The following is a 276,447-nucleotide window of genomic DNA, read 5'->3' on the forward strand; positions in this document are numbered from 1 at the left end:
CGCGGAGGGGCCGAGGTGCAGCGACGAGGTTGCCAAGCCAAGAACCACGTTTCTCAGCCCGTTTTGGCCGTTTACGCTCTGCTTTCTGTTTTCCCATGGGATCCCCATCTTTCCACGTATGCCGACCCCAAAGCTCACCCGGCGCTGTGCCGGGAACGCCACTCACCCACACTGCGGTGGGACACAGCCATCACCAGGACCGCGGTGCCGCATCGGGCAACACACCGGGCACCGCGGGAGCCGTTGAAGGGTGCGAGCACCGCGGCAGAGCTCGTCCTCCCGCACTGTGTGCCGGCACCGGGCACCGAGCCACTGCCGAACCCTGGCACCCACTCCCCGGGAGCCAGGAGCGGGGCGAGCCAGGAGCCGGCCCGACCCCGCTCCATCTTCGTTAGCTCTTAATCATCGCAACAGAAAGAGAACCCGCCGGCAGCGTCACGCTGCTCTCCCGGGCGCGGGCTCCTTTCAGGGCTTTCAGAAAACAGGGTCAGACGTGTCTTCTGACCTGTGACCTGTCGCTTCCCTCCTCGCCATAATTATCTAATACAGCGCTCTCCCTGCCAAGTACAATGAAACAATTTGTCACTTCAATTGTCTGTCAGTCAACACTGGGGCCTTTTCAACAGGCCAACACATGTTTTTTGAGAGCTTGTCAGCAAGGGCTGTCTGGCCAGGCACATAACCATGGAAAATGGAACCTTTGTTAATTCTGGTTCTTAGAAAAGTAAATCCATTCACTTGCTTTTTTCAGGCCTTCAGTTTGGAATTTGCACAAGAAGCTGAATTGCCCCTGATCCCTAAATGATTGGTCAGAGGATTTGCATGAGGAAGCAGAAATTAATTATTCTTTTCTTTTCTTTTTATTTTCTGTAATTGTGTGTTTAGAAATGAGATTACATTCTACAGCAGCACGAGGGGCTGGGGGGGGAATTGCTTTGCATTTGTTTAGCTCCTTAGAGTTAAGATCACCTAATCGTTTCAAGCATTTCCTAAGATTCCCTCTCTCTTTTTCTGCTTTAATGACCAAACAAAGATTGTGCTACTTCCCGGGGAACTTTTCTGGCAGCTGAGCTCAGCAGTGGGAGCCAGGGGCTTATCCCTCTGCTGAAATGGTCCCCTCGCTGCTTTCAGCTTGCAGGGCACAAACTGCATCCCAGAGCCCACGGGCCTGGGAGCCATGGGGGCTCCTCGCGGTGGAGAAAGGGTGAAATGGGTGCCCACCAGCCCAGGAGGAGGATGCTGGTTGCTGGAGCCGCGCAGCAGGCAGGAGTCCAGGCTCAGGGAATGGCGCTGGGAGCATCTCCGTGGGTTTGTCTGCGCCGGGACTGACGGACACGGACACGCCGGCTCCAAGCCCCGCAGTCAAACCCCAGTTCAGATCACCACCAAAACAACGTGGGTCCTGGCGAATGCTCCTCACAGGCGACGGGAGGAGGGAGCGCTGCTCAGGGGGGCTCAGGGGAGATGGTGGAAACCAAACAACCATGAGCCACCACCGGGTCTGCGTGCGGGTGATGCCGACACATCGGATGCAGCGGGTCCCGTGGGACGGAGCGTGCTGGGAGCCCCGGGCTGCGTGGGCAGAGCAGCATCCCCCTTCCCCGGGAGCGGTGAAGTGCCAGAACCATGGTGGCAGCGTGGTGTAAAGCGGCGCCCTTTGAAATTCCCACTTCCTCTGTTGATAGACATGTGGAATCTTATTCCTAAATATTTAATATGAGAGAGATACCTCCATTTTCAGGTATTCGCCATTTTCTTAAACCATGCGGAAGCTTCATTTTTGGGTAAACATGGAATATTTCATTTGAAAGCACTGCAGAAATGCTAGATGGCCCCTACTTGATTACAAACGCCCTGAGTGAAAACCTCTCCAGATCTAGCTTTCCAGAATACTGCTATCCAAACCTAATTCAAACCATACAGGGAGCCCTCACTTAGAATCTTTCAAGCCTATAAAATGAAACAAATTGGCTTTGCAAGCATATCTCCCAATCTAAGCTATGCCTGTAAATTCGATTTGTCCTCTTGGATCTATACTGCATTAGGTGGCCTGAAAGACTCTTTGTTTCTGAGTCCTTCTGTCTCCTCCACGAGCCCCGAGTTTCTGCGTTTGGTCACGTCAGGCTGGAAAACTCCATACTCATTAACCGCCAGGGCTCGGTGACCCTCCGGCATCTTGGCTTCGCCCCTGGGTCTCGGCAGGGGACTTTTCTGAGCCTGTGGCTTTTGGGGTCCCAGCTCATCTCACAGCCTCCTCTTCCTCTGAGCTGCTCCAGAGGCAGGTGCCACCAGCTCCTGTGCTCCCGCCGGCTCCGGCCGGACCCCGCAAAGGGAGACCGGGGGGTTACGGCAAGGAAAACCCTGCGGTGAGGCCAGGAGAGAAGCGGCTGCAGGCAGCGGTGACGCTGGGTGCTCCTCAGCGGCAGGACCCGCCGCCTTCACATCCCAGATGGTTTGACTCACAAATAACAAACGCGATCCTGTTCTTTCCGCTTGTTTTTCCTTTGCAGACACTGAGCGAGGTACCCAGCGGTAGAGGTTCACATTACCTTCCCCAGGCAGCACCTCGCTGCCCGCACGGCCCGTCCCACGGGGAACCCCCCAGAGCAGGGCCGGGGACACCCCCAGCCCTCGGGACACGCAGAGATGGGGGGCTGCGGGGTTGGGGTTGCTTCGCTGACCTTTGCGTGCTCCCCTCAGGCGCTCCCCGACCTCTTCCCAGCAAGGAGATAAGCTGCCGCCCTGTTTCAGTGTCCCTGAGGCCGTCACCGAGGCTCCGGGGGCTGGGGATGACGAACACCCCCAGGAGCCAGAGGTTCGGGCAAGGGGGCTGGAGGCAGAGCCCAGTTCTCTCTCTTCAACGCAGTAATTTACTACCTTTCTTTATGATTCCATGCACGCTTGCTGTATAATTTTAACAGGCTTATTCTAATTCACCATCTTTGAATAGGAATAAGCCTGTTAAAGTTATGAGCTACTTATTACGCACGGAATCATAAAATGCTGTAATGCAAGGCGTGGATCTTTCAGAAACAGATTACACGATCAACATTTCCATCCTTAGCCTTCATATTCACGCAGCAAACGGAGAAGATTCCCATCGATTACAGCATTTGCCATCTTTTCTGTTCCAAAAGCACGACAGTAGATGTCTTTACGTGAACGTCCATTAAATTCCATTTACCTCCTTTCTTCATTCGGGTTTTCAGTTAAGGCAGAGAAGAAATACATTCTCACTTAACACCTCCAGGAGCCTCCCTGCAAGAGGCTGCAGTCGCCACGCAGGATAAGAGAGAACTATTCTTATGCTTGCCGGGAGATAAGGTAAGCAACTCCGTCTATTGAAGAGTCGCCCTGAGCTGTTAAATTGTATTTTTAGTATCTGATTCAAATACATTCACATCTGCAGAAGGCGAGCCTTCAGTTTCCGACAGAAAGCAAAAGAAGGTTTTGGTGCAGAGATGGAACATATTTATTCTGAACTGCCCCTATGTTAACCGTTTTCAGAGGCGACCAGATACCGGACTGAAGAATTAGCACATTAACCTAATGCTAAAAATTCCAGAGACATCTCCCAAGCAATAGCAATTATATTCCACTGCAAGGGCTTCAGAGTTTACCATGAAGGCCAGCAGCATCTCAGACACCCTGAAAACATATTTTTTATGTTTTTATAAACTCTAGTAAAATTGTAATTGGATAAAACCTTGCATTCAAAAGCACATTCTTTGACAATATTTTATATGCACATAAAACATCTGAGAAAATGTTAACATTATGATCTTAACTGTTTGCACATTGGAACCAGCTAAAGGTTAGGAAAACGCAGTCCATCTGGTACAGCATTTTCAGCAGAATATTTGTGAGTGCATTTCCTTCAGGGCTTGGGTTCATAATACTGTACAAGCCCAGCTACGACAGACCGCGACGCACAGGCCAAGGCGCTGACCCCCGCCTTGGCAGGAAGAATGAGCCCGGTTTGTTTCCACCAGACTTACAACCCAGGTCCCCACAGACGGGACGACACCTGACGGCATCGGGAGGGTTCTGCAGCTTGCACCACGCTGTGCTGGCCGGGGCACGCAGCCCTGTCACAACGGCTTGGGTTGGAAGGAACCTTGGGGATCATCCAGTCCAAACCCCCTGCCCTGGGCAGGGACACCTCCCACCAGACCAGGTTGCTCCAAGCCCCATCCAGCCTGGACCTCCAGAGATGGAGCAGCTTCTCTGGGCAACCTGGCCCAGGGGCTCACCATCCCCAGGCTCCATCAGGAGCTGCCAACAGCGAGTGGGGTGACCCGGGTTGTACAGCGGGAGGTGCAGCCCTCGCTGGGGGGCTCTGGAGGAACCCCCTCCTGAGCAGGAGAAGGTGGGGGAGCCAGGCCACCATCAGCCCAGACGCCGTGGGACCCGTCTGGGGGGCTCGGGCTGCTGGGAGCCGGAGGGGAGAGCGGGGCAGCCCCAGCCTCGCGCTCCCCGCTCTTCCTGCACCCCACCCCAGCGGACTGGGGGTTTCCTGCAGCCTGTGCGGAGGTTGTTTGTTCAAGCAAACCCATTAGGTGTTTATTAGCCTTCATTATGGAGTGCTAGAGGGTTAATTAGTTCAGGCTGTTCCTGTGGGAGGGGGTGGGGGGCAGGAGGGTGAGGCAGGATCAGCAGCAGCCAATATCCAGGTTCCGAGGGCAGCCCATTGCTTGGCCTGGATTCTTCCTTTTCTCTTTTTTCGCTGTTTACCTCTTCCCTAAGCACATCAGGAGTCTCATTATCACATCTGCAAACTGCTTAGTGCAAGACATGGTGGCTGGGCAAGGGGAGGCTGTGGTGCCCAGCTCCTCTGCGAGGGCAGGGGACAGGGACGAAGAGGCTCCATCTCCCAGGAGCTGCGCTGGAGGCAGCGAGGGTCGCAACCAGCCTCAGCATGAGCCCGGCTACAGCTGCCCAAAGCCTTATGAGGCCCATGGCCATGGCTGTGGCCATCCGACTTTGGGCAACCTCTGAGGATGGTGAGTACCTCTCCTGGAGGTGACGCCTGGGCAATGAGGGCATCCTTGGAAGGTGTCCCTTCCCCAGCTTGCAGCCAAGCCTGGCCTCCACCAGCCTGGCCACGGGCCCGGGAGACCTTCCAGGGAGCCGGCGGGCACGGATGTGTCCCTGGAGCCTGTCTGGGGACAGTGACAGCACTGTTTGTCATATTATATTATTGCAAAATTGCTGCTTTTGACCAGAGCGTGACATGGAGGCTGCTTATTATATTCTGTAAAAACTAAACTAAATAAATCATTCTTGTGTTTATTTCTTCCTTGTTGAATTGCGGTGCAGGGGACAACAAACGATTTATCAGTCTCGGCACCGGAAGGGATGTAAGGATGATGAACCCTTGCAGATCAGAGAGCCCCTGCAGGGCTCCTGCACCAACCCACCACTTACGGCTGCTCCACCTGGAAACAGGGAGACAAGGGGTGATGGGGAATGCTTGCTGGCCACCAGCAAGCTGCTTCGACAGTTAATCACCCATCCATTAAAGGCTGAGTTCTTCCAGCTTCTGCTTCCAGCTGACCTCGGTAGATATACATTTTTATCTGTTTTTACCAGAAATCTGCTCCCTCTGTAAATACTTGCAGACCATGGGAGAGGGGTAACTTGCAACCTCGCAAACCCAAATCAGCCATGCCGTCCTGACACCTGCAAGCCCTTGTGCCAGCTCTTAGCCAAGCAGGATGGAATCCATCCCTTCTCCCCAGGGAAGGCTGAAATCGACTTGCAACAGTGGAGAGAAATCCAAACACAGAATTGCCTTGCTAGAAGGACGAGCCTGGGTTCTTCTTGCGTGCTTACGACAGGGGGGAGTCCGTCCCAGCTGCCCCTTGCATCCCTCTGAGGCAGCTGGTGCTGGATGCCCTTGGGGCAGCAGATCTGGGAGAAGCGTCCCTGTGCCTGGGCCATCCCAGTCCTCACACGTAGACAGCCAAGAGGCTGCTGTAGAGCCCTCCCTGGCAACAAGGAGTCCTACCACCACAGCCAGGGTCCTCTTACTGCTCGGTGGCCCCCCAAGCCGAGGATTAAGGGTTAATGCTCCTTGCTGCTCCACTGGCACTGAATTCATCTTGGCCATCAAAAGTCCTCTTGCAGAGGAAGCACAATGCTGCACCAGACTCTGGTGTGATGTGAATGAAGCAGCCCGGCTCGGCCAGTGTGCACAGGGAAATTGCAAATGCTAAAAACGTAGGGTTCATGGAAGCCTTAGAAAGCCGCAGCCTGGGCCCCCCAGCTCCTCAAGCCGTGCTCAGCATATGACCGGAGAGGGATGGCGATACCCACCCTTGCTGGATGCATCCCCTCCCAGAAACCTTCCCAGCCTCCCAGACGAATTAGCGCAGTTTCCACTTCAAGAGTGAAAAGACAAAGGTTAAATGCAAACAGAAAAAGGTATCTTTAAAATGGTGTTGAGCCGTTTCCCTTCCACACGCACCCAGACACTCACAGCCCCGTCTGCCACCCCTCTGTGTATTAGCCCAGCAGCCACTCCGGGGATTTATTTGCCCACAGACTCCACAGACTGACGTGGGGTGCAAGAGTGGCTCCTCTGAGAACAGATTTCTATATCCCTTGTGCTGGGAGGAGCAAACATTATCAGCTTTTTAGCAAAAGAAAATGAAAAACTGGCAGAAAAGCATAATGAAGTAAATCCCTGCCAGGCCGAACTCTGGCAACCAGGTACAAGATAACAATGGCTGTGGCCCAGCTTAATTATTTCTGCTCCACCTAATTGTGAAAAAAACAGTCATTTCCACTTAAAAGACACTCTGTGTGATCTTTAGGAGGACGATTCCCCTGTGGAGCTGCAGCTTCCCCCAGAGGAGTCAGTGCTGCAGCTCCGCGAGGGCTTTGAAGAGGGATTCCCTGCAGGGTGGGCATGAAGCATTAGCATTTTCAAATTACTGTGCGGAGAAGTCCGTCTCGGCAGGAACTCTGCCCTGAGATCGTCCGACACTGTCCCGTACCCCAAGAGTGGCCACAGGAAGGGAGAGACGCTGCTCCGATGGGTCTGGGCTCAACATGTCTCCCCCGGAGTGGCCCGTGGGGGGTCTCGGAGCGCCAGGACCTCCCAGGAAAACTCCCACGGGCCTCGGAGGGCTGGCCCAGACCTCACTAATTGTACAGCCATTATGCACCCAATGTGCAAGCGCTTAGGCATCCGGCTCCCCTGATAATTCCAGCATGAAGTTTAGAAACAGCGTCTGCGAGTTTAAAGGAAATGGAGCTCCCTGGGGGATGTGCACAGAGAGTCCAACCGTCTGCTCGTCCCCCCGTACCCCGGCACTGCAAACCCCGCTCCCAGCACGTGGCCATGGCACGGGCCCCTCCGTCCCCTCCTCCTGGCCAGGGGCCTCCCAGACGGGACAAGGACAGTGGCTCACGGCCATTCCCAGCGCTGCCTCCCCACGGATGCGAGAAAGCCTGGCACATACCTTGGGTTGCAACACGCTTTCTCCCACTGCTGTGTTGTATTTCTAAACAATGAACACAAGCTGAGGAGCCGCACTCCTGCAGGCAAAAGCTGAACTCGCGTAACCTGACATTTACCATTACTGCATGTGTCCGATTTTGTAACCAGTTTACATAAATCCTGCGGGAAGACAAAGCGCTTTTCGGCAGGTACGAAAACCCAGATGTCCCAGGAAGCTGTCAGCTCCCGGCACACCAGGGCATGGCTGCAGTCTCTATGCAGGGGTGGCCCTAGGGGACACATAGCAAGGACAAAAACCATCTGCGGTGACAGGAAATAAAGTTAGTCCTCGTTAACCCAAGCCTGATGCCTGGGATCTCTGTAGCCTCCACACCCAGAGAGACCTATTATTATCTGCTGTTTCCCCATATCATCAAACTGCCTCTGACCCATTGATTTGGCACTGCCGATGCTCTGCGCTAATCTTTCCCCATCACTCACCACCCACAACAGCCAGGCACTGCAGCCACCTGTACCACGGTGCCCGTCTTCCCCATCCTTGTCAAGTTTGTGCTTTCTGGGTATGCTCAGCCCTTTCCCTTGGGATGATTTACAGTAGCTACAGCTAGAGACAAAGCCGCAGACAAAAGTCTGGGCTGGGTCAAACTTTTCCAAACAGTTGCAGAGCTGAGAGGCCATCAGCACTGAAAGATAAACCTGATCAAACAATTTTCCTCTCGCAGCAGTGTTGAGGTCTGCGGCCCTGAGCCAGGAAAAGCCATCTCACACCGTGGGGGGAGAGACATTTCGGCTGGTCTGGGACTGAAAAGCCATCAGCATCCCTCCGGCTGCCGGGGCACTGGTGACCATTACCAAACATGACACAGCACCTCGAGAAAAAGGCTTGCTCGAGGGGCACAAAGGAAACAAGTGGCAAATAGCGGGGGATAGAAGGGCCCTGAACGTGCTGCTGTCAGTCTTCTCCCGACACTGGCCACTGAGGTCTGGGCAAGTGCCTGCGCCCGAGGGCTCTGAGCCCTTTGCTCTGCTGCGCTCACGGCCGCCCGGTTCTGCAGCCGTTGGTTTATTACCTTCATAAAACAAGTACAACATTGATTTGATATGCTTACAATCTCGCTCTTAGCCATAAAAATGCACAAAAGCATGTTCAGCAAAGGGATAAAGTTGAACCCTAGAGTCAGATACTGCGGCTGCTTCTAAACCCAGGCTGGCCTGTGGAAAAACACCCAGCCGCACTAAGCAGGGCCAGGTTACCCAGCCAGGAGCATTTTCTGTCTCTAAGAGCACGAATTAGAGACCACATTTTACTACCAACATCTGGAATTTCAAATGCCCTTGCAATAGATAGCATCTGGATTGAATTCTCCTTCTATTTTTTACAGGGCCTTCTTATTTAATAAATAATAATAGTTTATTACTGCATTGTAAAACTTCATAATCCTTTTCTCAGCAAGAATGAAAAAGATTCAGAAAAAAAAACAGGAAGTGCTTTAACCAGGATGATGCCAAGAACTAATGAAGAGAGAGTGTTTCCTCAAGAGAGGTGGGTCAGCTCGCGTCTGCATTTGTGGCACTCGGCTCCGTCTACATTTGCAGATGTGCCAACAAGTGCACCAACAATTCCCGATAAAATCTTGGCTCACGTCAGTTCAGGACGGCAGGACCCGCGCAGGCTGGGTTGCCTCCAAACACATCTCACGCACACGTGCTCAAGAGGGGTTCAAGTTTTCAAACATCAGACATTTTTTATTTATTTCCCAATTTGTAATAACATCAGAGCCACACTGAGAGTTATTAACAGAGCTCTCATCAACTGAGACAACTAGAGTTTTGGAGGTAAAACGGGAGACTGATTTAACCAGTACAATGATGTCTTTTTTCCCAGCTTTACCCAAAATCTCCACTCTCTGGAGGTGTGCCCTGTCCCCCACCAGCACAGGCCCGTCTGTCTCGCTCGGCAGCTGTCAGCACTGCTGTGAGAAGGCGCAGGCAGAGCCATGATGTGGTTTAGGAGAGCCCTGGACATCACAGAGACCTTGGCTCTCCTCTCCCATATGTGCCGGCCCCAAGGCAGCCGGGCACCGGGAGCTCTGGGGCGCGCTGAGATCCCTGGGATTCACAGCTCCCACTTTGCTCAGGGTCTGTGCTCCAGGGCTGGGAACTCTGTCATCCTCCCGTGAGAGAAAAGAGGTTTAGGGAGAAGTAATCCCTACAAACCACTGCAGGGGCATGAGGGGCACAGAGGGTGAGCCCGTGACCCACGGACCTCACTGCAGAGAGAGAGGTGAACACCGTGCCGCCCGGCGAAGGAGAACGCAGGCATGTTTCTTTTTGGTGCTTGGGCAAAGGAAGACACCCATGCGCACCCCCTTCTTCCCGTACAGCTTCGGCTCCAGAACAGCAGGACTCTCCCACCCAGCAGCACTCTGCAAGTCTTACCATGATTTGAAGGGAGACAGTTTCAGGGAACACCTGCCAAGGTGGCGAGGGAGGTTAGATCCATGGAGAGGTGGGCAGAGGCCAGCAGAGCCGTGTCCGACCCCCTCCCTGCCTGCACAGTGTCCCGGCAGGTCCCATGGCAGGGAGCCTGGCAGCGCGTCCTCGCTCCGTGAGCCCTGTGAGGAGTGGGGACACCTCCCCATCCGGCACAGCTGCGGTGCCCGGGCTGGGGGAAAGCCAGTCCGGCCCCCTGCAATGTGCTCTGAGACTGACCCCGCCGGGATGGAGCGTGGCCCGGGCCAGCGTGTCTGCACTGGAGTTCATTCCTCCCTGGGACGCTGGGGAACCCTCCTCCCATACATCATCTCCTAAGTGGGAGCTTCGGCAGACTGAGAAGGAGCAGCTGCAGTAAGCAAGTAACGGAACTACATGTCCCAAATGCTTTGCTTCACTTTGTGTGAAACCAAGTGATGGTTTCCAATAATTGTTTAAATAAACATGTCACTGATGAGCTAGCTTCTTCTGAACCTTGGAACAGCATCTTCTGATCATCTGATTTCACAACTGCCAGATGAGAAAGACTCTTGGGAATGCTGAAGGCAAAAGACCGGCTTCATTTGCACAAGTCACCGTGTTAGGAACAAGGATTACTTGGGGAGGATCCAACCAATACACGTTTCCTAATTCTGGCTGATGGTGTGTCTGTAAGACTTTGCTGCCACTGGACCTGAAGCTCCTGCAGTGCTTCTGTGGAAGTACTTCATTAATTAACGCAGACATACACTAAATGATTCACTGACAGCTTTTGCAGAAAGACTTGCTGCTAGTATCTCCCGTGTGTGACCTCAGGAAATACTGGCTGAGGACTGTGCTGCAGCCCAGGCTCAGTAATTGTGCCCATAATTAGAGTCTGCTTTTTTTTTTCAATCCTGTTGTCACAGCTTGCCATAGAGACCTTCGAAATCTTCAATTAGTTGTATCATTCTCCAGTTCCTGGATTTCTGAATTAGCTGAAAGGGTGCTGTCATTTTTCAGGGGTTTTGTGGAGGCCACAGCACTTCGTTACACTGAACCAAAGCATTCCACCTCCTGAGAACGTTCACCTTCGCCTTGTTTTGTTCATTTAAAATGTTTTTTAACAGTGTCATTAGATCCAGAAGCCATTTAGCTGCAGCATGTGAACTTTCCCGCTGTCTAAAGAATTTTCAAATTAAGCTGTCTCGTTGCAATTCTAATGTCCTGCTGCCCACAACACACCCCACCAGGCTCCCAAAGGCTCTGGAAAATGTACGGTTCTCTTTCAAGCCCTTTGCTGCAGCTCTGAAGCTGCTCAGCGATGGGCAAAAGTGGGAAATCCTCAGCAGAAGGGTGCTGCGCCCGGCGTCCCCATCTCCCTGCTCAGCACCTCGGATCCACCAGTCCAGCCCTGTCCCATGCGCTGTCCCAGCAGGACAAAGCAGCTTCACAGAGTGCCACAGAAACAGGAGGAGGCAGCGAAACTCCACGGTGAGCCCCAAAGGGCACAACGTAACCCCAAAACTGCGTTTGGCCTGGGGGCCCAGGGTAAGGTGCCAGCTCCCGTGCAGCCCTGCAGGAACACCCCTGAGCCCCAGCCGGGAGCTCAGGAGTCCTGGCGTGGCAGGGCCGGGGACTGCCCGGGCTGCCAGGACCAGTGCCGCGGCCATCCCGCTCGGCCACACACTGTCTGTCCCCCGCCAGCTGCCCCCATGCCTCGGGGTGACCAGCATCAGACCGGGGGACGGAGAGGGCAGGGAATCGTGCTGTGGGGCCGTCGGTGGTCGGCGTTTTCCCTCGCTGCTCACCACGGTTTGGTGAGAACTTTCAGGTTTTCCTTAAACCAAGCGATTTTTGGCCTTGTGGAAGCATGGCTGCCAGGGCCAAAGGTTGCGGGTCAAAGGTAAGTGGCCTGAAAACGATCCCAGCCGGTGGGAACAGACCCCGCCGGCCCCGATTCCCAGGGAAACATGGCGGAATTCACACCTGGGGCGGCGGAGGGAGCCGGGACCCCCACGGCCTGCCGGGCGGCAGCCTCGCGGGGAGACGGCGGGACCGGCGCGGCCCGAGGCCGGCCCTGCAGCGGGCCGCAAGCTCCGGGCGGGGGGCCGAGGGGGGCCGGGGAGGGGAGCTGAGGGGCGTCCGCCGGGCCCCCCGCCGGTCCCCCCCGGTCCCCGCCATCTCCGCGCGCGGCGGCACCACCCGTACCGCGTGTTCGGGGAGTTGTCACGTGGGCTGTACCACGCGGTGCGCGGGTGGGGTTGACCGCGCCCGCGGTGGGAGGGAGGAGTCGCGGTGCAGCCAATGGGAGGCCGGCCGGCGCGCACGCGCGCGCGGGGCCCTGGCCCTCAGCGTCCCGGCCGCGCTGCGCCTGCGCACTGCCGCTTCCGCCCTTTCCCCAGCCCGGAGCTGTCACGACGCTTTTGCGACAGCCGTAAGTGAGCGGCGGCGGCCGGCGGAGTGGAGAGGAGTGGGCGGCGGCGGGGCCGCGGGCGGCGGCGGCACGATGAGGCCGCAGCAGGCGCCCGTGTCGGGCAAGGTGTTCATCCAGCGCGACTACAGCGGCGGGACGCGGTGCCAATTCCAGAGCAAGTTCCCGGCTGAGCTGGAGAACAGGGTACAGCAGGGCGGGCCCGCTCCCGGCCCTCGGGGCGCGGCCGGGGAGGGCTGGGCCCAGGAAGGGCCTGCGGACGGGAACCAGGTGGCGCCTGGGTGGCTTTTGCGGGACCCTGAGCCCCTTCTGCGTCTGTCTCCTGCGCAAACCTGCGCTCTTTCCCCGCGGAGGGAGGGGCGGGGCGGGAGGGAGGCGGCGGGTCTCCTCCGTGTCCGTCTCCGGGAGCAGTGCTCCCGCCGGCATCCCGGCAGGGCGGTGCTCAGGTCTCATATCTGTAAGTTTAAGGAGGCTGGCGCTTCCTAATCCTCTCTTTTTGTTTCAGCCCTACGCATAGTGCTAGAGGCATGATTTCAAAGTTTAAAGGGATATCCTGCTTTGGATGTTGTTTATTTTTTGGCATAAAAGCGTTGTTTGTTGTCCAAATAGCATTTCTGATCAATTGCACTAAGAAAATACTTCTAATTTGCAGTGAAAAGCTGCATGAAAAATAGTTTAAAATGCTTCTCTTCGGTGTTTATGAAATGTTGGTGCTTTGTGCTTTCTTTAATTGTGAGGAAGGCAGCTGTCTTTTGTAGCAGTAAAATAGAATGTGTTCATTATGTTGGTGAGAATAAAGCGCGCGTTGTTGTACTGTGGTGCATTGACACTGTCCTCTCTTGTGGAGCCCAGCCAGTTCTGCTGAGCCTGTTCAGTGGCCTCACAAGTACTGTCTCAAGTACTTTAATGCTGTCAGATGTAATATCTTCAACTGATGGCAAAACAAATACTCTTTGCTAACACCTTTTCTTTTTCTCACTGCACTTTTCTTCTCTTCCTCGTTTGTTTTGTATTGTTTTATTCAGAGCTTGTTTGACCAGTACTGCAGCAGCGGCAAGGCATTATTGATATTAAGATTAGCTCTGTGAATCCACTCCCTAAGTGCTCTTTTTAATCTAGCAGATCTCTTTGCATGTGATTTAAGCTTTTTTTTTTCCAGTTGACTTGCACATTGGTTTAGTTATGTTACTCTTCATTGTTTTGTGTTCACATGGTATTGGAATTCAGACTTGGTCTAATCACTGGGTGGATATTTAACAAAGAACTACAGGTCTGTAACTCAAAGTGTCCTTCAGACTTTGGCTCTAAACGCAGTAGCTGGAAAATGTGGAAGTGCAAATAAGCAATAAATGAAGGTAGATATCTGAAGATACCGGTGAGTTCTGAAATGTACAGGGCACGGCAGCTAAACTTGACTTCTCTTGCAGATTGATAGGCAGCAGTTTGAAGAGACTGTCCGAACACTGAATAACCTCTATGCAGAAGCTGAAAAACTTGGGGGCCAATCTTACCTGGAAGGATGCCTCGCCTGTCTGACTGCCTATACCATCTTCTTGTGCATGGAAACGCATTATGAAAAGGTGCACGTCTTTTGTTTACCTTGTTACTCGGAAGACAGTATGTCTTGTAGAATTCAGTCAAAGACTTATTTCTTGGTAGGTGTTCTGTGACTTGCACCGTTGTCATACAAATTCCGTACAGACTCTGGATCTTACTGCAGAGTGATTTCACATAGACATCAGACAGACTTGTCTATGTTAGTCAATTTGAGTAATGAAATGATTGCTTGTACTTCAGAGGAATAATGCAAGTTCCATCTCTAGTTGTGTGCTAGGCCCTCCAGATGTTGCTGTATCTGGGATGTTGCTGGGGCTCTAACTGTAATGTAGCAAAACCTGAAACTCTGACTTCTCTGCTCTTCTATTACCAGGTTCTAAAGAAAATTGCCAAGTTCATTCAGGAACAGAACGAGAAGATTTATGCTCCTCAGGGCCTCCTTCTGACAGACCCCATTGAAAGAGGACTAAGAGTTGTATCCTTCTGTGGTTTCTTAGGTGGACAAAGCAGGAGACAATCTATGAGATGCTACCTGTTTATCTCAGTATTGCACCATCTGCTCATGCTTGACCTGTGATACGCAGAATATGTGATTAGTCTTGTTACTCTCCATTGCGTACCGTTCTGTGGTCAGATTTTAGTACATTAAGATCTGTCACATCAAAAGACAATGAAAGTGCAGTATTGGAATCCATCCTTTGAGACTTCCTTGAAAACACAGCATGTATAAACAGAGTACTTCTACACTTCAGATGCTTCCTTTGTTTCAGTGATGACTGAAAATGCAGTTTGTCCGATTAGGGGGGAAAAAGTGACCAACTTGGTAGGACAGAAATGGATGATGTGAAAGCAAGAGGTGGCTGTTGTTTAATTTGCAACCCTCGGCTCAGATTCTGGTGAAGATTTCACCATATGTCATCTCTGTAAGTTGATACCAGCCTGGCACTTGCATGGTTCTAGCATGGCTTAGTTCAACCTTTTTTCTTCAACTCTTGAACCACACTGCAGGGATTTTATCTAGTTATTACCTTAGTGGTTGTAAAGACCTCGCATAGCAAATCTGGGGGTAGAATGAGTAACATGTATCATTTTTTGAGAATATTGGAACCAAAGCATCTTGAAACACAGAATGCCAATTATATGCATACTAAGGCCAACTCCTTGCAGTTGGGTTATATGTGTATTTGTCTATATAGCCCATAGCTGTCACCTACACGACTTCATTATTCTGAATATGTTTTCCACATTTTTTTATGCATACACCTCCTAAAAAAACACAAAACATTAAACTTGATTAAAAGCATTTTCAGTTTGGTTAGTGACTTAGTAGCTGAGCTGTAGAAGTGTTAACATGTGTCTAGTACACTGCTTCTCCTGAGATGTAACGGGAGGTGTCAAGGCTCACAAACCCTCCACACGCAGCGTCTCCTGTTCTCGTCAGAACAGTCCTGAGCTGGACAGACCACTGACTGACCTGACAGGGCGTCTCTTACCTGTGGTGTTCTGTTTGCTTTGTAGCACTGAAACTAGCCTTGAAACAGCAGGCATGGAGCAGAAAAATGAGATTCTGATATCTTAATATTTTATTGCCTTTTTTCATAATGTTTTTATAGTATGTTTCCTTAACAGCTTTTCTGTGCAGATTGAAATTACCATTTATGAAGACAGAGGTATGACCAGCGGAAGATAAAACCGTGGAGTCTCAGGTACATGTTAACCTTATACTGGATCAGTCTCAACCTGTTTTCTGTGCTCAGAGCAGCAGATTCTGTCATGCTGAGACAGAATATTTTTCAGTACTTGGCATTATGTCAATGAATGCTAATAACTGAAATATCAAAAATGATGAAAGACTTGTGTCATGAGTTCTGGATAGTTTGGTGAATTGCCAATATTTATGATCAGTAAACACTGTTGTGAAAGCCATATGAGTACCCAAGTAAGCCTAATATCTGGAACTGGAGCTGTATTAGGTATTCATCTCCTCAGCTGTCACCTAGTCATTTGGAGCCTGCACACTGTCCTGGAGAATGTGAATGCAGCCTACACGGGCACTACAAAACGCAGACTGTCTTTCTGTCCTGTGTAGCGGTAGAGGATTGGACTCTGACTAGGGAGCCAGGACTTCTAGTGGTCTCTGCAACATCTGTGTAAATTCAGAAGAACTCTGAGATCCGCTACTGTCTCTGAGATCTTATCCTACCCAATAGTGTTAAGTGGAAAAATCTTTGCATGTCCCTGAGTGTATTCTAGCATACAAAAACTTCTTATTGCAGTTTTTCAGATGGATGCTGTTCCAGTTCTCATGTCGGTATCTTTACTTGTGATGGAAAAGTTGCTGAAAGACACCTAGTTTTCATGACACTGTGTGGCAGAGGCACAAAGTGAAAAGAGTGCTTAGAGTACTCTAAAGTGAGATGCCAAAATAAAGATCACTATAATTGCGTGCAGTATAGAGCTACAAAATTACTATCCCTGGGTTTGCAGAATACCTATCGAACTTTCATTAAGCTTTGATTTTGAAAAGCTCAAATTTGAACTTTTCTTAGGTGCTCTCCAGACCTTGGGATGGCAATCTAAGTCTAGGTTGTTGGCAATGTCTGCAGAAAAGAGATTGGAAATATTTATGCCTGTTATGCAGAGAGAAACAAAGTAAAGGTCTTTATTTCTTGTTGGACAAATGAAATCCAGAGTGTTGGCTTCTCTTTCTGCTACTCGCCACAGCACGTGGTAACGCTGCTTTTCCTGCTGCATACCTCCTAAGATAACAAAGTATAGCTGTGTCGAGGTTTGTGTAGGGTTTTGTTGGTTTTATTTAGTAATAGTTTCTAATAATATGAAACTTCTTTTCTAGCAGATAGCTCAACAGTGGACTTGCTGTATCAGAGTTCCCCTACCTCCTACTTCAGAGCATCATTCCTTTCTCTGCTGCCAGATCCACAGTGCCATCTACTACAAGGACTAACTTCCTAAAACTGCTCCACATGGGGTGACCTAGCTGGTCAGCATCCATTTTGTGGCAAACTTCTTAGTTTTTTTTTTTTTTTTTTCAAGAAAAAGCAGAAGTGGTAAAGCTACGTACTCTTCTGAAAGAAACGAGGCACCTAGCCCGACAGAAGTCTAGTTTTAGTCACATAAGTGCAGTGCTGTTCCTCCCTAGTTGTTAAACCCTTCTGTACAACAATCAGGCTTTGGAAGCTACAAGTCAGAGTGGGGAATTTTCCAGAAACGAGGCCTTCCCTCCCGTTCAGTATTGGAGTGAGGGGAGACACAGTGCCTCTGCATGGCGAGAAGGGACTCAAGGCAATGAGCGTTTTATGCTTCCCATGCTGATTCTCGTGGAAAACCAGAAGGCAAAGTGTTATTTGTTTAAATGTTTTGGTTGTTCCTAGAAGGGGGAGGAATAGCTGGACTCTTACTACTGGTGTTTTTTTCTACTACTGTATCTGTTCCTTTACTGCGTCTGTCAATGCTCACCAGAAGAGGGGGTCTATTCATTCATGGAACAGTAAGTACAATGAAATGGATGCTGAACCAATAAACATAACAATTCCTACCCTACTCTGATTAATATGTGAAGTGTAAAACTGTTTCTTTATGGGTTTATTATATATAATTTATAGGAAAACATTGATTTGACAAACTGTTAGATGTTGTATAAGATGGTTTCTTAATTCTGTCTGCTGGCACACTATTGAAGCGTAGAACTGTGCGTTATTTAGTAGCCCCCATGCATCGACATTCCTCAGCAACACCCGCAAGAGTGAAGTTCCTACAAACCAAGCTGGCTTCATATTTTTCTCTTGTATCCTTTTCCCTTCTGAAAGCGAGGATGTCCTGCTTTAGGTTGTCACTGTCCCATTGTAGAAGGAATTCAGGAATTTAGAAAAGGAGACTCACGCAGAAGAGATCGAGTTTTGGCTTCGGTGGTGCTGTAGGTGCTAATTCTGGATCTGAAATTCCAGGCTTATTACTCAGCCACTTTTTTTTTTGAGATTTGTTTAATATTTTAATTGTATAAAACTTGCTTTTTCTAAACTGTAATAGTGTTTGCCTTTCACATCTGTTGCAATATTGGCAGAAGTACTAATGGATTAGTAAATTTTTTCTTAAACTGTGTCTGTGTCATATTTGATAGCACCGCTTTGCATAACGCAGCGCTACGCTGAGGTTTTTACTGCTGCAGCAGCAGGATCGGGGCTGTGAACAAAACAGCTAGTCTTGCTTCAAGATCGGTTCATCTGACGCGGTTTATTTCAGGTAAAGCTTGTGTTTATAGCCTGTAATTAAGAGTGTTTGACTGAGAATACAAAAAGCACATCTGTAACGCTGGCGGCTTTGTAACCTGCTCCCCCCTTGTCCCCTTTCCATCTCGGCCACTCACAACCGAAGACCTGAGCTCTGTGGCGCAGCGTTCCCCGGGCTGGTTAATGAGCAGGTTAATGAGCAGGTTAATGAGCAGGTTAATGAGCAGGTTAATGAGCAGGGCCCTGCAGGCGCTGCTCGGACTTTTTCCTCTCTCACGGTGACAGTAAAACTGCGTGGCCACAGACAGACGTGGTTTCTAAGCCGCAGCCGTTTTGCCCGTTTCTATAACCGCGTTCTTCTCTTCCGCCGCCTTTCACGGTTCCGACGGACCGCGCTCCGCCCCCGCCCCGCCGCCGCCATCTTGGGCGCGGGCCGCCTGCGCGCTGGGGGCGGCACCGAGCGCCTGCGCCGTGGGGCGGGCGGCGCGTGCGCGGAGGCGGTGGCGGGAGATGGCGGCGCCCGGCGCTGAGGGGACCGGGGCGGACTCGGACGGCGGCAGCGAGGAACTGGTGCTCACCCCGGCGCAGCTCATCCGCAGCCTGGAGCAGGTGGTGTGAGCTGGGGAGAGCGGCCGGGGGCCGGGCCCGGGGCTCCCGGGGGAGGTCTGGGGGTGACCGAGAGCTGGGCCTGGGCTCTCTGGGGAGAGGTGGGGCGGCCGGGCCCGGGCCCCTGGGCTCGGTGGGGAGGTGGGGAAGGCTGAGTGTCTGGTCTCTCCGCGGGCTGGGGCGTACAGCAGGTGCGTTCCTCGCTTCTGCCCACAGTGTGCCCTCTTCCAGGCCTGGCTGAATGAGAAGTTTGCCCCAGAGCTGCTGGAGAGCAAACCTGAGATCATTGAGTGTGTCGTGGAGCAGCTGGACCACATGGTAGGTTCTGCGGGGCTGGGGTGGTGGTGCAGGCAGGCTGTGGTTACCTGGCCTGGCAGGTACACACCTGGGGATGGCAGGGTTGTCTGCTGCTCTGTCCCTGGGATAAGGCTGTTCTGCCTACCATCTTCAGGCTTGTCGTGGAGGGGGGACTGGGAGAAACAAAGAAACACTGTGCTTTGTGTCACCAAAAGCAGCTGCAGTCTGGTTTTGTGGACTCTATGTAAAAGACATGTCTTCCTCTCTGGTTCTTGTTATTTAACATTTCAGCTGTTTAACTTTTGTTTGCATTTCCTTGTAGGAGGCAAACCTGAAGCGGGCGAAGAGGGGAGACTTGAAGGTCAGCGTTCACCGCATGGAGATTGAAAGGATCCGTTATGTGCTCAGTAGCTACTTGCGGTGTAGGCTTGTGAAGGTAATTCTCGCAGTGCTGCCCAGGGGATGAAAAAGACTGACTTCAGGCGTGAATTTTAACCATGCAATGCCTCCAGCTTCAGCAAGGCGCTTAGTTAAAGCGTGCTGTCTTTCTGTGTCCTCTGAAGTGCAACCCAAAGGAATTCGTTCCTTGGACACAGTTTTCTGTTGTGATGAAGGAGGATCACAGCATTGCTATGAGTGTTTTCTGAGCCCAGGATGGCACAGTTGAATGCTTGCACGTTCTGCCTGGGTCCTGCTGCGTACATGTATGGTTGCGCAGCGTGGAGACCCCAGCTGGCCATATCCCTGTTAATTCAGGAGCAGGAATTTAGGCAGGCCTGTGGCTGCTGCATACACCAGTACAGCAGTGACCGCTGCTTGCAGGGGAAGCCTCTTGGGAGTGGGGGTTATAGGCACTGAACTACTGGGAGAGGTCTGTTACAGTCTTGGGGATTTTGTTCCAATACCAGATAGAGAAGTATTTCCCCCATGTACTGGAGAAGGAGAAGTCTCGAGCCGAAGGGGAGCCTTCCATTCTGTCACCAGAGGAGTTTGCTTTTGCTAAAGAGTGAGTACGTTTTGGGTGCATCTCTCTCCCTTTATATAAATTATAGAACTTTCCCATGTGTTATGCTGAACAGTTCTTGAGACTGTTATCCTTAGACAGGTTTGCAGTAAGAATCATGGGGTTTACCAGGACGTTTCCTTATGAATAAGGAAAGACCTGAAGTAAAATAACTCTGGTAATCTGAGCCAGTTACCAGGGCAAGCCGTTATGCTTGTCTCTGGCCATGCCTGTGGGACCAGGAGATGTCACTTGCTTGCGTTTTCACTCAGTGTTCTCCCTATAAATTTGTATTTGATTAAACCGGTAAATGCTCCAGTGATTTTTTTCAGGTACATGGCAAACACAGAGACCTATCTGAAAAACGTGGCCTTAAAACACATGCCACCCAACCTGCAGAAAGTGTCGCTCCTAAAATCAGGTGAGTACATCCAAACTCCAGGTAATCTGAACATTGTAGCAGCAGGGGTGTGGGGAAAGCTCTGGGGAGCATGAAATGTTAAGGGCTGGTCCTCCAGCTGGCACTTAGTAGAAGCAAAGACGATGTGGTGACAGTGTCACAACGCTGCTCTGCTGTGTGGTACGTGGCATGATGCTGCTATCACTTGGTGCCCCTGTCAGGACCACGTCAGCCCCTGCCATCAAGTCCTGTCTTACCTTGAGGCAGCGCACACTTCATCTGATCAGAAATGTCTGACGTTCCCTTTACTGGCCTTGAGTCTGCTGTCCCTCATACCCCTTTGTGAGCTCAGTGTCCTGCAGAGGAACATAAGCGAGTGATGAGCTTGCGCTCTGAATCCTTTGTCTGCAGTTCCAAAGCCCAACCTGGACTCCTTTGTGTTCCTCCGGGTGTTGGAGCGGCAGGAGAACATCCTGGTCGAGCCAGAGACAGATGAGCAGAGGTAGGTGGGCGCTTCCCTGTGCAGTGCACATAAGTAAGTTCGTTTCACAAAAGCAGTGTGGGTTCCAGCGAAACGGGAGCGGCAGTGTAACATGTCACCGGTCTCTGGCAGGGAGTACACCATCGACCTGGAGGAGGGCTCGCAGCACCTGATCCGCTACAGGACCATTGCCCCGCTGGTGGCCTCGGGAGCCGTGCAGCTCATCTGAGGGGCAAGCGGTAAGCGCAGGGCCAGGGCTGCGTGTCGCCAGGGGCCACCACCGGTGTGTCCCGCCGTACCGGCAGGGTGGAACAGCAGATGGCGCTGGGGCGGCGCGGCGGAACTGGCGTGGGGCTGGCAGCATCACCTTCAGAGCTGGTGTGGGGATGGCAGTGTCACCTTCGGAGGTGGCGTGGGGCTGGGCCGTGTCCCCTTCGGAGCTGGTGTGGATGGGCAGGGGTGTTGGAAGGGGTACCCTTGAAAGCATGCACATAAACCAGCAGGACATCTTTCCCTCTGCTGATGCAGAGGAGCTCATTGCTCCCACCACTCATCAAACTCCTAATTGCTTATGACACGTCTGGAATACAGCCACACTCCTTTCGCTGGTGCTCCTGAGCGAGGGCAGTCTGTGTCACAGCACTCCCTCCAACAAGGCTCTGCAGCAGCCTTGACACAGTCCCCTTGGAGTCCGAAGGGAGGGACAAGTGTAGCTACTGCCTCTCCAGTTCCCAGCTGGTTTGACAGCAGGTGTGGACAGAGCACGTCTATCCTCAAAGGCCTTTGTAAATAGCAGGGTGCTCTCTTTTTAAGCCTGCAGGTGTGTGTTCGTTCTTGTTCCAGTTTAGCGCTGTTCTTTAAATTAGGCTATTGGCTGGAACCCGACTGACCAAATGGTGTGGCAACCAGCTATGTAAACTCCACCTTCCCCATCAGCTCTGATCTCGTTGCAGTGTCTGTGCAACCCTGGATGTTGTGCAAGTGGCCAGTCGCTCTGAGGTGAACTGGGGGAATACCTCTGTGCCATGTTTGCCACATGATCTGTTGAGCAAAAAACCACCACACATAAGGATATTTTCTGGCAGAGCAAATCTGGCTTCTTGCAGAAGGAGCAGGAGGGATTGGGAACATGTGAAGGATGGAAACTGTAGCTCAGAACAGAGGGAATGTCACAGGCAAGCAGGGGAGAGCCATAGGGTCCTGCGTGAGATGCTTAGCACCAGCTCGTTACCTGCAGTGGGAAGGGAGGGTGATGAATTTGCTAAGTTAGTTCCCTTTGTCTTTCTGGTGATATCAGCTGGGAGGTAGCCATGAGCTCAGGAGTTCAGGGTTTCTACTTGCCTTGAGTTTTGCCCTTGAAGCATTGTTATGTGGGTCAAACAGCCAGTCTGTCCCGCCTTTGGGGAAGGCAGGTTGCACGAGCTTTGGTCTGCCTATGCAGCCTGTGTCCCAGGGTGAATACAGCTGGGTCAGTACAGCCCCTTCTAATATGGCCAGAGAGGAGTTGTGCTGCTTTTTCCTGGAATATTGGCAATAATAGCTCTATCCTTGTAAAATATCCACGCTTGCCATTACAGGTATCTGAGATTTGCCTGCAGAGTAGGCCTGGATTTGGAATTGCTACCTGGACCTTGTGCTGATAGTGGCATTTCTTGTCCTGGGCCAACGATCGAGTGGCTCCAGGAGCCACAGGCAGCTGTGTTGTCTCTGATCAGGTTGTGCATGGTGCGATCATGATCAGAGCTTTGGAAATGTCAGACAGCATTTGCAAGTTTGTCACAAGCTTCTTCCTAACCAGAGCAACCGGTTCATGGTGAGGGTGTTTGTGCCAGAGCCATGGGGTCTTCATGCTGCCCATGTAAAATTTGTGTTTAGGTCTGCTGTTCTGCTACACGTGTAAATCCAACACTAGAGCAGACTCTGCACAGAGGGTTTAAGTGCTGCTATTTCACTGCCTGAAATTCTACATGTAGATCAAGCAAGGGTCTGAGAGACCTTGCTGCTTTTCCAGCCTTTTCCGACCTGCTGCTTTGGACTGGCTGACTCCAGGGAGATTACCCCACTATTGCAGCTAATCCTCAAGGCTGCCGTGGTCAGTGAACTCCAGAGCAGGTAGGACCCTTTGTACAGGATGGTCTGCGTGATTAGCAGCTGAGCACTGTGGAAGAACTCTGAGGAATTTTGTGACCTTGTAGGGACTTGTGGTGCCTTCATGTTGTTTTGAAAGATATTGGAGCATGAGGCTGGCAGAGCTTTCCCAGAACAGTCTCTTGCTGCAGGATGAGAATAGGAGGGGTTTTTTTGCCCCGGTTTCTACTTGTGTGTTACTCACACTGCTTCCTATCAGGCCAGCATTCTGTATTTGATTTCTGCAGCAGAGCATTCAGCTCCCTGTGCAGGGAGACTTGGATCAATAGAACAAATGCAAAGTGACAAGTCAGAGGGCCTTTTCTGGAAGGCTTCAGTGTGTAGCTGCTGGGATACCTTATTTAAGACCAGTCATGGCCAGTTTCACTAAACTAGAACAACTATAATCGTGGGTTCGGGAGAAAGCAGCTTTCTGCTGTGCGTGATCTGAAGGCTGTCCTCCACAGAGCGAGGGGTTCTGGTACAGCTGATTGTGGTTGTGAGGGTAGAAACTATCAAACTCCCTTCTGCTGAAACAGCTGCTGGGGCCAGAGTGACACGCAATTTCTTTGTGCTAGTCACGCAGAGGAAAAGCTCCTCTGTCCCTGTTGACCTGTGTGTGCCTCTTCTAGTTGGAGAAGCCGGAGTGTGCCGTGCTACCTCAGCTCGGTGCCCGTCAGGTGCATGGACAGACAGTGGCTTGCTTTCCTTCAGGGCAGGGTCTCCCTGCAGGGAGCTCTGTGTGAGTGTGTGAGGGGCAGCCTGGTGCCCCCCTGAGGCTCCCCCTCCTCTGCCTGGTGGGGGGTGACAGTGCATCTTGTAGTGTGAGTGGCTTTGCATGTGTGGTTGATGAATCCATTTAGGTAAAGAAGATTCTTTTAAGTATAGACGTTAAGAGGAGGCTGGGTTTAATCCTTAGGAATCAGTAGCGCATACCTCTGCACAGCCCCACAGGAAAGGCTGTGGATTGCGCTTGCCCGTATCTACAGCCCAGGCAGCTTCACAGAGGTGACTGAAGCTCCCAGCCAAAGCCGTCGTTAATCCGCTGCTGCAGAAGTGTGCTGTAGAAGAGCTGCTTGGAGAATGTCTAGCTGGCACGCCTGGCAGACTTTCTCCTTGGCCCTATTAAGTTTGACTGAACAATTGTCCGGGCAGCTAGTACCTGCCTCATGGCTGCATCTCACGTGGCTGCAGCAATGTGAGCATACAGGGTGCCTGTCCTCTTCCAGCAGCTGATTCCTAACGGGGGTCTGATTCTTTCCAGAGTGCCTTCAGTACCGCTCCTCTCTGGAGTCCGACGGCTGGCACACGGCAACATCATCCCAGGCTTGCAGGACTCTTGAAGATGCCTTATAGGCTGAAATCAGTCGGGCTAACAGTGAGATTGCATTTTGGCATACCTGAAAATGCCACTGTGTGCTTTTTGTGCCTTCCATGACAAAATACCGGGACAGTTCTGGGACTGGATACTGCCTCACGCTAACACTGTGCCTCTGTTCTGTCTGTGTCAGGGGACGGGGAAGTGTCCACAGCTTTGTCAAGGAAGTGATGCTTTTGGCTTATGCTTTTAGATGGAGGAGAAGACCCACTGATCCATCTCGGCTTCTGGAAGGGAATGTGCAGAGTGGGAGCCGCTTTTCCAGCTTCCATGGGGTCTCCTGCAGGGCTTGAGCTCAAATACATCCCCTGTTCTCAGCTCCCTCCAAGGTGGAGATAGCTTGGTTTACTGGGTGATTAGCTCTAAACGCAAAGTAGGTGGATGGTGAAAGAGGTCGCAAGGAGGGCACTGATGGTGAGCTGTGATTTCCCAGCCTGAGCCGGATCTGCTCTCCTGAGTGCAGGAGAAAGTTGGGGCAAGGGGTCTCATTGCTAGGAACCCTCTTTCACGTCTGTGCTGACTCCCCCACGTCACTGAAGTGGGGGGGAAAACGCGCTGTCAGCGTGAGAGGAAGTGATGAAAGGATGGTTCTCGAAAAGCAAATGCTGCAAATTGACTCATCGCAAGTGTTCAGAGGTTCAAAAGCAGACAACGTGCGAGACCATGAGCAAGAACCCTTAGTTCAGAGAAGGGGGGGGGCAGTTTACTGTCATGACCTCGGGAGATATCGCGTGGGTTTGTAACTTGGGCAGTTGCAGCCACAGTTGGACCTTGGTGGGTGCGTATGATGTGGCAGATCCTCCAGCTGCCCTCAGGAAGGACGTGGCCTCAGAAATGGAGTGCTGCTTCCAGCTGGGGCCTGAGTGTGGGCACAGCCAGGGCTTCAGCTCGAGGCTTCTGCCGCAGCGTGTCGGCCATGTGCTGACAGCAGGAGCTCGGGCCTGGGCCCAGCAGAGGGATCTGCTGCGATGCTGGCCAGGCTGGGGGGCTGGTAGCCAGGAGCACTGGCCAACAGCAGGCACCTCTGGCTCCTGCAGGCCCGGCCAGGCGAGCGCATCTCGCTCCTGGTCACCCACAAAGATCACGGTCCTGCTCCTCCCCGGGCAGGAGCATCGAGCCAGCAGTGACACAAGTGCCACACGTCCTTCTAGGGGACGGTGTGACTTTGACTCTCTTGCTGCTTTTTCTGATGTTTTTGCTGACCAAGGGCAGGGTTGAACTGCAGTTTTTTTGCCAGCCAGACGCTGGGTTCAGCCTCGCTTCTCCTGGCCATCCTACGAGAGGTGTCCTGCGTTGTGCTGGAGACATGTGGACACGGTGGCAATGGAAAGCCACGTAAAAATACTGATAGGTAGGTTGTGTCATGGGCTGATGAAAATCTGTGCTGTCAGCAGGAATGTTCAGGGCTGCTTAACATAAATGGCTAGACGGCTCTGGAGAGATTAGCAGGTAGTACAGGGCAGGGGTGATCTGATTTGGGTGACAGTCTTTTCTGTCAAGGAGTCACATGTGAGCTAAACAGTGAAGGTGATTTTGAATATAGATGTCAGGGACACCGCGGTGCCTCTTGTCTGCTAAGGCGTGAGTGAATTTCTTTTTCAGGGCAAGGAACCGGGGTGAGAAACTTCTGAGTTAAATTCACTTTTGATAGAGGATGAGTCTAGGATTTTGTTTGTGCTTGGACGCCCTGGAAATAGCTGTCTTCAGACAAGCATCTGTAAAGGGATGTGTAATAACAGTTCAGACCTTCCAACACTAAAGACAACGTGAGAGGAACACGTTCCTCTTCTTCCTTTAGCCCCCTCGGGGCGTTGATAGCTCAGTAAACGTTGATTTTCCAAAAGCACTTGCATTTTTCTGGCATTAGGAGCAGTTTCTGTGCTGCTGCTCCGGTTAGCCCGCCTCACAGCCAGGCTCTTCCCTTCCCCTCGCCCCAGGGGTGAGCAGGCCGCAGCCCGGACCGGGTACCGGGTCTCTGGGCTGGCTCGGTCGCTGCCCGCCTCCCGGGGCTCCGCCGTTCCGGTCTCCGCTGTCGCCCTCGCTCGGGGGCTCCTCGGCGGGCGGGGCGGGGCCGGCGGGCGGGGCGGGGTGGTTCCGCGCCCCTATTGGTCGCTGCGGGGCGCGTCTCCGGCGCCGATTGGCTGCCGTCGCGGCCGCGGGGTGTCCTGGCCGGCAGCGCTCCCACGGCTCCATTGAGAGCGCGGAGCCGGAGGAGGGGAGCAGGCGGGCGGCGATGAGCTGCGGCGAGTGAGCGCGGACGGGGGCGGGCTGAGGGGCCGGGGCCCGGGGCTCGCCGCCTGACCCCCTCTTCGCCTCTAGGCTCTTCCCAGGTGTATAGCGCCCGGGCCGTCGCCCCCCCAGCCATGCCCGTGGACCTGGCCGTGCGGCTCTGCCTGAGCCACTCACCCCCCATCCGCAAGCTGCTGAACTCCTATGAGGAGCTGCGGGGCAACCGGGGGTGCAAACCCCTCCGGTCCTGTCTCAACCAGAAGCTGAGTGCAGAACCCGAGCCCGAGTGGCGAGACAGCACCAAGAGCTCCAAGGGCCAGAAGAAGAAGAGAGTCGTGTTTGCTGACATGAAGGGGCTGTCGCTGACAGCTGTCCGCTTCTTCTCAAAGATCGAGGAGGACCTCTGTGACTTGCAGCACGCCCTGTCTGACCTCGCCTGCTTCCGACCTAAGCCGCGGGACTCACACCCAGAAGTGTGCAGGTATGTGCTGGACTTCCCACAGCCCTCTGCGGACTACGTGAGTTTCCGCAGCCGCCTACACAGCAACCTTGTCTGCCTGGAGAACTGCGTGATTCAGGACCGTGCCCTGTCAGGGACAGTGAAGGTCAGAAACATTGAGTACGAGAAGAAAGTGATGGTCCGCATCACCTTTGATGGCTGGAAGAGCTTCCGAGACATCCCCTGCCAGTACATGCATAGCACATACAGCTTGGCTGACACAGACACCTTCTCCTTTGAGCTTGCCCTGCCCAAGCCGTCCATCTCTCGCAGGGCCACAGAGTTCTGCATCTCCTTCCTGTGTGGCCAGAAGACCTATTGGGATAACAACCATGGGAAGAACTACAAGATCTGCCATGTGGGCATGATACGCCCTCCCTCCCACGCCATGAAGAGCGCCAACAGGGCCTGGGAGCATCTTGGCACCTCTCGGGCGGCCGCACTGGTCCTCTCTCACCTGCAGACCTGGCGCCGCTCAGAGACCCAGGCCCCGTATTGGTAGGAGAGCAGCGTGTGGAGACTTGCAGGTCCCTTCCGCACCCTGACTGTGCCCCAGCGGTGTGGGGGGAGGGTTCGGCCGCAGAAGATGCCGCTCACAGTGTTGTTGGCTCCTCTGTCGGTCTGGCTGACTGCTGTACGAGCAGCTGCCGATCCCCACAGGAGCTTCTTCAGCGCTGGCCAATGCCGCAGAGGTGTGAGCTGCTGCATGGTGTGACCCTGGCCTGCTGGTCCTGGAGAGCAGGGCAGCGACAAAGGACACGTCTGTGGCCCTCAGCCGCTCCGGGCGGGAGCCAGCCCTGTGGTCCGCGGCCTCCCGGTGCTGCCCAAGTGCCTTGTTCGGAGCTGCAGGGGTGGGGGCATGCCCCCCCCCCCCTCCATGGGCCTGGGGCTTTGGCGGAGCCCGGGCTGCAGTGGCGGCTTAGGCCGCGCTGCCGGCGGCCCCGAGGAGCGCTCACGGGGGGTGCCGGGGCGGGGGCGGCTCCGGTGGTGGGTGCTGTACCGGGGAGTTTACAATAAAGTGACGGCGCTTCGGGAGTCCCGCCTCTGCCTGCGGCGCGCCCGCGCACGCTCCCGGTATCCGCGCGGCGGCGGGGGGCGCCCCCTTCCGGCGGTGGGGGGGCTTTCCTGCGGGCGCGGCCCCGCGGGCGGCGCGCTGACGTCAACGCACGTAGAGCGGTGCGGCGGCGCGCACGGCACGTGGCGGGGGCGGAGCCGGGGCCCGGCGGCGGTGGCGGCAGGTGAGTGCGGGACCGGACCGGTCCTGCGACCCCCCCCCCCCCCAAACCCTCCCTCCTCGCTTCGTCGGCGCCCCCCCGCGCGGCCCCGCGCCGTCACCACCCCCAGCTGCGCCTGCCGGGACCGCGCCGCCGAGCCAGGGCCCGCCCCGCCCCGCGGACCGTTAACCGGAGCCCGCCTCGGGGAGCGCGGCCTTCCCGCCGTGCTGCGGGCCGCGCCGCAGCGCCCCCCCGCGCCGGGCGGGACGGGCCCGGCCCCCCGGTGCCACCGCCCAGCGCGGGGCCTGCCGGCCCTGCGGGGCCCCTCCCGGCGCGGCGGCCCCTCCCGCACACGCCGAGGCCGAAGGTCGCCGGGCCGAGCCCCGGCCCTGCCCCGATTCGCTGCGGCCCCGGGCCGTGCGACGCCGGGCTCCCGGGGAATAAAGCGGAACGCGACGCTGCTCCCGGCCGCGCTCAGCGCGGGGCGGGGCGTCCACCGCCACCGTGCGGGATGCGACCGCCGGGCTCTGCGGTCCCTGCCCTGGGGCGGGGCCGGACAGGCTCGGCGTGACCCCCGGAGGCTGCGGGCCTCGAGCAGGGCCTGCGCTGCCACAGGCCGGTGCGCGGCAGGCCGTGGCGCGGTGACAAGGAATGCCGTGACCGAGCCCCTCACAGGGCAGCGGTGCAGGCCCGGGCGGCCGGTCCGACCAGTTCCCCGACAGGAGTGCCGGTCCTGAGGGGTGACGGGTCCGGTGTAATGGGCAGTTCGGCGTGTGGCTGTGGAGCTGCCTCTCCCAGGACGTGGTTTGTGCCACCGCGTGTGTTCTTTGAGGCACCGACGGTGCTCTCTGCTCACGCCTGCAGCGGTGCTACGCCAGCGGCTGGGACACACGCTAAGCAGGGCAGCAAGAGGATCTTCCTGGCCTCTCCTCTGCCCCTGAGTGCTTGTCGGGTTCCTGTTAGATCCCACCCTCGGGTCGACGCTCCGTAGCCAGGGGAAGGTGGTATCTGGAGGAAAGTCTCCCCCAGGCAGGATCTTCCCGCTAGCCTCAGATGGCCCTGTGTGTGCCCACGCTGCAGAGGGCCTCCTCCCCTGGGGTGCCTGACCTTTGGCTGCTCCCCGTGCCCCAGCGAGTTCCGCTTTAGCTAATCATCGACAGTAATTCTCCCCCTGGGCTAGCTTCCTGCCCTGGGAGGCTGAGGTGAGGTGTGTGTACAGGAGAGAGGAAGTGATTCCTTCCCAGGAATCTGGATACCTGGCTGGCTCAGTGCACTCGGATGCCTCTGAAATGAGAGAGGCAATAAAATCTTTGTCATGAGGAAGGGTTTTTTGTCACTCCATTGGCTCCTTTCCTGTCCTTGGGACCTGATTGCAGCATCCCGTGCTCTGGGCGCAGTTCTGGACAAGTCCGCTCAGCCTGAGGTGCGGACGGTACGGACATACAGGACAAGCGGCAGCCGGGGTGATTCCCAAGTCCATGACAGTGCCCGGCAGCAGCTGGAGGGTGCCAGTCTGAGCTGTGCCTCCGGAGCTGCTCTGAGTGATGTGACCTCAGCCCAAGCACTGCCTTCCAGGCTCCAGAGCCCACTGTCACTGGCCTCCTGCCACCCTCCGAGTTGACGTCTCTCCAAGCGGTGTGACTTGCCTGACTTCTGTTTCTCTTTCCTCCACTAGTGCTGGTGGCATGTGAGTGCCTCGTCTGCCAAGAAGCCAACGCGCTGTTCGAAGAGTTTTCCAGGGACACAGGCTTCATTTGTGTCTGTAACGACCCTTAAGCCTGAGTGGATGCCAGGGGCCTCCAGAATTAAACTTGTTCCAGGCGTCATGCAAGGACCTGCGCTGGTGCCTGTGTCCTCACGGAAACAACAATAATAGCTCCACATACGGTAGGCTCCTGCAAGTGCCAACTCCCTCGATCTCCTCCAATGCAGGCTCAGGGATGGACTCCACCTTGTCCCTGTGAAGAGACTCTGCATGCTCTCAGCAGCCAGGAGGGGGTTCTGCTGCCAGCTTCTTCACAAGCTGCCCCACAGCAGGACTTGCTCGGCAGCGCCTTGGGAGGATACCCGTTCACGCAGATGTGTCACTGCAGTGCTCACTGCACGCCCATGGAGGAACCTGTGTGCGTGTTCCGTCTTCTTTGAGCTCTTCAGCCCGCACTGTCTGAACTCACCTGGGCTCCGGGCAGATTGTTTGCTTGTTTTCCCAACGGCTCTCCCTGATCCTGTTACATTCCCTCTCTCGCAGAGCCCAAAAAGGATGTGAACTTTGGAATGGGGTCTGTGAGCAGGCTGCGGACTCGGTGCATGTGCGAGACTGTTGCTGAATAACAGGAGGATTGGTTAACTGCCGCGGGCAGCCTTTCTGTCTGGCTGCAGGGCACCAGCCTTGCCTGGGCCCTTCACCATGTTCCTCCTGCTCCCCTTTGACAGCCTGGTTGTTAACCTCTTGGGGATTTCCATAACTGTCCTCTTCACTCTGCTTCTGGTTTTCATCATTGTGCCGGCAATTTTTGGAGTCTCCTTTGGCATCCGCAAGGTTTACATGAAAACATTATTAAAGATTTTTCAGGTAAGTCATGTTTTGAGAATTTTCTGTGTGTTTGCAAGGGTCTTGTCAAGCATGGTTGTGCTTTTGCCCCTCAGCAGAGCATTACAGATGGCTGGGGTGGGAGGTTGGTTTGTTGGTGACGTATTGGTGCCAGATGACCCGTTTGGGTCATCTCAGCCAAATGCAGTTTACTAGACCTCTGTTCTGTGGGCTGCTTTTTCCCTGTGATTAATGCAGTAAGTCTTCAAGTAAAGTGGTAGGATAGTGCGGTCCGTAGGTACACGATAGCACAGTAGGGTCCGTAGATGCGCCGAGAGGAGGTGTGTGCTTGGACGGGTTAATGTCCCAGGCAAGGCAGAGCACTGTTACAGTTGGACGAGGAAAGGAGCCAAAAGGGGCGTAGGGTGTGATGGGGAGGGACAAGGCTACAGTTGGCGGGCGCCTCCTCTCCAGCACATGTTTGGATGAAGCAAAAGCAGGAGGTGAGGCAGGACTTTTTGTACTGCGAGCCCCGAGTGGTCTTTGGGCAGAACCCAGAGTTCTCAATGCCCTTCTGTCCTGGAGTGCCGCCTGCTTATCTGCAGAGTCCAGCAGCCGTGTCTGGACCTGCAGCCTCCGAGGACGACAAGCAACCCTTGCTGACCCTTTTGGCACAGGGAGGCCAAGTGGAATTTTCCAACTTGGGGTCATGCTGTTCCCTTGCCTGCCTTTGGCAGACTAATTTTATGGGCTGTGTCACAGCCAATATTTTCCTTGAAGCAAGTCCCTGGTGAGACCAGAATTTTTGCCAAACTCCTAGTAGATAAAGCCTACACCAGCCTACCCTGGCAGCCTGAGCAAAAGGAAAAGGGGTGCCCTGTGCTTGATAGGGAGGTTTTAGGCTCTTAAACGTGGAGTTCAAGCTGTGAAAAGATTCATGGTACAGCTACTGCGGTTTGAATAGGGCTGGTCTTCCCCAGGAGTATCTCTGTACTGGCTGGGCTTGGGAAGGCAGCCATGGAGCTTGCAACGTTCAGCTCATTAAATTCCAAGTCCTCCCAAAAGCCTGAGGTGTGAATGGGAAGACCCTGGGCTTTGTGAGGTGCTTCGTTAACACAGATGTCTGAAGACTTGACTTCAAATTAAGTGACTGAACTGGGAGAAAAAATTAATAACAAGTTTGGTTTACCTGAAATGGAACTTTTCACCTTGTTTTCTTTTTTTTTTTTTAATTTCTTTGATTCAGGAACATTTAATCTCCACACCTATTTTGGTGTTTAATTTTGAAACTATTTTCCTGAAAAGACTCTGAAGTCTATTTCAGCTTTTATCAGAGAATCTTTGTGGTGGGAGAGAGGAGCACTCTGGCAGAACTGCTCACAGATTTGGTGGAAAATTCAGTTGCTAGGTTTGGTTATTCAGAATTTTATTTTTAGGGAATGGTATTTACCCGAAAGATTTTCCCAGCTCTAGGGGCTAGTGTTCCGAACCTCACCCAGAGGGGCAGCATTCGAGTCTGGCATCTCATGGGACACGGCCAGAGCTGCATCCCCGAGTGGTGGCTGCGCATCTCTGTTGGTGGTGAGGGACCTGCCTGGAGCTTCCCAGGTGAGAGTCTGGGCTTTCGGCTACTGCAGTCGGGATAGGGACTGCTGGGCTTGCGAGGAACACCTTCTCCATGGGCTGCCCAGCTGCTGCGGGGTCAGAGCTCCTCTTCTGACTTCTCCTGGGATGGCATGTCTAGACAATCATCTGCAATCCTGCAGTTCCTTCTGCTGGCAGAGGATGCTTCTAGATGAGCCAGACACTCCATATGCAATTAGCGTTCTCACATGGCTGCCTCCTGTTCTGATGCTGGGATGGGCTGAGAGTGGGATGCTGGGAGTTCCCAGCGGCTTCCCCTTCTTCACAGTTCCCTGATGGAGCAGCTAGCCTGGAGTAATAAGCACGTTGTACACAAGAACACAAGAAGCTTGTTCTCCTGGGCCTGTATAATGCAGAAGAGTGTGAGGCTGAGAGGGTTACTCAGAGGGCAGGCAGGAAGACTGTCCAGAAATATGGCCAGCAGTTTTTGCTGGTGTCCTTGAGACAGCTGAGAGAGATTTCTGTGGACAACAGGTAGCCTGGGCATGGGATTTGGCAGCCAGCTGCCAGAGAGGCGTCTGAGGGTGCTTGCTGCTGCTGTTTTGGACTGACTGGTGAGCTGAGAAGCAGCTGAATCAGGGAGGGAAGGGTCCCATCCCATCATCAACCTGATGGTTTTAGCAGCAGCCCAAAAACACAGTTTCTGCTTTGAGCATTTTTTTGAGAAGAAATGAGGGTTGAAAAATGGCACCAGTGCCATGATCGGCTTCCAGCGCTGTGTTGCAGACAGACTACCCAGCAGCTGTGCAGTGGCAACCACGGGCCAGGTGCAACAGAGCCTACAGGACACGGAGGCTGCAGAAAATCTTGCTGTGCCATCTCACCACTGAGCACTGTCCTTCCCTCTGGCACTCGCTGGGACTCTGCCGCGCAGAATGGCACACACATGTGTGTGTACATCATGGCTGTCACCTCCGCCTGCATCCTCTTGTCCCATTGCGGACAAATCTCTGCTGTAAAAATGTTCCTCCCGGGCCAGTCTCTGCTTCCACCTCGGTTCAGCTGTTTTCGTCACTTTCGGTTCTGTACGGAAGCCTCCTGGTTTAGCCCCATTTGTCCCCCTTAACCATGGCTGCCTCTGGAAGTCGACTGTAAAACAGGGATAGTAGGAAGTGGAGCTACAGGCTTTGTGAATCTTACTCATCATGTGTGTCTCTTGCAGTGGGCGACCCTGAGAATAGAGCGTGGTGCCAAGGAGAAGAACCATCCATTATACAAGCCCTATGTCAATGGTAAGATCCTGCCCTGCATGGGCATATGTAAAGTTCAAAATTCCTTTGGGGAGATCAGGGTAAATGTGGTGTCTCTGAGCGAGTGATATTGGGAAGCCTTTTCCATGTCAGTAGATTGGAGGAAGCAATGGTCCATTTCGTGGGGAAAGGGAGGGAAGCATCCAGGGGGTGCTTCATTCCTAGATAGTTGGGAGGACTGGTTTATACTTGTCTGGACTGGAGAAAGGAAGGGGGCTCTGTGGAGGGCGGACAAGGGCAGGCCCCCGCTCTCAGCTGCCTGTGAGCGGGCAGGTCACACGTTGCTCAGAGCTGCCTGTGGTATGTTGCAGGTATCATTGCAAAGGAGCCAACATCACTGGAAGAGGAGATCAAGGAGATCCGCCGGAGCGGCAGCGGCAAAGCCCTGGACACCCCTGAGTTTGAGCTCTCAGATATCTTCTATTTCTGCCGCAAAGGCATCGAGACCATCATGGATGATGAAGTGACCAAGAGGTTCTCCGCTGAAGAGCTGGAGTCCTGGAATCTGCTCAGCAGGACCAACTACAACTTCCAGTATATCAGCCTGCGCCTCACTATACTCTGGGGTCTGGGTGTGCTCATCCGCTACTGCTTCCTCTTGCCCCTCAGGTGAGTGCTGCTGCAGGAGCTGCCTGCAAGTGCCACTGCTCTCCAAGCCCCACGGACCCTGTTCGAGACGATCAGGAGAGACAGGCTGCTTGATGAGTAGGGCCCGTGGCCTGGTTTTGCTAGCGTGTGGCTTCCCTCTTTCTGCAGGATAGCTCTGGCGTTCACTGGCATCAGCTTGTTGGTGACTGGTACTACAGTGGTGGGATATTTGCCAAATGGAAGGTGAGTTCATCTTTGAGGGAAGAGGGGATGGGGAGCCTTCTGTGCAGTTTGAGACCTGATAATCCTGAAGTTTTCCTGCAAGGCCTGTCTGTTCTGCCTGCTGCAGGCAAGGCAGGTGGTCCTGGCATCTGTAGCCTCTCAGGAACAGACACCCTGTAATTTCAGACAGAGGCCCTAGACGTGAGCACTAAGCCTGAGGCGGAGCCCTGGGTTCTGAAAGGAAGAAGAACAGAAAATAGCAAAGGCCAAAGTTTGGTTCTCGTGATTTAAGAATCAGCGGTCATAAGATGATAGCAAAACCCAGGATGAGATGTGTTTCTGTGGGAGAGATGTGAAGTCTCGGTTGGGTCTCGTGGCCTGGGCCAGCTGGGCTGGGCGGCGCCGTTACAGGGGGGATCGTGGGGCTGGGGGGTGATGGTCTCTGTCCTGGGCTGCAGGTGTAAGGAGTTCCTGAGCAAGCATGTCCACCTGATGTGCTACCGGATCTGTGTGCGTGCCCTCACAGCCATCATCACCTACCACGACCGGTAAGGAGGCACTGCCTGCTTCAGAGTGTCCCGTCCCACCAGCTGCTCCATGCCCTGCCTCTTGCAGGCCTCGCGCTTCCTTCCTCCGTCCTCATCGGTGCCTTTCTTTTGCATTTAGAGAAAACAGACCCCGAAATGGAGGCATCTGCGTGGCCAATCACACATCTCCCATCGATGTGATTATCCTGGCCAGTGATGGCTACTACGCAATGGTAAGGTCTGCACCCCTGCCCCAGCTCTGCCTGCCAGGGCCCGGCCGCATGTGTGGTGGGAGCAGCAGGCATATTGCATGGGACAAGGAGCAGGCAGCAGGAGGCTTTTGAGCGTGCAGTACTGCTGTTCCCCACGTGACGTCGCAGGGCTCTCTCAGACCCTGTTCTGTGTGACTTTCCAGCAAGCTTGCCCTGGGACTCGGAGCACCAGGGCTCTCTGGGCACTGCTTGGCAAGTAGAGCTCTGGGCTTTGCTGTCCATGGAAGAGCAAAGCCCTTTTCCAGCTGGGCCTCCAGCAATGTGGAAAGCACTTGGGGCTTGCTACCTCTGTCCTTCCAGTCAGAGCCTGGGACTTTTCCTCTCAGCCTTTCCAGGGCAGGGGTAGAAAGATGAACGTCAACTTGGCCGTGGAGCGAGGAGCTGCTTCGGCCTTCGTGTGTCACCAGGTCTTGTAACTTGTGTCTTCTTGCCCTGTTCAGGTGGGTCAGATCCACGGAGGGCTCATGGGTGTGATACAGAGAGCCATGGTGAAAGCTTGCCCCCACGTCTGGTTTGAACGCTCTGAGGTCAAAGATCGTCACCTCGTCGCCAGAAGGTGTGACAGTTGCTGGCTGCAGGGGGGGGTCTGGAGGCTGGGAAAGGGGGGGCTGCCCACTTCCCCTGGGTGAGGACGCTGGCTTGCCTCGTGGCTGTTGGGAGCCGGTGCCACTCTTGCGGCACCCTGATAGTCCCTGGTGACTGCAGGATAAGGACTGTATGCTGTGTGGATTGCTAATGACAGCTTCTGTGCCCTGTGCTAATTGGTGACACTCTTCTGTTTAGGCTCACAGAGCACGTCCAGGACAAGAGCAAACTGCCTATTCTTATCTTCCCAGAAGGTGAGCTGTGGAGCAAGGTCGCACAAGCAGCTGGTGGAGAGCACCAGCTCTCTGTTCCCTCTCTTCTTAGCAGCTGAGGGCCTTGAGAGCCTTCACTGAGGCAAAGGCGATATTGCATTTTAGAGCTGACTGAACCCAGAATGTGGAAGTCAGATCTCTGACGTGACGCATCCTGTGCACACAGAGAGCAGGCTGTGGAGTGCGTGTTGGGGGGCAGGCGCGGGGTGCCTGTGGCCTAACCCTTAGACTTCTGAACTGACTTGCAAAGGGAAGTTGAGAAGATTGTGCTTGCCTCTTACAGGAACCTGCATCAACAACACATCTGTGATGATGTTCAAAAAGGGGAGCTTTGAAATTGGAGCCACGGTCTACCCTGTGGCCATCAAGGTATGAGAAGGCAAACATTCTTACAGCGCAAGTAGTTCTCTGCGTGAGAGCTCCGTCTTGGCAGCCCAGTCTTGGCCCTGCTGGGTCAACAGCCTGGTCCGAGGGCACGGGGACGCTGAGGTCACTCTGTGTAGTCCTGTGGGAGGGCTGGCCTGTAGCTGGGCTTGGGGTGGAACTTGGAGCCTCAGGGAGGGTGCAGCCGCTGCCTGACTTCTGTGAGCTCTTCTGCCTCCGTAGTATGACCCGCAGTTTGGAGATGCCTTTTGGAACAGCAGCAAGTACGGCATGGTAACCTACCTCCTTAGGATGATGACCAGCTGGGCCATTGTCTGCAGTGTCTGGTACTTGCCCCCAATGACCAGGCAGGTAAGTAAGGTGAACCTGGCCTGTCTGATCTGCTTCCTCTTTGGCCCTTTGCTCCTGCTGAACAGTATTATTTTGCCACAGCCTGAAGAGGATGCTGTCCAGTTTGCCAATCGAGTGAAGTCAGCCATTGCCAGGCAGGGAGGCCTTGTGGATCTGCTCTGGTGAGTCCAGGCAGGCTTTTCTCTTCCTGGTGCCAGGGTTCCTTTTTCCTGGGTCCTGGTACGTGCTTGTAGAGCTAAGTTTGTGTCCCGCATTGGGCAGAGTAGACCTATGGAGAAATGGAGGTACATATTGGCTGTGACCTCCAAACCTGCTCTTCTGTAGCAGGGACCAAAGTCTTTCCTTCTGTTGTGTGTGTTGGGCACCAGGGCTTCATTCTGCGATTCCAGCTTGCACTGGGATGCCCTGATTCTGACTTGATGCTGCTCAACACAGTGAGTTGAGCTTGGGAACTTCCTTTTTCAGGCACTAAGGTCTTCAGAGCCTGGGAGGCAGAGGGACTGTCTGCTGTAGTGGTATCAGAGCAGCTCACACTTCTGGTAGAGCTGCCGTGTTGAGCACAGTGTGGGGCCATGGGTGCGGCTCCTGGCAGAGCAAGGTGTGAAAGTAACTGCCCTTGGGGACAGTTGCACTGCAGTGTGCCCTGGCGACACACGGTATATCTGTAGGTGTCCAGCTGTTGCTGGAGCTCTGACCTGCTCTGAGGAGCCCCAGCTGAAGTCTGAGACAGTGCACGCCTTCAGCTCCTCTGATGATGTGACTCTTTCCCCAGGGATGGAGGACTGAAGAGGGAGAAGGTGAAAGACACATTCAAGGAGGAGCAACAGAAACTCTACAGCAAAATGATTGTAGGCAACCATGAAGACCGGAGCCGCTCCTGAGCCCGCTGCTGCCAGCACTGTTCCTGGGCCTGACCAGAGCCCTTCTGCCTCCAGCACAAGCCAGGGCTTGTCTGAAGTGGCTCCGAATCTTTGGACTTTGGCTACCCCAGAGCTGCTTGGACTTGCTCCTTCATCCTCTGGCTGTTCTTTCCCGGAGGCACTGTTACTGCCTAGAGTCTTTAGGCCCTGAGCAGCTCTTGGCAAAGATGCCTTCTCGTTACTGTTACAGTGAAGCCCCTTGCAGGGGCAATATTAAATGAAACACTTATGGTGTCATATGCTTCCATATGGTGTTTACAGGCCCAGGGGGAGGACTGGGGTGTTGATGTGCATGTGTGTCAGTCACAAGTCTCCCACGGCACAGAAACTGGTGAGCTGCGCTGAAATTAGCTGCCTTGACAGCCAAGGGAGTCTTGATGAGCCTGTGCCTCTCACGTCTGCAGCATAAACCTCTTGGGAGCGGTATGTGGTCTCTCAGACCATCTCCAGCTTTACTTCCAGGAGAAACCTTTCCTTTTCCTTTCACCACCCTCCTGTCACAGCCTGACCCAGGCCATTGCTTCTCCAGCACCTGAGTAACAGCCTCTGCTGGGGTTCCTGAAGTGGTGAGGATCATCCTCCTTGGAAGCCTCCCTCTGTCCCCTGGAACTGCAGGTGACGGGCAGTTGCCACTGGTGTGGCACATGGGGCTCTTGAGGAATTGTATGTGCTGTGGTGGGAGCCCAGGGTGGGTAGGAGAGTCCTGAGACTCCGTGGCTGGGCAGGACATCCCCTTTCAAATGTCTCCTGAGGGCAACGGTGGGACCTGATCTTGTTATGGACCAACATGCACATACATCATCTCGGCTCGTTGCAAGGAAACGGAAATCTTGTGCTGGAGGTGGTACTGCGTTCCCCTTCATCTCTGCAAGTGTGTTATTCAGTAAAACAATCTGCATTTGAGCATTCATCCCCTGTATTTTCCAATTTTCCTTATGTTCCTACAAACGTTAGCACTTTCATTGGATCCTCTGCCTGCTCTTATAAGCAAATGCTGTTTCACTGCTGCCTGCAGAAGCCTCTGCGTTTGCTTGAGCGCTGGAGAAGCCAATACTTAAATGCCTCCTTCGTTCCCCAAGGCACAAAGGTGTTTGTTGCGGGAGGGCATCTGCTACCCCCACGTCAGGACAGCTACTCGGTGTTAAGCGTCCTTAAATTGAATTTCCCTGCACTAGCTACCAGCATGGATTCAAGGTAGTTTAATTCCTGCTTGTTTTTATTTGGGTTAAACACCATCATATCAAGAAATAAAGCAACAGGGAGAGAGTCCAGAAACTTCAGTTACCAAGTTAGCACACTGCCCTGACCTTTCCCAAGAGACATAATGCGCCCACTCACGTAAATTAGTCGGTTCCATGCAGCCTCCTTGCTTCAAACCCCCTCTTTTGGGTCCGTCGGGTCTTTACCTGCTCACAGACTGTGCGAAGCAGCATGAGCACAACTTGTCTTCACGGTGTGCTATTTTCCACCTACCCCAGGACCACCAGTTTATGCACAAATAAACTAAACTTCCCAGGACAATACCTCAGAGGGGACGGTCTTCCTCACTCACAGGGATGTGAAGCTACGCTTAATAGTGTATGATCTGTTAACATACAGTTATGGGATATATTTTTCAATATAATATAATATAATATAATATAATATAATATAATATAATATAATATAATATAATATAATTAATATAATTAATATAATTAATATAATATAATATAATATGTAATATAATATAACATAATATAATATAATACAACATAATATAATATAATATCAATTCCTATACTGAATTGATTTACCTTTGTTTCTTGTAGTGCTTGAAATGTGCTCCTTTACGCGTCCAGCCACGCAGACACATGACCTGCACAACCGGCGCTGTCGGTGGTCTGTTACCCCCGGCCCCACCAGGCTGCGCTCGTTTGGTGATGGAGACACCCTTACTGGCTGCAGGCTTTTCACTGTTACCCCAATTTTGTATTCCTCGTCTCTGCCCAACTTCAGCTATGATGAGGGATCTAGGGGGATTAAAAAAAAGAACAAGACGCAAAGCCTGGTACTTTTTCCTTTCCACCTAAGATAACAAAACAAAAGCAGCTGAAGCAGGAGATAGTAACAGCACCTACAGGGTTGAAGTGCGTTGCTTACGCTTACTGACAGAAGACAACTGCTCGTTACTAACAGGTATCAGGTACCCCGGCACGGATCCCTCCTTCATGAGGAGTTTGTTGTGGCATTAAGGGTCTATTCACCAGCATTTTGGGTTACGTGTTTTACCCAACTGCTTAGGCACAGCTCTTAACACCAGTTCACCAGTCTTCCATATGTGTCTGTTAACCGATGGGGCCGTTGTTTTGCTACTTCAAAAAAAAAAAAAAAGGAAAGTGCAACCGTTATTTCGTCAGCAGTTGCTACATTTATGCAGAGGTTTTGACCATCACCTTTAAGTTGTATAAGGGATGCTGGGTATAGCGTATGCCTCATGGGAGTTGACCTGCAGCATGGTTAAGCTTCAGTTACCGAGCAGGTGTGTGTTACCGTGCAGTACTGGCCTTTACCATTTAATCATAACATTTTTACAAGCTGTATTTGCTCCAGTACCTGCTTGAGCCACACACTTGCACAAAAAGCTACTGCTGAGCACCTGGGCAGCCCCCGCTGGGCTGACGGCCTGAGCCAGCCCCCGTTTGGCCTGAGTGAGTGCTGCTGCTCTGGCCCCAGTGCTCGCAAAGCTCTTCTCGTGCCCGGGGGGCCATTTGGGCTAAGACCCCCCCCTCACCGTGCCGTGGTCTGGCCGGTGCTGGACCAGAGCGCTGCCTTCATGCTCTCCCTGGGCAGGCTCGGCGTGCTCCAGTGCTGGCGGCAGCACCCCCTGCACCCGCAAGTTTTCTGCCTACCGTTTGCCCCCCCCTCCAGCCGGCCCTTGCCATGGATGCCATGGTGATGCGTAGGAGGCCGCCTCCCCCCGCCCCAGCTCTGCGGGACCCCCATCCCAGGATGCTCCGCAGCCGGCAGGGAGCTGGCTGGACAGGTTAGGAGGCACACATCCATCTTTCCTCGGCTCCCCCTCCCATGCCCCCCAGTCAATATGTCTCTCTCCGATGGGAAAGTTAATAAATTTAGCTCTAGATTAAAAGTATCGATCATTTCATTTGTAAGCGATAAATAACCGGGGGGAGCGCTGGGCGGCCCACGGGGTAGGGGCTGCTGGCGCTGGCTGCCGCAGCCGTGCAGCCCGCTGGGGCCGGGGGCCCTCATATGCATTCTGCCCGGATGCTGGCATTGATTTGCTATTAGTCTCCACGCACCACCCAGTAGCACATCATTCCCGGAGCCGCTATTAATGGCCTTTTGATAAATAATCACTTGTAAGTCAATAAATTTTTATTAAACAGTGTGGCGCTTTGATTTATGAAAATCCGACGGGGTTTGTCTGGGAGAAAAGGGATGCAGAATTGAAGCGGAGCCGCTATCCATCTGCCTGCCAGGCCACCCTGCCCGCGCTCGCACCCACACGCCCCCGGAGCAGCCGGCCCCGCGCTCGGCGCAGCCCTGACCGAATGCCCCTGGGCTGCCCAGCCCCTGCCGCGGGGCACAAGGCAGGTTTGGGAAGGGCAGAGCTGTCGCTCGCCATGTGCCAGGCGAGGGTCGAGCCCCCAGGCTGGCTCAGTGGCCGGTGCCATCTGCGTGGGCAGCAGGAGCCACAGTGGGCAGAGGAGGGTCCCGGCCACAGCTCAGGGCACCCGTCCGGCCGCGGGGGTGCTTGGGGCAGCCGGGCTGCGGCTGCGATTTGTCACTCTGCCCGGCTGCTGCAGGCCCTTTGCCACCTGCTTTATTTGTCTCCCAGCCCTGACGTGGCATCAGACAGGTGTTAAACTACTTAATCACTTTAAAATTGTTTTAATTTTCTGTTTTGTATTGATCTCCACAGCACCAATTAATCAGCTCACTGGACCAGGCAGTTAGTACATTAAAAATTGTCAGCCACGCTGGGCAGCTTAGAAAATGTCAAAAAAATATCCCGACAGCAGCCCCGCACTTCTCCTGCCGTGCGGAGCTGGCTCCTGCCGAGTGCTGGCTCTGCCCACGGACGGTGACGTGGCTGTCCCAGCGCTGTGGCGGGCACAGGGGACGCGGGGGACGCAGCCTCCGCCCCAGCCCTGCGCTGGGACCTGGCGAAGGGTCCCTCAGCTCCAGCACCTGCGGCAGTCGTCCCACCAAGGGAGCGGAGGGGCTGCGTGGCTGGTGGGGGGAGTGTTGAGCACCCCACGCTCGTTAGGGGGCTGGACAGGGACCTGTGGGGGGAGATCAGTCTTCCCTAAGCCCTGGGAAAGTGCTGCCGAGCGATCAGGGCTCCTTGCAAAGTCCCCCCAGCCCAGCACGTGGTGGAAAGTGACAGATTGGAGGGGACTTGAGGCCAAAGGCCCCAGGCGGACAGGTGGCACGGTGACGATCTGCAGCCCCGCACCCCGGCTCCCCATCACAAGGCTGGTGCTCCGGGTTGCTGCAAAGCCCCAGTGCTTTGGGGGCTTTGGCCACCTCCAGGGGTGGACTTGGCCACCGGCCTGTCCCTGGATGCTGTCCCTGCGGCCACACGGGAGGGCAGCTTGGGTTGCACCCCCCAGCAGCTCCTCCATGCCCGTGCCACGCTGCTAATCAGTATATGATGGGCCGGCAGCACCTTATCTCCTATCGATTTCCTCCCAGGACATGGCTGGTCTGTTTGCTCACACCTGGCTGGCGCTTAGTTGGCTCTCGGCTGAACAACTGCCGTGCTCACCTGGCCCCCAACACTGTGCCAGTGCCACCAGGAGCCCCTTTGGTGTCCTGAGCGGCTGGGGACAGACAGCCCCTTGTGGCACCCACCCTTGGCGTGCCAGGCCTGAGCTGGGGGGAGCCGTTGCAGGGGACGTGCAGACCCACGTGCACACACACGTGTACGCAGCCCCCGCTGCACCGGGGTGCAGCACGGCGGGGGGGAGGCCCACCAGGTTGGCAGCAAACACACAGGGGCTATTGATGCCACATCAATCCTGCAACCCCGACAGGTGAATGGGCTCTCACTCACACCGTTAAGATAAATGATATTTATTTGCTGCTAATAGGTTCCAACAAGAGGCCCCAACGAGTGACTTTTGAACCAGCACCTCTTGCTGCCGGTGCACGCCCAAAATGGGGAAAACCCTGGGAAACGTCCCCAGGGCTGCCCCGCTCCTGTGGGCTCTTCCTGCCCCACGCACAGCACCACAGCCGCGGCCCCTTCCCCTGCCTGCACGCAGACCCTGCCCCATGCGCGCCATCCCAGCCCCTTCTCCGGCCCGGCCTCATGAGGGCACCCTGGACCACACGCCCGCGAAGCAAGCGCTGGGACATGGCTGGGACCTTTATTTCATCAGTGCCGACAGCTCGGCCGCGCCTGACACTGCCCACACGTGCTGCTCCCAGCCCTGCGAGCCACGATCCCTGGGCAGGAGCCACCAGGAGGGGGGGCGGCAGCCGCCCCATCCCCACAGCCGGGCGTCTGTGGGGGGTCACCCCCCCAGCAGGAAGCAGGTGGCCAGGCTGGGTGCCCCATGGCCCAGAGGGGCGGGCTGTGCCACGCTCAGCCGCTGTGCGTGCCCAAGCCCAGCACCGAGAAGGCCGCACGGTGCTTCCTCAACAGCAGCCGGATCTTCTCGTCATCTGAGTCGGGGTCCAGGGGCTTGTTGTACTCGTCGTCCTCGGTCTCAGAGGCTGCCCGCTCTCCGCCAGAGCCCCCCGCCCGCTGTGAGGACGAGGAGGGCTCCAGGGCACTCTTCTTCCTCCATTTGGTCCGTCGGTTCTGGAACCAGACCTGCCGCCCCACGGGACCGGCTCGGTTAGCAGCCACCACGCCACACGCCCCGTGCCACGCAAGGACCCACACTCACCTTCACCTGGGACTCAGTCATACCGAGGGAATAGGCCAGCCGTGCTCTCTCCGGACCTGCCAGGTACTTGGTCTGCTCAAAAGTCTTCTCCAGCGCGAAGATCTGGTGCCCCGTGAAGGTTGGGCGCGTGTGCTTCTTCTTGTGGATGCTGTCGGCCAGGTGAGCCGGGGCTGCGGGAGAGGAGGGAGGCGGGTGAGCCCCCGGGCTCGCCGCAGTGCATGGCTCTGGGCAGCTCCCCCACTCCCGAACACGGCACCAGCCCTCAGCACCCACAGAGTCCCTCCACGCTGGCTCCCCTCCAGATTAAAACTGTAGTCTGGCTTCAAGGCTTCAGCCTCATCCCAGGAGGGCTGAGCTGCCCCCTGTGCCGGCCCCGCAGAGACAGAGCTGTGCACCTCCTGCTCGGGGACAGCGCTAATTTCTTGTGCTGAGAGAGGGAAGCGTTGCCAGCAGCAGTGCACGACCCCAGACCCATGCAGCACTGGCAACACCGTGCCCCCATGCCCCACACCTTGCAGGATGCATGACGGGAAGGCAGGCAGTGCTGGAGGGCTCAGCCACGCCGGGAGCAGGCAGTGGCGCTGCCTGACCCGTCTGCTCTGAGAGCATCACCTGAAGAGGGGGAAAGGGGACTGCGGCTGCAGGCTCTGAGCAGCTGTGCCCGGAGCCTCCCAGGACTCCCCACAGGATGGTGGGTGCACCCACCCTGCCCACCCTCTGCCACGGCAGCAACATGCTCTGCCATCCCCCTGCAAGCTCTCCACCAGGCAGGCAGCACTGCCAGCCCAGGGCCAGCCATCCTGCCTGTCTCTGCCCGAGCTGGGCCAGGCACCGACCCCAGTGCGGCTGCCGGAGGGACGGGGGATCTCCGCGCGGCAGGCTCTGCCCGTCCTTGCAGCTGTGGCGTGTCTGGGCGCTAAGCAGAGTTAATCTCTGCCATTGGAGCTGCCCCTGCTCTTGAGTCAAAACCTCTGCGGCAGGTTGAGGTCCAGGAGCCCTGACCCCAGGTCCATTCCCACCCTCCTGGGGCCACCTGCAGGGCGACCAGCTGAGCAGATGTGTCCTGGGCAGCTGACCCATGTCCCTGCCCTGGTGCCGGTGGGTCGGGGCTCTGTGGGGTGCCCGCCGTCTGTGGCGCCCACCAACCGCCCTCCCACCCCGGCCCCGCTGTACTTACGGCCACCGCACTGCCGGCCGCCCCGCCAGTCTGGGGCTGCCTCTGCCCAGCAGCTCCGGCCCCGTGGCAGGTACTCGCCGCTGGCCTTGGGGAGGGCCCCCACCTGGGGCCCGTAATAGACGCCCGGGGAACTCAGTCCATTAAATCCGCCTGCGTGGGGGTAGCCGGGGAGAAGGCTGCTGTTCGGCGTTGCCGCGGGCCGGCTGAGGATGTCGGAGATGCCATGGGGGGTGCCGGCGGCCAGCTGGGCACCAAGCCCGGGGGGGCCCAGCTTGTAGAAGGAGCTCTGCACCGAGTACTGGCAGACGGGTGCCTTGGCCTCGGGGAAGGGGCCCAGTGAGGGGCCATTGAGCAGGAAGGTTCCCGGCAGGTTGGCGTCCATGGCTCTGGTGTCAAGGCAGCCCTCAGAGCCCGGGTCCCCCGGGGTGTGATGGCTGGCCCATCCCCACTGGCCCGGGGGCTACTGGGCCCCGGCACCCACCCTGGCTGGCGAGCACCCGGGTGGCCCTAGGGCCCTGTCAGAGGGCCAGTCCTGGGCGGGCAGGTGGCCACGAGCAGGGCCAGGCCCCGTCCGACCCCACCGAGGTGGCTCCAGCTCCGGACCCAACTTGGGCTTGGGACGAGCCAACATTTCTCTGATAAAGCCCAGGGCTATTAGAATACGGCGCCCCCATTGGCCCGGCGGCGGCAGGTGGCGGCTCCCATTGGCCGGTTCCGCGCCGCCTCGGCCGCCATTGGCTGCGCCGCGGGGCCAGCGCGGGATTGGCCCAGCCCAGACAAATTGCGCTTTGAAAGGCGGTGGCGGGGGGACGCGGCGCGCGCTGGACAGCGCCGGGCGGGGCGGGGCGGGGCGGGGCGGGGCGGGGCGGGGCGGGGCGGGGCGGGGCCGGGCCGGGCCGGGCCGGGCCGGGCCGGGCCGGGCCGGGACGGAACGGAACGGAACGGAACGGGGCGCGGGCGACGGGGACCTGCGCAGCGCGGCCGGGCCGGGCCGGGCCGGGCTGGGATGGGATGCGGTGGGACGCGGGGCCGGGATGAGCCGGGCCGAGGCACGGCAGCGCCGGTGCGGCTGGGAGACACACCCCCCCCGCGGACGCCCCCCGGGGCTCCGGTGGCTGCTTCCCCACCCGCCCGGGGAGAGCCCGGTGGGATCAGCGGGGGTGCGCGCCCTCCTACAGCTGGCAGTCCCCCCCCGCCCTCCTGGCAACGGGGCACGGGCAGAGGGGACCCCACTGGCCCCCCGCCCCGAGCCTCAGCCTTCCCCACGCGCTCAGAAGAGCAGAGCCGAGACAGGGTCTGTGTTGGTTTCTTTATTAATTCATAGTCTGATAGCTGGTGTACAGGGAAATGATCTATACATCAGGGGCTAAGACAGGGAGATCCAAAAGGCTTCTTTCCATAACAATTAAAAAAAGGAAATAAAAGTAATTTTTAAAATTTCTAAAAAGCTTCTAGTGTGCAGACTGCAGCATTCTCTAGGCTCAATGTCGGGTGCAGCCTCCCCCTACCAGCCCTACGAGCAATCCGAGCGCAAAGCAATGTCACTGCAGGTGCCCGGCACGGTTGCAGCACAGCACATTCCCTAAGGCGTATACAAGGCCAAAGCACAGGACCCACATACAACTCTACGGTGATGCTACGGAGTCAGCTGTCGCAGTGGGTCTAGGGAGGTTATTGTACACAGCGAGGGTGATGGATGGAGAGTCTGTGCCTATATGGCTCAACTTTGGGGTGGGAAGGGGTCGCTTTGCTCTCCAAGGCTAAGCTGGGTCAGTTGCTTCGCTGCAGCCAGGCTTTTTCCCGACTGCAGGGGAGCCAGGGGCTTTCCCGGCAGACGCGCACCCTCTGCGAGACAGGGCTGCCCTGCCAGGGCCACCAGCCTGAAGCTGGAGGTGGGCTCGTTCTGCACATGGCCACAGAGGGCAAACTCGGGCCCTGCGAAACAAGTCCATGGCCACCTCCATGGGAAAGAGCAGGGGGTCCCCACACCACTGTGCTACAAAGACCAGGCCCCCACCTTGTTTAGGTAAAGGACGGAGTTGGGGACATGGGACCTCCTGCCACTGCCTGCATCTGGCCCTCCTGGGGTCAAGTATTGCAGCAGATTCAACCCACTGCACACCTCGGCGTTTCCTGGGCAGCTCTGCCCACCACTGGCCTTCTGCTCGGGCAGCAGCTGGCCCCAGGGCTGCCCTGGCTCCCAGGGTGACTGCTTGGGCCAGGCTGCTGCAGCGGGGCCTTCACCTGCCCACAGCACAGCCACCGGGGGAGCAGCCCCCCACATCTCTGAGGTTGGTCCTGGGAGGGTCAGCATCCACGGGCCAAGGGGCTACGCTCATTTGTGCCCTCGGAGGGAGGCAGGGGACCCTGCAAAGCCCTTACGTGGGGTGCGTAGTGCAGGGCTGCTGGCTCATCTCCTGAGCAGATATTGTGCTGAGTAGACCTAGGCACAACCGCCTGCATGGCACAAGCATCCCCTGCTCTGTCTCACTACCCACCGTCCCTGGGCCCCAAGCACCTCAGCACAGGCCAACAGCTTCACCCCAGCGGGATCTAACCCAAACTGGGGCTTGCACCATGGACAGGCTGGTGGGACTGCACCTGTGGGCCCCCCTCTTCAGGCCAGGAAGGGACCAGGCTCAGCCAGAGGGGCACAGGGCACCGTCTGCTGCCCTTTTACTCCTATAGCCTCCCAGCTCCATTCACCGGAGCTGCTCACCTACTCCAAAGGTTTTGCCCATCCTGCAGCCTGAAGAGGTATTTGGGAGCAGAGCTGTTAGTGCTTTGTACATACTGCTAGAGTGTCCCTAGGGGTTTGCATAGTATTTATTGGTTCATATACACAAGGCTGATTGCTGTACAGTTTACACTTTCAACACAAGCAACGAGCTCAGTGCTCAGCCCAGAGCCCTGCCCGGGCAGGAGACGTTGCACGTGCTGGGGAGAGGAAGGGCCGCCCTGCACCAGCCCCTCTGCCCAGGGCAGTTGTGCTCCCTGAAACTCCCATCTCACACACCCCTGGCAACCGCTGCCCTCCCCACAACCCAACACTCACTGAGAGGGATGAGAGGCGAGTCCAGCAGAGGCAGCACGGGCAATGGGGCATCGAGCCCCTCTCCTTCCACAGTGAGCAGTGCTGTGCTGCCCCACCTTTCCTCTTGCAGCTGGAGCACGGGTGGGGGGATGCATTTAAACACGCAAATGCACGAGGGTGGAGTCTCCTTCCTTCTCGTTTTCCGCCAGTCCAGCTCTTGCCTCCCAGAGTTGCCGAGAGGATGCCCCTGGCGCGTGCTGCTGTCGCTGGGCTCCTGGCAGCAGCGGGGCAGGGACGGAGGCCCCTCCGTCGGTTTTAAGTACTGTAGCTCATGCGTCTTGCAGTCAGTCAGTCATGCGGATAGGACGGTAAGTATGTCTCATACAGAAATCATGCCATTAGCCTATAGAAACATGTACAGCCAGCCCTGCTCCCCTCCACTCTCTGCTTTCCTCTCCTCTCTTCTCAGGTATGTGTCAGAACGTGTGTGGAGTTCAGTGGTTTGGTGTTGAGGTGAGATCCTGGAGACATGCAGAGAGACAGAGATGGGGTTACCAGACATTCATAGTGGCCAGGAGAAAGGGTATGTGCAGTCCCAGCCCCTTCTACACCCGGTGCTTGACCCACATGCACCCATCCTGCCCAGATACCACAAGACAAGTTTTGGGGGGTGTCAGAGAGACACTGACAGAGCACCAATAACTGCCGTGCCTGGAACCAGCAGCAATGGCATAGATGGCATTGGTGGTGCTGTCCCAGCTGCAGAGAGCAGCAAAAAGCAGGAGCTGAGCTGCACCAAAGGCAATGTGGCACTGGGAAGGAGCTGGGAGGGCTGCTGCAGGCTCTGGGATAGAGGCGGCCAGCCTTGAGCCTCCAGCCTCAACTAGGGTGACCGACTGCACCTCACTCTCACAGCAGCGGGTAGGACCCCACACATTCCTAATGCACACCCTGGGGCACTTCAGCACACCATGGCAAACAGCGAGAGCAAAGCAGCAGGAGCACTGCCCCAGAAAGAGGGAGACCCAGGGACTGTCTGGGGAGTGGGGCAGGCAGTGCGTGCGAGGACACCGTCTGTGTGAATGTGTGTCCACAAGCACGAGCCTCTTGACTGTCATGCACCCACAGAACCGACTAACACAGTGGAGAGAGGAGGGAGACAGGGGACAGACACAGCCACGCACGTACAGCTTGTCAGCTCCTCCCTGGCCCAGCAGCGCCTGGCAGCTGGCAACACGCGTGCAGCACCTTCCCCCGAGTGCTGCGCTGCCAGCCCAGCAGCGAGCGTGCAGAGAGCAGTGATGCAGCTGGGTCCAAGTGCGCTGTGCCAAGCACCCTGCCTTGAGCCTGGTCTAGTCCCACCCAACAGGGAAGGCAGGGGAGCAGGACATGCACAACACCCAAGGGATGATACAGTGCTCACACCGGGCCTCAATGGGAGAAATGTCCCGGTTCAAGACAGGTTCCCTGCCCTCAACCCCTACAAGCATCATGTTCCTGCACCCCACCACTCCGGCATCCCTGCTGCCCTGATGTCCCCCAGCAGCACCCTGCCATGGCCTGCACCCCCTTTCCTGGCCGCAGGAGCTGCAGCAGACCTCACTGCCGCCCTCTCGTGCCACGATGCATGGCTGGCAGCGGCTCCACTTGCGTCTCCCAGCAGGAATGCTGCAGAGCGGAGGCAGCCGGCCGTGGCCCTGCAGAACTGTGACACCTCTCAGCTGGCTCCTGGCTGCACCCCGGGGGAAGGGGGGACAGGGGCACCAGGCTCCAAGGGCTGGTCTCATCTGCCACAAGGCTGCACAGTTACTGCTCGTGGATGAAGGGGACAGCTCTGCTCAGACCCCACACAAATGCCGTCCACTCCCTGTAGCGGTTTTGGACAAAGCTCCTCCCTCTGCTGTAGCCCAGCGTACCCAGGAATAACAACCCCGTGGCCTTGTCACTGGGGACCATTGCCCTGAGGCCCCCAGGGTGCTGTGACTGCAGCAGCAGCCCCCTCAGCGCACAGGCTGACCCAGCGCCAGCAGCTAGCCGAGCATCGCTGCAGAGCAGGGCACCCCATGCCCATTGTGCCCGGGCCCTGGGACAGGGAATGGGTTAGCAGCATGGTCATGCCGCTGCCCACCCTCAGCGTTTTGCTGCAGCACAGCAACCCCTCTCTGCAGGCCAAGAGCTGGCAACAGCCCTGCCACACTTTCCCCAGGAGGATGTGCACAACCAACAGCTCGCTGCAGGCAGCAGCACGGGGAGCTGGGATAGAAGGGAGAGCAAAGGTGGGGTTACCTCAAAAGAGGCCATTTGAGGGGTCACTGCTTCCCCCTTTTCAGGCTGGCTCGTTTCACTATCTGAGCCCCCATTCTGCCCCCGCAGACCTCCGGTTTCGGGACACGCACTCGCACCTCCTCCTGAGGAAGCCGCAGGGGCAGGAAGCAGGACATCACCCAGGCGAACGGACAGACATACAGAAGAGGACAGGAGAGGGAAAAGCAGAGTCAGTTGGCAGAACACACCGAGCAAGAAGACTGGTGCAGTGGGCAAGAGCTGCCCCAGAAGCCTTTGAGGGGAAACAGGAGAGGAAACGAGAGCAGGGCAGAAGAAGGGATAGAGGGTGGCGGAGCCCCAGAGCCTGTGAGTCCTGCAAAGGTGGTGCTGGCCCTGGGCAGGGTGCCTACAAGGCAGGGCTATAAGCCACACCTTACCTTGGCCCCCAGACCGTCCCGGTGCAGGATGGAGTATTTCATGAAGTGATCGTCCTCAGCCTCCAGGTCTTGGGGCTCCTGCAGAGAGCCCTCCAGAATCAGCTCCTCCTGCTCCTGCCTGTCATCCGTGTCACCAGGGCCCAGCTGACGCACCACCTTCCGGATGACCTGCAGAGAAGCCGCACAGATGGGCATCACAGCTAGCCCCGGGCATCACAGCTTGCCCCAGGCACTGTGCCTCCCTCCTTGCCCAGTCTGGCCCTGGACCACACGTGGTGTGCAGCCTCTGTCCCATGCGCAGGGTCTGGCCGAAGTGCCGTGACCGTAACCGAAGACGGCGGGACACGGGTGCCCTGCATGGGCCCCTGGGCTGCGGGGAGGAGCCCGGCAGCCGGGCAGAAGGGAGAGGAAAAAGGCTGCAGCATGCCCTTGCCCACACCATGCCCTTGATCACTCACCTTCTTGGTGATGATATTGCCTTGATCATCTGTGAACTGCTCCTCAGTGACCTGCTCTCCAGGGAGATGAAGGACTTCGTTTCCCTGCAGTGACAGGAGGGACAGCAGGGCATTTCAGGGGGGTGAGGGGAGCCCCTCTGCAGGCAGAACAGTACGCCTGTCACGCACTCCACAGCCTCTGTCTCCCGCCCTGCCCCATCCCTTTACTGCTCTCCTCTGCATCTGCCCCAGGCTGGTTTCTCAGCTCCCTGCTCATTACCTTCACAAGGACACGCCGGCGGACGACCCTGGTGGAGAGAGCCTCCTCGTCGTCCGCCAGCCCCTGGCTCTCCCCGAGCTCCTTGTCCAGCTCACGGTGGGCGTGTTTGAGCAGGAAGCGGACAGAGCCCCTGACGATGTGCATGACGTTCTGGCAGCTGACCAGGAAGAAGGCCAGCAGCACCAGGGCGATCAGCATCTGGGCCAGGAAAGCCCACATCCCGCCTCAGCGCGCACAGCTGCACGTCTGCCCTGCGGGTCTCAGCCTGCTGCTCAGAGCCCAGCCATGCTCTCCGTCTGGGACGGGCAAAGCCCCTGGGGCAGGAGCAGCCCTGCGGGTCTGCAGGCTGCCGGCACGGTGCCCCGGCTCTGCGGGAGGACACTGTAACCCTAGCCGCCGCAGCTCAGCTGGCTGTGGGCGGCGAGAAGGGAGCGGGCAGGTGGAGCGTCCTTTGGGCTCACAGCCTCTGTCAAAGTCATGGGGCCAGGGCCGAGACAGCACCACCTGTCCCCAGCCAGGCAGTAAATGGGACAGCCCTGTCCCCCTTCTCCGACAGCTCACCAACAAACTGTCCTCTTGGCTGTGGTGGGGAGGGCAGCGTGCAGTCCTCTGTCACAGGACAAATGAAGCCCCGGGCAGGAGCCAGGGGTTTGGGGTGTCATTGGAACTGCATGCGACTCAGGAAACACGCACTGCAGAGCTGCGCGACCACCTCCAAGCATGGCCGCGCTGCCGGCATGGCTGTGCATGCCCTGTCCAGGGAAAGGTGCTTACCCTCACCTTGGACCTGCCAGCTCCATGTGGCCATGGCTGGGTGCCCACCACCCAGCCTGGCCCCCAGACCAGCTCTATTTGTGGCTCCAGCAGGCTGTTGGGCCAGTGGCCAGGGCAGATACTCAATAAGGAAGCAGTCAGAGAGGCTGTCTGGGTTATAAATGGAGAGCAAGAGCTCAGGTATCAAGCGCAGCAGGCTATTCTGGGCTGAGAGGCACTCCCAGGGGCAGAGGGCAGGAAGTGTGCCAGGAGACTTGTGCCTCAGCTAGCACCTGGTCTGCCCGGCTGGCCCTGCGGTAGGCTCAGGAACGGGCTGTCCATAGGGTCCCTACCTCCTGTGGGGCCGGGTCCCCCTGCTCTTATCCTCACCTGGCCAAAGAAGCGGCTGTCTGCCTCCTCCTGCCAGCCGCCTGTGGGGTGCTGGGGCTGCCAGTCGCTGTCCTCTGCGGAGCTGACCCGCATCAGCTCCACAGCTGGTGCCAGGACCTGCTCTTGCTCCTGGCCCTGTGCCCCAGAGGCCGTGGTGTGCATCGGGAGCAGCCTTCGGGTGACCCCCTCCTGCCAGGAGCCCGCTGTCAGGTCCTGTAGGCAGGAGATAAAGGAGCCTTCTGCATTCCAGTCCCTCAGCCTGGGCACCGGAGAGGGACAGGGACAGGGAGAGAGAGACAGAGAGAGAGAGGCAGTCAGCTTTGCCGTGGAGTGCTGCACCCTGAGCAGCAGCCTACCTCCGGCAGGCACACCGGCGCAGCCTGCACCCTGCCAGGCGCTGGGCTCCCCAGCTCACGGCGCTGCCGGGCACCCGGCACAAGCAGCACAAAATGCAGATGCACAAAGGGCACAGGCCTCCTCCCCTGCCACGCTCTCTGCCCATCCCACAGCCTCGCAGCCTGGCTGCAAAGGTCTAAGGCAATGCTACGGAGCATCGCCAGGCTCTGCAAGGGACCTCATGGGACTGGTGCCACTGGGAACACAGGAGGATGCAGCCCAGGCTGAGACGGCTCTGGTCGGCACAACCTACATGCAGGGCCTGGCCGGCTGCCGGGGGTCCCTCCCAGGTGCCCTGCACAGAGCCTCCCACAGCATCTCCAGAGAGGTGCAAGGCACTCAGCCCAAAGCCACTGCTCTGTCTGCCGGGGATGCCCAGGCTCCAGAGCTGGAGACCAGCAGAGAAGCAAGCAAAGCTGGGAGATTATTGCAGCTGGCCCAGCACAGGGCAATAGCTGGCGAAGCAGTTCTGCTCCCCTCCCACGGCCATCTTGGCACCCCAGGCCGCAGTACCTGTCTGTGCTCTTCTCCACGATGTGGCTAACGGGAGGTGATGCCGTGATCCTGGCTTGCACCTTCTGCTGAACTGAAACAAAAGAGACTTCACTCTCCAGGTCCTGCTCCCCGGTCCCTGGCTGGTGATCACTGGCTGGCGTCTTCCCCTCTGGCCTCGGCCCCTCCTCCTGCTCTAGAAGGTCAATCAGGCCATTCATGGCATCTGAGTCCACTGTGTCATCCTCAACCAGGTCCATAGAGCCCATGTGGTCCGGGCCATGTGCATCTGCCAGAAGCTGCCCCGGGAACCGGCCTTCACTTGTGGCATCTGAGTCCTCGGCCTTGCTGCACTCCAGAGAGGAGTCCTCAGCAGTCACCAGTGAGGGGGTGAGCCCCGAGGACCACACCTGCATGTCGGACATCTCCATCAGGGCGTCCTGCTCGGTGGCAGCCATGGGGATAGCATCCATGATGGCCACCTCATTCCAGTACTGGTCGGCACGCAGCGGGGATGGCAGCGTGTAATGCAGGGAGGCGGGGGACAGCAGCTCATCCTGCAGCGAAGCGTAACCTATATGGGCAGACAGAGGCGACATCTCCAGCAGCCGTCTCACACGCACACAAGCACAGGGAGGCAAGAAGGGAAACAGCCTCCAGGAGGGTGCCTGCCCCAAGGACAGCAATAGTCATGCCACAGACCCCAGTGGCTGGGCTAAGCAGGGCTGCGCTCACAGCAGCTGCTGCCTTTGCACGGTCCCTGCAAGTGCGGCCATGCCTGCCTTTGAGTCCTGGGGTTTGTTTGGGCTGGCCCTGGGACTGCCCGCTCCCTGCGGGGAGGACTGGCCCGGCGTGCATATGATGCCCCATCCACACTGCAGGACACAGTGCCTTCTTTGCTACCCTGTGCCATCAGCTCCCAGGTCCCTGCCCACAGCCCCCATCCAGCATCAGCTGGCTGACAGTCACCAAGGAGTTCAGGTGGCCAAGTCTGGCAGGCACTGACTCCCAAAGTCGACCCCTCTCCGCAGCACAGAGGAGCAGGCTGGAAGTAGCACCATGAGCAGGAAAGGATGGCCCTGGTCCATTTCATGCAATCCCAAGGCCCTGCAGGATGCAGCCAGGGCCCTAAAATCCCCTTGGTGTCTCCAGGGCTACAAGCATTTGTCATGTCCTCATCACCTGGGGCCACGTGCACAGCCCAGGGACACCAATATGGACTACAGCCAAGCCAAGCACTCCCACCCAGACAGGTGGCTTTGCTCAGCCTTTCTCAGCTCTGAGCCACTAGCCCCTTTTCTACCCTCGCAGATCAGCAGAGAACGCATTCTGCACCCCAGGCAGCCAGGGATTGCTAGCCACAGTCAAGGCTTGGGGACAGCTGGGACCCCCAGTAGAGGAAGGGCACCTCTCCCCTGTGTGGGTGCCCAAGCAGTGCAGGGCCAGCAAGGGACAGAGCGCAGGCAGTGCAGGAGGAGAAGGCCTGGGGGTGGCTGCCTGCAAGCATGACAGCCATGAGAGGGGCAGTCCCTGGTGACATGCAGTCGCTGGAGCAGGACATGGCTCCCGGAGAGCTCAGCTGAGGTGGAGACAGTGGAGACAGGCAGTGGAGGAAGATGAGAGAAGGAGAGGCCAGGATGAGCTCAGAGAAGAGAGGTGGCAAGAAGTGACCCACAGGAGTGCCCGCACCTGATGGCGCTAGGTGGCATGTTTGAGAGAGCAGAACAAGGGAGAGACAGAGAGGGAGAGAGCGATGAGCCAGAGCTGCCCAGGCGGTGCCACAATGCAGGACTGTGGCAGCACACAGCCCTGTCCCTGCCCAGTGTGCTCACTCCTCCGCAGCACACACTGCAGCTGGCCCCGGCTGCGTCCCCACACCCAGGCACGCTGCGGCTGGGACCCAGCCTGGCTGCACCACCACAGCCAGACAGGCAGGACTCTGTGAGCTCCCAGCCACCGCTCAGCTCACACAGCCAGAGGCACCTCTCACTGGCACATCAGGATAAGGAACGTGTGTCTACCCCACCTGGAGAGTTTCTGAGAAGGCAGTATAGCAGGGCCAAGCTTCCTGCAGCATAAGCCCCGGTGAAGAGGCCACATCTGTTGTCAACACCTTGTGCCCACTGAGTTCCCAGCAGGCCACTGGTGCACTGTGGTCAGGCAAGATATCGGCCCTGATCTGTCTGCATGGACTCTGCCCCCAGGGCCCACCTGCAGAGTCCCTGCCAGAAGCTGGGACTCACCATTCATCTGGGACGGCGAGAGGGAGTAGTCTCTGTCCGTGTAGCGCCAGCTGCCCTTCAGGCTGCGGCTCTGCCGGCCGGAGCCCTCCAGCGTGTTGATAATCTCGCTGCGGTCGATGTTCCTCAGCGCTGTGTACAGACTCTCGACTGCAGGGGGAAACCAGCGTCAGCAAACTGGTCACTGGGGGAACACAGCCATGCCCCAGACCCCCTCCAGGCAGGCAGGTGGGCACGAACCGGTGGTGTAAAGCCAGTCAGGGACACCTGAGCACACACATGCTGCTCTGCGCAGCCAGCCCTGCCACCTCCATGCCTCTAACAGGGCACCACAGATACTCACTCTTGACACTCTTGCCCTCACGGCTGACCCAGAGGTTGAGTAAGGCTATGCTCTGCTCCAGTAGGGAGTTGGGGTTCTCCACACGTATCCTGTTGATGTCATCCACCCCAAACTGCAGCTCACGTGCCAGCTCTGGGGGAGACACCACATCTGAGTATCGCACCCTCCGGTGCCCATCACCAACTCCTGAGCCAAAAAGGCTAGGCATGTTGTGAAGGGCTCAGCCGGACCCAGAACAGTCCCCCACGTCACATACAACTGAACACGGCAGAACATGCAGGAGCAGGAGCTGGGACAGGGTAGAGGTTGAAGCGCCTCTGCCCAGGCTGGCTGTGACCAGCGTAGCAGCGTCTCACACTAAGGAGAAGCGCGGGAGCTGCCGTTGGGTGCGTGGCTGCAACGACAGGGATGAGCCTCCACAAACAGCAGCGATATGTACAATTCGGAACAAAACCCCAGCCTGGCATCTGTGCGTGTGTGTGTGAATGCACGTACAGCTGCAAGAAGGTTCATTTCAGTGCCATGGCATGCTCGGTTTAACAGAAGGTCTGGCAGGCAAGGCCAGCCTGCAGAGGGGCTAGCGCAGAGGGCATGCATAGCTACTGCATCAGGGCCCAGCTCCCTGGGCAGTGTAAAACACATTCACTCCACCCTGCGGCCTGTTTCCAGACTTCCTAAGAGTCGGCTTTCCAAGGAGTGTTGTGCATCCTCAGAGCCGTCAGGTGTGGACTCACCGGCCCAGCTGAGGCCCAGCTGTTCTGCTATGTCTACCATCTTCTGGTCTGCCTTGTCTGTGCTGCTCAGAGAGCCTGGAGGAGACAAGAGGGTCACAGTTTCAGTTGCGTGGGGCCCTGCACTAGGGTTGGGAGGGGAAAGGAGTGCTGGCTGCAGGGGTCTTGCAGCCCCGTAGGCACGGCACTGCCCTGCAGGCAGGATCAAGGAACCCCCCAGGGAAAGGGAAGCTGCCACGAGCGCAAGTACGACAGGGTCAGCCCAGCCTTTCCACTGCGCTTGGGCACTCCAAGTGCAGGTGGTGAGAGTGCTTGGACAGTCCCAGCAGGCTGCGTACCGAAACTGGTCTCACTTAGGATGCTGTATCGCTCCCGCAGAGACAACGGCGTCAGTGTCCTCCTCCGCTCCTCACTGCCGCTTCCCTGTGAGAGTGGGGAAAAATCAAAGGGTCACCAGCTTGAAAAGAGGGCAGCTGCTCTGCCCTGGCACCACTGCTTCTCCCGCAGCCCCAGAGTGATATGGCACGGCCATGTGGAGCAGCCGAGGAAGAAAAGCTGCCAGCGAGTGATGCCTCCTGCACCTGGGGGAGGGATGGGCCCCCACTGCCCCCTCCCAGAGGTGCCAGAGACCCGGCACTGACCTTAGTGCAGGGTGGTATGCTGATGTTCAGGTGGCAGAGCACATGCTGGAGGTCCTCATACTTCATGGCCTTGCGCAAGAAAGACAGGGAGCCACTGGCTTCCCGGCTGCTGTCCCGAACCTGAGCACCGAGAGCCCGGTTAGGTGGCCTGGCACAGGGCAGGCACAGGGGCCCAGCTGCAGACCAGCCCTACACCCTGCCATTACCTTGATGGGGATGGCGAGACGATTCTCCCGGAAGGACTGGAAGAGGAAGGTGCGGGGCTGAGTGGCCTTCTTGACAGGCACCAGGTTCCCTGAGAGCTCGACATGCAATGGCATCCCCTCCACCACCTGGCAGGGAGCAGAAAACAGGATCAAACCCTCTGCAGAGCTGCTTCCCCTGCCCCAGGACAGGGCAAGTGACCCCGACTCTCCTCCCTGGGCCAGGGCCAGGCCGCTCCACTGGCATCAGTCTCCCCTCTCCCTACTGGCCCCCACACATGCTGCTAGGGACAAACCTCAATGTCCCTGCTGCGAGCCACCTCAGTGAAGTTTTCATGCTGCTCTAAAGTCTTGTCAATCTTGTCATCAGTCATGCAGTAGCAGCGCAGCCGGCCTTCCCGTGAATCATTCATCTTGGCAAACACCACGAATTTGGCCATGTAGGGCACAGCCGTCAGCTCCTTGTACAACATCGTGGCGAAGTGCACGGCCTCGGCTGTGCGCGGGCAGTCGGCCAGCCAGAACCTGCAGGAGGGATGCGTCGGGGCACTGCCGGGCAGGTTCCCCAGTGGCACCAGGAGAGCTGCCCCCCTCCCCGACAGCAAACTGCACTGCAGAGGGTGCCCCAGGACCTCTGGGTAGAAGAGGACCCCCATCCGTGATGGGGACCCACCCAAGCACAGAGAATGGCCCCTTTGCTCTGCACGCCCAGTTGGCATGAGCGTTCCCTGACGCATGCCAAGGCAGCATGGGGGGCTCAAGGCTGGAGGCAACTGCCCCGCACGTGGGAATGGGGCAGCGTCACAGTGAGCACAGGGGCGGGAGGCTCCTCCTGGCACAGGCTGGCCCCCAAGAGCCCCCAGGGAGCAGCAGATGTCCCCAAATGAGCACGTGCTCGCCCAGGCCTCACCTGGCGGACACGTTGGTGGTAAAGTTAGCACACTCGTTTTCATAGACCAACTTTGTGGTGCCTGTTATGTCTTCCCACTGGGCTTGGTCTGTCCCTCCTGCAGCAGAGAACAAGGGTGAGTATGCTGCCTTTCCATAAACCTGGGGTCTGCATCCCCCCAGCACTTGCTCTCTCCACCACCATAACCTGTCCTTAGCTCCCAGGAGCTGCAGCCCACCAAGGTGACCCAGCCTGCCCCCACCGGAGAGCACGCTTGCCTGCCTGGCAAGGGCTGGCAGCCTCACCGATCACACTGCAGAGCAGGCGCAGGCTGGTGGTGTCACCCTCGCCACTGTCTCGAGGATTGTCCTTCCAGGATGGTGGCAGTGGGATGCGGAGGCCGATGGGGCGGTGGAACTTCCTCCGGCGTGGCTCCACCGTGACAATGGGGCTGAAGGTTGCCTGGTTCCCCAGCAGCTTGGTCACCAACTCATCGGGCACGGGCTGCGCCTGCGGGCGGCACAAGCAGGGGCGTCAGGGCCAGTGGCCCCCTGGCTGGGGGGGCCCGTTGGCCCAGCCCAGACTGGGCCCGTTGCTGACCCCCGGGCTGGGCTTTCGAGGGCTCACCTGCAGGGCCAGCCTCACTCCCTTGGTGACGGCGGTGTCTGGGAAAGTGGCCTGTACCATGGGCACCAGTGTGCTTTTCAAACATCCTCCCTCCGGGCCAATCTGATCACAGTCCTGGCAAATCCGGGACATGACCACGAAGTAGAGAGGGAAGTCGGTGGTGATGATGCGGCAGACCCTCTTCTTCTCCAGCTCCTCCAGGCTCTCCAGCTCTGCAAGGGCAGCACAGCCACCAATGCTCACACACCAAGCCCGCTGCTGTCAAGCACCATGCCACGTTCAGCCCCATCCCACCCTCCAGACCTCTGGGGAGCCGCATGGCGCTGAGCCCCCCCTGCCTGTCATGCTCACCCTCATCCATGCCGTTGAGCAGCTGGTCCATGTAGCTCTCCTCATAGCGGTTGCGGTGCTCCTTCCAGACAGAGCCGTTCTCGTTGCGCAACACCACCAGCTCGCGGTCTCCGCGCCCATACGAGGCAAAGTGCGGGATTTCCACAATGACGGGGCTGCAGACAGCAGAGGAAGGGTGCTTTCACCCACATGCTGCCGCTGGGACACATAGGCAGCAAGGTGGCCCTGGGCAGAACACCTCCCCATGCTGTACAGCCGCCGGAGGAGGAAGGCAGGACTGCTCACTCCCCTCTCTCTGTGAAATGGGGCTCTGTGCGCGGCAGGACCATACTGGTCAGGGCTTTTCCTACTGCAGCACAGCCACTGCTCCATTACGCTGGAGAAACCCACCCCAGAAACATGCTGTACCTGGCCAGAGGTGGGATGTCTCCTGCACCAGACCCCCAGAAGCAGAGATGGACGTAAGTCTTGCCGCAGCTGGCAGAGACTCCAGAGGAGCACAGATCCATCCCTAGTCCTGAGGGATGGCCACGGTGCCAGCAGTCCCATCTGCTCTGTCCCCAGCTGTGCTCACCTGAGGAACTGGGCGCCAGCGGGCCCCAGGGCAATGATCCGGCTGGCCAGACCCTCCTCCTCAGCCAGCGATGGGGGTGCAGGCAGCTTTTGGGGCTTCACCAGGCGGCAGGTGATGCGGGTCGGCGCTGCGCAGGCACGGGGCGGGATGACCACGCGCAGTCCATGGTGCCGGCTGCCCCGCATGGAGCCGCCACGGGCATCCACCATGAAGCTGACCAGGAACCTGGAGCGGGCAGAGGCAGGTGGGCACCTTGCAACCAGCTTACAAGCAGAGCGTGCATGTGCTGCACGGGCTGGGCACTCACCCTGTGTGCACGGGGCTGGCCACCGGGCTGATGTTATCTGATGTCTCAGTGGCGGGGCTGCTGGGGATCAGGGAGTCCTCATCGAACTCCTTGGAGGGCTGTGTAAAGCATGGAAGACCCTACATGGGCACAGCGGCCTATTTGGAGGTGCTAAGCCTGCCTACTCCTCCACAGCCTCGCAACCCTCCCTGGGCAATCCCATACCACCAGGTTGATCCCCACCACCCACCCCACGTCTTGGTTCTGTGGTGACGGGCGTCTCCCCTTGGCAGGGAATGCCTGGCGCCTGGGGGGGCCATGGCAGGCTGTGTCTCACGCTCACCTCCTGTGGGGACACCGAGGGCGCATGCAGCAGGCTGACTTGCTCAGCTTCTGTCTCCACAGGTCCTACCTGCTCAGTCTCCTCTGCTCTGGTCACCACAGTCTCAGGTGGGACACAGGGGACCTGCAGGACCGCTGGAGACTCCATCCTGGCAAGAGAGGGCAGTGACAGCCACTGAAGTGCCAGGCCAGGGCCCCTCAGCCCCCAGCCATCCCCAAAGAGTCCCGGGACCACTGGACAAAGGCAAACTCAGCAGCGGACCCGTGTCCTGGTACAGGAACAACACCGACTATCTTTGCTTGCTACGCTAGCCAGTGGGGGCTCAATGATCCATTCCTTGGCCAGAGATGTCCCTGCCCTGCTGGGATCCCTGCCCAGCACTAGTCTGGTCCAGTCCCCTGTCCCCTCTCCCTCCCCATCATCCAGTGCCTCTTACGTTTGCTCCAGTGTCGTTGTGGTCATAAACTCTAGCATCTCCCTCTTGCCCTCCTGGTCCCTGGAATCAAGTGTCCTGGGCTTTGGTGCAATCAGCTCCTCCTCTGAAAGTGAGAGCTGGCTCAGCATGTGGAGGCAGAAGGACAAGGGCACACAGACGTCCAAGACCTTGCCCCCACCCCTCCTCAGGGCTGGAGCCAGGGCCCACCTCTGCTCCCACTGCTCCCTACACACACTCATCCCCTGGGTCTCAGCTGGCCACGGAGCAGCTTTGCCCTCTGCCAGACGGGGTCTGCTGGGAGGCGCAAGACCCATGCCGCGGGTCAGTGGGACAGGCGCTTCGGCTGATAGCCGACCCCTTTCCCACAGCACCAAGCACAGAGCAGAGCCTGCCAGGGATACCCTGCCGTTGGATGCCGGGACAGGAGAGTAGGGAACGCTGCGGACATGGGAAGGATGCCCTAACACTGCAGAGTGCATCCGCACCCCCCCTTGGAGGCACAAGCCCAGCCAGCACTGCCTGCTGGCCCAATTAACGCCCTCTAAGGAGTTCACCAGGGTTCGGCTCTTGCCAATGCCCTAAGGGAGGGAGTCCAGCACCTCCCAAAGCAGGGAGAGAGCCCCAGTGATGGGGAGGGGACCGTAGCAGCACGGAGATGCTAGAGCACTCGGGTTCATCCCTGGCCTGTCCAGGACGGCACAGGGCGGTTGTGGAGGGGCACCGGAGTCTGTCACAAAAACAGGCTCTTCTGCCTACTGGGGACAGGGCCTGGGGCCCACAGGGAGCCAGGGCTCCCCCGCAGTGGGGGGATGGCCCCGTTCATGCAGCCACACCACAACAAGCAGCACGGACACAGATGGGCAGGGCGCGATGGCAGGGCCTGCGCTGGGTAGCACCAGCCCAGAGCAAGGTTCAGCAGATGGATGTGGCGTGCGGATGGTTAGTGGCCATGGGGTGAAATGGGCCATTGAGCTGGGGCAGGGGGACACATTTCATACCCATTACTGTGACATGAGCAGTGCCTGCAAAGTAAGAAGAGGCAAAGGTGAGGTCTTGGTGGGAGGGAGCAGGAGCGGACCAGCTGCAGCCGGGCTGGGAGCTGGTACCACCCCGTGGAGCAGGGCACAGTGGGGGGCTCTGCATGCCAAGGGCTCTCTGCACACTGTCCCTGGGGGACCATAGAGAGGTTCAGGCACATCCCTCCTGCACAGCGCAGGGAAGCACCTGAGCCAAGAGGTGGCATGCCAGGAGTCTGGTGGGCTCCCCGCGTCCTCTCCGCAAGACCACCGCGGGGCCACAGATCCCCCCCACCCCGGCCAGCAGGAATGCCAGTGCCCATCCCCGGGGCTGCTGCCTGCCACACTGGCCCAGCCAGCAGATCTCTGTTTGGGGCCCTCACCTTCGTCCTCCGACACGTCCAGAATCTCGTCTACAGTCTCCGGGAAGCTCATGCGGTGCTTGTCACCGACTGACTGTGGGAGCAGAGCAGAGTAAGAGGAGGTGACTTCGCTGTGCAGCCCCCACAGCCCCCTCTTCACGCCCAGGCTCAGCTGCCTCTGCCTCAGGCTGCCCGGCTGCGCCCTCTGGACCTTTGCCCGGCTGCTCCCAGCCCCAGCCCTCCTCCACAGGGTCCCATCCCAGTCCCCAGGGGCTCACCGGGATGTCAGTTTCCTCTGTGACAATCTTGAGCACATCTGTGACGGAGATGTAGCCAAGCCGCTTTGCAATGGCCAGAGGAGTGGTGCCATTCTGTGCGGGGAGGAAGGACGGGGTCAGCAGCAGCCATGGGGAAGCCCAGGCAGGTGCCAGAGCTTGCCATGGGGCAAGGAGGTGCAGGCGAGCGCCGTACTCACTGTGCTGATCTCATTGGGAGAGGCACCGTGCTTCAGCAGCAGTGTCACGACGTCTGTGTGTCCCTGCTGCGCCGCTTGGTGCAGAGGGGTGTATCCCAGCTGCAAGGGAGGACAGAGGGTGCTGCCATCGGTTCTGGGAGTCTGCTGACCCAGAAATGCTCCAGACCTCACACTGTGCTTCATGCCTGGCGCACGAGGGGCAGCTCCCTCCTTTCCAGGGTAAGCAAAGGGTTCTGCAGAACCCAGCACTTGCTCGGGGCTGTAGCTAGACTACAGCAGCCTCCAGCCATGGAGACAGGAGGGCTTGGAGCTATGTGGAGCAGGGTGGGGAGAAGTGGAAGCAGGGAGGGAGGCTAAGCGTTCCCCAGCAACCTGCATGCTGTTGCCCAGGGCAGAAGGGTTCTTGGAGCACAGGACATCTCTGTACCTTAGTCTTGGCATTGACATCAGCCTGATGCTGCAGCAAAAACTTCACCAGCTTGATGTTCCCATAGTGGCTGGCCACATGCAGCGGGGTATAGCCCATCTGAAAGACAAGATCAGGTCTCAGTCCGCCCTCAGCGGTGCTTCCTGCCCTTCTGGGTTGGGTATGCTCATCTCATGGGCAAGCTTCTATAGATGAAGGATGGGACATGTGTATGGGTGCTGCCTGAGAGCCCAGGACCCGAGCAGAGGGCACACTGCCGATGACACCAGGTCGTGCCCAGGGGTATAGGGGTGACCTGTGGGAGCAGGCAAGAATCATCCCTCCAGGGAGGTAGGGGGAAGGGGGGGAAGGGACCCCAAGACACAGACAAGATGTGCCTGCAAGAGGGCAGACTCTTGCACAAAGAACAAGAAAAGCAATGCTCCTCCTGGAGTGGGCCCAGAGGTAGTTCCCCTACACATTTTTTCACCACAGCCGTGGTTAATGCACTACTTTACCCTGGTTGTTGCGTCCACCGTGACTCCGTGTTTCACCAGAACATCAGCAACCAGCACATGCCCCTCTTGGGCCACGAGATGGAGAGGAGTCAGGCCACTCTGCAAACAGAGGAGGTCTCAGTACAGTGGCAATGCCACCGCTGCAGCTCTACCAGCAGAGACTCTAAGTCAGGTCTCCAACCTGGCAAATTGACTGGCACTGTGCCGTTGGCCAGCACACTGCTGCCCAAATGCAGGGAGGCACTGGGGCCTGGACTACTACCCTGTCTGCTACTCCCTGCTGGGGTGTTCACTTCCAGCCTGGCAGGATGCACTGGGACCACTTACCTTGTTGCCTAGGTCGCCATTGGCTTGTTTGGAGAACAGCAGTGCCACCATGTCCGCATGCCCTTCCTGGGAAGCCAGGTGTAGTGGGGTGACTCCCTGCACAGACTCCGCGTTTGCAGAAGCCCCGTACTGCAGCAAGCTGCTGGCCACCTCCATCTGGTTTTGCTTGGCAGCGATGTGCAGGGGGGTGTACCCATTCTGCGGGGAGAGAGGCTCGTTGCAGTGCTCAGCCCCCGCTGAGCAGACCAGCAGGGACAGAAGGTGCCACCTTGCCTCCCCAGGCCAGGCCTGCCCTTCCTAGTTGCCTCCAGAGCTCAGGGATGCGGGCTCACACCCAAACCATCTCCCTGACAGCAACTAGCCCAGATGCTGAGGCCAAATCCCTCTTCCAGCCAAGACAGGGGTTTCAAAGACCACCTGCTTCAGGTTTGACTGGGATCAGCTGTCCTGGAGCTTTCCACACATGAATTGCTACAGCAGCATTCAGCCACCTGGAGCTGTGAGAGGCCAGGGCAGACAGACACCTCCCAGAACGTGTCTGGCTGAGGTGTGGGGAAAAACTAGCAATATGCAGGATTAGTATTCATGCAGAGACTGCAGGGCCTTGCGCACTGCCTTTGCCGCCACACTGCAGGAGTGAAGCAGCTGGCAGACAGGCTGTGCCCAGGGTGACGCGCAGGCTGTCGGTGACGCAGACCGACGGGGGACTGGCGCCGGTACCGGCTGCTCCCGACGCCTGCGCAGCGAGTCTGCGGGCAGCCTGCGCCGGGGGAGCAGGAACCGCCAGATGGGGAGGGCCAGCACCAGCAGCCACTTGTCTGTTCTGAGGATGCAGCTTCTGCAAACAACGTGGAAACCAAGGCTGCTGGTCTGCTCTCTGTGGGGGACGCTCCCTGTGCTCAGGCAGAGCGGGGCGACTCTCATGAGCTCGTGGGTTTTCTGACTCACTGCTTCCCAGCTGCATGCAAACATTCATGTGTGGTTTCCCAAACTGCCAGACCACAGCGCTGCTCAGCAGGGCTTGCCATGGAAACACATCCCCCAGCAACAGCCACAAAGCTGCCAGCAGGGACTATCCTGACACAGGCTGGCTGCGGGAACAGGACGCCCGGCACCCCTGCCTGCCCCGTGTGCTGCTGCCAGGCACAGGCGGGCATGAGCAGCAGGCATGGAGAGCGGCTGGTGGTGATCAGTCCCTTGTACACTCCCTGAGTGCCAGGGTTGAGGTACAATGCTGGCCCCAGGCTGGCACACACTGGCCACAGGACACATCCCCACATCCCCAGGGACACACGGTCCAGCATTACCCAGGCTGAGCTGTGCGGGGAGCTCCCCTTGGGAAGCAGCAGCTTGACGATCTCCAGGTTGTTGTGGTGGACAGCCACGTGCAGTGGGGTCAGGCCGTTCTGGGGAAGGGCAGAGGGCACAGACAGGTGAGACAGAGCCTCTCCCCGCACCACATGCCACACCACTCTTCCCTCTATCACAGGAGCAGCACTCACCTTCCCTGCTGCATTGGGGTGAGCGTCATGTGCCAGCAGCAGCTCTGCCACATCCACCTTCCCGTACTTGGCTGCAACGTGGAGAGGGGTAAATCCTTTCTGAGGAGAAAGGCAGCCCATCACAGGGTGCACAGGGATGAGGAGGAGCGCACTGGCACATGCGCAGAAAGGGATGCTGTGGCATGGGAGGAGGTTGCCCTCCTGTGACAGGGACACTGAGCTGCCAGCCTGCCCAGCCTCAGCCCAGCCAGGTCATGCCTTCAGTGGTGGTGGCCACAGCAGCTTACCTTGGTCATGCAGGTCTGTGAGGCCCCCTTCTCCAACAGGGCCAGGGCTGTGTCCACATGCCCCTCTCTGGCGGTGATGTGCAGGGGCGTGTGCCCCGCTGTTGTGGCCAGGTTGGAGTTGGCGTTGTTCTCCAGCAGGAGTTTGGCCATGGCAGTATGGCCGATGCGTGCAGCACAGTGCAGAGGAGTCTGGTCATCCTGCGAGGGAGGCAGAGGAGCTGTTTTGGCAGACGTGGACCAGTCCCTTGCTTGCCATGCTGAAGGAACCCCAGCCCTGCTCCTGCTGTTGCACAGCCCCTGGCAGACCAGGAGGTGGACTATCCCACAAGTTCTCTGTACTTACCTTGGCCTTGGCATTGACTTTGGCTTTGTTCTGCAGCAGGTACTTTGCCACATCCGTGTGCCCAGCTCTGGCTGCCATGTGTAGGGGCGTCTCTACTTTCTGCACCAAGGACAGGATAAATTGGTGAGGCCGTAGGAGGGGATACGCCTTCCTGCAGTCGTTCCTCTGGTCTGAGCACAGGAGAGCAGTGCCCACAACCTTTTCTGGCCCCTACCAGAGCCTCCTGCCAGCACAAAGCAGGGGGCACCAGGGATTGCTCAGGAGAGCAGGACTCGGGCAACCGCCACCTCCTGTTGGACCCCACCGTGATGAGTTCTCACAGCCCCAGCCAGGGTGGGACTCACCACATTGGACACATTTGGAGAGGCTCCACGCTGCAGCAGGGTCTTGACGATGGGCAGGTGCCCCATGAAGGCGGCCACATGCAGGGGGGTCAGGCCGGACTGTGGAGAGAAAGGGGCCAGGGCTTGGGGACTGGGGCTGATGGCCTTGCCAACATCTCTTCCTGCTCCCTCCTCCTCCTCCTCCCCAGGGGCACAGAGGCAAACTCTGGGTCCCCAGCCCGGCCTCAGCACCCTGGTAGGTGAGATGGGGGGAACACGGAGAGCTGCTGCCTCCCCTGCAGTCCCCCTGCCCTGTAGGGAGACGCTGCCAGGCTCAGCAGGTCCTGAGCTGCAAAGAGCCCTAAGCCACAATGAAGAAAGTGTCTGGGGACCAGACAAGGCACCAGGGCCACCATCCCCTGCAGCGCTGCCTGCTCCGCACAGGAGAGCTGGGGCTGCGCTGCAGCCCACCTACCTCCGTGACGGCATCGATGGAAGCACCCGTCTTCAGCAGCAGCTCCATCACCCGGATGTGGTTCTTCTTGCAGGCGATATGGAGGGGTGTGAAGCCATTCTGCAGACAGACAGATGGACAGTCATTTGAGAGAACTCTCCCTCTCCCCCACCCCATTCCTGCCTGCCCCTCCTCACTCACCAGGGCTCGGGAGTTGGGCTTGGCCCCCTTCTCCACCAGCAGCTTGGCCACCCGGTGGTGCCCGCAGTGTGCGGCCACGTGCAGCGGCGTTAGGTGGTCCAGGGTGATGTCGTCGATCTCGGCGCTGTACTGCAGGAGCAGGCGTACACAGTCCAGGTGGTCGCCCTGTGCTGCCATGTGGATCGGCGACAAGCCGTTCTGCAACCGTGGAGCAGGGCCTCAGGGCTGGGCCAGGAGGGGACCAGGCATCCCAGCCAGCCCCTGCCTCACTGCCCTGGCCACAGCTCTGGGGCAGAAGAGACGGCATGTTCCCCAGGGTGCTACCAGAAAGGAGCTCCGAAATCCCTCACCAAGACTTATAGCTGAGCAGAGGGCAGGGCCTGAAGAGCTGCTGCCATGGGGCAGGCTGTGTCCAGGCCATCCCCTTCTCAGGGCTGGTCCCTTGGAAGCATGCAGCCCTCAGGCAAAGGGCTCCAGCTAGGGCCAAGGAGGAGGTCAGGAAGCTCCTTGCCCCTTGGCAGGCCAAAAACTCAGCCCCAGCCCAGCCGCGGGTGGCATCCAGCAACTGTGCACAGCTTGTTACACCCCTGTGCTGCCCTGGGACCTGGCACCAAGCACAACCCCACAGAGTCCCACGGGTACCTTGGTTTTGGCTTGAATGGGAGCCCCGTGGTCCAGCAGGATCTCTGCAATTCGCACGTGTCCATTGCGAGCTGCACAGTGGAGAGGGGTCAGCTCATCCTGGGGACAGAGAAAGGTTCAAGGGCTCGTCATGGGCAAGAAAAGACAGGGCTCCCCTCAGGCAGGAAAGTAACAGGGACTTTGGACTTATTTTGGCAAAATAAAGCAAAACTGAGCCTGCCCCCAGCCCCCAGGGCACACCCACTGTAGCCATGCAGCCTCCTCTCACCTCTACATGCAGCAGCAAAAAACCCAGTCCATCCCCTTAGTGCACCAGGGACCTTCCCTCATGCACCCAGCAAGATGTTCACAAGGCATGCACTGGGCAGTGCTCCCTGGACGTAAGGAGCTCGGGGAAGGAGATGACCTGTATACTTGCTGGTGATTCAGAAGCAGTCTCACCTTGGTCCTCGTCTCTATCTGGGCCCCACGGTCCAGCAGCAGCCGTACCATGATGATGTTGCCCCGACGGGAGGCTATGTGCAGTGGAGTGATCCCATTCTGAGAGAAGGAACAGCAGTCTTTTAGAGGGAGCAACCCCTTCTCTTTCCTCCACGGGGCTGCAAGGAGACATGGGGCGAACAAAGGACAGAGGGCAGGGAAGAGCTAAATCCCTGCCCAGGGACAGTGCGGGGGAACAGCTTGTTTCACATGGCTGGGAGAGAGGGTGAGCGCCTGCTCCTGCCTGCAGCTAAAGGCTGTGGAGAGAAGCTGCGCCCAAGGGACTGGAAGAGGCACGCGAACTGCAGGGGCTATAAGCTCTGCCCTACAGTGACAGCACCAGCTTTCCCTCAGCCTGGACACAAGGTTCCCAAGAGCTTGCATCCGACATCAGATGCACGGCTGCATCCGACAGAGGGGAGACATAGCAGAAAAGGCTGGTTATTAATGGCAGCTCCCCAGACATACATCATTGTGGTACCTTCTGCACGGCACCTACATGGAAAGGAGGCACAGCCGGCTCCTCTGGTGCTGCAGCAGTACCAGTCCCAGCAGACGTCCCACTTTGCACTCACCTGGGGTGTGAAGTTAACACTGGCTCCACGGTTCAGCAGTAACTGGGCCACACTGAGATTCTCATAGTGGGCTGCAATGTGCAAGGGGGTAAATCCAGTCTAGGAGAAAGAAGGAGGGATCAGCCCAGCCAGACACATGCTCCCTGCTGAAATGATGGATAAATACAGCATACCAAGCTGCTGTTCTCCCTGGGGATGTGGGAAAGCTCCCAGAGACAGGATGGGAAAGCCACACACCTTGGAGAGGACATCAGCATTGGGGTCATTCTGCAGCAGCACAGCAGCTGTGCGAGTGTCATCGTTGCGGGCTGCAATGTGCAGGGCAGGCAGGCGGACCTTACCCTTTGTCCCATAGTTGATAAGGTGAGCAACCACGTTCTCATGCCCTTGTTGCAGAGCCACAGCAAGTGGCGTGAAGCCATCCTGCCACGGAGAGGTGGGTGAGAGGGGGAGAGCCGAGGAGCCATGGCAGCCCCTGGCACACCCAACAGCAGCCCCAACAAGCAGGGCCCTGGGGTCCTCCCCAAGGAACTCACCTCTGTGGCTACATTCTGGTTGGCTCCATTTTCCAGCAAGAACTTGACAACTTCCAGGTGGTTTTCCTGTGCTGCCATGTAGAGGGGTGTGAAGCCTTTCTGCAAACACAAGGCCATGCACATCAACACAACTCTTCCTCGAGTTTCTCAAGCTCCTTGCAGACCTACACCCCATCAACGCCCACACTCACAGCTCATTGGACTGGGGCAAATGCATACACAGTGTGGGTGGGAAAAAGGAAAAAACTGGCAATGATGGAACAATCACAGAGAGCTGGAGTCCAAGGCTCCCCACATCCAGAAAGAACCAGAGGAATGCTTCACAACAGTCAGTCCAGGAGACACTGCCTTCCACTCACTGACACTGTTGTCCCTTGCTTCAGGGACGTTTCTCCCATCAGCCAAAAGCTGAAGAGCTTGCAGCCCCACCAGGCCCAAGAAAGAAGGAGGCACAGCGTGCAGAGCTGCAGGGGTTGCTGGAGACCTCATGGCTGTGCCAGGGAGGCATCGGCCACGAGTCCTGCCAGGATGAGTTCAGCGTGCTTGTGTGTGCTGCCACGGACTCCCTCAGCAGAGAGACCAAGCTGGTCTCCCAATATCCCTCAAGACTCCCTCCCCAACACTCACACACTCGTCTTCTTTCAGGATTCTGGCAGAGCAGTCCTTGCCCCTGAACAGGACTAGAGAGGAACTGTAAAGGGCTGCTGAAGCCTCCGTGCTGGGCACAACTCCCACCATGAGGACACCACCATCGAGCGTGCTGGGTGCTTTTCCCACCCCAGCCCAGGTCACTCTACCTGTGACTGCGCATTGACGTTGGCCCCGTAGTTCACTAGTTCCCGGACCACGTCCTGTTGTCCAGCCAGGGCAGCAATGTGCAGGGCTGTGTTTCCCTTCTGAAAGACACCACAGGGCAGCGCTCAGGAGCTGGAGCAGCCACAGCGCTGGGAAAGATGGGCCTGACATGTGCTAACACACGTGCAAACAGCAGCTGGCCAGGGGAAGCCTGGGGGCCAGGCAGCCCTTGCTCCATGCCCCATCCCTGCTACGGAGCAGGCAGCTACCCTTCTCGTTTGCTGGCCAGGGAAGAGAGTGATTTCATCTCTCCCATGAAGTTACTGGCAGCAAAAGCTGTGTGCACTGTCAGGCTCTGTGTATCTCCAGCACCAGGAGACGAGGAGGGGAGGGAGGATGGGGGAGCTGAGCTGGCAATCTTCAGGCAAAACTGCAGTGTGCGCCCTGGAAGCCAAGGCACCCCAGCAGAGCTAAGGGATGATAAGCAGGATGGAAAATGCAGACACGGGCTCTTCCGACTTGTGCCTTTGGGTGGTGTGGCAGAATGCCAGGCTCTGCTCCGCGCCCTGAGCGCTGCCAGAGCAGTGGAGAGGTGGGAAGCCAGGCCCCCTCCTGCTCTCACAGCCCTTCAGATGGTGCTGGAGGCTGCTCATTTGTCAGCCCTGCTCGCTTGCGCATTGTCTCTCTTGTCACTGAGCAAGAACCACACCCCGCCGCGGTGATGCAAGGACAGAATGATATGTTATTTACGGAGCACCAGAGCTCTCCAGGCTTGCGACAACGGTACCAAGACCATCTCAGTGTTGCAGCACACAGGGCTGACCGGAGCTGGCAGCCAGTGCCAGCAGGGGATGCGAGCACAGACAGCGCTAGCACGTGTTGTGGCTTCTGTTACTCCCCTCTTGAGCTCACAGTGGCCCCCGTTGCCCACATGGGGAAGAGGCATGGGTAGAGAGGAACCTCCCACCCACTTGGAGGTTCCCAGCACGGCTTCCACTGGGCTGAAATCAGAGCCACGTCTCCAGGCCCAGCCCAGCAGCACCGCTACCGGCACAGCCCTTCCAGTGGCTGAAAGCAAACAGCATGATTCACCGCTCAGCTACGGCTGGCGTGTCTGCCAGCAATGGCAGGGTGAGGCGTTGTGACTAATGTGACCAGAATCCCTTGTCCTCACCTTGGTCGTTGTCTCCAAAACGATCTCCTTGTGCAGCAGCTCCACCACCATTTTCACATGGCCCTCCTTGGAGGCCAGGTGCAAGGCGTTCAGCCCATTCTGGAGGGAGAAAAGGTGGGAGAGGGGCATTAGTCACCTGCTGGGGCTGGGGCTCTCCAGGGAACCCCCTACTCTGAGCTCCTGTTCAGACACAACTGTGGGCACTTGGCCCACGCTGGAGAAAGTGCAGGTTGGTGGGAGCAGGAGCCCTCACCTCGCCCCCGAGCCCTGTGCTGGCACCCAGCACGACCAGCCATGGTTATCTCCACACTGCCAGGGCAACCGCGTGCTGAATGCTAAGCTGCTGACTAACGCTGGAGGTTTCTCACGAGCAAAACATGCAGCCCCTGTAGATGATTTCCTACGGGTGGGTGGCAATACAGCTCAGCGTGTGTGTTTGATGCCACAGGCACCGTTTCAGTCCTCCCTGCCCATGGTACATCCCTGATGTCAACTCCCATCTTTGCTCAGGTGACTTTCCTTGGGGTGTCCCTCCCTGCGATTGCCTGTCCGCAGCCTGGCTTTCCAAACCTAAAGCACGGAGCAGAGCTTTGTGTATGGCCCAGATTGAGGATGGACCAGAACTCCTGTGTAAGTGCGCATACAAACATTAAACTTTAACATTTACACAGGCAGAAGTGCAGTGAGTGAAAGAAGCTCTGCCTGGGACAATGATTTTATCAAGCAGCAGCCGAATTTAATTCACACCAGCTCAGGAGCTTCCTCCTGGCTTCGCAGACTGCCCACCAACAGCCCCATCCTGCAGCCTATGCTCAGCAGAGGGTCAGCTTTGCTCCCTCGGAGTTTAGCTGCAGCAAAGGGTGCAGAGAAAGTGTTGGCTGTGCCACTGCTATGCTCCACCAGCTCCAGGAACCTCCTAAACAACTGAAGTGAATTCTCAGGAATATCTCTGCGTGTGCCCCAGTTTAGCTCGCCTTTTTCCTATACGTGGAACTTGTGCTCCAGGAGCAAAGGGCTGCCCAGTGCCCTTTTAGCATCTCTGGGCTGTCAGAAGGAGGTATCAGGCCAGTCAGCGCCCCAGAGGCTGCTAAAACAGCTTCTGCTCCATTATTTCTGACACTCTCTTCTGCTTCCCAGATGTCAACAAAAGGGCTGGGATATTTGCTGGCAAAGAGGTGAAATACTTGCAGGCGATTTCAGATGTCACTTTTTCCCCATAAGGCAAACTTCCCGTGTCCCTCACTTCTCCCAGGTGGATGCACTATGTTTACTCATCCCTACGCAATGCTGTCGCGCGGCAGAGCCGCCAGCTCCCTGGGAGCACACAGTCCTGCCCAAGTACTCCACCTCCCAACCATCTGCTTCGGCTCCTGTAGAGTACTGGAAGGTCACGTCACAGAATTGCTTCATCCCTACCTGAATATAGGTAGGGGCGCAGAAAATTCCCAGGGAGGCTCCAGTTCCAGCCCTCAGTACTCCTTTTATGCTTAGAACAGCTTGAACACTGTTACCGTACTGGAAAAAGGTTTTCCACCCTCTCTCAAAGCACGGGCTATCCAGGATCACAGTCAGAGTCACAGATTCTTTTGCTCAACTCTGATTACACCACAAAGAGCAAAATCCTAAAAACCCACAGGCTTCTTCAGCATACCAACTCTGAAGTCTCCTAGAGCCTCAAGCACAAAAGGCCTGCTTCCAAGGGAAAATGAAGCGGGAATTCTGCAACACCCACAGAAGAGAGCCACCGAAAAGAAATGCTCCCCAACCACTGAGCCATCACCTCGGTCAAGCCCAGCTTCTCTGACTAAGACACACCTACACGACTCCATACAGATGGTCACTGACACCTTCATCTTCGTGACCTCCCAAGTTGGATATGGCCACAGACACACGCGCTTTTCCCAGTTAGACTCACAAAACAAACGCCTGCAGTGCAAGACCACAGATGCTCGGTTCCTCTCCTCAGCACATATGCCCTTCTACACAGGGGATTCATAAATAACCTTTTGAATGCTAAAAACCTGTGAGGAATCATTATTCTCTGGCCTTACAGCAATAAGCACAATGTTTGCAGAAGATCATTTCCCAGCGGCCCATCGATATTTCTGCTGCTGGAACAATGCGGGCTGTTTTGCACATTTCCCTTGGCTTGACAGCTCCTCTGACCCAAAACCGCCACAGGATGTGCTTAATTTGAAAGGTGCTGCATTCTCCTCACTAAGTGCCGCAAATGCTTCCCCAAAATCCCAGTCACTGGCTGTCAATGTCACCGACAAACGCAGCCCAGAAAACACAAAAGGCGGACTTTGCACTTCGCCTGTACCAAAGCGGGACCTGGCCCTGGCTTGCCCATCAGGACTGTGAGTGGCCACCCCAACAGAGACCTGCCGGCTAGCGCAGCGCTGTTCCCTGCTAGTGAGGGTCCTGGCAGCAAGGCGCGCTCATCCTCAGGCCTCCGGCTCCTCATGGATGAGATAGGAGCATGCAGGAATTCAAAACACGAGAGAGGTGAATGATGAAGACGGCGATGCAGATGGCAGCAATGAAGGCGATGAAATCGGCGGGATGAAGATCAGATGGCATGTCAAGGTCTCTGCACTTCAGTAAGAATACAGGGCCTGTGGGATAGGTCTGACCACATATATCCCTCTTTATTCTATACAGGACATGTGAGGTTGGACCTTTCCCACAGGTCTGATATTCCTCAGAAGGAAACCCCAAAGTGCCATCTAACCTCAGGGAGATGGCAGGAACCAGCGCAAAGATGTCACTGAAAGAAGTGCCTCATACGTCGACTTGCTTTCCCAGAGGCCTGTAAGGGAGCGGCGGGTGCATTAAACACCTATTTGTCTCTGCTCATTCGTAGGTAAGCGTTCGGAAGCAGGAGCAGCATGACTCATTCACTTCCAGCGACTGGCCTGCTGCTGTGGCTCAATTACAGGGGCTTCTGCTCCCCCAGGAGAGACTACAGGAGCAGCAGTTGGGTTTAATGACTGGGCCAAATTCTGAAACGAAGCACAGCAACTTGGCAGATCCTGCCAGGTGCAAACACGCGATCTGCTCAGTGCCGAGCGCAGGCCAAGTCCTGCAGCCCAGTGCTGAGAGCATGCTGCATGGCCTCTCCTCTTCTCAAACCCTGTACATCTCCAAAATGGTTATGGGGTCAGAGCCTCTAAGCCACCAACAGGACCCTATGGAAAAGCTCATCTTCAAAGGACTCTGAAACTGAAAATCTTCTACCTCTTCTCCCTGCAAGACCCCTCTGATCTAAATCCCATATGTCCCCGCACAGCCCCAGGACAGAAATCTGTGAGAGTATCTGGATGCTCATTATGAATTAATAATGCAGATAATACAGTGATGAACAAAACGAGCATCTCCTGAGCTTTCCCCAAACCCCATCTAGTGTCCCAGAAAGGAGAATGCAAGCTGCAGTGTGCCCCAGGGGTCTGCAGAAGCCCAGCATCCCTGCATGGTACCATCACTAAGAAAAGAAAAGGAGACGGTGACATTTCCTGGGGGAACCTGTCTGCAGTAACTGCACGGGCCACTGCAGTGCACAAATCAGTAGGTCTGAACTACGCTTGGTTTGGGGACTTGATGCTGAACCAGGTGAACGTAGATTTGTGCTACCTGCCGAGTCAGCCCCCGCAGCATCACTTTGCTCTGGAAAGCAGCTGACGGTTCGGTTGCTGTGCCCCCTGCTCAGCCCAAGCCCCCAGAGTCTCTCCCTACAGCACCTACCCCAATTCAGGCTGAGCCACTTGCATTTGGCAGCTACACAGATACAAAATGTTCTGTCGCTTATGTGCAAACAGTTCCTCTGCGCCTGCAGCTCTCCTTTCCTGGGACAGACCTGTCTGCGTTGGGCTGGGAGGGGCTCCACCTGCCCAACACCTCCCAACCCACCAAGACTGGCATTTTGCAAACATCCCCTGCTTTATTAAACTGCAGCTTCTGGGAATCTAAAGCCTGAGCACTGCAGGCGAGGGGAATATCCCCAAGAGTGATTCCTGCGACAACCCAGCCACTGTGCTCCACTCTTCACAGTTACTTATCTGCTCTGCCCTCTGATAAGCGGCTGAGCCCCTCCCAGGTGTTCCAGTTGCTTGTCACCCTACAGGAGCCTCAGATCTCCCTCTCTGCTTACGCCTTAATGCCCTTTGCTACGCTCCAGCCGGTACTGCCAGGCTCCCCAGGTCTTTATGGCTATTGCTGCCCTCCCTGCCCCAAAGACACTCGGTCCAGATCTGCCTTCTGGTCAGCCGCTTTTCTCCCCAGCACAGGACCAGTTTCCACTCAGCTCAGCTGTGGAAGCCTCCCCAGCAAGGGGCAGCTCTCAGGCGGGTCTGCCCTGCGTGGCCTCTCCCTGAGCCCAGTTCTGGTCAGAAGCCCCTGTGCCAGCAGCCTGGAGCCTGGCAAGTGGGTGGTGCAGATGAGAGCAGGATGGGATCTGCCAGCACATTCACCTCCGCACCCCACACCGGTGGTTGCGGCTCCATGCTCTGTGCACCCAGCCCTCAGCCCTCCACACCTCTGCGCACCCAACCCAGCCCTCCACAGCTCCGGAGACACATGCCTGGAGACTGCACAGTGCCTTTGCAGAGCAGATCGCCCCCAGGAAATAAATCACCTACGCGCAGCAGAGTTGCTGCTGCCCTCCACCACGCCGGGCACCTCTTTTGTCTCACCCCCTCGACGCTTCATCAGGAGCCAGGCACATCAGGCGTGGGAGGGGTGCAGGGTCAGGACAGGCAGCCTCTCCCACGAAGTTTTTGAACTTCCTCTGGCAGGCAAGTTATTACCAGCCAACTTACACCCTGCTCCATGGCAGGTAGGACTGTGGGATCAGGGCAGGCGCTCCCAATCGGATACGTAGAGCAGTGCAAGCAAGCAGACATGGGGAACCTCCATCCTATGGGAGCAGTGTACGGAAGGGGAGCAGTGACTGTCTCTGGGCCTGGGGGAGCCACCACGTGGCACATTTTCACATGAACTAGAGGTGGTACCAGAAGCCCTGCGGATTTCACCTACCTGGTTGCAGGTGTTAATATCTACCCCATTCCTGAGGTGATCCAAGGCTTTGTCCAGATTCCCGGATCTTGCAGCTCTCAAGAAACTGGTTGCAGCGTCGGCCTTGGGGAAAAAAAGAAAAAGCATGAGACTGAGTCCCCCTGTTCTCCCCCATCACCAGCACAGGGTCAGCTCTTTACTCGGTTGCAGAGAACATGACTACAGAGACCAGGCAGAAAAGGCAGAGGCTAGGCAGGTCAAGGTGGGAACTGCTGGGACAGACCAAAGTGCCCCAAATTAGACAGGAAGAAGCAGGGCTGGGACCTGGACTTAGAGTGAAGAGCATCCAGGTGATGGGGTAGGAGAGCCACGCGAGGTCTGCAGCTCGTCCCAGCACTGCGGGTGCAGTAGGGAGGAAGCTCTAAGGGGACTCCAACCATGGCAGCCTCCCTTGGCCTAGGAAGCGCCTCCGTGTCCTGGCTGAGAGACTGCAGAGATGGACGAGGCTTAGAATGCAGCTGTGGTGAGCACACCCTTGCGGGCCTCCAGAAACCGCTGGGTAGCCGCGGCGGGGAGTTCAAGGACCAGCATTGGGGAGAATGACTGTGGCCGAGCACCCTGCAGCCAGGAAAGTCACAACTCTCGTTTCCAACAGAAACAAGGCAGTGCCTGCCTGCACCACTAAAACATAACCACCACAGGCAAGGCACAGCAATACTTCAAGCCACGCTATTTAGCAGTGTAAGGCAGCAAATGAAGGCCATGGGATGGCTCACCAGAAGCTGGAGAACAACAAGGTGGAAATGCAGTGATGTGGCTCTGTGAGGCTGGGACCTTGGACTGGTAACTACGAGCTGGTGCCTGCCTGCTAGGTCCAGCCCAAAGGGCTATCTGCAGGAAAGAGCCACGAGACATCCATGGCAAGGGCGCAGGACACACTCCTCTGCCTTCAGCTCCAATAAAAAATCAAAACCCCTCTTGTACCACTCACGTTGGGACTGACCAAAGGACCCCCTGTGCTACGAGAGCCTACATCCTGCCATCCCAGGCCACCCTGTAGCACCCACAGCCTGGATGCCGAGGAGCACCCAGGATGAGGAAGCTCCTGGAGAGGAGCTGGAAGCAGCATGAGCACAGAGGACTGGAGGCAGACCTGGGCAGGATGATGCACCAAATGGGTTCAGGGTTTCTCTCTTCCCTTCTCTTTGCAGCCTCAGCTATCCAAATTCGGACTTTGGAGCAGCGCAACTCAGCCGCTTTCTGCTCTCCTCCGTCTGCCTTCCCCAGCCCATCCTTTCTGCCTGACCCTCCTACCACAAAGAAATGCAGCCCTGTCCTGGGCCCACCACCCTGCAGCAGCCAGGCCCATGGACAGGGTGTCCCGGTCTCCACCATGCCAGGAACACCCTGCAGAGGTGGGCCCAGGCTCCCGCAGCAGTGGCTGGGTGCCATGGCCCCTCCTGGGCCGCCCCTGGGGCAGAGGGACAGGCGGAGCAGGGCAGCACCACCAGGCCCCATCCCGGCGCGCAGGCTCCGCGTGCGGGGGGAACACGTGCCGATTGCAAGACCGCCTCTGCCAGCTGGCTCCACTGGCTGCCGCCTCAGAGGAGAGCCCTGTCCATCCAGGAGAACCCCCAGATTCACGGCAGAGCTGACGGCTTTGAGGAGGGCTGTGGGCACAGAGGAGACACGATGTGGCACCTCAGTGCTCTGCTCGTAGAGGACGATCTGCTGTAGGAGGCAGAAGGCAGCTCCAGCACTGTCCCTAGCAGTGCACGTTTGTACTCTGAGCCCTGAGTGCTGTCTGGGGTCTAGCGAGGAAACACCGACAGCTTCAAGCAACAGGCTGAATGCAAAGAGCTTTTCCAACTCCAGACCCTGCTAGAAGCCTCTACATCTCGGTGAGGATCAACGACAGGGCAGCACCTCAGCTGCGCTGCCAGCATGCCAGCCACAGCACAGACCTTCGACAGCAAACCCTCTGGAAAATCAAAGCACAGCTCAGCCAGGCTCTCCCACCCATGGGACACACATGGAGCTGAGAAGATTTAAAATGGTAAAATTGTATGAGCTCCAGCAGCAAAGGGGCTCCTGAAGCCCCAGCATGCCCACCAGCAGAGACTACAGGCAGAAAGCAAGCAGAAAAGCAAAGCGGAGGTCTCCGACGTTACGAAGGAGAAGTGCATTGTATACTCACAGCCACGTCTGGAGCGGACCTGCCCTTTCGTGCTGCCATAGTCCTCACTTCAGCTGAAACCTGAGCCCGGTGTCCCCTCTCTCCCTCCTTGGTTATCTACTCCCCAGCTTTGAGAGAGCCAGTAAGTTACATTGCATTCTATCTAAAAATACAGGCTCCCTCCTCGCTCCAACGCAGACCCTGCAGGGATCGCCAGCCGCTAATGGAATTTGTTCATTTTCTCTCCATTACTGTGTCAGACAGGATATTTAATACCAAGCCGCCTCCGGAAAGCAGCTGACTGCTGCCAAGTGCAGGGAGCGGGTCAGAGCTGCAGGTACCATCTCGGGAACAGCACAGACAGAGCAGCCCTGCAGACGTGCCCAGGAGCCCAGTATTTCACAGGTAACGCCTGCCATGGAGGAGAGGGGTTGCGGTTCCCCCTCACCCCGCTGGGTGCTGGGGCCAGGGCCTCGGCGAAGGTGCTGAGGCTTCAGAGGTCCTGCCCTTCTGCTGGCCATGCTCAGAGGGCAGCTCTTAGAGATGCACAGAGGGATGCAGGACACCAGGCACCAGCAGACAGACAACACATGCAGACACGGAAGAAGGGATAGCTCAGCTCAAATGGTAAAAGCAAGGGAATAATAGATCTGCAGTCACACTGCCCTTCTGAGGTCAGTGTGCATGTTGGGACTGCCTACCTATCGCTCAGGGGCATTCGTTCACAACAGCTTGCTTTACTTTGGGGTGTCACAGAGATCAAGACAACACTTGATTAGCCAGCGATTCAGCCCAAACTGAAGTACAGATTGGGTCACTGCCATCTCCTGAGTTTCAGCAAAAGGGAGCAGTGACAGCAAGAAATGCAGAGATCTGATGGACACAAGTAGATGTGCGTATCAAAAAGATAGATATCCCAGTCAGCACACCACCAGTGTCCCTAAACACAGACACACACACATCGCACAGTTACCATCCACTACTAAGCACAAAGCGTGGCATGGGCATGCTACATGCACCCCCCGGTATTTGTACACATGTGCACACGCAGTCACTTGCTACCCACGTGCCCTAGGATACACAGCAACTGCTTCCAGATGCAAAGACTGCCTCTACTCATTTTCCTTTCTTTGGAGTTTGTAGTGTTTCTTTCCATTTTCCTTTGCCTTCCATGAAGGAGTTATTCCAGGGGAGAAAATAAGCCACCTCTCTTGCTATTATGTACCTCCTGCACTCCTACACAGATGCTAAATCAGACATACAGGTGTCATGCTCCACAGACTTGCGGACATTTGAGTTGCAAAGCGTCAGGAGGCTCCTGCCAGCAATTCCCCAAGAGAGAAGCCTCAGATTAGGACTTTGCAAAGTGCTCCAAGACCTTCTAAAGTAAAAAACATAGCACAGCAATCGTACTGTGCTTCTATTCTCCTTCCCTTTCTCTTCTCTCAGGAAAAAGCTCCCCTTGTCTGCTGACAATCTAAATTTTTCCCTTTCCCTCTCCTGGCCCTGATTAGTGGCTTCCTCTGCTCCTATTCATAGATGTCCTCCTGCTCTCACAGCCTTGCACCACAAAGCATCACTGCCAGTGGATGAATCTCCCAGCTCCTCACCCCAACATGAGAAGCCTGGCCCTGACCAAACCCATTGCATTGCAGTCGTGGCTAAGGCAATAAGCAAAGGGGAAATTCTGCCAAACCAGAAGCTCAGGCTGGATTTCAAGGGCTGCAGTCGGAGGTTCGGTAATCCTGCTCTGTCTTCTGGCTGTGGTCGCAGTCCTGCTCTAATCTCCTCTGGCAGTGCCAGGCTCTCGCTCCCACCCAGGGAGGAGCTGCTGCCAGCGCCTTCTGCACATCACTGATAAAGCAAGGGAGGGTCCCAACATTGCCTCCTTCTGGGAAAGGTGGCCACTTTTGTCAGGAGCCCACTCTGTACAAGCTGCTAAATGCTGCAAATAGATGACTCCCAAGCGCAAATGAGTTCAGGGACTTGTGCTGATCTCACAGTGTTTTCTGGGAAACAAAGACAGGCAAGAGGCAAGTCGCCACACTGTTCCAGACTGGCAAAAGGCACATGTGCATCCTGCTATACTGCCCTCTTTACCCCATCTGCCCACTTGCCTCCTCTACCTGCAGTTCTGCTGGAGCAACAAGGCAGCCTGAGCAGGGACTGCAACCCTTTGGCTGTTCATACAGCGCCCGGTGTGAGGAAGGGCTGCGCCAGCTTCTTGCTGAGGAGCTCCAGAGGAGGTGGGATGCGCGCACTGGTACGTGTGACTGCCTGGGAAGGTGTCCTGCTATGGAGAGGGCCAAAGATGCCAAAAGAAAGGGACTGGGTGCCCTTTCCAACAGGTCTCAGACTCCAGCCGTCCCCGGAGAGCAGTGCTGCCCATGCCGCACAGACGCAGGCAGTGAGGGCAGTGCACCCCCCCCAAGGGGCTGCGGGCATCCACGGGACCATCTCACTGCCTGCAGAAACACAGAGCTTTCATGCTTGAAACCAGCTGATTCCCTGCTCCATTGGAAGAGCTGCAAGGACTAGTTACAGAGAGGGAAGAGTGGGGGAGCTTGAAGTCACTGAGGTTTTTTGAAACGGGCAGTATTTTCTTCACTGTCTACCTAGAGGTACCACGCAGCCAGACCTGCTCTGCAATCGAAATATGTGGTGCGACAGGGAACCCAGAGTCTCAATTCTCAGATGGTTCGGTCCCTGCCTTTACCCTTCCCTGGTCTCTGCCGTGTATCTTCAGAGCCTCTGCCCTCACTGAAGAGCAGTGCTGCTCTTAACACCAGAGAAGAGGAATTGCGATACAGACTTCAAATAACAAATTACTTCCTATGCCTTGGGGAGCAAAATGCGTTCTGCCAAACGGCAAACCCGGTGGCCAGCAATTTTGGGTCTGCTCTGCTGCTGAGCAGCATGGCCGCTGCCTGCATGTGAAGGGAGGGAAGCTGGCTGCGTGGTGGGTTTGCCGTAGTCCCTGCGTGCCGGAGGCAGGATGCAGACCAGGCCCATGTACATCGTCCTTGGGGCAGGCACCCTCCTGCCAGCCCTGCACTCGTTCAGGTGTGTTTCTTCCAGGCCTGCCAGTGAAGAGCAGCAGGCTCTGCTGCATGGAAAGCTTCCTATGGCTGCTCTGTAGCAAAGATCTTGAAAGCAACTACGCCCAATTAAACCAGTACGCAGGTTTCTTGCTGTCTCATGAGTTTTGCCACTAATGATAACTCTGCATCTTCAAACCCTTTTGTTTCTTTTGTATGCTTTTGAAGCCATGTGCTCCTTCCAGCAAGGAGCTTAGCAGCTCCTGCTCCACACACTGCAGGCATCTGTTTGCAGCTCCATTGTTCCAACACTGTTGAAACCCCTTACCAGAAGCAACATGTGCCACCCTTTCTCTGGGATACATTAGGAGCAAAGTCAGCTGAGGCATATTGCAAACTGGGAGCGCAAACTGTGTGAACGGCAGAAAAACAGCAGCAGGAGGGCCACAATCCCTCCTGAGCATCATGTGCTGCTGCTAAGGGGGAGCCACAGTTTTAGCACTGGCCCTGTCTGGGGAGGCAGCAGTGGCTTTTGGCCTTGCCAAGCAGACACACACATCCTCCTGTATGTGGCCAGTGTGATGGTGAACAGGGGGAAACAAGAGCCAGACTGACACAGGCTCATGGAGCAGAGGACAGGGCAGGCTGGGCACCACACAATCACCCCAACAAACAAAAGCCACAACTGGCAGTGAGATGCAAACCTGAAGCCTAGCACCAAAGCCATGTACTGCTATGGGTATCCCACCTAGATGGTGGGGAAAGGTCTAACTCGCATCAAGGAGGTCATCCAGCCACTTCCAGTTGCAATGCCAGGGTGCTGGAACCTAAGGTTGGCGCTGCCAGCCAGAGAGGTAGTGCAATAAACCTGGCAACAGCCCTTGACGCTTGCTGTGACATTTCTTTGCCATGTGGGATTGTGTCCAGTAGTGGGCACGATCCCCACCTTTGAGGCATTATTTCCAGCAGAGAGAGCAAAACTTTACCTCAGTGGTTTACTTTTATGCCTAACCAAGGGATTTCTCTGGAGCCAGAGCTCATTTGGACCTCCCTGCCTTGCAGACATCACGTGCCCAGGTCTGCAGGTGATAACATGGATCCCTTCTCATCAGATGAGAAGAATATCCCAGTCCTGGAAACAGCAATCAAAGATGGCACCTAGGGTTTCTCTAACATGATCAGGGAAGATCAGGAAAATTGAATCAGAGATTCAACTCACAATGCCCAGAAACAGAAATCACGCTGTCTGCCTTACAGGAACTTTCTCTCCTATTCACAGAAACTTGACAGTCTCAGTGGTGCCTGCAGTGGAAACAAAACCTACTGGCAGGTCTTCTGCCAGAGCAGAAGACAGCATTCAGCAGAGCACGGCATCTCCAGAGAGGCCACAGTAGCAAAGCCTCAGGCAGGCAGCCAGCGGAGCACGGAGAACAGGCTACCAGGCACATACTGCAAACCCAGATGAAAGAGAATAGCAAAAGCATTGGGAAAATTCATCAGATAAAAGGATAAACCCATATACCCAAATTCTGTCCTCTCGTCATTCTCGTCCCCTGCCCACACAATTTAAGACATAAATCCATATGCCCAAGTTCTGTTCTCTAATCATCTGCACCTCTGCCCACAAGATTTAGGACAGGTCTGCAGATCCTAATAGGACTGATGAGAGTCAAGGCACAAGAGGTCATCTCTGGAAGCCATCTGCCAAGCGAGTTTGTTCCCATTTCATGCACCATCCTGAGTAAACCCTTTCCCCACGCCCCCTTCTGATGAGTGGAGATTTCACAATAGCCTCAGGCCTCCCCAAGGCAGTACCACAGAGCCCAAGGGTTTATATGCCCAGCAGAGATCCCCAGACCAGAATGCAAGGGGGAGCCCAACCATCTTGCAGCAGTTGAATCGGAGCATGCAGGAAATTAAAGATGATCTCGTGTTACTGTGGCACGGGGCTGTTAGAGCTGGAAGAGCACTCAGCATAGCGGGCAGAGGAGAAACCCCAAAGCAAAAGAAGGAGGGCCCCTGGCAGGTTTGTGGGAAGGCAGGCAACTTGTCAATTAGCATTTTGAAAGTACTGAAGAGGAGGCAAGCTTTCATGGGCAGGCACCAGAGTAGCCTCTCCATCACGCACGATCCTCCATCATTACATAGTCATGAGTAACTAGCTTTCGGAAAGCCTGTTTTTAGGCACTTTTAACAGGCGAGGCAGTTCTGGACTGTCACTGGTGGTGCAGTTCAGGGCCAAGGTTAACTCGGCCCCTGCTGAGCATATTCAGATACAGACAGCATCTACATCGCCATTTGGCTCCTTCCTTCCCCCCTCACAGGTCCCCTTTGCTAGCTGCTGAAGCTGGAACAGGTTCAGGACTGTGAGCAGGGTGGATATCAGAAACAGCTTAATCTGCATTGAGCAAGGACTTGGGAGCTGCCCCTGCACAGCAGACTGATCCTTCTGATAAGGATCCCCTGGTGCTACAGCCTACAGCTCTATGAAAGGTTGCCTCTGTCAGTTCCCACCTGCTATCAATGCATTTTCTAAGTAGTAATATCAAGATCTTGTTCTGTCATTTGCAAACCACCACTTCTCTAATGAAGTACGGTGCTGGGTCCAGCAGCAGTGAGTGGAGTGAGGAACAGGGGCTGGTCAAGAGGTCTGAGCAGGGAGCTGGTGACCAGGACATTGTTCCTTTCAGACATAGCCAAAGCAAGGCAAGAATTAACACATCTATGCTCCTGCCAGCTGAGGCCACGCACACCCAGGGGAAAGCTGTCACTCTCCTTTGATGTTAGCAGGAGCCTCTGCTCTCTGCATATCCTGAAAAAGAAAAGCTATTTTTACCTCACCAGAAAATATATAGACTGTGACTGGAGACAACACACGAGAGCTTTTTGCTCCAGCACTACATCTCTTCTAACAACATAACAGGGTTTCCAGCTGCTGAGAAAGATGCAGCAGCACTGTAACTGCCTTTTATCTCCTACTTTCCTAATGCACTTCCTTCCTTGGACCGTGACATAGCTCAGGCAGGTGTGTGCACTGAACACTGGGGAGCTGAGAGGGCTCTAGCAGGTTGCCAGTGCAAGGGGAAAGCAAAGACATGCTCTGAGCCTGCCTGACGCAAGCCATTGCAGGCCAGCCTCCAGCCTGCCCTGGGCTCTGGGCAGTGCCCTGGGGCTCAGGAGATGTGCTGGAGTCCAGACTGTGCCATCAGGGTCTGTCCTGGTGCCTCCTGGAGAAACTTATCTTTTGTAGTGATGCCTATAAACCGCTCCTAATTTCTGCAGTCTGTTCTGACTCACTCTCTGCCTCTGCTTCAGCAGAGCTGATCCACACCTGTTTTTCTGCCCGCACGAGCAAATGCGCCGAGAAGGGGGCTTTCTGCTGGGACCCGCACGCGCTGAGGAGCGGCAGAACAGTCCCTGTGCCACGGCTGCGATGGATTTACTGCCAGCAGTGTTCAGCCAGGCTGGTCCAGCCAGCACTCAGGGTGCAGCCTTTGGAAGCCATGCAGGGAAGAAAGCATTGACAGGAAAGCACCTGAAGCCCAGGCCTGGCCATGTGTCTCTGCCAGCAGCTCCCTGGTGAGGACACGCCAGCAAAGCCGCCGCAGCACAGCCACCTGCTCCTCCACAGAGCCTGTGCTGCACTGTGCCCAGAGAGAAACGTCATCCCGTGCACCTGGCCCAAGCTTCGTGTGGGGAAAATGAGAAAGATGACAACACAGAAATCAACATTTACCATTACAATAGTGCAAAAAAACCACTTGAGGGCACCTTCCTTCTGCCAGCAAAGCAGCGGTGAGAAGGACAGGGCAAGTACAGCACCACGGGGACCTAGCCCTTCTGGATTCAACAGCAGGCTCTGCCACTGGCTCCCAGCATGACCTTAGGCAAGTTCCCAGCGAACTAAGAAGGGCAGAAAACCCTTCCTGCCATTCTATGGTCCATTTGGCTGCAATCTTTTCAGGACAAGGGACGTTTTCTCTGCACCAGACTTAAGTCCATGTTACTGGCCAGGACATATCTAAACTCCCGCATGCAGACCAGCACCCTGAGAACTGAGCTGATTCCTCTCCCCCTGGTGCTGCCTAGCGAGCCCCTTACCATGGCCAAGTACTCACCCTCAAGTAATGCAGGCATGGCATCGCTGCAGGAGGAAGTCAGCCCACCCCAGGCAGCCAGGGTCTGCAGCGCTGGTCAGCACGCTCACACTGAACACTGCAGCCCCACCAAGTGCGAGCAGCCCGTCTGGAAGAGGTTTATCAGCAGCAGGACTGGACTGCACCCTATCACCACTTGCAGTCACTGGCCTACATGCCGGCCTGGCGGGGGGGGTCCTGCCTGGAGTCTGGAGATTACAGGTTGTTCCACGTCAGGGGCCTGGGGAGAGCTGCCAGGCTGGACACGAAGCGTTTGGCCAGTGCCATGCCCCAGAATACTGCATAAACATGTCTGCGAGCTGTAAACAGGGAGGAGCCCACGTGCATGAACCCTGCTCTTCAAGCAGTACGAGGGAAGATGAAACTTCAGAAATACAAAGCAAAATGAAACAGCTCAGTGGCCAGCACCACGCTGTCTCTTGGTCTGTGCTGTGCAAAGCAGGCCGGGCCAGAAGCAGTTAGCAGAAGACCCCAGATTGTTCTCTGGTCTCTGCAGACCTCGGCTGGGCACAGTCCCAAACGAAGGACACCGAGATGGAACTGAAGTGGCAAATGAGGTCTAGCGACAGCAGCTCCAGGCCCCTTGTAGGGCCCGGGGCCTGCTGCAAGACAATGAACGCGCCCCTTCCCCCCTTCTACCTGCACAGCAGACTCCTGCTCCAGCATCCCTTCAGGAGATCCTTGCTTGCAGCAAGAAGGCAAGGGGTCCACAGTGGTTGGTGCATGCCCTCTCTGAAAGACACGCAAGGGAGTCACACCGATTGTTCAAAGGAACAGACCTCCTGGAGACCACTCCCGTCCCACCCTCTCCTTGGCTCCGGCTCAGGGTGCCATACCACAGGGCAATGCTCCTGGCTGGCAGGAGCCATCCTTCTGCTGGTGTTTCGCTAACCCCACCTTGGATCCAGACGCTAAACTGGGGCCATCCTGACAAGGCACCGGGGGACTGCAGGGGAGCCACACAGCTTGGTTTCTATTTCTAGCTGCCATTCAGCTGGCCCTCTTTGCCAGTTAGAGGTTCAAGAAGGCCAAGGCACTTCCCCCCAGGCACTGGGGGCAAAGCAGCGAATGCGGGGCCATGAGGTCATCACACCTGGAAAGGCCTGGGCAGCATACAGATAAATAACGGCTTGTGACATTGCAACTTCAGAGAGAAAACACAACAGCTCTGCCAGTTGTATCTCCCTAGGGAATTCCTATAAAACAGCACAGCCCACCACTGGGAAATATATCAGCTGGGAGGCAGGAAAAGTAGATCAAGAGAACCTGTTAGGATGAAAAAAAGCTTTGCATTACATAGAAATTGAGATTTCTATACTGAGCAAAGGCCACGCTGAAGCATTGCAGCAAAGTAGTCCTTACCTCAGTCTAAGGAAAACACCTTCCCCTTGTCCAGTGCAATTCAGCACTTCCCTGGAAGTCTGGGATCCCTCTGGCATTTCAGCTATAATAGATTCCACCTCCAGTTCAGGTAGAGCTCAAATGTTAATTGTCAAAACGATGGGCACTGCAACTGCTAGCTGGCACACTACATTTGCTCTAAAAAGTGAACCTACAGAGCAACATCATCAATGTCTTAGATCCTGCTTTCCCCCCCCACCCCCCGCATAACTGCATGTCATGAATGCAAATACGAGTCCTCTGCACCCTGAAGACAGGACCTTACCAGACAGAGCTTTTGAGCCTATTCAAAATTGCTGCCTCGGCATAATGCAAACTTTCCCCAGGTTGTGCAGCCACCAGGATAACATACACACTTGACAAAGCCCTAGAAAGAAGTCCTGTGCCCTCCAATCCACTTGGGGTTACCTCCTGCCACACCTTGGGGCAAAGCAGTGTAAAGGTGCCCGTGAGATTGCTCCACCTGTTTGCTGAACAGGTGCCCACCACATGCGGCGATGCCACATCTCCCATGAGGGTGGGCACGCGAGCCCTGCACGGTGCAGGAGGGGACGTGGCCTCACATTTTGGCTCCAGGCCAGGAGTCTCTCATGCACATCATACGCCCACAGCCACAGCACGGCCGTGGGAGGGAAACGGCTGTGGTGCTGTGGGGTCCTGTAATGGCGGTCACAGGGTGCTTTGGCACATGCCTACAGGCCGCGTGGTGGGCGGTAAGAAGGAATTACCCCAGGGTCCCCACCACTGAGGCACAGCCTTTCTGCAGCCGTGAGAAATGAGAAAAGCGCCTAAATTCTAGAGCTGCTGACAGGGATGTTGGCAGGTCAGAGCTCCTCTGAGGGACAAAACAACCAGGCACGGTCCTGGTGAGCCTGGCCAAGCCATAAGCCTTTGCTCCTCCCTGAGACCTGGAGTTTGGCCTTCAAACAGCCCTTCAGCGACTTCTCCATACCTCAGAGGAGGTGCTTGGCGGCAGCAAGAGCTCAGGTACCCCAGGCTATCGGTGGCATCCGCAGGCTGGCAGGTACCGAACTGTGTCAGGCCCACGGATCTGCATCCGAGGCATATGACAGGGCACTAGGTATGTGTCTTGAGGCAACTGTATGGAGCTCACAGGGTTAACGCTACTGTCAGTCACATTCCTACAGCTCTACAAGTGAAGGTGATTATCAGGGGCATGAGTGAACAGGGCCCTGTGAGGTGGCAGGTACCTGCCTGCTGCCTCCCTTCCCTGAAGAAGGGGGAGAACAGACTTCAAGACTTTGCCTTGAGGTGTGTAATACACTAGTAACCATTTCTTTCCTTGGCTGTTTGTGGAGCTGGTGCAGGCTCCATCTCTAAGGGAACCGGTCTCTTTGCTACATTAATTGCTGTCCCTCATTAATCATATTTTTCTGAACACTTCCCACTGATCCCTCTACTTGGTCTCATTCACTCATTACTACCTCAGGCACCTCTCCTTACTGACATCTAGGCATATGAATGTCCCCTTAAAGGCCTCTGAGATTGTACAGGTCAGTGTCATGTTGCACTCACAAAAGCTATCACAGAGTTAAATTAGAGCTCTGCAAAGGGAAATGATTCACAATGGACACAACAGGAATATTCTCTAAGAAAGAGTAAATCCACGTTGAGAAAAAGTGGCCAAGAGTTACAGTGAATAATAGCTGTCAACTCCTGCTTAAGCCACTGTGCACCCTCACGGGCTTCAGGGGATTTTTGTGAGCCAGGGTTCCAGTATTGTCTTAAGTGCTGTTCCCTGGATGCTATAATATCTATCACACACACAGGAAAAATAATTTCTCCCTCTGCTGTCCTGAGATGGCTCCTGGGATGGGACTCAGCAGCCCTGGTGCCTCAGCGCCTCTGCAGTCCAGGTTTATACCCGAGATAAAAACATTGAATTCCAGCAGCAAATGCAGACAAGAGCTGGTTGGGCAGAAAGAAGCTCTCTGTTAGACATTGAGAAGGAAGAGGAGGTCTCTAAAGAAAACTACTCCTTCAGCTACAAAAAAGTTTTGTTTTTTCAAGATACAAAATTCTGCCTCTGACCTTTGGAGAAACTCTTCAGCTGCACTATGATGTAGCTGTGAAGGAATGCAAGGCTCCTTCCTCTGTGTCGTTATCTTCCATGTAACTAGAGAAGTGATCTCCCAGCACCAGACACTTCGCTGGCTGCTGCTGGTCTGTCCTCAGCTGTTCTTTTCCTTTCATTTACGGGAATAGTGTGCGCAGCAGAGCACCTTAAGCACATTGCCTTGGAGAAGAGTAAATAACTTTCTTTAACAGTGGGCTTCAATATGCTGAGGAAACTGCGTGTGCTTTTGCTCAGGGAATGAAGTGCATTCAGCAGTTAAAGAAATGATGCCAGGACAGGTCCGGGGCTGAAGTCACTGAAGGAGAGCTGCTCCTCTCTGAGCTCTCACGGTGCCCTCCTGCTACAAGGACACGGGGTGCATGTCCCCTTTCTGCTTACAGAAGAAAACACTCCCTGTGCTCCTGTCACCTGCTGAGGCTTCCAGGAGCAGCCAGGCTCCCTGGTTCTGGTCAACAAGCTGTTATCTTAGGAAATCTGAATGCAGTTTTAAAGCTGCGTCAGCAACAGAAGCTGAATAATTTAAATCCTTAGCAATTCTGCTCCTGCTGCCCAGCCATGGATAACGGAAGGTACTCAGATTCACGCAAGGAGAGAGCTGGAATGAAAAACAGTGCCGCTGTCACGCTGCTTCCTCCTGTTAAGAGAGAACAGCAGTGATGCAGGCATAAACAAGCAGATAACAATGCTCTGCAGTGCTGAACTAGGCTGCTCAGGGCAGGCAGTTGTCTGAGCACAGCAAGGTTGAGGCTTGCCTTCCTGTGGCATTTGTGGTTTCTGGCATGGTGATCCATAATTCCACAGGAAGTCCACAGGAGCTGCTGGTGCCTCACCTCTCAGATGGCTAATCCTCAGCTTCCAACGTGCTGGAATCATCAGCCATGAGCAACAGAGGAAGCATGTGAAAGGTCCACACTGACACCTGCTCTGCAGCTTTCTGTCAGAGGAGGAGCTATTCGATGTTATCCGGTGGGAGGGGGACAAAGATTTGCATCTCCTTTATTGCAGGGGTGGGGGGTGGTGGGAAGCCAATTTACAACTACTTCTCCCCAAATCAGTCCAAAAAGCAGCACCCAGAAGCATGGGACAAATGAAAACTTGCAAGAAATCCAGTGGACTGGGTTTGCAAAGCTCAGCAGCTAATAGACATAAGAAATCTCTCCCCATCATACCCCTGATCTAAGGAACCGTTTCATAGTCATCCATCAGTTCAGAACTATTTGAGCTGTGAGGTTCCCAAAGGAAATCTAGAAATACAAATTGAATAGATGTTCTTTAGGTTGTGTTTCTTGAACTGTGCACGGTTGCCTCCAAAGGCATGATTTTGGAGATGAAGCAGCCTGCGCTCTTACTCCAAGAGCCAGCTACCTTGTACCAGCATTACCACGGTTCAGTTCCTGGAGAGGAAGCAGTCAGAGCCCAAAATCAGGACATTTAGGCAGCCCTTTGCCCCTCCCTGGACGCATACTGAGCAGACAGCCAGCTTCATAGCATGTGCCTCTCTGGCATCTTATGAGTCATAAGGTGTTCTTTTTGCTTATCATTTGGATGAGCCAGGCAAAACAACTGAAATTTCATCACACCAATTTATCTTATTTATACTCATTCAGGCACAAAAACTCAGGAAGTCAGGTTCAGAGTGAAGACATGAAAGAGTTGCAGAGGTCCCAAAGGAAAGGAATATTCACACCCTATTGTTTATGCTGTGGCTTAGTTCTGTGCTATCCTGGTTGCAAAGAAGATTTCTGCACAGATAGAAAGTGTTCAGCAACCTCTGCATCCAGCTTTCCTATCCACCAATGGACCAGAAGACATCTCACCCACAGGATCAACATCCACTGGTTTTCCCCCTGTTAGAGACCAGGCAGTTCTGAGAGCAAAAACATCACCTAACGCAGCCTGAATCTGAAAAATCCCAGCTCTGGGAACTCAGAGTTTGGCATTATGCCCACAATATGGGCCAAGGGCAAATCACTTCTTAATTACTGCTTATGGTGCAGATTTCTGCTTTCACTCAGGCAGGTACCAATCTGAAAGACGTAACAAGGCCCTTTCAGGCTGCAGTTAATCCCCTCCAGCTATTGATCCTATCGTATCTGCAAGACCATGGATCCACTGAGATACCTCAATGTTATGTCTATTTGGGGATCTCAAGATGGAGAGATATCCAGCACTTGGCTGTGGTGCATGCCTGGAGGCAGTGCAGACTGACCTCCTGTGAGAGCAGATGAACGCATAGTCCCCACCTGGCAGGCTGCACTCTGCTCCGCTTGGAAAGAAACCTTCTGCTCTACTGCTGAGCGTCGAGCGGGAGAGCAAGAACTCGGATCTAAGCCCACACTTTCAATGCACCTTTATTCTCAGCAGTCACCTGGTCTCCGGGATCTGCAATGTACCTAGACGCTGTGGTCTGCACTAATGTCGTCTTGCTCAGTCATGTTAGTTCAGAACTTAGAAACCATTTCTGTAAACCTCTTCTCTTCAGATTTGTCAAAATATTTTCTTCTGCACTTGTATCAGCAAGAAAAGCCTTCAACCTCCAGGCACTCTGTGAGGTATATCCTGTCACCTGCTTCTCCAGCAGGCCTGCCAGGTTTCGAGTTCTGCTCGGAGCTCACAGAGGAGAGGAGGAAGTCTCTATTTTAACATTCACAGCAAGAAACAAAACTAGCTGTACACCTGTGATTTGACAGAGACATTCTCTAGAGTTTGATGACGGGCTCAGATATCAATAACAAGGCAGGAATGTTTGCACCAAAAATGAAACTAATTCTAATCAATGTTCACACCACAGTCGGCTGCAACTCGTTCAAGTTTTTCCCCTGGACAGACCTGGCATGCAGCTGGGCAGAATTAACAAAATTAGGAGGATCAGCAAGAAGCTTGGTGGAACTGTGGTGCCCAGCCCAGCCATTTGTAGGCAACATCTGTGACAGCGGCAGTGATGTGCTGCAGGTTACCATGAATTTGTGGTCACAGAGTGAAGGAACAATGAAAGGAAAACAAGTCATGGGAAGTTTCCATTCTCTGCATACCTCTAATTGATCTGAGTCTTTAGACACCCCCCTCCTGGGAGCTGGATAAGCAATAACTGGGTTACACCATCAACAACAAAATCCATAATAGGCACTGCAAAGAATGTGTGTGAAACTATAAAGCACTAGCAAAACCCATTTGTCACTAATATTTGCTCCTGGGGATTGTTCAGTGAGAGTCATTGAGATTATGATGAAATATTTATACTGCAGCAGCTCACAGAGCAGGACTTGTCTCTGCTTTTCTGGCTCCTGTGTAAAAAAACTCAAAACCAACCAACCAACCAAACAAAAACACCAAAAAAACAAACAAATAACCCCACAAAACAGAAAGAAAAGAAAACCAACCAACCCCACAATAAAAAAAGCACTAACTCTTCGACTTCAGGTTCCACCAAAAGCAAACTCCACACTCTGCTCACAGTACAACACCCTGCACCTTCCTCCAGTTACTGCAATGCTCTGAAGAACAGTTTGGCAGATCTGCAGAAAATCCACTTGAAACCCATGAGTTCCATTTAAGGGTAATTAATGAATGATTCAGAAGAGATGTGCACATTTCTGTTGTATGCCCACAGCCCTGCTCTCGCTGATCAGCATTTAGGATGATTTCATCGCACAGTAGCTTTTCCTAAGGTCTAATTCAATTACATAAGGTGCCTCTGGATGAGAAGAGCAGAGTCCCAGAAATACTCACTCGTACACGCCTTTGGAAAGTGAGCAATTCTGCACAACAGGAGTGAGCTCCTTTCCCCACATAGGATAGAGCTCCACCGACCTAGCAGATCTAACAGGAGCCTCACTATTGTTCTAAAATTGAAGGAGATCAACTCTTTTATTTCTCCCAGCGGACCTTTTCCGCTGAATGTCTGCAGTATCAGCACTTTTCCCTGGCCTCAGCAGTAAAATTTAGGGAACAAAGCCTCTCTGGAACCTGCCCCTCAAAGCTCTGTCAGCCACCATACAGGAAGTGTGGGGGTGTCTTTGCCACCTGCAAAACACCAGTACAACGGCTCCTCTCCACAGCCAGACCAATGTCATATTTTCACTGTGTTTAAAGCTCAGCTTTATGTTCATGCCTGGAAATCCACTGCATCCACGTGTGCGGAGCTGCAGGGGACAGAAGAGGCACCGAGGCAGACATCCCAAGGGCAGGCTCACCGTAAGCGTTAGGCACCTACAGAGTCAACACTTGAAGCAGGGCTTGCTGCCTCGGCTCCCCTGAGAGCCGGTGGAGAGAAACAAGCATTTCTGAGGGTATAATTCATCTGACCTACTTCCACGTGCGGTGCAGCATGGGAAGGGCTCCCTCCTTCTCTCCCTGACTGGAGGGAGCTGGGGTGAGCGGCTCAGACGCAGAGGTCTGGACCACAGCATCCCTGAGCTGGGGCAGACCCTCCCGTTGCACGGCAAGAGATCCACATGCCACAGGCAGCTCCGGGTGGGCTCGTGTCCACAATGACACAGGATGAGGTGCATGGAGAGCATCCCTGCTCTGCCCCAACACACCCAGCAACACAATCCCATCCCAGAAACATCCAAATCCTCTCAGCTGCTGCTGCCATGGCAACGCCAGAGAGAGGATCCGCCAGCCTTTGATGTGCTGATCTGTTTAAAGCATGCAAAATGCCATTCAGAAGCCGGGGAGCTGCGTGGAGGAGCACCTGACCGCCCTGAAGATGGAAGACTCTCCAAGGAGCAAGGATAAATGCACACTGGCAGGCACCACTGCCATCTCCTTTCACAGCAAGTCGTTACCAGCATGCTGTTGTTTCTGTGCTCCGGCTCACCCACTTAGTGGAGTTTAATATTTAACATCAGACAAGCTGCTGTTTCACAGGGTAATTTGGGTTGTTAATAAAAAATCCCCTTGCCCCCCCCCCCCAATGATTCAAAAATAAGATGCTGTGACTCCAGGTTATCAGCGCCGGCAGCAAGCGCTGGGAGCTGAGCACTCAGGAGTAGCAGCCACAGGGCAGTTAATGGGAAATTGGGAAGGGCTGTTACAGGCCACAGAGAAGCTGGCAGAGCCAAGTAACATGCAGCACAACGCTGTCCCCATCTGCCACTGCATCGCAGGCGGAGGAGGAGGGAGTCATTCCAAACCACAAACAGGCTGTGCGAACCCCCCAAGAGCAGGATGCTCGGTCCCCTCCCCAGAGCTCGCAGAGATCCCCTGCATCGCAAGGACACCTCCAGGCTCAGGAGGACTGCACAACTGCTTACCTTCAAAGGTTAACACTCTTGTAGCATTTAGCACTAGAATTCCCTGAGGCTTTGCGAAAACCCAATGCCCTCAGTGCCAGGAAACGCTAGGCCCTGACCCTGCAAACCCCGTGCCCTTGCTGAGCTACCCGGTCACTACAACCCAAGAAGCTCCGAGATGTGAGGGCACAGAGGAAGACTTGAAACATTTTATGCTAGACTTCTGACAGAATTTGCTTGACAATATGAAACACAGAAACCTGAAGTTGTCTCCTACAGAGGGAAGAGAACGTCTGTGTCCTGCACTCTGACATTTCTACCACTTTCATTTCAAGACTCAGCCTACTCCACAATTGCAAAGTTTCCCCTATATTCACATGCACCCATACCCAGAGTAAGAGGAGGCAGCCTTCAGCAGACCACAGAAATGCTACCGAGAACTCAAGGAACTGGAAAAACACAGGACTTGAAGAAAACAGAATGCAATTACCTGATAAAGATCTTGGCTGAATAGAGGAGTCAATCCACACACGTACACACACACACACTTTCTTAGGAAAAGCATCCCAGGATCTTTGACAGCAACTACAGAGGATGCTCACAAAGACAGTTCAACCTAAAACCTTTAGATTTTCTCCTTTTAACTTCTTGGAGTATAGGGGGAGTCTAAGTACCTGGTTTACGGTGAATACTGTGGCTGTGCATGCCTGTGAATGGAATTAAGCAGTAAAGAAAATCCTATTAATTATTCCCTCTTTTGGCTTCCTCAAGTTCTTTCCAAAAGAACTTGCCAGCAGGTAGAGACTGAGAAATGTGTCCTGGCCAGGATGCCCACTGTGGCAGAGACGTGAGAGCGCACCCATTTCATTGCAGCTGCATTGCTGCATTACCTGCTGACTGTGTTTTGGAATGTGGGCCTGCTGGAAGCCTCCAGCATTGTAGTCTGTTCTCCTATCTCTTTGTGAGCCTTAGTGCCTCTTCAGAGGCACAACATCTTCCAAGCAACATGTTTGTATGCATGTTTGTTCATGCTGGTCTTCGAAAACAGAGCCAAAATTAGGTCCTTGTTTTCATGGTTGGGCACCCACAGAGATGCCTTGAATTTCTGTTGTTTCCTGGAAGCTCCCAATCACATCACTGGCATGTCATGTACGTCTTTTAATTTAAACATAAAATTGATATATGTATATTTTCTAGGTACTTTTCGTCATTAAACAAGCCTAACATTATCTCACTAACCTGCTGGCAAAGCTCGTCAGTAAACAGCAGACAGCTTGAGGGTGGGGAGATGACTGCAGCGGCTGCAGCTCCAAAAAGAGGACAAAAAGCGCGTTACTTGCTTAGTCTGAACAATAAAGGAAACTCTGAAGCTTCCTCCTCTGCTGAGCTCTTTTTGTTCTCCCAGAATGTTACAATAGATTCTTTCTGTCAAGAACAAACTACAGGTTTATATTTTATTATTGGGCACCCTCCATTCTGCTTCTCTGTGTGCAACACTGCATTTATTTACAGCAGAACGTACAAAACACACCACCTCTGCAGAGACAAAGTCTGTTCAGACTGAAACTCCCAATGTGCGATGCCCCTTTGCAGTGAATGGACTTTATCTCCAAGCCTCATGAGGAAGATGCTTCACTATTGCAGCTGCGAGCAGAGCAAAAAAGCAGCTTGCTCCAAGTGTCCTCACAGTACTCTCAGCTCTAAAGCATGACTTTAAAGCAAAGCGAATTAGTAAGAGGTGCCAGCTTCTCTGCCCAAATATCTGCAATTTACCCACAGTGTCTGTGTCAGTACAAGAAATGCAGAATAAACGTCCCTCATGACCCCTCTGCTGCTGCTGATGGTGGTGCCACGCAGGGTGTTGGGAGGCCCCACAGGGAGGTGGTGCTGATCCCTGCTGAAATGTTGTCAGGGGACAGCAAATGCTGCTGCCTCACATTTTGGATGGAGAGAGGGTGATCTTGCCTTATTGAGCTGCTGCTGGCCTTGGACAACTCCTCTGGCAGGTCCGAGAGGCGGAATCGCCATTGGCAGAGACGAGTTCACAAGTTTTGAGGAGTTTTGCTGATGGAGTACTGATGGGCAGCAGATATTTTATACTTCTGTCCTGTGATACTGCAGCTCCTCTTACTGCAATCTCAGCTCTGCAGCTATTTGACAGCAGGCTTGACAAGGAAGCGTTCTTCCCGGTGCCCAGAGAAAGGGGGTCAGCCTGATGACCATCAGTCGCTCTTTAACAGGCGCACATTGCTATGCATCAGTGCGGCGGCACGTCCAAGCTGCGTGTAAAGAGAGCTGCCACGCCATGCTCCGCTGAGCAATTCCTGCTTGGACCAAATCTACTGTCACTGTGAGCCGAGATGATTCTGCCAGGAAAAGAGCTGAAGACTGAAAAAGCTTAGAAAATTATAGCCTGCAGGCCAAATACAGATCCTATGCAGGCACCTCCTAGAGCTAAACACCCCCATGCCAAAGGCAGTGGCCCACAGATATAACCTCTGTTTCAGCATTAAAGATGGGAAGGAGAACCGTAACACTCCTCACTGCAGTAAAAGTAAGTCCAACATCAAAAGCCAATTAGGTAAGTTTTCCCTTTCTGAGAACTCTCTAGCACACCACCACCCCACACTCCGCTCCCCATGCTGCTGCCAGCCTGAGTGCTTTCATCCACCACAAGGCAAATGGAGGCGGGGAGAGAAAGAAGGAAACAAAAAAACCCAAAACAAGAGAAACTCCATGCAGGGATTCTTAAGTCAAGGACACTGGATTATTGAAGTTTAGCATCTTATTTAAGAACACACTACTTACTCCTATAACCAAATCCATGGAAATAATTTACAGTAGAACATTATTGATTCCAATAGCAGAGTAAGAACCTAGAAAAGGAAGAGGAGTGCATATGACTACACCACACAGTAAAAGCTCGCACTTCACTCATCAGCAGAGTAGAGCTGAATCCCAGGCAGACCAAAGGAAGATCTCTTTTACTCTCTCCATTCCCCATTCAGATGAATGGAAGAAAGAGCTTGGTTGGCACCTCACCTCTGCCTAAATCTCTGACAGATGCTGTCCAGTGGAGGCAAGGTACAGCCCAAAGCAGCCATTTCTCTGGTCCATTGCTTGCATGACAACAGCAAAAAGAGGGACAACTGACTTGAAAAAATTTGCCTTGTGTTGCAGCATATTTTCACAGTTTTGATATGTTGCATGTTAAGATTTTGCTTCTCCCAGCCAACTAATACAAGGTGTTAAAAAGGCTGGTAGTTTCTGAATCTTTCCACATGCTGATAACACCAGCTTAACTTTGTTTTTAAAAGACTATAGAGAACAATGGAGCAAAAGGGACAGCTAACCTGTAAATGACAAATTAAAGCTGGGCTATGGAAGAAACTAGCATCTACTGCTCAGCAGAACAGTTTCTCCAAGCAGAGCAATGTATGTGTACTTGTACACAGCTCTCAGGACTGAGAGGCAGTGCCTGCAGCTGGGGACAGAGGAAGGAGAGCAAGCTGCTGAAGTATCTGAGAAGATATTAAGTTTAATAGCAGCATGTTTGGAGGTGGAAGGGTCAAGTGCTTGGAAAGCCTAATACATCATTTCCCACAACACTCACCCAAGGCAAGGCTCTGAGACCCTGCGTGACCACAGGCTGGTTCAGTCAATCAGAGAGCTGAGCAGCGAGCTTAGTCCCCGTGAGGTGACAGCAGACACTACCCTCTTCTGTTTCCCAGTATGTCCCTTAAAACAGACCCTCAGAGTACGTCACATCCAGTGCATCAGGATGCCAGGCATCTGTACTGCCTCAGGGTCCATGAAAGCACCAGATGACACAGGGGTAGAACTGGAACGAGATCTAGATGGAGCAGTCGCAGTGATGGGTCAGCATCTTTGCTGCCCATGGCCAGCAGACAGAAATCTGCACAGTGCTGCTGGGGCATCCACAGAAAGGGGCAGGATCTGCCCTGTGTTCAGAGATGCTCTGTGCAAGCGGGGAAGTACAGTGTTAAAGCTGAAATTGCCCTTAGCTCACCCCACACCTGTCTGTCTCACCCACCAAAACAGCACATTCGCATAGCATTTATCTTCTTCTTTGCTTTGTGCTTTAATCAGCAAGTCCTGGGAAAGACACAATGCTCCCCATTCCAGGCATGGCATCATGACAGAACTAAATGGACTCTCAAAACACTATGCATTTCCTGCAGATTATCTGGAAGCCTTAAGTTTTCTGGACAAACGACACTGTAAAAAGGTGAAAATATATATCATTCTTTTGCAGAGACCATCAGATTAGTTAAAAATCTAACATAGTTTATACTCTGCAAAAGATTTCAGCACTCTGTTCTCTGCATTTCCCATTTAAAAGGTCCAGCATATGCACATAAATGCACCCTACAAGCCCTGAAAAGTCCCGTCACGACAGTGCAGTGAAGGACCATAGCCTTCATTTCTGCTTGTTGTCTTGCTGCAGTACCTTTTTGCTTAAACAGGAGTCTTCTCAGTGACCTGGACACACACGCGCGCGCGCACACACACAAACACACGCACGCACACTGTCTCCTTGTTTCCTCATCTCTGTGTAAATATAGAAACCTCGTCTGTTTTCTAAATGCTCTCCTGCTGCTGCATTCTCTCTCTCCGCCTCCCGAGACACTTCAGCGAATACCTGCTGCTTTGTTTCTGCTGTAGATTTTTCACTGAGGCTGCAACATTTTGAAGCCATAGATTTCACATAGTCCCCTACACAGAAATGTACAGCTCTGGTTTAATGTTTCACCCAGTCAGCAAAATTTGGTTTGCAAATAGGAAGGGAGCTTGAATTTTGCTGCTGTTTGCAGTGTTGTGGCTCAAAACGTGACACAGTTCAGCTGTGAAAGGCAACGTGAATTTTCTGATGGTTCTGCCATACCGAGCAGAACCCCTTCTCACTCCCCTTACAGAGAGATGGCATCGGGAACTTCCCTGCACCCAGGAGGCTGTCCTCTGCTCATCTAAGATTTTAACAAGGCTGGTCTGTCCAATCCAGGGCTAACGTTTTCAGAATCAACCCTCATGGCGTCTTGAGAGCTGGAGGTGAGGACTGCTAAAGCGACGTAAGTAGGGCAGGGAACCCAGAAATCTCTGCAATCCTTGACCCATCCTTCCATCACGCCCCCAGCGATGCTGCACCTTCCCAGACCAGCACAGAGAGGGTACATTTCTGAAGAACCTTGACATACTTAGACAATTAAAACAAATTAGCATAATTCAGACTAAACTTCTAATTTTAGCACTCTGTAAAGCGGCTTTCCTTTGAGCTCAGATGTAGCTTGCTGTACCTCAGCTCCAGCACACTACAGGCAGCTTCCTACCGTGACTAAACCGAGCCCCACGGGCTATGGAGCCCAGGACTTTCACAAAGGGCACTGTCCTTGGCTTCCCATCCTCCTGAAGCACTTGCTCTAGAGAGGGCTCACTCCCTGCACACAGCAGGTGCCCTCTTGGGCAGACACCTTGGCCGAGGATGGCACCAGGCACTGAGGATGGGGCACAGTTTGAAAGAACTTGCTCCTGAAACAGATTTCTGAAGGCTAGAGGGTTTCAAACGTTGCTCACCTCATTCCAGTACCTTGATAACGGGTGGGCTCCCCAAGCTGATAGAGATGCCATTATTAGCTGAATAATTTAAGAGCCTGCAGAGCAGCAGAGCAGAATGGCACCAGCTTCCCCTCACTGCCTCCTCCCCCATCAGCAAGGCCCTGCAGCAGCAGGGTCTGCTCTGACCTGACACCCCCGTCCCACCCCAATGCCTGTGTTGTGCTGTGTTCTGCTGTGTTGTGCCACTCCCCCTCCCGTCACGGTGCTGTATTTCCCTCCTGTATGTCAGGAAAGGACACAGGCACAAGCTTTAAAATGCCGTGCTAGCTACGTACTGTACAAGCTCTTCTTCACTTACAACTGACTTTAGCATTTGTGGACAACTATTCACTGGGAAAGGGATGGACTTCCCAAGTCAAACACGGTTCATTATATATTAGCTCTCATTATCTGAGAGACTAGGCTCTCTTGGCACCACATCCTGCAAAGGGCAAGGCAGACAGTGAAAGAAGAAAAAGGTAAACACCAGCGAGGAAGCGCTACCATGTAAATGTTCCAGTTTTTCTAATTGGGCCATTTGAGAGAGCTCTTGCTCTGTGCCCATTGCAACAAACTGTGCTCAGCCCAAAACTCCTGTAAGCTCCCCACTGTGAAGGAACATTGAGATCAGGGTAACTTCTGCATGGCCATTTTCCTTCCTGCACACGAATATGCCATACACCGTCCTCTGCCATCCCTCTCCCATACCCAGTGCAAACACTGGAAACAAAACACAAATGCTGGCAGCACAGATGCTCCCATTATAACCAGTGCATGCTGCATTGCAACCTAATAGGAAAATGCTAGAGGGTGATTGTGAGCAGCAGCGAGTGAAATTGGACAGAGTTTAGTCAAAGGTAAGTTTGAAACAGCCTCTTCTTCCTGCTAACTCCATACCAGAGAGAAACAGAGAGAGATGGAGTGGAAACCTCAGCGGGTTGTGAGAAAAATGCCCCCTCGTAGGTCTCAGAAAGCAGAGCAGTACGGTACAGCGCAGCATTGATGCTTTTTTTGATCCTGAGAGCATTTCCATTTGTACAGGACTCCAGTGGCAGGTCAGATAAGCGGCATCAGAGGAAGTCATCGTCACACACAGACCCTGTACTTCCCAACCCAGCCTAAAGCAAGAACTAAATATTTATTAAGCTTCTATGAATCAGAGGTCTGAATCTCCTGACAGTGCAGCCAGCTGACGTAATCCTCCCCAGATCCTGACGGGACTTGATTCCCCAACAACCTTGGCAGAGCTCGGAGGGTCACAGCTACCTTGCAGTCACACAAAGCAGTTCCACGTCGGCACACTGGGCAGAGGTGGGGTGCAAATCCTCAATTGCTCCCTCCCTCAGCGCCCGAATCGCCTGTAAAGGAGCTGATGCTTTACCCCAGTTTTCCAGCAGCTGTGTAGACAAAACACCTTCACAGCTTTATGCACTGGACATTTACAACAGAAAAGACTCGACACTGTACTGCTGCCTTGAGCCTAGCACACACAAGCCGCAGGAAGATTTAAGATGGCCCTTTGATTTGCAAAATCCTTTTGAAAACCTACATAATAGCTAGATAGCTAACGATCGATCCCATTCCTAGTCACAGAGTTTAATTCTTTGTCTACACTGTCCCTCTGGTTACATTCAGAGTGGTAAAAGCTAGGGCTTCCCTGAGCCTCAAAGGCTTTGGCCGTCCTGATATCCCGTGCCCCTTCCCTCTGCCACTGCACCGTACCATCATGTTCCAGGCAGAAGACACGATTCCTTTGCAGAAGAAATGCCTCAGACAGAGAGTGTTGGAGTCCAGTCACAGAATCCTTGCTGCAAAGAGATGCTGCCAATAGCTGGTGCCTGGCTGGAGCATCTGGTGTGCTCATAGCCTCACCTAGTGCTGATCCCACATGGTCCTAAAGGTGCCTCCTTCAGTGCTGTGCCACACCACAAGCTGGTTATCTTCTCAGGGAAGGTGCCTGCGTGGTTGTTGCTCTTCCAATGCAAGGAGGGGCAGGAAGATTTCTGGCTGATGGAACCCACAAAACTTTCAGTGGGAGACAACAGAAGATGCAGCTGGAGCTGTTGCTCCAGGAGCAGGCAGAGAAAGGAGACAAAGCAGCTTTTTGCTCCGAGATTCTGCAGGTGGCATGGTCCTTTCTCTTGCTGATGAGCTCCAGCTTGCAGGTTAGATACCAACACAGCTCCCAGCAGCCACTGAAGCCCTGGCTGGCGAAAGACACATCACACCTTCAGCAGGATCTACTGCCACTGAATGCAAGAATCCAGGTAGCCCAATCCAGCAACTGTATCAGGCCAGGCACCCATGGGAGGAGTGCACGATAGTGCTCAGAAGACCAGTTATCCTGGAGATGTTCCGAGCCACATGCAGCCCGGGTCTGGTGAAATCCTTTGCCCTCTTCTGTCCATCACTCTCTTCTCTGCAGCCTCTCTAAACCCAGGGCAACATGAAGGCTGCTGCTTAGTGACAGCCCTTGGAGAGGATGGCAGGCAAGCAGAGAGAATAGCCCCAGTGGCTTCTCCTTGGCAGCACTCCAGCAGCAATTTCTCACCCCAGTTTGTTTCTCATGTGCTTATTGCATAATTCTGACAGAGGTGTCTGGATTTTCCATCTCAGGGATCCTAAACTTTGACTTAAGTTTCAGCCTGATACAGCTCATCAGTGAACAGCAGGTAAGAGACCTCTTTTGCTTGTCACTTAACAACAAGAAGCGTGGTCACCCTATGCGACCACTCAATTGTCCTACTAAGGAACTATCTGAAATTGCTCCTCTGCCGGATTGAACTTGTAACTATTGTTCCAGACCCTACTTGACTTGCTCTACTTCCCACATTTCCCTAGCTTCCTAAGCATGCAAAATTTCTTGAATGCAAAAGCATTCTCATTAGCATCCTCCACGTCTCCTCAATCTTCTCGGAGCTGCCCATCCAGGATCTAGCTCCTCTCCCAGCTCACCTCACACACCTCAGCTTGGAGTTTCTTCTGACAGTTGATGTCAGCTGGTTATGTTCACATTTATTCCTTATCCATGCTTGAGAATACAAAGGGGGTCATTCCATCCTCTATGCTCCCTTTGCCCTTTCCCACCATTTCCTCTAACTGCTAGAAGAGTGTTCTCCACCACAGCTCCTACCAAACAGAAACACCTCTCTCTCTTTCCCACCTATTTCAGACCCTCTCTCAATTTTCTTGTCTCCCTTCTCTGAAGCACCCTCCAGCCTCTCCTGCTAGGATGTATTTCAGCGTGTGTGTGAGCACTAAAATATTTCCTGCTGCAGCGTGCAGAAGAAACACTGCACCAAGCACAGGTGCCAGCCTGCACTGTGGAGTCATGAACACTCAGACTGGGCTGCATGCTGTTTCCAGGAAAAGGACAACTAGAAAAAATGCAAGGACTTTTATGCACAGAGTTTCTTGTTAGGAATCATTCTCTTTTACCATTCAAGAATGCATCATGTGAGATGCTCTACAAATCCATAACAAGAGACTGTCTTGCCCTTGGACACTTGCAAGACAAAGAAACTAGACCGGAGTGGAAATAAAACAGCAGTTTCTCCGCCCGCCCCGCCCCCCCCCCCAAAAAAAAAAGAAGAAAAAAAGAAATGGTAAATTCAGGCAGCCTTGTCCTCTATTCTTTAGATGTCCAAGCAAAACTTACTTTGATGCATGTTTGAAACAAGGGGTGAGCCAAGTACCGGGCCACAGTTTGGGGGTTAGATATTTGGGGCCCTTTCTAACAACCTCTTTGGTGAGCTCTGCTAATGCTTCCAGAGTTCCTGGAAAGGGATTTGGTCCACTTTCTACCTTTATACATAACCACAACAAGCAGCCACATGCAACTCAAAAAGGACTCAACTGCAGTGTGTTCACATAAAAAGTTACAGACCTGCCCCGCAAACTGCGTCAAAACATCACGTCCTCACAATGTGTTGTGCTGCTCCCCACTTATCCTGCAGAAGGCAGGTCTGTATCTTTTAAGTGACTTCCAAGCGAGGGCTTTCTGCCTCTTGGGGAGCCTGATCACAGCACACCTGCAGTGAAAGGAAGGAAGCGTTCTCGACCATCGCTACCTCCCAAAACCGCAAGAAAAGACAGATAGCTGCATCCAAAGCCCCGATGCTGCTTTCTGTCACCACTTGCCTGTCAGTGCAGGTGGACACATCAGAGACGCCACATACAGCCCAGCAGCTGTAACCGAGTGGCTCTGGTCACCTGTGAACTGGTCATCTAAGCAAAATGCACAGAGATCTGAAGCTAGGATACTGCAGCAGGGATAGCAAAAGCCAGCCCAGGTGATGCTTGGCAAATTCTCTAATGGCAGTGAACTTCTGTTATTCACTTCACAGCCTCCTTTGCTGATGGGCTCCTCTGTCTGCAGGGCACCCTGAAGAGCCACCAACACGTTATGCTAGACCTCATAATTCCTCACAATTAGTGCTTGCACTAAATGTGGGAAGGGACGGGACGCTGAAATCGTGCTCCCTAGAGTCATCCTCAGGCTGAGGCCATCTCCAGCTGTGCTGCAGGGCCCGCAGAGCAGGAGCACTCTTCCGGACACGTCTGTCTGTCAAATGGACAGCTCGGCCCAAAACACAAGCGTGGCCAGGCTGCACGGGGAGCGAGGGTGAGTGACAAGATACCATGCCTCAAATCCTCCGTGTCCAATGAAACGTCAACGGTTGGGGGCAGGGAATACCGGTGGAGCGACAAGGTTATAGACCTGGACTGTCCCCGTGCTGAGAGACAAATGAGAGGCACACAACGCAGAAATGGACGGTGCAAGGTCAATCAGGTTCTCGTTACATGCATTTAATAGAGAAGCCAAGAAATTGCCATGGAAACTAAAAAGTAACAAATATAATCATGGTCCAAGGAGACCATGGGTTTTGGGCAACACAGCATTAAATAACAACTCACTGCCTCCAGGTGTCACAGGACACAAGGCTCTTGCAGGATTCAACCATGCAGTTCATGGGACACACAGCCACACAAAAATGGCTGGAAACGCTAAGGGATACAAAGCGCTCATGCCCCAAGACATAACATCAGCTTGCATGGGATGAGAAGAAACTTGGTTCTGGGGCTCTTATCTCCTTCCTCTGGCCATCTCCACCACTTCATATCATGCTAGCCTTTCCTTGGATCATGGGTTACCCCTCTAATAACTTGCATTGCAGCAGCGCACGGCGTGCTCAGTCATAAAATCAAGATGCTGATACGCTGCACTGTACAAACACCAAGCAAGTAAACAGCCTCTGCCCAAACGAGCCTATTTTTGCGTACGAAGCAAAGGCAGCAGCAGGACCCGGTGACAGAACCGTGCGGAGCTTTTTGGAGGAGAGGCCTTTGCAGGGACATGGCACAAGGCCCGTGCAGACGGAGGGGGCACAGCAGACACCCCGGCTAACGCGGGCTGAACTCCCACAGCTGCCGCAGCAAAACAGAATGAGAAACTCCAACACGTTCTGGCAGCCCTCAGCTTGGCCCCAGGGAGACTTGCACAGTGAACCACCACCACTAGAGACACTCAGCTTTGGTGGCAGGGACTAAGAACAGAGAGCTGGCCCAACAGCAAAATGTCCTGGTTTGGTGCTTCTTCACTCACGAACCCCTTCACAGCCCTCTCACAACGTAAGAGACAAGCTGCTCCACCAGCCCCAAGAACAAGGGGCCCTGCAGGGAGAAGCCATGGGCCTGCCGGCAGCAAGCAGTTATCTCTGAAGAAGGCAGCATTCAACACGACAGCGTGGCAGCTGAAAGACCCCAACCCAACCTCCTCACTGCTGTCTGCAAACTTCACATCTGTCCTGAATGTGTCCACCGGCCTCCCCCTCATTACAGACAGACACGGGCCCCTCCTGGGCTGCCCTGGCATTAAGAAAAGCAAACGTTCTTACACCCAGCTTCGGTCCAAAGAGGAGCAGGAGGGTCAAGAGGGGCTCAGCCCGCTCTGGCCGCAATCACCAAGCCGGGACACCAGCAGGTCCCCCTTCCCAGTCCATTCCCGGGGTTCACCACTCAGGAGGGGACGGCTGAAGATCAGCTCCTCCTCAGCGCACCACAGCCCTGATGGTTTCTGCAAGGACGGTTTCTTGCTCCATGCTCCCCCCGCTGTGACAACCCCAAACAGTAACTACAAAAGGCTTGTAAGGTCTCTCCCACCCCAGGGAAGCGGACCCCTTTGGGTGCATTCAGCAGTGCTTCTCCAGCTCCCTCGCTTGCACCACACCGTGTCTTGGCAGCAAGTGCAGCTCGGGTCCCCCACAAGGAGCTGGCTAGAAGGTGCCCTCTCTAGTACCTTCCAGCTGAGGAAGTCCAGACGCTTTGTAGGTATCTTTGGATCTCCCAACCCATCACCAAGGCACGCGTACACTGCTTCTGGGGGGTGAGGGCAGAACGGAAGAGGATGCTTTTCTCAAAGACTCACAGAGTGAGCCTTCACCAGAAACAGGGATGAATGAAATCTAGGAATTCCAGTGTCCAGGACCAGCCCAGACAGCCTGAACCAGCAGTTATCCGGCAGTGTGGCAGGAAGAATAAAAGCCTGAGGGTTAGTTAGCAGTGCCTGTTCCCAGCATCTCAGCAAGACTCTTCCAGGACTCTGAGGGCGCAGCTATTGAGATGCTCCACGCAGTAGAGCTCTGCTGTGAGGTTCTTGCTTAGAGGGGGCACGTGGAAGTCTCCCAGTCTTTTGCTAAAGACAGATGAGGAGCCCACCTAAGACATCCCTGTATTGCAACCTCCTCTCACATATATCCTTGATTACCCTTGGTGTCACCTCTCTCCTTGCTGCCTCTGCGTTGGTGCATAGCACATACCCCCTCAGGCCCTGCTGTGAGAAGAACATTCAGCTCAAGAGGTCTTCAAGGGGCAGCAAAGCTTTCTTAGCAACATGCCTGCTCCTGCAGGGAGCTGGCGGCAAGAAAAAACTGGCAGTGACTTTCCAGAGAGGAGCTACAGCTTGGAACGGCTGGAGGAGCCCAGGCTCCAGCACGTCAGTGTCAGCAGAGGGGAAAGACACCTCGTTGTGCTCCTGACCCCCCCTCACCTGCTGCCAGCAGGTAACATGCCTTTGCTGTGAGGGATGACCTGTGTCGCTCGCACAAAGGCAGCCTGCCCCGAGCAGCAGCGGAGCTCACCGTCCCCTGCACAGAGCCGCTTTCTCTGTCAGCGCTCTGCTCCCGCTGCAGCCAGGTTTCAGTGTTTTGCAGGGATCGAGCAGGCCACGGCGTGGACGTCAACCTTGCTCCTGCACTAGAGAAAGGGGTGGGGGGCTTCTGCCCCTTTGCTCTGCAGACACAGAGTAACTCTGGGAAACTGCATGAAACTAGAAGCCAGCAATTTTATCTTAGAGATCAAATCTGTTAATAGGCCAAGTGAGTATCTTTATCTGCCTTGACAAACCCCCCGCTTCCCTTCTCCCGTCACCAGGCTTTTTTATATTCCCCCCCGCCGCCTAAGCTATCAGGACAAACAGCAGATTCCTGGCCCCAAAAGTTGTCCTCTGTTTAGCAGACTGTTTCTTGTGCTGACTGCACAGAGATCTGTACAGGGACCAGACTGTCCCTCTGTCATCTCCCCCGCCAAAAACACTAACATCACTCACTGCCACAAGCGCAGGAATCACAATACAGGGCTGCTCGCCCCAGGGCCACTCACCTTTTTCTTCCGGTCCCGAGAGCGGTTCCTGCGCTTGCGATTAGATTCTTCCTTCTCCTTCTGCTCCTGCAGAGCCTGAGCCTCAATATCTTTGATTTTCTTCAGCTGCTTCGCTGCTTGAGCCATGGCCGGTCAGACTGCAGGTCCCTCCACGGCTCACACCTGCACTTTCCACAGCACCCTCCAGCTCCTGGCCAAGAAAGTCCCTTCCCCTTGCTCAAATGCTGTCGACCCAGATGAGCGTGGAACCAGTAACGACAGGAAAATAGAAAGCAGTCAGCAAGCCCCAAAGGGCAGACGATGTCTCCAGCTAATTGCTAAATGGAGTCTGGGACACCTTTATAAAGCATTAAAAATCCTAAATCCAGCTGTTCCAGAGGCTCTGTGCACCATTGCAGCAGCCCCTGACTGCGCTGGCACATCATGCAGAATCCGCCTTGTGGGACAGGGCACCGGGCTGGTGCTGTGCTCTCTCCCTCGCTGTCTCTCCTGCAGCACGAGAAGAGATGCAGGCAGTCAGCCACAGGAAGGAAAATAACTCTCAGCAATTAATGCACGATGACAATGGAGAAGCGGCGGAAAAGGAGGCTGATGCATTTCATCCCGACTTCTGGGTTCTCTGAAGCAATGCATAAAGAGCAGTAACCTGCATGTAGTCAGTCAGTGGCTTTACCACTGCAGTGCTGCTGAGGCAGGCACATATTCCAGTCTCTCCAATTTTCTTCCTCTCAGTCTCTCTCTGTGCAGCAGCCGCATCGCTCGTTCGCTCTCTGGGTTACGACTCCAGCTCCTTTCAAGGGGAGCAAGAGGGAATCACTGCATTGGTTAGGAGGCAGGCAGCATCTCTGCTCAGAAAACAGACGATACTGCAAAGGATATGCCAAGTACTGGAGCAAAGTGCAGCTTAACAGCATCCTTTCCTCCTCGCATCTCTCCACTGAATGAGCAGCAAGGGGAGGGGAGGGATCTTGGCTGTGAATGGGAGATAGAAACCAAGGGCTCAGTCTGCTCTGACTACACAGCACCAGAAAAGTAAACTGGAGCCACCAGCTCCTGCTCACCCAGGCATCGCCAGGGTCCTCTCTGAGGATGCCCAGTCAAGGCTCCTGGAGAGTCAGCCCCCCCTTCTCCACACACGTGTACATTTCACCTCCAGCTGCCTTCCAAAAGCACAAACAATTCCATGTTGGAAGCCAGGGGTAAGGCCTGGAGGTGTAACTTTGGTTCCTGCACCAGCATAAAACTGGGGTGGGCTCTTTGGTGGTGACCGTAACATGACCTGCAACAAAGTGTGCTTTACATTCAGGCACTCCTGAGCACCCCCTGCCTTTATCAGCTGAATTCTTGTCCCTCAGAAAATCTGTCCCCTCTGTGCAAACCCACGGGCAAAGCACTGGGAAAATTATCTGCCCAGGTGGAAGCCCTGCACACGCTGCACTTTTCTGGCACGGTTTCCCCAATACTAGACAGAAAGGGCCCCTTTTGTGTCAAAAGATGGCAAACCAGGGGTTAATGTCCATTTCTCAGCAACTACTTGACAGTCATAGGTTATTTAGACTGGCAAGAAGCCAAGATGCAGACTTAATTGTACAGACACTATACCTCACTTTTCTGTCTGAGTAAGTTTTCCTGCATTTCTTTTCCCTTTGAAGTTCCTCTAATTCTGTTGGTTCACCCACAGACCAAGGAGGGTGCTAAAAACAGGAAAAAGACTGGTGTATCATATAGTTTTCAAAGAATATGATGACTGAGAATATAGAGAAGGTCCTAATAAAATACGAAGACTGGGAAATCATCACATTTTGCAAAGCTTTTGCAAGGACAGCTTTAGTTCTGTGTACTGTACCCACATGGATAAATAACACACTCAAGTCTAGATACAGCTGCACATCTTTATATATCAATGTCCTGTGAATGCCTATGCAAAAAAAAAAAAGTTACAAAATTAAATAAAAGCTGCACAGTGAGAGGCTCCACAGAGAGGAGGTGCCAGGAGCACAGCTGCACGAGTCACCCTAATTGCATCTCTTCCACACCAGCACGTTGCAGGCCAGACCAAGCAGAGGCCAAACAAAAAAAAGTGACCCGTGTCAGCAACGGGCACACAGGAGGCAAAACAGTTGCCACAACTAACCACTGAGAGCTCCTCAAGTTTCATGTGTTTGACTTTGCATCCTAAACCAGCTAGTTTAGAATTCTTTCTGAGGAATTTCCTGACTTTTCAAAACAGGGAAACCCGGAATGAGACCAAGTTCTGCATCAGTTCCCACCACGTGTACTCACTAGTGTCTGGGCACCAGCAGCCTTTCAGTGCTGGGCACACAAGGGGCTCCGAGCGTGGCAAGCAAAGGCTGTAGCCAGGCGCTGCTGTGACTTCACGTCTCAGCCCTAACCCGAGTCCTGTCTTCCAGCGTCAGGCTTTGGAAACCCAGCGCCGCTACGTGGCAGGGTCTGCGCACTTGCACTCAAGGGGTAGCTGCGCTGCGCTCCAGACTTTGGCACAGACATCCCTTTTTTCCCCTGATGTCAACAAAACATCTGCTATAGGCACAGCTAAACGGCATCAGGCGCGGGCAGTACACCCAGTCCTTGAGTGCCTGTAGGACGCTGCCTCCTCCTGCAAACAGAGCCCCCCTCTTCACTCCTTACAAGCCAGAACAGAGCGAGCACGGGACAAAAGCAGCAATCGTCAAGAGAGAACCGGGATACAGGGAAAAAAACACGTGAGTGAGTGGAGTCGTGCCTTTGCTGGTCCAGGGGACAAAACAGAAAAGCACCTTCCCAAAACTGTCTGAAAACTGCCTCCCTCTCAGTACACACGCAGGAGGAAGGAGATCCAGCCTCGTAGAAGGAACAGGAATGCTTTCATGAGCTCCTCAATTCTGAATTCAGGATTCTGCCTTGTATTACGAGTGTTATAGCCCACAGGCTAAACTCCTCCACCACCGCCCGCCGCTCTGTGAAGGAGGAACAGGTCAGCCGCTGCCACCAGCAGTTTGTTTTTGAAACATCTGTTGAAGTTTGACAGCACGATGTAAAAGTCCAAGTTAACTGGAATCAGGTATCTCTGCCATACACATAAGACTGTCCTAGGCAGGGGCTTGCACTCACGATGTTCTAAGCTATGAAGCATTTGGCCTACGATTGGTATCAAGCTTTTATGTGCTGTAGGTGTGTGGCTGGTAGACAGGCACCGTAGAGCTCTGCTGTACATGAGGAGAAGCTCATCTTCACCATTTCTACTCTTTCACAAGGACTCAGTGGGAAATGGACTTAGCAGTAATTTCACTTATCCCACCACATCATTTTTTTTTGTCCAACAGTGATTTTGCTCTTCTTTGGAGAAGTTGTTTGGGAAGTCTGGAACAGTAGACGTGTCGTATCTTGTTGCTGCTTGTTCCTGTCGGATAAAATGGGGAAACAAAGGATGACAGAATCTCAGTAAACAGACTTCCTCCTTCAGCTGAAAGGTACCATCTGCATATACTAACCAACACATAAGTAGAAAAGAAACTTTTCAAGAATCTTGTTTAATTATTTCACACAGGGTACTGTATTTATCACTTTTTCCTGTGAAAACAGATTGTTTGTGCTGTGATAACTCTCTGGTACCTCAGTCACAGACTGGGATTCTACCACGTGACACAAATGACAAACATACCAATAACAGAGTCCCTGCTCCAAAGAGTTCACCGAGAACAAATAGATACTGACAGGGGAACCCTTAGGAAAATAATCACACAAAATGAACATGGTCATTCTTTGCCAATGCAACATACAGAGCTGTCCTCCAGAATAGAACCTCCTGTGAGGGGGGAAGCAGAGAACCCAATTCCTGACCCGGTCTGCAAGGTACCACCGCTGTTTCCAGAGATTAAACGTGCAGCTGGAGCCCGGCCCTGCTCTAGGTGAAGATCTGCCTTTGGTGAAGTTGCTGAGATTCTCTGCTTTAGGGGCGCATTCAAAGCTCAACTTCAGGCAGCTATTTTTGGGTATATTATTCCGTCTGACAAGCTGTGAAGATAAAGATGCTGCAGGCCCCACCTTTGCTGCTGTAAACTTCATCTGCCTCGGTCTGTCCGCATTCCCCTGTTGCCGCAGAGATGGGGTCTCAGCAAGGAGCTCCCTCCCCGAGTTGGGAACCTAGTTAAAACAGTTCGGTTCTTTTTAGCATGTTCTTAATTATCTCACTGATGAGCTTTCAGGACTGTCAGACCCCTTTAAGATCACTCTCCTTTCAGCTAGCCTCTTTCAAAACCGCAGCACCCGTCTCCCAGGAAGCAGTTTGCATGTTGCTGCGTTCAAACCCTGCCCTGCGTATCGAAAGTTGGTAACAGACATTTTGGACCACGTATCAACTAATTTAGAGCAAACCTGGCGCTGCTGAACAGAACAACTCTCACCACGACCACAGTAGGGAACCTGCCCGCAGCAGCAGCTCTTCACGCCGTGCTATGAGGTGCTAAAGGCTCCTGCACTTCGAGACAGTCTGATTTCAACCCTGCTCTGGCTTGGCAACTCTCTCCCCCCGCCCAAAAAATAAAAAAAGCCACCAACAAAAAACCCTCCCCTATTTAGTCATTCTCTAACAGCGGACTTTGATAGTTTGTATGGCAAGAGTCTAAAAAAAAAAAAAAAAGGTCACCTTGTTCATGGCTCCTGAATGTAGTTATCATCAAGTTAGCCCACACAAAAGGGTTTTCTTTTTTCTTTTTTTTTTTTTTTTGAAAGATAAAGCAGAGGCTATTAACAGTGCAGCCTATTTGATCAAATAATGCTCTTTATAAACATTTCTGAAGTACCAGTTACTGTTTATCAGCTCATTAACTCTGGAATCGTATTTCCATGATCTTGTTTATAGATTTCCATAAATAGTTATCTTTGTTCCTTGTCCCACAAAGCTAGAAAGTTGTTATTAATCATTATGTTCCTATCTAGACATTTTCTTCTTAAAATAGTTTCAATTACCTTAAGAACTGAAAAATGCAGAAGTTGTTTAATTATTATTAGTATTGACCCTGCTCACCCCGAGCCTGACAGCTTGCGATTAAACATTGCAAAGATCTCAATTATTAGAGATGCATCGTGTATCAGCATGCGTAACAAGAATTTGGTGCCAGGGCATCAGATAAAGACTTTGAATTGCCCTGCTTGTCAGTTTGTGATACGAGCATTTTACTGTTATTTCATGGAAGTGATTTGCCGTGACCACTTCAAATTCCAGAGTTCTCTAAAGCAGCAGAATTATGCTCTAGTCTAGTAACTCAGCACGTTAATTCTGGAAGTCAAAGCCATTTTGTATTGCTGGAGAACATGCAACCGTTCCCAATTGGTGTTTCACTTTTAAAATCCATATTGAATCCTAAAAATAAGATATGTTTCTGAAAATTGGTAACAAATAAAAGCTGACCCCAACAGTATCATCGTTAGATAACAATTCAAGCTGACCACATTTTAATGGTGAAATCAAATCTGCTAAATTCAGTGTATGCAGAAAATTACAAGCAAAACCCGAAAGACCCCAAACCACAATCGTTTAAGTATGAAAAAACCAGGGCACACTGGGGTGGCACCCACCACCTCATGACTACTGGACGGTGCCAAAGCTTCCTTTAATGAACAACTTTAAAAAAAAAAATAAATAAAAGTGAGCTATGAGCAATTGACTACAGCTTTTCTGGCACAGAATGGTTAATTCAGTCTTAACTCCAGCACCCGCTATGGGGAAGCAATACGCATACGGGATGTACCCAGATCCTGATGGGTCTTACCTGTACCACCGCTGATGTACTCCCTGCAATTCACAAGTGATTAAAGTCGCAAAAACCTAACCGCAGGTCACCCCGCCTCCCTCTCCTTCACGCTTGAATAACCTAAAAACTGTTGTGAGAATAAATGAACGAACCACCCAGGAGCGTCCCTGTACGAACAACTTCTATCTGTATCTTGATGTGTTTGATCTGAAAGTTCAGGAGCCTCAATAAAACACCTATAATAGAGTCCAAGGAAAAATAAATCGGCTTCGAGGAAGATGCAGCATCATCCTCACCTCACATAAACTTACGTTCCATCGTGGTGAGGGCTGGAGATACGAAAAGCACGTCAAATTTAATTTTACTAGTTCTCAAGGTCCTTTCCATTTGTTTAGGACGACACACACACAGAGTTTGCTTCCTCGAAGACAGACTCGTGACAGCGCATCTGGGAAGAGCCTCTGTCCCCGCAGGCCTGGGGTTATTGCGGCGAGGTTCACCAGGGGAACCCTGGCCACAATGGCAGGATCGCTGGAACGTTGCTTCCATCTAGCGTCTTGGAATTCGTGAGCGCGCTTGGAACCGTGCAGCAGCAGCGGGAGCCAGACGGAGCTGGAGGATGATCCAATTCTGCCTTGAAGCTGCCGGGTAAACTCTGCTGGGGAAGATTTCTAGTTCTCCTACCCAAAGTGCTAATTATAAAGATGAGAGAGCAACTGGGGGGAGGAGGGGGAAGCTTCAAACACACATTGCCATTTTTTTTAAGTGCACAAGTCACAACTCAAGTGATTGTACAGACAGACGCTGACAAAAGCCAGCTAACTCCCTTTGCTTCAGCTTTGGGAAGCCCTTGCAGAGAGGAATTTAAAGGCGATGATTTCTGGAGAAGCTTTCGAGTTTTTGTTTTTTCTTCTTGTTTTTAGTCTTTCTCTCATTAGAAGCTGTAGATAAAAATTAACCTGGACAGAGATCTCGCAAGTACATTCCAAATACCACCTCTCTTCCGGATCAAAAGGCCAACAGAGAATCATATTCCCAGGACCCAGGATCGGTGACAGAGACCGCTGCGCAAATGGAAGAAAAAAAAACCCACATGCACAACTGACATCCAAAATGGCTCAACATAATTTATTTTTTATGTTAAAATGTACAGAGTTCTTTTGAAAGTACTTGCTAGAAAGGGGAAAAAAAAGTGATATTACATACAAGGAGAGGAAGGGAGACCATCCAGCCAGGAGCGTATGACATGGAGAATTACAAAGGCATCTAGGCACCCCTTCCCCTTAGCTTACAAGTCACCATGAACAAAGTACAAAGAGGTTACAAAACAGGAAAAGCAAATATAAACAGACAGGAATAGACTCAGCTTCATTTGTACATGCGGCTTTTAGAGGCATCTGGAGCTCCTATTCACACACTCTAGAGATCTCTTTAAAGAGAATTTTTATCTTTCTTAAAATAGTTTTTAATATTCTACAACAAAGATAAAAAATTTTAAAGATGGAATGAAATGAAAAAGCTCTTATTTTTAAAAGGCATCAAAGTCACTAACAGTGAGATTTTTTTTTTAATTTCTTTTAGAAGATTACCCAAGTTATCTTGCTAAAAATACATATTTTTTTTTTTTTTTTAAACAGAAGTGAAAAAATGGTAGGTACCAATATTACTGCGTTGGATAATTTCTTTTTATATATAGAAAAGAACATTTTTTTTTTTCTACAATAGTTCTACAGTCACAAAGGCTTGTGGAAAAGGGAGCTGCCCAATTGATAAAAAAAACATACAAACCCAAACCAAACGTAACGGCAAACAAACTAAATTCACGGCCCTCGTTTCAACAGCTTCTCCTCCTGTCTCAGACCCCCCCCACCCCCTAACCCCCCCCAGCAATCAGGAAGCAGTGACACAGCTGAAGATCTAGGAAGGAGAGGGCAGCACAGTGCGCTTTCTACACGGGTATTTGAAACTGCAATAGTATATACAGAGAAATGGGGTCCTACACAGCCTTGTACATGCTCAAAACGAAACAGAAATAAAAAGTGGAAGTCCTTTGAATTCTGCCTTTTACAGTTAGCAGTTATTGGAGGAAAGTCCATTTTAGTGCATCTGAAGAAACCCCAACTTTCTTTTAGACTCTTTTGGTTTAAAAACAAAAGAAATTAGTCTTATTAATGTGCCTGTATTTCTACTTCATATACAATAGAAAAAGAACTTTACATTAAAGGGTGTCCCTTTTTGTATTGGGTGACATGCCAGCAGTGTAGCCAAGAAGAGTGTAAATTGGATTATGTGGTAATAAACAGCAAAATCTTGCCGCCTGCATCCTACGACGGTGCCTGGACTGTTTCACTCCTGTAAAACAGGCCAACTCCCTTCTTTCCCACACTAGATCAAAAGTGTGGCTATTCCTATAAAGTGGGTCTCAAACACAGTGGGAGAATCAGGGAAAACATCACCGACTCCCCCGGAGCGCGGCACATCCAGCAACTTCCTACCTCATACCAGGAATGGAAGAGTGACAAGGACACCCAAGTCACTTGAAACGTACACTGTATCTTCCAAGATTACCCAAGCGAAGAGGTTACGAGGCAGACCACTGGAAACAGCAGCTTTTGAGCTCAGCCCGACTCAAAGGCTCAGAACCAAGACCCTCAGCATTTCGAAGTACAAACTAAAGTGGAGTTTGGGATCTCGGAGTTCACCAGAAGAGCCTGCAACCATTTTCTTGTCCTAACAGGCCATTAACCACCCTGTCCTCCTCCTGACTGCATACGGGACACACACAGTTCTCTCTCGAAATGCTTCCAGTAGTTCAGAGTGACAGAACACGTGTGCATGCGCGCACATGTGTGCGCACGTGCACGTCTGAGTGGTGAATGGGATCATTTTAAAGTTACATGGTATTTTCAGCATGAACCATACAATTTCAATTAACTCGTCTACAAAAACACCAATGTGAATAGTTTATTGTTTACACGTAACTCCAAATTTTACTGAGGGCGAGGGAGTCAGGGAAAATTGAAGATTAAAATTTTTCCTGACTTGCAGAAATAAAGAGCTTCATTTATCCTCTGTGTCCCCTTCCAAGTCTCCCAATAAGTGCCTCCTGCTAGAAGTAGGAAATGCTAGGTGGGGTTTAGAGGGAAGGGTTGTTATTCTTTGAGATGTCAAACATTTTACATGACTGCAGCACTAGAAACTGCGTACAGAGGGGCACAGGGGAGGGAGAAGGACATACATTTGAAAAAAAAATATTTAGAAAGATGATTTCACTGTTACACATATTCTGTCCACATTGTCAGCAAAGTAAGGCTCTTCTTAAATTATGAAAAGATTTTGTGCATGTTTTCCCGTCTAAAAAACATCTGTAAATGATTTTAGCTGTAAAATGTTTCAGGATTGTGAAGAAAACAAAAACGCAAAACAAAAAAAAAAATCCAAAAAATAAAGACCAGGCTTCCTAAAAAATAAAATAAACCAAAGAAAATTCCTCTAAATCTACAGCAATATTTTAACTGGAAAAAGGTCCATTTTCTCTGGTTCGTCAGTATAAAAGGTTCCTTTATTTATATATATTTCAGTTTTTAGGATGCAAGTTCGTCTCGCTCATCTTCTCATGTAGGGTCCATTGAGAGACTGCTTGGGCACCCCAGCAGCGTTCATGTAGCTGTGATGGGAGGGGCCCGTGTACATCATGTTTCCGTGAGGATTTGGCTGCATAGGCTGCTGGGTGTAGGCCTGGCTCCCCATCATTCCCATCTGCATCTGCATAGGATACTGTGCTGTCTGGTTCATGTAGGCAGGGTTACTATGGTAACTGCTGTTCATCATAGGCTGCGTCATTCTGTAGCTGTTCATGGCGTTCAGGGTGTTCATATTCATGGAGTTAACGTTGTAAGGGGCGGTTGGCATCAGGTTGACTCCCATGTTCATGCCCCGCTGAACAGCCAAGGTACGAGGACCGGCCTGCATGGCCACCGCGGGCGGGCTGCGGCCGTAGAGCTGCTGCTGGTGTGCGGTTGCCGAGGGCAGCGGTGCCGACTTGGAGCGAATGGAGATGTGCCCCTTGACCGGCATCTGCCCCTGCAGCCTCTGCGTGTGCGGAATGCCGATATTGGTAGCAGACATATTACACTGAAGCAGAGGTGACGTGAGGTTCATGGTGGTGGACGCCAGGTTTGGAGGGGGTGTCATGGTGGCTTGTGCTTGTGGTGTGCCTGCCAGTGGGTGAGAGGGAGCGAGCTGAGCCAGTCCCGTGTTGGACAGAGAGACGCTGGTTGCATAGGAAGTCACAGCAGGAGAATGGCTATAAGGCATGGCATGAGGGTCCATAATGGTGTTTGTCAGCTGCTGCAACTTGGCTAAACTGAACGTGGCTGACGGTTGTGAATAGCTCCCAGCACCAAAATCCCCCGGAATCCTCTCGTAGATGCTTATGTTACCAGTGCTTCCCGATTCGGGTATTTCCATGATCATGGGTGCCGGGGTGAAGCTGTTGTTCATGCTACACTGCGACAGTGGAGGCTGCTGCTGCGGTGGCGGTGGGGGCTGCGGCTGCGGCGGCTGCGGTTGCTGCTGCGGCGGCTGCGTGGTTGGTTGCTGATTGCTCGGAGGCCTTTCTACGACACAGCTCTGAGGTGACTTGATATTGCAGTTTGCTGCAGGCTGCACCGTGTTCTGCTGCATCATGCTGCAACTGCTGCCAATGTTTGCCATTTGCTGAGTGACAACACAACTGTTCTGAGTGAGGCTGCTGGAAGAGGACAGTCCTCCGTATGAACAGCTGCTCTGGGAAGAGTTATTTCCACAAATGCTGCCTCCCATAGTGGAATCATAGCTGCTGGGGTTTTCGTAATTCTCTGTAGTGCTCTCAATGCTGCCAAGGTCACTGAAGCCACTATCCACCACCTGCTGAGAGTGGTCCGATACTGAAGGCACATCCATCATGGGGCTGGTCTCCATGTTCTGCATAGAGGGTGCGGACAGGGATCCTTGTTCAGGACTTATCTGGGTGTAACTGCTCTCCAGAGCAGGCACATTTGGGCTGCTGACAGAACGTACAGACTGGCTGGGGTGGGACTGAACAGAGGATATTGGACTGTTGTGTTCTGAGGCCTGGCAATCTTCAACCATTGATATCTGAGGATCCTCCTCAGTCTGGGTGTAACTCTGCAAAGTCTGACAAGCTGCAAGAGTTTCTTCACAGTCCTGGTAAGCTACATCATGCTCATTGCTTTCCTCCTGTGTCAAGGACTGGACTGCTTGAACAGTTTCAAGATCTAGTTCACTATGAGGAATCTCCTCCTCTTCCTTTAATTCAATTAACCCTTCTTTATTACTTTGCTCTTCTTCGTGATCATCTTCAGACCCAGGGACGTGCTCTGAGCCCACTGATGTCTCATTGGAAGTCTGCTCTTCCTCAGAATCTGCCTCTGCTTCATCTTTTTCTTTTGCATCTTCTCTACTGCTTGGTATGCTTGTTTCTAAAAAACATTCTTGCACCTGAGGTTCCTCCTTCACCCCTTCTCTAACAGGCTGTTCCTCCAATTCTTTTTTCTTCACAGACTCCAAATGACCGTCATCTTCATCATCAGCATCATGATCTTCATTTTGATTTGTCACTACTGCAACTTCCTCTTCTTCCTCGTGGTCATGCTCAGGTTCATCTAGTTCTTGCTGTTCTTCTTCTGATTGCCTTTGCTCTTCTAAAACCCGTGGCTTCTCCTCTACCTCCTCTTCGATCTCAGGCTCTTTTACTTCTGGCACTGGACTACTGTTGCTGTCCACAGGAGAAACTGCTCTTACTTCACTGCTGGCTGTATCTTCCTCTTCTCCTTCTCCTACCTCTTCTGCTTCCATATTCACATCTTCCTCTTTCCTTTCCTCACTAAGAGGCAGCTCTTCTTTCTGCTCAACGCTTTCTTCTTTATCTGAAATTTTGGGCTTACGCCCTGGTTTTGAATTAGCTACCACTGCCTCAACTTCTTCATCTTGAACTGATGGTGGCACCTTTTCCCGGTTCAGTTTAAAACCTGGTTTTCGACCAGGTCTTTTCTTCCAGTGGACTGGTTTTCGGCTTTTCCCTTTTGGCCATCCCTTCTTCTTTTTCATGGGTGTAGAAGTATCCGGCTCAAGTGAAGAATCCTTGGCTTCACATTTTCTCAGCATAGATAATGGTTTCAAAGTTGGGTTACCTGAAAACACAAATTGAAAGACACTGTTCAAACATTTTTGTTCGGCCTGAGCATTCACGGAAGCTTTCCCAAGCATTCCCATTATGTTTTTCAACTTTATGTATCAATACTAGCTTAGAGATTTATTGTGAAGGGTAACAAGAAGGATCAAGGTTTGCTTGTTAGCAATCACGTTGCACATTACACTTTCAAAGGACACCACTGCTTTCAAGATTTTGCGTGGTCAAAGCTCTGAGCCTTTAATAGACAATTCAAATTAAACACTAGGCTATACGATAAAGTCCTGGAAAGACTCACCAGCCTTAGAAATTTTATTTATACAATAAGTTCACAAATGAAAATGTTCCAGTGCAGGGGAAAACACAAAGTTGCAATAAAAGCATGTTTCCATTTAGATCTGTATTTTATGCATCTGCTAAAGAAAGGAAGTATTTCTACTTTTTTCATGACTTATGTTTTTAAATGCCAATAGAAACACAAAGATGACTGAATTTGGCTAGATTATTTTTTTGTTTCATCTGAGAAATCATTGAAAGTAAGCTGAATTTCTCTCTCATCTGACTTTTTTTTTGATGAAGTAAGTTTTGCATTTCAGTGACTTTCCAAACACTAGCATAGGTTCAGAGCTTATACAGCCAGAAAGGAACGTGATCATTTACTGAGAACTTACTGAATACTGTAAGGCACTCCCTGAATTGATTTTGGTTTGAACCCGTCAGTTAGGATAGTCAGTGACATTTTACACAACTGTTGGTAAACTACTGCAACAGTTAATCGTTGACACTAGTTGATATTCACACTTTACCATCTGAAGCTCTCTCTTCAGACACTGAATTTACTTAATTTGCTTCTGTATTAGTTTTGCTTTTATCAGCTAAGCAGAAAATCTCTCTTACCAAATACCAGTTCTCACCTAAGTAATTTGTAAATTTATCAACTCACTCTCTTGCCTCTGCTTTCTTTGAATCTATCACTATAGAACATTTGTTCTAGTGTCTTCATCAGCCCACAACAGTTCTTTGAACTATTCCAGTTTATCAATACTCCTAAGCGTGAATAACCGAGTAAAGATGGTTGTAGTAGTTTCACCAAAGTGAAACAAAGAGATGACCATGTCTCTACTCCACTTGACACTCCCCTGTTCATATATTTAAGGATCACCTGAATCTCTTTGGCTTTGAGCTAGAAAACCATCCTATTTACTGGACATGAGCTTCAAATACTCTCTCATAGACTCTGTCAGTGAATTGCCCTTCACTTCATTTATCAAATCCCCTCTTTTTCTGTCAGCTGCTACATTATTTTTTTAATCCATCCATAAAATAGCAGTACAGACACATGACCCAGACCAATCTCCCTTAGAATAGTTCTGTTGGAAGGGACCTACAATGATCATCTACTCCAACTGCCTTGCACCCCACTAATAACAAAGCTGCTTAATTTCTCCTTGTTTGCCCCTAGATTTATTTAATATATATTAGCTTGATTTTGTAACATTTCAGTTTAAGCAAGTGGTGTTGATTAAGTCAAATACTTCTCAAAACACTAAAGTAGGTAACATCAATTACCCTTATTAAACAAGCTGTAGTCTTGTAAAAATAGATCATTGTCTGATAAATGCATTTTTCACATACTAGCGTTCATTTGTATTCAGCAAATAACCCTCCCCAGACTTTCTACTGAGTAATAAGCCAGTGACCCTACTATTTAAATCAGTAAAAAAAATAAATTAAAAAAAAAAAATCACTCTTTCTTTTCCCCTTCTTTCATATTTCCTATCTACTACAGAGGATTAGATTTACCACCTCTTAGGTAAAGACCCATTGCTTTTATCCATACTGTCATGGATTTAATATTTTTAGGAATACAAAAAAACAAATATAAATCTTATGATGGCAAGCTCCCCTTGTAATAACGTGATATTAAAGGTGTCTGGTCTGGGCTCCCCAGTACAAGACAGACATGGAGCTACTGGAGAGAGCCCAGCAAAGGGCCACTAAGACGCCCAGGAGACTAGAGCATCTCTCTGATGAGGAAAGGCTGAGAGAGCTGGGACTAGAGAAGAGAAGGCTCAGAGGGTGATCTTATCAATGTGTACAATTATCTTAAGAGAGGGTGTAGAGGTGATGGAGCCAGGCTCTTTCAGTGGTGCCCAGTGCCAGGACCAGAAGCAACGGGCACAAACTGAAACATGGGAGGTTCCATCTGAGCATCGGGAAACACTTCGTTACTGTGACTGAGCACTGGAACCGGCTGCCCAGAGAGGTTGTGGAGTCTCCCTCCTTGGAGATATTCAAGAGCCCTCCGGACATGGTCCTAAGCAACTGGCTCTTGGTGGCCTTGCTTAAGCAGAAGGGCTGAACAAGGTGACCTCCAGAGGTCCTTCCCAACCTCATGGGACTGTGATTTTTACCATACACGCTTGACACCATCTTCGCAAAAAACATGGATTTGATGACCCCTCAAGGTTTCATGTGCATCATTTTTCAGGCTACTGAGAAACGTATGTACATGCTCATTCAGTTGCAGGTAAACATCCGTGTGTATGCAAGCTTGAACAGAAGATCCTTACAGTATTCACATTCACAGTAAAACTTACAGGAAGAATTAGGAAAAGCAAAATAATACAGCCCAGCCTATTACAGAGCTCCATCTTCCCCCACGCAACACTAATCAAGTTGCACAGAATTGGCAGAATATAGAGAGACAAGCTTTATTTGTTTTCTACACCACAGAACACACTCTGTCTTCCAGAATGCCTAAACCTTATTAAAGACTGGCCTCAAATCACCACATCACTCTATCCATTCTCACTGTAGCCCTGACAGCCATCAGAACCAATTCAAATCCTCATCAGACACCAAATTTAAAAGTCTGCAATGTTACATTTCGAGGAAATCATAGAACAATTTCAGTGCATTGCCTCTGTTGGACATTAAGTTCTCAGGGAAAAATCTGAAAAAAATCTAACCCAAACCATCCTTACTCAGAGTATTAAAAAGAAAAAAAAAAAACAAAGAAAAAAAGGAAATTACAAGCGGGTTTCTGTAGTGATAGGAAAACTTCCCAAAAATCTAAGCTTCCTATAAACATTCCTAACCCACAGTTATGATTCAAAATAGTCTAAATCTGACCCAAGTATTAATGACTGCAATACCGTATTTCCGAATTCTCATAAGGCAGTGCTGCCCCCCTCCACCCAGCTGAATTTTTTATCAAAAAAGACCAGGTGTTTATGATGACTGGTTATCCCTGTGGGCTGTTTAGGTAACAGAAAGTACACTGTATTTTCTCTAAGATCATTATAGTTTTATTATTAATATGCAAAGGCACCTGCATTAAAGGCATAAGCAGGCAACAGATACCGTCTGATGTCAGGAGCAGCAATACCCTGAAATACTGTGCTTACTACTTTATTACTTTAGAGGTTCTGACAAATTTGCAGAAGTTCGGGAAAAAAAGCAACAGAAGTGACACAAGGGAACAGAAAGCACTGAATTACAAGTGGAGAGTAAGAAAGTAAAGTATTTATAAAGTAGGTGAGCAAGAAATTTATCATTGCACCTGGGCACTCTATAGACTATTTGCAGTCTGCAAAAGATGGCTAAAAATCACTGATGTATTTTATAAAGCAATATATGCATGTGCAATCTCTAAAGGGATCTGCATCTCCACCAGAAAACATTCAGAAGAGCACAAGTGAAAAAGACTGAAAATCACTTTTCTAACATATCTTCTCCCAATTCAGCACTCTTAGTAATGGTGCTAGAATACCCTAAAAATGTATTTCATGAGTAAACTGATCACAACAGAATTAAAAAACCAACAGTATAAGCTGACTGTGCATATATTCCCACTAAGCAAACTTAATGCTGCATCAAGATGTGTTTGCACTACATTTACAGTTATACGCTGCTATAAGGATTTAAGGGTAACTGATGCTAAGTGGATAGTATACACGGCTATAATCATATTGATGCTTTCAGCATTTAAGTACTTTTAAAGAAAAATTCTCCTCTGATAGCCACAGGATAGTTGGAAGCCATAAATTAATGAATTTGTTCCAGTAACTATTTTTTATTGTGGGATAACGGCACCATACTTCTCTCTCACACAGTTCTTATTTGGCTGACTGCCTTGCACTATGTAGACCATCAGGAGAACAGAACATAACAGTCATAATGAAGATTACTAACGAAGCATCTGGATGACAGATGTTTCTTTTGAATTATCACTGCACTCTAAGTAACCAGTTCCAACCAAATTATTTTATTTTATGAACTGAAGGTTCAGAGAACGTTAAGGAGATATGAGAAGCTGAAAGGCAGGACGTGCAATGTGATGAAGAACAGGATCTCAAAAGAGACAGTTTATTATTTCTCTTTGTGATGGAAAACTGAGGGCTCTCCAATTAATTTCTGTCTTATTTCTGTAAGCGACCCTGCTGCATAGGTTATTCCACAATCACAGATACCAATTCCACAAGGAAAGCTGAACTGAAAGGATACCCTGTGATCAGGTCACTGTTAATCAGATATTTAAAAGCATGCACCACATTTTCATAAGACTTGGGAACGTTTGAGGCTGGTTTGACTGGCAATTTATGCCTAACCCTACATTTTGGCTAGAAGTTACATGGCAAGGTAAGCAGCTTGTTCCATCATGAGCTAGCATCATCTGACACTCACTGACACGCTATCTATATCAAACTTTCAACAGCATACCACCAAACATACCATTAGTGTCATCAGACTCCTCCTCATCTTTGGACTTCCTCTTAGAAGAGGGTCTATGCCTGAGTGTGTCTGGTGGGGCTAAGTGTCGAAAGTATCCACTGGGCAAAAGTTCGTTCTCCTCCTCTTCGTCCTCCTCCTCCTCTTCCTCCTCCTCAATCTCAAATGTAGGCTCTAATCGGGGCATTGGTCGTTCAGAGTCTGAGTCCTCAAACGGTTCATCCAGCACTTCCGTGGTCTCTGAGATTGTTTCAGTGACAACGCTGCTGTTGTGGTGCTTACGCTTGCGGACTCGCCTCTTCCGATGAAGAATTGGTTTCTGAAAGTAGAAGGTGGGAGAAGAGAAGACGTTTTATCACATGCAGTAGAAATAAAACACTGATAAAGCAGAGTTCAACAGACCAGGCAGGACCAGAGGACTCCCTTCTGGAATCCAGACTTCACTGGAAATACTGATCAGCACCTGCCTTCAGTTAGACAGATGTCAAATACAATGCAAGACGACCGACTTCCATGAAGATTCCTAGGTTGACATTTGTGTAATAGTATAAAGCATTTAAACAGCTGAAGCTAACAGCCCATCCACAATAGCTGAAAGTTCAGAGACACTACAATGTAGATGTGAATAGTTTAGAATAAGCTGCAAAGATGATACCGAAGAGAACTTTTTAGTGCAGCATCCCACAAAGAGAGGATTTTCTTGGTCACGTTGATAGAATTCACATCTCCACAGTAAATCTCTCTGAAGACTCTATGCTGTGATTTTAATTGTTTAGATAGCATTTGTGTTTTGCAAGCTTCTTTTAAAAAAGTAGGACCACATCTGTTTCTATTTTGCCTAACTGAGTAAAACTTTAATAACCAAGGTGGAAAAAAATCACAAGCACAAGTTTAAAGTTTAAAGAAAAAACAAACCACTACCTCTGGTTCAACAAAAACCACCACTACAAAAAGGGAGCAGGAAGTACTCTCCAGACAGAGTTTGGAATGCCGAGCAGATGCTACCTGTACGCTTAATACACACCTCTTGAATTGCACAATCCTTCAGAGAGCACCAACATACTGACAAAACCGACTGCACGATAAAGTCAGAGACAACAAGAAACAAGACACACACCTTTCGTTTTAATGTTGGCTTGGTGAGAACAGGGGGAGAGCTTGATCGAGGACTGACAGGCTCATCATCTTCCTCTTCGCTACTCTCACTAAAACACCTCAGAAGTGCCCTGTCGCTATCACTGTAGCGGCGGGGTAATCTGTCGCAGTCCTCTGGGAATCTGCACTTCAACGGCTCCGTGGTCTTCTTCAACTGCCCTCTCCACCTTTCCATACCTTCACTGTACCGCCGACGGGGAATCGCAGATTTGTCACCTTTGCCGTACTGTCCCTGGCAAACTGCAGATTTTTCCTCATCTTCATCATACCGGCCTCTTGGGGCTGGTGACTTCTCCTCACATTCACCACATCTTCCTTGCAAGGCTGCCGACTTCTCCTCACAGTCACTGCACCGGCCTCGTGAGGCTGATGACTTCTCCTCACATTCACTGCATCGCCCACTGGGAACCGCTGTTTTGTCCTCAATGGGCAATATTGCCTCCTTCTCACAAAAGGGTTCCCGAAGTTTTTTGCCCTTGCGGTTCCACCGACCTCTTCGTGATGGCTGACTGTTTGCAGGAAGACTATCCAGGGGAAAAATGTGTTTGTTTGGCCGTGCAGAATTGGCTGGAGCAACAATGTCTGGCTTTTTTTCACTCTCTGTAGGTGAGTAAGGCTCTTGCTCTTTCTTCTCCCATGACACAGATTTTACCATCTGATTTAAATAAAAACAAACAGATCTCACACTTTCTATTTAAGCATGCACATCTATCTTGAATTCGATTCCACAAAAGCTTTTGAGCGAGAAGTCAGAAAATTTAACAAGAATGACTTTTAAGAATCTGAGAATACAAAAGAATTGACCTTCGCAAGATTGTAATAGTGCTGTTACTCCTTTCCTCCCAGGTGATAACGTACCTCAATTAGCTTCCCAACAAGTGACTTCAGTCAGCAGCAGCCACCCAGTGGCCTGCTGGAATGCAAATGTCATCTTGCTACATTCAACCACAGTATTTGTGTAATTTTCAAGAAAAAAGTGAGACAAACTTGAAGCTATGTTTCCATTAAAATGTACAATTAGTTTAATGCAAATACGGTAACAGCGCGTAATTTGCCTCTCAGTATTCTAGTCAGTGCTCATCACCTGATGAGAGAGTGGAAGCCTTCAAGGACAGCAGCCTAGATTTTATAAACCCTCACTGCTCTGTGGGCAGTACTTCTAAAGCTATTAATGATTTTGCAAAGTACACAGCAAAAACCTTTGGTGAAAAATGTTAAAAGCTTTTGTTGATTCATTTCCGTTTATGCTATTTGTCACTTACAGAAATACTGTGCCCTTCAAACCTAAATCCATTTCAGCAATTTGATAAGAGACCAGGTTGCTTGAGAGTGGGAGGCAGGTTTTTTGGTTTGGATTTTCTTTTTTTTTTAAACACAACATATACTGCAAAAGTCAATAAGGGTAGAAAAAGCCTTTTTACTATTTTCAGAGATAGTCTTTAACCTTTCTCTAGACTACGCCCCGTTTTCCCTATTTTTAGTTTCTAATCTGAAACTATAAAGATACATGAACTAACCATGACTGCATTGCCTTTTACAATTATGCCAAATGCCCAAGCTTAGCATTTGAACTCTTCTTAGCATTGCCTGCAGAAGCACCAGGTGTAAACTATACGACACACAGAAGTAACAGATTAACTCTTACACTGGTCTCTGGATCCTTTTCTTTCGGCTCTTGTTGCTCTTCGTTTTCCCCATCCTCTGTCTCCTCTTCTTCATCTTCAGACACAACTGAGTTGGAAACTATAACAGGTGTCCAACGCAGACATTCTGCATCCACGTCTATAGGTCGGACATTAGTTCTAAGCTTTGCCATATGTTCCTGGATAAGTTTCTCCCGACGAATGATCACAAATCTAAACAGTGATAATACTCTGATCAACAGGCTACATACTGTACATCTTGTCATGTGAAACAGATATATTACGGAAAAATCTGTGTTGTCTCAATAAGTGCTGCCATGAATAACTTCAGAGAGGACAGAAAGCTCATTAAAATTGTACAATTTGCAGTACCATCAGACTACCAGAGAAAGCGTCTTCAAACTGAGAAAACAAAGCCATTATCCTTCCATGAGTAACATTCAGCTGCAGAGTGTCACTTTTAGTATGTGTTAAACGGACATGGGGTATACCATTTGGGGAAGAGTCAACATCAGGTGAAAGATACTGAATGGTAATAAAAGGACTGCTTAAAAAAGTTACAGCCCCACTACCAGAGTGCATTTTATTCTTTGCTCTGTTTTGCAAGTATGTTGCACTGATTAGACTGAGGGACCCCAAAGAACATGGCCAAGAGACCAGCTTGCTTTCTCTCATGGCTGCAAATTACTCAGAAGTTCCGCAGCTGCAGAGCTGCACAGCTGGAAATCGGATCCAGCTTTGTCACTGAACAATTCTTGCATTGCACATGAGCATCATAAGTCTCTACAGCCAGTATCTGGACACTTAAGTCTTAAATAAAATCAAGCTTATTAGATGTGACTCATCTCCAAACACCATTAAGTTTTATTCAAATACACCTGGAAGCTATTTGGAAATACAACAGGACTCCTGTACTCACTGATCACTACGGAAGTCAAGCATTCGTAGGTGATGTAGAGTGGAAGTGATATCTTGAGGGCAGATTCCAGTCAGCTTACTCAATTTCTTGATGCTTAATTGCTTGTCACGTTGATGATAAAGGCACTCCAATATTACACTTTTCCAATAAGCCATATATGAGAGGCGCCCCAGGTCTGACAAGGGCTTCTCTGGTGATCCTGCTTGACCCTCACGCTTTGAAAGCAAATAACCTAAAGATATACAAGAAAAAAAATTTCAAAAATTAGCATATATAGCTTCAGCTCCAGCTTCTACAAAGGCATTTTTTCATAAAGTAGCTGAATGCTGTCTATAAGATATAGATTACAATTTTGAAAGATACACTGAGTAGTCTGTCCGATTAGTTTTTTTTGGTTCAGAACTAACTGCAGTTATGTAGTTTCAAAACTACATTGCCATCAGGCATTGGCTATGGGCAATGCCACGAGATGGCAGCAGCTGCCTACCTAGAAACTATACTAAGTCCGAAGTACACAAACAGTCTGCTGAGTATCTTCCAATTGCAATAGCAATTTTGAAGATGACAGAGGGAAAACACATTTTAGCCATTTAAAACTAGTATGTCAAACAATTTTCTTGAAAATGCTCTGCTGTCAAACAGCATACTCGCCATACCGGAGAGTACCAAGCTCTATCTAGAGGGACGTACTGATTCACTGCACAGGTTCAATAAAGACCGAGAGATTCTATCCTCCCCAGTGTGACAAAGGGGAAAAGGAGGAACCAGCTCACAAATGTCTTTTCTCCCTGCTGCTCTAACATAGCCCACATTTTTTAATTTCTTAAGATACATCATTGAGTTCCTTGTTTCACCAATATTTTCAGGAGGACAAGTTATCTACGCAAGGATATTTACCAGCAAAATTACTCTAATTACACTGGTAGCGTTTTTCCTCTGGACATTAATTTCAAAATTAGCATGACCACAGGGAGGGCTATATTAGATTGCACTCAGCATAATAAGAGAGATATAGTTACAGCCGCAAGTTTCCCCGCGAACTTGCTGAGATCCATGTATGAAACTGAGAATTGAGTATTCAAAGCCTAAGTATGTCTGGTTTTGTTGTTCTCAAAGCTGAATTAAAACATGACTACCTTTTGCTTAAGGCACCCATTCACTTAATCAAGCTGCTGAAGGTTTCAACAGACCCTGCAGTTTTAGGGTTGGCTCTCAGTAGAAAGAGCTACACACACAAGGTAAGCTTCTGCTAAAAGCACTATTGAAACATGCCTGTAGTTTCCACCATAAGTGGCTTACACAGGAAACATGAAATTATGAGAATAATTTTTCTTTAGAATTGAAGCCTTCCAACAATAAGAATAAATTGTGAAGTTCAGATGATTTTGTGAGCTTTAGAATCCTTTGTCCCAAGATGGTTTTTAATTTGAGAAAATAATCGCTTCTACAGTAAAGCCTTTCTTTAAAATATTAAAAGACAAAGACTAAAACAAGCAAAGAAAAAGTTCCTTACTGAAGTCAATTAGGAACCTGCCATAGCCCTTACGCTGGTATTGTGGAAGAATCATTATACAGGAAACATTGTACTTCTGTTGGCAGTGTTTTTCCTGGGGGGAAAAAAAGGCAGCAAATTAAAAACAAACAAACAAAAAAACCAAACCATTGAGACACAGCAGAAGTTGTTCTGTACAAGTCCCTGATTACTTCTATAGCAAAAACTGAGCTGGAAAGCCACAGTCAAAGTGTCTTAGGAACAACAATGTACCTGAGCCAAGGAAAGACTTTAAAAAAGATAATAATAATATTAAAGCTCTATTACCATCATTTCAGTTCAGAAAATCAAAAAACATGAAACCCTGACATAACTACCATGTTCTGCTTGGACACAATACAGTAAAGAACACGGGCTGCATAGCAGATAAAGTTCAAAGCGTTAAGTCTGAAGGCAACTAAATTCATTGAAAAAAATTGCAGATTCCAGTGAATCTTTAAATATCTTAACCTATTTAAATATTATAACCTATAACCTATTTATAATATTAAATATTATAATAATACTAAAATTCAATCTCAAACCTGCTATTCTGAAAACTGAAAGGAAAAGCTTCAATTAAAGCTATTTAAGAAGAAGTAAAACAATTACAGATAAAAACCTTAAGAAAAGGCCTATCCGAAATCTTGGCCCTGCTCTGTCAAAAAAAATGAAAGGTTTGAAAGGAGGTGCAAAATTGCCAAACTTGTTTAGAAAACAATGTATTTACAGAAGGAAAGATGGGATAGAACTACTTGGTTAACAATATTTATTTCACAAACAGTACTGCCCATCACCACCAAGAGCAGGAAGTTATTGGAAGAGTTGGGTTTTTTTAGCTACTAGCTGCAGTTCGAGTTCCTTAGAGAATACGTGCTATTCAACATTATGAGGAAACTTGGTTTTATTAGCTGGTGCAGTTGGTGGTCTCCAAATGCAACATAAATAAACTCTGGTTGCAACAGAAGTTTACACCTGTATTACGCAATGTATTATATCAATTGCAAGGGCCTAAATTACAGCAATTTAAAGACTCTGAAGTTGCATTTCTCACCATAGCAAATGCAGTTCCAAGTCTTAAGTATTCAAATACTTGCCTTGGAAAAGTAGCCAACAAGGTGACAGCCCTTGACATCATTCTGTGTCAGCACGTAGAAAAGAAATGGCTCCACATCGTAATAGAGAGTCTTATGGTCCAGGAAGAGTTTGGCTAACAAGCACAAATTCTGGCAGTAGATAGTGCTGACATTGCCATCAACCTTACAGAAATGAGGAAAAGTTTTGTCACTCCATTTTGCTGTCATGCAAGGACATGCTTCATCTGGGTATCCCTGTACATTCAAAATGTCTAACACGAGAGGAAGGCTTCTCTGTCACAGGCGGCGTCTCAAGGACTTCACCTTCCACAGCATTAACAGCCGTGGCCAAGTCACTGTTACGCTCATTAGATTAAGAGAGAACTTAAAATTAATTTTCCTAAAATGAAAAAGCATTTTTACAAAGCAAGCCTTCTCATATATTTTATGGATGAATAATCTATACATGAGGTCAGCTCACACTGCTTGTGGTTCTTCACTCGTAGCAACTGAATGCTTCATGAACAAGTATATTTATGGCTATGGAAAACTTATCACACAATTGGGTGCTAAAGACCCTATTTTATAGATAAAAGTGAGTGGCTTAGTTTTCTAACTTACCTCAAAGACTGAAATATTATTTTTTCTATAAATTTCATTGGCTGGAGGATGAAACCAGCCACATTTTTTCATATGCTGCTGGAGAATAGTTCTACTTTTCATATACTTTAGACAGAATTCACAAAGGTACAACTTGGGTAGCCTGTAAGCAAAGATAAAGAAAGATGAAAGACTGAAGATATAGACACTTGTATAAAATTCCTCACTCCTGCAGATAAGAGAACTTGATGAAAACAAGCCCAGTATATACCAACCTTGTGTATGAGCTAATCAGACCAAAACCACCTTACCATACTTGAAGTCATGGCACTTACTTATTCTGTAACAAATGCATTTTAAAAAAAATGTACTTAATGTCCGCATAATTACTTTCACATCATTAATTGATGTTAGAAGAAATACATGCATCGATTAAAATCCTACGAAAAATAGCACTAAAACCCCAGTTTTGCACTAGTGACGCTAGCATGGCTTAGATAAATAGTTCCCATTCTCTGCCTTCCCTCCTCGTAACAGACAGCTGTTATGTACCCCCGAGGAACGGGTCACACCACCATCTATCTGTTTGCTTTAAACCATTTTACATACTACACTGACATGAACATTTTGACTACAAGTGTCCCCATACTGTTGTGATTAAACTCCATTTACATACTCTAGCTTGGGCAGGGATGCTATTTTCGGTTACCTTCAATGCCTTTAGCAGAGCTACAGTAATTCCTCATGACAGAGCACACGCTCTTATTAAATGTTAGAATTAAGAGTTTTATTTCATTTTTTCTCTCTAGCAACGGCCTCTAGAAGTTTTTCCTCTTTCTGAATCAAGTTAGAGTTCAGAGTTTGCAGTTTAGACGGTTTGCAAAGTTCTTAAGCAAGAGAACATCAAAACAACTATACATGCATCCCAGCAGAACAATCTTTCGGATGCCAAGACATGTAACATTGAACATTTCCTCTTTAGCTGTGTTTAACTACATACAGCATAAAAATAATATACAAAAGTAATTCCCGTGAAATTTCTGTTTATTTTTCTCTTTCAACTCCCATAGATAGTATACAGCCATTTCTAATCAAATAATTTAATACACAGTTAACATCCTATTCCCTAAACAAATTTATTATTTTTTATCACGAGAAGTGCTGCAGTTGAGGAACCCTGACAGGCTGGAGGAGTGGGCCCACGCAAACTTCATAAAGTTCAAGAACCCCAAGTGCAAGGTCCTGCACCTGGGTCAGGGAAATTCCCAGTACTAATACAGGCTGGGGGATGAATGGATTGAGAGCAGCCCAGCATAGGAGGACTTGGAGATACTGGTGTATCTCCAGCAATGTGCACTTGCAGCCCGGGCAGCCAACCATATCCTGGGCTGCATCAAAAGCAGCGTGGCCAGCAGGTCGAGGGAGGGGATTCTCCGTCTCTACTCCGCTCTGGTGAGACCCCACCTGGAGTCCTGCATCCAGCTCTGGGGTCCCCAGTACCAGATATGGACCTGTCAAAACGAGTCCAGAGGAGGGCCACAAAAATGAATCAAGGGCTGAAACATTCCTCCTATGAAGAAAGGCTGAGAGAGTTGGAATTGCTCAGCCTGGAGAAGAGAAGGCTCTGGGGAGACCTTATCGCAGCCTTTCAATATATAAAGGGGGCTTATAAGAAAGACAGAGACACTTTACTGAGGCCCGTAGTGATGGGATAAGGGCAATGGCTTTAAACTGAAAAGAGGGTAGATTTAGATGGGACAGAGGGAAGACATTTTTTTACACGACAGGTGGTCAGGCACTGGAACAGGTTGCTCAGAGACACCGCAGACGGCCCCATCACTGGAGATGTTCAAGGTCAGGCTGGGAAGGGTTATGAGCAACCTCATTCAGTGCAAGATGTCCCTGGCCATGGCAGGGGGGTTGGACTAAATGGTCTTTAAAGGTCCATTCCAATCGAAACCATTCTATGATACCACACATAAAGAATCAATGTACTCAGAGTCAGATGCTCTAATCCCTTACATGCTTAATAACAGCCCAGTACCAGGTCAGTTAGCTGAGGCTGCTCCCTCCTCAGAGCATGGAATATGTCAGTTCTTTGGGAATCCATCTAATCCTATATCCCTGTGGCAGTTCAAATGCTCACAACATATGCAGGTTGTTGCAGAGAGCTTATCAACTTTTTGACTCAGCCTAAAAAGACCTTAAGACATCTATTAACTACCATTAAAAGTATCTGGATTATGAGTACTTTGCTTCTGTCCTACATTCAGATAGAATCTTCTTAAGATTTCTACGTGTGCTGGGAGTATGGCTTGCCCATAAACACTGAAGCAGAACAAAGAATAATGTTCAGTCATACCTTGAGTATTCCTGTGGATATGGGGAGGAGTACCAGGTCTGGATTTCATACTTGCCAAATTCGATGACAGATGGGCATCGGACTTGTGGATCAGGAGGCCCAGTCACCCCTACTTTCTATGCAAGGGAAAAAAAAAGTTGTCATGAATTTCCGAGTGAAAGACTTCGAGGCTGAAATAAATTATAACATTCTTATCTACACAGTCAAGACTACTCAAACTCACAGAGAATTAGAAAGACACAGATGTTGCTTTCTGACACTAAAAATCAGTACCAGCCACATTTAAGCAAGCATGTGATTCAGAAAAAGGAAGAATGAGAAAGCATTGTCATACCATATACCTCCACTACCTTTCATGCTGTTGCATGTCATAGTTTTAAGTACTGGAGAAGTTTAAAAGGACAGTTGTACTTGGTGAAGCACTGTTTGTGGAAGTCACTGCATAAATTCAATTGGCCCCTTTGGCCTCAGAAGGAATTACGTCATAAGACCATTCGAGTTATTGAAATGTACAGTTATTGAAATACACACACACACACACACTATACACATACGTATATGCACACATATATGCATACAGATACAGAGTAATGCCCCCTCCTGTTCCATATGGAGTTAAGGTGTCTAGAAAAAGAATCTTTTATTTAGCCAGAGGCCCTATGTGACCCATGCTGCTAGCAGAGTCCCACATTTTATTGTTTTAACAGTCTACACATTTTACCAGCTATTTAACAGCTGTGCTGTGACAGAACTAAAGCCACAGCCATCAAGGCTTTTTAGATGCCCACCTTAACCTCTTACACTCTTATGCTCACTTTTATATTATCCTTCAGCTCTCTCGAGATCAGCTCCCCATCACTCTCAAGCATCAGAAACCAAGCACGTTAGCTTTTAAGACAGACTGACTAATCTGGAGTCTGTATTTCTTGTTCATTTTTGTTCTTGGGTTGGGGTTTTTGGGTTTAAGTTTCTTCTACAGATTTGCTACTTTCTGCCAGACACTGAAAATTTAACTTTACCTGCAGTGCTTGCTCCTGAATATCTCTAAACAACTCCATGTCTTTTTCAGTTAAGACATCTTGGCTCCCAAAAAAACGCTCCTCATTCTCCTGTTTTCCATCCCAGCCATCCTGATTGTCTGTAAATGAGAGAGAAGATTGTCTTCACCTACATTTACAAAGGAGTACTTGCTTTTTAGTGCAGTGACAAACATCATCTGGCTGTATTCAGACACCATGCCAAGTTTTTTTGATGGGATTTTCTATTCAGATTTGGGACTGCAAGGGATGAACCAGTTCTGGATTTGTGACCATGTAAGAAGTATTGTCATACATTTAACCAGGTCCAAAACTCACCACTTAGCCATTCATAGTACCATGAAGGCATTTCTAACAATGAGACAGTTTGGGATAAATGGCTTACCACTATGCCCGTTTCTCACAAAGAAGGATCACAACTATTTAAATGCCCTATCGGGTGCAACCAAAACCAGGACACTTACTGTTGAGGGATATTAGTTGTTCAGCTTAGATAAGTAAGTTTTAATTAGAATAAATTACTTAGGGTTATAATATGGTTTGATTTATGCTGTTTGCTTAGCTTTATTTAGCACGAATAGCTAGATTTGCTGAAGCCTTTCGCTCGCCGGAGAGTTAATTTTCTTACTAATTTTCCTAGCAGCTGGTACGCTGCTGTGTTTAGTCTTTTAGTATAAGAAAAATGTTGCTAACACACTGATGGCTTGGTATTGTTTTCCCTAAGTCTGGGACTTTTCAGTTCCCCATGTTCTGCCAGCGAGCGCAGGTGCACAAGAAGCATAAAGCGAAGATAAGGAGGCTACAACCATAAGCAGAGACTGCAAATCAACAAGGTAAGAGCAGTCAATGGCCGGCCTGCCTGGACGCAGAAAAAGAATCCAGTAAGGTGCTAGAAGACCCCAGACCAAAAATCACCACTTGACTAAGAGACACGTGAACAGCACATGAGGGGCAGGCATAGAGATCGCAAGGATATCATTGCCCAGGCTTTTCTTTGTTCAAGGTCCCTCTCTTTTCAGAGACACCCAGCCAGGGATGACCTTGCTGCTGTACCTTTCAATTAAATGACTTATTTTTATAAAATCTGATGCCCAAGACTCTGCTGTGGGAACCTAGGGTCAAGCCTGAAGAAGGAGGGAGCGTGCCTGATGTGTGCTGGTGTAGTCGAAAGGGGCACCCATTGGCTCACTGGTGTCACCCGCTGCAAAGGGACCCTGATGCTGGCAGTTACAGACCCGGGTGGCGTGTGGGTGACTCCCTGAATGGGCTGTGAATGCTCGGGCAGCAGCTTTTCCTTTAACATTTACGTCATCACCCAGGCAATACCCCTTCGACAAAAAAAGAGCAAACAAAACCCACAAGACACTTCACCTCACCCCCAAAGCATTAAGATACATTATTGTTCGTCCAGCACCAGCCAGGCTAACACACATAACTATTCTAAAGCTATAAACCTGGTACGTTATTGTAGAAAATATTTTCCACAGCTTGCTTAGGAACAATTCAAGCTATGAAACTACTCAACAAGACTGCAAAGATCTGAATGTAGAGATTAAGTCAAGGTCCAGTCATAGATTAATGTCTTAAGCTAGAAAAGAAAACAAGGAAAGCAGAACTGCGTTCAAAAGAAGGGATGCTCTCCAGCAAGAAAGTACCAAACTGCACGAAGCTGGTTCCTCTATGGCTGCAAAAATTAAGAAACATTTGCATGCAAGCCTATACCATAGATTGGAAACTCATGTGTCAGACTGTTTTTTATTATCTGTTTTCCATTTCATACTTCTACCTTACTGTTCTGGTTTTCATTAAACACTCCCTACATTACCTCTTTCAAATGTGACATTATTTAGCACGTTTCCTAGGGGTACCTGCGAGCTCCTCATTACCAAAGGGCATTCTACCTCACAGCAATCATTTAATCCCTCATCACACCTTGCCATTATATATAAAGAGGCAAAGGTCTCTAGGATCGCATCCTTTTTCCAACTGGTATTCTACCTCAATGCATCAAAGATAACTGCATTTCAGTGTCACCTTTCAGCTCAAAGTTTCTAGCCTTTAACAATTCTAGTCACTTCAGTATCCTAGCCTTTGAACGTTTTCTTGGTATACAGGATACTTACATTGGCAGGGTGAAAAATCTTTACCTGTGGGCCATTCTGAAGTGCTAGATTTCCTGGTACCCTTTTTCCTGATCCTATATTGCTGAGAATAGTCTACCACTTCCCCTCGAGCTTTTCGTCCATCAGGGGAGGGAGTGAAGAATTTAGTAAGGCCATCTATAAGCCCTTTGGTTTTCTTGTTAAATTTCAAGGTGGTGCTGCCATCTCTGCAGAAGTCCAAGACATCTGTTTGCTCCAGGTATCCTCCTTCTGATGACACTGACTGGCTGGACAGAGCAATCTTACGCTTTCGACCCCGACCAGGGCCAGTTCGAACTTTGCTGAAAGGGCCTTTTGATCTAAAGAATGAGAAGGGCAAAGATATGGTCAGAAGACTAAGTAAGGTAGTTTGATTTGGGTTGCAAAGTGGACTACCATCTTCCCTGCTTATTTATCAATCACACAGAAGCTAAACGTGAACTGGAGAATTTAATAATAACGGAGTAGTCAAGAGCATGTGTATTCTAGACAAGCCAGGATTCTAAACAGTTCAATAGTACTGCGCTATTTTTCTCCATGCTGAACATTATGTGCAATAAATTTGAGTATAAACAATAGATTTTCACCAAATTTAATACATTAAATTTTAAGATCAGTAGCCAGAATGAATACATTGCACAGAAGGTTTCAATTTATGCAGTCATTAAACATTTACACTTGTCATTTGTCAAAGTTTTCATACTGATAGCAGATTGTTGTAAGATCTACATAGAAAGTTAAAGCATGCAGGACATGCACATTTGCTGAGAAGCTCTACCACTGGCGGTCATCTTAGCAGAAAACAGAGTTGATCTCCAACCAGCTGCCATCTTTCAGGCTGGAAATTTTTAAACTCTATTGAGATAACTGAGTACCCAACATTTCTCAGAGAGATTGCCCTAGACCGATGGCTGTCTTAGAAAGCTGAATAGAAATAGGCTGCTTTTTCATAAAAGGATAAACTAAGCATCTGTGCATAATTTTGTAGATGTATGTTGCAAATTAAATGATGGAACAAAGGCAAAAAAATTAAGAATAAATAATGAAATAAAAATTAAGACAGATAAAACGGCAACAGCAGATAGCTAGCTTTCCTTTTCCCCTCTGACTTACATTGGGAGTTCCCCTAAGCAAAGGTACCAAAGAGACTGGAAAAAATTTAGGATGTTTAAGAGAGACATTCCCTCTATGTTTTTATTAGCATTAAATTTTTACAATCTTCATTGTAAAATAAATCTTCTCACAGAGTAGACCAGACACTTCAAAAATACCAATTGCCCTGTAGAATCTCAAACCTTACTCCTCCTTATAGACAGACTTACGTTGTATTTTGATTCTTTAACCTGTTTTTAGGACGTCCTATTGGGTTAGCATAGCGTCGTTTTATCTGTGCTGCCTTCTTGTGTAAAAGTTTTCTTCCTTTCTTCCGTGGCCGACATATTTGACATATCCACATACCTACAAGACACAAGTCCCCATCACTGAATGCAAGGGACATCTATATAGAACAGAAAGGAGAATTACAGGTCCCAGACCTTCCAACAGAAAGGGCAGGAACAGTACCAATTATCACATATATGCGTAAGAAAAATTATGTCTATGTTTCAGCATTCTAAACCCAAGTCCGGGTAATTTCTCACACATGCCCCCCTAAATGGTGTAAAGAACAAGTTAAATGTAGCTAAAAAGAGAACCAAAGATGTGGAAGCACTTTCTGCCCCCGATCTCTTCCAACACCATCTTAAATAACCGTTTTCATCACAAAGTCCTCACCTTTTGGCATCCTAGTAAGAGGGGGGTCACAGCACTCCATGTGAAAGCCACGGTCACATGAGTCACAAAATAGCATGTTATCCTGTTGAAGACAGATAAAGTTAATCTCTCTTTACATGCGCATCAGCATCAAACCCTCCATTAATTTGTCACCATCTCAGAGAAGACGCACATAGTTTTTATCTACAGACTTATGGTATTTCACAGATCTCAGAAAGACTACCAGACTCAAACAAAAGCTGCAAATATTTGACTCTAGAATTATTTTATTTTGCAGTTTAACATAACATTCACAAGACTGATATCCTCTTCATTCAGTCCATATTCCACTGTACTCACAGCATTTTTGCCCTGATCTCGACAGGAACTGCATGTTTTGCACTCAATACACTGCCATCGCAAGGCTTTCACTCGAACTGTCAACTCTGGAGAGAACTTCAAACAGGACGGATGACCTAGAGAAAAAGAAGAAAGTTATACCAGTAAAACCATTCCACTGCTGTCAGTGCTCACAGATAGCTCACCAAGAGATTACTTTATCAACTACATATTCCAATGCAGAATTTTGGTTATCCAGATACTCCTCTATTTTTAGGTGCTTCTGTTCTTATCTACTTATAACACAAAAACAATACCCTAGATAGGAAGTGGCAGGCCCACGTACAAAAGAACACCAAGATATTTTTTCATAACTGAATTGAGAAACATGATAAAATTTGTCACCATTACCACATTTTCAAAGAAACCTCGAGGAGCCAAATGAACTATTTGTGTTACGTTAACTTAACTGTCTCCCCTCTGGGAGCATGAGATTCAGCTGAACTAACTGTATTGTATGCCATAAATGCATACTCCTCATACGTATGGGTCAGCAGTAGTCACTATACTGGACTTCTCTGTCTCCAGCAGCAAGGTTATTATTAGATGCATGCTCCTCATAGGTATGGGTCAGTAGCAGTCATTACATCAAGCTCTTCTGTCTCAAGTGGGTGGGTTATTACTGGCAGCACCTACCACTGTTGCCACAGTCAGCACAAGAGATGAGCTCTTCAGGTTTCTTCTCCCGATTTTGCTCTTTTGTACCAAGGCAGAAACTGCAGATCGGAATTGGTTCAGCAACCGGCTGTGAGGAAAGCAGACAATAAAAGCACTGAGTATATCAAGGGAGGAAATCATAATACACAAAATCATACAGACATTTCTATCACATGTAAACAGTATGTAATATACACCATGTGTCACAAAGATTAGGTGGTTCTCACCACACAATACTGCATTAACTGTAACCTGAATAGAAGTTAGAAGTCCAAAGACAAGAGACAATCCCAGGTACAAAGGAAAAGAGAATAGAATTCCAGGGCTAGGGCAAACTTGGAAAAACAAGCTGGAAAAGAAGGCTATAAATTAATACATAACTGAACACTAAGTTAGAGAGACATGGTGCCTTAATTTGTCAACAAACGAATGAGCTATGAGGTGATACGGCAGTGGAAAAAAAGCACAGATGACCCCAGAACACAGTAGCCTCAGAAATTCCCATCAGGTATCCAGAAAGCAGTAGTGCAATCGTCAAAAGCATTTGCAATACATTACCTGGAATAAAGCGCATTACAGGACAAGTACAAAAACTGTACAACTATTAACATGGTTATGAAAAATGAAAATAAAAGAAAATTCTCTTGTAAGAAATTATGTGATTATGCTGTTTAGCACTCAAAAGCAGTAGACAAAAAGGTTTGATCTCTCTGAGAAAGTTCAGGGGGGTTAAGCATTACGTAGGGAAAAAGGTATATTTAAGACGTGGCACAACACTAGCAAAATTACAAACAGATACTAACTGGCCAGCAATAATTTGGCCTGGAATAAGCAGGAGTTTTTAAACCACAGGACTGACATTCTACAACAGCCTCCTCAAAAGAAGTAACAAGTGCAATAACTGATTGCTTTAAAGTGGCACTTGATCAACTGATGAGAGGGAAACGATGGCCTTATCTCCAGTATCATTAAGTGCTAGATTTCATAATCTAGCAAATTCTTTCTAATCCAATTCCAAGACAGGTCTGTGATTTATAGTTTTCAGAACAAAGATGTAAGCAAAGTTTAATTTAAAAATATAATAAGAATATGCTAAAATCACACTTAAAACACTGGAAACACAAAAAATGATATTATGCTATATTTGAGACACATTCTTTGCATAGCTGTATCACGTTATAGTTAACGATTTCACACATACCTTTTTCAGAGCATATTATACAGCTACATACGCACATACTGTTAATTATCGTATGGAAGCATATGCCAGAAGAATTTCAAGGATTCTTTAAGTCAAAACCAAAGCTATATCCAGAATAGAAATAGGTTGGTTTATGTTACAGTAATATAAAAACTGGTATCTTTACTCTGGTGTACAGATCCAGTATACTGACAGACTGAGGTGTGTTCCTTAAAACATCCACTAGATGGAAACAACCAGAAGCCTTAGGAAATGCACTATTTCAAAATGAAGCCACACAATGTAGAATGACTACTTGGGAACGAAAGCCTAACATTCCTCATCCTGAACATACATATTTATCTTAGCCTTTGAGTAAATCCCAGACGATGTAGAAGTGTAAACTAACATGAAATCACCTGTCCATCAGTATTTCAGTCTGAAACACATTCATAGGTTTAGTTAATTGAAGGATTCCATTTTCTGTTGCTTTTGAGAAAGGGAGAGAACAAGCCAACTGCAAATAGTTAATGCCAAGCACACAAACCAGTAATATCCAAGTGGGAGGGGGAAACCAGCACCTTCACTGCCACAGGAAGCATCTTTCCAGCCACAGCCACCATAGTAACGTTGGCTAAAACCAGCTATGTAGGGATCCCCCATCGTCTACTAACACTGCGCGGGGGCTGACTGTCCACAAATTGCTCTCTCTGTCCATGACCAGACTCTGGGTGCCAGAGAGGTGGCAGCTCCCAGTCAGTATGAGGTTTACTGGGGGGGGGGAAACCGTGTATTAAAGGTCTGTCAGTGCTTTAATTTCTTTGGAGTCAAGATTTCAAGAATTACTTCTGAGTAATATTCACTTGTCATCTTACCTTCAACCTCTTCTTCCTGAGGAGTACTTACTACCTCTTGGAACAAGTTATTATTAACTAACCTTCATCTTTCCTGTAAGAATAATAAGTGGCTATCCTATACTATTTGTGAAAGTAACCTCGTGAAAGCAAAGCTGGAGCATTCATGCAACTTTTCAGGGAAGAAGTAAACTATTTCATGTATCCTCCGCCGGAAGTTCATGAGCAATTTATTTAAAGAGAATTTTTCAGAACCTCTCTACAGTCAAAGATAGTCTTTCTTATCTCTTCTAGCCTGTATTTGTGCACACCTTGTTCATCCCCATGGATGTCCACATGTAAACACTGTCCAGCTTTGGAAGAACCGGATCAAAGACAATCCTTTACAGCTTCAATGTTTCCTGTATTTACCACCTCTGACAAGCTGCAAACAAACAGCCACATTTAAAAGATAAATCAGCTACAGTTTGGGGGAATAAAGAATAAGACTCTATTAGAATTAAAAATGTTTTAGAACAATTTATTAAATTGGATAGCTTTAAATGTGGAGCCCAGGCTACTTCTCCAAAGCTTCTGTGTGAGACTGCATTATGCTAAGTATGGAGAGATTTCACTGCCCCTGTGTTTGTTCAGCAAAGAACATCCTGGCAAGTGAAAAACGCAAGCACACAATGAGAGATTCACAAAAACAAGACTGGAAGCAGCCAGCTCAGTTTCATACTGCAAATTTTTTGGCAGACGTTCAACTCCTTCTGCTGTTTTTCTTGCAAGCACATCTATCGGTGTGATGTCACCAGATTCAGCGAGGACGGGAGCCAGAACAAATTGGGCTGACGACGTCTTACAGCCTGCCAGCCTCTCGGCACATGCTGTTACTATACAAAGGGTGTCTAGAAACCAAACACGCCCTACGGATTCACAGACTGTACCCCCTCCTAAAGGCACTACAGAGAAGTGCCTGGGGGGGGAGGGGGAATGAATTTAAAACCTCAGTTTTGGCCAATCCATCTGCTTTGTACTTTTCTTAATTCAGAAAAAATGAGGTAGAAAACTCCTCAAAACTCACAGCCCTGTAGGCCACGCTGTCACGGCAGTCACCCTCAGTAACCCACTGCACTTTATTTCCTGCAGACATTTTAATACCGCCAGAGGCTCACTAGACATCAGGACTGTCTTTGCCCCATTATCACACATCTGCCTGCAATAGTCATTGTGGTTGGAATGGAGCAGGTGTAAAATTAAAGCTAGTGTAAAAGAAACACATACGCTCACACCAACTTTTTTTTTTTTTGCTTTGCTCTTTAAGACATCCCAAATGTGAGCCCTCCAGAGAGGGAATCGACCACAACTAGTATTTACAGAACCATGCCCACTTTTTGTTTCTTAGCTAGGAAGTTATCATCCAGGATCACCGATAGATGGCTTCTGAGAATTCATGCTAGGTAATGGGGTTTTGTGTGTCTGTTTTTAAATAAGTGACAAAGCATTACTCCTCACTTCAAACAGCCCATGCTGTTGCAAAGGTCTGCCTCAAATGCTGAAGCTACTGGAAAGAGTAGATGAACCAGAAAAGCCAGAGGGGAAGTACAACCTACACCACGTGAAGAAAGTGATTTAAAACATGCGGAAACATGTTTCAGTGAGCAGGGCATCACAGAGCCAGGATTCCATGCCTTTTGGATCAGTGACTGGGAAAAAAAAAAAAAAATCACTTCAGTTCCATGCTTCAATAAAATCAGAACTAGTAAATTTTATATTACCAAAGTAATTTTACAATTATTTTTTGTTGTTGTATATAGGGAAAACAGCATAATTTGGGAAATACTATTCAGTAGTATCAACTTGTGGCAGCAATGAGCTCAGGTTTTTTAAGCTACTGACCAACTTGCCCTTCTTACTCTGAGTTACCAAATCACAATTCTTAACGATCTTAATGATCTCTCCAGACAGTATGTCTCCAGTTTTTCTCCAGAAGAAAAAATGTGAAGCAAGTGAGAGTAAAAACAGAAATTCCTTAAAATACTCTTTGTGCTTAAGAAAACAATGCTAAATATTGTAATAGACGTGGAAAACTATTACAATAACACATGTAGTATATATGTTTGCCTGTGTCAATGGGTATTTTGTCCCCGATTCCCTTAGTTGAGTCTCACTTGAAAGAAGAAGGACATTTATATGTCAAAAAGATGGCATAAACCATGAGGCTACATTAAAACAAGCATAAGGGAAAAAAAAAGATAAAAAAGTATACGGAAGAAGTGACAAGCATACATACCTCTTCCTAAGAGAAACTCGAAAGAGTCATTTAAAAAGAAAAATCAAAAGACATTCAAAATAAGTGCTGCTGTTTGAGGAAAGACTATTACAATGGACAGAACATCTGAAATGCTGCTACAAGAGTAAAGTGAAGTGTGAAGGTTAACAGCTTAGATATTCGTGCAGTATATGCGGGCTGCATTCTATGCCGTGGTTATGATACCTGGAAATCTACAAAAAAAAAAAAAAGCAATGTGGATACTACCTGGGGCTGGCATTCAAACTGAAGAAACTGCCTTACTATTAGACATGTGCATGATAAGAACCTAACAGAATGTCAACTGGAAATATTTAGACAGTCAATCGTTAAATAACCTTCCCAGAGCTAACAAGTCCTCTAATCAGAGGATTAAAACAATTCAAGATTTGTACGTCACAATCAGAATCACATGCCAAGACTTCCTGCCTGCAAACTGGGCGGGGGGGAAGGGAGGCTCAAATTTCTTTATTTGCAGTATAAAGAAACTCCTTTCATTTGACACGGATTCAGGAACCTGGCAGTTAATTTACTGAAGTTTTCTTCACCCAAAGCTATATCCTGTAAGCTCTCTCCTATATTTTGTCCGAGCTTCCTAATTTTCAAGAAAACAAAGGACCCTGTCTTAGGAGCAACAGATGATTATATCACTCAGTTTTAGATGAAATAATATTTCTAAGAAGTCATAGACTTCCACAGCTGCAAAAGTAGAACACACCCCTCAAATGAGCAGCAAACTAAAATCTTAACTCCTCTCATTGGAAACAGTTAGCATTCCGTGATACTTTGGTTTTCACAAAAAATAAGGAACTTCAGTATTGACTTTGATTTCTAAAAATAACAAATTACTTTGTGGAAGAGACTTTTGTAAACACTTAGGTAATTTCTGTGCACATAGATAATTATTCCATCTTTAGATACCGTACACCACTTTACTTCAACATTAGCTGCATCCCTAAAAGAAGGGAAAATACTTCAGTTACAAAACAAACATGAACAAAAATATTTAACGCAATGCAGGGGCCCACATAAACGCGATAACAGGGAAGGCACAAAAGGAACTGTGAATGAGAACTTCGTGCACGTTAAAAATATCTATCTGATACAAGGCTGCTATTTGTAGTTTTACTCAGGATACCCACACATATGCAACTACGGGAACAAATTCTACTAATTTTTTGAAGCTCTACCACCTTGAACATGAGATTGGAGGGAAAAAGAAAATAAACACTCTGCATATAATTCTTCAATATCAAAATCCACTGCTCAATACAACACTCTCGACAGTAAGATACACCGAAGTCCCATGTTCTTGACCCACGGTCCTCACTCAGTGCCATTCCCCGCACAGATCATTCCCACATGAGCAGCCTTTTACAGCAAGTGTGGCAAAACCCCACACAGGCGCAGATAAAACCTTTTCCAAACAGGTCTGCTGCTGGGAGACTGCCCATACAAAGGTACCCTGAATTTGCAAAGCCCGGTGAAGTCTGTGCTGAAGTAAGGCAAACAGTCACTGTATTTTTATGGATGTATATTTAAAAAGTAAAAAATAAAAAATCGGTAGCAGCATACAGCAAGTGCATTTACTTTTTCCTGAGATCGCTCTAAAGATTTTGCCTGCATCTTAATGATTAGCAGCTTCTGAAGCTTAGTCATTGTAACGCTGAGCAGCAGATTTACTTTCTTTCCTTCCACGCACACCTTCAAGGAATTCACTACGAGTCCCGACAAGCTCAGAGCACTCCACTCAAAACACCTCCTTACTAAATATTCAGGATTGAATCTCAAAGACTGAGGAGAAACCTAACGCCTGGGAGAGGCTGCATATTGTTGAATAATTTTAATTTAGCTGTGTACTGAGATCCATACTTTGTTCCATCCCATTTTCAGAAATACAGTGAGCTGGTAGAGGTATTGATAATGAAAAGTTTTAGCAATTCATAGGTCTTCATAGAAACATGCTTTAAAGATTCAGCATTTTCAACTCAGAACTCATCGTTCATGCATGGGTCCGCAGACTGATTAACTGGCCTTCAAGGGAAACTCAAAACAAGCAAGTATATTATCAATGGGATTCTGTTTGCTATGCAACGGTCAGTCTTTTTGGACACCCTTCTCCCTCCTTTCTTTTCAATCTCACTACAAGTCCAGATTTACCACAATAGAAGTGACAACGGAAAGACTGCCAGCTGTTCCAAGGAAAGGTGTTCACATAGTCAGAAAACATTGGTGAGGACAGAAAAATTAAGTCAGATTTAACAACAAATAAAGAGAAGACTTGAGTAGGTGAAAGGAAGGCTAACATCACAACTCATTAGGATAAATTTAGTTTGAAACCCTTTAATGAGGCAAGGAGGAATAAAACATATCTACCCACCTACTCCACAGAGGACAAGAGGTCAAAGAAGTCAGCAGCGTGTCATATATACGATTTGTTTATCAGATTTTCTGTTGATTGCATATTTGTACTTATTTTAAGAACACGGAGCCTATATTTCAACTAAAATTACATTACTTGATTTAATATTTACACCTTTTTAACTGTTTTTCCCACCACCACTATGACTTAAGATAAAATTGCTGGGCAACCAGGGAAAGGGCAGGGACAGAATTACCTGCCCTCATTCTCTCTGCTCTTTCTTCCCTTGCTACATAACAAAGCTAGCACTGGAATCAAGCCATTGTTTATTAAGCACTGCTCTCCATCACCCACCCTCCTCCCTGACTGACTATACTTTAAAGCTCTGTAGTAAATAAGGTTCCTTTATTAAGAAACTTTAGAGATTTGTCGTTCCATATCTGCCAACAATCTCCAGGACAGAAAGGACTAACAATGGGGACCCAGCCAACATATTGGACTAGTCTCCTCCTTTTCAACCAGCTGCCTGATACTCAGCTTCTGCTGGAACCGTGTCAGAGAATGCCGTTAAAAACCCTTCTCCACAGTAGCCCCCCACTGATGCAGGTACACATCACACCACCTGATGTCTTCCCACAGTCACAAATTTTGCCTTTAAGTTACCATTATTCCAAATACTGCCAGAGCGCCTCCTGGTATCATTCCACAACATTTCATCCAAAATGCACCATCCTGTAGCACCCATTCATAGCTGTCCATGATAGTAACGTTTCTGACATGCTTACTTTTGTTCTATTACTAAGAGCTACTTCACCTGTTCACTAATTGAGTGAATCAAGTTCAAAGTAATTTTTCAGCACTTGAGTTTACAGAGTTACACAGAGTACAGATGGAGGCCATCTGTTATCAACCATGATTATTTTTTAGACAGAACTACAGCCTTCTCTTCTACAGAATGAGCTGGAAGAGAGTGAATCCTAATCCTGCTCCAGCTGGGAGCCAAAGCCTGAAGAGTGCCCTTGGAGAGCAAGGGTGAGCTCCCAAAATGTAATTACAATGCTCTGGTTGCAGATCATTTACGTACTCCACCCAAAACAAACCAATCCACAAATAACTTCCTTACCAGTAATGGGACAGACAGTCCTTTGCTTTAAGACATGGAATTAACAGTTATTAACCTAAAACAGGCACAATATAGTAATAGCTATTGTATGCTTAAAGGCCTTCAAAACAACTAGGATGCCTTCAAAGCACATGAACTTTCGAAAAAGAAGTTTGGCTTCACGTGATAAACACAAGTGCACACTGGGATCTAGAACTACTATTTGCAAACGGGAAGGCCTAAAGGATGCTGCATGTGCAGTAACCCACAGTTTAAGTGACTGGTAAGTACCAACAGGTATAAATAGCAACACAAAACTAGGAAACAGACATGCCACAAGGAACATGTGAGACAGCAGCATGGGGAATTCCTCCTATTTTTCAGCCATAGAAGTTTCTCTCTTTTTTTTTTTTTTTTCAGGAAGCACTTTCAGAATTTTGTTTTAATACTCTCAGCTGTACTGCAGGACAATATTAAGGTATTTACTTAGAGGTTGCTACAGCCATATCCAGTTTTAACTGACATAAAAGACTATTTCAAGGAGAATGCAAATGGAGATCAATTAATACCATCTGTATTTTCCTTTTAATTGTGGAAGAAACAGTTCTACTATTGTCTTGAGGTCAAATTTCAAATGCTCTGGAAACATCCAATGTGTACATCAATTATGTCAACGTCTCCTTCAGTTAGCTGATGTGTTAACATATTTTTTTTAATAATAACAATTTTACAAAAATTCTTACAGCCTTTTAACCTGTGTTCTGTAACAAGTGTCAACAAAAGCGGAGCACGCTGTCCTTATCTAGAGCAAAGTTATCTATTTCAAAATTTCTGATCAAAACAGACTGAAAGCACTGCAATCTGCAATCCTTTCCCCCAGCATTCTAAAGACGCAGCCCACAACTGCACGAGAAGTTTCTCACAATTAAATACATGATATACATTTGATAGCCATACATAAGCATCAGATACTCAATTATTTTTTGGGCTTCAAATACACAAATAGAGCATATCGAACTAAGTGCCTACAAGAGAGAGAAATCAGTCTTTCTCGTCTGGCAAATGCAACCCACCGTTTGTGCCAAAAAGTAATCAAAGAAATAAACGTATTAATGGTACAGATAAAACAGCAGGTTGCATGGCCAGCTCAATAGCACGCAACCAGAGCCTCTGATGATGCACCAGTTCACAACAGACATGATTAACAAGGCTACCGCCCTGCACTGCCCTCTCTGTCCCTTCATCAGATATCTCTCCCTCCAGCAGCAGCTGCATTTCACAACACAGAACATTAACTTAAACCAACAATTTCATTTAATAGTAATAAACTGGGCTACAAACTGCAGGAGCCAAGGAGCAAAACACCACATGCTTTATCTTTGCAATGGCTGCAGTAACCTCTGGCAGAGATGCAAGGTGTCAGTATGAATAAAATTAACTTTCTGAATCATCTCTACAGCACCTGCCCCAATCATGAACAAAAAAAAAACCCCAAACCCCAAACTAATAACTCAATGAAGTGGTGGTGAAATATCCCAGAAAATTTCATCAAGATACTAAGTTTTTTCTCCATACTCATGTAAGCCTTTCTATTCCCAAAGATGTCTCAACAGCCAGTATATGTTAAAACAGCATCGTTTATTCTGTTCAGCTTTTATAAAGGTCACAAAAAGAGTCTGCCCTCAGCTACCTAAAGATACATGGCATTCATTTAAAGATAAGTTATGGTTTCCAAAGCAGCACCAAAGAAATTTTCTCCCACCTCAGAAAAAACATTCTTTAAAATAATAATTAGTAGGAAGTTTCCAAAGGCAAAACTGTTCCTCTGAACCAATACTAGCATACAGCAATTTTTCCTCAAGAAAAAAAAAAATGCTTTAAAAAGTAAAAACCCTGTTTCAGTCCGCAAGTATACTAATTACACATGAAACAGAAGTGACAGTTATACTTTAAAGAAATCTTTCATGCATATTTAATCAGGGCTTTACAGCAGAAATTGCACTGTAACAGCGGGATTACTTATTTTAGAGTCTAGCTTGCACAGTATTGCTCATTCCCTACAGATGTCACTGATGGATGGTGGACTCGGCGCCAAACGTTCTCTGCTCCATGCTTATCACCTCTTTGGCTGACCTGATGCGGGAGGCACAACACGTACACTTCCCTACTTCCAGCTATGTTGAAGAGATAGTGATGCCTGATACCTACCAAGAGGCAGCAACTCAACCATCTTCTCTTTCATTACAATTTCAGTATGAACTCCCTTTACTTTTAGGTATTGCAACAATTTGCCACCACCCCCACCTTCTTGTTTTCCACAACAGGGGTAGGCATTGTGAATCTTACCACTCTGTCACCTCTCATAGAAACAACGCCCAAGTCCAGCATTCAATCCAAAACATGACAAGGAATGCAAAAATAGCTGTTAACTGCAATTCCCATTTTAGCTTCTAAACTACAGGAAACTGAAAAGAAAGAAAAGGCCACTTCCCTAAAGCCCACACATGAGCACCCATAGCGCTTAAAACCGAAATTAAAGACACCTTCTTTTGTCAACCATTGTCACTAACAGATAAGCAAATTTCAGCACTGAGCTCTGCCCATCAGCATGTTGGTTTTTTTTTTCCGTTTGCTTGTTTTCATCCAAGTAGCGTTTTTAGGCCAGGGATTTCAAAACCATAATGTCAGCAGCATGTCATTACTACTTGGTAAAGCATGATAACTTGCCCTTGAACACTAGAATGTGGTATTCACAGAACACTGAAATAAAAAATAAGACCTGGAAAAAAACAAACAATACTTACTTAAACAAAGCTTCTGTAGTGTTGCTTTACGTTTATTTTGTTTAAAAAAAATTTAAGCCTCAACTTTCATAGACCTCCTGCAAGGTACTCAAGTTTCGTAATACACAGGAAACTATTCAGAATTGAATCTTCACTTCTAGGCATCTAAACAAAGTGACACTACTAACAAACAGGCAGGTAAGCACTCACAGCTGAGTGGAAACTACATTTAAACAAATGAAAGAAAGAAATATTACACCTTTAAGATTCATAAATTTGGATCATATGATATATGGAGAGTTCTTAAGTGGATGTTAAAGACCAAACAGTGCAAGGGCAAAAGATTAACAACAACACACAAGAGACATGGGTCATTAGGATTTCTCAGGTTTGGGAGGCTGAGCTTTTGTTCATGTTGTTGCCAAGGCTCTTCTAAGAATCAAAAGAAACACTGTCACAATACTCCCAAAGAATCTGTACTGAATAATTCCATTGAAGAAGAAAAAGGAAAAAAAAACCAAAAACAAACAAACAAACACGAAAACCCAAAACCCCTCACCACTCTCAAGCACCTAGTAAGTCAAGAAAATTACTACAGCATAGTAAGCCTTTTCCACCTGCGTAACTGGTTGAGATTTAACACAAAATAGTAGAGTGAAGGAAGATTACGACATAGTGTCTGCATTAAAAAAAACACCACCACCAAACGAAAAAAACAACTCAAAAAGCAAACTGTCTTAAAAATCTTATAAAACAGAAACTGATCTTTTAGCTGCCACTGACTTGCCATTAATGCTGGCAGAATCGTACAATGTTTAGAGCTTGAAGAGACCTTAAAGCCCACCCAGTGCCACCCGCTGCCCTGGGCAGGGACACCTCCCACTAGGTTGCTCCAAGCCCCGTCCAACCTGGCCTTGAACACCTCTAGGGATGGGGCAGCCACAGCTTCTCTGGGCAACCTGGGCCAGGGGCTCACCACCCTCACAGCCAAGAATTTCTTCCTGATATCTCATCTAAATCTCCCTTCTTTCAGTTTAAAACCGTTACCCCTCGTCCTACTGCCCCACTCCCTGATCAAGAGTCCCCCCCAGCTTTCCTGGAGCCCTTTTAGGTACTGCAAGGCCGGTAATCAACATATAATCTACATAAATGTTTTAATATACCTTGAAAATGACTTAAAAAACTAGTATGAAGCTGAGCATGGGTTATACAACAGCAAGATGATACATGTAGAGCAGAAAATCTGGATGTTAGTTTAATACATACCAAAAAAAAAATAATCAGAATTTATTGAAGAAATCACTTGCAAAATTTCTGCTATAGCTACTACGCATTCTAATGTTACTATCAATCCTTTTAGTGTTCAAGCTGCTCAGACTTGAACAGGTGGAAAGGAATTAGGGAGCGCATCTAACAGCCCAACACACATGTACATATACGCGTGCATTGTTTATACACACACAGGAACTTGACACATATTTTTTTAAGGGATAAAAAACAAGCCCCCGACCAAATTCAGCATTTATATTAGCTCATATTATCATTCACCACTCTGATATATCCCATTTTAAGAAAAACCCAGAGAATGCTTCATTGGAAAGAATATCAATCTGGTCTTGAGTTTTGGCACATTACAAGAAAACTGAATAGGCTGCAAAACATACTGTGTTAATAATAATATGCACAGCTAATATTTTCCACTGTTACTACCACTCTCAATCCAGCTGTCTCATGTGCCGGGCTTGTTTACATCCAGTTTTCATACCATTTTACAGCTATACTGATTTCATTACAGATACAGTTGGAGAAGTACATCGGAAACATTTGTAGACAGAACACTTGAAAAAGGGCAGAGGAAGCTGCTGGAATTTTCAGCACAGTAATTCTTACTTCCTACGTTCCACCAGCCCACAACAGAACGCTCTGACTAGTTAAGTACCGTGTCCACAGTAGAGCTCCCAGAGTTAAATAAGAACTTCAGAGAAACTTTAGTGGTGATAAATCGGCAGAGATTTTAAATTTTGGTTTTTTGAGGAAGAGAACTCCTACTGAAGTTTTAAGCCTTCAAATCCTAATAGATCATAAAGCAGCCCTCTCACCAGAGATGCAGCTGACTTGAAAAAATACAAACTGCACACATTCGGAGAACTCATCCCTGAAGGGGATATTTACAACAACAAAAAATTTCCAACACTGCTGAAAAATATATCTATTATGGATAGAAAAAATAATTTTCACATTCTAGAAGTCCTGAAGACTAGTATTGCAAAGATATGAATTACTGGCAAACTGTTCTTCAGTAAACAAAGCCAGACTTCTGCCTTACTTTGCTTCCACAGTAGCACTAGGACAGGAATGATACTGACTGGGTATGAATTTCACTCCAGCAACTTCATCTTGAGGTTGGAGTGGAGGGTCAAAGACCTTAGGCATGCAGAAGGATGGAAGAAAGGTGTGTGTGTGGGAAGCATAAAAATAAAACAATAGAAAAATACTTTGGTTAGTACAGTGAACTGTATTTAAGAAGGGTGGGGGGAGGCACACAAAAGGGAACAGAAGTCCATGAGTGCTCATTCTAGCGTTTCCACACTCTCTACATCCTGATTTCACTCTTCTCTCCAACCGCTATATCCTATATACCTTTTCTTTCTATTTCACAACAAAGCTGTTCTGGGACAGCAAGTGATTTCTTGGTTGTGTACAAAGAAAGCTTATACGACAGCATTAGGTGGCAACTGATAATCAGCGCTTCACTATGTTATCTGTATTCAAATAAGAAATCGAACTGTCAGTCAAATAGAAATGTAAAAATAAGAGATGATCACAAGTTTGCTTTGCAAATCCACCTTACCTTGAAATGAGGAAGCTTACTTCCTATGTTTTGCTAACATAACTAAAGTAAGACACATTTAATTCTGCTGTACAGAAGTGTTAAGAGGTAAATTCCTCACACTAGTTCATTTGCCATTTTCAGGTCCAAAGTACAAATTATGATCTATTACACCTCCTCTGATCACACTTCGAAATTTGGACACAGTAGGATCCTAAATGAACATTAGTCATTTCTAACTTACAAGATGCCAATTAAACGAATCACTGACCTCAAACTGCAACTCTATTGACACATTTCATCAATCACAAGAAAATGCCCATGCAAACCGGCTCTTACCTTATCCTTCTCATGGGGAAGGAGACACACTGGAGGGAGACAGGAAAGAGACTCAAAACTCTCCTTCCCGTCAGCATTAGTGGTTGCTTTAGTGTTGAGTTGGTACAGAGGTCCATCTTTAAGGAGCCTACCATGGCCAACAGCACGTTTGACAGCTAATCGTAATTGCTGGTGAAAAATGGAGGCAGCGCTACCTCCAAATAACGAAGACACATCTTTCTGACCTTTCAGAAAGCGCTCGATATTCTTCAAGGATGAGCCACTAGACTCAGCCAAGCCCTCAATTGCCCGTTTGATAAGTTTATTCCAGTCCACGTTTGGTTTACCATCCAACTTGCCATGGTTCCGAGGCTTCGGAAGTGCTATTCTCCCAGGATTATCAGGATCCTTGTAGGAGTTGAGACCCTTGTTGGAGACTTTTAAAATAGTTCCATCTTTAACACTCAACTCTAACTGTTCCAGAACAGTTTTGCGGTCCAAACCGTGCGAAGACGACACTGCATTGCATATCCTCTCCTCTGAAGGACGCTGTTTTTGCTTCTTTACCTTTTTGATTGCCTCCAAAATCCACTCTGTGTACAGCGGGTTTGCGAGTTTTACCATGGTGAAGAATTCTGTATATCCATAGAGTCGTTATCCTTTATCCCGATGTTGAACAAGTTTCACACGATGAGAAAACAGATTCTCGAATGATGGGAACCAGCTAACCATAGCATACACGTTTTCTGTTCTGAATTACTCCTCCTTTCTCAAACATTATTTGTTCTTGGACTGAAAAGAGGAAAGCAAAATGATTAGAAATTTTCTCATTCTTTCCAATAATTCCCATAACAGCTTCAGAGAAAGTTTTTCCACAAAGGTATAAAGATTTCAGCATATCTCACCTCAAATTCTGGTCTGCACACTCACAATCAGAAGAGCTGTAACATCAGGCCTGGAAGAAAACAAGAAGAGAGATATTTCCAAAGAACAGTTAGAAAAAGAAAAAAAAAATTAGCAGCCAACGTTAATTCATTAAACACATAGCAGAGTTTTAATCCACTACTACAATTCTGAAACACTGAATTAATACTTAAGGTATCATCTTCACTACTAATAAAAGCATGGTTTAACACTGAAATAACTCCATCCAACCTAGAGGAAAAAGCGTGCCCTTTTTATTTCAATCCATAAGTCATCATAAATTCAATACCAAGTTTTACATCATTGCTGAGCACAACCTAAATTAATATGGGGGGTGGGGGAGAAGAACCCACAACAAAGATGTTAAAAAAGCAGCAACTTTCATCATTTTTGCACATGGAAGACACTGCCTGAAACTTCAATAGAAAGCAGTAGGAACAGCCAAGAGTCTTGAGCAAACAGCAAGAAACTTTCAGAGCACCTCCAGGACTGTAATCATAGGTCTGATTCCTTCCTGCTAAGAAAAGCTATGACAGTTCTTCCATCAAGAAAAAAAGTGAAGAAACGCAGATGGAGATTGTAATTAAATGTTCCACTTTCAGAGACCGTAGAAAAGAAGAATACAACATTATAATCTTCAGTATAGATGAGGCACACTGAAAACACTTGAGGACAAAGTAACAGGTGACCGTACACAATGAAGAAGGAATGCTTATGACACTACTAATTAAATATGCAGATGGAAGGGTACGAGGCTCTACTTCACAGCCTTTAGTTGTCTTTAACAAAGACTTTTTTCTAAGTGCGATAACAGTATGCTGAACTGAAGTTCTACTGCAAAAGTACACTAACCGACAAGGATTTATAAACTTTTTATCACAAGATATAAGATTTTCTGCAAGGGAAGTTTTATTCAGGAGCTAGTCGTCAACACAGTTCTCCCATTCTGCTTTCTAGTAAGTACCAAAGAATTTATCAGCGCACAGACCGCATTTGCATACAAGCATCAGCCTCGGCGGCACCGCTCCGCGCAGCCAGTCCCGGGGAGCCGGGACCACGGCTCGGACCGGAGCGGGCACAGCGCTGGCCCGCAGCTCTTTCACCCGGCGAACAACGGGCGTCCAGGGAAGCGCGCTGCCCGAGGCCGGCCCAGTGGGGCCGCCGCGCTCCCGGGGGTCCCGGTCCCGTCCGCTCCCCGCGCGCGGCGTTACGTAACCACCCGGCCCGGCCGGGGCGGCGGCGGGACGGTCCTTGCGCTAGGAGCGGCCCCTGCACCTGCTACCGCCCGTCCCCATCCCCGCCGCCGCCGGCCCCGCGCACGCCGCCCCAAGGGGCTCGCACCAGCGGCATCGGGAGGAACAGAGCGCAGGCCGCAGCCCCGGCAGCCGGTCGGCCCCCACACCCTTCCTCCCCCCCCTCCCGCGCAGACGGGCAGCGCAGCCCGGCTCCTCGCACCGGCTCGGCCGGGCCCGCGCCCGCCTCCCACCGCCGCGCTCTCTCGCCGGAGACAGAGAGAAGCCCAGCCCGCGACCGCCGGGCCCGCACCGCCCGCCTCATCCGCACCCTGCCCTGGCCGCCGCCTCCCCAGGGTGTAGGCCTGGCGGGCCCCAGGGGAGCGGGCGGCCGGGTCCGGGCCTGGCGCAGAGCGGCGGCGGGGCCGGAACAGGCCGCGATCCTGGAGCGCCCAGCGGGCCTCCCCCTTCCCCGGGCCACCGAGCTCGCCAGCCGCCTGTCCCCGAGCTCCCCGGCACCGGGCACCCGAGGCGGGGTGGTCCCGCCAGTGCTGCTCACCGAGGCCTGCGAGAGACGGGAACCGAGAGGCAAAGGCCGGACGGCGGCGAAGCCCGAAACTGACACGGCGGCCATCTTGGGTCCGGAGCTCTGCGGCGGGGGGAGGGGGCGCGAGAGGGGAACAGCCCGCGGCGGGCGGGGGCGCGCGCGGGGAACAGCGCGGCGGGGCGGGCGCGGCCGCCGCCGAGAAGAGCCGCGGAGCCGGGGCTGGGGCCGCCGGTCCGCGGCAGCGGGAGGCGGGGCGCGCCCAGGGCAGCCCGAGCGGGCACTGCCGTCCTGGGGCCGGCTGCCGACGGCGGCCTGTGGCCCCATGTGGGCAGAGTGCGCGGGGCCCGCTCGGGCGGCGCTCGGTGAGGGCTGGCTGGAAAGGGCGCTCGGGCGGGAGCCCCCGCGGGGAGTCCCCGCGCTCCGGGCCCGCGGGGGACACGGCTGCCGGGTGCTCCTGCCGCCGCCGGGCAGGCGGGAACGGCGGGGCGCGGGCCGAGGATCGCGCTGTGGCGGTGGGTGGTCGTAGGCTGTAAGTGCGAAATCCACCTCTGGGGCGTAATTAATCTCGCGCTTGGACCGGCGACTCGGGGTTTTGCCGACGTGAAGGTGCGGAGGGGCGGCGGGATCCCGAAAGAACGGCGCCGTTCAGCCCGGGGAGGGACGGCTCTGCCCTTGGGCATCTTTGTGAGGTAATTTGTGTAACTTTCTGACACCTTCGATATGTTTTGCTTTGTAGAGTAAAAATTCGCTGTTCAAACATCAGCTGTTCTCCAGGGAAATAACCTGGGAGCACTCTGGCCTTGGCCGCGTGGGGCCGGTGGTTGCCCCTGGAGCCCAGCGGGATTTTCTGATCGGGAGCGGATGGTGGCCCTTGGCCCGTGGTTCTCTGGTGCCGTTGGGCTGGCAGGTGCTGAAAGTTGGCAGAAATGAGCAAAGAGCAAATTCTCATTTTACAGCATTCTCTCCTAGGTTATATCTGCTTGAAAGAGTCTCATTTTGGTATCCATCCCGAATGGCTATGTGCCGCATGCAGTTCTCTGACCTTTTCTAACCTCTATCTGAGCTTACCCATTGTGCGTACACATTACGGAGCATTTTTCAACATTGCCTTTAAGGACACCTGTTGTGTAAAGTTTCGTGCGAGCTTCCCTTTTTAGAGACGAAAAAACCTTAAGAAACGGTGTGGAGACAGACTTGGTAAAGCAAACTTGCGATGTTTGCTGAATGGCTTTCTTTAGTGTCTTGAGATGAGAAATTTCTCTTTTGAGCAAGAGGAACTCTTTTCACATTTTAAGAGAATAGGTTTTTCAGTGTGAAAGTTAAACGTTCTCAGCGAGTTACTGGCTACTTGAAGCCAATGGAGTTTGAGATGCTATTGCACAAGGTACTGTACAAACAGTTCTCTTTCTGCCATGTAGACTGTACAGGTCTGGCCTTGTCTTGTCAGGGTTGGGTTCTCCCTACGAATTAATCTCTTCTCCCACCTCTTACTGACTCTTCAGAATTTGCGTGGCTCTATGCCGCATGACTTCCAGTGCCTTACGTTACAAGGCTGTTGTGCTGTATCCAGAAAAGCTAATGGAGATATAAACATAATTTCCAGATAAGAAAGTAAAGCAAGACTAAGAGGATTCAGCATATAACAGTGAAATCCAGTTGTGTTTCTTCAACACAGGGTATCAGTCGGCTCTATTCTGTTTCAGAACTGGCAGTGGGTTATTATTAGCACCCTTGCAAAATTAATTGGTTTTGTTGACTATTATAAATTTTAAAATGGCCTGTTTTCTTCTACTCTCTGTTTTATTTTGCAGCATAGGCTAACAGTTAAATCATCAGAATTCCTGCATATGGCAAACTACAGATGGTAGGGAATTGTTTTATCGTAAAGACAGCACGCGGACTGGCAACACCGTTTTGACTTTGGCTGTGCTTAGGTTTCTCTGGGGGTAGTAGCGTAGTACTGTAACTAAAGTATAGTACCCTTCAATGAGCAGTTTTCAGGCAGTCAGTAAATTAACAAGCAAAATGAAGTTCTGTTCTGGCAGCATCTTCTGCCGTGTTCTCCTTTTATGTTCCAGTTTGTATAAGCTCCCAAGGCACTGTGGAGACTGACTTTCAGAACAAAACATGATCTTTGTGCTAACAGTTTGGAAGCAGCCAGGCAGCGTTTCTGCATCAGTAAACAGTGGTGAAACTACAAATTGTTCTCTGCAGGTGCCAGCAAGACATCTTAATAAACCTGTCTGATTTTAAAGCAGAAATGTATTTTCCCTTTTCCCTCAACAACCTTTTCCTCGGTGTGCAGAAATAATTAATTAGCCTATGGTTGCTTTTGTATTGGCACCAGCGTTCTTGATGGCTAAAGAAACTGAAGTAACCATAGGAAAAATGCAGAAGTGACAATATCATGAACTGGGTGGAATACTAACAATTTTGGTGATGGGTGCAAGCAGTCAGAGGGAAATGTCAGTTTTTAAGTAACGTATAATACAGTCAAAACTGAATTGCATTTCATGAGACAAAAAAGAAATGCCTGTATTGAAAAGACATGTCCCATGACTGTTGGTTTTAAGGTCCAGGTTAAAAACAGAAAGGTGTGAGTTTCTCGGAGAGCCAAATGTATAAAGGCTTTATGTTGTTGGTCAGTTTAACTATGTGCTGCCGCTTTCTGTCTGTGATACCTATATGACTCCCAATAATAGTCTCCAACAGCCTCACAGACGGATATAATAATCTTTACAATACCTTCATGTTAAAAGTAAAGTGCTTATATTAAAATCATAAAGAATTGTACTAAATCTAAAGTGGTGTAATTACAAATTATTACCCCTTTGTTGATTCATTACAGTAATTTGAATTAGACATTTAAAAAACATTTGATGTTTAAAAAATGCATTTGATACAAATCATGACTGTAAAAGAGAAATTAATATATAGGTCATTTCTCCTTCATTATTTTCTGCTGCTGTAAAAAGCTCATCTACCGCTTGTTATCTGATACTTTAAATAAGGATGTATGCATACAGTAGTATTAAAAGGTAATGTCAGAGTAAATAAATTGACCTCCGAGCCATTGGGGGGGGCGGAAAATAGGTACGACATATCAATAGAAAATAAGATCTAATATAAACTCTGAACAGTGCAGTTGTTTTGCATTCTGACATAATCCATCCACGAGCTTTCTCATCTTCCAGAATTGGTGGTGTTGCTCATTAAAGGGTTTGAAGTGCAGTTGGGTGCAAAGACTCAGCCCTGACCTTTCCATGCTGGACCTTTATTCCCCTGGAATAAAGGCTGTACGCTTAGACACCTTATTTAAAGGAACAGAAAGGACTTATTTTTCATTGTTCTTGTATTTATGTTTGTTCCCGGCAGAGTAGTAAAATTGGAAGATTATTTGTAATGGCATCTGCCTGACTCGGAAGTGCAGAGACCTGCTGTATGAACATGGAATGCCTGCTCTTGTTCCGCACAGGAATCGCTTGGCACAGGGTTTAGGTGCATTTTGCACGACAATTGTCACTTTCGTGCCAGTTGGATTGTGTTTTCAGTAGCGTTAATACTCTGTGGTGAACAAAGCAGCAAAATAATACAGTGGAGGATGTTCGACCAGCTGCTCCTCTGCAGAAACCGGGCCACTTAACACCTTCTGTAGACTATGCGTAGCTGCCTACCCCCAAAGCGGGCACGGTTCTGTGCCCAGCGTGGGGCGTTCTGACCGCCCGGTCGGGGGGGCCGGGCCGGGGGGACGCGGGGCTGCCTCCGCCAAGAGCCCGTCCGCGCTGCTGCGGCGCGGGAGGGCGCGTGGCCGTGGCGCGGCGGTGGGCGGGGCTCCCCCGCGGCGCCCCCTGCCGGGCGGCGGCGCGTGACGTGTGGTGTCGGTGGGCGGGCGTCTCAGCTGGCGGGGCGTTGCTGGGCGCGTGCCCGAGCAGGCTGCTGGCCCAATCGGAGCCGAGGGCGGCGTGCCGTTCGCGTGCGTCATCACGCCGCACGCCTCTCATCGGCCTATCGGGCGCGGCTGTTAGTGGGTCACCCAGTCAGCGCGCTCGCTGGCCAAGCCCCGTCCGGGGAGGTGAGGGGGAGCTCTGCGCGCTGCGGGGCGGGGCTGGTGGCAGGGAGGGGGCGGGCACGCGGGGACCGTGAGGCGGTGCGCGGAGGGGAGGCCGGGCCGCGCTCCGGCCGCCGCTGGGGAGGGCCCGGCCGTTGCAGCCATGATTCACAGCCTGTTCCTCATCAACTCCTCGGGGGACATCTTCCTGGAGAAGCACTGGAAGAGCGTCGTCAGCCGCTCCGTCTGTGACTACTTCTTCGAGGCGCAGGAGAGGGCCTCGGAGGCGGAGAACGTGCCGCCGGTGATCCCCACGCCGCACCACTACCTCCTCAGCGTGTACCGCCACAAGATCTTCTTCGTGGCCGTTATCCAGAGCGAGGTGCCGCCTCTCTTCGTCATCGAGTTCCTGCACCGCGTCGTCGACACCTTCCAGGTGAGGGTCCCCGGCCCAGCCCCGGCGGGGGGCGAGGGGGAGCCCCGGGTCACTGCCGTGGTGTAGAGGAGAACAAGGCGGTGGCAGGGAAAGGGAGCTCTTCAAGTTAGCAGCAATTAATATTCTCTCTTTTTCCCATTTCTTAACTCACATCCTGAACCTGCGAGGATCTCGAGTGTGTCTCGTGGGCTTGCGTGGTTGGGAACGCACTGCTTGAGATGGTGATGGATTGGAGATAAGCCAGTGTGCACAGGAAGGACCTTTCACCAGTCAAGACTCATATTTCTGTTTTGTCAAGGCTCATATTTCTGTTTTGCAGCCTGGTCTCTTCTGGGAGCTGTGGACTAAGACCAAGCGGGCCTTGTTCTCACAAGGAGGTTTTGCAATTTGTATCCATGTCACTTAGTGACAACCGACCAAAGTACTTATATCTAGTGATATTCCTTGGAAGCGTATCCGCTTCCTAAAGAAGTGAGTCACGGGAGTTGCCCCAGAGCAGCCATATTCCCTCTGCGCTATGGCTGACATGCCTGCTGGGCAGTTTAGGGAAATAGTGAAGATGTCTGTCTGCTGCCTGCCAAGAACAGGGGTGTGTAGTCTGGATTTGAAATGTCTTGTGACCAGCATCCCTACCAGAATACAGGAAATATGGGTATCATGTGAGTTTTTGCTTCCAGGTGCCAATCGGAACACGAGTGTAGGCTGAGTTATGTTTCACTCAGTTCAGGACATGGATTGGCTGTTCAGGCCAAAAGTGTACTATGTCGGTTGTTTAGGCCTTGTTTTTTGTGAGAGGACAAAGGCGTGAGTGTGTCGTCCTCACTGGCTTGGCTGTATGTTAAAACCTGATAGGTCTGAGAAAGAAATAGCGTTTGTAGTGCAGGACTAGCGTCACAGTTTATGTACGCTCACGCTTTGTGCAGAATGCCTGATCTCCTTGTGTTTGTGTGCGCTTGATCGCTCTCCAGAAAGATGCATGAAGTCCCCATAGAATAAAACTATGATTACATTAAATGTTCAGTTTTTTAAATTGCTGAGTTATTGGGAATGCTTCCCGTAACATATGCCGAATCTGAAATATCTCCACTTAATTTCTATACCTACATTGTGTTACAGATTTACCATTTGACTTGGTATATTTTTCCTGCAAACTTTAATATTGCTAATTATTGTTTTGGAGTAGAAGTTGAAGAAACAGTAGAGGAATCAAGCTGGGGAATAAATTAGTCTGAGGATCCTTTATGATTCATGTTCTGAGGTTCTGCTTTATACACCTCTTAAATTATGAGGAAGGGGAGTTTTGATACATGGATTGGATAGAATTATTTTTCAGGCTTCTCATAATACTGGACTTCTGCTATTAGTCTAATACATCTTAGGATATGTAAGCAGTCTGTGCATCCCGAGTGGTATCAGAATGAAAAAACACAGGTAGTGTGCTAGACAGACTTCAGAAATGTTCTCCTATAAAACAAATGTGGACTTAGGCAGAATATGCAGAGGGTGTGAAGCTGTGCTTCCCCTATATTCCACGTCAAAACAAATTCTCGAAAATATTCACAGAATTGAAGTTAACAATTGTAGTATTGACCACATGTATGCAAGCATTATAACAAAAGTAAATGAAAAGCTTTGAGGAGGAGAGGTTGAATTCCTCAAACAGCAGTGCTGTCCGGTTAAAATATTGACAGTAATGTAGGTAAAGACCAGCTGAGGAAGGATATCTGATACTGGAGTGTAATGAAAGGCATAACTGCACGTAATTCAGTAATGGCTGCAGGAAGTAAGTTTTTCATATTAAGGTGGCTGCTTAATTGGTTGCAGCTGAGCCACTTTCAAGTGCTAATTAAAAGATCTCTTAGCTATCAAAGGGAATCTTGTTATACAGAAAGGAAATAAGAGCGTATGATGATGCGGTGATTTGCCAGCTCTCTGGGGTGGTGGCAGAGGTATGCTCAGAGCTGTGCATGTCTGTTGGAGTGGTCAGTCTGTCTGATGTGCTTGTACTAATACATGGAGATTCAGTGTTGTTTCACCTCCTCCAAGAAGAGGATTGATTTATTTCTGTGTGGGAGGACACCAAACTGAATGATCACTAAGATTCTCTTTCAGAGGTTTTTGAGTAATTATTTCTTTTGCACAGGATTATTTTGGTGTCTGTTCAGAGGTGATGATCAAGGACAACGTGGTGGTGGTTTATGAGGTGCTGGAGGAGATGCTGGACAATGGCTTTCCACTGGCAACAGAATCTAATATTCTTAAGGAACTGATAAAACCTCCAACTATCCTGCGAACAGTTGTCAACACCATCACAGGTACAGGGAAACAAAAAGTAGATAACCTAGGGAGGCCATGTGGCAATATTCCTGCATAAGTAAACTAGAACATGTTGTTCCATACCATTCTAAACCCCAGCATAGGTGTATTTAAGGAGTCCTGTGTTAGTGCTTTGAGGTTCCTTCTAGTTCCAGCACAAGCTGCGCTTTTTTTTATCCCAAACAAACAGATTACATGTCCAGTTACAGCCATGACATGACTTCCTGGATGAGTTAGTTTGGTGTGGGTTTTTTGTCGGGGTAGCTTTATTTTTTAGTTACGCTTCCCCGTGCCTTACTGTGGTATGTTTTAGAGTTGGATGTAAGAGAGAGATAAATTGTAGAACACAAACAGTGAGTCTGGAAGAGTAGTTGCTCTCCTACAAAGAGAAAGAGGTTCTCAGGGATTAATTACAATTAAGTTATAGGAGGGTAATTACTTGTTCTGGAGCATTGTCTAACTTCTGTGGTGGTTGTGATTGCCTTTCTTTTTCCAGGAAGCACTAATGTGGGTGACCAGCTTCCTACCGGACAGCTATCAGTGGTGCCTTGGAGACGTACTGGTGTAAAATATACCAACAATGAGGCATATTTTGATGTGGTTGAGGAGATAGATGCAATCATTGACAAATCAGGTATGGAAGTTGCTTCTGGCTAAGACAATGGTAACTTGTCCTGATAGCGCCTGAAGAGAGATTTAGGTTTTCAAAGAGGAGCTCCCTTATCGAAGGGTGGGGGAAACTCTATTCCTATTCTTACTCTGGAACGTTGCCAACTCATAGGTGTTATTCAGTCACAAATTTTATAGAAGTACCAAGGTTTTCACTTGTCCTCGTTCCTGAGGTCTTGTAAGCAATTCTATATTAGGAAGATAGAAGGTGAACGAAGATTGTGCATAGCGCTATCTCCTTAGTTTTTGTGCGTTTTAGTCTTGTTAGGGTTGGGAGCTATTGTCCTTGGCCATCAAAATGGACATTGCTGGTGCCAGTGGTTCTTATTTATATGGACCTTCTCCGGAAGTGGTTGGGAATGAGAAAAATGTTGAGCAAGCAACATAATGAGCCATGACATTTCATAAAGATAATAAATTTCTGTCCTCCTCATTGACAGATTTTCTACATTGTGTTTTGTTTGATCAGGTTCACATAACTTCCTGTGTTTGCTTTATTGTCGCAGGTTCCACCATTACTGCTGAAATCCAAGGGGTGATTGATGCTTGTGTCAAGCTGACTGGGATGCCAGACCTTACCCTTTCCTTCATGGTAAAGCTCAAGGATGTATCTTTATTTAAGTATTTTGAAAAGGGTTTCCCAGCCCTGATACTAGGTTCTCAGTCTCATGCTGATGGATTCCAGTAGATCAGAACCTCGGTATGCCAAACAAAAGCGAAAGAAGTGACAATGGAAATGCATAGTGAACTTCAGCAACTTTGAGCCTAAAGGTTTTATTTTCAGATTCTTTGTTAAAAGTACTGTTAGTGTGTGCTGTGACTAAGTTTCTGAGATACAGTGGTGCTTTAGGCAGCTATCCTAAAGGGCCATCTTTTTTTTTTTATGAGTATGCATCAATGTAATTATTTGACATGACTAAATTTTCTAAAATAGGATAGAGGTTATTGAGTACTGCTATTGCACAGATGTAACAGCACCAAACAGATTATCGTGTCTGAATGGAGATACCTTCAGATGGGCAGAGTGCGTCAAATGGTAGACCCTTCATGGATAGAAGACTGAGGAGAAGAAGAGGAGGTTATTTTAAGTAATACTGCTTTCACTAACCTTGTGACTTTCTTTTCTTTCAGAACCCTCGGTTATTGGATGATGTTAGCTTTCATCCTTGTGTGCGTTTTAAGCGCTGGGAGTCAGAGAGAATACTCTCCTTCATTCCACCTGATGGAAACTTTCGCTTGCTCTCCTATCATGTTAGTGCTCAGAAGTAGGTGATAAATGTAGTGCTGTGAATTACAAAATTTGGATCTTCCTGGCTGAAGGGGGTGGGAGGGGAAAGGAATTACTTTTACAGATCAGGTGGCATGTTGTGCCAAATGAAGTAGAGGCGCATTGTAACGTGCACTTTTCCTTTTTTAAAACCTGTGTTTTGTCCTTGATTAGAGCAGTGATTCCATTGTTTCTTTTTGGTCAGCCAGCATTTTTCAAAGACTAGTAGCAGATAAATGAACTAGAGAGGGAAAGAATTAGGCAGTATGGAGTAACCAAGCTGTTGATTTCCTAAGTTTATAAAAAATTTTCAGAATAAAACAAGATAGTTTGGTAATCTTGTTTTTTTGACAGCTCTCTTAATAGAATTACAAGTTCTTGTCTGCTGTTTGCACTCTTTTCTACTAGAAGCAGCTTACCAAGTACTAGTTGGGGTTACAGATGCTAAAGCATTTTGTTAGGCTTTGTCAGACTTTTCAAGTAAATGAAAAGGAGTGGGATATCTAACCGAAAGCACAAACGTGAAGTTCAAGTGCTGCTGTACTACTGCCTGGAATTACTTGCCAGCTTGCTTGTGACATGCAAAAACGTTCCTCATCCTTTGCTCAAGTCTCCTGTTGTGCTGGATGTAGTTACCTGTCTGGTAGAGGTAGAAAACTAAGACATGGGAAGCTTGATTAAAAAAAAGTGTAATTACGACTTGAGAACAGGATTATGACTTTGCTCTTAGATCAAACAAATGAGTGTAGGATTTCCTTTTCTTTTAAGAAGATTGTTTTCCAATGTTTTCAGTGTGAAAGGCAAGGACTGCATCAGGAAAAGCAATGACGAAGGTGAGAGATTGACAAGGACTTTCTGTTCGTGTCTTTATTCTAGTCTTGTGGCAATTCCAGTCTACGTTAAACACAACATCAGTTTCCGTGATAACAGCTCACTGGGACGTTTTGAGATCACAGTGGGGCCGAAGCAGACTATGGGGAAGACTGTAGAGGGAGTGATGGTCACTAGCCAGATGCCAAAAGGTGTCTTAAATATGACCCTTACACCCTCTCAGGGAACACATATCTTTGATCCAGTTACAAAGGTGAGACGAAAGAGAAAAATTAGATATTTTTTTAATCTTTTTTACCTTTCGGCAAATGAAGTTGAGCTGTTCATGCTTACACAAACATGTCCTTGAACGTTGTTTTTCTGAAAGCAGTATCTTTTCTTGGGGTGAGGAAATTGCATATTAGAAGTTGTCTTAATCCCCACAACAAATAGCTTGGTGTCTGACTGGAAAGTAGTTCTGGTTGCTTGGTGTGTGCAGAAAATCCAAGAACTGATATTGTATGATGAGGCATTCGTCTGGTGGATGCTTTACAAACTTCTGTATGTCTAGTTGTCATGCCTAGTACTGTATGTCCTTTGCAAACACTGAGGATTTGGGTTGGTTAGTGGGTTTTTATTTGTGTTGGGGTGTTCTGGTTTTGTTGTTTGGCCTGCCCCACCTCAACTTCACTTCTTTTCCTTATTGCAAACTTAAATTCGATGGTTTACCTGGAGTAGAGCCTCAAGCAGCACTGCTTCAGCCATTCGGAAAGGAGGCAATTCTGCATTATTGTTGTCACTGTTACACATAGGAAATGGGGCCTGTAGCACAAGTAGTGAAAATATCATTCATGGTAGGCTTTTGGGGAACCTCATGGAAAGAGAGGGAGAGAGAACAAAAGTCCAAGGCAGCTGCTCCTTAAACCTGTACTGTGTCTGTCCAATATGAAAGGCAAGATACAAAGACAAAGATCTTTTCCATAAAGTAACAAAAAGGGGACTCTTCTTTAGAGGGTGTTACGGCATTTCTGCTTCACTGCTGCATTTTCTGTCCCTTGAAGCTGCTGTCATGGGATGTGGGGAAAATAAACCCCCAGAAGCTGCCAAGCCTCAAGGGGAGTGTGAGCTTGCAAGCTGGGACATCAAAACCAGATGAAAACCCCACCATTAACTTGCAGTTTAAAATTCAGCAGCTGGCTATATCTGGTAAGTGTCAGGTAAAGAAGCTGAATATTCTCTGCTGTGGCAGTGCTCACTCTGCACATAGCTGAAATAGCTCTGCAGGCCTTCTGAAGTACATTCTATCTGAAACATGTTCTTCAAGTAAAAAAATTGTGTGCTTTGACTACAGATATGTGGATTTGTTCTGTAAGGAATTATTCTGACAATGAGCAGTTGTCAGCTTTTCTCCGTTCTGTTTACTGCTTGCTAAAACTTTCCCTGTGCTTTCTGCACTTCTAGCGTGATCTTCTGTTCCTTTATCCTGAAGGCCTGTCTGCTTGCTTTGTGTCAGCAGTCAGTCTTATGTTGTGTTTGTTTGCCTTTAGGACTGAAGGTGAATCGCTTGGACATGTATGGGGAGAAGTACAAGCCCTTCAAGGGGATAAAATACATGACTAAGGCTGGCAAGTTCCAAGTCCGAACCTAGAGGATTCCGATAGTGAGGAAGAGCACTTTCCTGTTTCTCCTGTCCGTGGCTGTTGGATGCAGCCTCTTACCCCATCCATCTGTTTAGGGTTGCTCCCTTGCCTGTAGTAGCATGAGCAGGAGAGCCAGTGCTTAGGGTGCTGGGGAGCAGGGAAAAGTAAGGTTGACCTGAAACCATCTCATCCCTAGATGAATCTCAAGTATTCGGAACAATGGCAGATGGGAGAGGTGTTCAGGTCCCTTGGGATTAGTGAGTCGGCTACATAAGCTTGTATCACCTTCATTTTGCTGTCTTAAAAGAAATTCTAGGGATTTGTTGCCTTTTGTAACTCCTCTTCCTTATATTTTCGTTGGCTTTTATCCCTTTGTAGATGATACAAAGTTGAATTTCCACAAATTTCAACTCCGGTGCGATGGTCTGGCATCTGCCCTTCCCCAACACTGGGTGTTAGGGCGGAAAGCTGTATAGTTCTTGGCAGCAGAGAGATCATCTAGCCATTCTGCCTCAAAGGGACTGGAAGAAGTGGAAAGGTAGATTGTCCCACCCAGGATGGGAAGTAAAGAAGTCTGAGATTGGGGATGGTGCCACAGAGGGAGGAAGGGAAGAAGTGGATGCTTTTTCTAGATATTTTGTAAGCCATCTTGGTCATCAGGTATCTTGAATCTCTGGAGATAGACTGGAAACACATCCAAATCTTAGTATGGTATCCTATGAAGGTGTGACTGTAGCACGTGTCATCTTGTAACTGATGGGTGGTGCCATCTGAATGTATTTTTGCTTCTCGTATTTCATCAGTGTTTGAAGGTAGGGATTCTCCTAGCTTTTTTGGGGAGTCAGGGGAGAGGCAGGAGAATTTTTGTGGAGACATAGCACTTTGATGGAAACTGAAGCTGTATCTAAATGAAGACGATCACTATCCTAGTAACTTGTTGGAACCTCCTTTTGCCTCTGCCTGCCTATTACAAATGAAGGTGATACTGTTGTTCTCCTGCTCGCTGATATCTTTGAGATAATTGTGTCCTGGTACCTTTGTAGTGTTTCTGGCTGTCCTATCTCATTCCAGTTCCTGTACCACTCAGCTGCTGTGCAGGTGGATTCAAGCCTACGCTGGAATTTTCACTGGGACCATCTCTTCTGCAGGATCTGTTGCTGCACCTGCCCATTCCAGTCTGTGCTGCGTCTTTCTGTACAGCATAAATATAAAATGAGAGGCATCTGCACTATTCCATATTGTCTGTAATGTGCTCTTTGGCCACTAGACGGCAATGCGTTTTATCTGTGGTAGCAGAACTTGTCCCTAAGATGCTGTACATGCGACTACAGCATCTGTAAGGTGGCTGTCCACCATGTACAGTTCATGCTTGTGAACAGAACAAGGTGACCCTAAACGAAGGATAACATACATTCTGGTTTGCATGTGATGGATACTTGCAGTGGATGAGTGGCATCTTGCATGTGGAATTGCAAGTCCCAGTGCAAATGATGAATGCCATAGCAGGTGGCCTTACTGCTGAGCATGTTCAATGCAAATATAACCTTCATCAAGGGCATCAATAAAATTCATTTTCACATGTCATCTGCGTCATTTCAGAGTGGTTTGTGTGGGCTTTACAAGAAACACAGTTGGTATTTAAGGAGGAAGGTTAATTATGCCAGTTGGATTGTGGGTAGTGGGTGCCTTAGGGAGATAAATGTCTTTATGCAATTGGGATTGTCAGTTTGGGACTAAGTCACTGTCTGAAAAGCTAAAATTAGTTACTTTCTTAGTAATTTTTCTTGTTGTTTCCTAAAAGGAGAATGTCAGTGAAACTGTCTTTAGGAATACAGCTGAACCATTTTTGTATACTAGGTAGGGTTTCTGGTAGCAGGCTAAGGGCTGTGCTTTAATTATGAAGACGGTGAAATACCTCTTCACCTTCCTGCTCCTCAAGTACTAATATTGTCCTTTAGCTTTGTAGCTTTGTTGGTTTTTTTAAGTATCTTTTCTTTCATGTTGAAGTGATTCATGTCATTCAAGATCTTGAACGACTTCTTATATGCATAAGAGTGCCTGGCCCTTATGACAAGCTTTCTCTATCAGTCTGCGATGGCTGCAAGTTCTTATGGAATGAAAGAGTCAGGGCAAAAGGGGTAAGCAGGAAGCAGTGAGATAACTTGGTAGGTGATGATATAAGGAGTTTTAGGAGAAATGTGAGGTGTAGCTGTGTACTTCAGTTGCAACAAATGCTGATGTTGACTCAAGAGAGAGGAATGGAAATTAATTTGTCTTTTTTTCAAGGTCATTACTTAATAAAATACAATTAAGAACAATAACACACCAAAAAACCTGAACTGTGACTATTGTTTATTAAACATCTTGGGGTGTTTTCCCCAAGAATTCCACTGGCTGGAATATGGGACTCATTGCTGAGGCTAACTGGACTTAGACCACCATTTCTCTGACGACATTAGAGAAAGATCTCTTTGAGGTCAGTTTCTAAGCTGGTAGCTAGAAAGACATGGGCCATTTGTAAAGTTGCCATTTACAAAACCCATTTGAGGAAGTAATGGGCATCCATACCAAATCTCTCTTCTGTATGTGCTTGTTATATGAGGTTCTCTGTTTGGACTAGAGGCTGTGCTAGTAGATCATCAGAGAGCTCCTTAAAACTGTGAGCATAAACATTTTGGGTTACAGTGTTTTGAATTTCCCAAATAAAACAAGACTAGTTCTCTAGCTACAATGCCTGGTTGATACTAAAGCTAAACTGCTTCTGTAGTTCTCAATATAATTTTTCCCTTTTGTAAAACGGTAGTTGCACCTGCTTTCTCTTAATTTGTAAACGAACTGCACAAGAGAATCTCTCAAAGAGGATTAACTCTTAGGACATGCAGAGATACCACGTGGCAACTGCAATGCAAGCAAGTAATGCTTGGTTACTGAGATTCTAGTTCACAGTGACTTGGTTATACCTGTCCTGTCTTCTGTTAAACGACAAATGCAGCCTTGTGATGTTTGACTTGATCTTTACAGTGGATGTGAATCTAGCAGGTACCTAAAACTGCTACCATTACACTTGTCCTTTGTTCCGTCCTGCGCTGCTGCGCTAAAGTGAGAGCTTTTGCTTTCCTATCAAATTATAATGCATAGAAACTTAATGGTCAAAAAGTAATGCGTTGATTCTGTAGCAGATAAGGCTGGTGTGAAGATTTTTACCTATTCTATATTTATTTAAATATTTAGTTCCTACCAGGAGGAAAAGCAAGTGGAAAAACAAAATGTCCTAACAAGCATGCCATCCTGTTAATGAATCGGTTCCAAACTGAAAAAGCAAGTAGTACGTGGATATGGGAATAAACAGTCCATGCCTACAGCTTTGCTCTTTCTGTTGGTGTCAAGCTGAAACCAGCTTAAGCTCTGTCCTTACACCATTTTTACTTAGGTTATTTAAGCCTGACTGGAACGTCTCCCAAATTTACAGATAAATAAGGAGGGAGATGAAATTTTCAGGAAATTAAATCTGTCCCCTTTGACTTCAGTTCACACCCATTCCCAAAATACCATAGCTGTTCATGGGATGTGTGAGCATCCCATGCTTGGTTTATTCTCTCAGGCCAAAAAATTATTTTTTAATTGTATCATGTGATTTGATGCAAGGAGAAAGCTTGGGGATGTGGGGGGAAAGGAGTGTTAGCTTCCGATAACCTGTAATAAGGAACGGAGAGTTAATTTGAGAACGTGCCCTTCCCACACATTGCAGTCTGTCTTCCTCTTGTACTGAAAGCCATAAACATCTGGAGAAACAGGAAACCCTGTCAGCATCCCGAGAGCGCCCAGAAGGAAGCTGCGAGGCTGTGTCCACAAGAGTGTGGATAGTTCATTTTTCAGGGTTTCATGTTGTCCTGAATCCAGTCAAGATAACGATTCACATTTGTATAAACGCCAGGTATGTCTTTCCGGCCACAGCCTATTCCCCAGCTGATGATTCCAATTAGATACATACGATCATCCTTCATACAGACCAGAGGCCCTCCAGAGTCACCCTACAGAGAAGCAGCAGGTTAGTAACAATCTCCTTGTTTGTTTTTGTGGTTTTTTCCCCCCCCACTGGCTTTAGTGGTGCATTGTGGAAATACCCTACATAGTACGTGCACAAATCAAGAGCTCTTGGTAACAGCACTTTCCCATAAGCCACTTTTGTGTTCCAGACTCCGTCAATGCTCCTCTCATGGGGAGAGGCCCAAAAAAAGCTAACTAGCAATAAAGCCTCTAACTTTGTATAGTGCTTATTTATGAAATGTAGGTGAGACGTTGATAAGACCAAAAAGAGGAACGCTCTTATTCAAGCTATAAAGATCCAGGGTGTTTATGCTAGCTGTGTGTAACAGTAAAGCAAAATTATTAAAGAGCTGTTTAAACGGAAAGGATGGGGATTGAATGTGTGCCCTCCTTTTTCCTTACATTACAGCTGCTCGTTTTCCACCACCTTTCAGCCTTTAGTGTTCTTTTCGCCACTTTTCAGTAGACCAGCACCCGCTTCCTCTTACAGAACCTCCTGCTGAGTGTTTTGCGTGCTCGCAAGAGAAAATATTAGGAAACGGTGCTGAGGTAGAGTTTCCTGCTCAGTTTTGTGGTATTTCCTATATTTGGGATTTTCAGTGTATTGTTCTGGTTTGAAGCCAGCAGTTCTGTTCAGCAAAAGTCTACTAGCACTTCCATGTAGCCAAAGGCAGAACTTCTTTAAACTATTTTCTGGCACTTTTTGTTTGGTTAGCTCAGCCTATCAAGGACAGACCTAAAAAGGAAAGAACAGAACTGGGTTTACCTTGCAGGCATCATCAAGGTGCCTTGTGTCTCCTGCACATAACATATTATCTGTAACAGTCCGGTTGTCAAGATGCTGTGTTGTGCACCGACTGGCTGGAAACAGTCTGACATGGCCTTCCTTCAGGTGCTCTGAATAGAATGGAGAAACTGGAAGAAAAATGATGATATAAATACATATATATGTCTGTGGTTGTGTGTGTATATTAAAAAAAATAAATATTGCAGTTCAGTTTCTGTAGTTTGGGGGAGAGAAAACAGAAGTAGCTGGGGGTAGGGTGTGAGGGCTTTGCTCAACTAGTATTTCCTTGCCAAAGGGTCTTTTTTAATTATTGTGGGTTCTGCTTTGCTAGTGAGAACACCTTAAATATAGGTGAGAGAGAGCATTGCTTCTTTAGCAAGCTTAAATGCTAGAGAGGTTTTTGTAGGCTCCAAATTAAAGACTGATGGGTTTTTTTGGGTGGATAAGTCATCTTTGCACAGTTACATCAATTAAAATGAAGTCACAGGAAGTGCCTGTGAAAATCACTAACTGTATGAATCAGGATCCTGATCTTCAGATTTGCACTAACAAAAATCCAGTGCCTTGTCGTACATGATACTGAGTAACTGGATAGGAGTGTACACTTGTGTTATGTTGGAATGGAAGGGATTTTTTTGTTTGTTTGATTTGGGTGTTGGGTTTATTCTCCTGCATAGCTGCAATTGCACAAAGCTGGAAGTTGGCAGGGTTGTTGTTTTTCAGTCTAGTTTTGAATTACAGTTGCAGCATCCTTTCCCTCTCAAAGAGTTTATCCTGTACTCCCTGCAAGCAATGCTGAGGACTAGCTTTAAAAGAACTTTAAAAACACTTTATGCCACGCTTATATGTTAAATCTGCAAGTCTGTTCCAAAACCCCTACGCGTTCAAATCACAGATAGGTCTTGTTATGATGGATGCTTCACAGTCTCTGTCTCAGAGTTTACAAGTTAGATAATAAAAAGAAAATAGTAGAAGTGCCAGTAAAATAAGAGCTGGGTTTTTTGGTTTGTTTTAAATATAGGTCAGCCTGTGTATACTTTCAGACAGGTTTTATTCCTGTTTGTTGTAGCTCGCTTCAAAAACCCTTTAGCCAGCCTTTTAATATGTATCTGGGATTGTTATTTCTTTACCTGTTTTCTGGGTTGTTTTTTTTCCTTATCACTGTACAGCCAATTGTATCTTTTAGAATAACGCAACCACCTGCAACTGTATAGTATATTAAATCTTGACAGAAATGGATTTCTGTCAGAATGACAATATCTAAATGTACTCAGTACAGCAGAAATGGGACAGCCCTGATTGCAAATTTTCTGTCATTCCTACCTTATCCGTTGTGCCATTTTTTGTGCTTCTACTGTTGGAGAGTATCAAGGAAGACTCTACTAGCCCATGCAGCTCACGGAACTCAGATGAATGAAATAACTTAAAGCAAAACTTGTTTTTGTGTATCTCCCACTTAAGCATACCTTTTGTAGTGCTGATATAAGCCCATGTAATAATTCAGGGGGTGGTCACACATTAAGGGATGCTAAAGGCTTGAATTCTTTGAGGGCAGGGGACACAAACTTTGGACATAGTATCTCCTACTTACATTCTTCGTTTCTGCCATAACCAGAGATCTCGCATTCAGTCCAGTCAGGCAGTTGCAGTCCTGGTGTGGGGAGACAGGCAGCACGGACAGTGTCGGTTTCAATAGCACAATCTTCTGCATCCGAGCTCAACTGCAACAGAGCTGAAGAGGGGAAAAAAAAATCCCCACTTCATTAACCACAAACTGGACCCCGCCATGGCCATTCCAGTCACAAGGCCAGAAAAATTCTTACCAATGTCATTGTTGAAATTTTCGGAGTCAAATCGCTGATGCACGGTGTAGTTCTTCACTTGAAACCTTTGTTCATTTTCCTCGGGAGTTGCTCGGGAAGTCCTACCCAGCACAATCCTCAGCTGATTTGCTCTAAAGCTGAAGAACAAGAGAGTCTTACTTTCTTCTCAGGTTAACTGGAGTGGACCAGTCCCTGGAAGATGTGCTGTTGGAACTTCTGCTCTTCTAATTTTATTCTTACTACTTCATTGCCCAGGCAGTTTCCCCTCAAGTGTCCTATTTGCCTTCGGTTTTGCACTAATTGCTTACAGCCATCATGGCAAAGTTCCTCTGCCAGCCCCTTGCTGTCCTCAAGTTTCACATGGCTCTGCATCTCTATTGACAACTTTGTGCTTCAGCTATTTGATATTCTGCTGTGGTACTGTGCCGCTAGTTTGCCCATCTGTAATTCTCAGCACAATTAACTCTATAATCTTTAGTGTAGAGTGACTTAATGGGATAAAGAGCTTTTTTCAAGTCATTTACCCTTCCAGTAAGGCTATACTGGATGCTTCCACGTTCCAGACTTTTTTCCCCCATATGGTACCGAATCCTTAACTTACCCTTCCTCAAAACAGTGAGCAGCTGACAAAACCCAGCAGGAACTGATCAGGATTCCCCCGCAGAGGAAGTGCTCTCCCGGTGCTCGGCGATACTTCGCGAAGATGGCAGCTTGCCACGGGTGAGCGGCAATGTCTGCGTAGGAGCCACCTTTGATCCTGTACTGCTGTGCCCTGCGCTGCCGTAAGCCACAGGTGGCTGTGGATGACAAACCCAGAAATGGGCTTTTTGTTCAGGCACTCTTCCTTTGAGTTTGGGTTAAGAGCCTGTTAGTTGCCAGTGCATGCTGAGGCAGCCTGGCATGAACTGTTCAGTATCTGACTCATTCCCGTCTCCTAGGAAACTCTTACTCTGATTTGAAAAATACAGTAAGGAAACCCTGCCTTTTCTGTCCTCCATTTCTGCAGTCTTCCCTTCTGGCAGAGAAAAGGGCACTTCTGTGAGAGTGGAGCCACAGAATCTCTTTCTATCCCAAAAAGCTTCCCTCCCCCGCCCCGCCCCGCCCCAGCTCTTATTTCACTCTAAGAGGTTTGAGTTTAGTACAAATGACGTGCAGAACAGTCATGCCCCAAAGAAGGAGAAGAATCAGGAGTGCCAGGATCCTTACAGCAAGTAGGCACGTTGCAGTACTCCCATGTGAGCTGATTTCCTTTCAGTACATGGCACCAGGGCTTGCTGTCATTGTCAGGATTCCTGCGGCACAGAAAAGAGAAGAGCTATTTGTTTTAACAGATCTGCAGGGAGTTTGGGGAGTCCTAAAGGCGGCAGACTGTGACCTGAGTGTATTCTTTTTGATTTTTCCAGAGATGCAGAGGGCCCTAGGGGCACGTGGAATTTGCATTTATGGAGTCTGATGTTAGAGAAGCACAGACAGGTCACGTGGAATAGAATTACTATTGCCAGTGAGTTTCGTTCCCAGCACTAATGTACTTCCTGTGCTTTAATAACCCACATAAAAGACTAGAGCCCTGACTCAAGAGTACCACCAGAAAGTTTGGTGGGATTTTTTAAATTCTAAAAATTACTACATACCTGCAGAAATTGTGACTACCAAGGCCCAGCTGGTAAGCATTTCTTCTCCAAGCAGTATATAACTTGTTGACAAGGATTCGGGAATTCCACCTCAAACAGGTAGCTCCAGAACTGGTAATGCTGTGGCTGCCTCGGTAATCTGTGCCTCTTCCAGATTTGCAGTTGACGTTCCCAACTTCAGTAAGAAAGCTGCATGTTAACTGATGGATATGAACCCGTCAGCTGTTCCTAACTGTGATTTGTGTCAAGGCATCTATATATTAGCCGTACTTATCTCAATCTCTCGGTGTCATAAATATTAAAAGCTTAAACGTGATTTAATAAGAGAGTCTCAACTTTCAGGCTACAGAAACAGCACAACTCCAGAGAGAATTCTTATATATGCAATGAATAGTGGAAGCTCTAAAGTCTGTTCCCTGTCCCCCTGCATGTACCTTTTGAACAGGAGGGCACACTGCAGTGTTCCCAGATGTACTTTCCCCCTTTATAGATATAGCACCAAGGTCTGGAATCCTCATCTGGGTTTCTGAAAGAGTTATGATATTACACATCATTATAAAGCTACTGTTATAAGTCCCATGTCTGCCATCTACTTTGTTAACTTAATCCTGCTCCGCAGCGAAGACATGGACTGAACCATCAGAAGTTGTTTGGATTCCTATTTTAATTATAAAATTGTGGAGTACATGGAAGTGAGGATGAGACAGCCAGCAGCTAGCAGGAGTGACAGCTTGTTTGTGCAGTTTAGTTCATGTGCAGGAAGCACTGTCTTTTTAGAGCTTTGAGCGGGATCTGGAGCTGCAGGAAACTAGCTTACAAAGGGCGTTTTAGGCACTAAGAAGGGACAAGGGAAGGACTATGGGGCAAGAGATGTATGCATTTTGTTGTCTGTCGTAAGGATCCAGTCTAGATAGAGCTGAAGCTCGTATACGTCTACAGAAGTTGCAGTTGCTGCTCATGGGCTGTGCTGTACTTGCACCTGTGCAGAGTGTTCTCGCTTGGTATTAGACCATTGCAAACAGCCATTCCTTTGCTCCAAGCTCTTAGAATGGGCTGATTCCTGTGGCTCTGACCGGTGCCAGCAGCCCCTCACCTGCAATAGTTGTGGTTGCCCAGTCCCAGCTCAGCAGCGTCCTCTCTTCGGCCGCTATACGTCCGGTCCATCAAGCCGTTGCTATTCCAATTTAAACACTCAGTTCCGCTCTCTGTCATGCTCCACGTACCCCTGTATGTTACTCCAGCATCTTGGTAGCACTTAACTTCAGTATCTGAACAAAAGTGAACAAAATACTACTATGACGACAGCATCCCAAACGCTGATTCCCCATCTCTCTTCTGTTTAAACTTGGCTCCCAGATGTCTTGTCTAGTAAGTCAGTGAAAATGCCTTGCTGGGCAGACTGTAAGTATACACAAAGGTCTTCAGATACAAAATTCAGAGTTTTATTAAGAGACACTGAGAACAGCCCAGGTGTCGTCCTTGTAAGTTCTTTGTAGTATTAGCTTTAGAATAAAAAGAGGCAACTTAACAGAGAGCCCAGTATACAGGAGCAGCTTCTGGGTACTCATCCTTCTGCATGGTATAGCTAAAACCAGTAGCATTGTTCACAGCGACTGACATAGTTTACTCACCTATTTCACACTGCTTCCCAGAGAAACCTTGGTGGCACTGGCAGATGAAGAGCTGTGGGGAATAATACGCCTGTGAACACTGGCCCCCGTTGTAGCACTTATTTCTAGTGCAGGCTGTTGAATAAGCAAAAGCCGGGAAACACCATTAGATTTCACAGAAGTAAGAAGCTGGCAGTGTATACCCATCTTTCCTCTCCTGTCAGTCTCCTTTAGCCTGGTCTGTTTTTCCCTGCCTACCTGTTATTGTCAGGTGCTTACAGTCTTTTCGTGTAGTGCTTATGTTCTTCCTCTGCTCCATCCTCTCCACATACTCTATTAGGAGCTTTCCTCAGCCCCTTGCCCGCTCCCGCTTAGTCTGGCCTGCATCAGTATATATTGGTATTTTAATTTCTATCTTACTCTATTTCAAGCCAAATTTTCTGTGTGATAATGCCTCCCCTGACAGCAAGCTCTTATTTAGGATGATTAGATGGACAGTCTCTCCTGGCCCATCATTTCCTTTCTCTTTTTCTTCTTCATACTCACCTCTGATAGGCACAGTGTGGCAGCGACTCCGACCACTGTCGCACCTACAGTATTCTATTCTGCTCCCTGAGAGCCTCAGCCAGGTCCCCCTGTGCTGGTATATTTCTCCAGATGAACTGTCTGTGCAAATGGCTGCAATTGGAGAAAGGAAATCCTCTTTTAGAGATTCAGGGAAAAGACCTGGCTGAGCAAAAGAACTTCCTTCTCTTTCTGGGAGAAAAGTATCTGTGACGGGAGCGTCAGTCTAACGGGCCGCCCTTTTTCCTTCTCAGACCGCAGCTGGCCCGTCTCTCTTACTGCTGTGTTGTTGGATGTACTGTTCCACTATTGACCGGCCTCTTGTTCTTTGAAGAAGAGCAGAGGGAGAGGAAAAAGCTGTTCTTGTGAGTTGTGGATGGTATTAATGGTCTGGTATTTTGCTTTCTGAATCTCTCATCCAAATAACCACGACAAACAGCTTTCAGTCCCCATTCCCTCAGCATCATCTGCCTTCCTCTCCTGTGTTCATAAAGCTCCAGGTAACACGGTTGTAGTTTGCCTGGCTTACCTCTGGATCTGGCTCCCCGTTTGAAACGCACGTGTAAGCCCTGCAAGCAAAGAAGGTTATTCCGTGAGTGCCTGCTCTGTTAAGAAAACTGGGAGAACAAGTGCCTCCGAGGAGCCAATCCTCTTCTTGAGGTCTTGTAAATCAGCGGAGCTCTGGGCAACTGTCTGCCCTCCTCAGACAGTACAGTGAAAAGTGCCTCTGGTACCTCAGCACGGGTACCAAGAATTGTAATAATCGAGTTGCCACAGAGTCCCAGGTGATTGCTTGTCATCCAAGTGACATGAACTTGGGGTGTGCTGTGCTCACATCGTGCGTGAAGTGGTGATGTGCTCTTGGAGCATCGCAAGTGATAACTAAAGCTTGTCAGCTTTCTCCTATTTGAAGGAGGTTCAAACAAATAATTCCAAAGAAGTAAATGTGAACAAGCAGTTATTTTTGCTCATTGACATGCAGTTTCCCCATAAGCCTCTGTAGCTTGATTACCTTTGAGACATATGTCTCCTGCAGCCAATTAAATAAGATATTTTGGATAAAGTCTTAAGGAAGAAACCGACTTAGAAAGCTACTTTGATCAGGCCACATGAGAAAGAATAACATAAAAAGAAAGAGGAAGGCTGGGATAGCAATTTTTTGAGAGTCTAAACATTTTAGAATTGTGTAGGGTTCACCCAAGCTGTGTGATGTGAGGCTTAAAGTGAGGGGACATGGGAACCACCAGTTGTAAGTGAGACTAATAATGAAGGTGATGCCAATAGAAAGAAAATTAAACGCTGATCACAATGGAACTCTTACTAACAGTGAAAGGTGACAGTGCACAGATACACCAAGAAGATTTGGAGAAGACTTGCTTACTGAAGTGAAAACCAGCCAGGATAACACATTACTGGGAATCCCAGTTTAGAGGTAGACTACTTTGTAAGGTTTTCCTTCCTCTGATTTCTAGGGATACAACCAGATTCTTCTCCTGTCTGATGCAGGCAGCTGGAGTCGATGGTAAGAAGTGCTGCTAAAAACACAGGAGGATGGCAAGAGCATTATTCGATGCATTAACCTCTTACCTGGCATTGAGCAGTCATGACTGCTCCCACCAGCAGGAGGAGACATGGGAGTTTGCCTTCCATTCCGAGCGTCTTCCACATCACCTCCAAATCTCAAATTATCTTTAGAGACAAAAGAAAAAACAAGATGTTGAACAAAGGCTTTTTTTGCAGTGTGAGTGGAGTTCAAGGTCATAAGTTTAAATAAAGGTTTTAAATTATGAATATTCTTGTTACATTAAAACACACTTTCTACTCTGCGTTTCTCAGCCACCTGGTCTAGCTGTCCTGGTGTCCCTGGACAGGGGAAACTGCCAGGGTGGACACAGATGTGCTTTTACTTGATAAACTTAGAAACCCGACACGCTAAAGCACACCCTTTCAGGTCTGGAGGAAACTCGTAGGGTGTTTCCTGGGGAGTAAGACTGGTAGAAGTAAATTCCGATCCTTTTTCCCAAAGTTGCTGGAAGCCAACAGTATCGTGTGCATTATTAGAGAGATGGACTTGTCTAATGAAGGAGTGTAATGCTGATTGGAAAGTGTTAATTGAGATTTAGGTCACTGAGGCCCACTGAAGAGATCTCTTGCAGGGGCACAAAAATATGCTGAAGGGTCAGTCTGTGATAATAGTGGTTCAAGAAAATTTTCATTTTCTGCACAGACTTCTTTGGGTGAGAGTGAGGGCTTCTCTCTGTGTAGAGGATCCCTCGGCAAGGAGACTTTGGTTGATGATGGGTGGGGGCAGCACCGCTACGTCTTTGATTTTCAGTATTGCTACAGCTTCTCCCCAGCTGAGCTTTTCATTTGCTAATGAAAAATCATTAATTCATTCATGAAATTTTCATTTGCTAATGAGCTATTGTCATATGCTTTTACTAAAAAGGGAGAGTACAGCAGTTAGCTGGCAGGATGGCTTTTGGTCTGGTGTTCTCATTTATTCATTGCAGCATTTCTTTCCGTGTGTCACTTCTGTGCAGTCACAGCTACGTCTTATTCCCTCTAATCCCTTCAGCGGCTTTACACTTCAGACAAAGCCCTCTTCCATACCACAGCAAGAGTTTCTGCTTCCTCCAGGCTGATTTACACAGTCTGTCTCCCACAGCAGAAGTCCTGGGAGAGAACCTCCAACGATCTCTTGTGGGAGATCGCCGGCTGCTATGGTGTGGCTGGGGTTAAGGATGAATCTGGAATTTCTGCTTCCATTCATCTTGTTTGCTTTGAAAATCTACTTCTCTCTTCACTCATCAGAGGTTAATTTCCTAGTTGGTGAAATTGCTGCTCTGACCTGGCCACAGATAGGTATAGGAAGGACATTTGGGTACTGTAATCCATCTGTATTTCTTCCTACTGTAGCAAAATTTATTTCTGTCTGGCCTTGAGCAGGCAAGTTTCTTGGCGGAAGCATGAATTTAGATTTCTGTAGTCACTGACTGCAGTGAGATATGCTACCATCTTGTGCCCTGGTTTCCCCTCCTCCAGTTTTTTTCCTGACAAAGGAGGAAAAATGATTTCTTTCACCGAAGCCAAGCACCTTGTGTGAGCGCTGCCCGGTTCAGGGCAGCTGCTGGGAGGAGAGAAAATTCTGAGCAGCGGGGAGTGCACTCGTAACACAGCGTAGTCTCGATTTTATAGAAAATTTTACCACTGAAATTAAGCAACACAGGTTTTTTTCCCTTGCTGCACTAAATGCCATTTCTCATCTCATCCGCATAGCGGAAAAATACACTGGATGTGACACACAAAGGCAGTGAAGGGCTTCCTGAAGTGGTCTGCTGCCTATGAACGCAATGCGCTTTGCTGTAGGAAAAACCCCCAAGAAGATGTATTTTGCCTATTCTTTTATCTTGGCGACCTTGTAGTAACAGGAAAAGATCAGGCAAATGTATGTATGTCAAAGAACTCCATTACAGCCTGACCTTCGCAGCATGAGTTTGGTAGCTAGCAAAGTTCTATTTTATATTTAGAAACACTGACAAACTTGAGGACTTTAAACGAGAATTTACTGGTGTACCAACAGGACTCTCTGTTGCGGGGGGAGGCAGCAGCTGTTGTTCATGTCAAAACTTAAATTAGTAAGGTGGATACAAATGATTATACAGTGTCAGAAGTTTAGAAACTTTGTGCCTATGGGACTTTTCGGAAATATGGCATTAAATAGCAAAGTCCAATACATCTATTAAAAACTGGGAAAGTAGAATCATAGCATCATAGAATGTGTCGGGTTGGAAGGGACCTCTAAAGGCCATCTAGTCCAATCCCCTGCAGTGACCACGGACATCAACTAGATCAGGTTGCTCAAAGCCTCATCCAGCCTGGCCTCGAATGTCTCCAGGGATGGGGCCTCCACCACCTCTCTGGGCAACCTGGGCCAGCGTCTCACCACCCTCAGTGTAAAGAACTTCTTCCTAATGTCTTATCTAATCCTGCCCTGCTCTAGTTTAAAACCATTGCCCCTCGTCCTATCGCTCCATGCCCTTGCAAACAGCCCCTCCCCAGCTTTCTTATAGGCCCCCTTCGGGTACTAGAAGGCCACTGTAAGGTCTCCCCGGAGCGTTCTCTTCTCCAGGCTGAACAACCCCAACTCTCTCAGCTTGCCTTCATAGGAGAGGTGCTCCAGCCCTCGGATCATCTTTGTGGCCCTCCTCTGGACCCACTCCAACAGGTCCAAGTATTATTGATTTTCACAGTGAGTAATAGCTTTTAAGGACTGGAGTTGTTATTACTACGTAATCTGAACTCTTACAATAAGACAAATAACTTTATCACACGTTTCCTGACTTGAACCTATAATTTTCTTCCTAAAAGTAATAGTTACTACTACTTACAGAAATTAGGAGCTCAGACTCTGTTTATATAAAACCAGATAACAGCTAGTGAAATAGGAGTATGACAGATGAATGAGTCATAAATTGGGATTCAAGGCTAAAAAAGGGGGAAGCGTTTGTGTTTGGGTTGGGTTTTTTTTTAAAGATTTGTTCAAAGAAAAAGCAAAAGGCAGAAATACTCATCTCTGAAGCAGAACTGGAGTACAGTGGGATAGTTTAGGCTGTGGTTTCTCACCATTAGACTGCACAAAGAGGAGACTTAAGTTGCAAGTCAGACTGAAAAGATTCACAGGAACAGCTTCCAAGAACCTTAGTTACTCCAGGTCTCATCTTTAGGTCACATCTTGATGATGGGATCCTTGTAATTCAGAGAATTTCTCAGGGATTCTGCAGTATACTTTTTATATACTTTCAAGCCCTTTCTCACGTCTTAGGGAGCGTTTTACATTGTATAGCAGGCCTTTTTAAAAGCTGTAAGAGTGATTGCCAAGCAAGCATTGACTTCAATTGAATCTGAACTAAATAGCAATGTTCCCAAAGCTGCAACGGATGATGTGAATTCTGCTGAGAGCCATCTGGTTGCTGCCGTAGCCCTGTGTCACATGCTGCAGCCCTTTCCCCCTCCTTTCCCCTTCTCCTGCCCATAAACTGGTGGCTGCTCTCCAAATGCATGGAAAACTGCTAACAGATGTTGCCAGATGTTTATTTTCAATTTCGGGAAAGGTACAACTTAGGCCAGTCACTTGGAATGTTCCAAATGATAAGCCCTATCAAACTAAAAGCATATGGCTGTTTGAAAAATACCATGTTTACAAGACTCCAAGCAGAAACCTGCAAGCAATGTGCCTTCTGGTAGGGCTCTGCTAAACGGTTTGTGCCTTCTGCTCTTGCCCTTTGCTTCCTCTCTCATCAAAAATACTCTAGCAATAAGCCAGAGACCTCCATGTGGTGTGCTGACGTTTTGATTCTACGCTTTCAGGTACATTAGGACATAAAGATACTCAATACCATACATTTATCTCTCTCTGATGAAACATCATCAGCAGGAATACTTTTAAATCCCACATATTAATTTATTATTAACAACAGTCCTTCTAAGCTGTAAGAGTGTGAGTATTATTGATGTGGAATAAGAGCTAAAAAAGCAATGTATATTATCAAGGTCAACCAAAAAGTCATTAACAGAAATTAAAAGTAGCTCCCACCCCCCTGTATGCCTCCCAATAACCTAGTATGACCATTCCAGAGTACTTTGATTCTGAATCTATAGCACTAACAGCTTTCTTGATGATGAACAGTTATCTTGATCTAGTTCCAAGCAAAAGACTGCAGATCCTCGCTGCCTTTTCCTGCCGAATGGAGAAAACGCTTCTGTAGCTCTTTTCTAAACTGAGCAGATGAATATTAGACTTGTACTATTTCTCTTTAAAATAGACCAGTGGACAGACCTCTGCTTTTGGGGAAAAGAATTAAAACCAACAAAACAAAAAAAGATTCTGTAGTCTTTGAAGGCATCACAGGAAATAGAAAATATTTCAAACTCTGGCTTCATTTTGGGAATCATTCTCAATATTTACTGCGGTTTTGGCTACATTTGAAAAGAAGCTCGTTTCGGGAGAACTGAAGACAACCCACCCTCCTCTGCTTTGTCCCTCCGTTATCCTGGTTGGGAGCCTGGGGTGAACGGCACAGCCTGATCTCCCAGGAGGAGGATAGGTTATCCTTTCACAGCTAGCTCTCTGGGTCTCTCCTTACCATCAAGATATTTGTCCGTAACTCTTCTTTGTTTTAAGTTCTTTTGCTGATGTCCTTTAGCAGGAGGCTCCTCCCTGCTAACTGGTCAGAGCCCGAGGCTGTCAGCCCTTTCCCTGCAACAGCTAAAGCCTTCTTGAAACAACCGAAAGCAAGCAGCTTTACCCACCATTATGAATCTCTTCAAAAGCTGAAAGGCAGTCGCTCAGTTAGTTAACTACCACGGTGCTTCAGTGGGATTTATCAAATAATAATATTTAATAGTATTTAATGGCAATGCCATTGGCGTTGAAAACGGGAAATGCACTTTCTGAAAGTGGTGCAGAGCAGTACCTACCTTTTTGCTTTTCCGTTTGCTGCCGCAGATTTCCTTTCCACGCCAGCCCGGCTTTATCTTTTCTGCGTCTCGTCTCTGGCCTCTCTGAACAGCTCCTGCCCTTAAAGCTCGGCTGGAGGGGGAGGAGACTGCGGCGGCGGCGGGGCTGGTCCCGCCGGGACGGGGTGCGGGATGGAGAGGGGACCCCGCCGGCGGGCGGGCTGGGGGGTACAGCCGGTTCAGTTTGTTCTGTCTCTCTTCCAGTCGCAGAGCAGGTTCGGTCTTCGTAGCAATTTTCCCCCATTGAACACCTTCAGCTTCAACAGCGATTGAAAAAGCAACTTTTCCCCAATGAACACCTTAAGCGACAATAGCACGAATCCCTAAGGAACTGTCCCATCCAGCTTCTAGGAATGAGGCGGGGTCTGCCCAGGCAGTGCCCTAGGTGAACGCACAGGTGTATTATTTCTAACATGCCCCGGGGTCTGCAGTCCCTAGACTTAGTCCTCGTACTGAGAAACTCCTGTTTGAAGCAAGAGCATCGTGTGCCCTGCTCTGAATGGCGCCGTCCTGGGTTGAGTGACACAGGACTAATTTCTCTTCTGATACTGGGGGAAACTCCACTTTTGGAAGACTCTAGTGTCTGAATTCGGGAAAATATTTACTTTATAGCCAGCTAGGCTATGTGGGATTCAGGGTCTCACTGTGTTTGAGCCTTGCCCAGGTGCAGGGTGAGGAGGAGTGAGCCTGGGCATTTGACCCAGGATGGCCAACAGGATTATTTCATACCATGAATGTCACATTCGATAGAAAGTTTGCTGCGTAGTTTCTCTCTCCCTTGATGGCAGCAGTCCAGAGAGCTCCTTGCCCTGGTGCCGGATCCCTGAGGCCTTCCTTTCCCCCCGAAGCTGTTGCGCTCACAGTGTCCAACATTTACTGTCCACTGCTGGCAGTGCACAGCTTTCTACTGATATAATTAGCTGACTATAATTCTTGTATATCTTATATTGGTATTGGGATTAATACTGGTTCTTTAGTATTATTGTTAATTATTTAGTCTTATCCTATTAAATCTATATTTCAACCCTCGTGTTTCCTTGCTTTCCCGGATTCCCCTTTCCTGGTGGGGAGGGGTCATCGGGTGATAGAATGATTGTCTAAACGACAATAAATTGTTACGGATTTTCTCAAATCAGAACAGGCATCCATTGATAATCTTTGGCAGAGAGACCCTGACCCATCTGTGGAGCAGCGCATGCCAGGAACAGTGCCACTGGGAGAAGAACGGGCGGAGGAGCATTCCAGTTAAGTGGGGACAATGAGCAAAACTTCCAAGGATCCTTAGCTAGAAATAAGGAATAGTATGTTGAGGGCTGAAGAGTTAAATGTTTGCTGATACTGTCCATCCTAGGAAATTAATCCTACTCACTAGGGTGCGGTCATGAGGTACTGAGTTATCAAAGTGTGGCAGACAAATCTGAATGATCGGTTTTAGAACTTAGGGCTGGGTTATGAAAACTGTCGGTGATGCGATTGTTACATTAATGGATGTGTCCTAACTTTTAGGAACTGATTCACTAGAAATGAGGTTTCCTGATACAATTCAGTGTAAGCGCAGCCATAAGAAATGGTGTGTGAGGGATCTCCGTCTTCAGGAAGTAGCTGCATAGAGTGCCCGGTTGGGAAGCATGGCAGCGGTTATTTTGCATATTGGCAAAGATGAAACACTGGTTACTCTGAATGTTTAGCTGTTCTCTGTATGGAAATCTATGTCAAAATTATCACATGTATTTCTCAGTGCTAGCGGTAACATTACTGCCATAAATCTGATTTAAGGGCAGCTGTGTTTGACTTTCCAGAAGGGACTCCCAGTTGTTGAGAAAAATACGATTGGACACTGATGAGTGAGCAGGGGTAAATTTATATTATTTTTGAAGATAACAGCTATTTGCTGCTGGACGTGTAGACTAAAGATGCCAACAAAGTAATGGACCCCACAAAGTGAGGGAAGATTTCAGAAGTTATAGCCCCTTCCAATCCCTAAAGGGGTTCCAGGAAAGCTGGGGAGGGACTCTTGATCACAGATGGGAGCCATGGGATGAAGGGTAACGGTTTTAAACTGAAAGAGGGGAGATTTAGACTAGACATTAAGAAGAAATTCTTTGCTGTGAGGGTGGTGAGCCCCTGGCCCAGGTTGCCCAGAGAAGCTGTGGCTGCGCCATCCCTGGAGGGGTTCAAGGCCAGGTTGGCCGGGGCTTGGAGCAACCTGGGCTGGTGGGAGGTGTCCCACTAGGCAGGGGGTGACATTGGATGTGTCCTTCCAACACTTCAAGGTCCCTTCCAACCCAAGCCGTTCCATGATCCTATGAAGCGTGTCACCATGACACCCTGCAGCAGGCCTGCACCCCCTCACGGGACACGCTGCTGGCCCTGCTGCGGTTGCACTGCATGCCCCTGCCCTGGCACCGCGGAGCTTAATGTTGTAGGTACAAGGACGCAGAATCTCAATGCGACGTAATGCACGGAATAGCGTTTTGGCTTGGGTGGCAAGGTGGGAGCTGAGAAGAATGGCACGTTTCAGTACATTTAGCAGATTTTACAGAAGCCGTGGGAGGCAGACAGCAGCTCTGCTATTCTCCTATTTCACTTCAACAGCCCTCGAGCTCTACCCTTTCTACCCGAGACCCTGACTCCGGGGAGGATGGCGGCCGCCACCATGGCGACCACTCTGCCCCTAGCGACAGGGCCGGAGGCCCGCGCCCCGCGCGGCTCCCTTAAGGGCGGGCGGGTGGGCGGGCGCCCGGCGCCGGAGCCGGAAGCGTCGGCGGAGGCGGCCGGGGCCCTGTAGAGCCGGAGCGCGGCGGCCCCGCCATGAGCCGGCCGCCGGCCCTGCAGGCGCAGACCTGCGGCCCCTGGGAGATGAAGGAGCGCCTCGGCACGGGCGGCTTCGGCAACGTCATTCGCTGGCACAACAAGGTAGGCGGCGGCCGGCCCCCCCACCTTCCCTCCCGCCCCGGCGCGGCCCGGCCGGGGCCCGCGCTGAGCCCGGCCCGTGCTGTGTCCGCAGGAGACCGGCGAGCAGGTAGCCATCAAGCAGTGCCGGCAGGAGCTGAGCCCGCGCAACCGCGACCGCTGGGCGTTGGAGATCCAGATCATGAAGCGGTAAGGGGGGCGGCGGCCGGCCCTGGCTCCGGCGCTGCCGGCCGGGCTGCGAGGAGCCGGGGCCGCCGGGGCGGGGCGGGGCGGGGTCGCGTCAGCGGGCGCGGCATCGAGCGCGGGTCTAACGGCTGCGCTGTGGTAAATGGCGGGAGAGGCTGCGGGCGCCCGGCCCGCTGCGAGGGCAGGTGCGCGGTAAGCGCACGCTGAGGAAGAGCTGGCATTGTGTTTGGTCAGTCTCGGGTCTCAGGCCTCCTTCGGCACTTGTGCCACTGCCTTCTGCGTTGGAACCGTGCTGCGGCGTCGCTGCCCTTCTGCCCAGCCTCGCCCAGCCTCATGGCTGTGCTGGGTCATCCTCTGGGGCGTTGGGTTGGTTTTATAGGATGCAGTGGTCTGATTGCGGTTTGGGCCTTTTCTGGAGGGTGACAACAGACTTTGTCACACCTTGGCAAGGCACGGTCCTGTAGCGCCTGGGCAGGTCTTGTCCATGTGCACTGAGGGAATGCACTGACTGCATGTGAAACGCAAGGAGTCGGGATGACATTAGGTCCATGAAGGATGGATGAATTGCAGACCTTTAGAGTTTCTAAAAGGACCGATGTCCTTGTAGGACTTTGCGTGTTGACCGTGAGCAGGTGAAACTGCATAGCTGTTGCAGAACAATTGTCTTTCAGGTGTCACTCTGGTCACGCTCATCATGTGTACTTGCCTCATTTCCACTCCTCAGGCTGAACCATCCCAATGTGGTAGCTGCCCGTGACGTCCCCGAAGGGATGCAGAAGCTTGCACCAAATGACTTACCATTGCTGGCCATGGAGTACTGCCAAGGTGGAGACCTCCGCAAGGTGAGGTCCCTAGGATGGTGACCAAGGGCTGGATCAGCTTCTCAGCTGATCCTAGGGTTTCTAGTGAAGTTTCCCTGTAAAACCTGTGTTTTCACATCCTGATGCTTCTTAATTCTTGTCATGGCACCAAAAGGTTTTGGTGGGTTGGTCCTTGATATTATGTTCAGCTTTTGAAGACTTAAATGCTTTATGAAGTTTTTCATGTTTGTTTGGCTGCAAGTGACTCTGTGAGGAGTTTGCACATAGAGGATGAGGGCATGTGTAAGGGATGTGCAACAGGATGTGAGTATGGCTACGACCATTGTAGGGCATGGTACGTCTGTGGGCTATACCCTTCCTGAGAGTGGTTAACTCCTATCTGTCATAGGAAAAAATAACACGTTAATTCTAATCTTACTGTTTTTCTAACCTTTGCTGTAATCTGCCCATAGATAAAACCCAGAGCTTAGAGTTGAGATTTGAGCTGATACGGCCAGGCACAGGGGAAATGACTATGCAGGATGGAGCACGTAGAAGGAAGAGAACGGGGATGACACTGACTTCTTTCACCCACTCTTTTCTCTTCCCGTGCGGTTAGACCAAGGCCCAAAGCTGTAATTGCTCCTACCAGAGGTCACAATCACGTAGAATTTTGTGCTTCTAGAAATTGCATTGCTGTTACTGGAACTTCTTGTATCTGTGAGAGTTTGTGGGACTGTGAGCCTCGCTCAGGATACAAGAGGGATATTTTCTTGCAGTACTTGAATCAGCTGGAGAATTGCTGTGGTTTGCGGGAAGAAGCTATCCTCATCTTGTTATCTGATATTGGTAAGTGGTAGCAGTACCTTCAGTTGTCTGGACTATGGAAGCCCTTTCAGTGCCAAATCCACTCAAAGGATACGCAGCAGTGACCTTAATGACTCCATCTTAAACTGACCTTTGCAGAGTATGCTTGTTTCCTGTCTTGCTGTGACCGCCCTCCCTGCTATGGCGATCAGGTCTTGGAAATTCTTGAAGTTTGTGGGAGATAACTTCTTGTCACAAGTACTCAGCCAACTAGGAAAGATGCCCCCCTAGACTTGCTATTTTGTGAATAGAGAAGGAGTTGTGGTGGTGGGTGGCTGTCTTGGCCACGGTGATTGTGCAACGGTTGAGTTTAAAATTTTCAGTGTAATAAGAAAAAAGGACAGCAGAGTTGCTACCCTGGAATTCAAGACAGCAAACTTCGAGCTATTTAGTGGAGTACCCTGGGAATCTGCTTTTTAGAGTTTAGGAGTCCGTCAGTGCTGGTCAGTTTTTAAGAACCACCTTTTAGAAGCATAGGAGCAGGCAATTCCAGTGTGTTGTAAGTCAAGCGAGCGGGACCGAAGACCAGCTTGGCTGAACAGGGAACTCCTTGTGGAACTCAAGAGGAAAAAGAAATTGTATGATCTCTGGAAACAAGGTCAGTCTTCGCAGGAAGATTATAAATTCATAAATGGTTCATAGTGGTTCATAAATGCAGGGAGAAGACATGAAGGGCCAAAGCTCAGTTAGGGTTGAAACTGGCCAGTGTTGTGTCAGACAACAAGAAAGTCTTTTTAGAGTCCGTTAATAGCAAAAGGAGGTCTAAAGAAAACATTGGATTGATACTTGTTGGAGAAGGTCACCCGAATAATTGGGGACAAAGAAAAAGTGGAGGCATTCAGTGCTTTTTTTTTTTTTTTTTTTTCCTCAGTCTTTAATAATACTGATAGACCTTGGGCTCCCTGGTGCCCTGAGTCAGAGGACCACAAGTGCGGGAACAGTGACATTCCATTTGTGGACGCTGAAATTGTAAGGGACCAGCTGTATCAGCTGAGTATTCACAAGTCCATGGGGCCTGACGGGATTCACCCCAGAGTACTGAAGGAGCTGGTGGATGTTATGGCAGGACCCCTCTTGATCATCTACCAAAGGTCTTGTAAGTCTAGGAAGGTCCCTGCTGACTGGAAGCTAGTAACCGTTATTCCGATTTACGGGAAGGGTGTGAGGGAAGACCTAGAGAGCAAACTCTGTTAGTGTCCAGAAGTGCTGATGCTGACTTTTCCTCTTGCACTTGGTGTTTTGTTGTATGTTTGATTGTAAGGGATTTGACCCAAAAGCCATGTTTATACTAGGTAGAAATGAATCCTTACTAAGTTCATGCTAGGTACTGTTAGTTCCACTCTTACAAGTAGCTTTTTCTGTCTCAGCTTCTGCTCTCAGGTACCTTCATGAGAACAGGATCATCCACAGAGACTTGAAACCAGAGAACATTGTGCTGCAGCAAGGAGAGCAAAGGGTAAGCAGGAACCAGATGTCTTTGCCTGCCCAGACTAGTAAGTGTAAGAGGAACATGCATGTGCTTCATGCAGTTACAGTGGTCCCTCTGCAAGAGCACTCAACACAGGATAACAGCTAGCTCAGATCCATGTGTCAGATGAACAGTATTCTGTGTGCTGCTGAGATGAAAGGTTGTATTAGTCTTCTGATAACACCCGACGTTTTGACTTTCAACTATTAAGGAAATAATCAGACTGTACCATTTGACCAACGATCTGAATTAGCAGTAATGTCTCCAGCTCTGTGTGTATCAAACCAATAACAACTTTACATACTTTGTGGTTTTAGGAATCTACAGGAGCCTCCCATTTCCACTTCCACCTCTTTGTTGACACCTTTCCTGCCTACCTTCGAAGAGCTGAACCTTTTCTTTCTCTGCTGTATGGTGTGCTTTTAACAGGACTTCTCTCCAGTGTTCTTATTCTCTGTTGTGTGTTTCAGTTAATACACAAAATCATTGACCTTGGTTATGCTAAGGAGTTGGATCAAGGTAGCCTCTGCACGTCCTTTGTTGGGACTCTACAGTACTTGGTAAGGAAGGAATTCAGCTAGAAGAGCAGCTACCGCTTTGCAGTCGGGATAGGGTTGACTGCTATCAGGCTTTGGGCTGGGAAGAAGTACTTGTCCTATTACGGGGTGCGTTTGGGATGCTGCAGCTAGCAAAGGTGGCTTTTTTGCTGACACTGGTTTTTCACAGTGTCTGCTAGCTCTGTCTGTTATAAATAAGGAGAGCAGGAGTGACAATAACCTCTGCTGTTCACTCGGAGAGGATCTCAAAGCTCGTGAGAGGCAGAGCATTCAGCACCATCTTTGATCTGTTGTAGAAACGTTAGTGAGCTCTTACGGGATAGAGCAAAGAGATGGGTGGCGTTGTCTCATGTGTGTGTAAACTGTCTCAGGCTCCAGAGCTGCTGGAACAGCAGAAGTATACGGTGACAGTGGATTACTGGAGCTTTGGCACACTGGCCTTTGAGTGCATTACAGGCTTTCGACCATTCCTACCCAACTGGCAGCCAGTGCAATGGTGAGTGAGCTGGGGTCAGGTGATAAGAAGAGCGCGTACAATGCCACTGTCCTGTTTACATGAAGAAGTGTGGGCCCTTGATTCTTAGGGTAGTATCCCTACGTTCCTTGCCCTTCTGGAGGCTGACTCCCTTTACAGGAGTTTGACCTAGCTGAGCAAGTTCAGCATTCCTGATACTTGCTCTTTGGGATCAGGACTGACTCCTGCAGGGCAGGTAGCCAAAACCAAAGTGGCATCTGTATTAAATACCTCAAGAGTAGCTTTAAGAGCCTACTAACAGGCAGGCTGGGAAAGGCAGGTGATTATTTCATCATTGTACTTGCTTGAATTCATTAGGCATACAAAAGTGCGACAGAAGAGTGAGCTGGATATTGTTGTTTCAGAAGACTTATCTGGAGAAGTCAAATTTTCTAGCAGTTTACCCTGCCCGAACAATCTAAACAGGTGAGGACTAGAAATCTGTTATGCCACACTGGGATAAACTGTTTCTTCTGCAAAAGGACCAGGTTTATATTATATACCTTACTACATTAATCTGTGAATAAATTGAGCGCATGACACAAGGAATGCTTGTGTCCCTTATCAGACTTGTGTAGTTGTGAGTCACTGTTTCTGCCTTCTAAACACTGCATTTGTGATCGGGGCCGGGGGGAGGAATGGGGTGGGGAAGCTGTTTGTCAGTCCTCTTGCAGGGACCAGGCCGTATGGTGACTGCAAATGCACTTTTACCTCTTCTGATCTCCTTGTTTTGTTCCTTCAGTGTTTTGGCTGGGAGACTGGAGAAATGGCTGCAACTCATGTTAATGTGGCATCCACGGCAGAGGGGTACAGATCCTACATATGGACCCAATGGGTGTTTCAAAGCTTTGGATGACATTTTGAACTTGAAGGTGAGCAGTGGGTCTGTATTACCCTGAAAAGTTTTCCAGAGAGCAGTTGTCTGTAGCCCATGAGAGAAGAGGCTTGAATAATAGACCTAGGAGGAGCAGTACAGGATCTCACTTAGCTGCCTTCTGATGGTTTGTGATAGGTGCTTTCCTCGTGCTTATTTGAGGTCAAATACTCCCTGAGCTTGTTGGGAGTAGCAAATAGCTTCCGTATGTGCTTGGTTCCATATTCTGGTATTCTGTGTCTGAAGCTGTTTAGTTGCCATGTGGCCTCACTTCCAGTTGATGGAGGACAAGGACTTCGGCATAATGTTATGAAGTAGCTGTGAAGTGACTTTTTGAGCCCTGCGAGTGCTTTGAACAGTTTATCAGTGGCCAGTGTCTCAGTTCTGGTATCTCTGCTTGAACATGACCAATGTATCTTTATCCCTTCTCATGTCATACTACTCTTCTTGTAGCTGCTTCATGTTTTGAACATGGTTACGGGAACTGTGCACACCTACCCTGTGACGGAGGAGGACACTCTGCAGACGGTGAAGGCCAGGATCCAGTCAGATACAGGAATCCCAGAACAGGACCAGGAGCTACTGCAGGAAGCTGGACTTGCATTGTTTTCTCAGAAGTTGGCCACTAAACATATAGCTGACAGCAAGGTGAGTCTGGATACTCCCTTCCTTGCTGTTGAGTGAATCGGCAGGCACTGCTCTAGCTTAGCACTCCCTGCTGTTCTGGCAGGCTTTTGTCATAGTAACCACACAGACCTAACAGCCCTTGCAGAACAGACACCCTCTTGCCTTTGGCGTTCAGTCTTTGGCTGAGGAGGAATATTCTGTTTATGGTGTTACTGAGGCTTGCTTTTTCTGAGAGAACCTAGTTGGGTCTTTTGTCTTCTGCAGGTGAATGATACCGCAGCTGCAGACACAGACCTCCTCTTCCTCTTCGATAACCAGAAAGTGTCCTATGAGGCTCAGGTTGCCTTGCGTCCTCATCCAGAAAGTGTTGACTGCATCCGTAAGGACTTTCTCTAGCGTGAATGTGAGAGGTTGTCCGTGTTGAGAGGGCTGCCTGTGTTCTGTATCATGTGCAAGGAGTAGAGAGCGCTTTGGCGTATTGGGGCTGAAGGAGCAGTAGAACAGACTGGCATAGCATTCTTTCAATTTGTCAAAATAACTGAGGAAAGGAAGTGTTTGATTTTGATATATTGGGGAAGCTGCGTAGGGGTTAGCCAACTATAAGCTTTGCGAGAGGTAACATGCCTCTGAAAGGAGTGATGTTTTGATCTGGTTTGTCATGTGATAACACTATTTATAGGCTTCATTCTGATACGTATGTTTCCCTCCCTCCCTTCCTCCCCCACCCCCCCCACCCCCACCCCCCCCACCTCTTTTTCCAGTTCAGGATCCAAAGAAGAATCTCCACTTTTTCCAGCTGCGGAAAGTGTGGGGTCAGATCTGGCACACAATCCGGATGCTGAAAGAGGACTGTAACCGGCTTCAGCAGGGGCAGCGAGCAGCCATGTACGGTGGCAGTTTCTCTAGAACACTTATTTCTGCCTTTGCTAAGGGAAAGAACAGGAATGGGACCCTGTTGGAATGGGAAACCCTTGAGTGGAGCTGTTAGCAATTAATGAAAAGCTGAGTGCTCTGTCCTCTGACACAACTGCTTTTGTGCTCATTGCTACACTCTGAAGTACCCACTTTTGATATAAGTGGAAGTCTGCGTTTTTAGTTTGTGAGAGTAACAGGACCTTTTTCTTGTCCGTGCAGGATGAATCTATTGCGTTACAATAGTACCCTCTCAAAGATGAAGAATTCTATGGCTTCCCTTTCCCAGCAGCTGAAAGCAAAGCTGGACTTCTTTAAAACAAGTATCCAAATTGATCTGGAGAAGTATAAAGAGCAGATTGAATTTGGAATTAGTGAGTATAGCATCTGGCAAACAGAGGTCTTTTTATGCCTCTTATTCCCACAAAGTATCTACCTTTTCTTGTATGAACCTGAGAAAAGCAATCGTTCTTTCATTCCTGTAGCTTCTGAGAAGCTGCTGTTTGCCTGGAAAGAGATGGAGCAAGCTGTGGAACTTTGTGGGCGGGTATGTTTCTAAACCTAACTGCTTATCCTAAAGAAAAACAGGCTTGTTCTTTTCCTTTTTTTTTTTTTTCTTTTTTTCCTGCATTGTCCTACCTTAAATAGAAGCTTCTTGCGTCTAGGCTGATTCCAGATGTCACATTGCCTTGGTTTGGGTGGCACCATTTTTGTCCATTGCCAGTACTTCATGAAGCTTACTGTGTTCGTAAGGCTTAGGGGAAAAAGGGACATCTTTGGGAATGCGAGAGGAGATTTTGCAGTGGTTGCTCTTGGATGTCCTGCTGTCCCAATCCTGGAGGCAGGATAGCTGAAACGAGGATGTGGAACATAGGTTATGTTCTGCCCTGTTTTCAGGAGGATGATGTGGATCAGCTAGTGAAGAGGATGATGGCCCTGCAGACAGACATTGTGGACCTGCAGAGAAGCCCACTAGGTCGTAAACAAGGAGGAACACTGGAGGATTTGTGAGTTGAACTACCATGAACTTCAGATGCAGGAGCTTATTCACTGCAGGACAATGAAAGTGCTATCTCTTCAGCACAAATTATGGAGACTGGGAGGACTTTGACATTGAGAGACAGTTTTTGACTCCTTACCTGTCACTAGTCTGAAATGGCAGATTGGTATATAAAAGACGAGTTCTTGAACTACTTGTTTGTAATTTAGGTTCTAGAGCAGTCCTTTATGTTCTGTGCCTTTGTCTTCTAGGGAAGAACAAGCTAGAGAGCTGTATCGGAGATTGAGAGAGAAGCCAAGAGGTAAAAGACTTAGCTCGGGCTTGCTTTGTGTGGATAGTAACTTTGGAGATGCAATAAGGAGCACTGAGAAAACTTTCCCTGCATTCTAGGCCTGCCCATACTCCTCTAGCTGCACGTGGTCTCTACTGGACTTGCCTTTTTTTGGAGGGGGGAGTCAGTTTTAAACTAGGCCAGCCTTGCTTTCTTGGCGCCTTCTGAGCTCTTCTTGAAACTCCTCTGGAGCTTTTCTCAGTAAGCCGTTGCTGCAAGCATATGCTGCTGCTTCTGTGTAGGAAGGATGAAAGACGTAGCTGTTCCTTTGCGCAGCTCTTCAGCCCCAAGGCATTATACCCATCCTGACAACTCTGATTTCCAATTCTCATCATTTTGAAGAAGGTGGCTAAAATCCAGTGCAGTTCATCCCATGCAGACTTGCATGCCCTGAACTCGGGATGTTTCAGGATTGAAGCAGCAGTGGAAACAAGCCACTAGGAATCCTCTCACTCTGTCGTATAATTCTACCTTTCTGTGTAATATTCTGACTCTCATTCCAGATCAGAGGACAAGCGGTGACAGCCAAGAAATAGTACGGCTGCTCCTACAGGCAATCCAGACCTTTGAAAAAAAAGTCCGAGTCATTTATGCTCAGCTCAGGTGAGCCTTGTAGAATCAGCTTTTATTGGAGGGTTGAGAGAAAGCATTTTCTTTTTCAGTAAGAGGTTTTGTCCTAGAGATTTAAAAACCAGCACGTACAGCTAATGAGATCTCTGTGTGTTATAGGAAATAAGAAGCTTCAGAAATGCTCCCCTACTGCAGTTGCACATGTGTGATCTGATTATTTTTTTTTAATAGTAAAACCGTAGTTTGCAAGCAGAAGGCACTGGAATTGTTCCCCAGAGTGGAGAAAGTGATGAATCTGATGAATGAAGATGAGGAAACAGTTGTTAGGCTCCAGGAGAAACGACAGAAAGAACTGTGGAACTTGCTGAAAATTGCTTGTGTAAGTAAAATAAAAACTTCAGTTTAACCTGAAAGTACAGTTTGTAGCACAGGTTACTGAAATAATTAATAGTAAATTTAATATGTCCTATGGTTCTTTTCTCTGTTATTTTTGAATTGGTATTAAAGCCAAGTTTCAGGCTGTCTCATACTCTTGGCTGCTGGAAATTAGTGGAAATAACTGCAGTCTGAATCTTCTGTGTTTTCTTCAGAGTAAAGTACGCGGTCCTGTTACTGGCAGCCCAGAGAGCATGAACACATCACGTCTTGGTAACCCTGGTCAGCTGCTGCTGCAGGTCCCTTCTGGAACCTACAATTTATCAGAATCTGTCAGGAAAAGGTGAGGCAAAGCCTGGAGTTCTGTAGCTGCTAATGCTAGCACTACAAAGCTGTGGCTCCTGCTTTGTGAAATAATGACACACAGGCTGTCTCACATTTTACGCTTTGTGTTCAGCTTCCGTTATCAGTCTTCTCTACCTAATAGCTGGCCTTCCTGGGGGGTTGTGAATCTTCCTTATGAAAAACAGGGAATAATGTACAGCTTCACTTCCCCCTGCCTCGATAGGTGGGGGGGTTGATTTATCTGGAATGGCTGGCTCACTTGAAGTAAGTTGCCAACTGGAATTGTTGGAGCATTGTCATGTGAGGTGATAGCAGCTGAGCTATATCATAAAGGAGAGACTCCTATAACCAAGCACATGTAGTTTGGTCTTGCTTAAATGAACTGGGTCACCAGTTGAAATAAAAGACCTTGTTTTTTTTATTTGTATGTTGCTTAATCCTTTAGTTTATAGGCTGTTTTACAACTTTTTCTCCATCAACAGTGACTCCACATATTAGGAACCCAGCTCCAACTTGGAACATGCTTCCTTTCCCCTGTCCCATTAAATCTGGGGATGCCACTGACTTTCCCAGTCGCAATATGAATTACCAGCTTATGAGCTGACTGGTAAAGGTTAATATTCTTCAGTGCTCGGCAGTATTCCTGCCAGAAATATTTCTTAAAGGTAGAGGCAGCATCTCTTTAAACAAAACTGCCGTGGAAGATAATTGTGTAATAATTGTCCCTTTCAGTGAGGAGCTATTGCTGGAATCCCAGAAACTCTGTAGCCAACTGGAAGATGTGATGCATGACACAATGAAGGATCAGGAGCAGAGCTTCATGGTAACGTATTTTATATTCTTCTATAAATGGACTGGGGAAGCTCATGGCTTCAAACTTCTGCATGTGTAATATGGCTAATAAAAATCTGCATGTTACTCTTTCGGAGAAGGAGAGTAGGAGTTAGGGGAGATAGAAAGCCACCGTTCCCCAACTTGAACTGCTGACCGACATATTCCCTGCTTGCTGAGACCAGGAGCTGTGTGCTGGGGACTTAAGTTGTGCTGAGCAATAAATGATGGGGGGGAAGGTGCTTGGCTGTTGTACAAAAATACTGTAAAATTGCACTTTAAAAATTGGGACGGTTTTGTGGTGGCAATACAGTGGTGGGCAGGGATGCTTATTTAATGAAACAGACTATTGAAAAGAAAGTTAAATATTAGAGAAAATAAGTAGCTTAAGGGTTTCTTTTACTGCAGTTGCATGGTTCATCACAAAACCACATTGACCAACTTGTTCACAGTAAAATTTTAAAATCTTTTAAATCCCTTCCCCTTTATTCTGGACAAATCACAACTGTAAGCTCTTGTCGAACTTTGTATTTCTAACTGTTTATTCTTTAGGCTCTAGATTGGAGCTGGCTGCAGCTTCAGGTAGAAGAAACAAACAGTCCAGAACAAACCCAGATGTAAAATCACTTCAGTTGCCTCTGAAGACATGCTACTTCAGGAAGCAAACTGTGAAGAGCTGCTGCCTCTGAGAAGGGAATTTCAAGTGCCTCCTTCAACTGTCACTTACTGCTTATGTGACACATGTGGCCTAGCTCTTAGTATCCACCTCTCAAACACTTTTTTTCACAAAGATACAGGGAACTGCCTGTTCTAACTGCTTGGGAAAAGTTCTTAATTGTGCCTTAAGACAGCAGATATTCTTATCCTCTGTCCTGATGTATCGTCCCTTAGGCATCACATGTGGTTGTTTTGCTGCCTTTTAGGCTTTCTAATGGACAATGCGTGCAATCAGCTTGCACAGTCACTGGTAGATGTCACCTTCCTAATACACTTGAACTGTGAACTTAGCTTCTTAAATTTGCTGATTTGCACTTTTTTCCTTAAGTGTAACAGTGGTACTTACCTAATACTTGTTTCCTATATGTGAACGAGATTATCTAAAAACCATGTATTTGGTCTGCTCTTTTTGATATCCTCAATAACACTTTAATGTAGCTGCTTTTACCGTACAGGTCTCTGAAACATGAGAGGTGTAAGGATATGATCCTAGAGACGCCAGAGAAGAAAATCTTCAGTGTGCACATATAGTTTAGCAAAGCATTTGCAGATTATCTATTAACCATGCTTATAGTTTAAAAAAAAAACAACCAGAAAACACTGCTGCATGGAACATAGCTTTTCTGAACCTCGCTGAGAGACAAGACACACCAAATCACGTTCCAACTGTGACCAGTTTATTTCATTCTGATGTAAACCCAAGTTTTCACTACAGCAGAGACCACCTTTTGTAACAGGTTGTGAAGTATAGGACATGCAGGATGCAATACAATAATGGTGGGGAGAGGTGGGGTTTTCATCTGTTTTTAGGAACAGAATAAAATACAGGAGACTGAAGTGAAATGTGGCACAAACATCACAGCTTCCATGCATGCCTTCAAGTATCTTCCTTTGATGTGCTGGCACTCTCTGCACTTCAATGTTGGGTTAAAATGATTCTTTGGAAGAGTAGAAAGTTCACACTTCTTGAAATTTCAGAGTAATATTAAGGCCGAAACACACTGGGTACATTTTTCCTTCATCTTCCAGAGCACCACCTGTTGTTCTACTTAAAGCTGCATTAAGCTTCCAGCTCAAATCCCAGCCCAACTTTGTGACCTCCAGCACTGAAATTCTTGCCGTCGATCAAGCCCGAGAGGGTCAGCTTTACACCTAGGAAAGAAGTAATGAGACCCGTCACGCACTGATATGCCTGGACAATGCCCTCCCTCAAGTACTTGAGCTTCACTGATGTGTCTTAGTTGCTATAGGAACTTCTGTACGTACACATCCTTCTGTGAGTCTATGTAAGCTTTCTAGCTCATTTGTTTATCTGTTCTGTTCTAGAGATGGCAGTAAAATAACCCACAGAGCAGTACTATTTGCTGCTACCAGTTGGACTTACATACCTGGTCGGAGGGCATGAGTGTAACCAATTCCAATCAAGCTGGCATTATTCACTTTAGCCTACAGCAAAACAAGAAACCACACCATTTATACACTGTGTATAAGTATTCAGCCAGAACTGTCTTAGCGCCCTGAGAAGGTGATTTATGCAGTAACTCCTCCAGCTACTTGTGGACTAACCTCTAGCAGAGGCATATTCCAATCTTGCTTTTCTCCTCAAGAGTTTCCAGTTTAAGCTGTAGCGGGCTTAAGTAACAGTTCCAATCTTTCCCTCAAATTATGACCATTATGCCCGCATAAAATGCCACCCTGGCCTTCACTGTCCCCAGCAATGTCTCTTTATATCCTTTAAAAGGCTAGTTACTACAGTCCCTTAGTAGCCAATGAAGTCTGTCTTGTTCACAGACCCCTGTTCACAAATTGCTTAGTAGTGATTTTTTTTAAAGTGAGCAATAAATATTTGAATATGCATACTCATTTTTGCATTAGTAAGTTTTGAGCTGTTTACAATAGTATTTCCCATCTTAATTTTGGCTGAATTGTCTTGGAACTAATTCTTGTTTTAAGGCATAACAAATGTTTGCTGCTTCAGTTCTTAGTGTTAGAACGTACACATAATTAGTCTTATTCACTGTCACTTCCCTGTGGACATGTTTTGTCTCCTGAACCCCTCTCTCTCTTTTTCTCTCTATTAACTCAATAGTGATACTTAAACTATTTTGGTTTTTTTGGCTCTAACGTTTCTGCAAGAATTTGAAAGCATCGGAAACAACACTTATCCGAGGACCTCAGCTGACTTTCAAGTGTTAACCGATTGTTAGGAGAAGCATGTAAGCTCAGTTGAACTTCCATCCTTTTACTACAGTACAGTTTTACATTCTGCATTAGATAAGAATTACAGAATTAAAAGGACACTGCATCCTCTCATTACGTTTTGAAAACACATCTTGCTTAGTCTCCAAGCACACTACTCAAGAGTAGCAACTACTTCACCATGGACAAAAGAGTGCTTTAGATTTTTTTTTGTCTTTTTTTCATTGTTTCACAAATAGGATCTGAGTCCCAATTTAAATTTGAACCACAACGGAAGCCACAGTTTGCCATGTGCCATACTTTCTCAGTAACTATTTAAAGCAACTACTTCATGCCACAGATTTTCAGTATTTAAGGGAGCTTGAAATACTTGTCCTGGTAACAAAATTCTTACCACAATGGAAGTCTTCTCATCCAGTTGGTACTTGGCAGCAATACCAAAACGCGTGTTGTTACTGCCAGCGGTCCATGCAAGATTCACTGATGTCTCAACCTTATTGTTAACCTTCTGATAAATAGACCCACCAAACTCGGTGCCATCATTCCTGTTTGTAATAGATGCAAGCGTGTCAGAAGACAGCCAAGAGTTGGAAAGTTGCCCCCATTTTAGTTGTACTGAACATGAAAACACCAAATACAAATTATTTCGAAACAAGTCAGCATGCCCTTCCACCGACCTGCCTTTCACCTAACTCCATTAATGCTAACTATTCATTTAGTCCTCTGATAATGTTTTTCTAGGCTCAGATAATACTTACACATTAGTATGCAGCTGAAAGTCTCCTGCCTTATATCCCAAGGCAAAGTTATTTTGCGAAAGCTTAGACTTGGCTGTATCAAAAGCCATCTGGTAGCCAGCAAGCCAGCCTTCGTAGCCCAACACTGCCCAGCCATAGATGGTTGGTCCAGAGAGATCAATGTCTACGTTGCAGCCTAGATTTACATATTCTCTTTTGTAGGAGGTCTTCAACTTTCCACTCTTCTTCCTGCAGAGAGAAACGTGCCATTTTATCCCTGGTAGTATACAAGTATGTCTGTCCCTTAAAGCCAGTTAATTAAATGACTGTAATGCCTACTCAACAGCTGCTGAAAGGGCATGGGATAAGGGTAATAGGGGTATTATGCGTATTTACGCGATGCCACTTTTTCCTCCACCTTCTGAAACTGCTTAAAATCCTCAAGAAGCAAAAAAAGACAAAAGCATTTCTGCTTAACGCTCTAAAAACCAGCAGGTTTCAAATTTTGTTCTCCGCAAGCGAGTGCACTGTGTTACGGCATCATCAGTTTCTTTCAGGAGCATTCATGACATCCTGCACCGACAGCTGGCCTTTCTGTCCCTCAGTGACTTTTTGTCTGCTCGGTTTTCTACACTGTTCCTTCACATGCAGTGCGTACTTTCCTTCCTTCTTCACTGCTGGATGCCAGCCTCCGCTATTGAAAACAAACTTCCTCATCCTCCAGACATCATCCATGTTGTCAGTTTTTTTCTGTCCCTCTGGAGGAGCCTCTTCCTCTCTCTCCAATGTGTCTTTGTGCTCATTTTGCGATCAGTTCACACTTAATGTAACTGAGACAAAGTTTTATCACTTCCTTAATCCTCTTCCCAACCTCCTTTCTCTCCTGCTGAAGACACAGCAGAACACCATGCTGCCTGTCTCTCAAACCCAGGCCTGGGGTCTCATTTTTGACTTAGCTTCTAATTCCTTACATCCAAGCAGCATTTCAAACTCTCATTTTTCCAACAGGCTCTCCCCACCAATAAACAAATACCGGGAATTATTTACAAAGCAGTCGCAAGCTTTGTGCATTATCCAGACATAAGCACCCCTCCTTTTCTCTGCTGCCTACCAAAAATAATTACATGATAATCGAGAAAGACAAAAAAGTGCTATTCCACTGCCTATCATAATACCTCCTCATTCAGTTGTCCACAGACATCTGCCCAAAAGCATCAGGAAAAAAAATAATTCTGCTTTCTGCAGAAAAATAATTCTGCCTTTTGGACTGAGTTGACAGCAGTAGGACTACCAACAGCATCACAAAGATGGTACAACTTAAGTAGTCCACGTTCAGACCTAGCTGTTTAAGAGGAGAGTTCCAAAAATATAGTATCTACTGCAAAACAACAAATTTCCCAATGGCCAAAAAGCTGAAGCATCATTTTTAGCAGACCTCATCCTTCTGAGCCATTATCCATTGCCTTCAAAATACTCCACGGTGCCTGCAGCATATTCTACAGTAAATTTTGAGCATTTACACAATGACCAGAATAAGCATTTCTAATTAAAAGTTATGGGAATTTCAAGCACCCCTTAGATAAAAGTAACAGAAAATATTTACCCTGTGTTTGGTACAAATGTAGTGTCAAGAGCCACCTTCAATCCTTCAGCCAACTGCAAAGAAAAACAGAGACATCTGCTCAGAACTCCACTGAAGGGTGATCTGTTACGTTCCACTACCATAGCTCTACTTCTGTCTAAAGAGAAGACAGAACACGACCATTGTGTCTCCCACGTTTTACAGTGAAATATGAAGATGCGATGAGGGATTAAAATTTGGACTTTTTCTCCCCACAATGAGGCCCTATAACAGCACACGCTTTGTAGATACGTTATTACAGGAAGATTTCAAATCTAGTGTTGACCAGAAAAACTGAGAAACTGTGTTAAAGAAAGAAAACTGTTCAGTTCATGTTTATTTATTCCCTATAGTTCCAATAATCCATATGGTAGCTCAAGAATCTCAGAATCTCCAGGTCTTCTTTTAAGACACAGCAGTACTTCACAGGCCAAACCATGTACCTGCCCCAGCCTTCCCATCCTTGTTTTGAGCTGGACAGTATCTTCCATTTTAAAGCACAGGTAAAAGTGCAAAACAGTAACCACAGAAGTTGATGGCCATACATGGCAGAGGGCACCACAGAACTTTTACTACCTTTGCCACCATCACCCTACGCTTCAAGCATTAAAGCTGATAAAGCGTTTACTTACATAGAGCTATTACTTTGAAAAAGAACTGTGTGTTTTGAGAGTGCTGTATGCTAGTAACCCTTTGTGTAAGCAGCGCCAGGCTGCAAACACTAGTCTTTCTCTTCAACCTTACAAAATATATTCAATCGCAAGGCAGCCAAACTTAAGTCCTTATGTATGAGAGGAAAACTACGAGACCCCTCTTTTGTTTTCCCTGCATGACTGCAGCAGTGACAACTGTACATAGCTAGAGTGCATCTTTAAACAAAACCTCCTATTTGGAATGGATAAGGAAGCATCGTGAATTTCGGGGTGGGGCATTTTCAGAGTATCTTCTTCCTCTTACCTGATCCTCCATGGAAACCTCTGTTCCCAATGTGTTGTCTGTGTTCCATTTCTGGGTGAATGTAAGTCCATAGTCTTTGATCTTATATTTGGTCTCTAGACTGCCTGAAGCCTTGCCCGTGTCTGTGTTGGAAGAGCCAGTTGCAGTGAATTCCTGCCAAGAGCATAATACAAGTTTCAGCACTCTGATATTTAATTACATTCGTTTCTTCCACTTGTCAAGTGCCAGCACTCACGCTTGCTACGCTTAGGCCTTTTAAAAGAACTCTCAAAATCCTCCTCCTCTTCCCTATACCCACCAAAAATAATTAGTTTTGCATCATAAAACGCTACTCCTTTTGGCATCTCTGTTCTGGATATTTTTTTTATTGATGCGTGCTGATAAGAGCCCTAGAACTTGCTCAGGTTGGAAAAAGCATTATTACACAAAGGCCTGACATCTTCATTCACTTTTCATCTGCATTCTGATTTGATTACCTGCTCCCCCCCTCTAATTTTTACTGCACTTTCTTCCTACCTTAACCACCAACCTCCCCCACACCAAACCCCCTTTTTCTGCTGCCTTTTTTCCACTCCAAATTGCCAATTGTTATTTCAGCATTCCACAACTCGCTCTGTACCATCACATGGATCCATATCCAGATACAAGAAGATACCCACGTGGAATACAAAGCTGCTTGTATCCTTGGATTTTTCCTCACAATCTCCTCTAATTCCCTTTATCATCTTACATCTTATCATTAAATCATCTTATCATTTATTATTATTATTAATATTAATTATTATTATTAACGATCATCTTATCATTAAACAGCACCCATTAGAGTCCGTCTGGAAATCCACTCTCCCTTAAGAAAAGCAATACTACATCCAACTTATGCTGCTGGATGAATAGGGAAAAAAAAGGTGATTTTTCCTCTCACTTCTCTAAACATCTTATGTGTTACTTCCTCTTCGTTCTTTTTTTTCTTTTTCCGCCTTTCAGCAGAGAAAATGTCTTCTGGCGAATGACGTTCTTTTGCCCTTCACAGTATCAGAAAGTAACCTGACGCCAGTGGCACCCTGACATCTCTCCAGTGCTAATGCATTACTGTAACCGCACAGCGGTTTTGTAACAATCTAGCCAGCTAGCAAATATAGGTGATGCAGATCAGGATGCGTTAGACTACCCTTTTAAGACATAATCGCTACACACTGCTCTAGTGTCTCTTCCACAACTTCAGTGTAAAGACATCTCAAACCTGCATGAGAATTCAGATGCAACTTTCTTCTGATCTTAGGGCAGGTAACTGATTAAAACGGCTCGATTCGTTTCTCAGACCAAAGAGAGGAAAGATTATAAAACACTTTTCTTACACCCAAAGGAAAAAAGCCCCGTGCTGTTGTATGATCAGAAGCTGAAGGATTTTGCCAGGTGTCAGAAACGGATCTGCTTCTGGAAGCAGAAGGCACAGAGCCAGCATCTGCTGCCATCAGTCTTTAACCGTCTAAACTAGAGATGTCTCATCAAACCACCTCATGTCGAAGCATTTCTTGAATTTTTTGTAACTGAAAATCAAACCCATTCTGGCTCCATGTCGCGCTCCAGTCCGAATCCGCAGCTTCTCATTGACCTAGCTGGTGGTGGCTGGCCATCTTCGGGAATGCCATGCACTTATTAGGCCAAACCACTTGCAATCTGTGAGACAGTTATAACCAACAGACACTACCATTGTTGTTTGCTAAGTCCCCAGGAAAGACACACAAAACATTTCTGTATTATAACAGTCAGAGGCACTATCAGTACCCAAGTCCGAATCAGATCTCACACTTTGTTTCTAACCTCGTCTCCATCGCCAAAACCCCATTTTGTTGCAGCAGAATGCTCACTAGAAACACCAACAAGCACAAAACCTAAAGCAACAGACAACTGTAGCAATACCATACTTATCTGGTTTTCCCTCCTGCTGTTTTTACGGTGTTCTTATTGTGGATTGTTGGACAAAGATTGCAAATGGCTTTACATACACGGATCATACAGCAGATTACGAGCTATGGACACAGTCAAACTTCATGACGTGGGTGATAACATGACTAAAACCCACGGAACAGTTTATGAACGACAGTATGCACCACAGAAAACCTCATTAGACAAATACATAAGAACCAACATGCCAAGACAGTCACTATTCTTACCAGCTGAATAAACATCCAACGCAAAAGGTGCATGGAAAAGGAAAAGCCCATTTTAGAACTTAATACAGTTGTTCGTGTTCCGTCACATTCAGAAGACAGCATAATTAACCATTAGCATATTATCCGAGTATCAAAACTTACAGTCAGGAAAACTATGCATATCATGAGATGTCAATAACTGGTAGCAGTCATAGTATATAGAGACCACATAGTTCTTCGTGCCTACACATTCCGGGTGCACGCTGTGAGTAATCCATCAAAAGCTCCACTGAGACAGAATACAGCAATACAAAAGGAATTGCTTACACCATTTGCGTGATAAGATTGCAAAAGAAGGGGGGAGCTAAGGCAAATATGGTTATGAAGTAGGCTGAAAAGCAGCACAGATTATCAACCATAACAGCATCAAGCGGTAGCACACACAGAACTGAGACTCAGTGTAAGAATAAGCTTATCTAGTAAACAACATATGCCTGTGGTTAAAGACCACAATCATGAAATCCATTCCCGGTTTTGCCAGCCCCCCTGTGAAATCACGAGGAAGCTCCACTTCTCCATCATTAAAGTGGGGATCGTAGCATTTTCTAGTTATCTGAAGTGCTCAAGCTTAATTAACGTCCATAAAATGCTCTCAAATTCTACACAGAGGGTACTGCAGGAGGACTATTTAGTTTTAATTAAGTCTTGCATTATAAGCATGGTGGAGATGAGTGAAATTGAAGTTAAGTTAAACCGTGGCTCTTATTTGCCCCTTGGCCTTTTGGATAAAAAGTCAGTCTGGACTCAAAATTCTATAAAAACCAACAACAGCAGAGAAACTCAATTGCATTCATAAGCAGAAATGAGAGCTATTTAGGGTGAAGAAATTCTTTTATGTTTGGGATGTGGCCGTGGGAACGGGGAAGAAAGCCACATGTCCACAAGAAAATGTGTGAAAATTCTTGCACACCTCAGGAAAAGAAGTACCATGGTGTCGGTTCCATGCGTCATTATAGAAATACCTCAGTCAGCTACAGGTTTTAAAATGAGAACTGAAAGAGACACGCAACACCTGCTAGCAAGTTACTACCACCAACCACTTCAGGAATTTGAACTTCCACTGCAATGCTGGTGATGTTGGAAGCCCACAATACTTACCACCCCACTGGACGACTTGGTCTTCAACTCTAACTTAACCATTCCAAATCCTGGAAACAGAAGAGTACATAGAGCAAGGCTTATTTCCGACACTACCAGTACAGCAGGTAGGTTAAACTGACTTGAAACCTGTTTTCATATTTCAACAGTTGTTGATCTTGCTGAGGAATGTCTGAAGGAATTTTGCCAATTCAAAGTGGGCGGCCTCATAATTTACAGTCATTACAGTCACTCACCATCAAGTATCTCCCCCTTCTGCAACTACCTGCAGCCTGGGACCAATCCACACAGTTACCATTTCTTCTAATTTACTCAATTTACTTTTACATTTCTGATTGCAGGGCAGGAATTTTTCTTCTCCCAGAAAAATATCTTTCAACTTACTTCAACCAGTGCCGTATACAGAGATACTATTGCTTTCTTCCTTTTTGTCGTGGTTTGGGCAGGGAAATACCTGGCCCTTGCACAGAGTAGAAAGGCCTGAAACACAACTGACCCTAAAGCAGGGAACCCGAGTTGAATTTTAGCAAAGCCTGAACTCCAGGGTGTCAGAGACCAGACGACAGTAGTGCTTTTTAATTTTATGTAGCATATGGATTTGGGATATAAATGCAATCTTTATCGCACACTCACAAAACCAAATAAAAAACATCAACGCTTTTAGTACTGCTCCAGGAAAAGGGACAAATGTCAGAATTTCTCCATTTAAATTATTTGAAGAGGAATACAAATGTTGTGAAATTATTTCTGCTATAGCTATGACAATAGGCCACTCTGATTAACATAAAGATCATTCTACCTCAGGAACCGGTTTGTTGCCACATATGGTCTCCTCTGTCAACCTAAGTGACTTTGACTGATTTAATGCCTCTAAATACAAAAATTGCAAGGTAAAAAATGCAGCATTCTTCAGAGACTGTTCTGGAGTGCATCGTAAGGTCAAACTCATAACTTTCCCCTTTAACTCTTCAACTATTGCAGTATTTTCACGATACGTGTCTGAAGTTCAAATTCAAAAGGGGCTAGATGCCCTGGGCCTGTGCTGAATTCCTACCACAAGGTATTTAGGGGATCTCTGGGGTACTAATACTTTTATTGACATTCTCAAGATGCCTAAGAAAAAATATGAAAGGTTATCAAACCATCGTTGCATTACTTACCATATCCCTTGTTGAATACATCCCTGGCAGACTTTCCCAAGTCACTGTACGAGGGTGGGACAGCCATTGGATCTGAAACGTATCAGAAGCTGTAAGAATCTTTGGTTTAAAAGCATAAAATCTAAACTACATCTAAACCATTTATAAATATCTACGACTAGTACCCTCTGTGTTCTTCACCAATACAGAACTGCAAGACCTTTGAAGAACGGTCATCAAAGTCATCCTTGCATCATCATTGCTTTGTCAGAAACAAACAAACTTCAATTCAAAGAAGTAACGAAAGATGATCCGTTATCTGGCATCACTAAACCCCAGGAACAGCATTACATTCAACTACAGGTAACTGTTCAACTACTTTGGAGGACAAAAATCAAAAGGACGGCCATGTAATATTACAGCTCGCATGAAATATTTAGTGTGAGTTACCACAGTTTGGGGATTTTGCATCAGAAAATCCACATTAAAAGAAGCAGGAAAACTCTTCCCCAGTGGAAAACTAGTCTTCCTCTTCTAGAATAAGTTTGCATAAATGTAAAGGCACACCTGCTCCGGAAAAGAAAAGCTATCAAAAATGATGCTTTTGTTTGATGTTAAGGGTAACCCTTTGCCATTTAATCCTTCCTACAGCCGATGCATTTGTTGATATTCTTCTCTGCAACACCTGACACCAGAAACCCTGCTCCCCAATTTGTTACTTAGACCATACTGAAAGACTAATCTAAAAAGTAATAATGCAGGCAAAACATGTAAAAATCCCTAAAGTCATCACTTCTCTTCCACCATTTTAGTTGCTTACTGATGTACTCGGTCCCTTTGTCACAAATGCAACAGTCTCTGTATTAAGCAATTACGTCCTGTTTTCAGATTGGTAGACATCCCCTAAAATGAAGCACTCAAGTAATTTACATCCCATAGCAGGGAAACGCTCTACATTCAGTGACTTAATAACTAACCTGCATTATGTATCTATCAATACAGGGACTCCATGATCCTTACGGGTCCCGTCCAACTTGAGATATTCTACAATTCTATGAATATATACCTGTGGGTTTAGAGGATCTAAAAAGGCAGGACATGACTTCAGGTTCCTTATCTGAAGATTAGTACATAAAACAGGTACTTCTCAGAATTACTATGTAAAATGGCCTTTTTACCTGTCAAACACGGAGGGGAAAATTACAATAAGTGAATCATTAAATTGACAGAAGAGATACAGAATGTGCACTTTTATGACAGCATAGTTTAAATTATTACAATAGTTTTAGCAACACAGCTATGGAACAGAGCACATCTTTCTTTTAAAACCTTGTTTTTTCACACAAATCACTGAATTCAGAAGTTTCAACTCACTTTAAATTTGGGGCTCGGTTTTTTTTGGTTTTGCTTGGGGTTGTTTCTTGGTTGGTGGGTTGGGTTTGGTTTTTTTTTTTTTTTTTTTTAATAGGTTTGTCAAAATAGTTCAACTTACTGAATTCAAAAGCTTAGTAACAACTTTTGGAGCAAGGCTGATGCTTAGGCATTTTAACATGGTGATACTCTAAATACGCAGTAACTATCTAACATGGTCTTGAACCTCAAACTTTTCCCCCCCCCCCCAGCAAAAACCAGTATGAAAGATAACTCCCTGCATAAGAATTCACACAACACACAAGCAGATTTTTTTAAAAAAATGCTCTTTAGTCACAGATGGCTTTCAGGGCACTGTCCAGCTGTTGAAAACATGACAGGAGCACTCCATTATCATATGGACTTGTGGCTGGCCTCCAAACCACATAACCTATTCTCAGTGAGAAGTTTGACAATGACTGGCGGTGAGCCACAACGTGTTTTGGGAGTTGAGACTGTCCTATCCAGAGTTTAGAAGACATCAGTCTACTCTAACTTTCAAATTATGTGGAGATGTTACATGGAACAAAAGCAGGATTCCGAAAACATGCCACAGCCCAACCTCTTCCATGCTTTGTCTGCTGCCTCGCAGATCTTTCTGCCTCCCTGCACACAAGGCTTTAGAAAGACAAATAACAACAGAGTTGACCACCAAGCTGTCCTGAGGCTCTCCTCATCAGCTCCACTGGACACGCTTCAAGTAACGGAAGGCTTTACCACCCTGTTCAGCACCTTCTCAACCTAAATATCACCCTTTTTTGGCTGACCCTGTTCTGTTTATACCTCATTGTCACAAGGCTGTTGGCCGAGACATCTTGAATATTGTGAACCTGTTTGCTCTCCCAACACGCCTCTTCTCTTTACACTCTACAGCTGTATTTTCTGTACTCTACGTGTTTTAATGTATATGTTAAATATTATGCAAGTATTTAAACGCTATTTAAAAAGAAAAAAAGAAGAAAATTCCTCAGGCTAGCTCATTCTTTGCTAATAACAAGCAGCTCTACTTGCAAGCCAGAATTGTTGAGAAGAACCGAGCCCACAGTCCCACAGCTATTAATACTAAGTTTGAATTGGTCTCCAACCAGCTGCGACAACAGCAGCCAACAAAACGCAATGTAAAGTGGGAAAAGAAACACTAAGCCAGAGATCTAGAACTAAGCCACAGCACTCATTTTAAGCACCTTGTTTTTAAACAAAGCCTCCTTAATCTTGTGCTTTGATTTTCCCTCCTACAGCAATTAAATGAGCACAACAATGAAGAAAATATATCAAGGAACAGGCTGGGGGCAACTGTACAGCAGACAGCGAGCCAAGGTCTGCGTGCAGACTGCCAGAAGGTAACACCGGACTGGAAACGTCAAAGGAGAAATAAACACGGCAATACTCGGCCGCCCTACGGAATATAAACTGGGGGAAAACACGAAAAGGAAAAAAAAAAGCAAAGCACAAAAATCGTACAGAAGAAAGAAACCCGCGAAGACCCTCGCTGCAGACGCCCGCTCCGCTCCCACCGAGGCCCGGGCCCGTGTCACGTTCCTCCTCCCCGCCCCCTCCGCCGCCGTTACGGACGCGCGTTACGCAACGGGTAACGGAGCGCGGCCCCGCCGGACCCCCCCGCCCCGCCGCCGCCTCTCCCCAGCCAAACGGCGGCGCCGCGGGAGCGCTCGGTCGCTGCTGACCCCAGCCGCGCGCGTTCGTGCTTCCCGGCCGAGGAACGGGAGCGCTGCCAAGACCGCCCCCCCGCCCGCCCTCGCAGGGCGAGAGCCGGCCCGTGCCCTCAGCAGCCCGCGGCCGCGTCACCGGGCCCGAGGACGCGGAAGCACAGGCCAGAGCGAGCGCCCGGCAACCCCTCGGGGCTCCGGCGCGGTCCCTCCCGGAGAGCGCCACGGGCCCCGGCGGGGGCAGCCGCCCCGCCCGGCCCGGCCCCGCCGCAGCCCGGGCCCCGCCGCTACCTGCCGGCCGCGCTGCCTGCGGGTAGAGGTCTCGGCGCCCCCCAGCCCGCATGCGCCGCGCCGCGCCCCCGCCGCGCATGCGCACCGGCACGCCTGCCGCCGCGCCGGCCCCGCCTCAGGGTCGCGGCCCGGACGCCGTACACGCCCGGGGGAGGGCTCCTCAGCGCCCGGCCCCCCGCCGCTGAAGCGGCCGCGCCGATTCTGGTCCCGGCGGCCCACGGGAAGTTGTAACGCCCGCTCGAGGTGCGCGAGGGGGAGAGCGGTCAGCAGGCCCGCCCTAACGGCCTCCCCGTGCTCGGCCCGCGGCGGCTACGGCTCCTCCCAAACCCCGCGGGCACCGTAACAACGCCAGCCCGGTCTCGAACTACCGCTCGGACACAGCCCTCGGCCGGCGCCGCTATCGCCCCGAGACCGAGGAAGGACAGGCAGGCCCAGCTTTGCCGTAAGGCCCAGCTTTGCCGTAAACCCTGACAGAAGGGCGAAGCCACTATCGCTGACAAACCCCAAACGCTGGTCTGTGTATGCACAAACAATAGTACTGTACGTGCCCGGTTACACAGAGTCCCTATGATATGCACAAGGTTTGCAGCCATTGTCTTCCGTGATTACCAGATATCTTGCAGTCCAGTTCTGCAGGAGGAGGAAGGAAAGAACTGTAAGTAACTCAAAGCATCCCAAACAAGGGCCAGTTAACTGGGGGACATGGTATATTTACTTAGTTCAAGGAAAAAAAACAAGCTCCCTGAACAGGCCATTTTTTCTTCCACCTGGAATTCAGTGTTACAGAGAGAAACTGCAAGGCCAGCAAATTCTGCCTCAAGGCCCAAGACAAAGTGGCCTTCGGGGCTGCCTATTGAGGATGATGGAGAATGCATCAGTGTAATGCTGCATGCTGCTTAAGAAACATTTACAAATGTGGTAAGCTTGTGTTACTGCTTTTTGGTGCTCTTAAAATTGCAGCTAAAAAAACCCCCAGAATTACACATTCATGATGTAATTCTCACTTCATTTATTCACACTGATAATTGAAGAAAACACTGAACACATCAGCTGTATGTATTTTTATGGTTGAGGCATCAGAAGACTTCACATGGTACCAAGTTAACTTCTAGTCACCTTACATATCGGTGCATGCATTAGGGCTGGGGAACATTCCCAGAAAATAATTAAACTCCCAATAGGAAAAACAGAAGAAAATAAAGGAATAAGCAAAAGCATCAGCCTATAATCTCCATTACTAAGACTGATCAACACTAATTACATAAGAACAAGTAAAAATGTAGCTATTCTATAGGCTTAAGTCAGGAAAAAAAAAAAGAAACAGTATCACATCCGTTTTCCTTTTATGGTTCAAGTCAGGTTAAGAAGTCTGTCAATACAGCTGCAAACTCCTCTCTGCCCCCATAAAGGCAGACAGAGGACCTAATCACTAACAAATCAAGACAAATACTATATAATTAACAAAAGTCAATTTGACTATGCATAAAATAGTCTCGCCTTGTCAAGCTTGCAATTCTGTAATATATTTGCATTACACTTATACTCCTACAAGGTATTCAAATACAGCAACAGAAATACCTTCCATGCTGATGCTCTATAATCCATAAAAGTTAGTAGTTTACTACTTAAAACTAGTTAAGTTTTAAGTTAACCAACAGAATCCCTGTCCCAAATACAACTAGTAATACAATCTTGATGGGACCTCCTTTCACATCCAAAATAATCATTACCTTACACAATGATTTAAGAGGAGCTATAAAATCAGAGCTGACAGGTTTGCATATAAAAAAAGGCAGATCGACTCTATAGGAGTGGTAGAAGTGCATCAATTCATCACACCAATCTTCTGGGTAATGGCAAGTTGAACAAAATATAGTGAACTGCAACTGACAGTACAATAACATACCTTGGAACAAAGAACACTGGTCACATGCAACAGGAGAATGGTGACATTAGCATATGGCCATATTGAAAGGTTTTGGAGGCAAGGACAGAGAAACAGCTTAGCATAAGCTTCAGCACTGCACCAGGACACTTAGCACAGAGATCAGGAGATACAAACAGTAGCTGAAAATGGTATTCTTTAGGAGTACTTCAGGAGCCAGCCAGCTTTCTTGTGTATATGTAGACACCAGAATAAGATACAGAGAACTAGAAAGACGGCAGAAGAAACATCTAGCAGACCAATATGCAGTTCTGAGCAGGCAAATGCATACACGAGTTCAAAATTTCAGTCTCTTAACCAGGAGAAGGCAGGTTAAACAAGAGAAAAGGCTTCTGTCTTCAGAAGCAGGACTGTTGCTGCTAGATTACACAGTTGTCTCTTAAAAGCATATGTTAGACAATTTTATATATTATTTAAATTGTGTGGTTGGGTTTTGTGTGTGTGTTGTTTTTTTTTTTTTTTAAATGCTAAAAACCAGACCACTTATTCCTCGTCACTCAATATTTTTGGATCAAGGCTTGATGTCAACAAAAAGAAAAAAGTAACATTTACATAAAAAATAGGATCTGTGACCTTCATTAAGAACGGATCTTTCTGTCTTTAAAAATTTATGCAGGTATAAATCTCTGAACGTTTTAAGATTATCAGGAGAAACAAAATGGTTGATTTTTCTCTCAAGGTACCAGGACAAATGCACCACAAGGCAAAGCATCAACACTATTCAGAGACTGTACAGTCTCTCATTAGACTTCTCATCCCCCTTTCTCTGCTTTCTAGGGAAACTCAGTGCCATTTCTCCTCTTCCTTTTACCGCATATCTGAAAGATGTGCCAAGTTGCTCTCAGCTGCCTCCTCTGACACTAAATTAGCATCAGAGGTACATCCACAGTGCTGTTCTGTATTGGTGTTTCCTTTACTTTGTAAATAAAAGCAAGGTCCATCCTGGCAAAAGGCTATGTCTGCAAACATAACCTCCACATTGTGTCACGTGCAGTGACAACATTCTTTGGTTTAGGCTGAGTTATGACAAATGGGATAACTGCACAACTCTTACAACAGAAATCTAGTTATTGTGCACAGTGATGTTCTTAGATGAAAAGAAATTGAATGCTTTCTGTTATCGCTGTCTTTGGGCAACACAAAGCTCTCGGGAGCTCTTGACAATTGTGAACAGTCATCTGCAATGTTGTATCACTCAAAGCCCATTACACCAAGAGCCAAGCACATAAAATAAGAGCGGCAAGCACTCACGCACCCACTTACCCAAGTGGAGAAATCGATACATGATAGAAAAACTACTCTGGAGAACCCAAGGAGTTCTCCAGAATATGCAACTGCGCTCTAATCAAAGGCAGAGAGAACAGACAGAGGCAATTGTATAAGAACAATCTCTACACAGGCACAGATCCCTGTGGTTTTAAAAGCCACAACAGCAGTTCTTGCAGCCAGCTTCAGCTAGACAAACTCTATAGGGAAGATATTAACAGATATATTATTTAGTAGAAGAAAAGCACACCACTTAAAGCAGCAAACTCGGCAGCAGGGCTACTGCAGAGGAGACAGAAAATAATCCTTTTATGTACATCAAGAATTTCCACATTTACAAAATCTCTGCATATGTCAACAAACCGGTAACAGATGCTTATCCAGTAAACAAGGATTGGTTTCTGGATAAAAGAATCATCCACAAAGGAGATACAAATTTGCTCATAACTGGCAAGGCAGGGCTCTTGTCGAAAAGAAACCACGCTTCAGCAGGCATGACTGCGTACTGTTCTGTGTTCCTTACAGAGGAAAACATGGAAACCTTAGGATTTGCTTTGGACCTCTTAAATCATTTCAGTAGGGCATTTGGGGCCGAATAAAAGGAGAAAGCCAGAATGAGGCTGGGGAAGGTGGTCACTAATCCACGGCCAGGGCATGTTGAACACGGATTTGTCACAGGGAGAGCAGCTAGGAGGAACCTGCTAACAGAGCGGCTGAAGAAAGGACAGAAGGGCAGATCACATGCTGGTCAAGAGGGAGAAAGCTGCCTCTGCACCTCAGTCTGTGCTTCTGGGCTTTACTGAGCACATCATTTCCAGACTAAAATCTGCAAGCCAGTTCTCAGTGACATTGCTCAATATCGAGAATTTTTTCAACACTGTGACCACGGCTTCAGTTCATCTTGTCAAACACTAGTCAGCAGAGCAGCGCAACGATCACACCCGAGCACCTGCCAAAAGACTAATATATATTAGTAATGCAAAGCAGTATAAAGGAATGTTCATTTTAATCTAGAGTTGTTTGTGCACTGTGCCACAAACTCGGGTGTCCTCTTCCACGAGTTAACACCAGCAACTAAGGAAACGTCAGCCTGCAACACATAAGTGCCTAAACATCTTACATTTATTTCAGTCCATAACCCTGAATGGTAAGCAATACTGCACCCAGTAGGGTGACCCAGTGCTAGGAGATTCCTTTCCCTTCTCTCTTGGCAAGCAAGTTAAGCGAAGATTAGTTTCTTTAAAAGCTCAAAAGAATATTTTAAAGTCTAGATGCCTCAAACATTTCCACCTGGTGTCAAAGCAACCTGTAATGTTTAACAATGCTGCAAAGAAAGCAACTTCAGTAAAACAAACATCAGTAACATACACTTTTTGCAATAACATGTAAAGAAAGAAAGTGCACTTTGTATGTTCATAAGACGCTACGAAAACATCTACAGGCTACATACCTAGACAAGCAGTTATTCACTACGATCCTTTGGCTCTCGGTATTTCCACTGAATATAGTCAAAGATGTCTTTTTCACATTCTACCGGTAGGGCCTCCCCAGCAACTCCTGCAAGCAAATTACAAATGCTATTTGAAAAGTGGAAGGTCTGTACAATCCTGAAATGCCAAACACATTGCCAGATTAAGACAAAACTGCTGTAAGTAAAACAGGCTTAAAAAAATCAACCCCCCCCGGCCCCCCCCCCCCAGCCGTTTCATAGTTTAGGTACTGATTCTCATTAGTGTCAAAGGAAATAAGGTAACAAATTAACTTTGAGGCCACATGATTATGCAGTTAAATACATTTATGCTTATATATGCGTATACATATAGTCAGCCCCCCTCCAAAAACAAAACAACTGAAGGACATGACATACCCTGTTAAGAGTGGGAAACCACATTATGTGCCATGCATGACACTGAAAAAACTATCTTTAGGTCAGTAAGACTTTGAGTAAATTAGGTGGCCCAAAGAGGTAACTTTGTGCCACAGTGCCGCCTGTACATAAGCAGGCTGCCTCTTCCTGCTATAATGGTGTCCAGTACCAGAAAGGACACTGAAAAAATTCACGAACTACAGTATTTCTCAGAAGTACTTCCAGTACACCGAGGAACCAATTTAAGGAGAAGATTACACAAAGCATGTAACCAGAAAGAATACTCTGTGGAAAGGCCCAGACTGACCAGTAACACCCAAGGGACGGATTGTATACTCATTGATCGTGAAGCCCATTTCCAGAGCATGAGCTCTCATGTTCTTATTGAATATATCACTTCCTGTAAAATACAGTACACCACAGTAATACTGATCTTTGGGGATAAGCCTAGAATAAAAGCAGAAGAAGAGTACAGATTTAGAATAAATACGTGACAAAAAAGTGACAAGCCACTTGGAATTCAGCCATTCAGGCACGATGCTAGGTTTACTTCCTATTTACTGCAACTCTATACATTTGATTTTCCCACCAGCCAGATGCAAGAATGATACAAACTCTTCATCAAAGAAAGATTCAGCACATCTACCCTGACCCAGAAGTTACTGGAGTTCAGCCATTACACGGTCATGGTGCTTGCACTCCCGCCAAGAATTAATGTCAGAGCAGTATGATAAAGTAGGTCACAATTCTGAAACTGGATACTAAGTCATGATTTAAATACATCATTCTTGCTAATAACCTGCTGTAGATACTGGCAGTTGTACAGTGGCTTTCATACTGCAAAAGAATTAGAAACTTAGTAAATGCCACGTTCTGACCGTGGAAGTAGAGATTTGAATGCAGAACTTGATGCAAACGCCTACTTATGTAGCTGACAGCTAAGGTAGGGGGTTTGCTGTGTGTACCGGATATCAATTCTCCTATGTGGATACGCTGTTCCATCTTCTTTATTTGGCAGCTGACAGACACCCTATGAGGAAGTAAGGAAAGCAAGAAATTCGAAATTAAGCAATTCTGAGAATCAATCTTCACCTCCCCCCCCCTAAACAATCCTCAGTCATCCTGGACAGCAAAGTTCCCACTGAATCAGTTAAATATTTTACTAGAACAGCTGCACATCATAGTACCATAAATCACTATTTCACACTGCTAAGAGGACCGTAGCATATAACTGCTTCCTAAGCTTTTATTACAGCAGGAAGGATCACAGGACTTCTCATTTCCCATTCTTCTGCCCTAATTATTATCAGGCTTTTCAGTATGCACAAATACCAGCAGATTAAAGAAAATGCAGACAAAGCTCAGGCTAACAGAAATTAAAAAAAAAAAAAAAAAAAAAAAGCTTTTTCAAGAAATCCTCTGCCACTTTTCACTTCAGACTGCTTTGTAATCTTCATGCAATTCACATGTCATCCCTCACCACCAAAAAAGCCTTACCATGAATTTGGTGTCACCTTTAGACAGCACATCTGTGACAAAGTGGACTTTTTCCAGTTGTTCTACAACTTGACGCAGAAGTTTTGACTAGGAACAGTGACAACACAGAAGAAGAAATGATTTAATAAATAAGAAGAATATCTTACCCATTTACCAGACAATGGCCTACATAAGTACAGGACATCACTATAATTACATGTATTAGTGTACATGAAATTTGACCCAGAGGGGAAAAAGATAACAATAAAAATAAGGACAAGCTAATAAAATTACAACTGCACAACGTAAAAAAAATTTCCGCCAAAATTCCCATATCAGATTGCTTTTGTTGGAAGTGACAAAACTCGTTTCTTGATTTGAGTTTTCAACTTTTAGGCAGTGGATCTATAAAAGCAACACAAGAAATACAAACTGTCATTAAGACTCCTCCAAAGTTAGTTCCAAAAAATTACAAGGGCAGCAGGACATTTACTTTTTGTCTAACAGATTAGGGCTACAAAAAGAGATACTTACTCTACCTATTATCCAGCTAGCTGTTACAGTTCTACCTTGTAAAAGCACATGAATTCGAGGGGGTGAGGTGGGAGCATGTGTGAAGGGACGAGGAGGGACAGATGGATGAGAGTAAACATACTGAGTAGTTCTGCAAGAGGAACACAGCATAATACACGAACCTGAGGAGTGATTATAACTCCTCAAAATAAACATGGTGATCCAAGAGAAGAGTTTACTATTACAGTAACAAAAAAAAGATGCAAGAAGCTGCAATACAAGTCTAAGACTACATATCTTCTGAATTTAAACATACCCGTGTGGAAGTAATGCATAGTACTGATCCACAGTAGCAGAAAGACAGACCTGTTTGGATGATTCAGATGTGAAACTCGGATGGGTTAGGAGAACATCCATATCGCCACTTGACTCCGCGCCTAGGCAAGAAAGAAGCAAAGAAAAATCCCTCTGCATATGACAGAGTATACGAACATTGATGAACACCCATCTACCCTCATCCTACAAACACGTTTTTCTGGTAGAAAAGTCAGTCACTATTCAAGATATTTGTGAAAAAAAAAAAACAACCAAAAACCCCAATCTTTAGAGAATCTTGTTCTTCCATCAAGAAGTTTATATCCCCATGTATCTCAGAAAACACCCCAAAATTTCTTGCTGTACCCTATAGCAATGAAACACAAGTGTTGTCAATCTAAAAACAAAGCAAACAATTCACATGTTACAATAGACTACTCCTTACAGGGGTGGAGTGGAGAACCAAGGATTTGTGCGGGTGTCTCGTCACTGAACTAACCAGTCAAGGCAATACTGACAGGAAAAAGCCAGGTTCCAGAAGAACAACATATGTAGTAATGAGTCTTGCTCATTAGCCCAAAATAAATGTAAGATCACAGAGTACCAACCTCGTCTAAAACTGCCACAGACTGTGGCAATATAGTTTGGGTCCAGCTTCTTTACCTCTTCCAGCACAATTTCCTACGTAAAAGGAAAGATGTGTGTTTAGAGGTGTCAGTCATTCATTGGCCATCAGTGCCCCACATCTTCGATAAAGACATTCTTACCTGCATTTGCAGCATTTCTTCCCTTGGGATTCTTTTCTCAAAATCTTCAAAGTATCTGCATATATAAAAATAAAAGTGTCTGAAAGAGTGTCAAGGGTAGCGTCTTAAAATTTTAGTCAATTAAACGTGTATTGGAGGAAAGAATATAACTTATATTACTGTCACATCACAAAAAGCTTCCCATTCTCACCAAATATCTTAGGATAACATCATGCCAAGTGATAATAAAAACTCGTGACTGCAAGTTTGACAATGTTGAGAAGATGGTTTCATTGCATATTATTTCCACTGTATATGAAGAGCTGCTATGAGGTGCGAATAATATTACCATATAACTAATTGGTTTATATTTAGACCTACTGGAGTGGGTCCAGAGGAGGCCACAAAAATGATCCGAGGACTGAAGCCCCTCTGCTGTAAGGACGGGCTGAAAGAATTGGAGCTGTTCAGCCTGGAGAAAAAAGGGTCCGGGGAGACCTTATTGAGGCCTTTCAGTACTTAGAGGGGACTTATAAGAAAGATGGGGACAGACTTTTTAGCAGGGCCTCTTGCAATAGGACAAGGAGTAATGGTTTTAACCTAAAAGAGGGTAGATTTAGACTCGATAAAATGAAGAAATTTGTTACAACAAGGGTGGTGAAACACTGTCCCAGGGTGCCCAGAGAAGTGGTAGATGCCCTATCCCTGGAAACATTCAAGGTCAGGTTGGATGGGGCTCTGAGCAACCTGGTCTAGTTGAAGATGTCCCTGCTCACGGCAGGTGGTTGGACTAGATGACCTTTAAAGGTCCCTTCCAATCCAATCCAAACCATTCTATATTTACATAGCCCTCTGAAAATACAAAAGGTCCCTGACAAAACTCAGTCTGCCAGAAAGCGGGAGAAACAGGCCTCTCGCCCATAGTTAGAGGTGACCTATCTCGGAAAGAGCTAAATGGAAGCTCATAAGTCAAATGCAGCTCATGATATCTTTGTATGCAGCTGTAAAAAACAGACTGCCGGCATGCTGTTCGGCTGTGGAGAGAAAGAGGCTGGTGAAACAATGCCACACCTGACCAACGAGCATTCTTCACCCCTCCAGCACCCGAATCGTTGACAGCAGGCACCAGGAGACATACAGCAGCATCAGAGCCACACGTTCCAACACTCACGAACCTGCCATTCCGTTCCCAAGTTCTGCAGACAGAGCTTCTGGATATGGGACTCCCCCACCCCAGCCCCCTCCAAGAGTTACAGTGGAACTAGGGACAAAAAGACCACCACAGAGCACTGAAACCATTCTTTCAGCTCGGTACTTACCAGAAGTTCTGAAACAACATCCCAGCACAATGCTGGAAGCAGACCCGAGGGCAACGTGCGCACTAGCAACACGGACAGGTCAGGCGAGTTTCCTTATACTCACTTAATAGTGAAAAGTTTTCCCTTGAATACTCACATGTATAAAGGCAGGGATGCACGTTGGGTACGGGGCTCAGATGAGCAGTGGGAAGAAGACAACCGTTGTGTAACCTTTCTCACTCACTGGCAAGCAGTGAGTGGAAACACCAGATCTGGCCCCTCACAGAACCAATTCAGATACAGGGCTTTATTGGGTTCACTTACAGCTTCTCGCAAACATAGCTGTAGTTCTGCCAGAACCAGCACAGCAAACAGACGCTCAGCAAGCAGCATTCAAGCTGGTAAGTACTGAGGGACAGACACACATGTTCTTCACATCATTCTCAACTTCAGACATGCAAAAGCCTTACCTTGCTCACAGCCCATAACAAAAAATAGCCCGGACCACATTTATGCAGACTCCCAAGAAAGATCATTGCAACCTTGCTAAGGTGATTCTCCATGAGCTAACTGAAAAAGTCATTTGAAATTAATTTCCTTCTGGATGGAGACAAAGCCTACTGAATTACAACCCCAATGAAACAAAAGCTCTGAACAACTGCTGAAAAGCATGTAGAGCATACAGAGAGGATAGAACCTTACTTGGCTTGTGTAACCTTACATTACATCCTGGTGTCTGAAGGAAGCATTAGAAAAGCCAAGCACTTGCACCCAAGAAAGCTTACTTCAACCCAATTCGCTGGTGATGGGTCAGCTTGTGCTCATTTTTTCTTAGATCTAGAAGAAACAAAAAAGCCAAAAGTGTTACTTGAGGGCTAAAAACGTTACAGAAAGTTTCCACCAATGCAAAGATAATGCACGCAAAGAATACGTAACAAGAAAACAGCAGCCTCGAAGGAAAAGATTTTAAACTGACTACTGAACAGCTGATGGGATGAGTACAAATGCACAGGGCACTTCCCAATAAAGACTTCAATAGACTGTTCACCTGAAAGCCAAAATCCTTGTTATTTTCCATGTAATCTGTAAGTACTTTGGATGTGTATGTAATGCCTTTAGCCTGTGCAGTAACTTCAGCATTTTATACACTTTCCTCAAAGCCTAGGGCATATCTGCGATCACAGTACCACTGTGGAACAAGCAGCTTGACAGAAAAAAAAACATTATTGGAGTGTGAATTGAGGAACCAAAGTTACACTTACCTTCTAAAGTCTTAATTCCTTCCTCAACAAACTTCCTAGCAGCAGCAGGACTGCAAAGAGACAAGGCAGATTGCCATCAGGAACAGCAAGAATCTTACGACACCGCCAGGAACATTAGAATTCACTGTAACTGCCTAGGCTCTTCACCGCTAAGACTGAAGTCGCCTCCAATGCTTACCTTTTCAGCATACACATTTTCAGTCTGTACTTTCAGTCAGCAGAGATGGCTATCCAAGGCTTGGCCAGAGCATTTTTTAGCTCTGATATAACTATATAGTGATGTATAATCATAAAAAAATAAACAAAATCTCATCATATTGGCAGTATTGCTTTAGATAACAAAATACTGAATGCACGATAAGAACTACTTTAACCACAATCAGTCTCTGAACCAGCTTAAGGCAACAGCAACACAAAAGTGTCTTTAGACTAGTGCTTCAAAAAACACAACAAGGCTCCAGTTTGCAACCAACAGTACGGCAAAGCAGTTCCAGCTCCAGTTTGGCTGAAGAGTTTGCCTTAAGCACAACAACACTCGAGTGAATGGCTGAACCTTTTTCCCCTTTAAGGGTTTGTCATTAGATTAATCTGCGTGAATCTGTGGGGAAAGAATGACCTTTCAACTATGACAAAGGCATTCAAGTAGTGTTATACCCAGATACCTTTCCAATATCTCAAAATGCTGAGAACCACCAGTCTGGATGCATAATCCCTTCCTGGGGAACTACTTTCCAACTACTCTGGAATCCCCGGTTACAGCTCCACCACCCTTAAAGACTTAGAATCCACTTCCTCAATAAGACTCTTACGTTACAACAGAATTAGCAGATCTTGACCTGCCATTTACTTCCTTTCTTACCTTTCCCTGCATCTCTTGCCAGATTCCAGACCGAGAGAGGCAACTTCCACTGTCCCGAGACAGGACGGCACCCAAGCTTCTCCTTCTGCATCCCGTCCCAATTTGTCAAAGGCATTCTCAAATCCCAGTATATCCTCAAACTTTGAGCACACTTTCCCTCAGAATTACTTGAGGACAATCGCATTCCCTACACTTAACCTCAAGGGTTTCAAATATTGCACAAGAGCCCCGATGGCCTTTTGGGGTTTTTTGTTTGTTGCCTATTTCAGGACTTTACTACTCCTTTTACAAACACACAACAGAGCACCATTGTTGCTGGGCCCACCTTCCCGCCAAAAGTCCTAACGTGACTTCTCACTTCCACTCTTCTAAGTCTTTCACAGTTCCGTTCTTCACCAGCTCCTCTCTCCTTCCCCTCTCAGCCTGCACACAAGAGATTCCTGCTGGTACTCCTCTACCTCAAAGCCTGTAACTGACAATTCTATACCCTTCTCAGCCATTCGTGTCATCACAACTATGGTGTCTCACTGCGGGCACTACAGCTTCGTCTCAAGCTCATTCTCTTCATTATTTGCAATCACCCAAATTCCGTTCATAACTCCACCAAATAAACAGGAGAAGAGAAGGAAGAACAGAAGAAGAAAGAAAAACAAGCAAAAAACTTTACCCAACGCCAGTAACTCGTGTCAGTAGATTGATAGATGCACTTGTATCATCTTGTCGAATCTGCAAAAGCAAAACAACACAAACCAAACCCTTCTTTACTCCACTTGCAATAAACAAAGAAGTCTTGAGAAGCTAAACCAGCTTAGTCAGACTCTGCTTTGGAGGGTCACATCAATGCAAACCAGAACCAAGGGTACTGGTGTGTATCACAATAATGCCGTATGTGCCAAGCCTGAAAACTGCTTAACTGCCAAGGTGAACAGCATGGTTAAACCACGAAACTCCACAGCCTCCCAGAGTCAGAATTCTACTTCTCACAGAAGACATTCACATGCTGATTATATAACCTAAAATATTTTCATAAATAGACAATTTTGAGTCTTCGGCTGAGCTTTGCATGCCCTGCTTTCTACTCACCATAGATTCCATGTCCACCATTCTTAAGCTTCACATCAGTCTCTCCAAGGACAACCACAGAAATTGTACAAAGCAAGCAGGCTACTTTGCAAGTTACAAAGAAAAGCACCTATTGAGAATTAGAGCACAAGGGAAAGAAACCCACCTTTTCCAATTTGCGTAGTTTTCCGGTGGATAAGAACTCATCTATCTTCTCGGCTATTTTAGCACCCACTCCATCCTAAATATTGAGGGTGAGGGTGAGAGAGACAAGTTAACTTTAAGACCACTTAAAGCCATTATATATAGAAAAAAAGGAAAGCTCCCCAGAATTCAGAGTCCAGAAACAACTACGGTGCCACCAAGACCACGATAAAATGTTGGACCACCAGACAGCACAAGAATTCACGGGCACAGCACAAGCCGCATAAACAAGGGCTACGTTAAAAGCTCCCCCAAAGCAGTAATTTTGAACGAAGCTTTGATTACTTCTGCTCAAGTTCACCAAATTTAGCAAAGCCGCGGCAGAGTGATGGGGAAGCCCGACACAGCAGAACTCTCGCAGGCAGAGACTCATCCGGGGTCCCCCGCTCCGGCCGCGGCACCGGGCCCCGCGCTGACCCCAGCCCCCGGGAGCACCTACCAGCTTCTTGGCTTCGGCCCCGCTCCGTATTTTGCTGGGGTACCGGGAAATGACCGACGCTGCTTTCCTGCGGAACGCGGACGGTCAGCACCCGGGGGCACCGCCCGCCCGGCTCCCGCGGCGGGCTGGGCCCCAGGGCAGGGAGGAGGGAGGCCGTACCTGTACGCGTTGTACTTGTGAACGGCCCGGTTCACGTTGCGCTCGTAATTGGCCAGTTCTGCGGGGAAAGGCGCGGTGAGAGCGGTCGGCCCGCGGCCCCTACCCCCCCCGCGCACACCTACCCGTGAGGAAGTCGGTGATGCCCTCGTTGGGGCTCTCCTGCGGAGCCTTCCGTTTGCTCATGGCCGGCACCGGGCGGCGGCAAAGACCGAGACCGGAGACCGTAGGGAGCCGCTTCCGGCAATGACATCACAGAGCGCAGCCGCGCCGGCGCCCTGAGCAGCGGCGGCCGCTCGGCTACCTCGGCCTCGGCCTCGCCCACCGGGCCACGCCCACCCCTTCTAGGGCCACGCCCCCTGCCCTTCCCACAATGCCCCGGGGAAAAGGGGGCGGGGCCAGACGCGGGAAGGCTGCCGGAGACCCGGCGGCTCCTTTTCTCACCTGCCGTAAGTTTGCGGCCTGCAAAGCACCGAACAGAGAAAGCGGCCCTCACTGGAAATGGTGATACCTGGTCTTTTACTAGGACTACATCGATTGTGTCAGCAACGTGACCACGTGGGGAATTAAACTTAAATTTTCTGGGGCGTAGGTAGAAAGGCATAGCTGTCATACCAAGCTGAGTTCTCCAGGACCCCCCGTAGCCACCCCCGGTACCCTGCACACCCCCCTGGGACTCCCCCACAGACCCTGAGAGTGCCCCAGAGCCCTCCAGGACACTCTGGGAACACTCATGTACCCCCTAAGGCTCCCTTGAACCTTCTGAGACCCCCCCACAGCCTCTCCGGGATCTCTGGGAGAGCTGTCTGGAGCCCCCTAGGACACCTCAGAGCCCTCTGGTAGCCTCTGGAGCCCCCCAGAGCCTTCCTGGGACCCTTCACACCCCCTGAGAGTCCCCTAGAGCCCTCTAGGATTACCTGGGACCACTTGGAGCCCCCCAGGACCCCCCTGAGCCCCCTGGGACCCTCCCACATGCCCCTTGGTACCCCCCACATCCCCCTGGGACCGTACTGGGACCCCCCCCCCAGGCCCTCCAGGACCCCTTGGGACCCCTCATGTTCCCCCAGGGCTCTCTGGAGAGTTCTAGGACCCCATCCCCCCCATTCCCTCAGGACCCCCTGGGACCCTCCCACACCCACTCCAGGATTTCCTGGAGCCTGCCAGGACACACCAGAGCTCTCTGGGACCTACTGGGACCCCTCATGTTCCCCCAGGGCTCCCTAGAGCCTTCTGGGATCCCCTGCATTCCCCCTGGAGCCCCCCAGGGCCTCCTGGGACCCTCCCACACACCCTTCAGGGCCCTCCAGAGCCCCCTGGGATCCCCCGACACCTTCTCTAGGATCCCCAGGAGCCCCCCAGAACCCCCCGGAGTGCCCCAGGACACCCCTGAGCCCTCTGGGACCCCCTGGAGCCCCCCTTGGTACCCCCCACATGCCCTGAGAGCTGCCCTAGAGCCCTCTAGGATCCCCTAGGACCCTCACACACACACTCAGGATCCTCCAGGCCCCGCCTAGGACACCCCAGAGCCCTCAGGGACCTACTGGAGTCCCTCTGGTAGTCCCCATATCCCTCTGGGACTCCCCAGGAGCCTTCCGGGACCTCGCAGAGCCCTCTGGGACCCCTCATGTTCCCCCAGGGCTACTTATGAGCCTTCTGGGACTCCCTGTATTCCCTCTCAAGCCCCCTGGGACTCTCCCACACACCCTGGAGGACCCCCCCAGAGCTCCTCAGGGCCCCCTGGGACCCCCCTACACCCCCTCTAAGATCCTCTGGAGCCCCCCAGGACACCCCAGAGTGCTCTGGGACCCCCTAGAATACCCCCTGGTATCCCCCACATCCCCCTGGGACCCTTTTGGGACCTCCCAGGACCCCACATATTCCCATAGGAGTACCCTAGAGCTCCCTGGGACCCTCCCAGAGCCCCCCAGTACCCTCCACATCCCCCTGGGACCCTTCTGGGGCTTCCCCCCCACCCCATGAGAGCCCCCTAGGACGTCCTGGGATGCTTCATGTTCCCCCAGGGCTCCCTGGAGCTTCCCAGGACCCCCTGGGATCCTCCCAATCCCCTCCTCAGGATCGTTCAGAGTCCTCTGGAGAACCCCAGAACAGCCCAGAGCCCTCTGGGACCCCTGAATCCCCCCCAGCCTGGTACCTGTCACATCCCCTGGGAACTGTCCTTAGACTCCCCAGGGCCCTCCAGGACCACCTGGGACCTCTTATGTCCCCGCAAGACCCTCTGGACCCTTCTAGGACCCCCGACATTCCCCCAGTGACCCCCTGCAGCTCCCTGGGACCCTCCTACACCCCTCCCAGGACCTCCCTGAGTCCCCCAGGACACCCCAGAGCCCTCTGAGACCCACGGGAGCCACTCTGGTACCCCTCACATCCCTCTGGGACCCCCCAGAGCCCCCTGGGACCTCCATAACCCTCCACTATTCCCCCCCGGGGTGACACCAGCTCCTGCCAAATCCTTTTGGAGTGCTGGAGCCCACCAATGCATCTCAGCAAACGAGGGATGAGTGAGTGAGGAACCGAGCGGGGACCCCCCGGATGGCAGAGAGAAGGATGAAAGAGCTGCATAGCAGAGACAGACGGGAGACTCCGACAGCATGAGAGAGAGGGAAAGGGAGATGAAGTGCTACAAGGTGATGCGGAGATCGATGAAGGTATTCGTTCTAAATCTTTAAAAAGAGGCAACCGAATGTAACAGGGTTTTTCCTGATACTTAGATGGAATGCTCTGAAGGACTTTATTTCTGTCTGGCTTTCAGTGGCATGTTTCCCCGGCAGCCCAGTAGCATCTCTCTCGGGCAGTGCAACTGGCCAGATGTCCCTCCTCCTTGTGTAGCACAAAAACCCCACCCATAGTCAAATTACAGTGGTGTATTTTGGAGAGAGAGAGTGTGATGGTATCATTTCACAGCTGTGCAAGCCAAATTAGTGCCAGAGGAAAGTCAAATACTTTCATAGTGTAAATATTTTCATTGGGTGTATGTAAACCTAACACACACCTTTTCAGCAAAAGGGAAGGGGCCAGACATTTCCCAACACCATCCAGAGGGTTCACTTTTATGCTAAGAACGTGTTCAAAATGGCATTCATTAGTCTTAATCCTGACTTTAAGAGTTCAGATTGCTGTCTTTTGAAGGCTGTGCTGTGTTTCGAGCTGAGCTGTTTCCTCAGAATCCTCCTGTAGCTCAGCTACTGTCCTGTCCCTCAGTCTGATGGAATTCCTCTGCTCTCTTCTGTGCTATTTTTTTAGCATGCTGAACTATAATTGGGGATTTTTGTTTTGCAGGTGCCTCGTATATGTCTTGTGTTGCTTGATAGATGCCCCAGCCCAGGTTTGCAGCAGGTGGTGGAGCCACCAGAGGTGAAGCAGGCAGCCCTGGGTCTGGTCATTTTGTTCATTTTTTTGGGGGTGAATAAAAGGGGGTGTATGTCTGGGGAGCTGATGATGTCATTTTAGGGCACCCCAACATCACTGGGGGAGCAATGATGCAGTGGAGGAGCAGGTGAGTGGGGGATGTGGGGTTACGTGGGTGTCCCCAAAAGAGGTGGGTCACAGCCCCAAAAGGTCTGAAAATTCTTGGGATGCATTAAAAAAATGTGAAAACCTGTAACTATGGGCATGAGGCGTTGAAATAGAGAACAATCTCTCATTTATATATGAGAAATATATATATTGAGAAATAATATTAATTTATGTTTGTAAAATAAGTTCAAAATAAAAACCTCTATCTCTAAGGATTCTATGATTCTGTGCTTCTGTGTTATATAAAAGATCCTAGAATAGAAAAATACTTAAAAAAGTCTTTATAAAAAGATATTAGTGTCAAAACAGATGTGTAAGCAGTCAAAATAGATATTCTGTATCATAAGCGTTAAGGTATAAGTCTAAGCAGATTTTCTATATAAGTGTAAACAGATAATATAAATTCCCTAAATGTATACATATGTGTAAATAATTGAGGGGGTGCTGCCGCCCAGCGGCTGAAGGCTGGTCCTGCAGGCGGGGAGCCCGCGTGCGCTGTGCCCCCGGCGGCGCTGTGCGTTGGTTCCGCACCTCGTGCGCATGCGCGGCTCCGCGGAGGCCGGTCCGGCGCCGGTCTCGTGAGCGCGGCGGCCGGAGGGCGAACCAGGACCGCCGGGATTCCGTCGAGCTCCCCGCCGCCTCGAGTGGGGTCGGTGCCGCCCGGCCGGCCTCGAGAGCGGCCGTCAGCGCTCCAGTATCGGCTCTTATGCGTTACCGCGCCCCGGTCAATGCCGGGCGGTTTTCCAGGTGTCCATCTCCATGGCCCAGCCGTCCGCCGGCGCGCGTCTCTATGGCACTTTGGTCCTCCAGGAGCCCCCTCAGTCCGCCGACGCGCGTCTCTATGGCACTTTGGTCCTCCAGGAACCCGGAAGTGCCCCCTCAGTCCTCCGACGCGCCTCTCTATGGCAGTTTGGTCCTCCAGGAACCCGGAAGTGCCCCCTCAGTCCTCCGACGCGCCTCTCTATGGCAGTTTGGTCCTCCAGGAACCCGGAAGTGCCCCCTCAGTCCTCCGACGCGCGTCTCTATGGCACTTTGGTCCGCCAGGAACCCGGAAGTGCCCCCTCAGTCCTCCGACGCGCCTCTCTATGGCAGTTTGGTCCGCCAGGAACCCGGAAGTGCCCCCTCAGTCCTCCGACGCGCCTCTCTATGGCAGTTTGGTCCTCCAGGAACCCGGAAGTGCCCCCTCAGTCCTCCGACGCGCGTCTCTATGGCAGTTTGGTCTTCCAGGAACCCGGAAGTGCCCCCTCAGTCCTCCGACGCGCGTCTCTATGGCAGTTTGGTCCTCCAGGAACCCGGAAGTGCCCCCTTAGTCCTCCGACGCGCGTCTCTATGGCACTTTGGTCCGCCAGGAACCCGGAAGTCCCCCCTCAGTCCTCCGACGCGCCTCTCTATGGCACTTTGGTCCTCCAGGAGCCCGGAAGTGCTCATCGGTCTCCTGGAAATCACCTGCTTCCAGCACTCTTCCACGAAAATATCTGAAGATTGCAAAAATAAAGCAACGCCTGCAGAACTCTCTTCTCTACAGCAACAAGTAGACAGAACTCAAACAAAAGTAGTAAGGAAATCACCAGAGGCAAGTACCTAACAGAAATTAAAAGTGGTGGTGGTGCTTTGCCTGCAGGGAACTTAAGGCAGAACAAAAGGAGCTGCTGCTCCTGTGGCTGCCTTTTTGTCTTCTTGGGGGTTTGGCCCCGCCCCTTTCTCCAGGGGATTGTGGGAAGGGCGGTGGGTGGGGCCCGAGGGAAGTGGGCGGGGCCCGGGGTATATGAGCCACAGCCTGGGCACAGGAGCTTGTTTTGCTGCTCAGCTGCCCTGGGGCCAGTGCTCTCCTTGTCCTTCAGTTGGCTGCAGCTTTGGGGCAGGCTCAGCTGTTTGGGCAGGCGTGTTTTGGCCTTTAGGGAGGCAGAGGTAAGAAGGCTGAGCTAAGACCTTCAGGACCAGTAAATATTCAGCCACCTGTATAGTAGAAAGTTGACTTGTATGCTGCTTTTTTGTTTCCTTTTTTTCAGGTCAGTAACTTTGTAATGAGTGTTTAGGGGGTACCCAGATGGTTTAATAGTGTGCTTTTCTTTATTCTAGGAGTGCTGCATTTTCCTAGAATTCCTGACTTTATTGAAGGTGGAACTGTGGTTTTTTCCACCAGTTTTGCAGTATGCTGTGTAAATTGCTGATATTGTTTCTCTTGATTGGGTTGATGATGAGATTATCTTGTAGGTGTTAGGGTGAGCATTTTGTATGCATCTGCATATGGTACTTTAGCATTTCTCAAGAAAGCAGCAGGGATGTAAGGCATAGTGTCATTCAGGGTACGGCATGGCATGGCTCATCATCTTTCCCCATTGCCCAAAGAGTGCCACGGTGTCCCTAGAGTTTTTGCAGCTTGCAGCAGGCCCCTTGTAGGTTGTATCAGGGCATTAGTTATTTTGTGGGCCTTTTTGCGAGGAAAGGGGCCAAGCGGTTTTGGCAGAAAATAAACCCCCTTGCGTTCTTACACTCCTCACTGAGGTGGGAGGCTAGGTGCGGCTAGGTTTAAATTCTGAGTGATGCCCAATTCAGCACTATCAGTCCAGTCGCGTTTAATATGTATTAAACTATTACGATTTGGATACACTAATAGTGGACTGCACCTTCAGTCTAGTCGTGCTCATGAACTAGCACGGCCACTCTCGAGTCTTTGGTCGTGTTCAGTGAGAAAACAAAATGACTAGCTACTTAAAAAAGTGCAGTTTATTTAAACAACAGATATATAGGTTCTTAGGATTGCCGGCGATAAATACACTGTCTGCAAAGCACGTGCAAATGAAAGTATTGTTACATATACAAAACGCGGGACAAAGTTATAAATGATACAGCCTGGCTCTAAATGTAGAAAAGAGAGTCTCTAGAGAAATCTCTATAAGTTTCCTGAGGAAGAACTTGGTATAATCTAAGTCTTACCCAAAGGCGTCCCTATGTGGGGGAAGAGAGGCTCAGCCCATCGACTGATCCCAGAAGTCAGTGATGTAGTTCTTTGTGATGGTGCCTTCCCTGGGTATCCCCCCTCTCTCGGGCTATTTTTATACTATTTGTTATCTTCAAGGTGGAGTTTGAGTGACTTTAGTCATACATACTTTTATTATGATTGGTGTAAAATTCTCTCACTTCACAATTAAAGGTATAGTTTATGAGAAATTCAGGGCTCAGACTCAAGAAGGAGTGGTTGCACCTCGGAGGCAGGTAGCCTTCGGGATGGAGGTGTGTTTTGGTATTATAATGAGCAAAGTTCGCACAAAGGACAGCATTTTGTCAAAATTTGACGAAATGTTGGCTCAGGTAGCGTGTAGGCCGCCTATCTGTTCTGTAGTACCATCTTATTCCCATATCTGCTACTCGTCACAAGGGAAGGCCACGGAACAAGTGTGTTCCATTCCATCCCTTGTGTAGTTTCACAAACAGCCTTGTACAGGGAATTGCAGATGTTGCATTCTTCGTGTGCCAGCTGTGGCTGTATTCTACCTCAGAAGCCTCTTGATTTTATGACTTTCCGTAATGTGCGAACAATGCTGTACTTTTGTATTCTTGGCCAATTTAGTAATTATCCCACAGGTCTGTAGCAGAGCCCAGAGTCTGTGGGAAGAGAGAAGACAGGAGATGCCTGCCAAATGCAGGGCATGGCTCAGAAGAGTATCTCCTGAGGAGTGGCTGACACAGGGGTTTCAGGGTTGCAAATACAGAATGGGAGCTGTCAGGAAGAAGTGGGGGTCCTTCCCTGACAGTTGAGGAGAAGAGAAGGGGCTTCTAAAGTTTTGGTGCTGGGTCTTGGCTAGGAAAGGGAGGCAGGTTCATCAGTCTTTGTCATATCGGTTTTGCATTTGGATTTGGGTGTCAAGAGGGTCTGGTCTGTTCTAGTCCCTTGCATTTGAGGTGAGCTGGATAGTATTGAGGAGGAGCATGGGACTGATGATTTCACAGAAATGCAATGGTAATTTTGTGTTTGTTGGTATCTTAGGTGTCATAAATAATTGTTGCTGCAGCCTCTGACTCTGGAATCAGCATGAAGCAAGTGAGTGGATTGCCATGGCACCTCTGAGGATGAGGGTGTTGTGGAAGAGGTTGGCATTTACTGTCATGGTGGTCACTGGTGGAGCTGTGGTTTCATTTTGCTTTGCAGATGAAGAGGAGCCTGGTGACTGCAGGAACACATCAGTTAGCTGTTTGTTGTGGGTTTTTTGTCAAGGATGAATTCAGACCCCTGGCTGTCTGAAAGCTAAGTAGAGGGACAGGCGCTGGAGGGGGACCAAGGTTGACAGTTTCAGGGAGGAGTTTTAAAGTCAGGGTAGAGCAGAGAGCTATGCGGGAGCAGTGTCCTCTGAATAGGTAAAGGGAGCATGCTACCCTTCAGCACAAAGCTAGTGTGTGCTGGGCAGGGCAATTTTGGCCTGTGTCTGTTGTTGTGTAGTTTGTGTGCTCTGTCTTCTGTGTCTTGGACTTTCCTTAGGTTTTGATGTCCTCGTTTCTCTTTGCACTCAAGGGGCACAGCATGTGCCTCGGGCACCACCTGTAGTGTCTCAAATGCCTGTGCTAATTGGCATAGTGCCCAATGGGCACTTCTTTTCTTGCATAACAATTTTAAAGTGCAGATCAGACTTGCCTCTCAGAAGTTTCTGGACGGTCCTCTTATGCAGCATCGTTCCCAGCTGCATGAGCAGCTCTGTTCTCTGAGCTCTAGCCATCTACTTTTATGAACTGGGATTTCGTCCCTGCATCCTTACGTTCTCAGGTCTTGAAGCCAGGCTTCCTGCACATATGTCATCTCAGTTTTGACAGAAACTTCTTGTAATGGGCCATTACATTTGACTCTTCTATGGCTTTGCCATAGAGCCTCCTCATGTCCGCACTGTGGCCCTGTAGGTCTTCTTGCTTGACAGTGTCTCTTGTCTGAAAGTCATTCTTCTTGTGGAGAATTTTCTCTCATCTTGGAGTCACATTGTCTATAGGGTGTAGAGTCAGGGGTAGGTGGAACAGCAATAAGAGTCTATGGGTAATATGTTGATCCGCCAAGAATGTTTAGCCAAAGGCTGTATGGTCATCTGGGATCAAGCAGCCATTGGCAGGGACAGTCATTTCCATAGTGTTTTATCAAGATGGTTGGAGCCTTCTGGGAGGGCCTGTTTGGCAGTAGTGAAGCAGATTGAAGGTGTTAAGGCTTGTATGTGTGGGGATTAATGTTGGGTCCAATTTTTTTTAATGGTAGGCTGTAGTTGGAGCCTAGATGGTATTCCTAAATGGAAACAAGACCCCTGGAATTGTTCAGCTACTGATCAGCATCTGGGTGACTTGTTTATTAATTTTTTCAGATGCAGAGGGACAAGATGTGCACCAAAGAGTCATGGAGAAGGCAAGCGGAACCCCATAAGAAGGTGGGTCAGTGCATGGTGCTGGAGGGAAGATGTGACTGGTGGCTATGTGATTATATTATGGCTTGGTGGTGGGGTGTTTTTTTTTTTTATTTTGAAGGTGTGAAGTGATGAGTAAAGCAGGATATTGGCACCGGACATGACTCGGGCAAGGTGGGCAATGACTAGTGGGCTGAAGCAGCAATTCTTCTCAGATGTTATATTGTGGGTGAAGTTTTTAGTGTCCTTTGGGTCTGTTTTAGAGGTGGTCTGCAAGCCTCAAAACAGCAGCCCAAAACCATGGAGGACAGGTGGGCGAGAGGCCAGCGTAAAGGAGTAGGAGACAGGAATGGCTGTAGGCAGGCTGAGGTTTCGGGCAGTATCTTAGCATATGCCTTTTGGTTGGCTTTTTTTTTTTCAGGTGCAGTGCAGGATGCAGGCTCAGAGGTGCTAAGCTGCATGCTGATGAGCAGGCTGGGAAGGTGAGGCAGTTGTGGGCTGTATTGGTGTCTTAATAGTGAAGTATTATACGGCAACTTGGTTAAGTATTTATCTTCTGGTTTTGCAGGTGCCCTGTGAGCCATCTTTGGAAGTGGATGAGCATTAGAGGTGAGCCGAGGCAGCAGTGAGGAGGAGCTTGGGGCTGGTGACTTCTCACATGTGCAACAGTAATTTTGTTTCTTGGTATCTCAAGCAATGATGGCCGCAGCGTCTGACTCTGGAATGAACAGGTGAGTGGAATCCCATTATGCTTTTGAGGAAAGGGAAACTGTGGAAGAGGTTGGTGCTGATGTCTCTGAAACTTCTTGCTGTCACTGTTTGGTTTTCTTTAATTGCAGATGATGAAGAGGAACCTGGTGACTACAGCAATGTCCCAAATTGTTGATGTGCTGTTTTTTGTGTGTTTTTTTTTTTTGTCTACAGGGGATTTAAGACCTCCAGCCCTCTGAAAGCTGAGTGGCCGGGGCTGGGAGGGGAGAAGTTTGGGATTTGCAGGGTGGGGGTTTAAAGTTAGAGAAGGGCAGAGGGCTGTCCTGTAGCCATCACCTTTGGGCAGGTAAAGGGAGCGGGTTAGTCTTCAGCACGATGCTAGCATGAGCTGGGCAGAGTGGTTCCAGCCTGTATCCGTTGTGTTGTCTGTGTGGTCTGTCTTCTGTGTCTTAGGCCTTCCTTTGGTCTCGATGTCCTCTTTACACTTGAGGAGCACAGCCTGTACTTCAGGCACCATCCCAAGAGTCTTGAATGCCAGTACTCATCGTCACTGCCCCAGTCAGGCCCTGCTTTTCTTGCATTGTAAGCTTAAACAGTGGATCAGTCTTGCATCTTGTAAATTTCTGGATGGTCCTCATTTGCAGCATTGTTACTGGCTGTGTGAGCAGCTCTGTTCTCTAGTCATCCATTTTCAGTGACTGTGACTTGTTCCCTGCATCCTTAAGTTCTTAGGTCTTGAAGTCGGGCTTCCTGCACATACATCTTTGCAGTTTTGGAGTCGCTTCTTGTCCCAAGCCATTACATTGTACTAATTTCCTGGGGTTTCCCTAGAGCCTTCTCGTGTCACCATCGTGGTCTCACAGGTCTTCTTGCCCGACAGCTGCTTATGTTGGTATCACCCTTCTCGCTGAGAGTTTTCTCTCATCGGTGAGGGACGTGGTTAGTAGTGGTCTGTGTAGCGTCAGTCTGTGCTTTTGTGTGTTTGGCTTGGAGCTGCTCTGCCTGATCACGTAGAGTCAGGGGTAGGTGGAACATCAATAGGAGTCTATGGTTAGTTTGTTGATCTACCTAGACTGTTGAGGCAAAGATGGTACAGTCAACTCCCATTGAGTAGCCATCAGCAGGTTCTGTGGGCAGCTTTTTAATTAATGGGGTGGTTTTGGGATGAGCAGAGCTATGTGGGAGGGGCTGTTCAGCAGTAGTGAAGCAGACTGCAACTCAGCAATGTTAAGGCTGCTTTGTATGGAGTGTAATGTTTGTATTTTTTTTTAATGTCAGGCTGTAATTGTACTCAAGATGGTATTTCTAAGGCAAAAACAAGACCTTTTTGAGGGTGTGTGCGTGTCACAGAGGGTTCCCTCCATAAGAGGCAGTTCACAGCCCAAAAATGCCTGAAAATTCATGTGGGTAATGTGTTTAAAAAAATAAAACCTGTATATATGGTCATGAGGTGTTGAAATGAACAATTTCTCATTTTTATTCATATTGAAAGATGAGTGTATGTATATAAAAAGGAGTTCAAAATAAAAACTTGTATCTACTATATTATATAAACAATGTTATCATATTAAAAGATCTGTCCCATAAACAATTTTTGGCTTCATGGTTCTCTCTCTGTCTGGCTCCCTGTTGCTTCCTCCTGTCTGATCTGTAGCCCATAGCTGTTTTCTTTCCCCTGTGGCTCCCTTTCCCTGTCTTTCACCCCCCACCCCAGCCCTGTAGAAGATTGCTGTTGTATTGGGTTTAAGTGTCAAGGTTTTGTTAGCTGAGTTGCGGGGGCAGGGGCTGCAGGATGGGTGGGTTCTGTGAGAAGACACCAGAAGCTCCCACCATGTTGGGCACAGCCAGCTCAGAGAGGGACCTGCTGCTGGTCAAAACTGAGCCCATCAGCAACACTGTCTGGGAGTGGAACAGAGAGTCCCTGCAACCCGTGGAGGCCTCCCGTTGGAGCAGAAAAAGAGTGTGAGGAGGAAGGAGCAGCAGAGACAATGTGAGGTGAACTGACCACAACCCTGACTCCCTGTCACCCTGCATTGTCCGGAGGTAGGATGTGGAGAAGTCATGAGTGAAGATGATCCCAGAAAAAAAGAGAGGGGTGGTGGGAAGGCGTTTTTTAAATTAGTTCTTATTTCTTGTTATTTGATTGACAATAAATTAAATGAACTTCCCCAAGTCGAGTCTGCTGTTCTTGTGACTATGAGCAATCTCTTTGTCCTTGTCTCAACCTACAAGCTTTTCCATTTTAACTTCTCCCCTTGTCTCATTGAGGAAGGGCAGTGATAGAGAGGCTGGGTGGGCACCCAGGGGCCAGGCAAGGTCAATCCACCACAGATTACTTCTATTATGCTCCGTGTCCTTGTTTTTTAATGTTTGACTACGTTTTTTTTTTACCCAATCTCTTTTGAAACTTAATTTCTCCCTTTCCATCCTTTTAAGTTCTTGCTTATGTTTCTTGAACCCAGTTAGTTTTAAAATTTTCTTGCTACTTTTCCCTCTCTCTGTCTCCCCAAATGAATTTTAATTTCTTTCCCATGTTTCTTGTACCCTGTTGCTTTTCATAATTGTTTTCCTCCATCTCTTTCTATGCAGTTCTGAGTACCTATCTTTTAAGTCTCGGGTATGATTCTCGTATCCTGTGCCTTTCAAAATTTTGTGTCTACATCTCCTCCTAGCCATCTCCCTGTCTATAATTCCCAATTATTCCCTCTCTGTCCTGCACCCTGTCACTTTTTACACTTTCTTTTTACATATCCTTGTCCCTATTTGTTAGTTCTTGCTTATGTTTCTTGTACCTTGTAGCTTTTCAAAATTCTTTTTTGACATCTATCTCTCTCCTGCCTTCTCGTTCTATTTCTTGCCTTTGCTTCTTTTTCGTGGTCACTGTGGAATTTTTCCTTGCCCCTTGTCTCGTCTCTGTCTTCTTGTCCTGATGGTCCCTTCTGCCTCTCTCTCCTGCTCCCCGTCTCTCTTATATATTCTTCCATCTCTCTGTCCCAGTGTGTGGTTTTTTTTTTTTTTTGCACAGTCTCTCCTCTCCCCTCCCACTACATCACAGTCCTGCTCCCCTCTCCTCTCTTGTTTGCGGCATCCTGTTTCCTGGCTTTCTGTCCGACACCTCTTCTCAGTGTCCCTCTCCTTTCTCCTGCTTTTTTCTTCCCTTTTGTCCCTCTGGCCTGCCGCCTTTGGGCACTGAGCCTTGTAGCCAACTCACTGCCAGGGTTTCTTATGCATGTTAAGGAATAAACACTTCCTGCCTCCTCTGTGCCCCTGGATGCATTTGCTGCCCCCAGGGTGCAGAGCTCATTGTTGGGGACAGGCTCAGGGGAGGGTGTGATGTGCTGTGGGGCTTTGGCAAAGGCCCCTGTTCCCAGCGGGCTCCAGCTGTGGCTGAGGCAGCCCAGGTGAGACCCATGAGGTGAGGATGGGCTGGGCCAGTCTCAGGTTCAGCCAGTGAAGCTGAGGATGGAGCTGGCTCTGCTGTGCTGAGGGGCCTGCCTGGGCATGGCAACCTGCTGGAGCTGGCTGAAGAGTGGCACAGAGGGGGTTCCACAGGCATGTGCCTCCAGCAAGGAACAGATAGTCCCCATGGCGAGGAAGGATTCCTCCCAGCCATCCCCGACAGAGCGCACCACCAGCCCAGAGTGCCAGGAGCTTGCTGTCTCTGTCGTCTGCAAGTGTGAGCCACCGTGCCTCTGGGAAGCACAGTGGGGGAGGAGTTTAGTAGTGTGCTATTTGTTTTTCAATTCTAGGCATACTGCATTTTGAGGAATTCACAACTTTACTGAGGAAGGAACTGGTTTTTTTTCAACAGGTTTGCTGTATGCTGCGTAAGTTGCTGATACCATTTTTCTTTACATGGATGATGGTGAGATTATTTAGCAGGGGGTAGGGTGAGTGCCTTGAGTCCCCCCTTTCCCCCTTACTTTCCCACCATCCCGCATTTCCCCAGGCCAACCCCCCCTGCTCGCTGTCACCTCTTTCCCCATTTCCCCTTTTCTTCTCCCCTGCCTCCTCTTTCCTCCCGCTGTCCTCTGTCTGTCTTGCCACTCTTTCCCCGTTCTACCCCTCAGCACGTCACCCCTTTCCTCTCTCTTTGCTGCTCGTCCTCCCACGTCCCACCTTTCTGCTTCCTTTTCCTTTTATTCCCCCCGTTCCAAGTCTCCCCTTTCCCCTTTTCCTCTTTCAGCCTTCTTTGTTCCCTTTCCCCCGCTATTCCTCTCTGTCACCTGCCCCCCCTTCCCTATGCTTCACTCACTGCCTCCCCCTTTCCCATTCTCTGTTTCCCTTTCCCTTCTTTCCCCATTCTCCCCGCAAGTTCCCTGTCAGCCCTTTCCCCTGTCTTTGTTCCTCCTTCTCCCGTGTCCCCCCTTTCCTACTTCCTTTACTCCTTTCTTTCCTCTGTCCCACGTCTCCCTTCCCCCCTTTTCTCTTTCAGCCTCCCCGTCCCCCTTTTCCCTCTTATTCCCGTCCCCCTTTCCCCTTTTTCCCCCCTGACCCCTGTCCCCCATTTCCCCTTTCTTTCTCCCTTGTTCCCCCTTTCCCCATCTTCCTTTTCTTCCCCCGTCCCATTTCCCTTTCTTCCCCTGCTACCCCCATCCTTTGTCCCATATCTCCTTCTTTCCCCATCTTCCCCCGTCCTCGTTTCCACTCCTCTCCCCCCATTGTCTTCTGTTCCCCCCTTCCCCCTTTATTCTCCCTTTATCCTCTCTCCCCGCTTTCCTTCTTTCTGCGTTCTCCCCCTCACCATGCCTGGTTCCCCATTTCCCTTTCCTTCCTCCCCTGTCCCTCTTTCCGCTTTCTTTCCCTCTGGCCCATGCCCTCTCCCCCTTTTTCCTTTTCCCTTTTTTTCCCCTTCCCATGTCCCAGCTTTGCCCCTTATCCCCTCCTTCCCCCATTCTTCCTGTCCCCTTTTCTGTCTTTTTTCCCTGTCCCCTTTCCCATTTCTTACCCCTGCTCCCCCTTTCTTTCTGTCCCTCCTTTCCCCTTGTCTTTCTCTTTTGTCTCCCTGTTTGTCGTCCCTGTCTTTTCCCTTCAGACTCCTCCCGTGTCTACTCTTTCCCCCTTATTCACCCCTGGTTCCCCCGTTCCCCTTTCTTGCACACGTCTCCTATCCATCCTTTCCATCCATCCTATCCACCTTTTCCATCCTGTTCCCTGTCCCACTTTTCTGCCTTTCTTTCCTCCCCGTTCCCAATACTCCCCCTTTCTTCCCCTCGACCCCCTTTTCCCCTTTCCCTTTTCTTTCCCCCATCCCCTTTTCCCATCCTATCCACACCATTCCCTGTCCTTCCTTCCCCGCTTTCTTCACCCCCGTCCCTCCTTCCCTCCTTCCTTGACCCCTTGTTCCCCCTTCTTTCTTTAGCCCTTTTCTTTCCCTTATGTATCCCTTATTGTTTTCCGCTGTCTGCCCTTTCCTCTTTCTTCTCCACCAATCCTCTGTTTCTCCTGTCCCCCTTTCCCCATTCTTCCCCTTCATGCCCTGTTCCTCCTTCCATTCTTCAACCCTTGTTCCCTGTTCCTTCTTTCCCCCTTATTTTTCCCTTGTCCCCTCTTCCTTTTTTATTTCCCCATTCTTTTTCCCCCATCGCCTGCTCCCCTTTTCCTTCTTTCCCTATTCTTCTCCCCTGTACCCTGCTGCCCCTTTCTTCCTTTATTTATTCTTTCCACCCCGTCCCCTGTTCCTCCTTTCCTTCTTTCTGCTTTCTTTTCCCTCCATCCCCTCTTGCTCCTTTCCTTCTTTCCCCATTTTTTGGCCCTTCTCCCTTGTTTCTTTTTTCCTTCCTTTCCCCATGCTTCCTGTCCGGTTTCGTCACCTGTTCTTTCCTCCTTTCTCCATTCTTCCCCCACCTTTGCCTGTTCTTCCTTTCCTTCTTTCCCCATTTTTCCACCCTGCCACCTGTTCCTTCTTCTTTCATTCCCCATTCTTTCAGCCCTCTGCTTTTCCTTGCTCCCTTGTCTGCTGTGCCTTCTTTCCCCATACTTCTCCCACTGTTCCTTGTTCCTGCTCTATTCTTCCCCTCGTCCACAGCTCGCTCTTTACTTCTTTCCCCATTCTTTACCCCTGTGCCCTGTTCCTCCATTCAGTCTTTCCCTTTTTCCCCATCGTCCCCTTTCTTCCACTCCGTCCCCATTCTTTCCCCCGTGTTCTTCCATTCCTTCTTTCTCTATTCTTTCCCCCCGCCCCATTTCTTTTCCCCCTTCATTCCTCATATTTCCCCCCCGTTCCTCCTTCCCTCATTCTTTCCCCAGGCCCTTGTTCCTCCTTTCCTTCTTGCCCCATTCTTTTCCTGTCCCCTGTTCCTCTTTTCTTTCCTTCTTTCCCCATTCTTTAACCCCACTGCCTGTTCCATTATTCTTTTCTTTCCCAATTCTTTCCCCCATTCCCTGTGCCTTATTTACTTTTTTCCTCCTTCCCCACCTGTCTCCCGTTCCTCTTTTTTTCTTTGTTCTTCCCCCATCACCTGTTTCCCCTTTCCTTCTTTCCTTGTTCTTTCTCCATCCCATTTCTTCTCCCCCAGTCTCCTGTTCCTCCTTTCCTTCCTTTCCTATTCTTTTCCTCTGTCCCCTGTTCCTTTCTTTCCTTCTTTCCCCATTCTTCAACCCCGTCCCCTGTTCTTTTATTCTTTTATTTCCCCATTCTTTCCCCCGTCCCCTCTTCCACCTTTCCTTCTTTCCACTTTGTTTCCCCCCCAGCCCCTACTCCTCCTTCCCCTCTTTCTGCATTCTTTCCTGCCCGTCCCCTGTTCCTTCTTTCCCTGTTCTTCTCCTTGGTCCCCTCTTCCTCTTTTCCTTCTTACCCCTTTCTTCGTCCTCATCTCCTTTCTCCCCCCCTCATGCCCTGTTCCACCTTTCCTTCTTTCTGCATTCTTGACCCCGTCCGCTGTTCCTCCTTTCCTTCTTTCCCAATTCTTCATGTCCCATCCCCATCCTCCGTTCTTCATCCATTCTTCCTCCTCCATCCTGTTCCTCCTCCTCTTCTTTACCCATTCTTCCTCCTCCATTCCGTTGCTCCTCTCTTCTTTACCCATTCTTCCTTCTCCGTCCCCAGTTCCTCTTTTCCTTCTTTCCCCATTCTTCCCCCTGTCGCCGGTTTCCCTTGACTTCTAGCCCCATTCTTCTCCCTTGTGCCCCGTTTTCCTTTTTTACCCATTTTTCCCACTCCCCCACGTCCCCTCTTCATCATTCTTCCCCCTGTCCCCTGTTTCTTTTTTCCCTTCTTTCCTCATGTTTCCCCTCCACCCCGTTCCTCCTTGCCTGCTTTCCCTATTCCTCGTCCCCGTTCACTCTTCCTCCTTTTCTTTCTTCCTGCCCATCCGCTCTTCCTCCTCTCCTTATTTTCCCATCCTTTTTGTCCATCCCCTCTTCCTCTTTTCCTTCTCACACCTTTCTTCCCCCCCCCCCCCCCCCATCTCCTTTCTTTCCCCTCGTCCCCGGTTCCTTTTTTCCTTCTTTTCCCATTTTCCCTGTCCCATGTTTCTCCTTTCCCTTCTTTCCCTGTTCTTTTCCTCCCATACTGTGTTCCTCCTTTCCTTCTTTCCACGTTTTTTCTGCCTGTCGCCTGTTCCTTCTTTCCTTCTTTCTGCATTTATTGCCCCATCCCCTGTGCCTACTTTCCTTCTCTCTGTTATTTCTCTGTCCCATTTCTCCTACCCTCCTCCCCTCCTCATTTTCCCACCTGTTCCTTCATTCCCTTCTTTCCCCATTCTGTTGCCTGTTCCTATTTTACTTCTTTCGGCATTCTTTCCTTCCCATCCCCTCTTCCTCCTTTCCTTCTTTCCTCATCTTCCCCCTGGCCCACATTTCCCATCTCTTCCTCCTCCGTCCTTTTTCTTAGCCCCTGTCCCTGTTTTTCCATTCCCTCTTTCCTCATATTTTCTCCCCCGTCTCCTGTTCCTCCTTCTTTCTCTAGTCTTCTCTTTCTCCTGTTCCTCTTTTCCTTCTTCCCCCATCTCCTTTCTTCCTCCTTGTCTCCTGTTCCTTCTTTCCTTCTTTACCCTTCCTCCCTGTCGCCTATTCCTTCTTTCCTTTTTTCCCTGTTCTTCCCCTGCCATCCCACATTTCCCCTTTCTTCCTACCCCGTCCCCTGTTCCTCCTTTCCCCATTCTTTCCGCCTGTCACCTCTTTTTTCTTTCCTTCTTTCTGCATTCTTCCACCACGTCCCCTATTCCTTCCCTCCTTTCCTCCTTGCCTCTTTCTCTTCTCCCCATGCTGTCCCACATTTCCCCTTTCTTCCCCCCTCATCCTCTTTCTTCCCACCCTGTCTCCTGTTCCTCCTTTTCTTTCTTACCCCATTTATCTCTCCTTTTCCTCTGTCCCTCTTTCTTTCTTCCCAGTTCTTTTCCTCTTGTGCCCTGTTCCTCCTTTCATTCTTTCTTCATTCTTCCCCCGTCCCCTATTCCTCCTTTCCTCTTTCCCAATTTTTCCCCCATCCCCCGATTCTCCTTTTCTGCTTTTCCCATTCTTTCTCCCCTGATGTCCCTTGCTCCTTTTTTCCTTCTTTCCCTGTTCTTCACTTCATCTGTCACTTCATTTAAGGCCCAGCCTAAGCCATGACAGCAATGACAGATAGGGCACCGGAGCGGACTCAGCTGAGGAGAGCGGTGGTCGGAAGGGTTGGTTCTTTCTCAGCTGCTGTATTACAGGCGGTGTACAAGCCTCTGCTTGCGCTCTGTCCGTCGTTCCTATCCAGAACATAGTTCTGGCAGAAGTCGGGTAATATGCGGGGTCTCGTTCTAAGTGACATATGACCCCCCCAGCATTGTGGGTTTTCTTTTAGAAGGAAACTAAAGCACATTGAGTCTTGATAAAAACAGGGTTATTGGGCTTAATGATCTACTTGCCTGTGTAGGCTAGGATGACGTCTTTCTCAGCATTCAGGAGGGCGACGGTGTTGTGGAGGAGGCATCTCTTCTCAGGATGCTTATTGCTCATGCTGTGGCTGCTTTTGGGATTATTTTTTTCTTTTCCTTTTGCAGAGGAGGAGGAGGAAGCTGGTGACCACAGGAATGCATCGGATGGCTGGTTTTTGTGGACTGCATCAAGGATGGATTTGGATGCCACCCGGGTATCCAAAAGTTAAGTAGATAGTCAGGCGCCGGAGAGGGACTGAGGTGGACAATTGCAAAATGGGGTCTTTGATGTTAGCATAGTGGTGAGGGCCGTCCCGGGGCACAGTCATATTTGGGAAGGTAAAAGATGTGGCTTACTGTTCAGTGTGATGCTAGCGCATCCCGGGCAGGGCAGTTCCAGCCTGTGTGTGTTGTCGTGTCATTTGTGTGGTCTGTGTTGTGTATCTTAGTCCTTTCTTGGGTCTCGAGGTCATCTTTAAGCTCAACGAGCATGGCGTGAAGACTCGGGCATCATCCTTAGGGTCTTGAATGCTCAGATCCGTGGGCATAGCACCATTAGGCTGCCACTCTTCTTGCGTTAGAATCTTTAGGTGTGCATTGGTCTTGTGTCTCGGAAGTTTCTGGACGGCCCACTTCAGTGACTGGGATTTCTTCCCTGCATCGTTACGTTCTTAGGTCTTGAAGCCAGGCTTCCTGCACATACATCTTGTCGGGCTTGTCAATCCCTTCTTATCAGGGACTGTGAAGTTCTACACTTTGTTTCAGGGGTTCCGTAGAACCTCTTCACATTGTCACCATCACAGTCCCACAGGTCATCTTGCCTGATGGTGACTTTGGTCCTGGTGCCATTCTTCTTGCTGGGAGATTTCTCTCGTCTTTTCAGGCGTGTCTTTCATGGTGTTCTTCGTAGTGTTGGTCTACGACTGTGTGTGTTTGGCTCAGGGCTGCCCTGCCCAGGTGCGTAGTGTCCAGGGTAGGCAGAATCACGATGAGTGTCTGTAGTGAATATGAGGATCTGTCTAGACCCAGGCAAAGGTTGCGTAGTCATCCCGAGTTGATTAGCTCTCGGGAGGCTGTGTGGACGGGTGTTTCATTAGTGGGTGCTGGCATAAGTGGAACTAATTTGGAGAGGGTGTTCATGGCTAGTGAAGGAGACAGTATCTCAAAGACAGTAAGGCTGCTTTCTGTGGGGTTTAATTTTTGCGGGCTTACTTTTTTTTTGGATGGCAGTTGGACTTAGGTGAACTTAGTTGGACTTAGGTGAACAGGGTTCTTAAGTAGCAGCAAGACCTTTGGAATTAAGCTACTGCTCCGCATTAGGGTAATGTTTGATATTGGTGTTTTTTTTTCAGATGCAGAGAGATGAGATGGACAGGGTGATGCAGGCGAGCTGACAGGAGTGTGGTACAAAAGTGGCTTGGCACGAGGTAATAAAGGGAAGATGTGATCGGTGGCTCCATAAATATTTTTGGCCACTTCCTTTTTTCATGTGAATGTGAGGTTATGTAGCCATGTGCCGGTCTGAGGTACAACAGAACCAGTGTTGTTTTCAGGTAAGTCTCTTCCAACGAACTGAACTGTCTGAAGATAATGACGTATTTTTCAGGTAGTATCTGCCTTCAGAGAGCCAAGACCTTGTATTTACACTTAATGCAAAGGTATGCTGTGCAGAGAGGCTCTTGCTTATACTTCTTGCTGTAACAGTGCAGCTCAGCTAACTTATATATATTCCCTTTTGGAGGGTCGGAAGCAGAAAAGTGTAGAGGCGTCACACCCACGGTGAAGAGAAGACAGGACCGGTGACCCGAATCTGACTGATGGGGTATTGCATTCCATCCTCATCACGCTCAGTATAAAAGCGGGGGGATCGAAGGGGTCGGTACCTTTGCTTCAGGGGCTGGCGTCTGAGGGCTCCTCTGTCTGTTTGACATTCCTCAATCCCGATCTGTGCATTTATGCAACCAAATCCAGAATCCGGTTCCAATCCGTCGCTGAGTCCAGTCTCGGACTTTGCCCATGCCTGCCTGTGAAATGATGGTCATCCTGGGAGCCTGATACCAGGTTGTGGATATATTTTATCTATCTTATTTTTTTTCCTGTTATTGTTGTTTCTCCTTGGTATAACTTTTCTGTTTATATTTCATTATGAAAGAGTTCAGTTTCTCTTTCAGTTCCTAAGTCTCCCTCACATTCTTTCCTTCCTCAGGAGAGAAGTTCAAAGAGAGCATCTGTCACTTGGTTTAATGCCCAGCCTAAACTGTGACAGCAACTATGGTTAGGGCACCAGAGCAGACTCAGCCGAGGAGAGCAGCGGCCTAGAGCATTGGTTCTTTCTCAGGTGCTGTATTACAGGTGGCACACAAGCCTCTGCTTGCACTCTGTCCATCGGTCCTATTCAGAACGTGGTTCTGGCAGAAGTCGGGTAATATGCGGGGTCTCGCTAGAAGTGATGTATGACCCTGCTAACATTGTGGGTTTTCTTTTACAAGGAAACTGAAGACATGGTGTTTTCTTTAAAAACGTGTTTATCGGGCTTAATGATCTACTTGCCTATGTAGGCTAGGCTGATGTCTTTCTCTTTCTTTCTATGTCCTGAAAAAATTTAATTAAGTTTACATACCTACAGGGCCCCATTGCTGACACAATCGATGTAGTTGTAATAAAAGAGGATGTATTTTCACTTCCTCTAAGGGTCGCTTTCTGTGTTCTGGTGTTTTGCATGCTGTACTTCTCAGGCCTGTGAGGAAAGGAGCAGCTTCTCCTCTGGCAGGCTCTATGCCTTGTGGAGGTCAGCCAGGCCCCTCTCCCAGGTGCTGGTGGGAAGGACGGTGGGCAGGTCCCGGGGTACATAACCCACAGCCTCTGCTGGGGCAGCTCATTCTGCTGCCAGGTGTCTCCAGGGTCAGAGCTCTGCTGGTCCTTCTGTCACTTGCAGCTTCAGAGGTGGCTCAGCTCCTTGGATGGAGATGTTATCCCATTTAGAGAATAGCAGGTAGGAAGCTGGAGGTGGCAAGACCTTGAGGACCAGATGAGGTTTGGCAGCACATACAGTAGAGAGCGGCCTCGTGTGCTGGTTCTCTTCCTTCTGTTTTTTCAGGTGAGTCACATTGTAATGAGCGGTTCGGGGGTGGTGAGATGGTTTAAGGGTACCGTTTTCTGTCTTCCAGGCACGGCCACTTTTCTGGAATCCCTGGCTGTATTGAAGATGGAAGTTTCTTGCTGTTTCTTTTTTCACTGGTTTTACTGTATCCTGGGTAAGATGCCGATAGCATTTGTCTCAATGTGGCAGATGATGAGATTACTTTGCAGAGACTAGGTGACCATCTTGTCTCAAGAAAGCAGCAGGGATGTAAAGTATAATGTCTTGCAGGGTGTGGGGCGCCTCGTCGCCTTCCCCCACGGTGTGCAGGGTACCGCCATGTCCCTGGAGCATTCGTGGCTTGTAGCAGGCCCCTGGTGTAGGTCGGGTCAGGGCTTCGCTGACTCTGTGGGTCTGTAGCAGAGCCCGGAGTCCGTGGAAAGACAGAAGATAGGAGTTGATGGCGGAACGCAGGGAGGAGCTGAGAAGAGCGGCTTCCAAGGAGCGTCTGATGCTGGGTGTTTGGGCTGGCAAATAGAGTGCGGGAGCTGTGGGGAAGAAGTGGGGCTCCTTCCCTGATGGCTCAGGAGAAGAGAGAGGCTTTCTAAAGTTTTGGCACCGGGGCATGGCTAGGAAAGGGAGGCAGGTTCACAAGTCTTTCTCAGACAGGTTTTGCAGATGGGTTTGGTTGTCATCGGAGCCTGGTGTGTTCTAGGCTCTCGCATTTGAGGCGAGCCGGATAGTATCGAGCTGGGGCACGGGACTGGTGGTTTGGCAGAAGCGCAGTGGTAATGTTTTGTTTCTTGGTATCTTAGGTGCCGTGAATAACTGTCACGGCAGCCTCAGACTCTGGAATCATCACGGGGCAGGCGAGCGTAATGCCACAGCGTTCATGAGACTGAGGGTGTTGTGGAAGAGGTTGGCATCTCCTCTCAAGATGGTTATTGCTGGTGCTGTGGCTGCTTTTGGGATAATTTTTTTCTTTTCCTTTTGCAGAAGAAGAGGAGGGACCTGGTGACAGCAGGAATGTATCAGGTGGCTGTTTTCTGTGGACTACATCAAGGAAGGATTCAGATGCCCGGCCCTCTGAAAGCTTAGTTGACAGTCAGGTGCTGTAGAGGGGCAGAGGTGGACAATTGCAAAATGGGATCTTTGATGTTAGCATAGTAGGGGGGGGCTGTCCTGGGACAGTCTCCTTTGGGCAGGTAAAGGATGTTGTTTACTGTTTGGCATGATGCTAGTGTGTCCTGGGCAGGGCAGTTCCAGCCTGTGCATGTTGTTGTGTTGTTCATGTGGTCCGTGTTCTGTGTCTTAGACCTTTCTTGGGTCTCGAGGTCATCTTTAAGGTCCAGGAGCACGATGTGGGGCCCCAGGCATCATCCTTAGGGTCTCGAATGCTCGGACCTGTGGGCGTAGCGCCATTCGGCTGCCGTTCTTGCATTAGAAACTTAAGCGTGTATCGGTCTTGCGTCTCGGAACTTTCCGGACAGCCCACTTCCACGACTGGGACTTCTTCCCTGTGTCGTTACGTTCTTAGGTCTTGAAGCCAGTCTTCCTGCACATACGTCTTAGCAGTCTTGACAGTCCCTTCTTATCACAGATGATGATGTTCTGCACTTCGTATCAGGGGCTTGCATTGAGCCTCTTCACATCACCACCGAGGCACGGCTTTCCCTCCTGGCTCTTCGGGCGTGGGAGCTGTCGCCAGAGCCGCGGCCCTACCGGAAAATGCTTCGCAGGCTGGCACGGCAGCGCTGCGCCCGAAGAGCCAGGAGGGAAAGCCGTGCCTCGTTGAAAAGCTCTTTGGCAGCCGCTCATGTGGCCCCACAGCCCGTGGGGCTGCGGGCTTTGCGGCGGCCGTCAGCCTCGGCGCCACCGGTGCGCACGTGGTGCTGCCACGCCAGCCTGCGAAGCATTTTCCGGTAGGGCTGCGATTCTGGCGACAGATCCCACGCCAGAAGAGCCAGGAGGGAAAGCCGTGCCTCGTTGGAAAGCTCTTTGGCAGCCGCTTGCGTGGCCCCACAGCCCGTGGGGCTGCGGGCTTTGCGGCGGCAGTCAGCCTCGGCGCCACCGGCGCCCAAGTGGCGCCGCCGCGCCAGCCTGCGAAGCATTTTCCGGTAGGGCCGCGGCTTTGGCGACAGCTCCCACGCCCGAAGAGCCAGGAGGGAAAGCCGTGCCTCGTTGGAAAGCTCTTTGGCAGCCGCTCGCGTGGCCCCACAGCCCGTGGGGCTGCGGGCTTTGCGGCGGCTGTCAGCCTCGGCGCCACCGGCGCCAACGTGGCGCCGCCGCGCCAGCCTGCGAAGCATTTTCCGGTAGGGCCGCGGCTCTGGCCACAGCTCCCACGCCCGAAGAGCCAGGAGGGAAAGCCGTGCCTCCTTGGAAAGCTCTTAGGCAGCCGCTCGCGTGGCCCCACAGCCCATGGGTCTGCGGGCTTTGCGGCGGCCGTCACCCTCGGCGCCACAGGCGCCCACCTGGCGCCGCCGCGCCAGCCCCCAAGGCATTTTCCGGTAGGGCCGCGGCTCTGGCGACAGCTCCCACGCCCGAAGAGCCAGGAGGGAAAGCTGTGCCTCATTGGAAAGCTCTTTGCCAGCCGCTCGCGTGGCCCCACAGCCCGTGGGGCTGCGGGCTTTCCGGCGGCTGTCAGCCTCGGCGCCACCGCGCCAGCCCCCAAAGCATTTTCGGGTAGGGCCACGGCTCTGGCGACAGCTCCCACGCCCGAAGAGCCAGGAGGGAAAGCTGTGCCTCGTTGGAAAGCTCTTTGGCAGCCGCTCGCGTGGCCCCACAGCCCGTGGGGCTGCGGGCTTTCCGGCGGCCGTCAGCCTCGGCGCCACCGGCGCCCACCTGGCGCCACCGCGCCAGCCCGCGAAGCATTTTCCGGTAGGGCCGCGTCTCTGGCCACAGCTGCCACGCCCAAAGAGCCAGGAGGGAAAGCCGTGCCTCGTTGGAAAGCTCTTTGGCAGCCGCTCGCGTGGCCCCACAGCCCTTGCGGCTGCGGGCTTTCCGGCAGCTGTCAGCCTCGGCGCCACCGGCGCACACCTGGCGCCGCCGCGCCAGCCCCCAAAGCATTTTCCGGTAGGGCCGCGGCTGTGGCGACAGCTCCCACGCCCGAAGAGCCAGGAGGGAAAGCTGTGCCTCGTTGGAAAGCTCTTTGGCAGCTGCTCGCGTGGCCCCACAGCCCGTGGGGCTGCGGGCTTTCCGGCAGCCGTCAGCCTCGGCGCCACCGGCGCCCACCTGGCGCCGCCACGCCAGCTTGCGAAGCATTTTCCGGTAGGGCCGCGGCTCTGGCCACAGCTCCCACGCCCAAAGAGCCAGGAGGGAAAGCCGTGCCTCGTTGGAAAGCTCTTTGGCACCCGCTCGCGTGGCCCCACAGCCCGTGGGGCTGCGGGCTTTCCGGCAGCCGTCAGCCTCGGCGCCACCGGCGCCCCCCTGGCGCCGCCACGCCAGCTTGCGAAGCATTTTCCGGTAGGGCCGCGGCTCTGGCCACAGCTCCCACGCCCAAAGAGCCAGGAGGGAAAGCCGTGCCTCGTTGGAAAGCTCTTTGGCAGACGCTCGCGTGGCCCCACAGCCCGTGGGGCTGCGGGCTTTCCGGCGGCCGTCAGCCTCGGCGCCACCGGCGCCCACCTGGTGCCGCCGCGCCAGCCTGCGAAGCATTTTCCAGTAGGGCTGCGGCTCTGGCCACAGCTCCCACGCCCGAAGAGCCAGGAGGGAAAGCCGTGCCTCGTTGGAAAGCTCTTTGGCAGCCGCTCGTGTGGCCCCACAGCCCGTGGGGCTGCGGGCTTTGCGGCGGCCGTCAGCCTCGGCGCCACCGGCGCCCACCTGGCGCCGCCGCGCCAGCCCCCAAAGCATTTTACGGTAGGGCCGCGGCTCTGGCCACAGCTCCCACGCCCGAAAAGTCAGGAGGGAAAGCTGTGCGTCGTTGGAAAGCTCTTTGGCAGCCGCTCGCGTGGCCCCACAGCCCGTGGGGCTGCGGGCTTTCCGGCGGCCGTCAGCCTCGGCGCCACTGGTGCCCACCTGGCGCCGCCGCGCCAGCCTGCGAAGCATTTTCCGGTAGGGCCGCGGTTCTGGCCACAGCAACCACGCCCGAAGAGCCAGGAGGGAAAGCCGTGCCTTGTTGGAAAGCTCTTTGGCAGCCGCTCGCGTGGCCCCACAGCCCGTGGGGCTGCGGGCTTTGCGGCGGCCGTCATCCTCGGCGCCACCGTCACCCACCTGGCGCCGCCGCGCCAGCCTGCGAAGCATTTTCCGGTAGGGCCGCGGCTCTGGCCACAGCTCCCATGCCCAAAGAGCCAGGAGGGAAAGCCGTGCCTCGTTGGAAAGCTCTTTGGCACCCGCTCGCGTGGCCCCACAGCCTGTGGGGCTGCGGGCTTTCTGGCGGCCGTCAGCCTCGGCGCCACCGGCGCCGTCGTGGCGCCGCCGCGCCAGCCTGCGAAGCATTTTCCGGTAGGGCCGCGTCTCTGGCCACAGCTCCCACGCCCGAAGAGCCAGGAGGGAAAGCCGTGCCTCGTTGAAAATCTCTTTGGCAGCCGCTCGCGTGGCCCCACAGCCCGTGGGGCTGCGGGCTTTGCGGCGGCCGTCAGCCTCGGCGCCACTGGCGCCCACCTGGCGCCGCCGCGCCAGCCCCCAAACCATTTTCCGGTAGGGCCGCGGCTCTGGCCACAGCTCCCACGCCCGAAGAGCCAGGAGGGAAAGCCGTGTCTCCTTCGGAAGATCTTTGGCAGCCGCTCGCATGGCCCCACAGCCCGTGGGGCTGCGGGCTTTCTGGCGACCGTCAGCCTCGGCGCCATCTTTGCCCACCTGGCGCCGCCGCGCCAGCCTGCAAAGCATTTTCCGGTAGGGTTGCGGCTCTGGCCACAGCTCCCACGCCCGAAGAGCCAGGAGGGAAAGCCGTGCCTCGTTGGAATGCTCTTTGGCAGCCGCTCGCGTGGCCCCACAGCCCGTGGGGCTGCGGGTTTTCTGGCGGCCGTCAGCCTCGGCGCCACCGGCGCCCACCTGGCGCCGCCGCGCCAGCCTGCGAAGCATTTTCCGGTAGGGCCGCGGCTCTGGCCACAGCTCCCACGCCCGAAGAGCCAGGAGGGAAAGCTGTGCCTCGTTGGAAAGCTCTTTGGCAGCCGCTCGCGTGGCCCCACAGCCCGTGGGGCTGCGGGCTTTCTGGCGGCTGTCAGCCTCGGCGCCATCGGCGCCCACGTGGCTCCGCCGCGCCAGCCTGCGAAGCATTTTCCGGTAGGGCCGCGGCTCTGGCCACAGCTCCCACGCCCGAAGAGCCAGGAGGGAAAGCTGTGCCTCGTTGGAAAGCTCTTTGGCAGCCGCTCGAGGGCCCCACAGCCCGTGGGGCTGCGGGCTTTCCGGCGGCCGTCAGCCTCGGCGCCACCGGCGCCCACGTGGCGCCGCCGCGCTCGCCTGCGAAGCGTTTTCCGGTAGGACCGCGGCTCTGGTCACAGCTCCCACGCCCAAAGAGCCAGGAGGGAAAGCCGTGCCTCGTTGGAAAGCTCTTTGGCTGCCGCTCGCGTGGCCCCACAGCCCGTGGGGCTGCGGGCTTTCTGGCGACCGTCAGCCTCGGCGCCATCGTCGCCCACCTGGCGCCGCCGCGCCAGCCTGCGAAGCATTTTCCGGTAGGGCCGCGTCTCTGGCCACAGCTCCCACGCCCGAAGAGCCAGGAGGGAAAGCCGTGTCTCCTTGGAAAGCTCTTTGGCAGCCGCTCGCGTGGCCCCAGAGCCCGTGGGGCTGCGGGCTTTCCGGCGGCCGTCAGCCTCGGCGCCACTGGCGCCCACGTGGCGCCGCCGCGCCAGCCTGCAAAGCATTTTCCGGTAGGGCCGCGGCTCTGGCCACAGCTCCCACGCCCGAAGAGCCAGGAGGGAAAGCCGTGCCTCCTTGGAAAGCTCTTTGGCAGCCGCTCGCGTGGCCCCACAGCCCATGGGGCTGCGGGCTTTCCGGCGGCCGTCAGCCTCGGCGCCACCAGTGCCCACCTGGCGCTGCTGCGCCAGCCTGCGAAGCATTTTCCGGTAGGGCCGCGTCTCTGGCCACAGCTCCCATGCCCGAAGAGCCAGGAGGGAAAGCCGTGTCTCCTTCGGAAGCTCTTTGGCAGCCGCTCGCGTGGCCCCACAGCCCGTGGGGCTGCGGGCTTTCTGGCGACCGTCAGCCTCGGCGCCATCGTCGCCCACGTGGCGCCGCCGCGCCAGCCTGCGAAGCATTTTCTGGTAGGGCTGCGGCTCTGGCCACAACTCCCACGCCCGAAGAGCCAGGAGGGAAAGCCGTGCCTCCTTGGAAAGCTCTTTGGCAGCCGCTCACGTGGCCCCACAGCCCGTGGGGCTGCGGGCTTTCCGGCGGCCGTCAGCCTCGGCGCCACCGGCGCCCACCTGCGAAGCATTTTCCGGTAGGGCCGCGGCTCTGGCCACAGCTCCCACGCCCGAAGAGCCAGGAGGGAAAGCCGTGCCTCCTTGGAAAGCTCTTTGGCAGCCGCTCGCGTGGCCCCACAGCCCGTGGGGCTGCGGGCTTTCCGGCGGCCGTCAGCCTCGGCGCCAGTGGCGCCCACCTGGCGCCGCCGCGCCAGCCTGCGAAGCATTTTCCGGTAGGGCCGCGGCTATGGCCACAGCTCCCACGCCCGAAGAGCCAGGAGGGAAAGCCGTGCCTCCTTGGAAAGCTCTTTGGCAGCCGCTCGCGTGGCCCCACAGCCCGTGGGGCTGCGGGCTTTCCGGTGGCCGTCAGCCTCGGCGCCACCGGCGCCCACGTGGCACCGCCGCGCCAGCCTGCGAAGCATTTTCCAGTAGGGCCGCGGCTCTGGCCACAGCTCCCACGCCCGAAGAGCCAGGAGGGAAAGCCGCGTCTCCTTCGGAAGCTCTTTGGCAGCCGCTCGCGTGGCCCCACAGCCCATGGGGCTGCGGGCTTTCTGGCGACCGTCAGCCTCGGCGCCATCGTCGCCCACCTGGCGCCGCCGCGCCAGCCTGCGCAGCATTTTCCGGTAGGGCCGCGGCTCTGGCCACAGCTCCCACGCCCGAAGAGCCAGGAGGGAAAGCCGTGCCTCCTTGGAAAGCTCTTTGGCAGCCGCTCGCGTGCCCCCACAGCCCATGGGGCTGCGGGCTTTCCGGCGGCCGTCAGCCTCGGCGCCACCGGCGCCCACGTGGCGCTGCTGCGCCAGCCTGCGAAGCATTTTCCGGTAGGGCCGCGGCTCTGGCCACAGCTCCCACGCCCGAAGAGCCAGGAGGGAAAGCCGTGCCTCCTTGGAAAGCTCTTTGGCAGCCGCTCGCGTGGCCCAACGGCCCGTGGGGCTGCGGGCTTTCCGGCGGCCGTCAGCCTCGACGGCACCGGCACCCACCTGGCGCCACCGCGCCAGCCTGCGAAGCATTTTCCGGTAGGGCCGCGGCTCTGGCCACAGCTCCCACGCCCAAAGAGCCAGGAGGGAAAGCCGTGCCTCCTTGGAAAGCTCTTTGGCAGCCGCTCACGTGGCCCCACAGCCCGTGGGGCTGCGGGCTTTGCGGCGGCCGTCAGCCTCGGCGCCACCGGCGCCCACCTGGAGCCGCCGCGCCAGCCTGCGAAGCATTTTCCGGTAGGGTTGCGGCTCTGGCCACAGCTCCCACGCCTGAAGAGCCAGGAGGGAAAGCCGTGCCTCGTTGGAATGCTCTTTGGCAGACGCTCGCGTGGCCCCACAGCCCGTGGGGCTGCGGGCTTTCCGGCGGCCGTCAGCCTCGGCGCCACCGGCGCCCACCTGGCGCCGCCGCGCCAGCCTGCGAAGCATTTTCCGGTAGGGCCGCGGCTCTGGCCACAGCTCCCACGCCCAAAGAGCCAGGAGGGAAAGCCGTGCCTCGTTGGAAAGCTCTTTGGCAGCCGCTCGCGTGGCCCCACAGCCCGTGGGGCTGCGGGTTTTCCGGCGGCCGTCAGCCTCAGCGCCACTGGCGCCCACCTGGCGCCGCCGCGCCAGCCTGCGAAGCATTTTCCGGTAGGGCCGCGGCTATGGCCACAGCTCCCACGCCCGAAGAGCCAGGAGGGAAAGCCGTGCCTCGTTGGAAAGCTCTTTGGCAGCCGCTCGCGTGGCCCCACAGCCCGTGGGGCTGCGGGCTTTCTGGCGACCGTCAGCCTCGGCGCCATCGTCGCCCACCTGGCGCCGCCACACCAGCCTGCGAAGCATTTTCGGGTAGGGCCGTGGCTCTGGCCACAGCTCCCACGCCCGAAGAGCCAGGAGGGAAAGCCGTGCCTCCTTGGAAAGCTCTTTGGCAGCCGCTCGCGTGGCCCCACAGCCCGTGGGGCTGCGGGCTTTCCGGTGGCCGTCAGCCTCGGCGCCACCGGCGCCCACGTGGCGCCGCCGCGCCAGCCTGCGAAGCATTTTCCGGTAGGGCCGCGGCTCTGGCCACAGCTCCCACGCCCGAAGAGCCAGGAGGGAAAGCCGTGCCTCGTTGGAAAGCTCTTTGGCAGCCGCTCGCGTGGCCCCACAGCCCGTGGGGCTGCGGGCTTTCCGGCGGCCGTCAGCCTTGGCGCCAACGGCGCCCACCTGGCGCCGCCGCGCCAGCCCGCGAAGCATTTTCCGGTAGGGCCGCGGCTCTGGCCACAGCTCCCACGCCCGAAGAGCCAGGAGGGAAAGCCGTGCCTCCTTGGAAAGCTCTTTGGCAGCCGCTCGCGTGGCCCCACAGCCCGTAGGGCTGCGGGCTTTCCGGCAGCTGTCAGCCTCGGCGCCACCGGCGCCCACCTGGCGCCGCTGCGCCAGCCTGCGAAGCATTTTCGGGTAGGGCCGTGGCTCTGGCCACAGCTCCCACGCCCGAAGAGCCAGGAGGGAAAGCTGTGCCTCGTTGGAAAGCTCTTTGGCAGCCGCTCACGTGGCCCCACAGCCCGTGGGGCTGCGGGCTTTCCGGCGGCCGTCAGCCTCGGCGCCACCGGCGCCCACCTGGCGCCGCCGCGCCAGCCTGCGAAGCATTTTCCGGTAGGGTTGCGGCTCTGGCCACAGCTCCCACGCCCGAAGAGCCAGGAGGGAAAGCCGTGCCTCGTTGGAATGCTCTTTGGCAGCCGCTCGCGTGGCCCCACAGCCCGTGGGGCTGCGGGGTTTCTGGCGGCCGTCAGCCTCGGCGCCACCGGCGCCCACCTGGCGCCGCCGCGCCAGCCTGCGAAGCATTTTCCGGTAGGGCCGCGGCTCTGGCCACAGCTCCCACGCCCGAAGAGCCAGGAGGGAAAGCTGTGCCTCGTTGGAAAGCTCTTTGGCAGCCGCTCGCGTGGCCCCACAGCCCGTGGGGCTGCGGGCTTTCCGGTGGCCGTCAGCCTTGGCATCACCGGCGTCCACGTGGTGCCGCAGCGCTAGCCTGCGAAGCATTTTCCGGTAGGGAAGCGGCTCTGGCCACAGCTCCCACGCCCGAAGAGCCAGGAGGGAAAGCCGTGCCTCGTTGGAAAGCTCTTTGGCAGCCGCTCGCGTGGCCCCACAGCCCGTGGGGCTGCGGGCTTTCCGGCGGCCGTCAGCCTCGGCGCCACTGGCGCCCACCTGGCGCCGCCGCGCCAGACTGCAAAGCATTTTCCGGTAGGGCCGCGGCTCTGGCCACAGCTCCCACGCCCGAAGAGCCAGGAGGGAAAGCCGTGCCTCCTTGGAAAGCTCTTTGGCAGCCGCTCGCGTGGCCCCACAGCCCGTGGGGCTGCGGGCTTTCCGGCGGCCGTCAGCCTCGGCGCCACCGGCGCCCACCTGGCGCCGCCACACCAGCCTGTGAAGCATTTTCCGGTAGGGCCGCGGCTATGGCCACAGCTCCCACGCCCAAAGAGCCAGGAGGGAAAGCTGTGCCTCCTTGGAAAGCTCTTTGGCAGCCGCTCGCGTGGCCCCACAGCCCGTAGGGCTGCGGGCTTTGCGGCGGCTGTCAGCCTCGGCGCTACCGGCGCCCACCTGGCGCCGCTGCGCCAGCCTGCGAAGCATTTTCCGGTAGGGCCGTGGCTCTGGCCACAGCTCCCACGCCCAAAGAGCCAGGAGGGAAAGCCGTGCCTCCTTGGAACGTTCTTTGGCAGCCGCTCGCGTGGCCCCACAGCCCGTGGGGCTGTGGGCTTTCCGGTGGCCGTCAGCCTCGGCGCCACCGGCGCCCACGTGGCACCGCCGCGCCAGCCCGCGAAGCATTTTCCAGTAGGGCCGCGGTTCTGGCCACAGCTCCCAAGCCCGAAGAGCCAGGAGGGAAAGCCGTGCCTCATTGGAAAGCTCTTTGGCAGCCGCTCGCGTGGCCCCACAGCCCATGGGGCTGCGGGGTTTCTGGCGGCCGTCAGCCTCGGCGCCACCGGCGCCCACGTGGCACCGCCGTTCCAGCCCCGAAAGCATTTTCCGGTAGGGCCGCAGCTCTGGCCACAGCTCCCACGCCCGAAGAGCCAGGAGGGAAAGCCGTGCCTCGTTGGAAAGCTCTTTGGCAGCCGCTCGCGTGGCCCCACAGCCCGTGGGGCTGCGGGGTTTCTGGCGGCCGTCAGCCTCGGCGCCACCGGCGCCCACGTGGCACCGCCGCGCCAGCCTGCGAAGCATTTTCCGGTAGGGCCGCGGCTCTGGCGACAGCTCTCACGCCCGAAGAGCCAGGAGGGAAAGCCGTGCCTCGTTGGAAAGCTCTTTGGCTGCCGCTCGCGTGGCCCCACAGCTCGTGGGGCTGCGGGTTTTCCGGCGGCCGTCAGCCTCGGCGCCACTGGCGCCCACCTGGCGCCGCCGCGCCAGCCTGCGAAGCATTTTCCGGTAGGGCCGCGGCTCTGGCCACAGCTCCCACGCCCGAAGAGCCAGGAGGGAAAGCCGTGCCTCCTTGGAAAGCTCTTTGGCAGCCGCTCGCGTGGCCCCACAGCCCGTGGGGCTGCGGGCTTTCCGGCGGCCGTCAGCCTCGGCGCCAGTGGCGCCCACCTGGCGCCGCCGCGCCAGCCTGCGAAGCATTTTCCGGTAGGGCCGCGGCTATGGCCACAGCTCCCACGCCCGAAGAGCCAGGAGGGAAAGCCGTGCCTCCTTGGAAAGCTCTTTGGCAGCCGCTCGCGTGGCCCCACAGCCCGTGGGGCTGCGGGCTTTCCGGTGGCCGTCAGCCTCGGTGCCACCGGCGCCCACGTGGCACCGCCGCGCCAGCCTGCGAAGCATTTTCCAGTAGGGCCGCGGCTCTGGCCACAGCTCCCACGCCCGAAGAGCCAGGAGGGAAAGCCGCGTCTCCTTCGGAAGCTCTTTGGCAGCCGCTCGCGTGGCCCCACAGCCCATGGGGCTGCGGGCTTTCTGGCGACCGTCAGCCTCGGCGCCATCGTCGCCCACCTGGCGCCGCCGCGCCAGCCTGCGCAGCATTTTCCGGTAGGGCCGCGGCTCTGGCCACAGCTCCCACGCCCGAAGAGCCAGGAGGGAAAGCCGTGCCTCCTTGGAACGTTCTTTGGCAGCCGCTCGCGTGGCCCCACAGCCCGTGGGGCTGCGGGCTTTCCGGTGGCCGTCAGCCTCGGCGCCACCGGCGCCCACGTGGCACCGCCGCGCCAGCCCGCGAAGCATTTTCCAGTAGGGCCGCGGTTCTGGCCACAGCTCCCAAGCCCGAAGAGCCAGGAGGGAAAGCCGTGCCTCATTGGAAAGCTCTTTGGCAGCCGCTCGCGTGGCCCCACAGCCCATGGGGCTGCGGGGTTTCTGGCGGCCGTCAGCCTCGGCGCCACCGGCGCCCACGTGGCACCGCCGTTCCAGCCCCGAAAGCATTTTCCGGTAGGGCCGCAGCTCTGGCCACAGCTCCCACGCCCGAAGAGCCAGGAGGGAAAGCCGTGCCTCGTTGGAAAGCTCTTTGGCAGCCGCTCGCGTGGCCCCACAGCCCGTGGGGCTGCGGGGTTTCTGGCGGCCGTCAGCCTCGGCGCCACCGGCGCCCACGTGGCACCGCCGCGCTAGCCTGCGAAGCATTTTCCGGTAGGGCCGCGGCTCTGGCGACAGCTCTCACGCCCGAAGAGCCAGGAGGGAAAGCCGTGCCTCCTTGGAAAGCTCTTTGGCTGCCGCTCGCGTGGCCCCACAGCTCGTGGGGCTGCGGGTTTTCCGGCGGCCGTCAGCCTCGGCGCCACTGGCGCCCACCTGGCGCCGCCGCGCCAGCCTGCGAAGCATTTTCCGGTAGGGCCGCGGCTCTGGCCACAGCTCCCACGCCCGAAGAGCCAGGAGGGAAAGCCGTGCCTCCTTGGAAAGCTCTTTGGCAGCCGCTCGCGTGGCCCCACAGCCCGTGGGGCTGCGGGCTTTCCGGCGGCCGTCAGCCTCGGCGCCAGTGGCGCCCACCTGGCGCCGCCGCGCCAGCCTGCGAAGCATTTTCCGGTAGGGCCGCGGCTATGGCCACAGCTCCCACGCCCGAAGAGCCAGGAGGGAAAGCCGTGCCTCCTTGGAAAGCTCTTTGGCAGCCGCTCGCGTGGCCCCACAGCCCGTGGGGCTGCGGGCTTTCCGGTGGCCGTCAGCCTCGGCGCCACCGGCGCCCACGTGGCACCGCCGCGCCAGCCTGCGAAGCATTTTCCAGTAGGGCCGCGGCTCTGGCCACAGCTCCCACGCCCGAAGAGCCAGGAGGGAAAGCCGCGTCTCCTTCGGAAGCTCTTTGGCAGCCGCTCGCGTGGCCCCACAGCCCATGGGGCTGCGGGCTTTCTGGCGACCGTCAGCCTCGGCGCCATCGTCGCCCACCTGGCGCCGCCGCGCCAGCCTGCGCAGCATTTTCCGGTAGGGCCGCGGCTATGGCCACAGCTCCCACGCCCGAAGAGCCAGGAGGGAAAGCCGTGCCTCCTTGGAAAGCTCTTTGGCAGCCGCTCGCGTGGCCCCACAGCCCATGGGGCTGCGGGCTTTCCGGCGGCCGTCAGCCTCGGCGCCACCGGCGCCCACGTGGCGCTGCTGCGCCAGCCTGCGAAGCATTTTCCGGTAGGGCCGCGGCTCTGGCCACAGCTCCCACGCCCGAAGAGCCAGGAGGGAAAGCCGTGCCTCCTTGGAAAGCTCTTTGGCAGCCGCTCGCGTGGCCCAACGGCCCGTGGGGCTGCGGGCTTTCCAGCGGCCGTCAGCCTCGACGGCACCGGCACCCACCTGGCGCCACCGCGCCAGCCTGCGAAGCATTTTCCGGTAGGGTTGCGGCTCTGGCCACAGCTCCCACGCCTGAAGAGCCAGGAGGGAAAGCCGTGCCTCGTTGGAATGCTCTTTGGCAGACGCTCGCGTGGCCCCACAGCCCGTGGGGCTGCGGGCTTTCCGGCGGCCGTCAGCCTCGGCGCCACCGGCGCCCACGTGGCGCCGCCGCGCCAGCCTGCGAAGCATTTTCCGGTAGGGCCGCGGCTCTGGCCACAGCTCCCACGCCCAAAGAGCCAGGAGGGAAAGCCGTGCCTCGTTGGAAAGCTCTTTGGCAGCCGCTCGCGTGGCCCCACAGCCCGTGGGGCTGCGGGTTTTCCGGCGGCCGTCAGCCTCAGCGCCACTGGCGCCCACCTGGCGCCGCCGCGCCAGCCTGCGAAGCATTTTCCAGTAGGGACGCGGCTATGGCCACAGCTCCCACGCCCGAAGAGCCAGGAGGGAAAGCCGTGCCTCGTTGGAAAGCTCTTTGGCAGCCGCTCGCGTGGCCCCACAGCCCGTGGGGCTGCGGGCTTTCCGGCGGCTGTCAGCCTCGGCGCCACCGGCGCCCACCTGGCGCCGCTGCGCCAGCCTGCGAAGCATTTTCCGGTAGGGCCGCGGCTCTGGCCACAGCTCCCACGCCCAAAGAGCCAGGAGGGAAAGCCGTGCCTCCTTGGAAAGTTCTTTGGCAGCCGCTCGCGTGGCCCCACAGCCCGTGGGGCTGCGGGCTTTCCGGCGGCCGTCAGCCTCGGCGCCACCGGCGCCCACCTGGCGCCGCCACGCCAGCCTGCGAAGCATTTTCCGGTAGGGTTGCGGCTCTGGCCACAGCTCCCACGCCCGAAGAGCCAGGAGGGAAAGCCGTGCCTCCTTGGAAAGCTCTTTGGCAGCCGCTCGCGTGGCCCCACAGCCCGTGGGGCTGCGGGCTTTCCGGCGGCCGTCAGCCTCGGCGCCACCGGCGCCCACCTGGCGCCGCCACACCAGCCTGTGAAGCATTTTCCGGTAGGGCCGCGGCTCTGGCCACAGCTCCCACGCCCAAAGAGCCAGGAGGGAAAGCCGTGCCTCGTTGGAAAGCTCTTTGGCAGCCGCTCGCGTGGCCCCACAGCCTGTGGGGCTGCGGGCTTTCTGGCGACCGTCAGCCTCGGCGCCATCGTCGCCCACCTGGCGCCGCCGCGCCAGACTGCGAAGCATTTTCGGGTAGGGCCGTGGCTCTGGCCACAGCTCCCACGCCCGAAGAGCCAGGAGGGAAAGCCGTGCCTCCTTGGAAAGCTCTTTGGCAGCCGCTCGCGTGGCCCCACAGCCCGTGGGGCTGCGGGCTTTCCGGTGGCCGTCAGCCTCGGCGCCACCGGCGCCCACCTGGCGCCGCCGCGCCAGCCTGCGAAGCATTTTCCGGTAGGGTTGCGGCTCTGGCTACAGCTCCCACGCCCGAAGAGCCAGGAGGGAAAGCCGTGCCTCGTTGGAATGCTCTTTGGCAGCCGCTCGCGTGGCCCCACAGCCCGTGGGGCTGCGGGGTTTCTGGCGGCCGTCAGCCTCGGCGCCACCGGCGCCCACCTGGCGCCGCCGCGCCAGCCTGCGAAGCATTTTCCGGTAGGGATGCGGCTCTGGCCACAGCTCCCACGCCCGAAGAGCCAGGAGGGAAAGCTGTGCCTCGTTGGAAAGCTCTTTGGCAGCCGCTCGCGTGGCCCCACAGCCCGTGGGGCTGCGGGCTTTCCGGTGGCCGTCAGCCTTGGCGTCACCGGCGTCCACGTGGTGCCGCAGCGCTAGCCTGCGAAGCATTTTCCGGTAGGGAAGCGGCTATGGCCACAGCTCCCACGCCCGAAGAGCCAGGAGGGAAAGCCGTGCCTCGTTGGAAAGCTCTTTGGCAGCCGCTCGCGTGGCCCCACAGCCCGTGGGGCTGCGGGCTTTCCGGCGGCCGTCAGCCTCGGCGCCACTGGCGCCCACCTGGCGCCGCCGCGCCAGACTGCAAAGCATTTTCCGGTAGGGCCGCGGCTCTGGCCACAGCTCCCACGCCCGAAGAGCCAGGAGGGAAAGCCGTGCCTCCTTGGAAAGCTCTTTGGCAGCCGCTCGCGTGGCCCCACAGCCCGTGGGGCTGCGGGCTTTCCGGCGGCCGTCAGCCTCGGCGCCACCGGCGCCCACCTGGCGCCGCCACACCAGCCTGTGAAGCATTTTCCGGTAGGGCCGCGGCTATGGCCACAGCTCCCACGCCTGAAGAGCCAGGAGGGAAAGCTGTGCCTCCTTGGAAAGCTCTTTGGCAGCCGCTCGCGTGGCCCCACAGCCCGTAGGGCTGCGGGCTTTGCGGCGGCTGTCAGCCTCGGCGCTACCGGCGCCCACCTGGCGCCGCTGCGCCAGCCTGCGAAGCATTTTCCGGTAGGGCCGTGGCTCTGGCCACAGCTCCCACGCCCAAAGAGCCAGGAGGGAAAGCCGTGCCTCCTTGGAACGTTCTTTGGCAGCCGCTCGCGTGGCCCCACAGCCCGTGGGGCTGCGGGCTTTCCGGTGGCCGTCAGCCTCGGCGCCACCGGCGCCCACGTGGCACCGCCGCGCCAGCCTGCGAAGCATTTTCCAGTAGGGCCGCGGTTCTGGCCACAGCTCCCAAGCCCGAAGAGCCAGGAGGGAAAGCCGTGCCTCATTGGAAAGCTCTTTGGCAGCCGCTCGCGTGGCCCCACAGCCCATGGGGCTGCGGGGTTTCTGGCGGCCGTCAGCCTCGGCGCCACCGGCGCCCACGTGGCACCGCCGTTCCAGCCCCGAAAGCATTTTCCGGTAGGGCCGCAGCTCTGGCCACAGCTCCCACGCCCGAAGAGCCAGGAGGGAAAGCCGTGCCTCGTTGGAAAGCTCTTTGGCAGCCGCTCGCGTGGCCCCACAGCCCGTGGGGCTGCGGGCTTTCCGGTGGCCGTCAGCCTCGGCGCCACCGGCGCCCACGTGGCACCGCCGCGCCAGCCTGCGCAGCATTTTCCGGTAGGGCCGCGGCTCTGGCCACAGCTCCCACGCCCGAAGAGCCAGGAGGGAAAGCCGTGTCTCCTTCGGAAGCTCTTTGGCAGCCGCTCGCGTGGCCCCAGAGCCCATGGGGCTGCGGGCTTTCTGGCGACCGTCAGCCTCGGCGGCATCGTCGCCCACGTGGCGCCGCCGCGCCAGCCTGCAAAGCATTTTCCGGTAGGGCCGCGGCTCTGGCCACAGCTCTCACGCCCGAAGAGCCAGGAGGGAAAGCCGTGCCTCGTTGGAAAGCTCTTTGGCAGCCGCTCGCGTGGCCCCACAGCCCGTGGGGCTGCGGGCTTTCCGGTGGCCGTCAGCCTCGGCGCCACTGGCGCCCACCTGGCGACGCCGCGCCAGCCTGCGAAGCATTTTCCGGTAGGGCCGCGGCTATGGCCACAGCTCCCACGCCCGAAGAGCCAGGAGGGAAAGCCGTGCCTCGTTGGAAAGCTCTTTGGCAGCCGCTCGCGTGGCCCCACAGCCCGTAGGGCTGCGGGCTTTGCGGCGGCTGTCAGCCTCGGCGGCACCGGCGCCCACCTGGCGCCGCCGCGCCAGCCTGCGAAGCATTTTCCTGTAGGGTTGCGGCTCTGGCCACAGCTCCCACGCCCGAAGAGCCAGGAGGGAAAGCCGTGCCTCGTTGGAATGCTCTTTGGCAGCCGCTCGCGTGGCCCCACAGCCCGTGGGGCTGCGGGCTTTCCGGTGGCCGTCAGCCTTGGAGTCACCGGCGTCCACGTGGTGCCGCAGAGCTAGCCTGCGAAGCATTTTCCGGTAGGGCCGCGGCTCTGGCCACAGCTCCCACGCCCGAAGAGCCAGGAGGGAAAGCCGTGCCTCGTTGGAAAGCTCTTTGGCAGCCGCTCGCGTGGCCCCACAGCCCGTGGGGCTGCGGGCTTTCAGGCGGCCGTCAGCCTCGGCGCCACCGGTGCCCACCTGGCGCCGCCGCGCCAGCCTGCGAAGCATTTTCCGCTAGGGCCGTGGCTCTATTTCTGTAATTCTCTCTAATTCTCGGGATGCGTTAAAAAAATGGGAAAACCTGTAATTGCGGGCGTGAGGCGTTGGGACAGACCGAAATCTCTCATTTATTTCTAAGGAATGTGTGTATTGAGAAATAATATTCGTTGGTGGGTGTGAAATAAGTTCAAAATAAAAACCTCCGTCTCTGAGGACTCGCTGATTCTGTGCTTCTGCGTTACACAAAAGGTCCCAGAATATAAAAGTACTTAAAAAATGCATTTACAGAAAGGTTTTAGTGTCAGAACAGACGGGTGAGCCGGCGGCCTGCGCGGACGTACGTGTTTAGGCAGATTCTCCGCGTAAGAGTGAACAGAAAACACAAATTACAGATATAACGTTTGTGTAAAATACAGATACAGCGTTTGTGTAAAATATAGATGTAACGTTTGTGTAAAATACAGATATAATATATGTATAAAACACAGATTAACGTTTGTGTAAAATACAGATATAATATATGTATAAAACACAGATTAACGTTTGTGTAAAGGGCGGCGCGACTGCGGGGGCCGGGGCTGCAGCTGGGCTCGTGCAGCCGGAAAGGAAAACAAAAAAAAAATGGGGAAAAAACCCCCTTAATTCATGCGGGAAAAGGCCCAAATCCCCGATTCTCCCGTTCTGGTGGACGAGGCCCGCCCCCGCCCCCCCCCCCTCCGGCCCCGCTGCCCCGCGCGGGGCGATGCCGCGTCCCCGGGGCTGGTTGCGGGGGGCAAGGCCGCGCTGGGCGGGTCCGGGGCGTGGCGGCGGCGGCTGCAGAGAGGCCGCGGGGCCCGGCGGCGCTGAGGGGCCGCGGGCGGCGGCGGCGCGTGGGAGCGGCGGGACCGAGGGCGGGTCCTGCGGGGGGGGGGGGGGGCGGGGGGAGCGGCGCGTGCGCTGTGGCCCCGCCTCCCGCCCTCCCCGGCCCCGCCCCCGGCAGCCCCGGCCACGCCCCCAGCGCCCCTCGGCCCCGCCCCTCGGCTCCGCAGCGCGTGCGCATGCGCGGCTTCGCGGCTGCCCGGTCTGGCGCCTGTCCCGAGAGAGCGGCGGCTGGAGGCCGAACCAGGACCGCCGGGGCACCGGCGAGCTCCGCGCCGCCTGGAGCGGCATCGGTGCCGCCCGCCCGGCCCCGAGAGCGGCCGTCGGCCCTCCAGTAATCGGCTCTTAACGCGTTAACGCGCCCCCGGCGGTGCCCGGCAGTTTTCCGGGCGTCCATCTCCATGGCCCCGCGGTCCTCAAGGACCCCGGAAGTGCCCCCTCAGTCAGCCGACGCGCGTCTCTATCGCACTTTAGTCCTCCAGGGGTCCCTTCAGTCAGCCGACGCGCGTCTCTATGGCAGTTTAGTCCTCCGGGAACCCGGAAGTGCCCCCTCAGTCAGCCGACGCGCGTCTCTATGGCAGTTTAGTCCTCCAGGGGTCCCTTCAGTCAGCCGACGCGCGTCTCTATGGCAGTTTAGTCCTCCAGGGGTCCCTTCAGTCAGCCGACGCGCATCTCTATGGCACTTTAGTCCTCCAGGACCCCGGAAGTGCCCCCTCAGTTAGCCGACGCGCGTCTCTATGGCACTTTAGTCCTCCAGAAACCCGGAAGTGCCCCCTCAGTCAGCCGATGCGCGTCTCTATGGCACTTTAGTCCTCCAGAAACCCGGAAGTGCCCCCTCAGTCAGCCGACGCGCGTCTCTATGGCAGTTTAGTCCTCCAGAAACTCGGAAGTGCCCCCTCAGTCAGCCGGCACGCGTCTCTATGGCAGTTTAGTCCTCCAGGGGCCCCCTCAGGCAGCCGACGCGCGTCTCTATGGCAGTTTAGTCCTCCAGGGGCCCCCTCAGGCAGCCGACGCGCGTCTCCGTGGTACTTTAGTCCTCCGGGAGCCCGGAAATGCCCATCAGTCTTCTGGGAATCCCATGATTCCAGCACTCTTCCCAGACCGCAAAGCGCGATGAACAGTTAACCACAAAAATATCCGAAGATCGCAAAAACAAAGCGACCCCTGCGGAACTCTCTTCTCCACAGCAACGACTGGACAGAAATCAACCCAAGGCGGTGAGAGAATCACCAGAGGCGAGTCCCAAAGGGACAGAAAAAGGGGTGGTGCTTCGCCTGCGGGGAACTTAAGGCAGGGGAAAAGCAGCTGCTGCTCCTGCGGCCGCCTTCGCGTCTCCTGGGGGTCGGCCCTGCCCCTTTCCCAGGGGATTGTGGGAAGGGCGGTGGGCGGGGCCCGAGGGCGGTGGGCGGGGCCCGGGGTACGTGAGCCCCCGCCCGGGCTCAGGAGCTCGTTCTGCTGCTGGGCCCCGGGGGGTCGGTGCTCTGCTGGGCCTTCGGTTGGCGGCAGCTCTGGGGCGGGCTCAGCTGTCTGGGGAGGCGCGTTTTGGCGTTTCGGGGGGCGGGGGTGAGAAGGGCTGAGCTGAGGCCTTCGGGAGCAGTAAACCTCCAGCCGCCTGTACGGCAGAAAGTTGGCTGGTCTGCTGCTTTTTTGTTTCCTTTTTCTCAGGTCAGTGACTTCGTGATGCGTGTTTGGGGGGTGCCCGGATGGTTTAACAGCGTGCTTTGCTTTGCTTTGTTCTAGGAGCACCGCGTTTTCCTAGAATTCCTGACTTCTTTGAAGATGGAACTGTGGGTTTTTCACCGGTTTTGCAGTAGGCTGTGTGAATTGCTGATATTGTTTCTCTTAATTGGGCTGACGACGAGATTATCTTGTAGGGGTTACGGCGAGCGTTTTGTATGCGGCTGCATATGGCACTAGCGTTTCTCAAGAAAGCAGCAGGGACGTAAGGCGTAGCGTCGCTCAGGGTGTGGCGTGGCTCGTCACCTTCCCCCATTGCCCGCGGAGTGCCACGGTGTCCCTCGCGTGTTTGCAGCTGGCAGCAAACTGGGTTCGTCAGTCTCTGTCGTGTCGGTTTTGCCTTTGGATCTGGGTGTCGACGGGGTCTGGTCTGTTCTAGTCTCTTGCAGTTGAGGCGAGCTGGACGGTGTGGAGGAGGAGCGCGGGACTGGTGATGTCGCGGAAACGCAATGGTAATTTTGTGTTTGTTGGTATCGTCGGTGCCATAAATAATTGTTGCGGCAGCCTCCGACTCTGGAATCGACGCGACGCAGGTGAGCGGATTGCCGTGGCACCTCTGAGGACGAGGGTGTTGTGGAAGAGGTTGACATCTACTGTCATGGCGGTCGCTGCTGGAGCTGTGCTTTCTCTTTGTTTTGCCGATGAAGAGGAACGTGGTGACTGCAGGAACGCCTCAGTTAGCTGTTTGTTGTGGGTTTTTTTCGTCAAGGATGAATTCAGGCCACTGGCCCTCCGAAAGCGAAGTAGAGGGACAGGCGCTGGAGGGGGCCAAGGTTGGCAGTTTCAGGGAGGAGTTTTCAAGTCAGGGTAGAGCAGAGGCGTATCCAGGAGCAGTGTCCTCTGCGCAGGTAAAGGGGGCGGGTTACTCTTCAGCACAAAGGTAGCGTGTGCTGGGCAGGGCAGTTCTGGCCCGCGTCTGTTGTGTTGTTTGTGTGGTGTGTTTTCTGTGTCTTAAACCTTCCTTGGGACTCAGTGTCCTCTTTCCACTTGAGGAGCGCGGTCTGTACTTCAGGCACCATCCCTAGAGCCTCGAATGCCTGTCCCCATTGGCATTGCCCCAGTCGGGGGCTGCTTTTCTTGCATCATAAGCTTAAAGCGTGGCTGGGTCTTTAGAAACTCGGAAGTTTCTGGACGGTCCTCATCTGCGGCGTTGTTCCTGGCTGCGGGAGCAGCCCTGTTCTCTAGCCACCCCTTTTCAGTGACTGCGACTTCTTCCCTGCATCCTTAAGTTCTTCGGTCTTGAAGACCGGCTTCCCGCGCATACACCTCCTCAGTCTGAGAGTCACTCGTTGTCCCGGGCTGTTGCGTTGTCGTCATTTCCTGGGCTTTCCCTCGAGCCTTCTCACGTCACCGCCATGGGCCCGCAGGTCTTCTTGCCTGACAATCCCTTACGTCGTCGGGGTGTCATCCTTCTTGCTGGGAGTTTTCTCTGATCCGCGAGGTGCGTTGTTTGTGGCGTTGTGTGTAGCGTTGGTCTGTGCTTGTGCGTGTTGGGCTCGAAGCTGCTCTGCCCGGTCGCGTAGAGTCAGGGGCAGGGGGAAGAGCAGCAGGACTCTATGGGTAATACGTTGACGTAACGAGACTGTTGAGGCCAAGGTGGCACAGTCAACTCCCATCAAGGAGCCACCAGCAGGTGGTGTGGGCAGCTCTTTAATTAAGGGGTTTTTTGGGATGAGCAGAGCTGTGTGGGAGGGGCTGTTCCGCAGTAGTGACGCAGACTGCGTCTCCGAGATGTTAAAGCCGCTTTGTGTGGGGTGTCATGTTTGTGTAGTTTGGTTTCTTTTTGATGTCAGGCGGCAATTGTACTCCAGATGGTATTTCTAAGTCAAAAGACGACCTTTTCCGGAGGGGGTGTGTGGGGTGTCACACTGGGTCCCCCCCAAAAATGCCTGAAAATTCATGGGGGGAATGTGTGTTTAAAAATAGAATAAAACCTGTCTATATGGGCGTGAGGCATTGAAATAAAGAAGATTTTCTCATTTTTACAGATATTGTAAAATATGAGTTTATGTGTATAAACTCGTTTTTGTTCTAGCTACTGAGATGTTAATTAGGGTGCTTTATGCAGGTTCAGGAAACACGTGACTTGTAATTCCATGCTTTTTTGTTGCTTTCTGTATTTTGGGACGCAAGTAGCGCTGTGGTGTAAAAAGTCAAAGCGAGATTATCAATATGACTTTAAATTGCCAGCAGTTTACAATAAATAACTTATTTCACAGGGGAAGATGTTTTTGAGGAAGTTTTCTCCTAGAATCTGGTTCTGTTTTGTTATTCGCTCCCATCCAGAAAGGGGTTCTGGCAGAAGGTCGTTAGTGCACACGCTCTCGCTAGAAATGAGGAACGACCCCGTAGTAACAGATTGTGTCTGGGTTTGTATTTTTTTTGTTTTGAAGGACACTCAAGTACATAAATTTTAATAATAATGTTACCATTGCATTGAATAAGCCACTTTCCCGTAGAGATAAGTCTGATGTTTATTTTTTTTCTGTCTCACCTCTCTTTAACTGCTCCCCTGGACACACCGTTGATGCAATGGGAGGAGCAGATGATGCTTTTTCTAGCAAGGGTCGCTCTCACTCTTCACTACTTGTTAGATGGTAAAATTAAAGCAAATAACAACACCTGCTGCCCCTTCAGCTGCTTTTATGCTTCAGGGGGGCGGCCCCACCCTTTACCCAGGGGATTGTGGGAAAGGTGGTGGGCGGGGCCCGGGGTACATGAGCCACAGCTTCGGGTCAGGAGCTCGTTCTGCTGCTGGTCTTCTCCGGGGTCAGAGCTCTGGAGCTCCTTCGGTGTTGTCTTGGAGCTCGTGTGGCCGTTCGGGAAGGCTTGTTTTGGCGTTTGAACTAGCGTAGGTGAGACATCAGAGGTGAGACTCCTCAATGGAAGAGTGGTTGCCACAGAAAGTGGAGTTGTATGTTATCTTTTTTCTTTTTTTTCCCCCCCCCATATCTTTAGTTTCGTAGGGGGCATTTAGTTTGTTTAAATGGTTTAATAGTATGCGTCTCTTCTTTTTTTTCTTGCTTATGGCAGGTGGTGTGTGTTTTACTATAATTTCTGACTTCACTGAAGATAAAATGTTGTATTTTTTTCCAATTTTGATGTATGCTATGTTAGTTGGTGTTTTTGTTAGTCTTAATTGGGTGCGTTATGAGATACTGGAGCAGGATTTAGGGCAAGCGTTTTGTAGGTATCTATATATTGAGTTTGTTTTGAGAAAGCAGCAGGGATGTAACAGCAGGGATGGCTCATCATTTCCCCCCAGAGCACACAGGGCATCACGGTGGCCCTGAAGCTCTTGCAGGAGGCTACCAGTAGGTTCTGTAACTGTTTTCCTGGCTTTCCGGGTCTGTAGCAGAGCCCGGAGTCTCTGTGAAGGCAGAAGACGGGAGGTGTCTGCCACACACAGGGCTCAGAAGAGCAGGTCCCGAGGAGCGGTTGGAAAATCAGGGGCAGGAGTTGTGGGGGGGCAGTGGGTCTCCTTCCCTGACGGCTCAGGAGAAGGGAGGGAGTCTCTAAAGTTTTGGCATTAGGGGATGGCTGGGCAAGGGAGGCGGGTTCATGTGTCTTTCTCAAGCCAGTCTTGTAGTTGGGTTTGGTTGTCGATGGTGTCTGGTCTGCTCTAGGCTCTCGCATTTGAGGCAAGACAGATGGTATCGAGGAGGAGCACGGGACTGGTGGGTTGGCAGAAGCGCGGTGGTCATGTTGTGTTTCTTGGTATCTTAGGTGCCGTGAATAACCGTCGCTGCAGCATCCCACTCTAGAATCGGCGCGGGGCAGGCAATCAGACTGCGTCAGCGTTCAGGAGGCTTGAGGGGTTTTGTGGAGGAGGTCGGCATCTCCCCTCGGGGCACTTATTGCTGGTGTTGGGGCTGCTCTTGCGATGACTTTTCCTTTTCCTTTTGCAGAGGAAGAGGAGTAAGCCGGTGACCGCAGGAACGTATCGGATGGTTGTGTCTTGTGGACTATGTCGAGGATGGAATCAGATGCTAGCCCTCCAAAAGCTAAGTTGAGAGACCAGCACCGGAGAGGGGCGGAGGCTGACAACTGTGTAATGGGGTCTTTGATGTTAGTGTAGGGGGGAGGGCTGTTCTGGGGCACAGTCTCCTTTGGGCAGGTAAATGACGTAGCTTACTGTCCGGTGTGATGTGAACGCAACCTGGGCAGGGCAGTTCCAGCCTGTGTGTGTTGTCGTGTCGTTCGTGTGGTCTGTGTTTTGCATCCTAGACCCTTTTTCTGGGTCTCGAGATCATCTTGAAGCTCCAGGAGCACGGAACGTGCATCGGGCGCCATCCTTATGGTGTCGAACGCCTGCACCCGTGGGCGTAGCACCAACCGTCTGCCTCTCTTCTTGCATTAGCATCTTAAAGCGTGCATCGGTCTTGCATCTTGGAACTTTCCGGATGGCCCACTTCAGCGACTGGGGCTTCTTCCCTGTGTCGTTACGCTCTTAGGTCTTGAAGCTGGGCTTCCTACGCGTCCATCTTGTCAGGCTCGACAGTCCCTCCTCAGGAACTGTGAAGTTCTACACTTGGTTTCAGGGGGTTCTGTGGAGCCTCTTCACATCGTCGCCATCACAGTGCCGCAGGTCGTCTTGCCCGACGGTGACTTTGGTCCCGGTGTCATCCCTCTTGCTGAGAGTTTTCTCTCATCCTTGAGGCGCGTCGTTTGTCGTGTTCTGTGTGGCGTCAGTCTGTGTGTGTCTGGCTCGGGGCTGCCCTGCCCGGGTGCGTAACGTCCAGGGTAGGCAGAATCACGACGGCAGTCTGTAGTGAATATGAGGATCTGTCTAGACCCGGGCACAGGTTGCTCAGTCATCTCGACTTGATTAGCTCTCGAGAGGCTGCGTGGACGGGTGTTTCATTAGCGGGCGCTGGCACAAGCGCAGCCAAGTTGGAGAGGGTGTTCGTGGCCAGTGAAGGGGACAGTATCTCAAAGATGGTAAGCCTGCGTTGTGTGGGGTGTAACGTTTGCAGGCGTCTCTTCTCTGGATGACAGGCTGTAGTTGGACTTATGTGAACAGGGTTCTTCAGTAGAAACAAGACCTTTGGAGTTAAGCTACTGCTCCGCATTGGGTAATGTTTGATGTTGTGTTGCTTTTTTTTCAGGTGCAGAGAGATGAGGTGGCCGGGGATACGCAGGGGAGCTGACGGGAGCGCAGGACGAAGGTGGCTGAGCCCAAGGTATTAAAGGGAAGATGTGACCGGCGGCTCCATGAATACATTTGGCCATTTCTTCTTTTTTTCGTGTGAATGTGAGGTTACGTAGCCATGTGTGGAAGTGCTGGTCTGAGGTACAACAGAACCGGTGTTGTTTGCAGTCACGTCACTTTGCAGGTAAGTCTCTTCCAATGAACTGAACTCTCTGAAGGTAATGACGTATTTTTCAGGTAGTATCTGCCTTCAGAGCGCCAAGAACTTATATTTACACTTAATGCGAAGGGATGCCGTGCAGAGAGGCTCTTGCTTATACTTATTCCTATAACAGCACAGCGCAGCTGACTTTTATATATGCCCCGTCGGAGGGTCGGAAGCAGAAAAGCGTAGAGGGGTTGCACCCATGGTGAAGAGTAGACGGGACCGGTGACCCGAATCTGACTGATGGGGTATCGCATCCCATCCTCATCACCCTCAGTATAAAAGCGGGGGGATTGAAGGGGTCGGTACCTGTCATCTGGCCTTTGAGGACTCCTCTGTCTGGTCATTGTCCTTTGACGCCGATCCGTGCATTTATGCAACCAGGTCCGGAATCTGGTTCCAGTCTGTCGCCGAGTCTGGTCCCGGACTTTCCCCGTGCCAGCGGGTGAGGCGATGGTCATCTTGGGAGCTCCATGCCGGGTTGTGTGTATATATTTTCTCTCTGCTACTGTTTTCCTGTTATTCTTGTCTTTCCTCGGTACTACTTTTCTGTTTATATTTCGTTAGAGTTCAGTTTCTCTTTCAGTTCCTAAGTCTCCCTCACATTGTTTTCTCCCTCAGGAGAGAAGTTAAAAGAGAGCATCTGTCGTTTCATTTAATGCCCAGCCTAAGCCATGACAGCAATGACAGAAGGGGCACCGGAGCGGACTTGGCTGAGGAGAGCGGCGGTCGGAAGGGTTGGTTCTTTCTCAGCCGCTGTATTACAGGCGGCGCACAAGCCTCTGCTTGCGCTCTGTCCGTCCTTCCTATCCAGAACGTGGTTCTGGCAGAAGTCGGGTAATACGTGTCGTCTTGCTAGAAGTGACATATGACCCCCCCCAGCATTGTGGGTTTTCTTTCACAAGGAAACTAAAGGACATCGAGTCTTGATTAAAAACGTGGTTATCGGGCCTAATGGTCTACTTGCCTATGGAGGTTAGGATGATGTCTTTCTCTTTATGTCTACGCCCTGCAGAAGTTTAAGTTTACGTACCTACCGGGCCCCGTTGCTGACACAATTGACGTAGTTGTAATAAAAGAGCACGTATTGTCCGTTCCTCTAAGGGTCGCTTTCTCCGTTTTGGTGTTTTGCACGCTGGACTTCTCAGGCCTGTGAGGAAAGGAGCAGCTGCTCCTCTGGCAGGCTCTGTGCCTCCTGGAGGTCAGCCGGGCCCCTTTCCCAGGGGATGGTGGGAAGGGGGGTGGGCAGGGCCCGGGGTATATAACCCACAGCCTCTGCTGGGGCAGCTCATTCTGCTGCCAGGCGTCTCCAGGGTCAGAGCTCTGCCTGTCCTTCAGTCGATTGCAGCTTCGGAGGCGGCTCAGCTCCTGGGGTGGAGACGTTATCCCATTTAGAGAACCGCAGGTAGGAAGCTGGAGGTGGCAAGACCCGTGGGGCTGCGGGCTTTGCGGCGGCCGTCAGCCTCGGCGCCACCAGCGCCCACGTGGCGCCGCCGTGCCAGCCTGCGAAGCATTTTCCGGTAGGGCCGCGGCTCTGGCCATAGCTCCCACGCCCAAAGAGCCAGGAGGGAAAGCCGTGCCTCGTTGGAAAGCTCTTTGGCAGCCGCTCGTGTGGCCCCACAGCCCGTGGGGCTGCGAGCTTTCCGGCGGCCGTCAGCCTTGGCGCCACCGGCGCCCACGTGGCGCCACCGCGCCAGCCTGCGAAGCATTTTCCGGTAGGGCCGTGGCTCTGGCCACAGCTCCCACGTCCGAAGAGCCAGGACGGAAAGCCGTGCCTCGTTGGAAAGCTCTTTGGCAGCCGCTCGCGTGGCCCCACAGCCCGTGGGCTGCGGGCTTTGCGGCGGCCATCAGCCTCGGCGCCACCGGCGCCCACGTGGTGCCGCTGCGCCAGCCCCTGAAGCATTTTCCGGTAGGGCCGCGGCCTGGCGGCCCTCTCGGAGAAGGAGTTTAGAAAGCAAGGGGGTCCTTTCCGAGGTAGGAATTGGATCCAGCCGCACCTAGACTCCTCTCGGAGAAGGAGTTTAGAAAGCAAGGGGGTCCTTTCCGAGCCTCGTGACTCAAGGGGAGGGTCTCCCAGACAGCTCGTCTGACCCTGGCCCCTAGGCAGGAAATAATCCAGGGTACGTGGCCACGGAACCTGATAAAGCGCCGTCACGTGCGCTGCTGCCTTTGGAGAATCACTGTGTTGATGTTTCTGAATGTTTCTCTACTTTTCTCTTAGGACTGAAGTGAATGGCTCCACCCGCCACAACTGCGTATTGCCTTGTCCGGCCCCGTATTGGGTTACGTCTTGCCTTGTGTTGCCCTGTCGTTGTCATGATTGCCGCCTGACCCATGGTGTCATAGTAGTGCACTGCACTGTGAATTTTTTGACTGTCTGTTATTTATTTGACTGATATTGGCTGGCAGTGGCCTTATTGTGTTGTCTTGCACCGTATTGCCCTGTATTTGCCGTGACGGCCCTCTGAGACTTCCTGAGATTGTAGGGTGTTCTGTTGTGGGTTTTTTAATTGGCTGTTCTTTGTGTGACTGTGTATTGCCTTGTGCTGCCCTGTGTTGTGTTACGGCTCGTGTTGCATTACTCTGTCGTTGTTTTGACTGTGTTTTGGGACAGTGTCATAGTGCTGCACTGGATTTTGGGTATTTTAACTGTTCTTGACTTGGCTGCGCGTTGCCTTTTACTGCTCTGTATGATGTTAGGTCTTGCACTGTATTGGTCTGTCATTGTCTTGGCTGTTACTTTGGACTGTCTGGGATTGTACTTATTTATTGTGAAAGTTCCATTGGTTGTTCCTTATTTGACTGCTGGGGTGGTGTGGGCGCCCCTTCGTTTTGGTGCCCCTTCGTTTTGGCGCCCCAATCATCCATGGAGTTGTTCTGAGTGGTACTTGAATTTGGGGGATGGTTGGCAACACAGTGGGGACCTAGATATTTTGTTCCTGTGCTGATGTGACTATAAGTCAATTGGCTTACCCCATAAATAGTGGACAGCCCAAGAGCCTTTTGACTTCTGCATGGCAGGGGCCTCCATGCCAGGATCTCCCCTTGAGCAGGGACGCTCGATTAAGGTTCTGCTCCTCGAGATAGAGATGCCTTGCCGCAACAGATTCTCAGTAAGTCACTAATAGCATGCAAAACCTCGTAGCCGTAGCTCAGTGATATAAAGGGTCGATGGCGCAGATATGATCCTTTAGAGGTGAACCATTGCCTAAGTCCGGGGCTAGGAATTGGATCCAGCCGCACCTAGACTCCTCTCGGAGAAGGAGTTTAGAAAGCAAGGGGGTCCTTTCCAAGCCTCGTGACTCAATGGGAGGGTCTCCCAGACAGCTTGTCTGACCCTGGCCCCTAGGCAGGAAATAATCCGGGGTGCGTGGCCATATGGAATCTGGTAAAGCGCCGTCACATGCGCTGCTGCCTTTGGAGAATCACTGTGTTGATGTTTCTGAATGTTTCACCGCTTCTCTCTTAGAAGCGAAGTTAGCCGCTCGGCCTGCCACAACAGCGTATTGCCTTGTCCGGCCCCGTATGGTGTCACGTTTGGCATTGTGTTGCCCTCTATTTGCCCGGACTGCCATCTGATCTGTTCCGGCATTGTACTGGTGTGTATTGTGGGTTTTTTAATCGGTTTTGCGTTATTTGAATGCGTGTTGCCCTGTCTAGTGTTGTATCTTGCATTGTACTGCCCCGTCATTCCGTTCACTGTCACTTTAGACGTTCTGGGATTGCAGCGATCCGTATTGTGCAGGTTTTATTCGTTGTTCTGTGTTTGACCCGTGTATTGCCTTGTTACCACCTTGTATTGTGTTGCGGCTTGCGTTGTATCGCCATGTTGTTGTTCTGAGTGCCATCTGATACGTTTCGGTGTTGTACAGCCCTGCGTTATGTCTTCCATTGTATAGCTCTGTCACTGCCTCGACTGCTGTCTCACACGTTTTGGCATTGCATCGCACGGTATTGCGGGATACTTAATCAGTTATTTATTTGACCGTGTATTTCACTGTACTGCCCTGTATTGCGTTATTTCTTGCCTCGTATTGCTGTCATTGTCTTGACTGGCATCTCCACTTATTTTTGTTTTCTCCCGCACTGCATTGCGGTTCTCCTAATCGGTTGGTATTTAGTTGACTGCGTCTTCCGTTCTGCTCTGTCGTGTAATGTTGCATCTTGGATCGTGTCGCCCTATAGTTGTCTTGACTGCCACCCGAGACCGTGTGGGATCGTACTGCACCGTATTGTGGCGTTTTGATCGGTTGTTTATTATTCTGTATTGCGTTGTAGCAACCTGTATTGTGTTACATTGTGCGTTGTGTTGCCATGAAATAGTCTTAACTGTCCTTTTACACTCTCTGGGGTTGTACCGCACCGAACTGAGGGTGTTTTTGATCGGCTGTTCTATATTTGACTACGTATTGCTTTGTACTGCCCTGTATTTTCCCAAGTCTTGTGTCGTATTGCCCTCTCACCGTGCCGCGAGCCATCTGATGTATTCTGGCGTTGACAGGCGCTGTATTGAGAGCTTCTTAGGCTGTTGTACTCTATTTGACCGTGCATCAATTTTGTGATCGGTCGTTCCCTATTTGACTGCGTATTGCCTTGTACTGACCTGTATAACGTTATGTCTTGCACTGCGTTGCCCTGGCATTGTCTTGACCGACATCTGAGACTGTCTGCCATTGTACTGGACTGTATTGGGAGTCTTGTAATTTGCTCTAATGTATTTGTCTGCGAATCGGGTTGTACTGCCCTGTATCCTGTAACGTGTGGCATTGTACCGCCTGTGACTGGCTTAACGGCGGCTTTAGAGATTCTGTCGTAAGACTGCACTCCGTTGTGAATTTCTCTATTGGTGATTCCGTGACGGCGTATTGCCTGGCACTGCCCCGTACTGTGTTACGCTTTACGTTGTATCGCTCTGTCATTGTCTT

General features: G+C 50.6%; 12 protein-coding genes and 1 long non-coding RNA gene across 41 annotated transcripts; 7 read left to right on the forward strand and 6 right to left on the reverse strand.

The window, feature by feature from the left end:
* The first annotated feature begins 12,283 nt into the window (after positions 1–12,283).
* On the forward strand, positions 12,284–18,027 carry GOLGA7 (golgin A7). Of its 2 annotated transcripts, none has more exons than XM_074563845.1 (5): positions 12,284–12,539; positions 13,781–13,933; positions 14,284–14,385; positions 15,553–15,616; positions 16,768–18,027. In XM_074563845.1, the coding sequence occupies exons 1-4, from the start codon at positions 12,429–12,431 to the stop codon at positions 15,598–15,600; spliced, it is 414 nt and encodes a 137-aa protein (XP_074419946.1). In that variant the 5' UTR covers positions 12,284–12,428; the 3' UTR covers positions 15,601–15,616; positions 16,768–18,027. The 2 variants fall into 2 exon arrangements, with proteins under 2 accessions (XP_074419946.1, XP_074419945.1); XM_074563844.1 differs by having other exon boundaries at positions 12,340–12,539; positions 16,765–18,027.
* Positions 18,028–18,563: 536 nt separating this feature from the next.
* GINS4 (GINS complex subunit 4) lies at positions 18,564–30,963 on the forward strand. Of its 4 annotated transcripts, none has more exons than XM_074563840.1 (8): positions 18,564–18,766; positions 18,995–19,081; positions 19,383–19,496; positions 19,969–20,066; positions 20,396–20,484; positions 20,875–20,965; positions 21,077–21,183; positions 30,067–30,963. In XM_074563840.1, exons 1-7 carry the CDS (start codon positions 18,668–18,670, stop codon positions 21,171–21,173), a joined length of 675 nt encoding a protein of 224 aa, XP_074419941.1. In that variant the 5' UTR covers positions 18,564–18,667; the 3' UTR covers positions 21,174–21,183; positions 30,067–30,963. The 4 variants fall into 4 exon arrangements, with proteins under 4 accessions (XP_074419941.1, XP_074419943.1, XP_074419944.1 ...); XM_074563842.1 differs by lacking the exon at positions 30,067–30,963 and adding an exon at positions 24,336–26,288; XM_074563843.1 differs by lacking the exon at positions 30,067–30,963 and adding an exon at positions 26,052–26,288.
* On the forward strand, positions 26,813–28,212 carry LOC141733467 (protein phosphatase 1 regulatory subunit 3C-B-like). Its single transcript, XM_074563839.1, has one exon. The coding sequence runs from the start codon at positions 26,813–26,815 to the stop codon at positions 27,677–27,679; it is 867 nt and encodes a 288-aa protein (XP_074419940.1). The 3' UTR covers positions 27,680–28,212.
* On the forward strand, positions 30,067–38,173 carry GPAT4 (glycerol-3-phosphate acyltransferase 4). Of its 2 annotated transcripts, XM_074563838.1 has the most exons (13): positions 30,067–30,963; positions 32,389–32,529; positions 33,728–33,797; positions 34,127–34,424; positions 34,572–34,646; positions 35,084–35,173; positions 35,292–35,385; positions 35,865–35,980; positions 36,208–36,263; positions 36,565–36,650; positions 36,888–37,016; positions 37,098–37,177; positions 37,789–38,173. In XM_074563838.1, the coding sequence occupies exons 4-13, from the start codon at positions 34,267–34,269 to the stop codon at positions 37,895–37,897; spliced, it is 993 nt and encodes a 330-aa protein (XP_074419939.1). In that variant the 5' UTR covers positions 30,067–30,963; positions 32,389–32,529; positions 33,728–33,797; positions 34,127–34,266; the 3' UTR covers positions 37,898–38,173. The 2 variants fall into 2 exon arrangements, with proteins under 2 accessions (XP_074419939.1, XP_074419937.1); XM_074563836.1 differs by lacking the exon at positions 32,389–32,529 and having other exon boundaries at positions 30,799–30,963.
* A 4,831-nt stretch (positions 38,174–43,004) lies between these two features.
* NKX6-3 (NK6 homeobox 3) lies at positions 43,005–45,632 on the reverse strand. The gene is made up of 3 exons (XM_074563684.1): positions 45,017–45,632; positions 43,840–44,009; positions 43,005–43,763 (listed from the first exon to the last, which is right to left on the reverse strand). The coding sequence occupies exons 1-3, from the start codon at positions 45,396–45,398 to the stop codon at positions 43,533–43,535; spliced, it is 783 nt and encodes a 260-aa protein (XP_074419785.1). The 5' UTR covers positions 45,399–45,632; the 3' UTR covers positions 43,005–43,532.
* A 679-nt stretch (positions 45,633–46,311) lies between these two features.
* ANK1 (ankyrin 1) lies at positions 46,312–108,113 on the reverse strand. Of its 11 annotated transcripts, none has more exons than XM_074563825.1 (44): positions 107,973–108,113; positions 76,615–76,716; positions 71,581–71,679; positions 70,409–70,507; positions 69,612–69,710; positions 69,313–69,498; positions 69,076–69,174; positions 68,462–68,560; positions 68,021–68,119; positions 67,379–67,576; positions 67,199–67,297; positions 66,745–66,843; positions 66,401–66,499; positions 66,058–66,255; positions 65,771–65,869; positions 65,576–65,674; positions 64,269–64,466; positions 63,942–64,040; positions 63,445–63,543; positions 63,018–63,116; positions 62,821–62,913; positions 62,564–62,636; positions 62,163–62,186; positions 61,165–61,267; positions 60,729–60,876; positions 60,407–60,504; positions 60,100–60,324; positions 59,526–59,680; positions 59,175–59,386; positions 58,853–59,057; positions 58,569–58,665; positions 57,955–58,183; positions 57,662–57,787; positions 57,456–57,575; positions 57,153–57,237; positions 56,818–56,892; positions 56,084–56,215; positions 55,744–55,890; positions 53,522–54,074; positions 52,613–52,871; positions 51,211–51,294; positions 50,753–50,920; positions 50,337–50,458; positions 46,312–48,571 (listed from the first exon to the last, which is right to left on the reverse strand). In XM_074563825.1, the coding sequence occupies exons 1-43, from the start codon at positions 108,096–108,098 to the stop codon at positions 50,360–50,362; spliced, it is 5,904 nt and encodes a 1,967-aa protein (XP_074419926.1). In that variant the 5' UTR covers positions 108,099–108,113; the 3' UTR covers positions 46,312–48,571; positions 50,337–50,359. The 11 variants fall into 11 exon arrangements, 10 of the variants coding, with proteins under 10 accessions (XP_074419926.1, XP_074419931.1, XP_074419929.1 ...); XM_074563830.1 differs by lacking the exon at positions 107,973–108,113 and adding an exon at positions 85,926–86,081; XM_074563828.1 differs by lacking the exon at positions 107,973–108,113 and adding an exon at positions 78,791–78,929.
* A 6,719-nt stretch (positions 108,114–114,832) lies between these two features.
* KAT6A (lysine acetyltransferase 6A) lies at positions 114,833–156,480 on the reverse strand. Of its 2 annotated transcripts, none has more exons than XM_074563562.1 (18): positions 156,362–156,480; positions 154,552–154,601; positions 153,668–154,438; positions 139,904–140,012; positions 139,229–139,344; positions 138,890–138,971; positions 138,439–138,574; positions 137,123–137,436; positions 134,958–135,076; positions 133,939–134,054; positions 131,598–131,739; positions 130,998–131,159; positions 129,883–129,976; positions 128,370–128,601; positions 127,453–127,663; positions 125,770–126,462; positions 124,656–124,971; positions 114,833–119,919 (listed from the first exon to the last, which is right to left on the reverse strand). In XM_074563562.1, the coding sequence occupies exons 3-18, from the start codon at positions 154,268–154,270 to the stop codon at positions 117,332–117,334; spliced, it is 6,033 nt and encodes a 2,010-aa protein (XP_074419663.1). In that variant the 5' UTR covers positions 154,271–154,438; positions 154,552–154,601; positions 156,362–156,480; the 3' UTR covers positions 114,833–117,331. The 2 variants fall into 2 exon arrangements, with proteins under 2 accessions (XP_074419663.1, XP_074419662.1); XM_074563561.1 differs by having other exon boundaries at positions 137,099–137,436.
* Positions 156,481–160,461: 3,981 nt separating this feature from the next.
* Positions 160,462–169,117, forward strand: AP3M2 (adaptor related protein complex 3 subunit mu 2). The gene is made up of 8 exons (XM_074563566.1): positions 160,462–160,833; positions 162,977–163,148; positions 163,646–163,783; positions 164,325–164,410; positions 164,950–165,083; positions 165,962–166,169; positions 166,957–167,101; positions 167,443–169,117. Exons 1-8 carry the CDS (start codon positions 160,561–160,563, stop codon positions 167,541–167,543), a joined length of 1,257 nt encoding a protein of 418 aa, XP_074419667.1. The 5' UTR covers positions 160,462–160,560; the 3' UTR covers positions 167,544–169,117.
* A 753-nt stretch (positions 169,118–169,870) lies between these two features.
* Positions 169,871–184,715, reverse strand: PLAT (plasminogen activator, tissue type). Of its 2 annotated transcripts, XM_074563563.1 has the most exons (14): positions 184,478–184,715; positions 179,585–179,686; positions 178,527–178,566; positions 177,980–178,111; positions 177,455–177,568; positions 176,917–177,091; positions 176,258–176,349; positions 175,824–175,998; positions 175,399–175,484; positions 174,794–174,989; positions 174,193–174,329; positions 173,961–174,101; positions 172,349–172,497; positions 169,871–171,566 (listed from the first exon to the last, which is right to left on the reverse strand). In XM_074563563.1, the coding sequence occupies exons 2-14, from the start codon at positions 179,663–179,665 to the stop codon at positions 171,408–171,410; spliced, it is 1,677 nt and encodes a 558-aa protein (XP_074419664.1). In that variant the 5' UTR covers positions 179,666–179,686; positions 184,478–184,715; the 3' UTR covers positions 169,871–171,407. The 2 variants fall into 2 exon arrangements, with proteins under 2 accessions (XP_074419664.1, XP_074419665.1); XM_074563564.1 differs by lacking the exon at positions 178,527–178,566 and having other exon boundaries at positions 171,082–171,566; positions 184,478–184,580.
* A 2,549-nt stretch (positions 184,716–187,264) lies between these two features.
* On the forward strand, positions 187,265–200,266 carry IKBKB (inhibitor of nuclear factor kappa B kinase subunit beta). 3 transcript variants are annotated; one of them, XM_074563621.1, is made up of 21 exons: positions 187,265–187,432; positions 187,524–187,618; positions 188,340–188,457; positions 189,195–189,264; positions 190,650–190,738; positions 191,221–191,310; positions 191,679–191,803; positions 192,140–192,247; positions 192,564–192,693; positions 193,149–193,343; positions 193,587–193,701; positions 194,084–194,207; positions 194,457–194,608; positions 194,720–194,781; positions 195,132–195,241; positions 195,486–195,535; positions 196,069–196,168; positions 196,367–196,514; positions 196,726–196,853; positions 197,588–197,678; positions 198,239–200,266. In XM_074563621.1, the coding sequence occupies exons 1-21, from the start codon at positions 187,328–187,330 to the stop codon at positions 198,305–198,307; spliced, it is 2,274 nt and encodes a 757-aa protein (XP_074419722.1). In that variant the 5' UTR covers positions 187,265–187,327; the 3' UTR covers positions 198,308–200,266. The 3 variants fall into 3 exon arrangements, with proteins under 3 accessions (XP_074419722.1, XP_074419721.1, XP_074419720.1); XM_074563619.1 differs by having other exon boundaries at positions 187,268–187,432; positions 191,068–191,310; XM_074563620.1 differs by having other exon boundaries at positions 194,457–194,781.
* VDAC3 (voltage dependent anion channel 3) lies at positions 199,059–211,856 on the reverse strand. 8 transcript variants are annotated; one of them, XM_074563627.1, is made up of 10 exons: positions 211,733–211,809; positions 209,434–209,545; positions 208,389–208,460; positions 207,229–207,278; positions 203,918–204,070; positions 202,943–202,995; positions 201,361–201,588; positions 200,997–201,147; positions 199,792–199,849; positions 199,059–199,555 (listed from the first exon to the last, which is right to left on the reverse strand). In XM_074563627.1, the coding sequence occupies exons 2-10, from the start codon at positions 209,465–209,467 to the stop codon at positions 199,464–199,466; spliced, it is 891 nt and encodes a 296-aa protein (XP_074419728.1). In that variant the 5' UTR covers positions 209,468–209,545; positions 211,733–211,809; the 3' UTR covers positions 199,059–199,463. The 8 variants fall into 8 exon arrangements, with proteins under 8 accessions (XP_074419728.1, XP_074419729.1, XP_074419731.1 ...); XM_074563628.1 differs by lacking the exon at positions 211,733–211,809 and adding an exon at positions 211,239–211,565; XM_074563630.1 differs by lacking the exon at positions 211,733–211,809 and adding an exon at positions 211,460–211,521.
* Positions 208,421–225,473, reverse strand: POLB (DNA polymerase beta). 3 transcript variants are annotated; one of them, XM_074563625.1, is made up of 15 exons: positions 225,266–225,465; positions 225,144–225,201; positions 224,985–225,051; positions 224,508–224,582; positions 223,947–224,005; positions 222,421–222,470; positions 221,944–221,995; positions 219,882–219,936; positions 219,723–219,795; positions 219,166–219,236; positions 218,308–218,394; positions 217,776–217,840; positions 217,118–217,257; positions 216,394–216,500; positions 208,421–208,460 (listed from the first exon to the last, which is right to left on the reverse strand). In XM_074563625.1, the coding sequence occupies exons 1-14, from the start codon at positions 225,324–225,326 to the stop codon at positions 216,406–216,408; spliced, it is 1,008 nt and encodes a 335-aa protein (XP_074419726.1). In that variant the 5' UTR covers positions 225,327–225,465; the 3' UTR covers positions 208,421–208,460; positions 216,394–216,405. The 3 variants fall into 3 exon arrangements, with proteins under 3 accessions (XP_074419726.1, XP_074419723.1, XP_074419725.1); XM_074563622.1 differs by lacking the exon at positions 208,421–208,460 and adding an exon at positions 212,718–215,892 and having other exon boundaries at positions 225,266–225,473; XM_074563624.1 differs by lacking the exon at positions 208,421–208,460 and adding an exon at positions 214,140–215,903.
* A 2,704-nt stretch (positions 225,474–228,177) lies between these two features.
* On the forward strand, positions 228,178–236,339 carry LOC141733343 (uncharacterized). The gene is made up of 4 exons (XR_012584269.1): positions 228,178–230,247; positions 234,011–234,073; positions 234,471–234,531; positions 234,618–236,339. It is a non-coding gene; the product is annotated as an uncharacterized LOC141733343 (long non-coding RNA).
* The last annotated feature ends 40,108 nt before the right edge of the window (positions 236,340–276,447 follow it).

The sequence above is a fragment of the Larus michahellis genome, chromosome 20, assembly GCF_964199755.1.
Source record: "Larus michahellis chromosome 20, bLarMic1.1, whole genome shotgun sequence".
NCBI lineage: Eukaryota > Metazoa > Chordata > Aves > Charadriiformes > Laridae > Larus > Larus michahellis.

What these genes read in the sequence shown, in the direction of transcription:
- IKBKB (XM_074563619.1), top strand. Translation starts at nt 187,328, where the DNA reads ATGAGCCGGCCGCCGGCCCTGCAGGCGCAGACCTGCGGCCCCTGGGAG. An exon ending in GAGATCCAGATCATGAAGCG is followed by an intron (nt 187,619 to 188,339) that starts GTAAGGGGGGCG and finishes TCCACTCCTCAG; the next exon opens with GCTGAACCATCCCAATGTGG. An exon ending in TTGGGACTCTACAGTACTTG is followed by an intron (nt 191,311 to 191,678) that starts GTAAGGAAGGAA and finishes AAACTGTCTCAG; the next exon opens with GCTCCAGAGCTGCTGGAACA.
- GOLGA7 (XM_074563845.1), top strand. Translation starts at nt 12,429, where the DNA reads ATGAGGCCGCAGCAGGCGCCCGTGTCGGGCAAGGTGTTCATCCAGCGC. An exon ending in CGGCTGAGCTGGAGAACAGG is followed by an intron (nt 12,540 to 13,780) that starts GTACAGCAGGGC and finishes CTTCTCTTGCAG; the next exon opens with ATTGATAGGCAGCAGTTTGA. An exon ending in TGGAAACGCATTATGAAAAG is followed by an intron (nt 13,934 to 14,283) that starts GTGCACGTCTTT and finishes TTCTATTACCAG; the next exon opens with GTTCTAAAGAAAATTGCCAA.
- NKX6-3 (XM_074563684.1), bottom strand. Translation starts at nt 45,398, where the DNA reads ATGGACGCCAACCTGCCGGGAACCTTCCTGCTCAATGGCCCCTCACTG. An exon ending in CGGCCGGCAGTGCGGTGGCC is followed by an intron (nt 44,010 to 45,016) that starts GTAAGTACAGCG and finishes CCTCTCCCGCAG; the next exon opens with CCCCGGCTCACCTGGCCGAC. An exon ending in TGACTGAGTCCCAGGTGAAG is followed by an intron (nt 43,764 to 43,839) that starts GTGAGTGTGGGT and finishes GTGGGGCGGCAG; the next exon opens with GTCTGGTTCCAGAACCGACG.
- POLB (XM_074563625.1), bottom strand. Translation starts at nt 225,326, where the DNA reads ATGAGCAAACGGAAGGCTCCGCAGGAGAGCCCCAACGAGGGCATCACC. An exon ending in AACTACGCAAATTGGAAAAG is followed by an intron (nt 224,006 to 224,507) that starts GTGGGTTTCTTT and finishes TTGCTTTTGCAG; the next exon opens with ATTCGACAAGATGATACAAG. An exon ending in AAGGTGACACCAAATTCATG is followed by an intron (nt 217,841 to 218,307) that starts GTAAGGCTTTTT and finishes ACTTCCTCATAG; the next exon opens with GGTGTCTGTCAGCTGCCAAA.
- LOC141733467 (XM_074563839.1), top strand. Translation starts at nt 26,813, where the DNA reads ATGCCCGTGGACCTGGCCGTGCGGCTCTGCCTGAGCCACTCACCCCCC.
- AP3M2 (XM_074563566.1), top strand. Translation starts at nt 160,561, where the DNA reads ATGATTCACAGCCTGTTCCTCATCAACTCCTCGGGGGACATCTTCCTG. An exon ending in TATCATGTTAGTGCTCAGAA is followed by an intron (nt 165,084 to 165,961) that starts GTAGGTGATAAA and finishes TCTTTATTCTAG; the next exon opens with TCTTGTGGCAATTCCAGTCT. An exon ending in TCTTTGATCCAGTTACAAAG is followed by an intron (nt 166,170 to 166,956) that starts GTGAGACGAAAG and finishes TGTCCCTTGAAG; the next exon opens with CTGCTGTCATGGGATGTGGG.
- KAT6A (XM_074563561.1), bottom strand. Translation starts at nt 154,270, where the DNA reads ATGGTAAAACTCGCAAACCCGCTGTACACAGAGTGGATTTTGGAGGCA. An exon ending in AGATTTTTCACCCTGCCAAT is followed by an intron (nt 135,077 to 137,098) that starts GTAAGTATCCTG and finishes TCTCATTTACAG; the next exon opens with ACAATCAGGATGGCTGGGAT. An exon ending in ATAATATTTCAGTCTTTGAG is followed by an intron (nt 131,160 to 131,597) that starts GTAAGTTAGAAA and finishes CATTTCTGTAAG; the next exon opens with GTTGATGGCAATGTCAGCAC.
- ANK1 (XM_074563825.1), bottom strand. Translation starts at nt 108,098, where the DNA reads ATGGCTCAAGCAGCGAAGCAGCTGAAGAAAATCAAAGATATTGAGGCT. An exon ending in CACAGACCTGCATGACCAAG is followed by an intron (nt 65,870 to 66,057) that starts GTAAGCTGCTGT and finishes CTTTCTCCTCAG; the next exon opens with AAAGGATTTACCCCTCTCCA. An exon ending in ACAGCCGCTTCTTTGGCCAG is followed by an intron (nt 51,295 to 52,612) that starts GTGAGGATAAGA and finishes CTGTCACTGCAG; the next exon opens with GGAAACGAAGTCCTTCATCT.
- GINS4 (XM_074563840.1), top strand. Translation starts at nt 18,668, where the DNA reads ATGGCGGCGCCCGGCGCTGAGGGGACCGGGGCGGACTCGGACGGCGGC. An exon ending in TGGAGCAGCTGGACCACATG is followed by an intron (nt 19,082 to 19,382) that starts GTAGGTTCTGCG and finishes ATTTCCTTGTAG; the next exon opens with GAGGCAAACCTGAAGCGGGC. An exon ending in CCAGAGACAGATGAGCAGAG is followed by an intron (nt 20,966 to 21,076) that starts GTAGGTGGGCGC and finishes GGTCTCTGGCAG; the next exon opens with GGAGTACACCATCGACCTGG.
- GPAT4 (XM_074563836.1), top strand. Translation starts at nt 30,799, where the DNA reads ATGTTCCTCCTGCTCCCCTTTGACAGCCTGGTTGTTAACCTCTTGGGG. An exon ending in ATACAAGCCCTATGTCAATG is followed by an intron (nt 33,798 to 34,126) that starts GTAAGATCCTGC and finishes GGTATGTTGCAG; the next exon opens with GTATCATTGCAAAGGAGCCA. An exon ending in TCTACCCTGTGGCCATCAAG is followed by an intron (nt 36,651 to 36,887) that starts GTATGAGAAGGC and finishes CTGCCTCCGTAG; the next exon opens with TATGACCCGCAGTTTGGAGA.
- VDAC3 (XM_074563626.1), bottom strand. Translation starts at nt 211,811, where the DNA reads ATGCGCGGCGGGGGCGCGGCGCGGCGCATGCGGGCTGGGGGGCGCCGA. An exon ending in AGGTTTCCATGGAGGATCAG is followed by an intron (nt 202,996 to 203,917) that starts GTAAGAGGAAGA and finishes TTTTCTTTGCAG; the next exon opens with TTGGCTGAAGGATTGAAGGT. An exon ending in CACTCATGCCCTCCGACCAG is followed by an intron (nt 199,556 to 199,791) that starts GTATGTAAGTCC and finishes CTTCTTTCCTAG; the next exon opens with GTGTAAAGCTGACCCTCTCG.
- PLAT (XM_074563563.1), bottom strand. Translation starts at nt 179,665, where the DNA reads ATGTGGAAGACGCTCGGAATGGAAGGCAAACTCCCATGTCTCCTCCTG. An exon ending in TGGGAAGCAGTGTGAAATAG is followed by an intron (nt 177,092 to 177,454) that starts GTGAGTAAACTA and finishes ACTTTTGTTCAG; the next exon opens with ATACTGAAGTTAAGTGCTAC. An exon ending in GGCAACCACAACTATTGCAG is followed by an intron (nt 176,350 to 176,916) that starts GTGAGGGGCTGC and finishes TAACTCTTTCAG; the next exon opens with AAACCCAGATGAGGATTCCA.